This window comes from Triturus cristatus, chromosome 8, assembly GCF_964204655.1.
Source record: "Triturus cristatus chromosome 8, aTriCri1.1, whole genome shotgun sequence".
NCBI classification, from domain to species: Eukaryota; Metazoa; Chordata; class Amphibia; order Caudata; family Salamandridae; genus Triturus; species Triturus cristatus.
In genome coordinates, this window is record NC_140591.1 from 1,460,106,268 (window position 1) to 1,460,394,625 (window position 288,358).

The 288,358-nt window shown below is 45.3% G+C and overlaps 1 protein-coding gene across 4 annotated transcripts; it reads left to right on the plus strand.

Moving 5' to 3' along the window:
- Positions 1–6,616: 6,616 nt before the first annotated feature.
- Positions 6,617–134,150, plus strand: LRRC32 (leucine rich repeat containing 32). Of its 4 annotated transcripts, XM_085623270.1 has the most exons (4): positions 30,483–30,634; positions 53,443–53,524; positions 118,484–118,574; positions 131,226–134,150. In XM_085623270.1, the coding sequence occupies exons 3-4, from the start codon at positions 118,488–118,490 to the stop codon at positions 133,173–133,175; spliced, it is 2,037 nt and encodes a 678-aa protein (XP_085479396.1). In that variant the 5' UTR covers positions 30,483–30,634; positions 53,443–53,524; positions 118,484–118,487; the 3' UTR covers positions 133,176–134,150. The 4 variants fall into 4 exon arrangements, with proteins under 4 accessions (XP_085479395.1, XP_085479397.1, XP_085479396.1 ...); XM_085623269.1 differs by lacking the exons at positions 30,483–30,634; positions 53,443–53,524 and adding an exon at positions 6,617–6,754; XM_085623271.1 differs by lacking the exons at positions 30,483–30,634; positions 53,443–53,524 and adding an exon at positions 21,800–21,889.
- The last annotated feature ends 154,208 nt before the right edge of the window (positions 134,151–288,358 follow it).

Below are 288,358 nucleotides of genomic sequence, written 5' to 3' on the forward strand. Positions count from 1 at the left end.
GAGTAAGTCCTGTCCACTGTATCTTCTCTTTTCTTATACCATCTATCCTTCCACTTTTCCACATCACCCCATTTTCGCAACAATCCAATCATTTCCTTAATCTGCCCTGTTCTGCCAACATCATTTAGATTCTCAATATCTTTATCTGTAAAATCCACTCGGTATGGCTTCTGTAAAGCTTTCACCTTATCCATGTCAATTCCCATTTCATTCGCTATTCCTTTTAACCTGTCATGTGTATTCTTAGCCCTCCATGTGATGCTCTTGCACATGAATAACAACTCTCCATCATGATGATTTTTTAACGTTTCTGTAGGAATTGTTCCCACTATAAGCTCTTCCAATTCCATACGCAACCTGGCTACATCAATTGCCTGAGAATCTTTTTCCTTCTTTTGGAGAGCTTTCAACCAATCATTCAAATCCTCAGCCGTTATTCCTGTAGATTTTTCTGTACTCACTTGTTCTGTCATCCTCTGTGGTTCCAAAATTGATCCTCTCATCATAACATTTCTTTCCACACAACTAGTATTCAATCCTGAATTAGGCTGTACATTTAACTCTCCACCACATATGGTATGTCTCAACTGATTCTCTCCCGTCCTCATTCCTGACTGTTCCGGAGAACTAACTAGTCCATTTCCTACATATGGAACTGTTAAACCACTTTCACCCATTCTTTGCTTTTCAAAAATGGGCATAACTGGACCTATGGTTACAGGCACTGTAACAGCTTCTAGATTCTTAGTCAGTTCCCTGATTTTCTCTGTTAACTCAAATGTAGTTCTTGCTAATTCTCTTGTTTTTTCACCCTCGATTTCATTCTCTCTTTCTCTCTCTCGCTCTCTCTCTCTTTCCCTTTCCGCAAAAGAGCTACTACTTTTCAGATCAGGTGTCACAACTTCTGTTTTTATGATTTGCAAAGTATCTCTCATTGGGGTAGCAACTGGTGTTCTCACCTCTGGTTCTTGTCTATATGAAGGTGGTCTCTTGTAGATCATGTCATCCAAGACTTCATCCTCATATTCATTAGCCCCATACCTTCTCAATTCTGCATTATGTACCTTTTCCGTACCCTTCCTCTCTTCTGTTTCCTCAACAGTTCTCACAGGATATAGTCCCTCTGTCATACTAGCATCTCGCCATCTCCTCATTCGATCATGATGAGTTTCACGATCATATTTCCTCCCAAACATATACCTATAGTTACCTCCACTCCTCTGTTTTTCTCGCTCATGCACCTCATCTTCCCATTCTACCAATGCCTCGAACTGTGTCGGCCTTGGTCTGGGCTCTAGACTCATCATTCTCTCCCGTAAATTTCTCAACACAGCCAGATTAAATGAACCATGTTCCGGGAATGCTAAAACACCATCTTCTCTAGTATACTTAGCCCAATTGTCTAACCAAATACAGGTATGATACCCATATTTCGCAGCCATGAAGGATGCAGGGGTTCTTGTCGGAGGTAGTAACTCACCTTCTCTAGTTATTATATCCTTATCCTTGTCAAACCATTTTTTAATTTTACTGAACAAGGATTTCTTTTTCTTGTCCTCTGTTTGGTAATACATTTTTGCCTTTACCACAACCCTCTAGTCCTTTCTACAACTGTATGATCTTTTGTCCAATAACAGCGCGACCCACACTAACGCACCAATCCCGGAGCGTCTACATCACCCTGTATTTCTTCCAATCCCTGCGCGGCTCATACCAACGCACCAATCACAGTGCTTTCACTGTTCTAACCCACTGTCCAATCACAGCGCGGTCTTTTCTGACGTCAGCAGTCGCTGCAGTCGCTTCTACTCCAGTCTCCTGTCACTCGTCTACCCCTCCTTTACAAAACCTTCTTGGTAGACTTTGTTTCAGATTCTACAAATCTATTAGTTACAACATATAAACATCTCCATTGTCTGCTCCGCTAACCACAGAATAGTAAAGACCTTTCCCACGAGAATCCCGCTTCTCTCTAGAACAGCGCTTACCTCTGCTCTACTACGGAATTGTTACTTTCGTTGACACAGTAGCACATCCCTCTACTCTGCCCTTCTAACATGCATCCATTAACTGTTTCCTCCCAGAATGTTCCTAAGAGCTTCACAAGAGCTTCACAATCAACTAAATGCCCATACATTCACGCACTTTCACACCAGAAAATATAGCACATTTACACAGAATCCTGTCTTTCCCGAGAACAGCGAACAATCTGTCCTACTACAGAATTATAACATACGTTAACCAAGCAGCGCTTACCTCTGCTCTGTCCTTCAAACAAGCTCAGAGAATACCTATTACCTTCCCAGTGATAAGCGTTAACGGAAATCCCAAAAAGGATCCCTGATACCTAAGACCAGAACTTCACAGATAACCTTCGCAACCATACACACTTCTCTTATACAGAAAATATGTCTCTAGTAGTAACACACGACGATGTCACTGAATCGAACCCAGACAATGCGACGCGCAACTTCAATTGTCACACGCTTTTCCCTGCATTCGTACAGGGCCAACAATTCCGCCTTTCCCGAGAGCAGCACCTCCCTCTGCCCTACTACGGAACCGTCACCGACTCCCTACGTCCCAGAAGCCGTACACACTACATATAACTCAATATGACTTCAACATTTAGTGTTAGTACATGTATCAACATCAATCAATAAATCCAAAAGCCTATGTACAAGCAACCTATCTGATCAAGACAATAATCAAAACCATCATTCTGCTACCAGGAAACTGCTGCAGATCAAAGCTTATAAATTCTCCCTACTTCCACGGACAAAGTAATTTCACAGTCATGCGCACATACACTCATCATAGACTGGTGGGGCCCATTACACCACCATTCATTCTATTACCCTATCCGTACTGATTATAAGAGAGAACTCTTTAATCAATCTGCACCTAATTTGAGGTCAATGCAACCAAATTGAATTATCTTGAGTCATGATAAAAACAGTTAAACACATCTGAGATCTCAAAAACATGACAAAGAAATAATCACCCGACACTGTAATTCAATCAAGAATTATTTTATCTAAATTGATTCATATGGGAAACCATTCACTTTGCAAGATCATTATTCTCATATTTTCCTATTCTGGCTAAATGTCGTTCTCTGAGTCAGGACAGGTCTCTCGGCAAAGAATTAAAGTCTCTCGAGCTGTCTTGTAGAGTCACCGTCCTCTCAGTCAGCATCGGTCTTCCGATCATAAGTTCAGGAAGAAGTAGCCCTAGACCCTCTCTAGTCTAGTAATATTTATACTAAAATTTACATACTAAAAGTTACAAACAAAGCTCTAAAATGCCCGTTAAGCAGGAAAGGATGTCATCTTGCAACATTAGAAGAATCTCCGCTCTCGGATATCTCGAAATTCAAAATAAGAAAATAGGAAGTCCAAAACTAATTCGGAACATCCACGGATGTCTTTCTCCGGAATTGTATCACTCGCAGTGAAGCCACCACAAGTTTATCAAAAATTTTCATTTGTGACAAATGTTCTCTACCAAGGATAACTGGCGGTCATCCCAGAGTTGTCATCTTTTTTCATAGCTTTTTACTTCAGGCAGAGGCCAGGGTCACAATCAGCGAAGCCTCTCTTCATATTTCATCTACTCAAATGCAGGCTGTAGATGTCGGCCATTTTCTTAACAGGCCACAATGGACAACTTAATTAAAAAGAAACACAAAACAACGTTACTACATTGTATTGATTATACAGTGTTAATTCCCACTAATACCCTTATGTGTATGTATTTATCTAATAAGGTTGGTTAATAAAAAACTCAACAAAACTTAGTACTTAATAATTAATCATTAGTAATTTTAATTATGACATACAAAAATATAAACTGATGTTTGGGTTTAAATAGAAAACCCTGCTCCAGCAATATCACCCTGTGAATCCAAGACCACCTGCCTTGAAGCCTAGAGACACCAACGCCTGCTTTCTTGCCAAGACCAGTGTGCCCAGTAAGAAAGAGAGAGTGTTAGAAAGAGTGAGGTCCAGTGGGGAACCCTGTCGAATGGATTCACTTTAGAGGTGTGTGGAAACATTTGCTGCACAGATCGGGTCACCAGGAAAGTCGGTGACCCTCATATGCCAGAGGGGTGCCGCTGTGAAGTGAGCTGTGATGTTGCTGTGCCAAATGGGTCATAGTCCATGTGCAGAGAGGAACAGGTGACCCCATATTCAGGAGGGGCCTCTGTGAATAGATTGCAATAATAAGGTAGCCATAGCCCTGTGCAGTTGGAAGATGGAGTCCCCGAATGTCAGGAGGGGCCAACATGAAAAGATTGCCACACTAAGGGGGCTACTGTGAGGATATCTGCTGTTCCAATCAGGTCAGAGCCTGTGTACAGTGGAGAGATGGTGACTCCATATGCCAGAAGGGGCCACTAGGACCAAGCAGGAAGTGTGATTTGATCCGGATCGTCACTGGACGAGAGGGGCCATTTTGGGGCCACCTACGGACCTGCAATGTGACTGATAATCAATGTCAGGACCTTTCACTACTTCCACCCACAGGACGTAAGAATTTACTCAGCAAGGAGGAGCCACGAAGAACCTCTGGTCACTGCGGCTGCATGACCGCGTGTGAGGAACTTTCTGACCGCCACGCCGAGCCTGTCTGGACTGTGTGCAGAGGACTTACAGGAGACAGCAGCTGCAGCTCTAGTGTCCACGTAAAGGGTACACTCAGGGACTCCAGTTGCTCTGGTCCTGCAGGTGACTGATTTAAGGCCAGTCGGCCCTGGGGGAATTTTTTTTGCCAGATAATCAGCACTGGAACACTTTTGACTTTAAATACAGAGTCGGATTGGAACTCCTGAGACTCAAACTAATAGTGAGGCTTCACCTGAATGTTGCCTACAGTGAATGGAGAATAACTACTATCGCTAGAGCGAGGAGGGGGTGGGACTCAGGGACTCACCTAAAGAAACACTGGAGCCCTGACCTCAGGGGACTGTGGAAGTTGTTTGTGAATGCTGTATTTCCCTTTGTGTTGATAAAAATAGACTAAATGCTTCTTTTTTCCATAAAAATATTTAACTGGTCAATCATTTATTGCTGCTACTGATGCTCGTATTTTGAGTTGTGCGCCTGTGTTCTCACCCCTGCATCTACCTTTCGCCCTGCCTCCCAAGAAGCCTTGGACTGCTCGGCCCATGCTACCACTGAGAGTCAAGTGCTGAATGAGGACGTGGCCCAGTTACTCAGGACCCAGAGTAGGCCGGGCCCTGGGACATCAGGAGTGAAAGGCCTCAGCCCCTACAGTAGAGCCCAGTGGCTCCTGCTTACCCCGCGGCCCTTTGAATGGGGTTCTGTCACCTATAGAATCACAATTATGACTAACACATGTGACCACCACTCTGTGGGCTGTGCAGAGAGGCCAAGGAGTGAATATGCATATATTCTAAATATTTATGACCAACAACAAGCACTATGAGAAACTCACACAGCCTTCATCCTCATCTCTGAAGCTCTCAATCCTGCTCCTTCATAAACACCCACTCACAACCAGCAGCGGTCGTGGAGGGAGTTCCGTGGGGCGGAAAGGCGGGGTGGGGGAGGGGTAGGGTGGGGTGTACTAAACACTGGAATATGGATAATTGGAGGTAAGTAAACAATTAAATAAATAAAACGAATTTTGTAGCGCGCCCTGCATCACAAAATGCGGTGCAGCGCGCACGCTACGAAATTCGTTTTATTTATTTAATTGTTTACTTACTTCCAATGATCCATATTCCGGTGTTTAGTACACCTTACCCTGCCCCCGCCCCGCCTTTCCGCCCCACGGAACTCCCTCCACGGACCGCTGCTGCTCACAACCTCAACTCACACAGACACCTAGAGGAGCCTCCGGTCGCAGTAAGCGCTGTACAAGAGTCAGATATTGCATGAAAAAAGAAACCTAGAGACACATGTTGAAAAGCAAATACTCTTAGGGAGTGCAAGATGAAGTGTGTGTAACATGGGAAATGTATACAAAACCCGCATCACTACCATGGGTAACATAAAATTAAGGTTTTTATGGTTACTGACACTGTTGAGTAATCTACAAACACGCACGCTCTCTCTCACTCTCTCGAGCAAAGCAAACGAAGACAGTGACACCACCGCACACAATCGCAGCTCACCCCTGTGTCCATGTGCGCGCGTGGCCTTGAGGCATCCCTCCTGCCCACATTCATTCGTCGCCATAGATCCCCTACAAAAGAAGTCAACCCGAGAGACAAGATAAATATTTTGCGTACCTCTCATCACAATGGCAACGCGATCACATGACAACTCGGACTTTTCTCTCTTTCTCGTGTATCATGTCATCACCTCTCTGTTTCTCTCCTCTTGTGAGCGTACTTTGGCGTGTGGAGTTTCAATAGATTTTGTATATATTCTAAAGCTTTTAATAGAAATAGGAATGGCTTGATAACTAACGAAAGTTCGCAATTGAGAAGACAAGCACTGATAGAAAGTTAGAGCGCGTGCTGCGCAGCTGCCATATGGCGCGCGCGGAGCCCAGTAACCTTAGACATGGGAGAGTCCATGACGGCTGCGGGGTGAGTGAACGCGCACTGTACGGTCTAAGGGAGGTTTCTGTGAGGTAATTCGTATCTCTCACGACTCAGAGCTCGTTAGGCAGCGCCCTCGGCGAGGACGTCACTGCGGGAGCTTTTTCCAAACTTTCGCTGAGCCGAGGCAAGCATATACAGCAGGGCAGCAGCGGCGGGACCCTTTTTCAGAATACACAGGTATGTGCTCAGCGGCGTAACAAGGCTAAAGTGGTCTCCAATGCAGACAAGGGAAATGTGCCCCTAAAACCTACCAGGGTGCTGAGAGCTCATGACCCCGGTGACACTATACCTACTTCCGACATAAGTGGCATTATTCCTGACGGCTTGCATACTACCAAATGCATACTACCAAACCATCGGTGTGTTGCTCTCTGTATTGATCCGTCATACGGATGCGTTCCTTGATTTGTTATACACTTACAGGTCTGTGCGGCTATTGGCTGATTTGATGATCGAGTGTTTATGTATTGCCCTATAGAATCAATGCTGGTCTCTTAAACAGCCAGTTGTAAGTCATCACTCAAGTGGGTCGCCCTTTATAGAAACTGTGCGCGCGAGCCCCCTTTTTGATGCTTCATGCTGAGGGCGACAGGTGTGGAAGCTGCATGGAATGCACAGAAGTGGAGCAGCATCGTGCAACGTTACTAAGTGCTGTAGTGCAGGGCGCACTTCGTGCAAACGAATGAGTGAATTATTGAACTAATGAAAGAACCGACGTATAAATGCTGGGACGAATGTGTGAATGAATGAATGTACAAATGAATGAATGAATTCAGTAACGAACAAACGAACTAGCCAATATCTGAATGTGATGAATGAACAAGTGATTTAATGAACTCATGAATGACTGAATGAATGAGCTAACAGATGCAAGAATGAAGAGCTGCTCCTTAAACGGAATCTCCTTTAGGCGTTTCCTTGTTGAAGAAGAGAAGGTGATGGGAGTTCTCTTTGCATTACGGCTAAGGGGCTTACTTCAGTGCAGATGCTTACAAAGAGTGGACTAAACATTTTGGGGTGCCTGATCTGTGAAATGGCGAATCATGGGCTAGGGGCGTGGAGCATGCTTTGGTTGAGGGAAATAAGTGAGGGAACATCAAGAAGTATAACTTTTTTTCCTTTTTTTGGTGGCTGAGCTGTTAAAGGATTTCAGTGCAAGCATTTGCTGGTGAAACGGGGGCTCGGGCATACGAACTAAGTGAATTACAACTTCTACCAGAAACTCCCAACTTTTGCACTTTGTGACTTTGACAAGTTGATGACTGTCTTCCAACTTTGCCTGCGGGCAAAGTTACGTTACAAAAAAGGTTTTTATGGGGACTTTTCCTGGACAGGCTTTTTTCTTCCTGGAGAATTTACTTTCTATAAGTATTCTTTTGCTGGTTTTTTGCCTGTAACACTCACTTGTTATAGTTTTATTCCTGCTTTTCTTTACATTTTGAAATTTAAGGGAAGTTCATGAAATCTGAAAAAGTTTTAAAAGAAATTCACCACTACAGGGGATTAATGCTATTGGGATCTAGGGAATTAGCACATCTGGGAGCAAACCCTCACATTCAACCGCAGGGTGAGGATTGCTGTCACTGGGCTAAGTGGTTATCACTCCTGATTACAGACCAGCTATGGGTGCGAAGTGATTATTACTCCTGGTTACAGCCCACATACTGGGATTTAAGTGATTATCACTCCTGGTTACAGACCACCTACGGGCTCTTAGTGAAATCTAAGCCTTCCTATTGGCTCTAAGTGATTATCACTCCTGGTTACAGCCCACATACCAGAATCTAAGTGAATATTACTCCTTGTTACAGCTCACCTATGGGCTCTAAGCGAATATCACACCTAGTTACTGCCTACCTTTGGTCTTTAAGTGATTATCACTCCTGATTACAGCCCACATACCAGAATCTAAGTGAATATTACTCCTTGTTACAGCTCACCTATGGGCTCTAAGTGATTATCACTCCTGGTTACAGCCCACATACCAGAATCTAAGTGAATATTACTCCTTGTTACAGCTCACCTATGGGCTCTAAGTGAATATCACACCTAGTTACTGCCTACCTTTGGTCTTTAAGTGATTATCACTCCTGATTACAGCCCACATATCAGAATCTAAGTGAACATTACTCCTTGTTACAGCTCACCTATGGGCTCTAAGTGAATATCACACCTAGTTACTGCCTACCTTTGGTCTTTAAGTGATTATCACTCCTGATTACAGCCCACATACCAGAATCTAAGTGAATATTACTCCTTGTTACAGCTCACCTATGGGCTCTAAGTGAATATCACACCTAGTCACTGCCTACTTTTGGTCTTTAAGTGATTATCACTCCTGATTACAGCCCACATACCAGAATCTAAGTGAACATTACTCCTTGTTACAGCTCACCTATGGGCTCTAAGTGAATATCACACCTAGTTACTGCCTACCTTTGGTCTTTAAGTGATTATCACTCCTGATTACAGCTCATTTTTAGTCTTTAAGTGATCATTGCTCCTGGTTACAACCAAAGTACTAGGCTCTAAGTGATTATCACTCCTGGTTACAGCCCACCTATGGGCTCTAAGCGATTATCACTCCTTGTTACAGCCCACCTATGGGCTCTAAGCGATTATCACTCCTGGTTACAGCCCACCTATGAGCTCTAAGTGATTGTCACCCAGGCTAACACCACCTACTGGCTTCTAAGTGAGTGTAACTCCTGGTTTCAGCCAACCCAGGGGATCACAGAGCCTCTCACATTGGGTACAGACCACTAATAGATCAAGTAGGCAGACAGGCTGCCCAGGTACAGCACACCTCCACTTCTGCATGAAGAAGACTGTTACCCCTGGGACATCAGCCCCTTGTTCAGACACCAGCACCAGGATCATCTCACTCCATCTCTAACCACAGGATGGTGGACAGTAACTCTGGTCTTTCTGACTATCCTCTCGTCATCAATCTGGTGTAGTCTGTGTCACCATAGGAGGCACTATTCCAATTCACAACCTGATCCCTCATCTTCAACAGGATACGGCTTGTAATGTATGGAAGGTCCTGTGGAAGCTTGAAGGAAACTGGAGGGCACAGATGCAGGTTATGTGCCCCCCACAACCAAACACTCAGTACTAGCCAAACAGATCTACCAAGACTAGAGACATATGGCACTTATCGCTGATCAGTGGAGGACTCTAACATAGCCTATCCTGCAGCTCCCAAAGGGTTACATACCCTGAAACACAACATCCTGTATTATCTCCAGGGATACTAGAAATATGTGACAGGAGAGAACCAAATTATGTGGCAGAGCTGACTAAATTATACAGCAAGAAAAGGTAAATATGTTGCATAATGCACATTTTGTTAGAGTACTATTGCATTATTTTTTTCTTTTCTATACACGCTAATACTGTCTAGGCAAAGGTTTGCTTCATTAGAAACAGTTTAACATTCAAACACAGCAATAGGCAACTGAAAGGTGACCAGACAACTTTTGCAAACAGCCTTCCACTGCACAACAAAACCTGTCACCGCATTTTTAGTAACTTTTGAGCTGTTTCAGCTAGAAACAAAATTGTACTGGGTAGAATCTGCAAATTATGTAGCAAATGATACACTGTGCAAATGCGGCAAATCCATAATTATGTGGAAAACATCTCAGCCACATAATCTCACAATTCCAGTGGCCTTGTTTGTCACAAAAGTATTTTCATACTACAATGCATCTTGGCAACTCTCCTTTATTGATAACTCATAGTGGCAATCATGTACAGAAGAACTGCAAAGCAGTCTATCTGGCAGGTTTCTAATTCCCTCTCACTTCATCCCCAGACTTGTTCCTTCCCCCAGATCCATACCAGCACAGAGTGGATAACCTCCTGCCACAGCCAGCATAGGGAATGGGATTGAAAATATACAGAAACACAATAAAGGGACATGCAAAGCTAATCAGTGCTGCCAGCACACTACTACCTCTAAAATTGCCCATGGGTCACACCCCTAAGCACTGCTTTCCATAGCACAATAACATTTCACCTGACATGGACACACTTCCCATATGGGATCAAAGCAAAGTCTACACACTTCCAACCACACAGCCATACGATGTAGTGTGCTTCGGTGCTAAATGTGATGTAGTAAATGTCATACAAATGCTACAATACGGTACACTATCTCACATGCAAATAATGTTTTTGTCCAAGAGTTTTACATCCTCAGACTGCATGCTATCTCAAAATGTCTTCTCCCACCATATTCGTAAAAAACTTGCATGAGAATTTGCCCTTGACCTGAAACTATCACTTGTTTTCCTCTCTTTTCTTTTGAACGAATGACTCTCTCCCTGCCTTCCATCGTCTGCATGCCTCCCCTCTCTGAGTATAGCCTTCGTTAAGTCACAAGATTGTCTGCTTTGGTTTCTAATATTGCATTTCTGAAAATGGCCTCACTTTACTTAATTGATCAAAATTTCTCATTTGAAACCATATCTATGCAATTTAATAACCCCGAATCAGTAGTACAATGGGGTTTTGCTTGAGACCTGAGGCGTCCCATTGTACTACTCTAAACTCATATAGCCAATCTATTTACCCACCATCCGCATGGAATCACATACCCTCACAGCTAACAATCACACCTAACTTTTGTTCATTTAATCTAACATTAAAAAAGAAAACTGGAGTCAGTACATGTAATGGACTAATACCATTAACCAATAATCAGGGGATTAACCACTAACATTGGGTTCTGGAAAAATGTGCTACTCGCTACAAAGTGCTTAAATGCTAGTCAGGGGTAGTAAGCGCTATATAAATGCAGTTACAAAACAATTACAATTGTAAAAGGGAATGGCCAAACGTTCACTCACTGCTGTAATTAACCCAACTTTCCCTGCTGGCTTTGATGCATGTCTATGTGGGTAATGGAGCAAGCGGGCAACTAGAGCCAAATTTCGGGGGGGGCTGAAAAAGATTTGGGGGGGGGCTAAGTCTTCGAGCCATAGGCAGAGTGGTTGTAAGAAGGGGTGAAACCACAACAAAAGCCTTATTAACGAGTAAACGGTCTTTTAAAGACCTGTGAAGTACTCGGGTGCGGCTGCAATTAGATGGACGCCAGCCCGCGAGGCTGTCTCAGCCGGGCTGACACACATGACGGGGGGGGGCTGAAGCCCGGTGAGCCCAATGGGTGTTGCGCGCCTGTAATGGAGACCTGTGGGCATTTTTTCAGTCTTTAGTGTTCTGAACTGCTTCGAATCAGAGGTCCAAATAGTATGTCCAGCTTTAGCGCTGGTGGCACCCGGTGCAACAATCATTTTTGGTGCCCCGCTCCCTCCACCCCACCCCACCATGACCTCCTCTTCCGATTCCCTCATGACCACTGAGCAAAAGTGACCCTCATCTCTCCATAGACACTCTCTCACATGCATGCCATTTGTTTTAAAGCACTGATAAAAGCTGAGTTTACTAAGAAGAATGTATATCTGCCAAACAAACCCTTTTCAGCAACAATAGAAATAGATAATGAAAGACTGGGGAAAAAAAAATGTCCTAACCTATTTTATGCAGTTTGCATGCAGCTCTTTGATGACAGTTCGTACCAGTCATTGTTATATATTAGGGCTGTATCTTATGAACTGCGGTATTAAAAGGATCTCTGTGACAAAAGCAGTAATCCACTCAGCTATCCACATAAAATACAGATCTGTGACAGGACTTTATTGAAGTTCCCATTATCCTATTGCTGTCCAGTCTGACCTTGAGCGTATGCCTTTCTTTGGGGCCAGCTGGAAACAGCTGCATCATTTATTTAGCACGTCAAGTTTGTTGATTAAATCTCCTGCATCCGAGTCCAAATATGAAACCAGCAGCTATTCTGTTCCATTTTTCTTCCAGAATCTCTGCTGCGTCTGCAGGTCAATCTAGCCAAAGGAAAACGAGTTAAGCCCGCGCTCCTTCCCCCTTCCTCACTGCTTTGAAGTTCCTCCAGCGTTTCTGGAAATGGTTGCTTCCCTTTCCCGTTTAGTCTTTCTTTTCAGCGTTGAACCACGTTCCTCAGATGTTGAAAGTATGTGATACTGTTGTTGACAGATGGAATTTGTATCTGGGCTACCACAGCTTTCATTTTCGCCTGTATCAGAAGCTTTCATCTTTAAGAGGCTGCGCGTGCGCACAGGCTATTTCACGATCCAGAGACATGTGTGTGCTCCTGTTGCATTTAGATTATGTGGTCAGTTCAGTTGTATGTAAGTGTTTCTGTAAGCCCTGGTTCTTTTCCATGACTTCTGTCACACTAGCAGCCACGGCCCGTATAGGGCGTGTTACCGGGGCGGTGACGTAGAGCGGGGAGGGGCAGGGTGGAGGGTTGTAAAATGCAGCATATGGCCGATTTCAGGTAAGTAACGGGAAAAAAACCGAATTTCGTTGCGCGCGCTGCCTCGCCAAATGCGACGCAGCGCACGCAACACTAGGATCCACATTGCAGATAGGGGGCACTGCCCTAGAGTGCACCGAGAGGTGCATCTTTAACTGGGTGCGTCCGGTGCAGACCGGTTCAGAGTGCCCAATCACTACGAGGGCACTGTTTCTGTGGCAGATACGGACCTGTGCCTGCTCTGCGAACCGTGCATTAGTGCAAGGTGTGCCGTCTGTTTGAAGCTGCCGGTCTGCTTTTCACTGTGGAGGTGGAAACCAGGCCTACGTTTGAAAAGGGGGGCACAGACCCTCTTGCCACCAGGTGCAGTCACTGCACCCACCAGCAGGAGAAGGTCTAGGGGTTTCCTCCCCCTTTCAAGGTGTGCTCTTGGGCGGTGTGCCAACTCTTTTTAGAGCACAGTCAGCGTGCCTCCTAAAGGCCTCTTTGCCTTTGCACCCATGTCTATAATGCAGCGCGCGTGCAATTACCACACCCAGCGCAAGTGAGGGAACAACCCATTGAGAGTGCAGTGGAGCACGTGCAGCACGTGTAGCACTGACACAATTGAAATTACAGAATGTAAACACCCATGCTTCTGCAGCCCCTTCTGTAATACGAAGTGCCCCAGGGCTCGGCTGCAAAAAGCTGGCACACATGCTGACTGCACTTTTGATAATATGGCCCCAGGACATTGAGACTTTTAGACATTAGTCTTCAGCTCTAATGGCAAGCAATGTCCATCTCTGTCTCACCATAACAGATCGGCCTTATGACTATTGATGCAGCACTTAATTTGTAAAAGACTAAGTGCCAGGACCCTTGTCAGTAGGCCACTGCAGCTTGCACCACCCATTTCCCCAGCCAGTGCCAGAAACAACACAAATATTAACCATCACGCTCCGATAAATGTGGCAATTCAAACTATTCTAGGCCCTCATACCTATATGAACAGTTTTGGTGCCATGTATTAGTTGATTTTATGTACATTGAACTATTAAACAACTGTTATTGTGCTCATCTCCAAATTTCACAAATAGCACCACAAGGAGGCAGTATGCCACAAGTGCCAGTGTTGACAATTAAGCGCCGGTGCTGAGCACCAGAAGCCACCGGCTTAAATTAACCACTGTATTGATGGGTAGAATGGTTTGCATGTCACGAAATCCCATACGTAGTCCTCCCCAAATACATAATTACAATGTGTGACATTCTGTACTTACAGTACAGAACTATTGTAGAACAAGACGCTTAGCCATTCTAGCAATCTAAAGGGACTAAATTGTGGAACCAATCAGAATGAATGAAACATGGCATTTTAAAATGTATCTTCTGTTCAGTGGGTAGAATGCCTCCTCCTTTTGTGGATTGGTTCACCTGGTATGATATATGGTGTTCCATCCAGGCACATATATGCATGGCTGATGATACAGCAAGCCAATCGTATGCCATGACCAAGATTGCGATCTGCAAGATGATGCCAGATTATCCATAGAAGCAATAAATATAGGCCAATTCTCAGAAGAGGTGTGTTATGCATTTTTAAGTAGGACGAGAAAAATCTTTGCACCGGCCATGAACATAACTCCATATCATGTGAACAAAAGTAACCGTACGGCTGACCAATGTTGAGCACATCGAATCCAAAATCAGTACACAAATTCGTAGTAGGTGCAAGAACACGTCCAGAGCGAGCCGTACTTATGCTCTACTGGAAACCAGATATACAAACTTTTTTACAAAAGGACGGTGCACCAAAGAGGAGTCTTTTCAAATATTCCAATTGTTGTTCTTTTATTCTTATTCAACTCTTAGAGATATCAGACTCAGCCAACGCGTTTCGTTCTTTACGAACTTCGTCAGGGCTGTGAATAAATACAAATACAAACATATATATGTATAAAACACATTATGTACAACATAAAACACAACAAACTACATTATTTCTAATACAGAGAAAATGACGTTACTATATATTTCTATACAAATGATAAAAACTGAAGAAAAGGCAACAAAAAACATATAACATAAATTTCACGTATAAATACATCACAGACAGTATTCAATATTTCGACATATTAGTCAAATTTACATACATAACAAGAGTTAAAACTTTCAAAAACCACATGTATATCCTGCCTGAGTATATATGTAGTCCGATACCCTAGGCAGAAAATTCAGTTTAATATTTAAGGAACCTCATCTGTAAATGAACTATTAGATTTATGATAAACAAAATCTTTTATAAGTACTAAATATCTGAGATCAATATGACTAACACCCGTATTAAGAAAGATTTCATGTGTCAATTCTTACCATAGATTGTTTTTTAAAAAAACGACCTTCAGGGATTTCAAAAGGTGGTCGACTTTCAATTGGTATGCTTTTTCACAAGAAATATCATGTGACCTAGTAAGAGTGAATTATGAAATTATTATAGCCTCTTTTGGGCATGATAGATTGCAATAAAAGGAAAAACGCGGATAACAAGATGTTTCCATAGAAAAACGAGAATCACCTTACCTCTCCAGGTAGCTGAAAGGTGTATATACGGTTAAGATCCTATGTACACCACCGGTTAGTTCAATTAGAAATCGGACTCTTAATTTAGTCCATAGATTGCGTGAGTAAAATTGAATCAACACTGTTGTTGTATATTTAAGACCAATGTGTATGCTCCATTTTTCTAACAACGAAACGGATAATATCATAGACACCTATTCTTAATCTCATATCATATCACGAACACCCATTCTTAATCTCACATCCTAACATTAATATTCTGACCCACTATTAACAGATTAACCATGTGACGGTAGTCAGATACTACATATTTATGAAATTAAAGGGGGCTATTGATTACGACAGCCTATGTCTCCCACCATGTGTTTATTTACAACCTAAAAACCAAAACTATTGTATAACATATTTGTCTGTTAGGAACAGCAGAGACAAAAACCATGTTCCTAATATTTTTAACAAAGCGGTAGTGTGCAACATATTATAGACTATAAGTATTCCTATTCGCATTTTCCATCTTTGTAAGATTCCTTCAAAATTATATTTAGAAGAAGAAAAGCCGTCGGTTATTCCTAATAATCATTTTTTAGCCGAGCTGAGTTGCTATTATCAAAAGTGTACAATGGATAAATTCACCCCATATTAACTCCAAGAAGTCATCTAATTCCCGCCAAGAAGACCAAACTGTATCTGTAAATCGACTTACAGCGGTACTTATCGCGTAAAGAGACAAGATCCCAATAATCTACACAGAACACCTATCTCAACCGTTTGACATGGTCCCAAAGATATCACCTTAGCTTGTTAATTTAAGTAAACTGCTTCCTTCTCGTCTTACCTTAGAAACGGGCGCTTCCTCAAGTTAGCGGCGAAACCATGCCTCATTGGTCGAGCCTCTTAAATAAGCCCACCCCTCATATCACGTGAGGGAACCCGGAAGAATTTGGAACGATTTTACAATATTAGGACAGAGTTTCCGAACATATGGGCGCCATTTTGGAATGGTGTACTCCATTTCAGTACAGCTTAATGTTCTCCAACCTTCACCAATCATTTCAACCTACAACTGGGGATTTCAACTGGAACAAAGCAAGAACATAATGACCCCTAGAACAGAAAGCATGGTGTCCTTGTGGTGTACAGCTTCATGGACACCTTATTCCAAGGTTATCACTCACAGGCTTAAGGGTGCCACTCTACCGTGGCCAAATTTCACATATTTACATGATATAAGATTACATACAATGAATGAAAATGGAATTCATCAACATATTTTGTAGTTATCATGAAATAATATCATTGTGATGATGCTCCAGGTACCAACATTGGATACTTCTTCCCATCACTATGAGCAACATCAATACCTAGCTTGCTTGCCATCGCCGCGGTGATCTCATGTTGAGTTCTTATCCAGAGGGCATATATCTTTCCATTGGCCTTCTCCTTTCAACTTGCACCCGTGGCACTACTGGGCTCAGTTTTTGATGGTGATCTGGGCGTGGAATAGCTAAATCTCAAGAGTAACAGCCAGGAGCCCCTTGTGTAACGAGCCACTCGCATGAGCAGTGGTCAACGCTATGCTGTATGCCTCTGTGGTTAGTCTAGAAAATCAGAAGCGCTAGTTACAGAGAGAATGGTATGTATAACGACATGCCACTGGATACACCCGTCGATAAGTTAGGGCCACCTGACAAAAAAAGATTAGGTACAGAATATAAAACTTAGGATGATACACCAACCTGATATGACTGTCCTTAATGTAGCATTTACTGTTCTGGGTCTTCTGTTTAAGAAGAGTTTCTTGGTCATCATGGCCACAAACTGCTTCAGAATAGGACTCCAGAGTAATGGACAAGATCAAATTAAAGGCCATGGGTTCCAATGATTAGATTTTGCTCAGGCCCCTGGGGGCCATTCATTGTTCTTTCCTGTTGAAGCTGTTTCACATCGCCCTACCCTTCAGCATTATCATCTGGAAGGGTGGAATATATAAATTGAAAACAGGGATGTATGCATATTTTTCACTCCTATCTGGATGTATGTAGTATGGCTGCAACACCAGAACCAGGGAAAATGATTAGATAATAGTTGGACTTATTGACCTGTCAGCAAGAGTTTTAATGCTATGATATGTTATGCTAAATGGTATAGATGTATTTCGCTATTGTTTTCGTCCTATATGCTAGCAAAAGTGTCTAGGGGACAGCTCATAGCCTAAGGCATAAACTATGTTATGCTCTGCTATTTCATTACAAGTCGGGCCAATTTACAATATGCCATTTTAGGTTATGCGCTATTATGCTATGCTAGAATGTTATACTTTATTATGTTATGAAATGTTATACTGTACTATTAATCCATGCTATTTTTGTTATCCCAAATTATATTATGCTATGTTCCACTAGATTATGGTATTCCGCATTATATTATGCCACACTATGCCATGCTGTGGCGTGTTTTGCTATTTTATGGTAAAATAAGTTATTCTAAGTTCCTAGTATGTTTCCAGTACATCAGCACATCTTCAGAGGACAAGAGAAGTACTGCACATGACAAAATGCTTTTGAATATTCAGAGTAAACGAGTCCTTCTGCCTTCAAAGTACATTTTGCGGGTCGCATTATTAAGTTACAGTAGCCTTAACATACAGCAGCAGGAAACAGTTAGTTCATGTATTCATATGTAAGTGTGTGTAGTATTCTGCTCTGCTGGAGATGGGCCATGTCACAAAAATGATCTATAGATGGTGTGAAACAAAGCAGTACAATTTGCACAAAACGTTATTTCCCCGTGGCAAAAAGCGAAACAATGCATTGCCAAATCATACACAGCACCAGGGCCGTTTTTACCATTAGGCAAGACTAGGCGGCTGCCTAGGGTGGCAAAAGGGGGATTATTTTTTTAATACAAGTTCTTTGATATCGAATGCATTTATTATTCTAACCTGGATGACAGGGGGAGAGAGTGATGGTAGTAAAAGGGAGGGGGCGGCATTTTTCAATTCTCGCCTAGGGCAGCAAAACACCTAGACACGGCCCTGCACAGCACAACATGTATTCCTTTGAAATAATTCTAAGTCATTGACACAGTTTTAAAAAGAAAGAAGTACTACTCCATAAATACCACTGTTCAAAACAAAAATTAAAACAAGCTAATTTTGTTGGATGTTTGCTACTTTTAAAAAGAAAAAGGGAAACAACCTGATTTTGTTTCCCATTCGCAAAGTGTGGAGGAAAGGTTTTTTTCATCCACGTCTTATATGTAAAAAACAAAAATTGTGTTCAATAACTTTCTTCAAAGTTTTGCCCTAGTGTATATACTATTGGCCCCACTCTGCACCCCACAGGCTGTAAAATGCTGCCAAGTGAATTCAGCACTTTTATTTTTGTGTCAGACCTACGGTTTCTGGGACATGATGTCTTTAGTCTATGCCTCTATCCAAAATGCCAACATTGGATGGAATTTTACCACCCTCTGGGGTCTAGAAGAACACACCAGCGTATAGTAGCACCTGTGATTTACAACTCTGAAAGATATCAAAACTAAACTTTAAAGTGCTATATCAAAGAGTTACTATTATTATTGTTCTGTTTTTGTTTTGTTGTTGTTTTTATTACGATGATGATTATTAGTATTATTATTAACACAGGAGCTCCACTGATTCATGGTGTCACCTCTTAAAATGATGTGCTATGTTCAAGACAATGTGTTGGTCCATGTGGTCTGGACTAATGAAAGTGCCAGCTCTCCTTTCGGAAAGCAACAAATGACATCCCTAATAGTTGTCCAAGCTCCGCCAGCCGAGGGTCTTCCACGAAGCCAGAAACTCAGAATACTCAACGGTGATGCGAGACCCTTCTAAGGCAATGCAATGCTATACAGATCTCTGTAACATAGCATATGGAACGCCCATACCTGGTTACCGTAGGCAGACTTATGTTTCACTCTTGCCATCTAGAGTTTTCCGGTTTTCTGGTCCTGACTCTTGTCTTTGATTGGGTGTTATAGCTTCTAAAGGTTAGACTACTCCCTTTGTTGGGATGAAATGGCCTTGTAAATAAAAAAAAGTGCAAATCCATTGCATGCTAATTTCTCTGATCTTTGATCTTGCTCAATGATTAGGATGCATGACTCTAGTCTTAAATGTATGGCTTTGCAATCTAAGGACCCACAGGTTTATGCTGCCCTATTTTAGGAACGTCCCAAAGCCCCTCAGCACACCCCTCTACAGACTATTGGAGGGCTCTGAAGTGGGCTGTGTATAGGACCTGTTTCTGGGCCAAGCCAAAGCCTCACCTCAGCCCAGCTTCCTTTTCACCAATAAGAGTAGGAATGCAGCTGTACTTCAGAAGATAGGACCAGACCTTGCTTATGCAAATACATCATTTTTATAGCAGTTCATACTCTTACAATAGCCCGCTTCCGAACCCTCACAGTTGTTGCAGATAGAATGACTGAGACGGAGCCTTCATCCCCAAGACAAAGGGATTGGGCAAGTATAATGGCGGGCCCAGCTTTCAATGAGCCAAAAGGAGTCAAGTTGCATTCCACCATCAAAGCCAGAACACATTGGAGATTGGTAGTGTTTCCGTTCCAAGGGGGCATGGGATGGGAGTTCAAGTGTGACTGCGTCTTTTTCGGGACCCTCCAGTGTAACAAACTATGCCCAACTATGCACTGCTAGCAATCACCAACAATTGCCATTCTAAAAGGTTACAAACTTTGATGGTGTCAACTTGGGTTCTGGGATTTATCTTCACCAGATGGCCTTTAAGATTGGTCCAAACTAGATAGCATTTTGTCCGCCCCCCTCTGTAATGACACAAGTCTGCTAAAAAAATTATGAAATGTAATGTTCACAGCAGTGCAGATTGATTCAAGCATTTCTACCCTTCCGGTTCAGAACGCGAACATGGCAACAGCACTCATTTCGTAGCATACTCGCTTAAGGGTTCGACCGCATAATGCTTTTATAAACACTGGTGCATCCGAACAAGCCACATTACTCAGGACATTTCACCGGTCCTTAGTATAAGGTTTGGATACACTTTTTTGACAACACTATTTAGTGTATGATAGATTGACCAGCCTGGTCGGAAGTATAACCGGCAGAGAGGTGACTGAATTTAGGACTTAAAGAGCCATACAGCCCTGAAGAAGTCGAGGGGTATCCCCCTAACGACGAAACACGTGTTGACTGGTCGTTGTTCGATTAAAGACAAAGAAAAGACAATCAAGACATTACTCCTCTTGTGTTTGGTTACACTTACTGTTCTGGAGACTTTCACTTGATATTAGAGAGTGTGCATAGGGTAAGAATTGTGACTTGATTGGCCTTTGGGTCCAACGTTTGGAGGGTTCTAGGGTATTTTCCCTCAACTGTTGCACCGCACAGATAAACAGGCAGCTAACACTGACGCTAACTCGATAGGCGCCAATTCTCCTAGTCAACGACACCCCCCTAACGCCAGTATCCCATTTTTATGGTCTGGCTTTTCAGTGCAACTGTCGCTATACAATCATGTGAGCATCACTAGAGAGAGGCGTTGGCTCCTCCCACATGCCAGGAGTCAGAAGTACATGTTTCGATTGGGCAGAAGTTGTGTGCTTTCACAAAACAGCTGTGATTATTTTGTTTATTTATCCAGCTGCCTCAGATTGAACTTTTATGGACAAAAAAATAACATAATGTTATTAAAGTGTCTTAGCTAACTAGATAAGTTGTGGTGTTTTTCTCTGGCAGCAGCACAGATGGGAGCATGGTAGTCATTAACCTACATGGATTTTTAGGTCTGGCTAGACAGTGCATTCATAAGCCTGACTTACTGGCATTGCCAATGCTTGTTTGTTTTTTGTCCAGCTTCGTTAGTGACACTTGGTCTGTTCAATGGAGTTGTTCCTTCCAGATGTGGATGCTGCCTCCCAAAGCTCTTTGCTGGAGTCAAAATATCATATACCGCAAACTAAGAACAATTTCCAAGAATCTGAAAAAGTCCAAAGGAGCCACGTTTCCACCCCTTCTCTTGTTCTCCCGCACTGGGAGCAAAGGCTCATACATCTGCTGTTGTTTTCTCCCTTGAGTTGCAATTATGTTAAATATTTTTCAGATGCAGACAATCCTCTGGAAATGAGAGAGGCTACTGACTAGAGAGTTATTTGCAGTCCAGACCCTGAAGTCACAAGCAGACGGGTTTGGCAGCCAAAGGAGGGGAGGGAGGGAGGAAAGCTGCTGAAGAAAGAGCATGAACCAAGCAAGAGCGATTGCAGCTTACAGTAGAGGCACAGAGAGAGCCACTCTTACCACTTCTTCACGATTGTGCTACTGAATATTGACCCCCAGAATATCGAGGTACGAGAATATCAAGTACAGACTATTGAGGAACAAAATATCAAAGGTACGTGCATATAGGGAAGAATCTAGATTTACTATTCCTTACTACACATATACGTACCTTAAAGAGATATGTACCGGGTAGGTAGATACATGCGGAGTTAGGTATAGAATATCTACACTTACTTGCCTGTCGATAAGTTGTTTTCAAGATTTTGTCCTCGGTGTTCTGTCCCATTGACCCACACTTTCATTCACTTGAGGTAGTTTGGGATAACATTACCAAGAAGATTGTTTGAAACATACTACCCTCCTTTGGCCTTTATCCTTTGAGACTTTGTGATTCATCCAATTCCGCGCACTCCAAAGTGGCCACTAAGCGACATCACCTTCTAAACAATAAATTAAACAAATAATAATTATCTTTTAGCATAGTATTCCTCTGCCGATAAAATATCCTGGTAAAAGCAGTGGCCCTCAATCTTTACTGCTTGATATATTTCCTCATTGTCATGAACCTCATTCACAAAACATGACGCGGCGCCACAAGACATGTTGCAATACTGAGCTGCGTCATTTTAAAAGCACAGGGATGCGTTGTATTAACAGCAATACGACACATCTGTGTGCTTTCCCTTGTGCTGGCACACAATTGGCTGTCATTGATGGCATTTTCCTCTTTCTATGCGCACGCATCAAAATCAAGGAGAAATGAAAGTATTTCTGCTCATTGTGCCGCGATTCTGACGCATTCCCAGCTTCACAAAACGTTGTAAATCTAGGAATGTGTCAGGTTCCATGGATGTTGCGTGGGAACACCCACATCAACACCCATGTAACGCCCCTTTCACGCAGAGCAATGCGTGCAAGGGGCCCATATTTACAAGGCCATGAAAAGTCAGGCAGGGTGACTTTACGTGGCCTTGTAAATATGGGCAGGCACACTGCACCGTCAGTGTGGCGGCGCAAGGGGCTTATAAATGAGGCTCACAGTTTTAAAGGCAAAGTGGCAACCCAGAGGTTGAGGGTGAGTGGCGCATGCAGCAAAAATAACAGGATCTACGCCTGTCATTGAGTTTCCTTTGTCAGAATATCATCCGACCCTGGAAATGATGACCAAACCTCCGCTCTTGTGCCCTTCGGCCACTTGAGTCTGAAATGCCTGTAGGCCGGGTGTAAAGTGCATTTTAAACACATTTTCTGAACTTTAAAAGATAAATGTTAAATTATTTGCTGAAGCTCAGCTTGTGTAGCTAGTGGGCTGCACCAAACTTCTCACCAGCTCCATAGTCCGATTAAGCACAGGCATGCACAATATAAGTTAATTTGTGTGTTTTGCAAAGCGCTATTCTGTCCAGTTGTATTTTTTATTCAATTGTTGGAATTTTCCTGACTTTTTGGGAGCCGCATTACCATTTTGGCGTTGGGGAAGATATTAATCAGTGCTGTCAAAAAGAGAGATTTGAACAGTGGGATAGCAAGAGGTGCCATTGACCCTCATGCGAGCAAGGATAATGGGCCTCCCTCCCCACAGTTTGGTAGTATAAGTCAGCCATCATTGGAGTCCAGGAGTTCCCTCGCAGCCCTGGGCCCTAGTGCCACTCCGCTTCCTGTACTATCGATAGCTGCATCACTCCTGTAGAACTAAGCAAGGATTATGCAACAACACCCTCGAAGCATGCGTAAACTGCTTCATGCAGCACTGTACATGTCAGCTCTTTGTTTAGGAATACACCTAATAGAGCTTTGCGGGGAGCAGTAACGATGATTCCTGGGTGATTGCAAACTTCTAGCATCCTGCTTCATTTATACATTTCCCTGGAAGCCCTTAATTTTTGGTTAATGTTCGCCATCTTTCCTCAGCATCATTTGTTGGTGGTTTCTCTTCACGGTCATGGGTTGCTGATTGAGAAAGAGAAGTTGTGTGATGGATTTCCGTGTTGCTTGTCAACTACTATTTAACATTAGGAGAGGTCATCTTTTTAGGTCTCGCCTACGCAGCGCGCAAGCGCTGCTTAGGAGTGACCTCTCGGAATCACTCAGGACTTTTTCGGAAACTCGTGCATGTACTGCACTGTTTCCAATGAGCACTCATGCATGTATGGTGTTTACCTTGCGGGGGCGAGCAGCTGCGCCATCTGTTTGCAATTATCGCGCCCGCGCTTTGTAAACAGATGGCAGCGCTGCTCGCTCCCGCAAGGTAAACGCCGTACATGGACTTGGAGTTTGTGTGCCTACTGTGTTTGCATGCCTTTGTAGCTGCTCTTTTTGTGTCTGCAATGAGGCGTTTTTTAAATATATATATATATATATATATATAAGCATGTTGCTCTTGTTCGATCCTTAAATAAAGTTTGTTTGTAAAAACAAGCCTGGCCATGGTCTTTGATTTGAGTTAAATTGTGGGTCAAAGGTCGGGCGGTATAATTTCCTGTGAGGTTATCTGCGTGGAGGAGCATCAGAGCTCCCTCGAGCTGCCGGTCTGATTTTGGTCCAGTGAGGTCAGTGGGAACTCTTCCATTTATTTCCTGGTGTGTTCATGAAGCCTCCCCCCCACTTTTATGAGTAGCGAGAAACACGTCTGGTTTCACAGAATGCAATCTCAGTAGGAGTTTTGTGTCTGGAAATGCATACTGTATTTAATTCAGTGTTTACTGTAAATATGAAACCGCTATGTTTTATTTATAAACAGTTACAGTATATTAACATTTACCTGTAAGCTTCTTGTTCACTGAGAGGAAACGGCAAAAACAGGAAATCTTGCTTGTTTCTACACTGTTTGCCAGAAAGAGTTCTGCTTTTGGCTACAATGTTTGTTGTTTACATAGTGGCTGCTGCCAGGTCTGTCCGCTTCTAGCCACTGCCAATAATACGTGTTTCTGTTATTCGAGCCATGGGTTCTCAATTTATCCACCTGGGACGGATGAAAGTTATTCGAACTTGTAAATCTACTGGGAGACATGCATAATGCATGAGTGAACAAACCAGGGCACCTGCTCCTCTAGGTGCTTTCTTACTGAAGAAAGACAAGGCAGGCTTCTGGAAGGAATTGTGTTTTCATTCGTGAAATTGCATTCTAAATATGAAACTTGCTGGTTGCGTCAACAACTGCAGTGACATAAAAACCACCAGAACCGTCACCTTTTTATTTGCACACTAATTTCTGTAGCAGGTGCACTAACGCGCTCAGCTGCCTTGATTGCTTCTCGCGATGTGCACACGTTTTGTGCACGGCGTTTTTTGGCAGGACTCAGCCAGTATCCATGTTCTGAGGGGTCCCCAGATTCCTTTTTATGTGTCATTGCTCTGCCTTTCTGTTTGTGTCACGCTGCCATCCCTGTCCTTGCAGGGTCTGGAAATATATAATAAAAGGGTTTTGTCTTCTGATCACTGTAGCTATGCAAAACGGAAATTATGTAAACCTCCACAGCCTATTCAAAAGCCTCGTGGAGCCCACCATGTTAGTTTACCAGCCCACAAACCTGACCACTCCCCCCAAACAACCCAGGGTGAGTTTCACTCAAAGGACCTCTCCTGCACTGACATGGGCAGATTTTACAAGAAAGGAAAGATTCTGCTTGTGTTTTGCGACAATTCTTTTGAATATGCTTGCAGAAATAAAATAACAAGCATTGGCATAGCCAATAGGTCTCGCCTTTGGGACCTGCTGCATAACTAAATACTTATAAGGTCCCAAAGGCGAGGCTCATTGGATATGCCAATGCTTGTTTATGTTTGTCATCTCTCCAAGGATCACTTTTTGGAGAATGGAAGGGAGAAGTTGAATCATTGATTTATTGGGTTCTCTATTGTTACTCTGGATTGACATAAAGGGATCGCTTTTTTGTTTTTATGTTTCGTAGCTCTCTGCATCATGATTTGTTGGAGGCTGAAATGTGGAGTTGTACACTATTTATCTGTTTTGTTATTTCTGGTTTGTGTGAATGAGTTTAACTGGCTATTCACTGCCTCTATTCCCTCCAGATCTCTCCTATTCCCACACTGGTTTCTGTTTGTTCTTATTTTTGACATCCATCCTCACTCTCTTAGGACTATTCTTGATTCGTCTCTCAGATTGTCATGTTTCCACGTACGCTTCTTAGCTGCCCCAGGGGCGGCTGGTGACATTTGAAAGTGGTGGGGCGTAAGATTGTCATATTGCACTGCGGCGAGCAAGCGTGCACGAACAACCTAATTTTGAAAAAAAGTGTGTGAAAATGGTGCATTTTCAAGCAAATTTTAGGAAGCAGGAAGGTTAATAAAGCAATAGGATTGAATTATTTATCATTTAAGAAATCGCCGATTTTTATGAGCTATAGAGGACAATCTTTGCGTATGCTGATGTTATCACTTGCCCATATTAACCTTTGAAAACACTGATACACTTGTAATGGTTTTAACTATACAATAAATTCATTGACTGTGCAGTGCTGTACAGTGCTGGGAAACAGCAGGCTGGACCCGACTGTGTCAGTCGCAGCCACTTAGCTCCGACTTGCAAGCAGGCACACAGTCCACTGAGCTACCCTAATGGCCTCCTATGACAATGTTATTTGCCCCTCGTGGCACAGCCTTGACCAGAAAATCCCCTGCTTGAACTGAGGCCCAAGACAACCTACCTATGCCACGCTGAGTCTAGGAGAATGTTTGTTCGGCTACCGCAAGTATTGGATTGAAAGCTCTGACATCAGCAGCTTTCACTGGAACTACTGTGCAATTCAGACACACTTCCTCTGAAAACTGAAACCCTGCTAAGGTCCCACATATTAACCCTTTCAACAATCACCATGTTACCCCCTTCAACTCTCTGCGCATTCTAAAACACTTTCTTCAGTGAGACCCAGAGGCATTCTGGTACTTGCAGTCTTTCACACCACATCAATTTTAGTATTCTGGAGTTGTTTTCTAGTGAGACTCGGCGGTATTCTGGTTCCTTCAGCCATTCCCATCACAGTCTTTCCTGTATTATGTCAACTTAAAGTCAATATAAAATGCATCTAATTAATCACCTTAGATACGTTCTCCAGATAGTTTCCTGACGCTCTGAGTTCTGGGTTATTATATGAGTATATTATGCCATGAAAAATAGAGACACCAATTTACCAAAATCTGCATCACCCAAACAATTACCTCTGCTCAGCTATCAATAAAAGAACAGAGCTTCCACTTGCAGGAGCCATTTTATTTTACACATATATTTTTCGTCTACAGGTGCAGTTTCGACAGCTGATTGGAGCACAAGGTGACACGCATAAGCACCGTAATGGCCAAGGGACTCTGAGAACCTTAGAACCCGAGCCAAGGACGCATGTTGACATGTGTTCACCGGAACTTTAAAAAAAAGAATTTAGGTCACACTGTGATAACTTCCGAGAGCAACCGCTTTGGTGTATGGCAGTGATACAAAACTGTCTTCATACTGTCCTCCATAAAGGAGATAAGAAAACACGCTAGAGACACCTATGTATGGAAAGCAGACCATAGTATTTTTTTAATTGCTGGTGCAGCCGCACGAGTGTGTGATGGTAAAGTAATTTAAGTACATCAGCAGAGTGTTTATGTTCCTGCTCGGAACACTCAGCAGCGCTGAGTAAAAGATTACAAAATGTCATGATGAACGCCACTTTCCAGGTGTGAATCAGAGTGTTGACTTTTATGGAAGCGTGAAGACCAGCAGATAATACGGCAGTATGTAAAGTGCATGTGCTGGATTAGTGCCATTCCTGGACGAACACTGAATCCCAACCCTCCCCTCTTCCGCCCTCATTCACTCTTATACTTGAATGAAAGCACACAAATGCAAGTGACACGCGCACGTCCGGTTGCGTCATTCTGAGTTCAGACTAGTGTTTTTTAATTTACACCCCACAGATTAACACGGACCTGCAGAACCACAAACAGGCAAATATAACCCCAGACAGAGGCAGGGATATATTCAAACACACACACACTTACTTTCATAAAGATACAAACACTGGCACAGGGAAAACACAATCACCGGCAGAGCTCGCATACACAGCAACACACTGCCATGGGGCAACTTGTAAACTTTAACACAGCAACAGCGCAAGAGCATATATGCCACGAGTTGGCATGCGACACGATATTTTTGTCCAAAAGAAAAGTAAACAGGACTATACGAATAGTATCCGAAGACGAATATGAAACGTTGCCACACTCAGTCGCGGCTCGCGGGGAGGGGGATGGGGGGGATGTCGCGCGGGGGTGGGGACGGGGGGGTGTTAAAATAATTTTTTTTAAATCCTTATCCTACCTTAGATCCTGAGCACGTCCGTGCCGCCTCGGGTCCGTCCGTTGGCGCCTACTGCGGTACTGCCCCTCTCAGGCTCTCAGCCAATCCTGGCGCTGCCAGCAGCGCCAGGATTGGCTTAGGGCACGGTTACAGCTCGCCCCCCTGCCCATTAGTAGACCGAGGTTTGAGCCTTTGCTCAACCCTCGGTCTCCTAATGGGCATGTGCCAGCCAGAGCAGACACTAGTGCGCATGACTGGGCACGGAGAGAAAATTCGCTCAACTTCCCCAATCATGCGCACTTGTGCTGCTGCCTGTTGCCCCTGCCTGGTCCGTCTGACAATCATGTCAGTCAACATGACGCCGGACCGCCCACCCCCTTCAGACTCTGAAGGGGGTGGGCGGTCCGATGTCATGCTGACTGACATGATTGTCAGTTCTCCCTCTGCTTCTTTGAACTTAAGTAAACTGATTCAGTTTACTGAAGTTCAAAGACGCCGACGCTGCGGGCGACGCTGCGGGCGGGGGCGCTACGCCCCAACGCCCTAATGGACGCACCGATACTGGCTGCCCCATTACAAAAGTTTTTATATTTCATTACTTCACAATAATCTTTTTATAACTACAGTGTTACTTTTTCCTTTCTTCTCCGCCTCTAATTCCATGCCTATTTCTCTTCTTGTTTTTCTGCCTTTCTTTACATCTGTTATTAAATCAGCTGCTCCTTCCGATTTCTGCTCTGGTCCTACCTTCATACCCCCTCCGTTCCTCTAAATACCCCACTTACCTCCACTTCCTTCCTTCTATTGGTTGTTTAACCAAGGTTTGCTGTTTCTTAATTCTGATTTCTCGTTTCTGCATATTTGCACTGTGGAACTCAATTTGTCTATTTCCCTCTTTCCTACTAGTTCTGCTGCCTCAGACTTACCTTCTGTGCTTTTTGGTATCACCCCTTACTCCCTTTCCATCTTTGTTTTCAGCCGTCCATCTATGTTCTCCATTTCTCTTTAATTTCCCTCTCTTGTCAATTCCTTCTTTTCTTCCTTCACTTTGCTTTAATCCACCTTCACACTCTGTTTTTTCTGATCTTGGTCACCCACACTCACTTCCATTGCAATTACCTCAATCGCCTCATTTTTTTAAATCTCTTTAATCTTTGGTTCTCTCTTATTCTAACTCCTTGACCTTATTTTATTTTCTATAACTCCTGACTCTTTGTTTCACTCAACATTCACCTATTCCAATATAAGCAGACCTTGGTCTGCAATGCTCTTTTTCTGTTTTAAATTCGACGGTTTATCTATCTATTTATTTATTGATTGATTGATTTTTGGGAGCTTTTTTAAGCGCTATCTGTACCATTAAGTCACTTCAGAAACCTGGAGCTGTTTTACTGAGCATCGAAAAAAGAAAAGAACATTGTTTTGCAGAGTCTGATGGGAGGATTGTGGCCCTGCCCAATGGTCTTCTGTTCTTAGATTGTGCTCGAAGGCATTCCACAGTTGTTATCCTCTTGTAAGCCTGGCTGAGATAAGCCGATGCTGAACAGTGGCTTCTGTTAGGTGTGTAATGAAGTGTCAGCTTCTACAGGTATCCCTCGCTTTGCCCTTGTATGTTTTATGGACAGTATCAGCTGGGAGCTAGTGGGGTGTTTTCAGTTTTTGTGGTCACACGTGCAAAGGTTTTGGCACAATCCAGTGAATTAGTTATTTACTATTTGTCAGTAGCAGAGATTAATTTGAACATTCCTTACATCGCTTAAATCACTTTCTGTTTTGTGTTCCTCATCTACAAAGTTGCAGGTTTGTAGCTAATCAACACACCTACCCAATGATTTTTAGCAATTGTATACAAAACGTCTAACATGACACTTTCATGAATACATTAGATGTTAAACACCTTACACCCCTCAATCCTGGCAATGTATGGGGGTGAAGAAGAAGTCGTTTCTCTATTTTTCTGCACGGAAAACTATATTCCAGATGGGGAGATGTTTTTAAAAACTTTAAGGCCCATTTGCACCTTCACCGTAATTGTGAATTGGTGAATGCCTGCCGGTGTGAACATCTGCCAGTTTGAGGGTAGATGTACACACAAGAATCTGCCATCCTCACAGATTTGGGAGCAAATACCTTTTTGCTAATCTCTAAAAAGTAATACGATTACAGCATCAACTACGTCTTTGATAGATAATAGGCCACAATGACACGCGACCATCACCTCCTTGTAATAAACACCAGCTTGTGTCCCTTAAGAGAAGTCACACGTTATTATTGTGTGTGCACACCAGGAGTTGCTATCAATTAAAACATGGCTAGCACTTGGACCTAGCAGACCGCAGGATGCTGGAAGGACATAATCTAAACCAGACAGCGGCCAATTAAAGGAAAGACGGATTCGCGCTGCAGAAAAATGCCAAAGTTGCTCCTGAAGCTGCGGAGCGGCGAGAGTGAGTGGGAACCATGAGTAGGGCTGGAAACAGAGGAAATGAAGTTACTGCACTCTCGTCAAACATGACCAGCGACTTCTGAGACGCAGAATAACTGACCCAAAACAAGGTAAATGCATTATTTAATCACGCAGACTGTTTCCCTTATGAAGTATTGTCGACTTGAACTACAAGCATTAGTAAATGCATTGGGTTTCACCTATGGGATTACTACGATGGGTTCATTTTGATTAAAAAGTAATCGTATGCAGAAAACATTTTCCTGAACATGTGTGCAGCCTGTAGTTTTTTTAAATTGTATTTACTGACGGGTATACAGTTGCAATGCATTGCCCATTTTAACTCAAGGGAAATCTGCCAAACTAAAAAGTACTTTTCAAACTATTTCACTTTTTGTAAAGCGCTTCTTGCCTCTGTTAGCTGCTTCGCGGCGCTCTGCCAGGGAAGGATGCGAGATGGAAGGCGGTTGCACACAGGCGATCATGGCGCACCTCAGTAGTCCCACGGATCCGTCTGTACAACCTCCTTGGGGTCCTTTTACAAGTGGTGGAGGGCAGGTGGTGGTTGGTGGTCGGTGGCCGGGGTTGCGCTGGTGGTGGGGGATCAGTGGCCAGGAGCTTTAACAGGAGCGGCTGTGTGACGGGTGACGACAATTTTATGCGTCTGACGGGCAGAAAAAAGACAGCAGAGAACTGCTTAAGTTACCTGAGTCGTACATCTCAATCATAAGAAAATAATGACCCAACAGGAATGAATGTATTTATTTGGGATTTTTTTTATTGTAGTATTTACATCACTTTTTAGTCATTTCAGTGCGTGCGCATACAGGCTAGGAGAAGAGAGCTGCAAATCAGAGGGTTCGGGTAAGAAACGCACTGAGGACCCAGTGCTACGGCCACTGGAATTATGCGGCAGGGAGGACCAAATTATGTGGCATGGTTGACCAAATTACGCGACATCAAAAGGCACATTATGGAGCGTAAAGCAGCAGTTTTTGTAATAGTATTTCCTCATTATTTTGTCATTTTACTCATGCATTAATGCAAATGTGAGTGTGGGTGATTCTATGTGTTTTAAGAACGAATGAATGAATGGCTGAAATAACTAATTAATTAACTAATTAATGTGATTTCTGGTTCGCAGGGGGACGTGGGTTTCCAGTTTCTTAGATCTCCCCCCACTCTTATGAAAGTCTAGGGATACATTGGGGTTCAGTGGACCCCTCCCACCTGGGGCTCCGACCGATGCCACTGCACCTGTTTTGCTAATGACAGTTACTCCTTGGAAGTGGTTGGTCTCTAAACTTAAATGCACGAGGCATGCTCAGCCCTTTAAGTATAAAGTGAGCACGGGCTGTGAGCAACGCAATGTATTGAACTAGAAGTAAGTAACATGTAAAGTTTGAACTTAAAATACGAGTTTTTTGATAGTCCTAAAAATGAAAGTTGGAATTGAAGGTACCACGCATGTCTTGATGTGCGCTTCCATCCTGAGGGAAAGGGATTCCCACGCCCCTTGACGCGGCTCCTGGTAGCAAAGCAGCATCTTTTCACCCATTGTTGGTTCTGGGCCAGGCTTCCCCAGTGAGCATCTCTCGAGCTGCTGGTAGTTCTCTAGCCGCCTGTAAGTAGCTCTCCCGTGTGCATACACGGACTGCGACATTAGAAGCTTGTGGCTGGTTGAATTATTATGTATCCCAAAATTCCAGACGAGAATGTGAGCATTTTCAGAACTCATCAGCTGATGTTTGGAGAAAATGGCTAAACTTTAGAAACATATTTAAAGCTGATATTTCAGTGATAAATCATGAGGCATTGGGGTGACCTATCCATTAATAATATCATTACCTGTGTGCCGGGGGCATTGCAGACGTGGCTGTTGCATTTTACTCACCAAGAGGCATTGCACATTGACAAAGACCTCTTTCCGTTACTGCTGACATCCGTGATGATGCAGGAGGCGATCACAGCTCGTAATCTTGCAAATGGTGCCCGCTCTTGTATACTTGTCTGATGTGGTCACTATTGCAACACTACTTATAATATTAATAGCTCGGGATGATTTCCAGCCCCAAGGAGGTGAGAGGTGCGCTTACTGGATCCTCGCCGGCGGGTTTGCCCTCACTGACAGTTGGGCCCTCTCAATCCATTATCGGATTTGAAGCGGCGTTGGTGCACAGCCCTTCGCGATTCTCAGCGGTGAGCATGCATGGGTTCGGATCCCCTTAAGGGTGCGAATAGTTTTCTATTCATATTGTTACTGGGCTTGTACCACAGTTTGTCAGGATAACAGGGATAATGTCTACTCATGCTTTTAATGTCCTCTAACTTTACTCACCTGTAGTTCCTTCCACAGATTTTTAGTTTATGGAGTATGTTATTCCTCACCTCAATTTTTATGACTGTCTGATCTGTTTCTCTTGTTTTAGTCCGGTTTTGTTCTAGTTAGAGACTCTTTAATGGTCTCAGTTCGCAGACCCTCCTTCCGGGGATGGTAAGCTTTGGTATTGGATTCTAAAGTAAGGAAACTGTGACTAGATGTCTCTATCAGATGAACAAGTTACTTACCTTCGGTAATACATTATCTGGTAGGGAGGGTGCCCACTATTGCATACTTGTCTGATGTGGTCACTATTACGACTCTAATAATAATATTAGTAGCTCAGTAATTTTCATTGATCATGAGTAGCTCTTATTACAGAAAAGGTTAGAGACCCCTGGTCTAGGCCAAGACTAGGTGCCACCATCAGAGGGCGCCAGAGTACACCTGCAAGAAGTAATGGTTGCCCCCATGCTGGAGAAGGTGTTGGTAAATAGTAGAGTTATGGCCAAAGCGCATGGGCCTGCCTCAACACCTTCAACCATTCCAGGTAATTCAGAACCTAGTGGCTCCTCTCACATGTGGCGCCCCAGATTCAGTCACTCATGCCCCCTCCTCCAGTCTCGCCAGAGGCTCCCGGTTAAAGGATGAACACAATCGAAGTTTCTCTGCAACGTATGAGCACTCCTCGTGCTTCAGACTCACATTATGGAGCATCTGCTCTCCAGATATGCTTGTCCCCTCACTGCTAACCTGGGTATCTGATCCAGGGTCTCTAGAAGCAGGCAAGAGGGTAGGAGGCTTTTGGCCTGCTCTGTTAGGGTGTGGAATCCGTGTGACATGTATTGTATTGTATTGTATTTTATTGTATTGTATTGTATTGCAATTGTATTTATATAGCGCTTACGACCCCAACGAGATGTTGAAGCGCTTTTCAGCGAATAGTATGCTACTCTGGAACCCAAAATGGTTTAGCAGTGGATTAGTATAGGGAAATATAAATTGTTGATTCGAGCAATGGACATGTGAGTCTGATAGTTGGATGTAATTGAATAGAGGAGGGAAGAGTCTAGAAAGTGTTATTTGAGACATCATAGTAGTAAAAAGAGGTTTGGGACGGCCCAAAGGAGGGATAGAGGAGAAAAGAGTCTAGAAGGGTTTATTAGAGAAATTAATAAAAGTAAAAATTAGGATTGGGATGAGTAAAAGGAGGGATAGAGGGAAGTCTCTAGAATGTGTTATTTGGGAGATCATAGTAGTAGAAGGAGGTTTGGGTTGAGTCAAAGAAGGGATAGAGAAGGGAGGAATCTAGAAAGAATTATTCAGAGATAATAGTAGTACAATGACGTTTGGGAAGAGTCGGAGTGGAGGAAGAGGCTATATCGAGGGAGGTATAGGATGAGACATAGAGTGGTGCACTGGAGAAAGTTGAAGGTTTTTTTGTTGCTTTTTTCTATAGTAGGACTAATGTAATAAATATACAGATGCAAAACTACATAGAAAGGTATACATGTAACTGGAAAATAATAAAGAGATATAAAGTTGTGTTATATAAAGTTCTATATGTGCATGTATGGATAAATACTGCCTTAGTAAGTTTAGGTGCTTGACTACAACTAGGCTATAATCTAAAGTTTTTACAGCACCTTCACCTACGATCCAGTCATTAAGGGGCATATCAGCCAGGGCAGGCGATAATTATCGCTAAGCGCGCTTAGCGCGAGGATAATTATCGCCGGCTATCGCTGAATTTTATCCCTGAGATAGCGTGCTATCAGCAACGTTTATCTCCAAAGCGATAAAATTTCAAGCGCAAGCTGCCAAATGTGCGATTATCGCTGGAAATCCAGCGATAATCGCATAACATTTGGCGATAGCTTTATGATAGGGCAGGGCAGGCTTAGCCATTATATCCACCTTCCATTGGATATAATGGCTAAGTCAGACTGAAAGCAGGCATAAGGAAAGTAGCGATAACCGCGGTTAGCGCTACTTCTCTTATCGCTACGCAGGTTAGCGTGCAGCTTGCTGATAGGAGAAATGTCTGTTAGCGACATTTCTCACGCTCTTTTGGGACGGAACACCCACTTTGCATCAAATTAGCGATGCAAAGATGGGCGTTGCGGAAAAGGGCGCAAAGGCATTGAAACACGCGCTAGCATGTCTTTGCTGATAGGGCGATAAAATTATCGCCTCTTTTCGCCCGAAAACAAAGAGGCGATCATTTTATCGCAGGGCCTTGATGATATGCCCCTAAGTTTTTAGGTCTCGCCTGACCCAGTGCATGCGCTGGTCTGGCGAGACTTTTTGAGAGGGCTCCAAAAAGTGCTACCAGGCCAGCCTAGAGCTACAGTGCATGTACGCGGGCGCGCGTGCCGCGCTTGACCGCGATTACTTTCACTTTCCGCTTTGATGTTTGATCGCGATCACTTTCGTGGCCGTGTGGCCGCTTGGCATAGCCAATAGGTCTCGCTTTTGGGACCTTATAAGTATTTAGTTATGCAACTGTTGCATGGATAAACACTTATAAGGTCCCAAAGGCGAGACCTATTGGCTATGCCAATGCTTGTTGTACTTAAGCGCCAAGAAACCCTTGGGTGTACTCTCCCTACGAGTGTTTATAACAATAAGTGGTAAAAACGTCACTTTGTCTATGGAAGGGTCCTAGAGCAAGATGTGTTGTAATCTGAGTGATCAAATACAATATGCATTCCTGCACTGTGTCACTGAAAATCTCATGAAGTGTTGCAGGGAGTCTTCTGTTCTTAGTTCAACCATGGCTGATGTTGGGACCCCACTCAGATGAGTTGCTGTCTTGAATAAAACAAGGGATGCTGGAATTATGCGGCAGCTCAGGACCCTATTGTGCAAGAGGGTTGTCCACATTATGCAGCAAGAAAAGGCAAATTATGCAGCACAATGCGACACATTTGGTCATAGTATTACGTAATTATTTTGTCATTTTGTACTCACAGTAACTCTGTCTGGGCAAAGATTATATGGCAAATGTGGCAAATCCATAATTATGCGGAAACTACTCCAGCCGTAGAATTGCATAATTCCAGTGGTTCTAAATGAATGGTCAGAAAAATCCCAGGTTGAGTACTTTATCCATCTCCAATGTGGTTTGAGTCAGGCGACTCTGGATATGAGAAGATAGGATAAACTCATGTGCCACAGGCGCAGAGAACAGACGCACCCCACCCTTCCCTTTCAAGCAGGGGGGCTGGCCATGACTGGGCTCTGTCTCAGTCCCCCCTCACTGTGATTCATCCTGGCCCTCCGTCCAGCAGATACCGGATTCAGATGAGGCCCCTCGCTCAGGCCTCTGTGGCGTCGCAGTCCAGTGATTGCAATATTTGGATATGTTTTATTATGAACACACCGGTATTCACCAAGGGCGGTGCGACAGGATACAGTTTTAAAGGCAGGGAAATGAGCCATCAGGATAAGAGCCAAGGAAATCTCGGCAGTCCAGCAGATGCTTCCTGAACTCCGTGCACCCCCCGGAGCCCCCACCCCACGCTCACAAGGCAGACTGATTTGAGCTCTATAGCTGCCTGTAAGGATACCGATGTCGCAGGTTGGGGGTGAATCCCTGTTTTTCGTGGCGAATCACACTACATATGAAGCGTCACAGTCACTGCAACAGTGAACTGTTTTTATAGCGCTTACTGTTGTCTCGCGTTTATTTAGCGCTGTAATGTACAGGTTTTACAGTTAACCCGGCACTTCCCGATCATTTAGGCAGCAATGCAAGGACAAGCCAGTCACAGAGAAGAAAGTCGATTCCCACCGTATAAACATTCGGGAGAGACGATGTGGCCTCAAGATCAGAGATGCAGACTTTAGAAGTCCCGGCGTGCGCTCAACAGCCCGTGATTCTAGGCAGTTCCGTTCATCTCCCCGTGCCTATACACATTTAAAAATACAAATGTGATCTTGTGTAATGCAACTTGGTGCTCATGTAAAGCACTCTAATCCCTTTCGTCAAAATTCGCCCTATATAGAACTGGAAAAAAACATTCTTCGTATGTACACTACACATCACTCGTGTAGACAGCGCCTCATCCAGTGAGCTGGAAGCCCTTGCAAGGGGTGCATTTCCAGCCTCGTGACGCGGCTCTTTTTTACTACATTCCGAGTTTTACAGCCTCCCTTGGTCGTAGAAGTACACAAACTAGCTTCACTTGACCTGTTGGGAGGGGGCGGCTGGAAAGGGCAGTGGGGGTGAAAGGCATTTGTCAGAGTTCTATCCTGGCTTGGAGTCGCTGTCAGAAGTCAAGGAGGGACAGAGCTGGACAGGCTCACGCCTTTCCTCCACTCCCAGCAGGGCTCTGTGCAAACAGCTAATGGACACACAGGAATATACACACTATATGGTCAGTCAGTCAGGCAAACTTTTATCTATTAAGACCGTAGTCCATTAAAATTACCATCAATACATCCAATAGGAAATACATACTATATTAAATCTAAAAATACATCTAATTAGTAAAACATACGATATAAAAGCTAAAAATACATCCAATAAGTAATATATACAATAGAGAAAAGAGAGAAGAGCTGGGAGACCCCATAAATAAGCATCAATACCTCACATGTTAACTACCAAATCTTTTAATACCCCGTGATTGCACTTAAAAATCTCCCATTTCCACATGTAACATCCAAAAATCTCATGTTCACCAATAAACGTTATTGCTTGATCACGATTTAGATTCCATCCTTGTTACAAATTGGTTTTACAAATACTTTCCGCACATTTAAAAGCCATAAACAATCCAATAAATGATGTGCCCCGTTACATTTACGACTTCATGCTGCACAGGCCCTGCTCATCTATCATTCCTGTTTTTGTCCTCCTATCTGCACAGGGGGTAGTTATCCGAGCCCTACCCCACACCCCTGAGCTTGGGGTTAGGTAAGACCTCATTAATGGAAAACAGTCATCGTTGACCCAACCTTTTAGCAAAAGCTGCGTAGATGATTTACCGCAGGTCCTCCTCTCTGGCACTTTTTTTTTTTGCATATTTATATAGCGCGAACTCGACCCGAAGGTATTGGAGCGCTTTACATAGCACCGCATTTACATTACACATTCAGGCACGGAGAGATTAAAGTGATTTGCCCAGAATCACAGGATGTGGACGCGACCCCGAAGCTCGAACCCTGGTTTTCTGCATCAAAGGCGGCAGTTTAGCCGATGGACCACATCCTCTCTTCTTATATGCAAGTGCTCGTACCTCTGATTTGGGGATCCTCGGTCCCTGCTCCCACTGATCCAGCTTTATTGTCAGTCTCTTACAAATGTCATTCAACGCTTGTCTCGCTTGGTTTGCCCATTCGGGGTGCCGTTCGCAGGCTGGGACTTTGCTGGTTTTAAATTTCTACATCTTTTTACTATCGAGGAGCTGGTCGGATAGTGGGGCGAAACGGACAGGTGCGCTCACCACGGAAGGCTGACATCGTGTAGGGACTGCGAGGACCAGGGTGCCTTGGACAAAAATCATCGAACGCACCTGGTCCTCTTCCCGGACACACCTCCTTCTGCCTCCAATTGCTTCAAAACGCCTCACGGCCCCCGCTTCGCGGGAGCCGTTCGCAGGCTGGGACTTTGCTGGTTTTAAATTTCTACATCTTTTTACTATCGAGGAGCTGGTCGGATAGTGGGGCGAAACGGACAGGTGCGCTCACCACGGAAGGCTGACATCGTGTAGGGACTGCGAGGACCAGGGTGCCTTGGACAAAAATCATCGAACGCACCTGGTCCTCTTCCCGGACACACCTCCTTCTGCCTCCAATTGCTTCAAAACGCCTCACGGCCCCCGCTTCGCGGGTGCCGTTCGCAGGCTGGGACTTTGCTGGTTTTAAATTCTACATCTTTTTACTATCGAGGAGCTGGTCGGATAGTGGGGCGAAACGGACAGGTGCGCTCACCACGGAAGGCTGACATCGTGTAGGGACTGCGAGGACCAGGGTGCCTTGGACAACAATCATCGAACGCACCTGGTCCTCTTCCCGGACACACCTCCTTCCGCTACTTAATTGTTCCCAGTTCACGCGTGAGCGGGACGCGTGCGGGGCGAAGTCCGGGGCGAAGCCCGGGCAAAGGGCGGGCCCGTTTAAGCCCGTTCAAGCACGCTCAAGACCGGACCGGGCCCTCTCTCTTGATTGTCGTGCCTGTGAGGAGAAATTATGGCCACACGGTCGAGAACACAGCCATCAACCTCAATAATTGCAGGTACATTGGACAATTTTCTTATTAGGGCAAACTCGGTGGTTAATAATGAATTGGTAATGTTGGAACAACGACTCTCGGAAGGCATTGAAAGTGCCAGGAGATCTTCTCTCGGCCTACTAGCAGCTGTAAGAACCCCGGAGAGATTGGATAACTCTCATACTGCCCTAATGAACAGCATTGATCAAACAATTGATTCGGTTCTATATGATTTAAGATCTAGTTCAACTGTGGCACCGGATGTTCCTACGGACCAGGGGAAGGAAATACTTCCAACTGTAACTCATGGTTCACGGGAGGGGGCGATACCCAAAAGGAAAAGTGTGAGGAAGTTGAAGGGTGGTAAAAAGCCTAGGCTAGATACTGACGCCTCATCTACTGAGTTATCAGGTATTATTGAAAACCAGACTCTAGCACCCACAATAATAAGTTGTAATCAAACTCCTCAACTCCCCCCACCCCTCAACAGAGTTGTTGGATCAGAGCGAGACAGTGAATTGCTTGTTAGCTCACTAGTTAATGCGCTAAAAGTTTTAATTCACCCCCTTTTGGCTAGATTTGATTCCATCAATGACACGCTTATAGAAATAAAAAAAGCTACTGGAACTATTACTAACTGTTTGTTAAACAAAGGAAGTTCTATCCCCAAAATGAATAATGATGCCCAAAAACAATTACCTGAGTCCTTGTCCCTTAGGGGGGAAAGTTCAGGAGCTCCACCCAAAAAAGCAGGAGGGGGGGTGGTTACTGACCAACAGGCCTTGGCTCAATCTATGAATCCCCAACAGACTTCTGTCGCTCCCCCCTACCCCATCCAGAATTGTGTATCTGTTCAATCTAGGCCTGCGGACACTGCTGAAGAATCGAATGCCTATAGTGGTATAATTGGAAATAACACCAGTGCACAGGGTAAGCTGGGTAGGAAGGATGTGATTAACTTACCCCCTGAGGCGGCCCCTTATGTACTTGTGCTGGCTGGAATTCCTAAGTATACCAACTCTGATGTAGAAACCTATGACTCTCTTAAAAACAAAGTCACAAGTTGGTTAAATACCCATAGGCCACTTCCGCATTTTGTAACCACAGCTGTTTTGATGGTTAGGAGGATTAATTGGTTGGGAAATTCACCTAAACGTCACAAGGGCGATTGTGTCCTGGTGAACTTCAGAGACCCCAATATAGTAGCATACATCCTCAATTGGAGGGGAAAACACCGAGAGACCTGTATTCAACCTTTACCACTCTCCTATTTCTACCCCCCCTTAAATAACAATGCATATGCTGAGAATGCAGAGGGATGGACTAGGGTGGGCTCACTCTCTTCTGCACCTCGCAATTGTGATAATTCCTGGCCATATTATCCTACTGCTTATACTGTTCCATGCCACAATAGGTTTAGTCTACTCGAAGAGGTGGACTGACTGCAGGTTGGATCTACCTCTTCTGTAGATGAAAGTGATTCCGTATTTGTGCAGACTGAGGAGATTCCACCAATTGATATTACCAACAATGATCTCCGCTGTACCTCAGTTAACGCTGGTATATCTCCCGACCACCCACGTCCTAGTTTATCACTAAAGATCCTTTCCTGGAATATAGCGGGTCTTAACAATAAACTTGACTCCCCCGAATGGGGCCTTTTTATAGATCAACATGACATATGTTGTTTCCAGGAAACATGGGCTAGGATTAATTATCATCGAGTAGGATTTGCCTCCTTTTTTATCCCGGCAATTTGGGGAGGTAGAGGCCGACCGTCTGGTGGCCTCATCATTTGGGTGGCAACTCATTTGGGTTGTACCGTTACCCCCATTAGTACTGGATCTGATGATGTTCAAGCCATAATAGTGAAATGGCACAGCAGGGTACAGATGGCCCTGGTTAATATCTACTCCAGACCGACTAGTATTTCTACAGAATCAAAAGCTGTGGAGGTTTTATCAACGGTACTGGCAGAGTTACCTGAGGGTATTCCTCTTGTGGTGGGTGGGGACTTCAACTCCCACTTTGAACCCTTAGAGGGTTTATTAGATTCTATAAACCAAGAAGAGGATGATTCCTGGGACATCCCACAAGTAGCTGGTCCCATAGTAAGATCATGGACCCCATTGGCACTTCAAATTACCTCTCTATCGCTGGCCCATTCCATCAGAGCGTGTAACGGACGCTCCAAATCCGATAATCCCCCGAAGTCGACCTTCAATGTATCGGGCAGAGAAGCCCATCTCGATTACATCTTTGTTAAGTGCAAGGAATGGAATCGAGTTTTGGACTTTCTGGTGTTTCCAAGGAGGGAAAGTGATCACAACCCTTTAATTTTGGATTATGCTCTGTCCGGTTTGGGTCCTATTGAACCCTTGACGACTCCAGACAGAACTGAGAATCTTGCCCTCTCCAATAATAGACGGAGGGTGAAATGGTCGAAATTGGTCAGCAATCCGGAGGACATCTCCAAAATTTATGGGAAGGTTAGCTTAGCTCTGGAACAAATTGCTGACCATATTGAGTCTAAATTAGTTTTGGATTTTAATAGTGAGATTGCTGTACATAATGATGCACTCTATGCAAGTCTAGGAGATATCTTGAATCCTGTAGTTCCCCTAAAGAAACACCAACCCAGGAAACATGCATGGTATAATCGAGCTTGTAGACTCGCAAAAGCTGATCTAATGACAGCATTAAAGGAAAATGCTGAGCGAGATCTAATCAAATACAAAAGGCGTGTGTATTGTTATTTGATTCACCACGCCAAACTTGAGTGGGCCAGTCAGAACTGGGCCGATCTAACATCTGCTTTGGCGGAACGAGACTCCTTTAGATTTTGGAAAATTGTCACCACCGGTTCCACTGATATGGTCTCTGCTATTAGCCCGAATATTGCCCCGCAAGTCTGGGAAGATCATTTTACACTTTTGTACAACAACCCAGCCCCCAGCCCAACTCCTCTTTTATCTGAATCACCTCTGATTGATGATTTCACTTTTAATCCAATTACTTTTACTATATCTGAAGTCCTGACTGCTATCGCCGCACTCCCAGCAGGGAAGGCTCCAGGCCTTGACAAGGTCCCTGGCGACCTTTATAAACATGAACCAGAAGTCTGGGCTCCTTATCTTTTAATTATATATAATGGGATCGCAAGGGGTATGAAGATTCCTTCTACTTGGCTGGGCGCGGAGGTGGTCCCTATCTATAAGAAGGGATCGCCTCTCCTCCCAGTCAATTACCGGCCTATCAGCCTTATTGACGTAGCCCAAAAACTGTTTGCCAGACTAATTATCAATCGTATACTGGACTGGATTGACGAGGAGGAGATCCTAAGCCATTATCAGGCTGGCTTTAGGAAATCTGTATCTACCATTGATCAGATTTTCAGGTTTAACATGCTCTACTGGAAAACTGTCATGGTTGAAGGTGGATCCCTATACACAGTTTTTGTAGATCTCCGATCAGCCTTTGACTTGGTCCCACGTACCAAGCTATGGGCTGTTCTTCGTGAATTAGGAATTCCACCTTCCCTTCTGGACATCATAATCCGATTACACACTGAAAACTATGCTAGGGTTAGATGTGGGAGAGAGGGAAAATTATCAGCTAGTTTCCCTGTCAACAGAGGTGTCCGCCAGGGCTGCGTCCTGGCTCCCACTCTTTTCTGCCTATACGTAAATGGAGTTATCTCCTACCTAAACAAGGTTTCAAACAGAGACGCCCCAAAGCTGGCTGGAGTGGGGATTTCGGCAATTATGTTTGCAGATGACACCTTGCTACTTGCCAAATCCCCTATGGGTATCCAGCGGGTATTGGATGGGTTTGCTTCCTTTTGCCAGGACAGGGGCTTGGAAATCAATACTTCAAAAACAAAATTTATGATTCTGAATCCCCCAAAAAAATCCCGGCCAAACCCAACCATTGACGGAATTGGTTTGGAGAGAGTCCGTGTGTTTGAGTATTTAGGAGTGACAATAAATGAAAACTTCACATGGACTCAACACCAAACCAAATCACGATTAAAATTAACACAGAAAACTGGGGCTATTGCTAAACTCTGGAAAAACTCCTACATAAAACCAATTGGCCCACCTTTAGAAATTTATAAGGTACAGGCCAGAGCGGCAGTAATCTATGGGGCGGAACTATGGGGCAATAATTGCCTGCAATCATTTACGGTCGTGGAAAATAACTTTCTACGACAATTATCATCTTTACCGGCTAGCACCCCACTTCTTCCCCTTAGGCTGGACCTAGGAATTAGATCCATTAAGGAGGAATTAGCCTTAAAGCCTCTAACCTTTTGGCGACGTTTATGGGCAACCGCGGAACTCAATACCTATAGACAAGAACTTTCAGATTTACTGAAGTACCAAATTATACAAAACCTTCCTTGGTTAAGGTATATCAAGACAGAGTGTGATAGGTTGGGTTGCCCCTCCCTATGGAGTTCTCCAGAAACTGCATCCAAGGCCATATCACGTAAAGCCCTGGTAACATTGTTTTATGAAAGAAATTGCTCGGTCTGGCTGACCTCTGATAACTTGGGCTCCATGACAAGATCATTCATTTTAATGAAAGATTATTATAGGTTGGAGATGGTCTTGGATGATATTTACCCCACAACCTTAAGAAAAATGTATCTACAATGGAGATATAATTCCCTTCCCATCCGCGCTCTTACGAATAGATGGCGCCCTTCAACTGATCTTAATTGTCCCTCTTGCACCACCCACCGTGAAAATGACCTCCATGTAATTTTCTTTTGTCCTTTATACATAGAATCCAGGAAAAAATGGATTATCCCTCTATGCAAAAGATGGGGTTTTAGAAAACACATGGAGGCATATCGATTATTGAAAACGGATCTATCGCCTCTAACCGTTTTTGCAGTTAGTAAATTTTTAGATGCAATGTGGAAAATAAGGAGAAAGCATTGTAAATATGATACTATCTAGTTCCACACTTCTCTGTTAGATCGAATGATGCAAATTATGTCTGTTAACGTGATTAGTGGCTTTTCCAATCATAACTGTATGATGGATATACTCTTTTTTCTTTTTTCTTGATTGTAAAAACTATGAAATTTTATGTCCAATTGTGTTATAATTGTGGAATTTATGTTTTTTTCTGTGTTATCTTTTATGACTAATTGTAGTCGAAATAAAGATTAAAGAAAGGTTTGCCCATTTCAACTCACTATTTTCAGCCTCTTCTTTACAGAGGTGTGATATTTTATGAGTTCCGTCTCTTGCTAATCGCAGCCAAAACCTCAGCGTGGCTACGTACCTTAAATGACCCCAACAGTAGGTTGGCGCTCCACCTTTGGTGCTTCAATCATAGCTGAAGGTGCTAGGAGTCTTTTCACACATTACCCTCTTCATAATTCCAGTCCAGTTTGCCACCTAAGGTTGAAACTTCCACACCATACTGGAATTGGGGGTGGACCGTTGCATTGTATGCTGACAATATGGGGCGTAGGGGGGACCACCATACTTCCGGCTGAATTGCTTAAAGCCCCATACCGAAGCCAATGCTGTAGCATTTAGCGATTCTATGTGATCTCTCCAATTTAGCTTTGCATCTAACCACATGCCCAAATATTTATACTTCCCAGCCACATCCACTTTATTTCCACCCAGGAACCAATTAAACTCTCCCTTTCCTTTCCCCCACATCTTTACCTTTGTCTTGTCTAGGTTACCAGTGAGCTTTTTCCTTATACAATAATCATGAAAGACATCCAGTTCTTTTGTAAACCTAATTCTGTCATGTTCAATATCATCAAATCATAGACATCAGCATAGACACAAAACATGCATGCCATTCATCTTGGGTCATAGACCTATTGCTTCCTTTAACGAGTTAGATCAATCGGCCAAAAACAGAGAGAATAATAGGGGTCCCAAAACACAACCTTGCTGCAGGTCATTCTTCATCTGTATTCTCTTCGATAAGGTACCTGCAGTATCTAATGTTACCCGGGCCCAATTCTGACTATATAGCTCTTCGGATGAGCTAGAAGCCCGTGCAAGGAGTGCATTTCCAACCTTGTGACTCGGCTCTTTTTTAGCACATACAGAGTTTTACAGCCTCTCTTGGCTGTGAAAGTACACAAAATAGCTTCATTTGAACTGTTGGGAGGGGCACAAATAGCATGTGTGCATGTTGTTCCCATTCTTTGTCAGGATCTGTAAATCAAGTTCTAAAACACAATAGTGCAAATTTATTATTTTATAGCAGAACATAGCACCATGGTGCAAAGGTGTGTGTGATATATAGCATAGTATTTGTACTAGAAGGATACTTTCAAGTTCAAAATACTTTGCTTAGACGAACTTTACAACTTTTCACCCATTGGATCTGTGCTGTATAGCACAGCACAGATGCCATTTGTAAAAAATGTTATTAGGAATGAAAACATTTCTCCTTCTCAATGCCTGCCAAAAGGAGGTTTTCATTTTTGGTGCAAAGCCCTGTCTACCAATTTTAGGAAATAGTCGTTTGCATCAAAAATATGTGTGGTAGCATGGGTACACTCATGTACCACCCATGGGATGCCCCCTTGATGCAATGTAACACCAAGCAGCACAAAGCCGTATTTGCATTACTTTTAAGACTACTTTCGGCGCTGGATAGCAAATAATTGATCAAAGTGCCCAATTTTACTCATCAGGACTATTGGTGATTTTTACATCTCACCTGAGATAGCACATGCAAGATCTTTCATTACTTAGAAAAACCTAGAAAGAGTTTAGAGCCCTCCCATTACTTATCACTGGTTGACTTCATCATCATTCTTGTTTCCTTCCTTCTCATTGGTCAGCGCGTGCCAGTTTCACTTTCACTCTTCGTGTGTTTATCTCTTCAATGAAGCAGTACTGATTATTAGTATCTTTGCAAGTGAAGCCCTTGATTTACAAGAGTTCCAATTGATGTTCATATTGGGTATACATACCCTTCACAATTAAGTGCACCCATTATGTGCCATTTCTAACAGAACTTGTGTTTGTGGCATGTGACAATTGCAGCGTGAGGGGGATTTCGAGGAATGATGCAGAGGGAAAATTAATTATTTATTTGATTTTCCCTCTGCATCATCCCTCGAAATCTCCCCCCCCCCCCCCGCTGCTCCACTGCCATACATCACTGTTACCTGCATGGATCGCGGCTGGACAATTGTTCAATTACAATAAGGAGAGGATGTGGCCTTACGCCAGAGGTGCCAACTTTGCAAGAGGGGACCTAGGTCCAAGTTTCAACATTGGCTCAACATCCTGTGAATTTAGACAAATCACTTATCTCCTCTGAGCAAATCATTTCATCTCCCTGCACCTCAAACATGAATGTGACCTTGTTTAATGTAACTGGTGTTCATGTAACGCACTGCAATAACTTTGGGTAGAGTTAACGTTATAGAAAACTGGAGAAAGAAAAAAGAAAACATAGCTTATAATGGAGAGTTTTCAGCTTTGGAGTCACTGTGTGTTTCAATTACTTGTTCGTCAAACTAAAATTTTAACAACTGTGCATTATTTGTGAAAACGTTTACTTTTAAAAATGTGAGGAATTGTTTGAAGTGTCTCTTTTTTATATCTGAGTAAACCGTAAAAAAGATACCTGCATTAATCTTTTCTCACAATTTAAAGACGGTTACATTTAGTTCCTGGGCTGTTTGCCATATATATTTCAGGATAGTTCATAATAATATTGGGTGTGCTTTTCAGCTACAGTCGGGAAGGCACCAACAATACATGCCTGGGGGCTGATGTGGTTAGGTCTCTGCAAATCAGTACAAGCACTGGCAACGCCAACAGGTCTCACCTGTGCAAGATCTATGTTCCTTGTCAATGTTTGTTCTTGTGACACATTGTACAGCAGCATGGCTGCTGTGCAGCATGGTTGAAAGCAAAAGAGAAAAGCACTATGACTCGGCCAATGCTTTTTTAAATTCACCTTCAACCATGCTGTAAAGCATCCTTGCTGCTGTACAACATGGCAAAAAAAAACCATCGACAAAGCCAAATAATAAGAGTTATTTGGCTTTGTCAATGTTTTATTAGCCATGTTGTACAGCAGCACGACTGATATGCAGCAAGGTTGAAAGTAAAAAAAAAAAGCACTATGATGTGGCCAGCGTTGACAATGTCATAGGGCCTTTTAAAACTTTACTTTCAACCACGGTGCACAGAAACCATGCTACCATACAACGTGTCTTTAAAAACCGCCGACAAAGCAAAATAATAGAGCTATTTGGCTTTGTCAATGTCTTTTTTAGCTATGCTGTACAGCAGCACAGCTGCTGTGCAGCATGGCTGAAAGTAAATGAGACAATACCAATAGGTCTTTCTTATGAATGCACTGGCAAGTCTGACCTAAAAATCCATGTAAGTTTATGACTGCCCTCCACCCATCTGTGCTGCTGCCAGAAAAAAAAACCCATAAATGATCTAGTTATTTAAGACACTTTAATAGCAGTACCATGTCATGTGTGTGCCTCTGAAGGTTCAAGCTCAGGTAGCTGGATAAATAAACACAATTATCACAGATTTGTGGAGTGCAAGCACTTCTTTTGTGGAAGCATCCAACGTCTGCCCAATTGAAACATGCACCCCTGGCTCCCAACATGTGGACGGAGCCAAAGCCCCTCTCTAGTGATGCTCACACAATTGTCTGGCGAACCAGACCATTAAAAAGTGCTATGATGTGTTCAACATTGACTCTCTGATGGTCTAACAGTAACTCCAATGGGTTGCTTCAATGTTGCTTCTCTGTTGCTCTTCAGTTCCTGGGTAGGCTCGGTATAGTACTCCTTGGTGGTTTAACAGTCCCGCCAATGGTTTGCTCCTCTGTAGCTCTGAGTTATAATACATATAATGTCCCTTTGTGGTCTAACAATGACTCCTTAGAGTTACTCTACTACTGCTCCAACGTCACTTCTGGGTAGATTCCATATAATACTCCTTGGGGGTTTATTAATTTGGGTTGCCCCGCTGTAGCTCCTGGGTAGACTATGTATAATGGCCCTTGTTGGTTTGACAGTGCCTCCAATTGGTTGTTCTACTGCTGCTCCTCTGTCTTAGATTTCTCATAAACTCTTCTTTAATTAGTGAAAGAATGAACGAGGAAGCATATAAAGGGCACAGCTACTCGGAGAATGTCCCGGCGCTAATCCAACAGGAAACCTATGGGCTAATGACTTAATTATGACCTGAACAGATATGTTTTTAGCCTTTTGCGGAAGCCTTTTTCATTCTGCATGTCCCTAAGTTTATACGGTAAACGATTCCAAGTTTTGGCAACCTGAACCATAAAAGAAGATCCTCCTGTCCTAACCCACTCAAAGTGAGTAACCACCATCAGCCGCGCATCACTAGAGCGGAGCACTCCTGTTCGACAATACAGCGACAACCTGGCAGACAAATACTGCGGCTCTGTCCATAATAAGCACGATGGGCTAGAACCAAGGTCTTGAAAAGAATTCTCTTTTTTACTGGCAAACAGTGAAGCTCAAGTAGATGCGAATAAAAGGCAGAGCGACAGGAGAGATTAAATAATAAGCGAGCCCCCGCATTCTGTGCCACTTGCAGACGCTGAAGAATATAATCCGGCAGGCCCAGATAGAGGACATTGGTGTAATCAAGATGCAAAATGTCCAAGGCCTGCACAAATGATCTCTGAGCCTCCCAAGGGAGGAAAATTAAAGAATACTTTCATACAGATTGCTGTCCGATACATTGATTATTGATGTATACACGTATATGTTCAGACTAGCCCATGCTATTGAGTTTGATGAATAGCTCATATAGGAAGCAAAAAAGTAAAAAGTTGTAGTTGCTCGTATCAATCTGAGATGCATTCCATTCCATCATTTTTAGCCTGTCTGTACTACTGCAAACCGGCATCAAACATATTCAATTCAGTTGTGAGTTTGCCCCAGAAGAGGAGTCCCATCAGAGTTTTTAGGCCATATCCCCTAGAATCAAACACACATTTTATATGCTTCTTGAGTCTCAACAGTGACGAACCGTGAAAGTGAAATTCCTTGATAAAGAGCATATTGGAGAATCCAATTTATTTCAATATCTTTTCAGTCCTTTCTGTTCCTTCTAGCATTCTAATAATTCTGGCCAGGGTTTAAAATGGCCAAGAAGTGGTTCAGTCCAGATAATGTGCAGCTCTAAAAGGGTGCCCCGTTGTCATCTCACTTACAGATACCCAGTCGCGGCTGGCATGGCTCGTGGGGAGGGGGTTGCGCGGGAGGTAGCGCGGGGGAGTTTAATTTAATAATAAGAATTAAAAAAAAATGTAACTTGCATTTCCGCCGACCGGGTCCCCTATCTTCTCTGCTCCATCTCTCCTGCTCTCCGGCCTCCGACAGGAACAGGAAGCAGGCAGCCAGGCTCCCTCCCCTAAGCCAAGTGATTGGTCAGGACGCCACCCAGCCAGGGGCTTATGGGGAGTGTGCATGACTGGTTTGAGGTGCCCCAGAGGGCCGACCAAAAAGTCTTTGCGCACTCAGGACTGGGCACACCACTCCTCCTCTGCTCGCAGAGCAGCCCCACCCACTCGCCCACCCACAGCCAATGTTTCTGCTTATCGCACTGCGAGAAATCAGTGGGGCGACGCTCCTCCACCCTAGTGGAGGAGCTGCCCCTGCAGATACCATCTTATATCAGGCTGGCATGGGGTATGGAACTTTTTGCCTTGGTCAGTGTGAGGCACTAGTCATCTCAAAAATATATCGGCCAAACTCTGCCTGTTCAAGTTGTTTCAGCCCAGAATTTTTTAACTGAGGGTTTTGCACCAGTATTTATGTATCTGAGAGTTTTATATAGCACCAGCCAGGTAACAGAGCACTTTGCAACAGAAAATGTTGACATCAAAGTTATGGTGTCATTTTAGGTGTGAGCAACTTGGCTCGCAGGGTGATTCATGGTCATACCGGCGGGGTGATGGGATGCCTATGAAGTAGAGTAGACTATCCATAAACCTGTGTTTCTGAGGGTATTCTCCAACTTCTGGCATATACATTCCAACCGTGGATATAGTGTGAGATTTACTCCTGTCAGATGCAGGAGTAAGTCCATATCGAGAGCAGCAATGGCATTGAACATCACAAAATTGGTGTGGATCTATGGAAAATACTTACTCCATAGGAGAAAAAAAATCAGTTCCTAATGGAGAAAAAAGAAGTTTCAAAATGCAAATACACTTGTGCGGTACAGTAGTACACTCATGGAAATTTAACCATAGTAGAAACATGGAATTCAAAAAAGAATTCCATGACTGTCCTTGGAAAACTGCGGCTGTTAACAGACTGCCAGGAAATGTCCCAGAATCATCTGGGAAATCAGTGGCAATTTACCCCACATGTGGACATATGATTAAGGAGATAGCTTAGAACAGTTTTTATAAATCAGTCAAGTAAATAAATACAAATCCTTAAATGTAGACATCACAAAAACTTAGGAAAGCGAACCACAAATCTGTTTTTTGGAAGAAACACACATTTCCCTTCCTAAATTCGTAAATTTTATAACTTCGGATTAAGATACCCCAGTACTTCAGTAGCTCGTACACTTCAAGTTTGACAAGCAGTCTCCCACAGGATCAAAACTCATCTCTCAAATTCTTACTTTTGTTCTGAACATACTGCACGCATTATTTTTGCACACTCCTTTTTCCAGAAGCAGCGAATTTTATTTTGGTTAGTTTGTGATGACGTTGTTTGTAACCCTGGCCTCGTGGAGAGCAGCCAATTAAAACAATTTGCGGTCTGAAATCTTCCTTTGGGACATGAACAAGTGGGCTTTTCAGCATCATTTTAGGATAAGGTTGCAGAAACTCAGTCTCGATGTCCCATGGCGAGACACGAGCATGGACTTTCTTTTTCTTCTCTAAGTGATGCATGGCCACAGAGACTAAATGCAGTATAGATCGCCGTCAGTGTCCCTTATGTTGAAGCAATATGTCTCTCAAAGCCCGAGCTCCTCCAATGAGTGTGCATATGCACACCAAGGCCGGACTTGCTGTAGCGGGCACTGGGCATTTCCCCGGTGGGCCGGAGGGATGTGGGCTGACTTTGTACCCGTGGGGGCCGGTTTTGTACCCCTGGGGGCCGGCTTTAAAGCAGAGCTGCAATATCGGCCCCCTGTAACAAAAGCGGAAGCGGTGCTTCCCAACAGTCGAGCAGCAATCTGCCAAGGCTGGTTGCTATTCTCAGTCCAGCCGTGATGCACACTAACTTCCCGACATTTTAGTTTCGCAGCTTGCCTGCACTAGGGCAAGGGCACCCAAAAATTCACTTTCCTCAAATATTCTAGGTCTGGAGTTATAACCAAAAAGTAGCTTGCCCTCTGATTTTTGGGCGTATTTGGATAGTTGAACCGGGCAAAAAATAGGCCCGGACACCAAAATAAATTTGGCCCTCATTAGTGGACTGGATAGCCAATGGCCCATGTTTGTAAATTGGGCAGCTTTGAACTTGTAAAAGTATGCTGTATAAGTGTTTTTGCAAGATATGGAAACTGCATGGATTTTAGCTTGCTGCAGTCAACGTTTTTTTTAATTTCACGGAAATCAATAGTAAATACTAACCCCCAAACAGCCCAAAAATTCCCGTACACTGACTTGTCAGACCAGCCCTTCGGACACTGCTTGATTCCCCAGTTTGACCCTGCGTATGTGACCCCTCTACTATTGGGGCAACAGATAGAAATATGGTTACTTACTTACCGAAGGTCCAAACGTGTGCGGAATTTCAATTAGAACACCAGTGTTCCGTAGGATGTATGACGTTACAACGCATACTATTACAACGCATACCATTACAACGCATTTTTTACAACGCAAGTACTACTACAACGCATTACTTTACAACGAATACTTTTACAACGCAAAACCTATTAAAATACTGAAAAGTGCTGTTACAACGAAATCTATTACAACGCATACCATTACAACGCGAATTTTTTTATTTTTTATTTAAAAGTACAATAAAATCTGGCACGGGATGCAGGGAAATTAGGGGTTTTAGGGTGGGGAAGTGTATTAAAATGTGGAGAAAAACTGAGCGTAAATCTACTGAAATGCATTACCAAATTAATACTCGAGTATTAAAATTAATACTCGAGTATTAAAATTAATACTCAAAATCCCCAATAAAATTCCGTTTTCACACATTTGAAAGTTTAACAAAAATAACGATAGATTTAACAACAGTGCTTACACATTTTTATCATGATTACATCGGAAAGTAAGTAAACAGAGTAAAACAGAAGACACATACACATAGGCGCCATTTTAACCATCTCACTTGTAAAACTTGTCCTACAACACTTTCTATGAAAACAATACCAAAAGACATGTTCCAAAATGGATGCCAAAACGGAGCAAATGAGTGAAAACAATACATTTTAAAATGCATTTTTAAATTATCATTTTCCACAGTAAAATAAAGTATAAAAAAAAACACAACGAACGCAGTTTTTAAAAAAATTAATAGTGACACAGAGTAAAACTTATAAATACCAGGAAGACACCATTTTGCAATCAGTTGATTATCAACTACCAGAGAGACCAGACGTCAAAACCTGACCCTCTGTCACCTCCACTGCGACCTCCTCAGAGAGAGCACTGAATTCCTTCGGAAAAGCATTATTAGTAGACAACTACTAGTAAGTCAGTAAAATATTTTTATACCATGGTTTTGCGTAAAATATGTCTGCTTTCCATACAAAATATATTTTTAAATTTTTATTATTAACTTTTAAAATGTACTGTTTCTAATTTGTTATCACAAAAAATATATACCAACTTAAAACAACTACTTTCTTTTCCTAAAACAGAAACTTGCTAAATATTGAGAATCAAGAATTGGTGTACCTATTTTTGCATCACCTCAAAGGAATCGACTCACCTTTACGATTGTGAAGGTAAATGTAATTTAATATAAAATACTTTACTTTAAAAATATATTTTTAGCATTTGCAAAAGTGTTGTATTGCAAAGGTAATTTTTTTTTCCCCTCAAACACACTACATCATAAACGAAATTATACCATGGTGCAAGGGTAACAATTACTAATAGGACTTCAGTTAGGTACTACATGTGAAAAAGCGTTTCAAGTTACTGAGGTAACTATTAGTATTCTAAGTCCCAGAATGTTCAGCGGTAGAGTAATTGAGTGATAGTGTAGGTGTATCCATTATTACTCTTATTTTAAAATGCATTCAATGTGTATTATGTTTTTCTTAACCAATTGTTACTCATACTCATTTGACAAATATCATAATTTTCAAAAATGGTTTTTTTTTTACCCAACGTTGTCAAAGTAACATTAATTTTTTAAACTTTTTTTTTTCCAGAGTAAATCGGTTACAAAAAAATAACTATATCCTGCAGCAAGCATTACCTTAAAGGCACGAGAACAAACAACAACTGAAAAAGGTATTTTACATTATGAGTATTATAATTTCCACAATTTAATAGTCATTCCTTTTGCTATTGTTACTCGACTAAAGTGCAGAAATAGGATAACTGATGGATAGTGTAGAGATACAATTTACTATTCCAACTCCAGGAAGGTGCAGCAGTAGGGAAAGTGTTGGATGGTGTAGGGGTAAATTTCTCTATTTTAACTCCAGGAAGATGCAGTGCTTAGGAAAGTGTTATGTAGCATTAGTTAAATTAATACTCGAGAAAAATTGGCACCCATTCTAAATTATTTCGAGGACACATGGATTGGACACCTAAGCAGATCGGGTCGCAGGAGGAAGCCACGATTCCATGTGGAGTGGTGGAACAGCTACACGAGTTGTTTAGAGGGAGAAGCAAAAACAAACAATGCCATTGAGGGATGGCATAACTCCTTCAACCACACAATTGGCAAACCTCATCCAAACTTCTACTCTTTTTTGGAAACTTTGAAGAAGGAGCAAAGTTTTCAAGAAATGAGAATAGCCCAAACACTCGCAGGTAGTCTAAACCCACGAGTAACAGTCAAAACAAGGGAAATGTCTGAGAGACTATTGGCTATTGTACAACAATTTTCGTTGTGTGTGGCTATAGATTACCTGGAAAATCTTTCTAACATTCTTTCTTTCTATTTTTTTTTTTTTTTTTTTTTTTTTGAAAAACCTTTATTGATGTTTCAATCATTTACACGTATGGGCCTACAACCCCCCGGGGCCGGCCGCTAAGTAAGCAGGATAATAAAAGCAAATGTCAACACAGGCGGCACCTCGGAGAGCAAAGTCTTCAATCCAATATAGTCCGGCCAATGAGCCGCGCAGGTAGGACACCAGGAGAGAAAGGGTTTTTCATTTTATGATAAGACAAAACAGTAGGATCAGGTGCCAAACAATTTCCCAACAGCGAGAAGGGGCAAGGATAAGAGACGTAAACAATAAGCAGCAATACATTGAAACAATGGCGCAGGCGCGAAAAAGTACGGATGTGGAGAAATATCAAAAATAATTGCGCCTGCAGGTCCCCGTACCTAAAGCCCAGCGAACCCCCCGGAAACTGTGGCACACATGAAGAGCAAACGATTCACAATCAGGGTAGTGTATCGCACTGATCCCAGAAAAATAAGCAAAAAGGAACAGAGAAAAAAGAGGAGGCCATGGAAAAAGAGATAAAGACTAAAGAGTCCCCTCCCCCATCCCCCCACCCTGCACCTCTGCGAATGAGTATGGCCCCACCCCCCAGCAGTGTGCCTGTCGCCCTGGAACTAGACCCGAAATATAGAAGAGACAGGGAAAAAAGAGAGTGAGAAAGAGCCCCCCCAGACGGGGGGGCGGAAAGAATATAATAAACTGGAGGAGGGCCTTAAAAACATACCCCCGGCTTCTCCCTCCCGCACGGTGAAATCTCCCCCCAGCAAGCAATTAGCAGCACCAAGTCGACATATCAAAAAAAGGGGGGGGGGGGGATGGGGAGCATTATACACCAATTATGCGAATAACCACGAGAGCGCGCAACCATGAGTCCGCCTGTCTACTAGGTGACCACCCCCGAAGGATCGGCCTCAGCCTTGACCGCTTTTTGCGATTCTGCCCATGCCTGCCCCTCGACCCAGCACCATGTCCGATGTCCCAAGGTACAGGAGTGTCCAAAAACAGTCGGGAAGCGCCGCACACGGGTGGGGTGGAAGTCTCTGAGCATCCGCACAGACCGCTTCATGGAGGGGTGTCTTTTCCAGTGCCGCCCCAGGATCTGCGCTGCACACAAGGTCCAGACAGGCTGAATCAGCCAAATGAGACACACGTTGCCGGAATTGTCCCCGGGCCGCCGGAGACCGCGCACGGGACAAGGCCACCATCTTCCGCTCAGGTCCAATACCTCCGGAACAGATCAAGTCCACAGTTAGCCGACCACACGGTAGCATATCGTCCGGAGTGTCCGGCTGTACACTAATCGCGGGGGGGGCCGCAACATCTTCCTCTTGTGTGCAGTGTAAAAAGCCACTGTGTACCTGTGGACCAGCATGCCGCCACTGTCCCAACGCTGTCACCACATCATCCAGCTTCCCCCCCAGGATCCCGGCGCCATGAGCCAAGGAGTAATGAAGGGCACCAAGGGCCTCCAGGAGGTCGCCGTACCCCAGAGCAGCTCCCTCCGATCGCTCCGCCACACTCCCGAAAGTCACACACCCCCTGTCTCGCTGCGTCCCAGCGGAGAGGATGGTAGGCTGCATCGTGACAAAATGGCCGCTGGGAAGGCCCGACTCGTATTGGGGCCAGGACCCCGGGAACAACGCCTCAAGGTCCACGTCGCTGAAGACAGGGATCCCGGGGCAGGCACAGATTCAGCCGTTGCGCGGGCACGGGCAACAGTCGTCTCCGCCACGGACCAGCTCCCGCAGAAAGCCGGGAGCAGCCCCCAAGGATCAGGGCGAGCCAGGGACGGCGTCCGGGCAGCTCACCGTCAAAGGCAGGGGCAGTCGCCACAGAATCCGAGAATTGTACACCCGGGCATGTCATCAGTCCGCAACAGCACACAGGCCGAGGGGAGCTTCGCTTCGGTGGACCGACTCCACCCAGTCACCACAGGCCGCTGTTGTTCAACTGCCACCCGGCGAAGGCGTCCACTCGAGGTCCCGGCTTCGGGACCGCACGGGCCGCAAAGTTCAACCGCTGATTTCTCCGGTTGTACGGCAGTCAGAAACCTCGGAGTCACACGATCGGTTGCCACTTTCGTTCACGAACACGATTTCGTAGCGCAGAGTAAGGATCTCATGCAGGATAGCCGTGCGGGATGCGGAGGTTCACGGAGCCGGGAATCTACGCTGCCGTCCCGGTCGCCATCTTGGCTCCTCCTCCATTCTTTCTTTCTAAATTTTTTTTTTTACTTACTTTCCTGCTTTGCTTCAAATTTAAAAAAAATTCAAATTACAATTGGCATACAATGTATTTTCTAAAATTTTTTCAAACAAACAAGTCGGGTTTTTTTTTTTTTTTCAAAATCTTCATTTCTAGCACAACTACCAATGTCAACAAATTTAGTTTCCCATAGTATTTGACCAATTTTTCAACATCCGAACGCCATTAATATAATTACACAAAACTTAGTTTTTAATTTCCGACCTAAAAAATCACCAAAACTCAAAACAATCTAAATTGTACATGTCAAGCCATAATCCAAAATGCACATTGCTGCATAATCACCAATTTTTATTCAATCATTATCTCCAAAAATTTACGAGTACGCTATTTTTTTTCACTTAGAAATGAAGTTCAAAATCACTTTTTTTAGTTCCGAAGTAAAGAAATAAACTTTGTGAACAGTAACTTTTAATTTTTAAACAGTTACATACATTTTTTAAATAAACAAATAACTTTTCGCGACCCGACATAGGCATGCATTAATGACATTATTGTGGACATGTTTAAAAACATTTAAAACATCAATTAGTTTTCCCGCAACCTCTCCTTATTCTTTCCTCACTATATATGTATCACTATTAAAGGTTTAATATATATTTTAAAGTGAAAATATTTCCTACCTGGACGCAGATCAGCTTCCTGCTGCTTCCTCCTCCGATGCTCTTCAAAATGGCGCTTTACGTCGACGCTCACGTCATTACGTCATCGCGTGCATCAATATTTATAACGGACTACTTTATTTAACTAATATGTAAATAAATGTTTAAAAATGTTAATAAAATATTTATATGTTTTCTAAAAATTGTTAAATGCATTGCAAAATTAAATAAAAATATGGTTTATTTTTTAAGGATTTTTCAATAAATAAATATTTTGAAAACATTATTTGTTTACTGTCATTATTTTTTAAATTGTAATTTATTCATTAAAAATGTAACTTTTTAATTGTAAATTTACTAAATATGTTCCTTACCTCGACTCTATTGTCTTTTTCCTTCAAAACTTGCTCTTTCTTCTCTTTCTGATTCTTCTTTTCTTGTTCCGCGGGTTGTATATTCTGAAGCTGCCAAAATAAATGAAGGACAAATTATCTCATAGACTTCAATGCAAAAGCGTGGGAATTTTTTTTTCAAGTAAGTTATTTTTTTCCTGGGATTTTTTCTTAAGGTATTATTATTTCTGAAATTCATTTCTTATTACTCTTTTAATTTTAATTTTTTTTTTTTTTTTTAAATTTCTCTAATTTTTAAATATAATACTCCAAAAGTACTCTTCCTTTTTTTAGACAAACATTAAATTTTATATAAGTAACTTAAAAATACTCTAGTATTAATCTTTCTTAATACTAATTTTTTCTTTAATTAACTGTTATTAATTTTAAATAATTGTTCTAGTATTAATATTTAATAATAATCCTTTTTTAAATTTTATTTACATATTTAATTTTAAATTAAATTACTCATTTATTAATTCCTCAAAATAGAATTCTATTATTATTAATATTAATACTCTTTTATATTTGAAAAATACTCAAGTACTAATATTTTGTTAAACTACTCACACTTATATTTTTAATTTTATAATAAAATATACTTTTTCTATTTTTAAAAATACTCAAGTATTAAATTAACTTAAAAAATACTCTTTTATATTAGAAAAATACTCAAGTATGAATATTTTGTAAAACTACTCACTTGTTTTAAATTTATATTTTTATAAAAAACATTTAATTATACGATATATATTTATTTAAGTAAAAATTCCAAAATTAGAAAATGCGTTGTAATTGTATATGCGTTGTAAAAGTACTTACCATATAATATCATGCGTTGTAAATGCATGCGTTGTAAATGCATGCGTTGTAAAGGCATTTTCAAAGAATGCGTTGTAATGGTATATGCGTTGTAAAAGTACTTACCATATAATAGCATGCGTTGTAAAAGCATGCGTTGTAAAAGCTTTTGCGTTGTAAAAAATGCGGTGTAATAGCATTGCGTTGTAAAAGTTGCGTTGTAAAGGTAGTTCCCCGTGTTCCGTATATTGAAGCTACCTGTCTTTCCATACCCTTCCAACTTCCCTGAGCATGTGGACTCATTGTGCACACACGCACACAAACACACACACACACACACACTCACACACATGCAGGTACAAACACGTTTATTTATTTATTTTGAATTTTTATATAGCACAGACATCACCCAAATGTGTTAGTGTGCTTTACAATAAAACAGGTTTAATTACAAGAGATACAAAGTTACAAACCGTTGCTACTTAATTTCATCACAAAAGGCAAAAAGTGGTGAGTAGAAACATGGGGATATTTACTTGTTTCGATCGATGCAAAGGTAGGGACTTACAGATTGTTAGAGGATGTAGGTGATATAGGTAGCAGCAGCAAAGTTAGGTTAAGTGAGACAGAGGTAGTCCAGTTAGTCTCAGTCCGGGGGAGGGTACATTATTATGAGGGAGTTTGGTTAAAGGCTGCTCACTGGTGGGCATTATTTGTTATAGGCCCCCAGGAGCGGCCAGCTCATCCCATATGCAGGGATTGATAGATGTCATCTGCAATATGGCCCTCACTCATTCCAATTTATTTATCCTGGGCGATTTTAACTTATGGATGAATGGAAAGTTGGATTCAGGTTACAGTAATCTGATTCAATCCTGCGAGAGTTTGAGTCTAGATCAATGCGTTAACAAAGCCACCCATAAGGGGGGGAACAAATTGGATTTGATCTTCTCTAAAGCATAGACTTTGGGAGTAGTTGTCATTCTTCCGGTTGGCTGGTCCGACCATTATTTGGTCAAATTTCAGTTACTTGACCCTAGAAAGGTTCGCTCAACCACTGGGGAGGTAAGGGCATACAAGAGTAGAGATTGGAAGGGACTCTTAAACAATAAGACCACTTCATCCCTGTTTTTTTCCTTTGATAAGGATTTTGTAATGTAGTAGGGAGCAGCTATGATGGCTGTACTGCCCCGCGTAATGACGTGTGTGCGTACAGCCAATAGGAACTCCCCATTTTTTTTGCCATCTGCGGCCGTAATGGGAAATATTGCAGACATCGCGCTCCTTTGCCGATTTCGCGGTAATTTAGTGAATCGCGAAATTCTGGAGGGTCTGGCTAAAGGAATTTCTTTCCTCGTATAAGGCCTTATTGAGCCATGGAGCTAATGTTGTTGGTCTTTTCATTTTCGTTTTGCTTTAGAGTGAAGACTGTCGAAGCAGTGGGCAGTATAGACATTGACATCCATGGTGGAAATGATCTGGGGTAGTACCTTCATTGCGGATTTGCTGAGTATGCTGATGTAGATGTTCTTGATGTCGTGAAACCAGGAAGTTGCTCTTTTTGGTTGGCCTCTGGTCTTGGAGTGAGAGAGTTTGTAACAAGAACGGAATAAGGAAGTAGTCCAACTGTGTTCATTGATTGAGAGCAGGTCGTCTTTGGAGATTATAAGATCAAGTATAGAGCCTTTCTTGTGCGTTGGTCTAAAATTGTGTTGTATCAGATCATTTGCGGAGAGAAAGGCGGCAAGCTGGTTGACTGCAGAATCTTCTTTGTTGCCCCAATGAAGATTAAAATCACCTAGAAAGATCCCTTTGTCCATTTATGTTGATTTGTTACTTGCAAGATCGATATATTCCTTAAGAAACGCAAAGTTGTCACCTGGTGGCTGATAGATGTCATTATGTCTGAAAGGGGAGATGGCAGTAATTCTTCCATTGTGTCTTATGATGGAGTAGTGCGGAGAAAAAGAAGGACAAGTATGGTATGGGATGTGTCATGGAAACTGGTTTCTGTGAGAATTAGAAGGTCTAAGTTATAATATGTAATAGTGTCTGAAATTTCAAGCCGTGCTTCATGGCTGTCCGTAATTATGAAGCATGCAACGTAGAGCAGATGTGCATGATTTGGTGCAAGGGGTGACTGGGTCTGTTGAGCAGTGCCTGCTTTGGGAGAGACTGGTGTTTGAACCGAGTCAGGGAAATAATTGGGATTCGGTGTTGGTTTAAGTTGTCTGGGGTAGTGTCAGTAGGCAGGGTTGATAATGTCAAGGTGTTGTAGCTTGCAAGCAAGTTTGCAATATTGGCTTGGGAGAGATTGGGAGTGAATCTCTTCTTCTTGCCAGTTTAGTCTCCCTGCTTGAAAGGACATACAGAAGTACACTCTCCACAAGCGTTTGAAGACTGGAATGAGAGTAGTATATTAATTGCCCTTGGATATTTGGGTTCCGTAGTTTAAAGCTACCTGTCTTTCAAAAAGGACTCTTGGTGTCCTCATTGAAAGATGAGAACACCAGTGTTCCATACAATAAAACCCCCTCTAGTGAGTATGCATATACATTGCATGGCTGCTCACTAACTTGGCTGTTATTTTAGTCTCACTATTTACTAGGATGCCTGAAATTTATTTTCACAAATTTTCAAATACTTGAGTTAAAGTAGTATAGTGTCCTGTCCTCAGATATTTGGGCATGTGTCTATGTCTTCTAATCAAAACATCTCCACTTCATTAAAGTAGGGACATACGGAGAAGCTCAAATGATTAATGTACCAGTGTTCTATATCAGTGTTTCCCAAACTGGGGTCCGAGGACCCCCAGGGGTCCGTGGCACATTCCCAGGGGGTCCGCAGGCAACAGTTTTAAAAGCATTGCAAAGTTCCATGTAAAATTAGCAGTTTGAGCAACTATAAAAGTGTCAAGAAAATGCCTGCTGGAGAGAGAGGAAAGTTTTGTCTAGTGGCAGCTTTGACTTATCTAATGTGACAGAGGGTTAATATGCCTACTGCAAAGAACGTGTACAATGCATTTTAAAAACAGTATTTTATGTACATAGGTCAGTGGGCTACTGATTTTGTCACAGATTCTTTTGTCACTGTGCAATTCATAAGGGACAATCGTAATCTAGCACAGTGTCCTATAAACTGTCAAAGAGCTGCTTGCAAACTGCATGGTAAAAGTTAGCAACATATGTTTATTCCCAGTCTATCATTATCCTGATGCTGCTATGTTCCCACTTCCTGCACATGAACAATTTTGTAATGCCTTTTTGTCACTTCTATGTGTGCTGCCTAATGCAGCACACATGGAAGTTACAAAACGTCATTTTTATTAAAGATGGTTTATGTGCAGGAAGGGTCACCATCCTGAACATAAACAATCAAAGGTGTTTTGCTTTTTCTGTTGGAAAAAGCAAAAACGAGGAGAAATAAGGCACTTCTCCTCATTTCGCCAAGTTAAGACCAGGTGTTTCATGGTCTTAATTTTGGTGCTGTCTCCTATTTAAGCTGACCTTGTAAATAGAGGGCAGCGTCAAAATCAATGGGTGTTGGAGTGAACTGCAACTCCCACTGCCCACCTTTTTCACGCTAAGCATTGCGTGAAAGGGGGCCTTATTTACAAGGCAGCGTTAAGCCACAATAAGTGTCTTAACGCTGCCTTGTAAATAAGGCAAAGCCCCCATTGCCACAGGAACATCGCAAAAAGTGACGTTCCCATGGCGATAGGGACTTGTAAATATGCCCCTAAAATCCTTAGTAATTTGAGTATTTGTTTTGAGTGCACACGTTTGTTTATTTTTTTCGAATTACTGTTTTAATGTTTGAAATTTAAATCCTACAAATTGCTTGGGGGTCCCCGGCTTCCAGTGGTGACTCAATGGGGGTCCTCAGGAGTCAAACGTTTGGGAACGACTGTTCTATATGTTGAAGCTACCTGAATTTTTAATGACATACCACCCCTAATTCACTTTGCCTGTGGACACGGAACGTGCATGCACTCTAACATGCCCATAACTCAAATCTCCCTGCTTGTCAGTACTACAGCAAAGACCCACAAAAACACACTTTCTACAAATATTTGAAAACTGGAGTTACAATAGTAAATGATCATGTCCATGGGAAACAGCCATTTCAATGTGGATTTTACCACGCAATACCATCACATCACATGCACTTTTACAACGCATGCGATGTAATGGCTATCCACATCGTTGTGAGGAAACTGAGGCTGTTTCCTCACAACGATGTGCACCGCCCCTCAGACGACGCTGGAAGCAGGAGAGAGGAAGCACGAGGAGAGTGAGGTAAGGGGGATTGGGGTGGGGGTTACTTTTGTTCTGTTTAGGTTAGTGTCAAAGTAGTATTGTAATGTTTGTGTTGTGTAGTGTAGTGTTTTAGGGTAGTGTCTGGGGGTCGTGCAGGGTAGTGTTTTAGTGTAGGGACCGGACTGGGGGAAGGTGCTGGGGGTAGTGTTTTAGGGTTTAGGATAGTGTTGTAGTGTTTGTGTAGTGTAGTGTACTGTTTTAGGGTTTAGGGTAGTGTCGGGGGGTCGTGCAGGGTAGTGTTTCAGTGTAGGGACTGGACTGGGGGTAGGGGGAGGGTCGTGCTGGGGGTAGTGTTTTAGGGTTTAGGGTAGTGTTGTAGTGTTTGTGTAGTGTAGTGTAGTGTAGTGTTTTAGGGTTTAGGGTAGTGTCGGGGGGTCGTGTAAGGTAGTGTTTCAGTGTAGGGACTGGACTGGGGTAGAGGGCAGGGTCGTGCTGAGGGTAGTGTTTTAGGGTTTAGGGTAGTGTTGTGGTGTTTGTGTAGTGTAGTGCAGTGTTTTAGGGTTTAGGGTAGTGTCGGGGGGTCGTGAAGGGTAGTGTTTCAGTGTAGGGACTGGACTGGGGGTAGGGGGAGTGTCGTGCTGGGGGTAGTGATTTAGGGTTTAAGGTAGTGTTGTAGTGTTTGTGTAGGGTAGTGTGTTAGGGTTTAGGGTAGTGTCGGGGGGTCGTGCAGAGTAGTGTTTTAATGTAGGGACTGGACAGGGGGTAGGGTCATGCAAGGGCTAGTATTTAAGGGTTTAGGGTAGTGTCGGGGGGGTCATGCAGGGAAGTGTAGTGTTATTGTAGGGAGAGGACTGGGGATCGGGGCAGGGTTGTGCAGGGGTACTACATTAGTGTTTAGGGTAGGGTAGAGTCACTTACCTTGCAAACTTTTACCATGAGTATAGCTTTACCACGCATGCCTTTGCGTTGTAATGGCATGCGTGGTAAAGGTATAGTCGCGGTAAAAGTTTGCGCTGTAATGGCATGTCGTTGTCATTGACATCGCGTAGTAATACCCGCGTTGTAATGGCACGCGTGGTATTTGTATGCGATGTAATAAGACACATTCCATGTCCATGAGCGTTTGGACATATGTCTGTACTTCCTCTCCACTTTCCAGGGGAAGCCTTGAAGTACAGCTGCTTCTGGGAGGCACAAAGATACAGGGAGCTAAGATGGTTAGAACACCTTGCAGGTGGGCCAGGACACACAAAGCTATAGAGTAGCATTTTCAGATAGGATAAGTGGCAAAGATTGGCAGAGATTTCCTTTACCTGCAATCTTATTAAGCGGTCTCTGAGTTGGAAAACATAAAGCGTTTAAATAAATGTCACTTATAGATGATGCCTCCCATGGTTCCATTGCCACAAATTCAGTGAAAGAACTGCAAATGTGACTAATATGTATTGAAATTTGGAGAAGTTAATAGGATGTAGATGTAAATGACATTACAGGTTCACTGTAAGGAGTAATGGAGACAGAGTATGCACATGAATAATTGGCATAATTGGCCGCACGATTGTGCTACTGAATATCGACATGTAGAATATTGACATGCATGAATATTGAGGGCAGAATATCATGGGGCTAAATATTGAAAGGTAAGTGCATATAGGGATGTATAGATGTACTATTCTTAACTCCACATCTATATACCTTGAATATATATCTATCATGTACGTCAATTATGTGGAGTTAGGTATAGAAAATGTAGGCTTACTTCAGTATTTTTGGGGATAATTTGGTCTCAATATTTAGTATGCACACCTGGCAGCCCACAATTCCTATTCTGATGAGAAGTTCCACACATTGCTAAGGAGTTCATTTCCTCTGCCTGTAATATACACATTTTTCCTTTAGATAAGTGTGTACTAATAGCTTCACAGTACTGTTGCACGGCTTAAACTTTCTCAGTAAAACTGTGCGTTTGTTGGACAACATAAATGTCAAAACTGTGCAAGATGAATTCTATGCACGCCATCAGGATATGTTGGCCTTAGTCCTGCTAGCTCACAGTACACCATCTGTACCCCTAACCTTGAGAGGTAACAGGTAGAACGTGCAACCTCAGAACATGACAACCCAAGGAAATCGTGGTAACAGATCTAGAACCTTTTAATTTGGTAACTCATCCATACCCAAAGAGATACACAAGAAATATGCAACATGGCGTTTCAATATTAATTGAAGCAATATGTGTGCTGCAATAATCAATAACAAGGTCACCAAATAGTGTGATCAGCATTATGAGAATGGTGAAGAAGATAAACAATTCAACCATTGTGCTGTTACAGAGAATATATGCTTGCATATAAGTACTGTTAGATTTTGTAGTCCTACCTAGTGATACCTATTCTAGTGTGCCTAGGGTGGGTGAATCTGCAAGAATCCCTGGAGGGTGATCTAACTTTCCCATCACCTGCGGGTAAGTGTCATCAGGGAGCCCGTCTTGGTGGAGAGCTTGGCTTCATCCCTCGCAGGAGGTAAACAGGGTTCAGCTGGGCTGGAATTCTGGCATGGGGCGACCTCACAATTCCAGCGAAATGCTCCTTTAACTAAACCAAGGCGTAATGTTGTTTATATACTAAACATCACCCAAGTTGCCATGCCGAAGTCCCAGCCAGGCTGCCGTTATTGATTATACCCTGACAAAGCTGCCGTAGAGCAAACAATACTAAACAACCTCATTTTGCACAGTAAACTTTAGCTTTCGTACAGAATGTTCAAGACTCTGATAATGTGCCTACGAAGATGTGTAAAAATAAGCAAAGCCATTTCATGGAACATTATCCAGACAAGCTGGCAAGCAAAAATTGTGTCCAGTGTCAATGTTCAAGAAAAGATGTCAAGTTTAAACGTAAGAATGTAAAATAGTTGTGTTCCGGCCCGGGACTAAATGTGACCACATGACAGTATAGATATTTTTCTATGGGGTTGTGCAAAGTTGTGTAGACGTATCTCTTTAAAGTTGCTGACGTTTTTGAAACCAGAAATTTTTCTGCAAACTCCCACCTTAAGAGGGAGAATTCTCTTGTCAAGAAAATCTTATGCAGAAATATTCTTAAGCAGGAATTTTTACCAGCAGGTGAAATTTGTAAACATTGTAAAACTACGCAGGCAATATGTACATTTCTCATTCTCCTATTCTTTCTTCTTTCAATAACTAATACTTAAAATCTGCTCTTTTTGGCTCTCAGTTTTTTCCCCTCCTCAATCACAGCCATGTCCCTTTCCTGAGGCAGAACATATATTTTTCTAAGTGCTGGTGGTGCAAAGCATGCTGTAATACACAATTTGGAAGTAAAAGTAAAATAAAACAACATGTTGCCTTTCAATTTTATATGATGAAAATGTGTCTTATTTTGATCCTGAAAGTGTGGCACGGATCATGCTGAAAGAGAGTTTTCAGGCAAAATTTCCAAAATCAGTCATCAGTTAATGAAATGTTTCAACACCAGTTGCCTTTACAGGAAACTTCTTTTGAAAGGTGGGGCTGGTTCTGGCAACAGGAATTATGATGTCATAACTCGACTGCATTAATTGTGTTACTGTGTAACAACAATGTAATTTTCTAATTAAACTTGAGAATAGTTGTTACAACAATGTTGTAACAAGTAAAGTATATACACATGTCTATATAGGCGTTCAACTTGTTTTATAAGGGTATTACATTACCAGGGTTTTGAAACCTAAATTCACCCATACATACACAGGAATGTAATGTACACTTTTCCCATCATGTTTGCATACAATGACTTCATCAAATATCAGTTAGCAGCACAGCTGCTTTACATGACAGATTAGCGGCCTCACCTCTCTTATGGGCTGGCTGACTGGGGTGTCGTTTCTGCTTGTCCTACCTGTGTTTGAGGGCACACTTGATCACGGGATACAGGGCACAGTGATGTACATCAGCTCACTGAGGCCCAAAGGTCTCTCAGATCTTCCAGACGTTGGACCATTTAGGTAGATACTCGGTGTATAAATTAAAGTTGCTTAGCGTCTGACTGGAGTGTGTTTGGTTCTGGCTATTCATTTAGAGGGTAAAATGCCCATTTTTCACAATCAATCTTTAGATAATTTTGTTAAAATCACAGTTTTTCATAAGTTTGAGTATGGCAGATCATTGCATTTATCTCAACTTTTATCTCTCTTGGGGGCATATCATCAAGGACGACGTTAACATTATCGCCGGTTTAGCGGCAGAAAACTGCCACTAAAGCGTCGATAATGGGCTTGATAATATGCCCTGGAGAATTCCATGAGAAGCCCATGTTCACACCAGAACATGGACTTCTATGGGAATTCTCAAGGGCATATTATCAAGCCCATTATCGCCTTTAGCGGCAGTTTTCTGCCGCTAAAGCGGCGATAATTGTTAACGCCGTCCTTGATAATATACCCCCAAGTTTGTTGATTATTTCATGCTGATGGCGCAGCGTGCATGGCGTAGAGTGTCATTCACAAAGAGTTTTGCGAACTTAAGTTCAACTCAGGTAACAAAAACGCTTTCTGCGGCCGCAAGTCGCAGATGCCGCTCCTTGTAACCAGGATCTGTGAAAAGGTTTGCCTGCCCAGCCACATAAAATCTACAAGTAGGGTGAAATTACTGGAATCGCAAATTCAGTATGTGGTAGAAATAATGACGTTTCTGGAGTCGGTGAAGGATATGACTACAGTGGAAGCAGTGAACATACATAATCTTGTAACTTTTGTGTGTTCGCAAGCCGTCCCAGTGGTTGCAACATGTGGCTTGGTCAGTAAGACTGGGGGCGTGTGAGCTTCCAATTTTCCAAAAATAAGGCTGGCATATAATGTTTAAATAAATACATTATACGATAAGTGCGAGATAGGGGCCTAAGGAGCAGTGGAAAGGGAGAGGAATGTGGATTAGTGCCTACTGAGAAAACCCAATATTGTGTAAAATAACCAACATTAATGAGGACTTTCAAAACAGAGAGAGAGACAGTGTGTGCGCGTTTTTGTCTGTGTGGATCTAGAAAATCCCTGGTGAAATCTGTCTGATCCCTCACAATACCCAACTGAAAGCACCTGTAGTCGATTATTGATCAGAAAATACATCTATTGGTGGTGCCTAATGTCAAAACTCGCCTGAATTGATGCAAATTGGATGTGAAAAACACCTATATATTCACAGGAATACAGGGGGTAGGACACCCTCCAGCTCAAAAAATATTTTTTGTGGGATAAAACCAAAAAAGTTGAGTAGCACTTGCCCCTTAACCCTAACTGTAAATTGGTGGATTCTCCACCAATGAGAAGTACTCACAGAAAGTGGCTGTCATTACAAATAGCTTATTTGTAAATGACAAAAAAGGAACTCTATAGGCATAAACCTATCACTTGCATAGTTGCTCTCTGTAAACCCCAGGTGTTTTGTTTGAAACAACATCCAGGACATACCCACGTCTAATGAAGTGTGTGTCCGTTTCTCCTTTTGTACATGTGTAGTGATGAAAGAGGACAGTGCAGAGGGATGGTAACAATGCGAGATGATAAGTGCACCAGAGTGGGTTGTATATACAGTGATGTTCCCATTCAAGTATTAGCATCTTTATCATAGGCCGCAGATCTTTGAGCATGTCAATGTGTGTTCATGGATGACAAATGGGCCCTCGTTCTTCTTACACAAAGGAGTAAATCTGCACCTGGTTGTGAGCGACTGTAGGAAGCTGGCTCTGTATATTCTGTACCAAAGTAAGGTATAGTGTGCACAGAGTCCAGTGGATCCTCAGAGGCTTTACAGAGGCTAAAGTAGATAAAACTATTGCTCTATTTTGTGGTAGTATAGTCGCTTTGTATAAATATTACTTTTAGTATATTTACTTTATAGAACCAAAGATACTTTGTTGCATTAAAATATGTTTTGCATTATCACTGTTTTTCAATGTAAAAAGTGGACAGAGTAAATTTTTCAATCAGTACAATGTTATCCTATGGGAGGAAACACAATCAGCAATATGCAAGTGAGGAAACAATGTGTGGAATTGAGCTTTTGGATCAAGAATCAGTACCAGGCAAGGTTCAGGTAAGGGACCTCACTGCACTACCAGTGGTACTGGGTCGGCCGGGTGCAGAGGTCAAACTTGGGCTCTGGTGCCAATGTTATCCAACGAAGAAAGGGGGCAATTGAAGTGGTACTACTTGCAGGTGAGTAGCACGGTTTTGGAACCCAGTCTCCAGGGGTTATGGTAAGCACAGGGGGGCCACAAGGCAGCCCCAAAATTACACCTCCAGCGGCACAGGGTAGCCATTTGCATAGTGCCAACACAGCGTTAGGATCTCAATGCAAACCAACGGGGAATATCAAACTTGGAAAAAGGCTGCAGGCACAGGCCAGGAGGCCGATTGATTAAAACCAAAAGCTGCACAGGTAAGTTGGGGTGTGCTGGAGCATCGGAACACCATCGGTAGATCGCCCAGGGGTAGGGTGACCAGACGTCCCGGTTTTCCCCGTTTTTGGAGAAGTGTCCCCGTGTCCCGACACTTTTCTCCAATTCAATGAAATGTCCGGGTTTTTAAACAGTGTCCGGGTTAAACATACAAATGTCCCGGTTTTTCATTTGTTTCGGTTGTTTGAGCATGCGCGTGCATGCTCTCTTTGCACTGATTAAAGCGTGACGTTTAGGTGAGCGTTGTAGCAGGAAGGGAAATCGGGCTTTGAATGGGATGGGGGGTGGGGAGAGGTGCTCCTTTCATTCCACAGCGCGAGGTTCAGCGCTTTGAATGTGACCTCTGTCTCCAGGCCGAGAAGTCAAAGGATGCAATCTGCATACATTCACACCTGAATGCCGGTCACTTAGGGTGCTTCCAGAGATACCTTTGTTTTGTTAATGCAGCGCTCCTGCTCCAACAGCTACTAATGGCAGTGCGTCTTTGAATGTCTTTATTTTGTAAAAGTCTACTTGCAGTACCTGCTTATATCCTTGTTTAGAAACAGTAACCTGTTTGTACTTCGTGTCCAGGGCCGGCTTTAGGGCGGTGCGAGTGCCACCGCACCGGGTGCTGGCTTCCTGGGGGCGCCGTGTTTTAAAGTTTATTATGCTTTTGAAGCACCTGCTGCAGCGTTTCTTTACCCCCAGCAATTACCAGGCCTCACATAAATGTAAAGATAACTCGTGTGATTAATAATCTTCCTGGAGGGAGATCAGCATTTTGTATAGTTGAGGTTTTGACTTCGGTGAAGTTAGTGTAGAGGGTTAACATCCCTGCTGCAAAGAACCTGTACCAAGTAGATTACAGAGTGCGTATGATGTAAACAGATCAGCAGATTACTGCTTTCAAAAGAGATATCCTTTTGTTACTTGCAATTTATAACTTAAAGTCCTGATATAGAATAGTGAGCTATTAACTTTCATCCTAGAACTGCATACACACTGCAAAGTATACATTATTAGAGCATTGATGAATGTTGCAAAAAGGGATAATTTGGCTAGAAATCGATTCTTATTATTAAAGAAAACTCCCAACTATGCTGTTTCTTTTTCGACTCTGCGTTTGTGCTTCTCCACACAAAGCACTCTTAAACTATACTGCCTACCAGTATGGATGACATGTGACTCCCTACACTTTTAGTCCTTTGGCTTATGTAACATTTCCTATACACTGATTACACATGCATGATTGATTGTCTCTGTGTAATGTGTGTGTGATGCGAAGTGCTCGGACACCCTACACTGGTATGAGTGGCGCTATATAACTAATTCAATGCATCTGAGAGAGTGTGGTTATGGAGACTTGGTCACTGTTAAAGGGTGCTTGTGAGAGAATCCGTAGTGGAGGTGGTCTTGGGGGGGCGCCAACAAACACTGTCGCACAGGGCGCCACCAGCACTAAAGCCGTGGTCACCAACTATAGCAAATGTTGAGGCAAAGTCTGTTTAAATGGAATTAATGGTTACAGCCAATAAAAGACCTCTGATTTGTCGTCTGTAATGCTTCATCTCGGTCTGTGGAGGGAGCTGTCATTATAGTCCTTTTTCTATGTCCATGGCAGCTGTCAAATAGTCCTACCTTTATGTCGATGGTTACTGCAAACCGTAGTCCTACTTCTATGTCTATGACCTGTCCCCGTTTTTTGTTTTGAGAATCTGGTCACCCTACCCAGGGGTGTCCTTTGACGTCAGACGTCAGCTTACCAGTGAGGTCTCGGTTGGGGGTGGTCGTAGTGCAGAGGCTGCAGGCGTCAACGTGGAGTCCGGCAGGGGTCAAACCACAATGGACTCTTGCTCAGGATTTCTGGTGAACCTTTTCTGGACTGGTGGGCCTCTTGGAATTAGGGCCATGGGTGTCGGGTGCAGAGGTGGTTGACTTCGCAGTTTCACAGGCAGAGCACTTTGTCTTTAGGTTGTTTTTTCTGCTAAACAGGTCCGCTGTTCACGGGAGATTATGAGTCTTTTTAGAAGGCAGGCTGTCCTCCCAGGGTTCTGGAGGTCACTGGACTGTGGGATGAGTCACTCTTCTGAAGCAGGGTCTTTGAGTGCTGCAGACAGGCCAGTAAGGCTGGGGCCAAGTCAGTTGTTGTCTTCAGTCTTAACTGCTGCACAGCTCTTCTTTGTTCTCTTCTTCGTAGGTCATTGATAATCTGAGGATTAAGGTTCAGGGGTGCCCCTAAATACTCAATTTAGGGGTGTTACAGGGGTTAGAAGGTAGTTACCTTTAGGGTGACTACAGCCTTTGTATGTGCACTCCCTCTGGAGAGGGGAAATATCCCTAACTCTATTGGATAAAATCCTCCAAACCAATATGGAGCATTTTCAAAGGAGGGGTCACTTCAGCTCAGGGCACCTTAGGGGTGGTTCTGGCTGAGAGGGGAATCACCTCTCCTGCTTACTAATTTTCCCGCCGACCTTGCCCCCCAAAAGTGAGGCTTGGTCAGGGGGATGGGCATCTCCACTAGCTGGAGAGGCCCTGGTCAGCATAACAAAGGGCAGGAAGCCTTTGAGGCTCACTGCCGTTCTGTGCTGTTCCTGCTTGGAGGTAGGTGTGAAGCACCTATATTCAGAGCGAGCTTTGTTTCTGATCCACGAGAGCAAATGGCTCCCACCTCAGGGGTCAGAAATGTGTCTAGAGATGGCAGGCTGGTGCAGACCAGTCATCCGTACACTAGTAGTTTGGTAGGTTTGTAGGTAGCACCTCTGAGGTGCCCGCTGAGTGCATTTATTAATGAATCCAACACAGACATCAGTGTGGGCTTATTAATCTGAGATGTTTGGTACTAAACATCTTGGAATTCAGTGACGCCATCATGGAGCTGTGGAACTCGTAGTGACAAGCTCCTAGCCCATGTACTCAGATTGGCTTCACTGTGCACTTATAAGGTCTAAGAACGGACTTAGACACTATAGGGGATATCTGGTCATGCAGTTAGGGCCTCACATGAGGTATAGTGCACCCTGCCTTAGGGCTGTAAGGCCTAGTGTAGGGGTGACTTACCTATGCCTCTTGCAGTGCTGGTAGGCCTGGAACACAGGGATGCTCTGTGTGGGTGAGCTTGGAGTTGTGTGGGCTTGGTGTATTGGTTTCAAGGTGTGTGTGTGTTGTGATAGCTGGGTAATTGATGGTGTGACTCAAGATTTTGTGTCATCCATGGTGTTTCTGTTTGTGTTATTCATTGACTGGTGATCACATTACTTTGCGAAATTAAATTCTAGGTAGAATCCAAACCTGCAGCACAGATTTTATTTGCAGAAAATGCAGATTTCATGAGTGCAACCTGTGGAAATTACGGCAGAACTCACCTGTAGGTTTTGGGAATTTTCCAGAGATTTGAAAAAGTTGGCACATTTACTTGTGTGGATTTTTTTCTTTTTAATCAAAATTGAAAGATAAATGACTGGATCCAGGTACACTACCTCAGAAATGAATTTATATTAATGATAGTTCTGCTGATGTCCAGGTCAGGCTGAGCAGTGGGTGGCTTTAAAGCAAGGCCACTGGGGAGTCAAGCAGCCTGAGTCCCTCACTCAACCAGCAGAGGCCCCCTTACATCCCCCAGAGTGGAGCACGTCCTTAGGAGCCAGTCATTCCTTTGACGGAATGCGATAGGAATGTGAGTGCAGTAAGTGTCACCATTTTAGGATGTTATTTCCAGAGGAAAGTGGAAAAGGAATGAGCCCCAGCGATCTGGACACAGCAGCCTGAATCAGAAGGCTTTATTCAGTGAGTAGTTGGGTCATACTCCCAGTTTAGATGTGGCATACATCTGAAATTCCATGCATGATTCACAGAGTTTTTCCTGTGAGAAGTGGTGTTTAATGCCAAGCTTCGTTGTGATTTACTTATGAATTTCCAAGAATAGGACATGTTTACTCATGCAAAAAAGTTTATACATTGAGCAAGCATATATTTCTTCTGGTGATACATAATTCGGAGTCGAGCCAGCAGTGAGACACAACTACTGGAAATAGCCAAGCACAGTGAAATTATGAGGAAATGGAGGACTAAATTATGCTGCATGTTTGTCTACATTATGAAACAACAAAAGTAAAATAATCCATTCTGTGCATGTATAATCTCACTAATTTTCATTTTAACACACGTAAATGCTCTCTATGCAAAAGATTTACCTTATGATTTCCAATTTAACTTGGAATGATGGTATAAATGTACGAACATTTGGAAAAGTGATTTCCAAATAGCATTTTTTTCCGAATCTCTATTTGGTAAGTGCTATTCTTATTGTATGAACGTTTATTTTGAAATTTGCGATTCCTGATGAGTCACAAATTAATATTAATGAGGTACGTTGCAATTTCCAACCCATTAGATATGACAGACATCGCAGGGATGGTGGCCTGCTGAGGTTAGCAGATCATCATGTCTGTGATTGCTTTAAAGTAAGGCAATCTTTTTCTTTTTATTAGATCAAGCATTCTAGACCTCTTGTATATACTTTAGTATATACTAATATGTGTATGTACTTTGTGGGCTTTGGAGATCAACCCCAGGACTTGTCTACTTCCGCTTAGGGACTTTTTTTCTGTTTGACTGTCTCTATTTAACTGTCTTGATAGAAAACGACCAGTAGAGGTCAGTAAAATACCAGAATTGCTTTCTGCTTGTTCAACTGTCTCTATTTAACTGTCTTGATAGAAAACGACCAGTAGAGGTCAGTAAAATACCAGAATTGCTTTCTGTTAGGGACTTTCTTTTTTAATTTTTCTGGCAACTGCCTCTATTTAACTTTCTTGAAAGAAAATGACCAGCAGAGGGCAATACAATACCAGAGTCACTGTAGCATTCTCTAGAATCCAGTCCATAGATATTGTCTTCCACGAGCACCTGTAGACAATAATATTTTTTTCAAATCTTGCATTTTTAGTGATATGACCACTGAGGGCCCTGATTATATATTAAAAACCGAGCTTTGGACTATACCATTCCCGCTGAAAGGCAATATTTCTCTCCATGTTTTCCCATACCTGGCGTGTCACGCAGTTTGGTGATTACTTTCCCTCCATGTTAAAGAACAGTAGATGTTTCATCACCCAGGCTAATGTGCATATAAGGTCCCAAAGACGAGACCGATTGTATTGCAAATGCTTGCTTTTTGTATGCAGCTTGTTTTTCTTAAAGGAAAATGGGATGCTTTTAATTAAAAAAAAAAGACAAGTGTATGTTTCATTTTTTAAGACTAGGCAGTGGTCCACATTAAAATATCTTTTCGTCAACATTCACAAAGGGGAAGGAGGTTCCTTAGGGATCCCTTCCCATTTGCAAATGGCTTTAGGAGGTGGTAAAAGATCAATGTTTATGCAATCAGAATTCGGTTGCATAACATTATTATTATTATTATTATTAGCACTTATAGAGCGCAACAGCTACCTCCAACGGAGGTGTCCCGTTGATATATAACATTGATATATAGCACTACGATTCGGTATTTGGAAGAGATGCTACACACGCGCAATCGAAATATAAAATGGGTATTGGGTCACAAACCCAAACTGCCATTCAGTAGCTTGTTACCAAATCACAATTTGTTGTTTGTGCATCAGAAAAGGCATTTTTGTGTTACAAATAGCCAGATTCTGAGAATCAGGCATCTTGCTACCGGAAAAATGCTTTATGCAGATGGCCCATACTTATCTGGTGACTTTTACAAAGATTCTGGCACTATGTGATAACACGCACAGACTATGCAGCAGTTTGAGTGACTTTTGAAAAATATCAACCTTAATTATGTAGAATATAGCTTGTTATGTTTGGCATCTATTTTCACCAGGGGCTCAATGCAGCCCTCAAGGGGTCCCGTAAGCCATCAGGGGACCCCCTTTCTGCCGAAAGTCAAGGACTATCTGTGAGGTATGGGAGAAGCTGGAGACCCTCCTCAAGTTTTCAGATTTATGTTTTTTCACTCAGACGTTTAAAAACACATTTAAGTAGATTTTGGCTTATGCTGCTCACAGTTGTACTGTTTCCTGTCATTTCCCAAAGGTGGTGGCTAGTCTCTGTCCCTTGGACATAACTATCTGTAGAACTTCCATTCGCAGTGTGTTGTCAGATAATATTTATGCAATGTCAGTGTTTGGTGCTTATTTTGTTAGGTTATTTGTATAGCGCAGTCTTCCACAATTTTTGGCCTCTTAGCACTTTGAGGTAGTGGCCTTCAGTGGTGCTTCAGCCAGCTGGGATTCCCCACTGGAGGATTTTGTTCGCCAGATAAATCCCCCTGAACAAAATTGAGCTTCTTCTTTGGTAGAGGCCATCTTCATTGTATGTGTGGCCTTTGTTGTCTTGTGGACAGAGTTGCTTTGGAGCATTCAGTAAGTGGTTGCCTTTTGTTTCTGTTTCGTGCTTATGTGGGTCAGCCGGGTGCCAGCAGTCCTTCTACATTGTTTCAGTGACCTGAATTTATTTTCTTTTGTTGTGCTGTTATTTCTGCCTCGCACCTGTCTCCCTCCTTTGGGGGCTGTTGTTAGTTGGATTTTGCTCACTTGTTTTGTTGCACTTGGTTTTGTTGTTTATGTCAAAGATGTGTTCCTTAGCAACGTACTGCTGCATCCCTTTCTTTATCAATTTACCTGTGATTGCAAATTAAGACCGTCTTGGTTTTTCATGTGGTGCTCTTGCGTGTTCTGTGTTACAGAATGTGATTACGTTCTGTGCAGTCATTTGTTGCTGATTTGTGCCATTTTGTGTGCAGTTTCCTAGGTTTTTGTCCCTTTGTTGCTTTTACTTCATCCTTCAGAGTGGCTTATTATTGACAGTCTTTGGGGCCGATTCACAGAACTCATCTGAGACAGACTTAAGACAGACTTAAGACAGACTTAAGACAGACTTACGACAGACTTACGACAGACTTAAGACAGACTTAAGACAGACTTAAGACAGACTTCAGACAGACTTAGGACAGACTTAGGACAAAATCCTAACTTTGCACTAAATGCCTTCTGTGAATACCAAAAGTAGTAAGTTTGGGATTTTGTCTCAGATTGCTTCTGTGAATCGGGCTCTCAGAGTTTTCATTGTTGTTAACAATGCTGAGTATCGTTCATGAATCGGTCTGATGGATGCTACACTAGATGTATTTTCAAGAACATAATCCAGAACCCATAGATTATTCACATCTTTCATGAGGCAGTTTGTTTGCAGCTGGCCCACTTGTATATGTGTGTTGGTCATATTTTGTTGGTCTTTCAATCAGGTTGTTAGTAGGAAGTTGACATTGGTAGGTTTTAACTTATGTTATATGGTAGTTGAATGGGGATTTGGCTATAATATCCATATTGTGCGATGTTAGCATGCACTGGTCAATTTTGTCGGTGGTACCCGGTGCTGGGCAGCGCAGGCTTTAAAGCAAAACTAGCCCTGGCAAAAATGTTCAAACCAGCCCCCCATGCAGGAGGCTAGTCCAGAATGAGCCCACAGGGGCTTTCAAGGTATGGCCATGGCAGCTCATCCGGTTTCTCAAAGCATTCCCTAGACTGCAGCTTACGAGAACAGAATGGCCTCTCATTTTTTGGTAACAGGACTTATTTATCATCATTGAACATTGACCCAGAGCAAGAGAGAGGGAGAGAGGTACAAAGGGAAAAAGAAGAAAAAAATGGTTGGCAAAAGGAAAGAACATGGATGGAAAAGAGCTTACAAGAGTGAGATAAAGAGGAAGTATGTGGTGGTGGAAGAAAGAGGCATAAAACAGAATAAATACTAGTCAGTCTTCCTCTTAGGAAACTGCAGCATTAGGCAGCACCATAGACAGGCCCCTAAAAAACCTCTGGCCCCTGCACCCAGTTTTTTTTTATAAATAAAGCACTGTTGACTGGCATGACTTGCTTTCATAATTGCTTTTCTATTCTATTCAAGTGTGATATTTGTGTTGACTCAATTTTGGAAATGATGCAGGCTTGTAGCTTGATGCTCAGGTGACTTTTCAACAGTATGTATACAGATGTAGTTTTTCCCAAGCATCTAATTAGGGGGTTGTACTGATTAGCTGTGCTACTCATCTCTTGATTGTGAGCATGTGTCAGAAGTAGACTCACAACAATAAAGGGATATTTGGCAGGTCAAACTGCAAGTTTAAACTGCAGCAGTCAGGCTACACTGCTGGGCATGAAGCCATGTTTTCCCTGTCCCACTAATGGATGGAACGATAAGTGCTGTATTCCATAGGAGACATTTAACTTTTCATGCCATGGGTCCACATCTGCACTCTATACTATGGCCTTATAGGAAAGTTAAATATTCCATTCAGGAATTCGTCCATTCTAATTATTTTCAGGGCTAAGAGCACATACACTGAGGATTGGAAAGCAGTGCCCCGGTGTGCAGAGTCTACAAACTAGTAATACAAATCACCCAAAAAGTGGTGGTGGCTATGCAAAAATTGACATTTTCTCACTCTGCCCCTTGCACAGTGCAATACCCCAATTTTCGTTGCTGCATTATGTTGCAAAAAATATAATAAACCTGACCTTATGTGTTTATGAGAGGGGCGGAGGAAAGAGTCGATGTGTTCATAAAAAAGCAAGTCTCCACTCAGTGCAGCAGATGAAACATCAGTTTTGATTGATGCAGAGCTTCATTTTTGAAATTATGACAAAATATTCTAAACTGCATTAACATTTATCAAGACAAATTCTAAGGAAAATCAGGGTCAATCAATTTTGGTCACCATTGATATAAATTTAAAAATAAGGTGCCAAGAATTCAACCCCAAAATTGTTCAAATGTTTCACAAAGACATAAAATAACGAGGCCTGAACATAATTCCAATTATGCTGGTATCATCTGTGTAATTTCGCATTTACATTGCAATGTGACATTTCTGGAATAATGCTTTTATGCCATGTCCCAAAGTTATGCCATGTTTCGAGGAAAAATGATAGCGTGGGAGCACTGGAACAACACGAACAACCAGAACACAAGTGACTGTTGTACACAGTGCTGCTGTTTTTGGCTCTATGTTTTTTGATGCGAAACATGTCCTTATGTCAAAAATGAACGCAAGGACGCATTTCGTGGTAAAATAGAACACAAAGGGGCCAATTCCGATGCAGTTTGGAAGGCCTACTTGCGGCATTTGCTCTGTCCGAATCGGATCGAGAACGTGTCTTTCCGAACGAATCGTGAAGGTTTCCGACCGACCGATTCCAATGTGAGTTAGGCGTTAGAAATATGATATCCCAGTCTGAACCCGACGGCATTTGAAAGGACCCTGCCGTACGGAGCAAACTCGTACATCTCTACGGGCCGTGTTTCTGAATGACCGATTACGATGCTGGATTTGGACAGCCTTTCCGAATTGTGCCAACCAACTCAAATCGGCAGCCGGAATCAGACTTTAGAGACCCATAATGCAACCAGAGCCTTCCCAATCGACCCGTGGGGTTTTCCATGGGTCCCCCCTTACCAGCCATGCACAGTGTAGCGGGCACCCCCAGGGTTCCCGATTTCCCCCAGCTACCCCTATAATCAATGGGAGCCTATGCATTCGGTCCGAACATAGGCTCCCATTGAAGTCAATGGGAGTCCAACCGAATTGTATCTGGAAGCCTCCGGATGCATCATAATCGGTCTGTCAGACTCTCACGATCTGAGTTGGTCGTAAAAAATTCCCAAACCGATTCGTTTGGAATTATTTCCAAACCGCATTGGAATCGGGCCCTAAATGTCAAATTTGCATTTTCCATAATTTCATGTAATTTTCCCAAAATGTGGCATAATTACGTGAAAGCAAATTAAGTTATTTTCACAAACCTTTAGAGATAATCCAGTTGAGTGTGGACTGTTGTGACATGTTGGCTGTATCAATGGGTGGGATGGACACACAGCACTGAACATAGTTACTTGATCTCTTCCTTGATCTCTGCTTAGTGTGGTAGTAGAAACTGGAGTGGGAGGAAAAGTGGGCAGTGGCCTCAGGCCATCCCCAAAGCTATTATCTATGGGTTTATTGTAGCCTTCCCCTCTCTCACTGAACACAAATTGGGCCCATTCACAAACATTTCCTGGAAAATGGTGGAAATATGCTCCTGTAAAATGTCTCCTACTTTTGGAGCAAATTTCTAACATTTTAGGTATTAATGAAGAATTTCCCTATTACTCCTGAAAATATCTCAGATTCACGGGAGCTCTTCTAAACTTTGGTTTTGTTTCTCCTTGAAGAAAACATTTCCTTACCTCTAATCCTTTCTCCTCCACCCCCATTAGTTATTGGAATATCCCCTCCCGGGTCTCACTGTGAAAATGCATGTATTCCGGCAAGATTACATTTAAATGATTTTTCAGAGTTTGGAAATTACCTGAAAATATTTGATGAATTCCCACAAACTTGTGCATTTCTGTGTGTTTGACCATCTTAGAAAGGTCCACAAACTTGTGACCAGATGCGATGACACTGAAATAGTCCTATGCCGGCAGAATTTCTGTGTAAGCAAATTCCATTTGCTAGAGTGACATCCCTCCATTCCTGATTAAGTGAAATGGAAATAGAATTTTAGATTTGTGCATGATGTGTTCCTGAACTTATATTGTGCGTATGTCTACAAAACGTACACTGGAGCGGAATGTCTACTATGCTTTGTGTGAGGCAGATGTTCTCGGATAGTATGTCTTCTACTGGACAGAACATGCCACACACACGTGAATGCAACTTACCCGGTCCATGAAAAATTGTAAATTTGAGCATCATATCCTGATGCCAAAGATTTGTGTGAACTTTGCCATTTTAGTGTTTCACAAAGTCTTATAAAATTAGGCACTGAAATCTATAAAACGTTTAGTGATACACAAAATCCAAACAAACAAGGCACTGAAATCTACAAAACGTCTTAGATTTCCAGACTTATTTCTATTCCCCCATCTGTACACCAGTGGATTTTCTGCATTACAGGAAATCCATAGCAATCATGCACATGCCTGAAATGTGCAGGAAAACGTTTTGTGTTTGAATGTTTTTTTTTCACGGATTTTTTTTTTACCCCATGGAAAAACTACTTCTATGTGTCTTTCATTTATTAGACTTTTTCCTTCCCTTTGTTACCATGGAAAGACATTTGATCCTGCCTTTTACATGAGAAAATGGGTGTGTGTATAAGAATCATAAAGTTTTCGCGAAATGTTTGTGAATACCGACAATGCTTTGTGTTTCTAGATGCTCACTCATATTTGCATAGTCAAACCCAGGCACTGCCCACATGTTGAGCGCTAACCCTACAGTTGTGTCTGAGATCAAGTTGCAGTACTGACAAAAAGGCAGTCCATCTCAAGCAGGATCATGGTATTTATGGAAGAGGATCATTTTTGAGCATATGAATTCCACTTACATGCCTTAAAAATTGTGAACTTGGCCCATTTTGAACTTACTGGAAGATGAACTACCAACTGCTAATGCAGGGGTGAAGGGAGAACAAGGTGCCTGCCACTATAGGAATCGCACGCGTGATTCACTAATCTTAAAACAAATGATGCCTCTATCCCCATCAAATAATTAGAGCAAATGTGCCCCACTGCATTGGTAGCATCTTACAGAGAAACACAATAATGTTTCTTTGTGTAAACGAGCTCAACAACCTTGTGAGAACAGGCCTTTAGGGATACAATTGGAAGTTGTCCAGAGCTGAATTCCTGTAGAAATTATGCTTAGCACGTAGTCCATTGTACCAGTGCCAGGATTTACTGAGTCCAGAAACACCGGACCAAATTCTACTGGCCAGTGAAATCACAGAGCAAAAGGGCTGCATTGCAGCCCAGACCTGTTCAGCAGGCACTGCCCAACCTGCCTCTGCAGGCACCATCTTCCCCCAAGCACTCCAGAATACTCCTACAGGCATTTACCACCTGCTCAGACCACGTGCTAAATGTATGCATTAAACTCCCCAGAATAGAGAATTTCATGCAGAATTTTTTGATAAACAAATTTTTATTGTGTTTTGCGGCATAAAGAACAATATCAAGAATGATATACATCAGTGCATTGAGCAAGGCATCAGTAACTTCAATCGGGGAAGCATCAATAAACAATTGCAAAGACCCTCCCTTCCTCCCCCATCCTCTGTCCCCACCCTCTGCGCCCCCACCCTTCAACACAGGCCCCCCCAGCCATTTCCCCCATATCTTGCGGAATTTTTTGGGGCAGCCCCGTGCAGCGTATAGCGACCGCTCCTGGGCCGCACACCAATCCACCCCTCTACTCCAGGTAGCCACTCTGGGCGGGTCCGGCTGTGACCACACTGCCGCTGTATCTCTCTTAGCCACCATAAGGGCAGTGGCGAGGAAGTACTTCTCGTTACGGGACCCGTCCATCCCGTCCATGATGCCCAGCAGGGCCATTCTAGGCTCGTGGGGAACCTCCCATCCCAGGACCTCTGCTAGCTCGGCTTCGATCGCTGCCCAGTAGTCCTCCAGACGGGAACAAGACCACACCATATGGAAAAAGTCCGCCGGAGCCACCCCACAACGAGTGCAGGAGGCGTCCACACGGAGGCCCGCACGATACAGGCGGTCCGGAGTCAAATAGGCAGTGTGGAGGTAATAGATTTGGATGAGCCGCAGCCTAGCGGAGGTGGTAAGCGACCGAGGGCCCATAAGGGCGTCCCTCCAGTCCGCTTCATCCAGGGGTCCCACCCAGGCCTCCCATCGCTGTTTGAGCCCGCTCCAGTCCACCGGGGTATTGTTAATCAGGGATTTATAAATGCGGGATATACCCCCCTTCCCCAGATACCCCAACATCACCTGAGCCTCAGGTGGGCTATGGGAAGGCAGTCTGGAGTCTAGAGGGACGTGAGCCCGGACCGCGTGGCGCAATTGAAGGTAGCGGTAGAATTGAGAGGGCTGCAGCGAGAAGCGGGTCTGAAGCTCCTGGAAGGAACACATGCGGCTCCCACGCCATAAATCGCCCAGACAGGAGATACCAAGAAGATCCCACTGCCGAAAGCCCGCTAGTCCCACCACCTCCCGCAGCCATGTCCCATGCCAAAGCGGAGTGAGTTGCGTGGACGTCCCCGACCATCTGGTGTGCCGCAAGGCCGCGCGCCACGCGAGAAAGGGAGCCCGCACGACGTCGGGGAGTGACAGGGGGATCGTTGTGCCATAGAGCATGTTTTGGATGGAGGAGAACCCGAGGCAGTGCACCTCGAGTCGATAAGCCGGGTCGCCCCAACCTCCCGAGAACCAGTCATGGATCACCAGCAGCTGGGTGGCCAGATAATAAAGGTAGAGGTTGGTCATGCTCAGGCCGCCGTCGTAGGAGGGGACCCTGCAGCGATCCAAGGCCAGCCGAGGCCTACCGCCGCCCCAGAGGAATTTGGTCACCATCTTGTCCAGGTCTCGAAACCACGGGCGCGGAAAAGGGCATGGAGTGTTTTGTAGCATGTAGAGAAACTTGGGGAGGATCATCATCTTATATAAAGCGACTCTCCCTAGCGGATTCAATGGGAGGGACTGCCACCGGAGCATATCTGATCTGGTTTTGTTGACTACTGGAGCCACATTGAGGGCCCAGCAGAGTTCCGGAAGGAGGGTGACCCAGATCCCCAGGTACTTAAAGGAGAGTCTCCGGAGGGGAATATCCGATTGCCAGTCGAAACAGTCCCGCGACGGGTGTAGCGGGACCAGAACAGATTTTTTGGGGTTCAGATGAAGACCCGACGCTTGGCCAAACCGATGGAGGGTCCGGCGGACCTGGGGCCCCCGAGGTCGCTGGGTCCGAAAGATAAAGGAGAACATCATCCGCGTATAGGGCGATCTTATCAGGGGCCACCTCTGGCCATTCCCACCGCGAAGAACGGGATCCACGCGAATCAGCACCGCCAGGGGTTCCATGGCCAGAGCGAAAAGGAGGGGCGAGAGCGGACATCCCTGGCGCGTCCCCCGACCTATGGGAAACGGGCGAGATAGAGCCCCATTGACCAACACACGGGCCCGCGGGTGCGCATACAGGACCGCTACCATGGCACGGAACCGGGGACCAAAGCCCATACGCTCCAGGATGTCACCTAAGTACGCCCATCCCACGGAGTCGAAGGCCTTTTCAAAGTCGACCAAGAGGAGGGCCAGATAGGGGGAAAGGCGGCCGCGGTGCGCCATCGCGAAGTGTAAGCGCCGCAGGCAGTGTCTGGTCCCCCGCTCCGGCATAAAGCCACATTGATCCGGGTGGACCAGGGAGGCGAGCGATGGGCGCAACTGCTGCGCCAGGACCGTAGCATAGATTTTGAGTTCGGTGTTGATAAGGGATATCGGCCGGTAGTCGGAGCAGGACCGCGAGGAAGGCTGTGTCTTGGGGAGGGCAACTATGGTTGCTGTGTCTGTTTCGGGCCGGAACGAGCCCGTCTCCACCACGGCCGCAAAGAGGTCCCGAAGCCTCGGGGCCAGAGTCTCACGATAGTGAGCGTAATACTCCTGGGGGAACCCGTCGGGTCCCGGGGTCTTCCCGGGTGCCAGGCGGCCGATCGCCTCTTCAATCTCCTGCAGCTCGATCGGCGAATCAAGGGTCTCAGAAACCTCAGACTGCAGCCGCGCAAGCGTCGCCCCGTTCGTCCCCAGCAACTCCTCCAGGGAGAGCGTGGACGGCCGGAGACGGTACAGCTGGGAATAATAGTCAGCGAACGCCTGGGCTATCGCCACCGAGGCCGTGTGGACGCCACCCGCAGGGTCCGCGACGGCTGGAATGATCCTGCCCGCCCGGGGATAGGTCGCCAGACGGTGGAGAAGAGTGCCGTTTTTGTCTCCCCAGCCGTACACCCGGGCCACCGAGGAGCGCCATAGAATCTTCGCCGCCTCCAGGGAGTGTAGGCGAATCTCGTCCCGCAGGAAGGCCAAGCGACGAGACCGAGCGGCATCATCCAAGTCCCCCAGACTGCGCTCCAGTTCCAAGGCTTGGGACTCGCATTCCGCGAGCTTCTGGGATTGAGCCCGCCGTTGGCGTTGCAGATGCCCTTTAGCGGCGCCCCGAACAGTCGCCTTGCCGGCCTCCCATAGGACGGCAGGGGAGATGACAGAGCCCTCATTGTGAGAGTAATTATCGGCTATCTCGCCCCCGACCGCCTTCCGAAAAGCCTTGTCGTGGAGGAACCATGCGTTCAAACACCACATCGGTCGGGCAGAGAGGGGGGGGGCCGAGAGCGAGGAGCACTGGCGAGTGGTCCGAAAGGCCCCTCGGGAGAATGCGTACGTCCCGCACCCCCGCGCAATCGGTGGACGGTACGAAGATGAGGTCGATCCGGGCATGGGAGTGATGGGCCGCCGACGTGTGGGTGTATTGGCGCGCCTGCGGGTGCCAGATCCTCCAGACATCACAGAGGCCCTGTGATTCAGCCCAGGAAGAGAGCTGTTTTGCACGGGCGACGCGGGTCAGGGAGACCGGACCCGTCGAGTCCAGGTGGGGCGAGTAGACAGCGTTGAAGTCCCCGCCGAGAATGAGGGAACCCGCCGGGAGTGTCGGGAGGATACCCGCCGCGTGGGAGAGGGCCGACGGCAGGAGGGACGGCGCCGCGTAGAGGGACATCAGGGTAAGGGGTTGCCCCTCCAGAGTGCCACATACCACCACTACCATACCCTGGGGGTCCAAAAGCACCCGGGTCAGGACAAAGGGGAAGGACTTGCGAAGCAAAATGGCCACCCCTCGGGATCCCCGTGCAAAACCTGAATGCCATACCCTGTCATAACCGTAACGGCCAAGGAAGGGGCAGTTGTTACCCAACAGGTGAGTCTCCTGGAGGAGGAGCACATCAATCTCTGCACGTTGTGCATATTTGAAGACCGCCATGCGTTTAAAGCGGTCCAGAAGACCATTGACGTTCCAGGATAGTATGCGCATGGCGGCCCTAGGGACAGGTGGGTCATCCATAGTCTAGGACAGAAGAGGGGGCCAGTGGAGGCACGTCTGAGCAGGCCCCTAGAGAGGAAGGACAGCGGAACATCGGGCGAGAGAGCAGATCAAACAGTACATGATACCTTAGCACAACAGAGAAGAGGGAGTCATCCCCCACCAACAAAATCTCCCCAACGAGGAAGAAACAACCCCAAACCAACCCCAACCCCCCACCCCCCACCCTATACTTCGAAAACGGAAGCATCTGTCGCCCAAACCAAATGGAAGGACCACCAAGCTAAAACGCTTGGGCTTGAGCGCTAGTGGACCCCTGATACATCGAAAGTCAAGCCTGATTTACCTGCCCTGGCCAAGAGCAACACTGACAGCGGAGCGTTCCACCCCCCGCCCAGGCACCCCCCACCCCCCCCCCAAAAAAGGCAAAGAAAGTCAAATGTTAGGGCTGCGAGAGAGGTCCGAAGTGTCCACCAACGCGGCCGGTTGGGTTGCAGGGCCCGTGAGCCGGGGTGACACGGCCCGCCGCCCATCTGCCACGGGACCGGCGTGTGCGGCCGAGGAAGCAGAGGAGGTTCTCGATCCCCGGCGTGGCCGTCCCCCAGAGCGCGTGGTGATCGCCTCCCCCGTTGTGCGCTCCCGGGGTAATGTGCGGTGCCGCCGACGGGTCTTCGATGTCCGGGGCCTCCCGCGTCCCCCCCGTGTACCCGTAGGCGATCCGCGCCCACAGCGCTGCAGGGGGTGCTCCTCTGTCAACCAGGTCCAGGCCGCCCGCGGGGTATCGAAGAACAGAGTCTTGTGCTGGAAGACGACCCGGAGGCGGGCCGGGAACTGGAGCTGGTATTGGAGTCCCAGGGAGCGCAACTTTTGTTTCACTTCCGTGTAGGAGCGGCGCAGCTCTTGGACTTCGCGGGTGTAGTCCGGGAATATCATGATTTTGTGGTTCTGGTAGTGGAGGGTGTCCTTGCAGCGGGCCTCGCGGAGAATGGCGTCCCGGTCGCGGAAGTTCAAGAGCTTGAGGATGAACGGCCGGGGGGGGCGCACCTGGGGGCCTGGGGACCAGGGAGCGATGGGCTCTCTCCACCACGAACGAAGTAGATAGGCTATCCGCCGGCATCCAGGACCGGAACCAGCGCTCCATGAAATCGTCCGCCCGGCCCGACTCGACTCCCTCCGGAAATCCCACTAAGCGCAGGTTGCTGCGCCGAGCACGGTTTTCTGCATCCTCGACCCGGCGGTGTAGTTCCTTAGAGTGGGTGGTCAGCTCCCGAACCTGGTCTTGTAGGTGGCGGATGTCATCTTCAGCAGTGGATATCCGGGACTCGGCTTCTGAAATGCGGGCGGTGGCATTCCGCAGATCCTGCCGGAGAAGAGCAACGTCCACCTTGACCTCTCCCACCATGCCCTCGAAGGAGGCGCGGGAGGAGTTGATGGCCTGCAGGATGGCAGCAAGGTCTGTAGCGGGGGCCGGGGCCAGCTCGGCCGTGGAGCCGGACCCCTTGTCGGAGGTCGTGAATTTGTCCATCCTGGTTTGGGTGGCCCCGGACGCCGGCTTATTGGCTTTGTCTTTACCCATTGCTGGGGCGGCAGTCCGCGATGCAGGGCAACGGACTGGAGATATACCAGCAGGATGTCGGCGGGTGCTCGGGTTGACGTGGGACCAGCAGGGGGTCGGCGGGGGGAACCCGCGGTCGGAAAGGGCCTGGCACCACCAGCCCCAGCGGTTAATCCCTGATGAGCTCCGCAGCGGGACAGCCGGTTCAATCCCCCACCGCAGTCGCGTCCGTAGGCCTCTTCCAGCAAAGCGAGGTCCAGCAATGCAATTCACAGTCCCAGGCCAGCGGATCGTCCCTCAAGAGCCCTGCAGCCGGTAGTCGCCAGGGCCACCACTCCTGTGCACAGCCCCCCTCTCCAAGGGGACGCCTCGCCAGTGCGATCTCCCCGCCACCCCCAGGGGGGGGGCTCAGTGCCGCCTGTCGGATATCCTCGGCTGGGGCCCCAAACGATGAGGGGGGGGGGGAAACAGCACCGACACCCCCCGACCGCCGATGTTCGGCCCGAGTCAAGGAGGGCCCCCCCACACCCGGAACCAGCAGCCAGTCTCGGAACGATGGGGCAGGGGCCGCGCCGCAACCAGGAGGAGAAGGGAGAGAGAAAGGGGGGGGGGGGCAGGGGTCCGATGCACGGCCCGATGGGGGGGTCTCCCCTCCGCACCCGACCCCCGCAGCCGCCCCGGTGAAACGGTCCCACGCCGCCGCACTCACCGCCTAATCCTCCAGCAGACTCCGCATGGGGGGGGCCCGTCACAGCACTCCAGGGGCTCCGGACCGCAGCAGCGAAGCAGGAGAGAGAAGGGGGGGGGGGCAGGGGTCCGGGTCCCCCGGCCGCCGACGCACGGCCCGATGGGGGGGTCTCCCCTCCGCACCTGCCCCCGCAGCCGCCCCGGTGAAACGGTCACACGCCGCCGCACTCACCGCCTAATCTGCCAGCAGAATCCGCACGGGGGGCCTGTCACAGCACTCCAGGGGCTCCGGACTGCAGCAGCGAAGCAGGTCCTCGTCTCCGGCCGGGTCAGGCCTGCGCCCCTCGTGGGCGCCGCGGACTAAATTTGCTGCCTGCCCGGGCCGCGGCTCCGCAGCCGCCACCGTCCGCCGCCGGCCGGGCTTCGCGTCGTCTAGGGAGGCCCCTGGTGATCACAGCGCCCCAGGAGCAGGCGTGGGGCAGCAGGGCAGCTTCACACACACCCCAGCGCCCAGAGCGGGCCGGCCAGGGCAGTCCAGGGGGGAGTCCAACGGATTTGCGGGGACCGGCGTCGGGAGCCTCACGGAAAGGCGTCCATGCCGGTCAGGCGCCACCTAGCGCTCTCTTCATGCAGAATTTTACCAGGTAGTTCCAGGTCTGCAGAGTTATTCCCCGTTCCGAGGGGATAATTCCAGGAGTTATATGTGGGGATTCTGGGGGGTATCAGAAGTTCCAGCTGCCTGGAAACTTCACATATACTTCCTCACAGGTCGAAATGGGATGGCCAGGGGTGCATTAGCTAAAGATGGTGGACGTTGAACTTAGATATATGTCTGGCCCCTTCTATAACACCAAATGATTTGGTTCTGAATTTGCAAGGGTAATTTTTCACTTGGAAATCGTAATTTGCTTTTTACTTAACTTGCCTGGCAAATGTGCATTTTCTATTACAAAGCAATGTACCAGTGGCTCACTCTATTTCAACCAATGTGAACTTATCATGCTTCATAAGATTCCCCGCAGACCGAATATGCCCCTCTACAACACACTAAGAAAAAAGATTATCCCTGTCCTTCCATTTACTTTTTGAAAACAAAGGGGTCTATTACGATCCACCTGCCATCGCCCTGGGAAATGGGACCACCCGCTATGTGTGCGGCGGTCCCGCATGTGCAATTAGGATGCGCCCACCACACTGGAAGGCGGATTCTGCATTTTTTGCATTGCGGCGGGCGGTGCTGTCAGCAGCACCCGCCGCAATCCAAAAAAGGCACTTGTGCATTTGCATGCACAACGTGGCAGGCACCGCGCGGTGCCTGCCACGTCATCCATGCAAATGCAGGGGGGTACCATAGGTACCCCCCATGTACCCCTCACCCCCCTAACATCCTGGGGTCCCACAACGGGCCCCCAACTGAGGAATCCGCATGCCTTTCAGTGGCAGCAAAGCCGCCACGGAAAGGCTGCTTCCCGTTGACATTGTAATATGGATGGCGGTGTCTAGCAGACACCGCCACCATATTCAACCCTTTTCCACCCGGTTGACTCGTCGACCGGACGGAAAAGCGGTGGACAGTCTTCCCGTTCACTGTGGTACCCCCCACCATCATAATATGGCGCAGGGAAATGGGAGGCGGGCGGGGGATAATGACGGGCGGATCGCCACCGCAATGCGGGCAGTGGCGATCCGCACGACATCATAATAGACCCCAAAGAGTCCAGGCAGACATTTCAATTTGCATTAACTAGAGGAATGCTACCTACTTAGGGGTACATGCAAATACTATAAACTGCATCTGCGAGATTCATTCAGGATTACTACTATAGCACAACATCTGTATCCACCTAAGTCTTTGCACTCAATGCCAGGTTCCAGAGGATCACCTTTCAGACCCTGTACTTGTGCACAAAGCAGCATTCTCTCGTTGACCTGTTTCCCCACTCTCAACCTTCATCTTTATTAGCCTGGATGGACATTAGTCAGTGTCACAGACTTTATTAAGGGGTCCAGTTTCATCTCTCTAGGAGTGGAAGCAAGTCAGTCACTTGTTACCTAAACTATGGATCGAAATGCCACTTGCCTTGAGAACCCAAAACCTGATTTCCTGAAGGACAACACGTTTTTGAATACATAGCTGTTTGTAAGGAGATTGATAGTTACTGCCCATTGGCCCTTTCTAGGGCTCAACAGGCTTCCATGCAGGGTCGCCATACTGTATAAGATCAAATCATGTATTAATTAATACAGTCAGTGTTCACTTCCTGAAACAATAAACAAAGGCATATCTATCAGGATTTCGCGATTTGCAAAAAAATCATTTGTGTGCCCCAAGCAGACTCTACAAGTCCTTGAAGGGCTCACCTGCCCCCCACCTTCCACCGCCCTCCTCTCCCTGGACCCGCTCTTGTCTCCTATGAACCCGTGACCCACCCATGTCTCCTCTTTTTTTATACATACTATCAACCCCCGCTGCCTCCACACCTGCTGCCCTGCACACAGCTAGGACCGCAGGTTATCTTATGACAGAAAGAGCAGGTTTCACATTGTAACCTACTGTCTTTGGCATCGGACATCCTCCAGTTCGAGGCGCTGTGCTGCTGGAGACTGCGAGGTTACAGACTGTGAGCTAAGTCTCCAGCAGTGACAGAGCACAGGCCTTCTATTTTTGTGGGAGGCACATTGTTGCCCACCACAAAAATACTGCATATTTTGAGATTTTGGGCTGAAAATTTTGATTATTTTGCCCATAAATCTAAGGGGGTCTGCAAAGGGACCTGGTGTTTTTCTGGGAAAGCCAGAACATGCATTGCCAAATACCAAGGCTGCTAGTTTTGAATCCACCTCATGCCTCTTTCATCCACCACTCTACAGTTCCTGTCGCATTAGCTCACTGTTGTATGTTCCTTTTTCACCACTGCTTTCTACATTTGTCAATTTTTGCCTATCTTTCTTTTGCTTCTTTTCTCTATTTTCTGCATTACTCTCGCTTGCCTGGGGTCAAAATCTGATGATAAAAAATTAACTGCAGTCCTTAAAAATGAATGCCGGGGCCCACCACCTGGAAACTCTGGCACAAATGAAGCATTTCAATTGCATACAGTTAAGGAATGCGCCCTTTGTACAGATTGGGAGTATCTAGGAAGCAATACACACTTACGGCCCTGAAACAAAAACGGCCCCCTGGGGCCCAAAACCGGCCCCGACCCTTGCGGCGCACCGGGGGGATTGCCTGGTGCCCCTACGGCCAGTCCGGCCCTGCATGTGTTGCTGGGTGAGGCGAAGTGGGCGTATGTTAGATTCTATTTACAGCCCTCATCATTGCCAGAGAACGGGTATTTGCATTGCAATGTAGGCAATATTTTTGCAACAATCAAAGTATCTAAGAAGGTATTCACACTATCTGAGCTAAAGATGAAGAAAGATTGCAAGAAAGTATAAAGGAACACTGGAGGCGCCTGAAAAGAAGTGCAGGCGTAGAGATTGCTCTGTTCCTGCAGAACATGTGACATGCAAAGGCATTGCCTCTGCTAGAAATCACCGTGGTTTCCAGAGGCTGCGAAACATATGGTTAATGAGACGAAACTCAAACCTCTTTTAAAGCCAGAACTGAACAATGCCTTTACTGACACACCTCCACAAAGGGCTTTGAATCCATTGTATAGAAGTTAGTATGCTCAGAGAACCATTTAGAGAAAGCGGTAACAAGAGGAAACGATTCTTCAGGGACCCAGTATGCAAAAATATGCCGGTATTGTGTTTTTAATTCAATAAGCTAACCACAATGCTAACACTGCTCAGGCAGGAAACATTTCCAGATTCAGAAACATATGCAGCAATAGAACTAAAAAATAAAAGTTCATAACACAGAGAGGGTCAGATTCTAGAGACTCAATGGAAACGTCAGTGTTGAAGACATTGCGGCATATTTACAAAAAAGCGATGGAGGGTGGCGTTAGCCTTCTTGGCTTAACGTAGCGCTCCGCCACTTCTGAAATGCAGTGCTGCACCATATTTACAACAATACGGTGCAGCTCTACATTTCCTCCTGCACTGGCGCGAATTTTAGCAGCCTAGCGCCAACGCAGGCACCCTTGCACCATAGTGCAAGGGTGCCTGTGTTGAGAGAATGATTGTTTATGTGCAGGAAGGCGTACCTTCCTGCAGATAAACAATCTTAAATGGCGATTTGTAACTTCAATGTGTGCTGCTTTGTGCAGCACACATAGAAGTTGTAACTCATCATTTTTAAAATTATTGTTTATGTGCAGGAAGGGACACCTTCCTGCACATAAAAAATCATGCATGGCATCTTGCTGTTTCTATGTGTGCTGCACCAATGAGGAGAAGTTTTGGTCTTAATTTTGGCGGTGCCTCCTATTTACGCTACCCTGGTAAATGAGGCAGCCCCAAAATCAATGGGTGTTGTGGTGCAACACCCATTGCCCACACCTTAACCTTAACACTGCCTTGTAAATAAGGCGATGCCCGTATCGCCAGAGGGACGTCTTGAAGTGACGTTCCTGGCGCGTTAGGGGCTTGTAAATATGCCCATTGTTCTTTGCAAGTTGCAAATGGACTCCTCTCTTCTACCCTGACCTGTTCTGATTCACAAAGTCCACTATTATAAATTCTGGAAAATGTTCCTGTAAGCTTATTCCTATATTTGCAAAAAAAGTCCAACTTTTCCAGCTCCTGGAAATGTGTGCCTGGACTATCACAAGGGAGCGCAGCGGTGGCTGTTTGACCCAGACACTGCTCTTGTCAGGTTCTTGTGCTTCCATTGCTAAATCTATTCGTATATCATAAAAGCAGATACAACCTGCTTTTGTAAAGTAGCCTTGTTAAGTCAGGTAACCTCAGCTGCCTGTGGGTGTTGCCATAAAACCAGAGATGGTCCCTGTGCCATGTTTGTGAGCTGAGCCCTGCAAATGCTTTTGACAAGTCTGATCTATGCTAATGTTCCCAGCTTCCGGCATTGGCAAGCTGGGCCCAGGCCCAGGGCGCCAGATTTCAGAGGGGCTCTCAGAATTGTCTGCATGAAAGGAAAGGCAAGCTTTCCTTTTACTGAATTCCAATATTTTAGAAAGCTGCTTTTATTCCTTTTTAATTGCTGCGGGCGCTGTTTTACACCCCATTGGCCCGCTTTCTTCCCCTCCCTCTCAGCCCCCTGTGGACACACACCAACACCCCCATTCCCACACCCAGCACCTGCCACTAGCGGGATTGAGCTACGCCTTGAGTGAATCACAATATTTGGGGGAGGTGCCAAGAAGTTTGTGCTCAGAGGTCAGTTTCTGCTTTGCTATAAGAATATCATGGGAACACAAAATGGACCCCCTGCTACCTTATTTGAAGGTAGGGCGCCAAATGTCTTTCTGCACAGGGCACTATACGAGAAAGGACCGGCTCTGCCTGGAGTGCTCCTGTGATTAATATCTACTCATGCAGATCCCCCTGACGTGGAGCATTGCACATGGATAGATGTGACACACATGCATATCTCCATCATTGTTTGCTTCATTCTAAAGAAAAACCCCACCCAGTCAGAAAATATGGAGATTCGCCTTCCCCATTCCCACTTGGGAATGGAGTAAATATATATCTGCACTTCCAAAATGACAAAATCCCTTTAAAGGGGATGTGAATATTCACAAACATGAGCTTTTGGGGATTCACCTACGTTTACAGGGCGGCCACCCAGAAATGCGCAGAATCGTCATCGTCCCCCACTATAAACCTATGAATGACCCCTATTGGTGGAATTTGTCACATTTGTAAGTGCACATTATGCATGCAATATTCCATGGAATTTACATCCCAAAAGTGCTTTTTGCACATCTAGGCACAGGATAGGTATTCAACACGAATTGTGGATTGGGCAGTTAGTTCTGACACATCTTTATCTGTAGATAAGGATTAGCTGGTGTCTGACTTACTGGAAGTGAATTTTTGCAAGCCATTCTCAAAATGTTTATATTATGAATGCACGTAAAGGCATTTTACTTTACAGTATGAGTATTTGTATTTGAGATAAAGACACTGAAGCTGGATAGATTTTTAAAAAAAATACATTTTAATACCAAAACAAAGTTCATTGTGCCGTTGTTTCCATTATGCCTCTCTTTTAACTCGCACATGAAAGCCATAACACATTTTCTTTAAAAAATCTTTATTTATATTTTCTTTAAATACATTTCTTATCTAAGGTAGTTTTTTTTTCAGTTTGAAATGCTTTATTGAGAGAATTATGAAAAAGCAAAACAAAGAGACATCGACCAATACAAATGAGATTAACAATGCTGAGTTAAAGGTACAATAGGCCAATACTATCTAGTAGATAGACCAAAAAGCATTTGATAGATAGACCAAAAAGCATTTTTTAAGATTTTATAGGTAAGACGGGAGGGAATGAAGGAAGAAAAAGAAAAAAGAAGGGGGAAGAAAGAGAACATAGGAAAGGAAGAAAAGGAGGCATTATAAGAGAGGTAGGAAGCAAATATGGCAAATAGAACAAACAAATAAGAAAATCAGAAATAGATTATCAGTGGAGTGGGGGAAGAGATAAGCACTGTAAGAGGTATGATAAGGAGGACAGAGCAAAAAAGCACTCATGGAGGTTTGAAATTCTCAGAGGATAAATGTGAAGTGCGCGTTGAAGCCATGCGATCAAGGTATGTTGTGAGGGGTAACCAAAACAAATCTCTATTAAGGGAGGGAGTGGAGGAGGCAGCAAAACGCACGTCAAGCCTATGGTGGTGACAAAGAGAGTTCCACCAGCAGTTTATGGATAGGCTATTGAGAGATTTCCAGTTAAAGTCTATGTGTTGAAATGCCAGAGCAAGCATAAGGTCTAATAGACCAGAACAGTTTGAAGGGATATCTAAAGAATCAGAAAGGCTGCCTAAGAAAAGAAGAGGAATAGAGTAGGGAATAGAGATGGAGAATAGGCGAGAAACATAAGACCAGACCTCACCCCATAGCTTAACAACAGGAGGGCAGAGAAAGAAAAGGTGAAGAAGGTCAGCATCAGAGGATCCACATGTCCAACAATTAGTGTCATGGGTAAGGGAAAAACGAGAAATAGAAACTGGGGAGAGATATAATCTGTGGTATAGAAAAAACAAAGATTGAGTCAGGGAGGCAGGGCGGGAAGTTTTTAAAGATCTGGACCAAATCTTATGCCAAAGAGCAACCGACCAGTCACATCCTAGATCTAACTCCCAAGCACATTCCAATTTAGATTTAGAGCGGCTCGGAGAAGGGGACGAGAAAAATTTATAAATAAGAGAGGCTCTGGGAAGGGTGAGCAAAATTTGAAGGAGAGGAGGTTGGGAGATAGGAGATGACGACGAAGGCAGGGAATAGTAAACGTTGAGAATAAGAGTCATAAGAACAGTGAACTTATGCAAGAAAGATTGAGGGCAGTGAAATAAGAGACGGAACCTAGGAAATGAGCATGGAAGAAACCCATCAAAGAGCTGTTTAACCCATATGAGACCCTTTGTTCTCCAAGAAGACCAATAAATAGGTCTATTGTTTAGGAGGATGAGCGAATTATACCAAATAGGGGATTCTAAAAAGGATTCACGAGTAATAGGGGTAGAACGGACCAAAGAATTTAGAAGGGAGGAGGTATATCTAAATAAAGGAAGAGAAGTAGACGAACTCTTGGCAGAGAAATGTGTGGTTTCAAGGAGAGAAAACGGGGAGAGTAGCGAGCGTTCAATAGAAAGCCAAAGAGGATCAAAAGGAGAAGGTTGTGAGACAAGCCACCTAGAGGCCTGACATAAAGAGAAGGCCTTATGATAGAGACGAAAATCTGGGAAATTGACTCCACCATTCGATTTCGGTTTTCGAAGAATGGATAAAGCAACCCTGGACTTTTTATTCTTCCATAGAAATTTAGAAAGACAGGAGTCAATGCGTTTAAAGTAAATATCCGGAATGTGTACGGGAAGCATGGAAAGAATGTATATGAGGATAGGGGATATCATCATCTTGATCGAATCAAGCCGACCCCACCACGAAAGATAAAGAGGATTCCAAGAGGATAATAATTTATCAATACGGGAAAGAGCTATAGACATATTCAATTGAATGGATGAGGAGATAGAATTAGAGAACCATATACCAAGATATTTAATTTTAGAGGAATTCCATGCAAAGCCAGTGGAGGAGAACTGATGGGGGAAACAGAATTTTGTAAGAGGAAGAATCTCAGTTTTGTCAGAGTTAATCTTATATCCAGAGACCTGCGAGAAGGAATCAAACTCAATTAAAAGAGCCGGAATAGATTGCTCAGGGGCATGAATAAATAAAAGAATGTCATCGGCATATGCAGAGAGTTTCAAATGTGTTTTGCCATACAGAAAACCGGAAATAGATGCATTGTTTCGAATAGACGTCAGAAATGGCTCAAGGGCGAGAACAAAAAGAAGTGGAGATAAAGGACAACCTTGACGGACACCACGCTGGAGAGGAAAATACGAGGATACATGACCTTTGACTAGTACTGATGCTTTGGGGGCCGAATAAAGTAAAGAGATAAGGGAGATAAATTTAGAACCAAAGCCATGCCAGCGCAAAGCAGCAAATAGAAAGGACCAATCCACTCTATCAAATGCTTTCTCAGCATCAACAGAAATAGCAGCAAGAGGAATGGAAAGAGATGTGACTTTATTTAAAACATTGAGGAAAAGACGAGAGTTGTCCGAAGTGAGTCTGCCCTTAACAAAACCGCATTGTTCCTTACCAATAAGGTGGGGCATAAGAGGGTCCAAACGTAGAGGAAGGAGTTTGGCAAATAATTTATAGTCCACGTTGACTAAAGATATCGGACGGTAGTTTTTACAGAATTGAGGGTCACGACCTTCCTTGGGGATAAGGCAAATCGTAGCTTCATGAAAAGTGCCAGCCGCAGAACCGGAAAGAAAGAAAGATTGAAAAAGAGATAGAAGTTTAGGGAGCAAAAGGTCAGAGAAATGCATGTAAAATTCCACAGAGAAGCCATCAGGACCCGGTGCTTTACCCTTAGTAAGAGTCTTTAAGGCGCTATCAAGTTCAGTAATAGAAAGGTCATGCTCAAGATCAGGAAAATTAAGGTGGGGGGTGGAGGGGGCAGGGAGCCTATCAAAATAGGATTGAAGAAGTGAAGCGGAAGGAGGAGATTCAGGGGTATAGAGGGACTGATAGAAAAGTTGGAATTGGGTAAGAATGTCCTGTTCTTTATGAAGAAGTAGGCCATCTGAAGAGTAAATGGAGTCTATAGAGGTGCGCTCCTTACGAGTTTTAAGATAGTTAGCTAAAAGCTTACCCGACTTATTGCGACCCCCATAGTAACGAGCACTACTCCGAAGCAAAACTGAAGAGGCATTATCAGTAGTGGTTTTATTAAAGTCAAGTTTAGCACGTATAAGATCTGGCAAAACAGAATTGTTAGAGGAAGTATAGAATTTATGCTCTAAAGATTTAATATGAGCCAACGACCTTTCTGTTTTAAGAAAGTGCTTCTTTTTTTTAGAATCGAAATCAATAACAAAACCACGGGCGGTTGCTTTAAAAGAGCCCCAAATAACATGAGGAGCCAAAGAGGGGTCAGAGTTAAGTAAGAAGAATTCCTTAGCAAAGGAGAGAAAAGAAGAAGAGAAAAGAGGGTCAGTAAGAAGAGAATTATTAAATCGTCAGCGAGAGGACTTAGGAGGTGCAGGAAGAAGATCGAGGGTTGTGACAATAGGGCCATGGTCAGAAATAACTATGGGTTCGATAAAAGAGGATAAGAGGTTCTGAGAAAGGGGTTGAGAAAGAAAGATATAATCAAGGCGGGAGAGAGAGGCATGAGGAGGTGAGAAAAAGGAGTAATCAAGAGTAGCAGGGTGTGAAAGTCTCCATGAATCAATGAGATGTGACTGTGAAATGGTGTCGAGAAATTGTTTGTGTGATTTGTGAGGAGTAAAACGGACAGAAGATTTGCGATCAAGTTTTTTGTGACATAAAATAGCAACACCATTTTTTTTATTAGAAGAGGGAGAGAACAAAACCGTACCCACCCAGCCTCTCTTCAACTTAAGCGATTCAGCCTCAGTAAGATGGGTTTCCTGTAAAAGGACTAAATCTGGGTTATAAGAAGCTAGGTAGGAAAGGATTCTCTGTCTCTTAATCGGGTTAATAAAACCTTTTACATTCCATGAAATAACTTTGAAGGCCAAAACAGTAAAATCATGAACACAAAAAACAAGCCATAACAACAAGAATTAAAAAAGAAGTGCCAATAAATACGTGAGAGGAAAGTACGAAAAAAAAGAAAAGCAAAAGGTACGTTTAAAAGGGAATAGGAAAAAAGATACAGTAATAGTACAAGCAGAGAAAAGGTAGAAATAGACAATAAGGGAAGCAAAAGAGAAAGGGAAGAAGAGGAAGGACAGGAAGAAAGAAATACGAGAAAAGACAGTGCATATCCTAAAAGGACGACTGAACGAAATATACCTGAGGGGGAGAAAAGGAAGATGACGGGGTTATGGAAGGATTCGACAAGAGAATGACCACCCAAAGCCAGGAGAGCCAGCCGCACCAGGGCGGGAAACAAACAAAACGAGCCACATGGGATGGAGGGAAGTACACCAGCCAGTCTAGATAAGATAAGAGAGAAGATAATGCAAACAATTATACTAAAAGCATCAATATAAAAGCAAAAAATACGTGCAAGAAGGAATACATTTCAGCAACTAATGAAGAACAACGACAAGAGGGACAAACGGATGCCAATACAAGAACATTAACCGGAAGACCTGCAAGAAAAGGGGGAAATAAAATATTAATAATCAACCATTAGCAGAATTGGAGGTATCCATGCCAGCATTAGTTTGGATATGAATAAAATTTTTGAGTTCGGCAGGATCATGAAAAGTCCAGGTCTGATTTTGATGGGTCACCTTGAAGAGACAGGGATGGAATAAACCATATCTAGCACCAAGAGAACGAAGAGGAGGCCGAAGATTCAAAAATTCTTTCCTTCTTGCGGCAGTGACATTAGAGACATCCTGAGAGAAGAACACCCTCTGGCCCATCCAGGAGACTTGGCGCTTGGAACGAGCTGCAGAAAGGACCAGAAGGAGGTCAGTGAACTTCAAAAATAGAATGATGACACCTCGTGGCTTAGTTGAAGATGAGGAACGAGGGCCAAGTCTGTGGGCTCTTTGGATACTTAGAGAAGTAGTAGTAGGGATGTCCAAAAGTTTCAAAAGAAAAGAGGAGAAAAACGCAACAGGGTCATCTCCTTCCAAAGATTCCGGCAGACCATAAATACGTAGATTATTCCTCCGATTTCTATTTTCCAAGTCCTCGGTATGTTGTTGAAGTGCGAGAACAGACTTTTCCAGTGAGGAAATACGTTGAGAGTTAGTGTGAATATCCGTAACCTGCTGTTCCATGGAAGACACCCGGCTGTCCATAGTCGCCCATTTCGCCTCAAAAAGCTGCATCTTTGTATTAGTCTCCTCCACAAATGGACGTAGAGTGCGAATTTCCTCCAGCAGTAGCTCCATAGAGATAGGAGACGGCGGCTTATCAGGAGGAGGAGAGTCTTGCTTCAAGCGCTTAGACGATGTAGCAGAGGGAGACGGCTTATTTAAGGCTGATTGTGGCGGAGAGGAGCGATTGGAAGCCGCTGTCGCCATTTGATCTGTGGATGAAGATTGTTCTGCTGTTGGGGAAGAAGAGGATGAGGGCGTCGAAGAGGTCTTCGATGGAACAAAGACAAACTTTGGGTTACGCAGCTTGCCCATAGAGACCTGAGCGTGCAGAAAGTGTGAAACAGGACAAAAACACCTGTGCACCCAGGTAGAATGGAACACAGGGACCAGGTGGCCGTCTTAATCGGTAGGTGATTTAGCTGATACCCTCCACACCGGTCTAACTGCACTGCGCCTCAATGACATACAAAATAGTGATAATACTATGAGGTTCTTACTGATCTCCAACCAAATCCATAAAGACTTCCAGTGCTTCAGTAAAGAACAAGAGGCTCCAAAGGAGCTGATACCAGGAAAGGCATTGTATGGTGTTTAAGGACATGTTCCCCCATCATATATACCAGTAGTAACTCATTCCAGGGTGGTGTCACAACGACATTGCCCAATAGCAAGCATGGCTCCGTTGGAAGCTCGCTTGACAGGTAAAGTAAGCGCTGTGGTGCCTCAGGAGATTTACACAAGCGCCACAGCAAAGGAGTCCACACAGTAAAATCTATCGCAGTGTCCAAAAAACAGATTATTTACTTCTCAGGAGCATCAGCGCAGACGGGGAGGACTCAGGGAGAAAGCAAGGAGCAGCAGCAGAAGTGTTTCACTCAAGCGCGCTGGCATCGTGAGAGCGTCGCAAGACAAACAAAATGGCGGACGCGCTGAGGCGTTTTGAAAATACGCCGAAAATGAAGCATTCTTCAAAAAATAAAACGTGCTCCCAGACCTCACCAGATGCGCCTCACATTCCGACTCTGAATACTGCCGTGGAAGCCGGTAGCGGAGTAGAAAAAACCTCCGTAAATCATACAGGTTTGCCCCGGTACGACGGAGCTCCGGATCTAAGCGGCCATCTCAGCCGGCGTCCAAGCCACGCCCCCCATCTAAGGTAGTTTTTATGAACAATCGTCCTGAGTTGTTCTCCAGGTACAGATAAATTAAGAAAAGTCTCTCTCTCAGAACATGTAATACATATATGCATACACAGATGTAGGGCTTAGCATGTCCTTCTTGGATACATGGATACAGCTCTTCATCCTCTGACCGTCTTCTTGAAATAAATATAAGCAATGGGCTGGCTGCTCAGGTCCATTTCATAGATCACACAGGAAGAGAAGCCCTGTGTACCAGTGCCCATCATCAGAACTGTGGTACCTTCAGAGAGCACTGGGGCTCAGAGATGAGGGCCCCTCTTGGAGCACAATATGCATGGGAATTTTAAAACATGCAAAATAATAAAGAAACTCGAGATGCATTATAGCACAACATTAGACAATTATATCAAAGCAGCCAGAGAAATACTAGTGTTAAAAGCTGTAGGAGCGGAACGTTTTTTGCAGATGCTTCAGGGTAAAACTGACAAAATGAACATTCCAAGAACTACATAGTGAAATAATTAGAAAAAAATGTGAAATTCCCATATCCATAAGCTAGTTGATGAGTGCTACTGCTTACAAGTTAACTTTGTTGTGTCGTTGGAGGAGACTTTTTTTGTTTCTCTATCAGCGAAGCCATGCAATGCTTCTCCCAGCAGGGGAGGGTGAGTCCTCAATCGTACAAATGAGATAAACCAGTGATGCAAACTCAAATTGGTGAAGGGCCATCCTAGGTGCGGGATAGTTGAACTCATTGTTTTTCGGCATCTGCCCCATCCCAGAGTGGTCTATCGTTGCCTAGCAAATTCTTATGCTTATCTTTATTGTAGTCGTATCATGCACACTGCAATATGCAGTTGCTTCCAGGCACATAGAGTCCATATGAATAGTGACCTGAGTTTATTAGTTCCAGACTGTTCGTATATGGTTGCATGAACTTTGTCCAGTTGCCAGGGCAAGGGAGCTGGCATACACATGCATGGGTCAGGCAGTGGCTACATTGGTCAAGATCCTTGTGGTCCATTGGCATGGCTGGGCAGCTGTGGCTACACTGACCAAGTTAGGTGGGCATCAGAAAAATATCAGACAGCTTATTGTAAATCCCAGGCCCGTGCGCTTCGCTCCAATTGCCGCGTTCGACTTGCCGTCCCACGAGCAAAAAGGGCTCGGCTGGGGGGTCGAACTTTTTCGGCTAATGTTGCGACACTGTGGAACACCCTGCCCCCAGCAATTCAGCAAGCCCCCTCTGAATATTGCTTCAAGCGGTTGCTAAAGACTTGGCTCATTACCCAACCACGCTAAGCTCCCCCACTTCAGTCCTCTGGGTTAACTGTGTTTTTCCTAGCGCCGGGCCACCTCCTCGTGAGGTAGCTGTTCGCGCTTTACAAAATGCCGTATTAAATGTAGTAGGCATATGCTTCTGTAGTTGATTGTTACTGGAAATCAGCCCTTCTACTGAAGGAATGTGCCAGCCCTGGTTCCGCTGCCGGTGTACGGATGGTATTGGCGAGGTCGAGGTGTTGGCAGAAACAGGATCAAAGAGAGCATTCAAGGGGTCAATGCTGGATTTGTAGGGGTAAGTAAGCCTTAAGTCATTGATTAGACAGAGCGAATTTGCCTGGGTATGTACTTGCAGAGGAGATGGGTGGCCACTGAGCAAAGTCATAAAACTCTCTGCTATTTGGTTCTGAAAGATGACTAGGGGATTTATTTATTTGGAAAGTTTTATAACGAAAGAACAAGGTCCGACAGAGTATCAGAACACTGTACATATAAGAAAGCCCTAAAGGAAGTTAAACATATGGTGATCATTTTAGATATAAAGAATCAAAGCATTGCATAGTTGAAAGGTAGATCCATGCTGTAAACATGAAGTAAAAGTTAGCTTGGTGACTTCAAGTCTATAGTTACATGAAGCTATTCAGGAGCAACCCTTCGACTTCTTTCTTGAATGAGGCGGTCGAAGGTTAGCTCTGATTTCGGAAGGAAGAGCGTTCCATATTCTTGGACCAAGACCAGAGAAGCCACGGTTGACCAGGAGATGCTGTTTCCTACAACTGTGTTATCACCTTTGAGAATCTAGATAATCCACACCCAGCTCGTGTTTATTGAGATTCTTTGGGCATGCTTCTATTGAGACAAGACGGCTTGTAAAGATCTCACTAATCATAACTAGCAGAGGACAGTCATTGTGCTGGAGATCTGAATATACAGGTTTAGCCTATATTCTTAAACTGGCTGCAGCTATCAGCATCAGAGTTTTCAAAACCTCTGCTCTCTTACCAATTGGCAATATAAAGGTTTGGAATGTATGACGTTGCATCGCGGTCTTTACACCGCGAAACGTCTACAACGCAGTCGTTACAACGTAAGTCATTACAACGACCTGCGCTGGAGGGCGCTGGACTTAGGAATAGTATGATTTACTATTCCAACTCCCGCTTACGTAACAGTAGGGAAGGTGTTGGAATAGTAAATCATACTATTCCTTTGTGTATAGCGCCATCCAGCGCAAGTCGTTGTAATGACTTGTGTTGTAATGGGCACGTTGTAAACGTATTGCGGTGTAAGGACCGCGTTGCAACGGATGTCTCCCAAAGGTTTGTGCATTAAAGCAGAAAATTATCTTATCAGCACTCATAAAATGACTACATACATATCCATGCAAATCATGCAACTTAGGAAGACATCACTGACCTTACATTCATTATTTTACATGTCGGTAGGACATAACATATCTTGCAGATAATATGATCTCTCATTATTTGGATTGGTTTGAGAGTAACTTGGGTTTTACATAGCAGCACGTGCCATAAATAGCCTTAGAGGTTGAAGACAACAATTTCCAAACATCACTAAGATATGTAATTTTGCTCACAGCATACAGCTTTCAGGGGGCTTTTGTGAAAGGGGGGGACTCTTCCCTTTTTATAGAACTTGAAACAGCAGTTCCCTCTCTTAACTTTGTCTTTTAATTTCCCCTTTATCTGGAGAAATCAGCCTTCCCCTGCTGTTTACCCTACACAAACAGTTGTGGACTTCTCTGTTATTTATTGCATTTTAATAATATCTCACAAACATACCCTCTATGTTCATGTTAACTCTGAAACACAGCTCAGACAGAGTCATAGCCTCTATTAACTGCTGGGTCAGCAAATAACTCATTGGAGTGCATTTACAGACAAATGTTCGGCTAAAACCAAGTACCTCCAATTCAGCAGAATACCAGTCAAAGACCCTAACTCTACTATTGTGGAATGGTGCCCAGTTAGAGAAAAGAAGTACCATTATGCATCAGGGGATTTGTATATTTAACTGGACAAATAGCTGAGTATCATTGCCAGAAAAATATATATTGTGCACATTTATGTGGGCTTAATTTGAGCCCGTGGTTTCCGGTACTCAACACCAGCACTTAATCATCAACACCAGAGATTTTCATGACCACCAAATTTGCCCAGTATCACAGGAGGTTGAGCCTACGCTGAGACTTGAACCTGGTTCCCCATCTCCAAAGTGGGCAGCTCTGGCCATTGCGCCACATCTTCTCCTCCCTTTCATGATTAGTATTTGGCTCTGTTTTAGGCGGCACTAACAGAAGAATTGGACTATGCAAGCTGCCTTCAATGGAGCCCCAGCACTTATTTTATTTTTACAAATTAACCACTGGACGGTTAGGGTTTCTTGTTTTATCCGATGATGTATTTCCGGCGCTTTCCTAAGGTTTGAAAATCATTCTTTATCTCTTTATACAGTTCCCTCCCCTAAAAAAGGATCACTGCTTTCCCAAGGTTTCTAAAACCCATTGCTTTTTTAAAAACATATTTTATTAAAATATTTTTATAATAATCATTGTGACAAAAAACCGAGCAGATTCTATGATCACAATTGCAGAGTACTCAAAGGCAGATATACCAACAGATTGCTATAAACTATATTAAAGGAAGAATATCATATGGTCTATAGTGTATGGTGCATGGTGGCCACAAACCCTTCAATGCCCCCTTCAGCCCAGGGCCAATCAATATAGGAGAGATATGGGAGGACCAGGGGTCCCCTCGTTAAATTCTGCAGGGGGGGGGAGTATCATTGTGCCTTACAGTACTAGTGTTATCCCCATTAGAGCTGGTACACTAGATTTCTGGTTGCCCTGTTAACAGAGTCTTTCTCTGTTCTGCATGGCTCAGTCTGTCTCGCACAGTACAAATCTCTTCCTCACAAGCTTGTGGCCTCTCCCTCTGCCTCACATTCTCTCTCATTCTCGCTGCCTCTCACACCCTCTCTCTCGAGACTAAGTCTACTTTACCGAACTATTAATAGCTCAAAACCTTGTTATATTCAAATATTGTTTATAAAATCCAGTGCCTGTGCATGTTGGAGGACATTCAGCTAATTCCTCCTAAATATTATAAACATTGTCCATCCGGATCCTTAAAAACATAAACAGAGGATGAGTAACATCCAGTGTAATAAGAATAGGACTTGTTGCAAACAAAAGAAACATATGGTGGAATGTGGAGCCAATTTTAGAACAGAGACTTTCGAGAGATTTCTCCTGTGTCAAAGAATCAACACCAATAAAGGAAAAGCAACAACAGAGGCTCGAGCAAAGATGGCTTCACAGCGGGCTGTCGCAAAGGGAACCTCCCGGAATCTTTCAGACTCCATCCAGGATTTAAATCTGTCATCTCAGAATCTGATTTAAAAAGAGTGAATCAATCTATATCCTGTTGTAGGCTGGAATGTGCCAACCCTCCTCAGTCTGGGGTGCTCCAAGTTTCTGCAAGACTCTTGTCAGCAATAAAATGCTTTCAACACTTTCCATAAATCCCCTATGTACTTATCTCCTCAATGATTACCAATCGAAGCCAAAAACACACTCAAACCGGCTTCATAGAGCAGAATTGCCAATTTCTAAAACACTAAGGGGTCCATTACGATGGCGGGCGGAAATGGGACCACCTGCCATTGGCGCAGCGGTCCCGCAGGTGGCATTAGGATGCGCCCGCCAGACTGCAAGCAGCACCCGCCGCAATGTGTAAAATGCACATGCATTTGAATGCACAACGTGACAGGCACCACGCGGTGCCTGTCACCTTGTGCATGCAAATGCCACCCTCACCCTCCGAACACCCTGGGGGCCCACAACGGGCCCCTGAAGACAAAACCGCCTGCCTTTCCATGGTGGAGTCTCCGCCATCGAAAGGCAGTTCACCGCAATGTTTATAATATGGATGGCGGTGCCTGCAAGGCACCGCCACCATATTCCTGGGCTTTTCCGCCCGGTAGGCAATCAGGAGGATTGCCTACTGGCGGTAAACCGGCAGATGGTCTTCCCGTCTGCCGGGGTCCCCCCGCCATCGTAATGGCGGGGGGGGGGAAAGTCATGCAGGCGGTAGGTTTTGGTGTGCGGATCGCCACCGCCATGCGAGTGGTGGCGATTCGCCCGCTATCATAATGACCCCCTATATCTCTGGGAGCCTTCAACCCTTACAGAGCTCAGACACCTTTCTTCAGGAAGCATAGAACGCTATCACAGCCATTCATGTAGCGTGAATTCGAAATCTAGAACTTCATGCCATAGAACTCTGGACCAATCCCTTTTACGAAAGATCAGAGCCTATTTCAAGCATTTATTATTCTAGCACCATTTCTAGATGTAACCTCAATTATCGAGTTGCTGCTAGTTCTCTGAAATATTATTAAATATAGTGATAGATAGATAGATAGATAGATAGATAGATAGATAGATAGATAGATAGATAGATAGATAGATAGATAGATAGATAGATAGATAGATAGATAGATAGATAGATAGATAGATAGATAGATAGATAGATAGATAGATAGATAGATTTTCTTACACCTTAGCTAAACCCATTGTCGTCTCCATGTATCAAATGGATTATTCGATTGCACTGTTACTATATACTAATGGCAGTAATTGTTTCTTTTTCTTAATTTATTGCTTTGCTGCTCTTGTAAATAAAAAACGCGGCAGCACCATGTGGGTGCTTTCAAGGCGCTCAGCCACCTCACAAGTGTGATTCAGGCTGTAGAAAGCTGCTGAGGAATACATTAATCAGATACAACACCTTCTAGGATACAGCAAGCATCTGTTAAGGGCATGGTGCAACTGGAGTATAACTACAGATTTTCAACAGAGGTGCCTGGCATTTGGTTTTGGCCTTTTCTGTCTTGAAGGGCCACAATGGTGAGTTGCTCCAATGTTCAAGTGATGGTGAAACCCTCTCTAACACTACCTGCGACTTGTGTAGTTGAATTACATTTTCCTCTGGACCTCTGTTCTGCAAGGAACTATTCTAGAAAGAACAAATATGTGTAACCCGCGGTTCCATGCCCTCATTCTACAGTGGCACATTGGGGTGTAAAAGGGCTCCTGTCAAGCCATTAAGGAAGTCTTTCCCTCTACACTTAGCCTCCAATCACAGACTGACCAATCCCATTCAGAACCACCAGCTTAGTTATCCTGGATCCACTAAAAAAGTCTAAGAATTTCAAGACATTTTTTATCATCACATGAATTTTAATTGATATCCACTGATAGTGATTAATACTGCCCTTTGAACGTCTTTTTTTATATTTCCCCTATTCTCACCTGTTATCTCACTTAAACAAACATTTTGGGGCTGCCAGTTTATAAATATTAACTGTTAGATACACTTGTGATTGTCGATTTATTCGTTCCCCAGTCCCTCCGGTGAGGTCATAACTTAAGCTCAGTGACCCTACCTAGAGGGAGAGGCGTAGCGATCCTTCTTGCCCTTCCCGGTGTGTAAATATCTTAATCTTGTGTATGGTGGAAACTTGGTTAAGTGTCTATTGTCTTTCACCGTACTCTCTGGTCACTTCTCAGTTTAGGAATCATAGGAGATCTCCGCTCAATCCCCCGCAGTCCTCGCCCCTCACGAGGTCACTTCAAAGAGTTCAGACTGATCTTAAATACATGCATAAATACTCATTCATGAAGGTCTCACTCTACTGAGCACAGAGTTATACTGTACACTAGCTCAACACAGTAACGCATGGAGGTTCCTGAAGAAGGGCAGTAACATATGCCCCAGAATCCTTCATGGACACTGGTTTTTAACTAAGGTATTCCTAGTGCAGTTTTGTATACACTGCACACTGTCCTTAGCAGCTTAGTGTGATGGTTATTTATTTTTTTACGGCATGCCTATGCCACAAATGTAAAAAACTAAATCATTTTGCTGTCTAAACGTGATGGCCATATGCTGGCAAAAAACATTTTAAATTTAAAAAAATAACCATTACATATACTAGTTTTAACAGTCGAGTTGCTTCTAAGCAGGTAGGTGTACTTAGAGCAGATGTTAGAAACTCTTTTTAAAAATTGTAATGCACATCACAAGAAAATATGATTCTTGATGATTTTAAAAAAATGTACTATTGACTTTGAGTTACTATAACCTGAAGACATAGTTTAAACACACACAAATGACTAAAAGAAAAACAAATAGAAAGTAAAAGTTTTTGACAAAGAAAAGTATTGTCCCCACTGCTGTCACTGAAATGCTCTTCTTTTTGGAGGATGTACACATCGGATGAGGCAAAATGTAGTTACTCACATTACAGGCTAACCAATGGCTGAAGAGGGCAGGCCCACTGCCGCAAACTATATGCTTTTGTGGGCAGAATAGAATGTGAATGACAGTTGAATGGACCAATGGATGAAGAGATATTTATGATTTTTTAAGTATGATATGAGCCTGGCGTAAGACAACTAAAGGACAAACTTAATAAAAAAAGAAAGATTAAAGGAAGAGGGACACCTAGGGGCCCAATAGGATGGCAGGCGGATCGCCCCCGTCGGGCTGGCGGTAGTCTCCGCCGGCCCGGCGGGGGCGATCTGCCCGCCATCCACACAGCAAAGACCCCCCGTCATATTATAATGGCTGGGGGGTCCGTGGCGGATGGAAAAAGGTGCCTGCTTATGGTGGCGGTGTCTGAAAGACACCGCCATCCATATTACAATGCTGGCGGTCGTATGCCTTTCCAAGGCAGCAAGGCATACGGTCTTTGCTTTGGGGGCCCGTTGCGGGCCCCCAGGGTGAAGTGGGGTGGGGGGTGCACATGGGGGTACCTATGGTACCCCCCTTCATTGCCAGGCACTACATGGCAGGCACCACGTGGTGCCTGCCATGTAGTGCATGGCTATGATGTGCATAGTCCTTTTCCATTGCGAGCGGGTCTGCAGCCAGCAGATCCACCCGCAATGGAAAAGGCACAGGATATGCCAGCCAGGGTGGCAGGCGCATCCTAATGTGCATGGCGGAACCACCGCAGCTTCGGTTACGGTGGCGGCCGGTCTATGTCCGCCCACCATTGTAATAGGCCCCATAGTGTATTCTATCAACAACAAAAATGAATGCATGGAATCTGGCATGAAGCAGAAAAGGTTACAAATGGCGTTCTCCCATTAAGAAAAACATTGGAAAAGACAACATTTCTCAGCTTTAAATGGTTGAGGGATTCCTAACTGTGGAAAGGAGGAGATCACTAGTAAACACAGGCACTCTCTGAGCGGGCCCAAAAACAAATAACAAACAAGTCCCTCGAATATACCATGGGATAAACCAACTCATCCAATCCTTGCACTTTGAGACCACAATGCTCAGGAGTGGGACACACAAAAGAATAGGAAAGTCATCAAATCAAGACCAGACAACAGGAACAGAAAGCCAACTAAGCATGAACATGGGGCTGTCCCAAGCTCGCTCTAAGTATATGTTATGTTTAGAAACAACAGCTAAAGCTGTCTGTTGCCGAGACCTAAAAGATATTTAGATGAAATTTATATCAGCACTCTTTAGACACCATGAAACAGCATCTGCAGACCAAATGAGACTTGGAATTCATCTCTAGAGTCAAACCTGAACCCTCCTTCCAGTCTTCATGCTTTTGCAAACCTTGCTGAAAGATTTCAGAATTCTGTAATGGATTTCATGGCCTACAGATCCCTGGGGGCTCTTGCTAATGTTTCTGAAAACAGTGAAAACTCTATATAACATTTGGAGAACTGCAGTCCCTAGAGGTCTGAAGTCCTACTTCTGTTTTCTTTCCAAGACTCTGAGAATGATGAGGCACATCTGCTGCACTCCAGGTGCTACTGCTCAGTCTGTTCTCTCCCAAGACATCCTCCTCTGGAGGAGAGTATTTGAGCAGCAGAATTCAAGAGTCCCAGGCTCTTGCATTGAGCATGTTCTTGACCCTTGTGCTTTGTAACAAATCTCTTTGGAAAGCGCTTTTGCATCTTCAGTGTGTGTTCTTGCGTCCTGCTTCAGCCAAGTGCAGCCACCCACCTTAATTGCTGTTTATTTGACTCCTTGTGCGCAGTACTCATCATCCCTGCTTTTAGAACAACCACTCCTTATTCAAAGCGCTTCTGCTCCCACCTCCCTGAGACCCTCCGCTCTTTCCTCCATTCAGAAACCTCCCACAAAGCTGACCTTTGTATCTTATGTTTTTTCATTGCCCTTCCTTCTTCTACATCTCTCTGTTCCATCTTCTAGGTTGCACTGGCATTTTCCTGGTGGGCTGCAGGTTAGGGGTCTGCTTTCAGAGGAGGATGGGCTGCCATGACCCAACCATGCGCTCATGGCCCCATTCGAGTTGTGGCATCCTGCAGTGTGGGGCTGGTTTGAACATTTAAATGCCAGGGCTAATTCTGGTTTCTAGACTGCCCCAGTTCATGCTCCTTTTTATACTTCATTTTGACTTCAGTTCTCAGTACTGACAGGTTGTACTCCAGTTAGTAGTTCCTTTAGTTCTCCAGGTGACATTTTCTTACTAGTTGAGTTCATAGTGTACGTCAAACCCCTATATTTTGATCTGTGTCCTATTTCCCTCTATTTCAACCCAATGTGCTTCTTTCTTTCCCATACGTTATTCAAAATGTTTCATTTATTCATTGCCCCTTTCTGGGCAGAAACCATGTCCTTTTCTCATTTTGGAATATTTCTCTAGGTTTGTCCTTTTAGCTCACTATTGCTTGTGCTATATATAAATTCTCATGCTCAGTGAGCAGTCTTTTCCCTTTCTTTGTCTCGTCCATGTGTGTGGTCTCCTGTGTCCTATTTGTTCCCCGTGTGCTGGTTGCTATTTGCAGGAAGCAGTCACTGTTTCCTTGTTTGTGCTTTGGAAACCAGTAACTAAGGTCTGCTCCTGCCTCTCCTAATCATGAACCAGAAGAGTGGGAGAATGGAAGGGCCCTTGCTCAGCAGGAATGGTCTCCCATCAGACCCTGGGAAACCCTGACACTATTTTCATACACCTCAGTGCGACCTCAGCATGTCTCTCATATTAATACTCCCTTGTTATTTTCTGTTCACTTCCCGGGGTGTCTCTGATATTTGTAATTCTTCTTCTCCTCTTATTGCAGGACTTTCGCTCTCTCGCTCCCTTCTCTAGATATTTCCTCTACATTTCTGAAGGTTACATCCCTGAGCCTCTAAACACTCCTCCTCCCACCTCTTAAGTAAAACATTCAGAGGGCACTGGTGTGCATAACATTGTCACTGTAAAACACAACTTGTTGAAGGCAATACACTCTCTGGGTCAGGAGAACTGATTGTCCAAAGGGGTGGACATTGACTTTCTGGAACCCTTCAGATATTCTTCATACCAGGGTATGGAGATGCCCTCAGATGTTCAGGCCGTAGTGTATCGCCAACTAACAGAGTCTCTGGTTTGCAGAGAGAACCATCCCACCTTTTAGCTGATTTCCTGTCTGGATCTCTACTTACACATCCAGGCATCACTCCCCAAGAATAACATACTTTCCCTCAATACGTAACACATCAACAGATAGTTTATGCGACTATTCACATGCGAGTAAGAGTTATGCCGGTCTCTGGTGCAGGTGGCAACATTTACCACACAGCTGAAACTGGCATGGATACATACACCTCATACATGCCAACATTTTAGAAGAGGAATGTGGGATATTTTAAAAAAGATAATCGGGAGACTGTATTTCCCCCATGGACTTCTATTGTAGCAGAAGAGGCAATTTCAGGCTGGAGACAGCAAAAAGGAAAGCATTTTTTGGGGGGTTAAAAAATCGTGTCTATTGGCATGTATGACACCTCCACATTTCTTCATGAACTCAGGTTTACAAAATGTACGTGGGTGTCTTTGAAAGGCATGAAATAAATTACAAAAGTGAAGGTGGATTCAGCAGAGCAGGCTTTGTAAAGCCTGCCCTGACGATTTTGGGTTCCCACCTGACTACAGGAGGTTTTTTGGCTTAGTAAGGCCACCATCCCCTGGCTTCCGGGCTGCAGAGCGTCAATAAGCGTGCAAGAGCATGGACATTAGAGGGTCCGTGTGTACCATGGCCAACCATGAGCAAGTCTTCACAGTGAGGCCAAAGCAAACAATGGCGAATTGACCTCTCAACTTCCACGTGAGGCTAAACAGAGGAAACGGGGAAATGTCATGTTGAGTTCCTGTTAATTGACCGACTGTGCGAGTGCCCGGCACGTTTCCTCCTCAGCGCTGCTTGTATTAACGGGACACGAGTTAGGGAGGGTCCTTTAGGAAAATCCCGCCCTGGGCTTGTTCACTGGATACCATGAGGCCCTAAAGAAAACACAGGGCAGGTTCCCTGAAGTTCGAGAATGTCCCTCTGAGTCAGAGGGGACAATGGGACTGTGTTCAGCAAACTATTCCGAAAAATAATAAAGTTTTTGGCCCGGTTTCCAATTAAAGTTTATTGACATCCTGCAGATGCGTGTACAATGAGCTCATGCTGCGCTTTATTGCTCTGAAACATTCATCCCCTGGATTTGAGAGCTTTCTTTGTGCTGTAGAATGGAATATCTTTCAGTGAACAGAAGTATTTGTGTTTAAATAAATAGATCGAGCATAAAATGTGCTAGAGTTGACCCGCTGCTTTTAAGTTTTTGTTGGGGGGGGGGGGTCGGTAGGAGGCAAGGTGTTACATTACAGTTTTATTACAACTCAAAAGAACCTTCATGCATCGATCAGAATGAATCCTAGAGCACTCATAACAAAAGTACATTAATGTGCTTTCAATTATTTCTTGTTAGTGCACGTGGACCCACAGAGGGATAGGATTATTTACTATTAGACCACCATTTTCAACTACTGTAATTTAACCAATTAACTACTGCTACCCGACTAAATATTGGGCGCATGGTCCCACTCTTCGGTGACCGGGTTTGCATCTGGTACACCAGGTGCACACGGCACAGACCAGGGGTCCTATTATGTATAGGGTGCACTTTCCCTGTTTGCACCCTGCTGCACCTTAAAACAGGAGCGCCAGGCGCAAACAGGGAAATTGCGCCCTATTGCATAGAATGTGTTGCCCCCAGGGCAGCCGCGAACTCGTGCGGCCCTGCGGCAGCGCATTCAAGTGAAATACGGAGAGGCTTTGAAGCAGCCGCTCCGTGTTTCACTGTGCAGGTGGCAACCCACCTGCACTTTTAAAGGGGATGGTGGTGGGTCCATGGGGCTCCTCCCCCCACCAGAGGGCTGCAATTAGGGGGTGCACTGACAGCGCATCCCCTGAGCTTTTAGGTGGAGCACTGTCAGTGCACCTCCTGAGAGTTTCTTTGCTTCTGCACCCGCATCTGCAATATGACGCTGGTGCAGAGGCAAGGGGATTCCCTCATTTGCATGGGGCCACGCCCTGATGCAAATGAGGGAACGCCCTCTTTAGGAAGCGCTGGCACTGTATGTGCTCCAGTGCTTTAGGTATTACAGAAGGGGATGCACAAGCGTCTGCGGCCCCTTCTGTAATCCTGGGTGCCTGGCGGGGAAGCGGGCAAATGCCCATTGTGCCCCCGGGGCACTTCTATAATACAGCCCCAAACGTATTACAAAAAATGCCCTGTCTTCAGCTTGGCTTCAGACAAATTTGCACTTGAGGGTGCAACGGTGATAGAGCCGCAGTTTTCGAATTCCTCTCTTTCACTGCAGGTAGATCTCACATCACCTTGCAGTAGGGCAACTTCTCTTCCTCACAGGGGATTGGTTGCAGCCGGTCACAGAGGGAAAGCCTGCGTGCTAACTCCAAAGGGTGCTCTAACTGTGGGCCGCTTGCTAAACCGCACACAGATAGTACACCTCGAGAGCCTCTTTGTCTGTGCACTTACATTATTAATATGCACAGAGGCAAATGTGTTCCCTCATTTGCAGATGTGAAATGTGCATCCATGCAATGGGTATTACAAAAGGGGCTGTGTAAGTGTCTGCAGCCGCTGTTACGATATAGAAGTAATACAGGGAGAGTCTGGCTCCAGATCTTTTAAAAGCGAGCATGTCTTTACCTTTCGCTGGCTTTATTGGCTAGGTTGTATGCCTGTTTTCAAACGCTCTTTTTATTGTCCACCTCTTTTTTAACATGCTTAAAACCACACTTTTCAATAATAATTGTTTAATGAAAGTATACTGGTCCAACCTCAGGGTCAACATCCCTATGGTGCCAATTCCCGGGGACGTAGCCAGCATAGCAGAGGTACGTGATTAAAGTATGTGGAACATCCTAAGGATTGTTTGTTGGAGTTTGCATGCTTGGGTAGAAAAACTACTGGCAAATTTAGTGGTAAGTGGTGTATGTGCAATTATATCGGGTCAATAGCATTGGTCATCACACTGCATTATTTTAAGACTGTATCACAGGTGGGCTTGGGGATCTTTTTCAGGTATATCTTTAGAGATTTATTTGCAGCAGATAGAGTTTCCAATCCATGTTGGCTGTCCTGTGAAAGATCTAGCCATAGTACTCTGTTCTTGAAAAGAATGTGTTGGCAAGCCTTGGTTTCATCATTACTTCCGGGACCCCCAGAGCTAATGACTATCTTCATGTTTCGCAGTGGTACGCAATGCACACTCCTTTCGAGAATGACTACTATCCCCACTAAATCATGAATGTCCCCTCCATCTCCACCTTCAAGAGTATGTAAAAAGAATGCCTCATTGAGAAACACATTAGATCTCCAAGAAGAATCTGATCCTCACCCACAAGAATGTTACTCATCTGAATTCAGTTCTAGGGCTTGTTACCAGTGGCCCAGAGTAATCCCTGCTCTTTAACTGTGGCTAGAATCATTTTACAGAGGATCACAATTAATCCTGGGGCAGTGCAACAACAAGGATTACACGTTGTTCAGAAATAACATGCAGGGATTTGTGTTTACATGCAGATTTCCGCTTATTTTCCCCTCAGTATTTCAGACAGGAGGAAAGAGAGATTTTCATCTGCCAAAATCTCCATACAAAACATCCTCAACAAATAATTCAGATAGACCTGGTAACGTCTGTTACCGGGCGCAATGACTTTAACAGGCCTCTTATTGTGAGGGTCTATGTCTAGTAATTTTGCTGTTTGATGTTCACTAGGCTGGTACTATGCTTGGATTTACCCTTATGCCTTCGTCTTCATCACCTCCTGCATGTTGTTCTCCGCCAGGCATCGCACATCCTCCACCATCGCATTTGTACCCATATTTTCATCTCTGTTCTTGTTTCCTTATAGTCCACCCAGATGAGACACTCAGGATGTACTCTTTGGTCACATCAGTGCTGTCAAATAGTGTAATCCTATAACACTTTGCTAAGCATTTACATGGTAATCTTTTCTATCATATTTCATTCCTGTATTAGTGGAACACCCTCTAGTCCACACAGGGCACCACCCCTGGCATTGCAAATGTTTGAATCAATGATTTCTCTGAATAATAAGAAACCCTATCCTAATGCTCTGCTTCTATTAAAGAAATTAGTTAATTGTGTTAGGTATTTGTATTATATCTATGTACATTTATAAATAATTGTACCATGTTCTTCCTTTTTAAGTCAATTGTTATTTATTGCCTGTGCAGTCCACGTAGCAAATAAATAAAATAAATAAAAACAGGAATATTTTCAAATATTCTTACTATCCGGTGCTATTCTTTGAGGTTCAGTGGTATTTAGGAGACCACGTTTAAATGTCTAGACCTCCTCAAAAGTATGGAAGGCCTGTGACCTCTAGGACAAAACAGACATCATGAGTATTATAATGCTATTTTACTGTTATCCATTTTAGTGCACACATTATGTTGGTATTCTATTTATTGTTTTTTGTTAGGAGCAAAGATACCCATGGCCATTTAAGAGCACGCGTTGAGAGGAAAGGCCAAGAGATGATACTGATGATATCGGGGGGGGGGGGGGGTGAGGTGGGGGGGATGGCTGCATTTGACTCAGTGACCTGGCCCCAGCACTGGAACTGCCACCTTAATGATAGTTGATGATTGATGATAGTTGATATTTGATCACTTCTTTAGAAACTTTGACAAAGGAAGCACTTCCTGTCTTATGTTACTCTACTGAACACAAGCATTCGACACTGAATCACAGAGCACCCCTGGACACCCTTTGTAACAGGATGGGCATCGGTGGGACCTTAGGAACACCATATTGAAATGCCGATCTGAAGGCACTCAAAAAGTTAAAATTGGGAAATCCATCTCAGATTCCGTATCTATGTCATTCAGTGTTCCACTCATTCTTTTCCGTCTTCATGTGCAACCACCTAGAAAACCTCTCAATGAGCTGGGTATCCCATATTACCAGAATGCAGAGGATTTGGTCAGGGAGCTTGGAGTCTGGATCTATAGGGATTTGTTTGCAAAGCAGACAGATTTTTATTCTAAATTTTGTTTGCTCAGGAGAAATTGTTGTGACTTCATTGCAGGAACGTGTTGACTGGTCGTTTCAGATTGAGGATGTGACAAACCACGTTCTTTTGGGAGCTGTCATCTTTGCTGAAAGGCCCCTCAATATTGATAGTTAATTAAACAAATGATATATTATACAAAATAAACATTTATGATTACAATTGAGCAAGATTGTCTTCACAACAACTAATATAATGTGTACTGCTGAAATTCTGCATAATCCCTTTTCATTAATGGTAATCCTTTTTTGAGACACTAATAAAATACTCCAACATACACAAAGTGGCACTTCTAGCGATAAATAGGATAAGTAGAAACAAAGGCATTCTGTTTCATAATTATAATACTCACCAGCCAGTGCACATTAAGGCTCCTGACACCTCCATTTCTGTGGCCCTCATGCAATGAGACTTTGCTCCACAGCCATTCACCCAGGAAGAGCGGCTGCAAAACCCAGGAGCATTGTTGAGATTGTTGGCACAACTGCTCCACAGATGAACTCCTAGGCCTGGTCCAGACATACAACTGCTCAAGGTCAGTGGTCGACCGGTGCAAGGTATATCCTGCAAACTTTCCAGTGCAGGGACAATATTACATATTGATTCCGGGACTTAGGCCTTAGTGTCCCACAGTCCAAAGTCATCCATCTTATTGTGCTGATTTAAGGGTGTGCCCATATACTTCATACGTGTGATCTCAGGTCAAAAGTATCTTGGTCTGCTCCAGTCGTGATCCTCAGAAAATGCACCCACACATAATTCACAACCGCAGTCTGCTGTCACGCATTGTTAGCACCGCTACCTTGAAGACCCCGGGCATGGGTTTTGGCCAGCTTAAAGTTAAACATTCAGAACAGTGCAGAGAGATAGATCTACATAATGTGTGCTATATAGGCGCTATCCCTCCCACTGTCTTACTAGCTCTCCCTCTCCCATTGCTTCTTACTTTTCTCTTTCTCTATCCCTTTCTCTGTCCTTGTCTCATTCTGACTGGACATTGACCTGATTGGGTGTAGTTACGTGTCATACGCTATTTGAGTTATCAACCCAGTCCCGCCTGCTAGAGTAACTAAGCATTGACTGCTCACCTTTACTATTCTAGGAGATTCCAGAGCACAAAGGTGCATATCTGGTTGGCGCCCAATAGTACCTAACACCCAGGGTCAATGTTAGTGCCTGGGTATACTGGGACCACTGACTCCTCAGGGCCCCACAGGAAAGGCCCCATGCTGGAACAGGGAGATATGGACTCAAAACACATCTACCCCTTAACATCAGAAAACAATAGCCTTTGCCTGCACAAACATGAGTGTTGGAAAACTGAATACACCGCAACCGTAATGCCCCAGATTTACTATTAGTTTGCGTGGGCACTTTATCCACAAAAGGTGGCACTTCAAAGCGTAAAATGGTTCATAAGGCAGGTCTGATCAACTTTTGTGCATTAAAACTATTTTCCAACAAAAGTTGACATGAGTGCAGAGATAGAGTCAAATTGCTAGGTCGAGCACCAAACGATGCAACTATCTACGCAAAATGCAAAAGGGTTGTAAAGCGGAGGGAAGAGTGCAAAAGTGAAAAAGGGCCAGCATGTTACTTGGGGTGGAACAGAGGAGGAAACAGGTACAATGAAAGCAGCAAAAGCATGATCCTGATCTAAGAATCTGTGAGTCCCTCACTGCTGAAACTTGCGACTGCTGTTTCCTGCATTTGACACTACCTTCTTTCCACTACAGGTAAGCCATCACTGCCACAGCTTCTGAGTACAAACTAGGGGCCGCATTTATGTTTCTTTTGCCATAGGGCAGCGCAGCAGGCCTTGCTGCTGCGCGGCCCTATGGCAAAAGAAAAGGACATGAATGCGCCGTATTTCTTAGATACGGCGCTTCCAGTCCTTTTTCCCTGCGCTGGTGCACAATGGGCTGCCGTGCGCCAACGCAAACACCTTTGCACCATGGTGCAAGGGTACCTGCGTTGCGGGGATGATTGTTTTTGTGCAGGACGGGAATCTTTCCTGCACAAAAACAATCACAAGAGGTTTTCTCCTCTTTCTATGTGATCTGCAGAATGCAGCACACATAGAAGGAGGAAAAATTAGGAGAAATAAAGATATTTCTCCTCGTTGTGCCTCTGCCCCAGACTTACGACTTCTCCTAAATTTGGGGCAGTGTCAAAAAGCCATGGCTGTTGCTTGGAACGTCCCCAGCAGCACCCATGGAATGCCCCTTGTACGCCGTTTTCTGCGTGAAAGGGGCACATATTTTTAAGCCCATGAAAAGCCACGTAACATGGCTTTACTGGGCCTTATAAATATGCCAGTGTCACATTGCGCCACCAGAACATCAAAAAAGTGATGTTCCGGTGGCCCAATAGTGCCGGTAGGGCCTCAGATATGCATCCCTAGGTGATCAAGCAAGTAGAATGTTTCACCTCACTCTCTAGTTCTGCTGATCTGAATCTGTGTCCATCCATCTGGGTAGACATTACCGCTGAAGATAGTTTCAACTTTCACCAAATAAATTCACACAATACTTGTGAATAGACATAAACCTGTGCCTCTGGGTATTAAGTGATCTGCTTGCAGATGAATATGCCTCTTTTATCCGCAGCCGGTCACCCTGCATGTTGTTGCAACGTGGTCATCACCACGACCGCGTTGTAACAACGCATGCCATTACCCCGCAAGTCATAAGAACAACTAGCGGAGGGGGGCGCTGGATGTTAGAATAGTATAATTTACTATTTCAACTCCAGTCTGTGCGGACAGTAGGGCAGGTGTTGGATTTTAAATCCAACACCTTCTCCCCCTCCGCAAGTCATTGTTACAACTTGCGGGGTAATGGTATGAGTTGTTACAAAGCCGTCGTTGTAACAACCATGTTGTAACAACATGCGGGGTGATGGTTTCGTGGACAGGGTTGTTTACCTTGCAGATAGTATATGTTATCTATATGACTTGTGGTGTATGTTCTGTCTTTTAAAAGAGATTGTGAACATAATTTTGACCGCTATTATTTAGCTCTGAGAACAAGTGTGTTTTGTTTCCCCTCAGAGCCATGCGGCTGTATCTGCTGCTGTTCCTGGCAGTTGTGAATGGAGGGATTTCTACATATCGACCCTGGGACGAGTCGCCTTGTCTGATGGTAAGAGTTTTGGTTACACAATGTAACTGCTACTTTTTAAAATTTCTATCCCTCCTGTTAGGTTTACCTTTTTTAGTCAATTTTAGGTTTTTGCATACATTTGCAGTGGGGTGCAACTTACTTTCATGTAGTCTTCATTACACAGAGTTACACTCTTCCTCCTAACAGTCCTTATTACATAAATATTTGGGGGAGAAAGACATCTACTCATTGGAAAAACACGTTTTCTGATTCCCAAAGCTTTCCTCCATAATTAATTGCTCACAGAAAAAAAATGTGAATCAGGTCCTGGTTTCCATGTTTGTATAAGAAGGGTCTAAATAACTTGCCAAAGTGTTTGCATGGTACTAGATGCCATTATTTTGATCACCCCTCCTCTTCTCGACGTAGCTGAGCAGTGTTCTCTGCCAAATGTTGAAGCCTATTCTACTGCCATTTCTAACTCCCACTGAGTAGTAGCCATGCCCAACACCATGATAGCCAATACCCATTTCTTTAAAATGGAACTAAATTGACAAGTATATAAATGCAGTGAAAAGCTATGCTATTATTGATAATTTCCCCCAACAGCACCCAAATAATTATCTCCATAAATACACTTCACCCTATCAGGCCCTGAAACTAAAAGTACCTGGAAGTCAGTGGGCTCTCAGAGGCTCAAGCACTCTACTACCGGAAACCCCACCCTTCAAGAAAGAAAAAATACAGAAACAGACAATCTCAGGAAGAGCTTCTAAGATCAGGAACTCATTACCAGCTTCAATCAGAGCTCCATCCTTCTTTGAAACCTTCAAAAAGGACTGCAAGTCCTTCCTGCTCCAGTGCTACTACCCTCATAACTTGATTTCTCTTCCAAGCTGACTGCTGTGAATGACTTCGATGTATGATGGTATATACCCTATCTCTGTCTCCTATACCCTACCTCTCTCTCCTACACCCTACTTTTCTCTCCTATACCCTACATCTCTCTCCCATACCCTACCTCTCTCCTATACCCTACCTCTCTCTCCTATACCCTACCTCTCTCTCCTATACCCTACTTCTCTCTCCTATACCCTACCTCTCTCTCCTATACCCTACCTCTCTCTCCTATACCCTACCTCTCTCTCCGCCTCCCAATAACGTGGATGTACTTTTCTACTCTAGAGACTGCGCCATCTTTATACTTCGAAATAGCTCCGCCACATATTTATATCTGGACGGTGCTATGTAAAACTGCTAAATAAACAGCAGTATCTCTTTTTTAATATTTGGGGAATGACTATACTCTAGGAGCTTGCTGTCCAATTTACAGAGCTGGACGCTATGTTTGGTCCCACGTGTTCTACCTTTTAGTTGTATATCTGTTTTGATCAGGTGAAGAGAGCTGCTCGTCATCACTGCCCAGAGAAAAGCAAGGTTATTGGGATTCCCTCCAGTTGTGCGATCCTAGCTGACCATGGGGGTCAGGTCATAACAGACAATCCATGACACAAGGGCATCGCCAGCTGCGGGAGAAATTGTGTGTCAGGATGGCTGCCTAAGGTGAAAGGGAGTCTGCTCCAGACTACTGCATTATTTCCAAGAAATAATTTGTTTAGTATCCTACCTTATCCAGTGCTTACTTTGCAAACAAAAATAGGTGCCAGGGCTCTTGTCCCAAGACGACTGCAGCTTGCACTACACATTGCCCCTGCTATGCTGCCAATGATAGTAACAACTCGACTACAAGTATGACAATTCGGACTATTTCAGGCCCCCAAAGCAATAAGAATGGCTTGGCGGGCAGGTAATAGTAATTTTTATTGTATGTTGAAATAATAATTAGCTGTTGTTGTGAACATCTCTAAATTAGCCATACAACGCCAGCTTGTGGCAGACTGTCAAAAGCACCAGTGTTGACAATTAAGTATGGTGCCAAGTACCGGAAACCACGGGCTCAAATTAAGCACTGGCCTTATCCATTTAACTGAAAAAAGTTACTGGTCCAGTGGGTCTCAGACATGACTCCCAGGCAAAGCTAGGAAGTAAGTACTTCAGAGTACGTTAGGGAAGTACTAAAATGTTTGTCTAGGATCGTACCTGGGATAGGCACCAAATTGGGGACTCTGACTGAGGCTAGTTTATAGATGATTATGATATTTGTCTCTTTCAGGAAACATGGAGTTTACCGCCCATCGTTAGGAATGGGTGCACCTCCTCTAATACCCCTGCACTCGAATCCTCCAGAGGGAGGCCATCGGGGTGACTGGCAATATGGGTGTGGACAGAACTACAATGTTCAATTAAGATCCTACCCATTGATTCCTTGGATGTGTTGGCCGTTAGAGTAGATTTTAATTGTGGCAACTCCCTGGCATTGATCAATGTATACAATCGGGTTGTGGGAAGGAAAGAAGGAACTCAGATGCTCAGCATTCTAGAGGTTTTTTTCGATTGAGTATTGGGGTGGAGGGGAGCTTAAAGCAGATGACCTGAAAGCTACTTTTGAACCCCTAATTTCATTGGACCCATATTTATTGGCTGAGCTGGATAAAGAATGGGGAACTCCATCTATAAATCTCCCTCCAGTTCAATGGTCCCTACGGCACGCCCAGATATTTGCACTAAGCTTACATTTTGAGTTAAGAGTCATAAAGGTGCAGACTGCGTCTGATACATGAATGAAAACACACCTTCAACAGGCCAGGGAACATCAGCAGTGTTGGTTATTTTTTACAAACATTGGATTATTCCTGAGCAAACAATAATAACAATGATTAATCAGTAGTATAATGATTTATGAAGAAGAGAGTCCCATCCAAAATTATGTGGATATTCTTCTTTATTGCTTTCAGATGTAAACAGTAGATCTCATAGAAGATTGTAGCCAACACGTGTTTCGTCAGAGGGCGGAAAGCCCAACAGACTTCCTCAGGGCTACAAAAATGATGAAAGGATACTGGTCATAAAAAATTGTTACAGTTTGTTAGAAAATCAAAGTGACTGTAGAGAGCAAGTCGCGACAGAGAACAACCCAGAAAAAAGAAGAAAGAAGAAGAATTCAGAAGTGCATTGCATAAAAAGGACAAAAAAGGATCCAATCGTGTGACCCTATAGATGCTAGGACGTGTAAAGGCACCCACCACCTAAAGAGAAAAAAAAAAAAAAAAAAAGAAGAACCAGGCTAAAGTAAAATGAATATGAGTACCTAAAAAAAAAAACCCTAGCCATGGTCGAAAGCTTGTTTGGTTATTTTTTAGTTAGCCTGAAGAGTGGATGTATGTTCAGGACATGGTGGCTTTGGAAAGGGTGGACAGCGATCACAATGCCCTTAGTTTGACTTTACTGGGCTCCTTTACCAATACCCCGCTTTCCCGGGGCCATGTCCAAATAGGAGGCGGTGAACACTCCAATAATGAAAAGACTATTAAATGGGGTTGGGCTGAAAAGCACCTAGAACATGTGGAGGTGGTGAACAACATGGCTAAAGAACAGGTACAGTTATTGAATAACCTTGCCCAGGAGGAGCGAGGGTTGTTTTTGGCCAAATCCCAGAGACCTTGACATGAGACACTAAGTATGCGTGCAAGAACCAGAAGTAAATTCCCTGGTATGCAAAGACATGTAGGATAGCCAAAACTCAACTACTGTTAGTTTCTAAGACTTGGGTTGGGTCACAACTGGTGATATGTAGGGCAATTTACAAGAGCAAACTGGGAAAGGCCAAGAGGGAATGGGAAAACCCCCTCTGGGATGAGCATGCTCTGTCAAATAAAGACAACATTAAATGTTGTGTCAAATTGGCAGTGAGGTCTAATGGTGCAAAAGATCTGTGGAGTACTTTATACTCCACAGATTTGGGTATCTCATTTTAGTAATTTATACTCCTGTATGAATGCCGCAGCGTGGGTCAATGTGGACCCTGTGCTGGTAGTAAAACATATGGATACAAACTGCATAGAAGTAATCCTGTGGGAGACCGAGGAGGCTATTATCTCTAAGCTACTAGAGAAAGCACCAGAACCCAAACGAATTCCAAACAAGCTCTTTAAATGACATCTGGGTATCTGAGGCTCCTACATGAGCCACCTCTCAGATCTCGTTTAAAAGGGTGTGCAGATTCCTGTGTCATGGTGTTCAGTGGAAATCCTTCCAAGCTATAAGAAGGGCCAGCACAATGCCCCTGTAGGCCAATCAGTCTAATCGACACGTCACAGAAGATTTTCTGAAAACAAATCTTGAAATTAATCTCAGATTGGATTAGGAAGAATAATGTGCTTTCAGAGTTCCAGGTGGTATTTAGAGGTGGAACTAGTGTAGTAGACCAGGTTTACCTCTTCAATTGCCTTTTTTGGAACACTGTGACAGTAAGCAAGGGGTGCCTTTTTGTAAGCCTTTGTTGACTTAAGTGCAGCCTTCGACTGGGTGCTAAGGGCCCTGCTATGGACAACACTGGATAGGATGGGCATTCCGCAGAACCTATTGGCAGTTCTGGTACGGCTGCATAAAGAGAATTATGCCAGGCTTAGATGGGGGGGGGTTGAGGGGGAGCTCACCCAACCAATTAGCATCAGGCAGGGAGAGAAAACGGCCTGAACAATGTGGGAAGAGACATGCATGCCGTTCCAATGCAAGTGCAACCACGCTTGCCTTAAACACGCATATGAATTAGCCACGCATTTATGCGTGGTCTAGATGCTGAGATGTGCGGGCCCAGGAACAGGAACGATCAGGAGAGGACACGGTGAGGTAAGTGGGGATGTTTGATAAGAGATATTGCACCTGTTTAAAGCTATCCTTGGTGGAGGTCCAATTGCTGCTTTAGGCCATTTCCCAGTGTTGTGGTATTATTCTTTTATGAGTCTTTTATGATCTAGGCACTATTTTTTCTTTTTCTTTTGCACTGTCACTTTACACGGCCTAGGTTTACAATGCATCATCTCAGGAGATTGATTACAGCTTGGTGGATGTTAAAATTTGCTTGGCTGACCCGCCTTCAATTGATACAGGAGAGAGTGCATCCTTATGCGATTTTAATGTGATTTTATATAATGTATTAAATTTTATTGCTTCATAAATGGTTTATATATTTTTCGAAATCTTCTGTATCCAAATGTGTTGATTGCCAGGTGGGGGCTGCTGTTGTAGTGTATTAATTGTACTATGTAGGAGATATGGATGTATTTTTGGACCTTCCAAGATTTTTATGTCTGTACTTTTATGATCTATGTGTAGATCGAAATAACGTTGAGTAAGTGCTCTGCCTACATTGTCACAGCCAAGCTCTGTTCAGCCTTTGTGATTTAACAAAGCTGACCCGAGCTTTCAAAGCTAGTATGCCTTTATTTCTGCTAGTTTTAGTAACTGGATATTTAGTCTGTCGCCAACCAAATGTAGCAGCCTCGAGCTTTCAATAGCACGCTCTACAACTACCTATTGTTTGGGGCAAAGGATGAATGACGTAACTTCAAATAATGGCATTATCACGTTCACCTTCCCTACGACTTTACTGGAATTATAATAAAGGATGGGGTTGCGTGTCAAAGTCATTAAATTGAAAAGAACCGATAAATCACTTCCAAAAATGCATTTGGCTGATAAATGAAAGCCCAGAGCGGAAAGCATACTGGTCAGCCGCGGCCCGTGCAGGTAAGAATGGTTGGCCGGGTTGAGGGGAGATTCGACAGATGACCACAGGGGGAAAAAATAACGAAATAAATAATTTTCCCTCGTCGTCTTCTCTTCAAAATCCCACCCACCCAGCCTCACCGCCCCACCGCTCTTACCTGCACGGGACGCGGCTGATATTCCTCCCAGAGAATTGACGTCATCCGATATATCACAGGAGACAACATGGGTCAAGGTGCACTATTCTAATAAGCCTCTAAGTTATCAACAAGTTGGTGGGCGTGAAATCAGGATCGGTCATATCGGTGGCTGTCCTAAGGCATGAGGGTGAGATTCGTCCAGTTCTGTTTCTTAAGCCAGTGTTTCTAGGCACAATTCCAATATATCTGATGATAAAATTGAAACTTCGATTGCCAGCATGCACAGCACTGTTAACTGATTAACTAGGACTAACGGAACGCCACCTCGTGACATGGGTTCACTTGACAACTATGATTTTATGAACTGGAGACTTAGGCCTAGAGTTAACAACATTTTGTGTCGTGGACGCACCACTTTTTTGGCGCAGCAACGACGCAAAAAGTATTTCGAGATTTACAAAGCCACACATTCCCGATTTGCATGACTTTGCGTGACTTTCTTAATAACGCAAGGCAGAGCATAGTGCTCCCCTGAAGTAATTTTGCGTCAGGGAGGCATTACATGGGTGGATCATGGTCATTCCCGTGCATCCATTCATATATTTTGAATCAGACCCAGATTTACTAAAGTTTGCAAACCTGGGTTAGTGCTAAAAATGGTGTGACTACCCGAGGGAAGCACAACAAGGAAAAACATCTTTATTTCTCCTAGTTACTTCCTCTTTTCATGTGAACTGCATTGTGAAGCACACATTCAAAGAGGAATATACCTCTTAAGGACAATAACTATCCCAACCACAACGTAGGCCCCCTTTCAGCCTGATGCAAGGGTGCCTGCGTTGGCGATAGGTTGCCAAAAGTACGCCAGCACAGGCATAGAACAGAAGTGTATCATATCTTATTAAATTTCGCCCCTTTTTGCTCTCTCCCTTTCACGCAACGCAGCACAGCAAATGCCATTCATGTGTTGAGTTGCATGAAAGTTTAACCTATTGCTCATTAATATTAGCTGATGGTTAACATTCAGCATCCTTAGAACAAGCCAGCGCAGACCTTTAATGATATCCACATGGAGTGAATTCCTCACATACCCACATTCTTCCTCAGTTGCAGGCCCTCTAGGATGATGCCCTTTCCACGAAATGCAAGGGAGGTGCCTGGCTCCATCTCTGAGCCCATAAAGAAGGGAGTTATAGAGAGCTCTCTGCAACTTTCTGACCCCTTTGTGACTGAGATTTGAGTTACAGCGAGCTGAGCTCAAATAAATGAATCTGTCTTATTTAGGATTCATTAAGTTTCTCAAACATAAACATTTACTTCTTCCTGAAGCTGTAACATAAACTATTTCCAGCTGTAGGATCAAAAAAGGTCCTGCTCTAATTCGGAGAATAACAGAGGTTGTTACACTAGTTTATTTAAGCTACCTATGCTCTGAAGTTTCTATTTCTTGCACATTTAAGCAGTGTTTAATTTGAGACGGTGGTTGCTGGGGGGGACCACCGGCACTCTCTTTTGAGGACCAGCACTTATTTTCCAGCATCAGACATTTACTGAGACCAAGAGAGGGAAACGTAAACAAATAGGAAAGATGGAGGAAGAGAAAGCTGGAGAAACTGTCATAAGGGGAGAAAGCAGGAACATGCAAGCGTGAGATAAAGGGGCAGGGAGTGACTGGCAGTGGATTGAGGCATGAGGTGAATTCAAGACTACACAGCCTTGGTATTCGGTAAGGGTGGGCGGAATTTGCAAAATTAACTTTCGCAAATTATCGCTAAATTGCACAAAATCTCCACGAGCATGCAAAACTTTCGCGAAGATTGCTTTTCCCGCCTGTTCGCGATGTGTTTTTGCGTGCTCGCGGGGAAATATATCTCCAACTTGCCCATGCGGTCGCTAATGGGTGCGGCCATCTTGCTCGCGATGCTTATTTCCTATTCGCGATCGCACTGACATGTTCGTGATCGCAAACTCTCGCGGGATAGCGCGACCGGCTACCAACAATCCAACATCTTGTGGCGCGCGCGAACGGATAGGAAAACTCGTCGGCGAACGCAGGGACCCGGTAAGTCGCAATCACGCGCGCGAGAATGCATTTTTAAAGCGCAAACAAGAAAAATACTTCCGTTTCATGGCAGGTTGCGAAAGTTTTGACATTTTCGCGCTCTCCACGGAATGCGAAAATGTCAAAATTTTCAAATTCCGCAAACGGAACAAAATTTACCGCCCAGGCCTAGTATTTGGCACACCAACATTTAACTGCATTATTTTACAAATCAAGCATTGCATTTAATTCAATCTCTATAATGCGTGGCTCTAAAGTCCTGCAGTAGTGGCGTTGTAATGGGGACAGGCCAGGGGCCGGTGCCCCAGCTGCAATAGTCCTGGTCGCGCTGTGCCGATCACATTTAATGTGGAAAATTAATAGAAGCTTGCAGTGTGGTCAGGGTTGTGACAACAAAAGGGATATCATGGGCCACAATTAGAACTGTTTTGCCTGCTGCTTATAGATGGGCAATAAGGGTGGTCAGCAAAGTATGAGAGTGCTGAGGCGAAGCTTTGGGAAGGGTGTTTGGGGTGTAACACACCTCTTAAAAATGTATTATTTAATAAATAGTAGGGTGCAGGAGCTTTCAGTCGGGTATGGTAAAGTGTGTGTTGGATTTCACCTGATCATTTTAAATACTCACTCAGGCGAAAACACACACACACTCTTGTCTCTGTTTTGAAGGTCTTAAAAAAATGTTATTTTCCAAAATACAGTTTTTTAAGCACCCCCTCACAATCTGCACTCCTTATCATTTCCAGTGGCCCTTAAGCCCCCATCACGCGCTGCTTCTCATATAATGATTAACATGAAATGCCAGCGTAATTGTCCGAAAAAAATGCAGCTGACCCCCAAGTCTTACTGACTAAGCTACGCCCCCGTAGGAGTGGCACATTTTTCACAGCACAGGTTAAAGTTTACAGAGTGCAACCGGAGTTGTGAAACAGGTTGGCCCTTCCGCGTGCTTAAACCATGCTGCTGAGCCCACAGCAGCTAAATGCTGGGTGTGCAGAAGAAGGACCTGGAGTTCTGAGAAGTCCCTTCCCAGACTTCTCATCAGCAAGCAGTGGCTTTGGCCCATGCAAGTTTCAGCCCGCATTGTGTGGCTGACGCTATGATCAGGGTTCCCTGACCCCATGGTGTGAACTTAATAAATAATCATACATTTATTGGCACGTATAAGGTCCTCGAATCGTATGGACATTTGGTGCAGGCTCAACCATGCAAGTTCATCATGGCAAAGACTCTACATTCAACAAAGTTGGCTAAGCTTACCTTGCTGCAGATAATGAATGGCGGTGCCTAGAACAGACATTTTGACAAGTTTATATGACCCTTTTATCATATTTACGAAGTCCTACTTGATCGCCTTGAAAATGTCTGAACCAGACGAAACATGTGTCGGCTGCCAGATGTTCATGTACACATTGGTTGCATTATGACTTTTTGAGTACCTGAAGCATTGACAAAAAAAGTGATTGGTGACAAAGAACCCTTGTACCACTTTTTTAACACAATAGCCGCTATATATTGCATCTACTAACTAAGCGTGCTCCGATGTCATGGTGTATTTTGGGATTTGATTGCAACCCATTTTGGGTCACAACATATGGTACACCCTATTGGTAGCAGAGTGTAAGACACTATTAGAAACGCCTAATGTCCTTGAATACGATATCTGAAATTATGGCACCATGCAGAACCCCTTCAGTTATAGCTCTTTGTAGATGTGTGATTATTTAGCCCCTTGAGACCCTCACGGATGAGTAGCCGCACTCTACAAATACTTATTGATTGATTATTCTGTACAACTGCTACCATACTTTGCATGTGTTACTCAAACACAGTGCTAAGTGAATGCAGACTCGTAAGTGACACAACAGACTGTGCATCACATGCCTTTCTGTTTAAGCTTTACAATTTGTATTTGGTGGACAACATAATCACAAACCTGCTGAAAAATGCACTATTCAAGAAACCAGTGACTGCCCTAGGTCTGATCCGGAATCAAAGACTTTAGATATAAGCCAAAAGGTTTTGTGGGTTGGCAACTTGTGTGCTTTGGATCACAGACTCAGTACTGCTGTACCTCTTCAATCCTGAAGCTTCTATGTTCATCTCAGTGATTATGGTCTCATACTGTCCAGAACCCCCACGCTGGACACCATCAACCTCCACTTAATATCTATCATCGTCCTTTCAGAGTACGGTCCACGGACCCTCTATAACCACTGCCACCAATGCTGAAAATCACATAGTTGCAGTAACATGTAAATGCAAGAACCATACTCTACATCCTCATCCACCCCTACCCACATTTCACTATCCTGGTTTAGTTCAACATTTACTGTGTCAATTGTTTTATACTGCATAGAGACTAACTGGCACATGCATCAACGTAGGCTATTGCGATTCCTTAATTGCGATTATTAAGGAATCGCAATTAAGGAATTGCAAAAGCCTATGCATGTAGGAATCGCTATAAAAATAGCGATTCCTACACATTCCTTAATTGCGACTCGCAAATTGCGACTCGCAATTAAGGAATGCCATCCCATTCATTCCTATGGGCCTCTAGGCCCATAGGAATGAATTGGAGATTGCATGAGCAATTTGCGAGTACCAGTAGGTACTCGCAAATTGCTCATGCAATTTCAAGGGTGCAAGGGTGTCAAAATGACACCCTATTGCACCCCTGAAATTGATCTGTGAACATATGTTGCACACACACATGCTCTAAGGGCATGTGTGTGCGCAACATGAAAGTTTGAAAAATGCACAAAAGTGCATTTTTCAAAGTTTTTGCAAATTACCATGAAGTTCAACTTCATGGTAATTTGCTCCCCCTATTAGCAAAATCGCCAATTTTTTTACTTTAATGCATTGCATTTAAGGAATCTCAATTTGGGATCCCTTAAATGCAATCGCAATTTAAGTAAACACAATTTAGAGATTCCTTAAATTGCGATTTTTGCATTTGGGATGATGCATCCCAAATGCAAAAACACCAGTTGCAAAGGGGCAGATTCTGAGAATCTGCCCGTTTGCGACCGGTTTTTCCTTTGATGCATGTGCCTGTTAGTTACACCGTTTTTGTTCAGGGAGCTAATTACATAAGTAAATGAAAAAGGTAAAAGTAGTGCAACAGCATGACATGAAAAAGCCCATGACAGAGGATAGAGAGGAACAATATATATTTGTAGGGGTAGATTTACGAACTTGTCACCTTGCTGCGCTGCGCTGTGTGACAGGGAGAGGGCAGGAATGAGCCACATGTAAGTTAATATGGTGCATTCCTACCTTTACCCTGTGCTGGAACCCTTTTGGCAGCCTAGCACCAATGCAGGCACCCTTGTACTATGGTGCAAGGGTGCCTCCGTTGCATGCAGGATTGTTTTTTGTGCAGGAAGGGTCACCTTCCTCCAAAAAAACAATCCTGGAAGGCATAGTCCTCTATCTATGTGTGCTGCACAATGCAGCGCACATAAAAAGAGGAAGTAACGAGGAGCTCTAAAGAAACTTCTCCTCATTACTCCTCTCCTGGGAAGGCGTGTCTTTTAGGCGCATTCTCAGGTTTACCAATTTTGGTAAGTCTGGGAATGCGTTAATATCATGGTAGTTGCGTGGGAGCACCTACACAACGCCTATGGAACGTCTTCCCAGGGCAGAGTCAGGCAACGCTGTGATTTGCGCTGTATTGCTTTTACTCCAGATTTATGGAGTCACTCAAAGCCACGTAAAGTGGGCTTGCGTGGCTTCATAAATCTCACTTAAGGTTTTCGTCCCTCATGTACCACATTGTGTGGTGCAAACGTGATGCAAACCCGATCATAAATACCGCCCTCAGTGTGGACAGATATTGCTCTCGAAAAATAGTGTTTTATATTGTGACTTAAGCAGCGGCATGGCAGTCCAGAGAGGAGCATACTAACACTGATTGGCAAGTTGTTCCATTTTGTAGAGCCTAGAGTAAGTAGTGCCAGTATTTAAAATCCACTTGATGTCTGCAGGTGGGATAAAGTAGGCCTGTGTTTATGGATCAATATGTGCTGTTTACATTTGTAGAGAAGTGAAAAGTTAAATACTTTCAAAATAATAAGAAGGGCTATTAAATTGATCCTGTATTCAGTGGTCAGTTCAAGCAGCATGGAGAGGACTGCTGTGATGTGAAACAAGTTGTTATTTCCTGTAAGAAGTGTTTGGCTATTTGAAACGTTGGCTAGCATACAATAATAAGTTTTATTATTCTACTGTGCTGCATTCATTCCAATATATACTTATAGGGCCCGATTCACAAAACTAACTTAAGACAAAATCCTAAACTTACTAGCATTTTGTTATTCACAGAAGGCACTTACTCATTTTGGTATTCACAGAAGGTATTTACTCATTTCGGTATTCACAGAAGTTAGGAGTCCTAACTTTAGGACTCCTAAATGCCTTCTGTGAATACCGAAAGTCTTAAAGTTAGGATTTTTCTCAGTTTAGGAGTACTAAACTGAGAAAAATCCTAACTTTAAGACTTTCAGTATTCACAGAAGGCATTTAGGAGTCCTAAAGTTAGGACTCCTAACTTCTGTGAATACCGAAATGAGTAAGTACCTTCTGTGAATACCAAAATGAGTAAGTCACTTCTGTGAATACCAAAATGGTAGTAAGTTTAGGATTTTGTCTTAAGTTAGTTCTGTGAATCGGGCCCACCGATCTTGGAATGCTCTCCTACCCAGGTGTTATATGTAATAAACATTTAGATAATTTCAGAAACATTCTAAGTTGTGTAGAAAAATCCATAGTTACTATGACTTCCCAGTGATTAATAGTTCACTACTGTACTGGAACTACCAAAGTACATCTAATTTTCTTATTTTTTGTCTTTAGGTAAATATGGAAGCCTTCTGCCAGGACAAAGGTCTGCATCAAATTCCTTGGGCACTTCCCCCAAAAATTGAGAAACTCTATCTATCTAAGAACCAACTCCAAAACTTGACTAACACACCATTGACATTCTATACCATGACGAAAGACCTGGATTTGAGTTCCAACCAAATTAGCTTCATTCAACCAGGAATCTTTAGAGACATGAAGAAACTGCAGTTCATTAACCTTTCTGAGAACCTCCTTGATAGACTAGCTCATCTCAATGGTACGGGAATTGGACCTTTACCACATGCACAAATCTTGGATCTATCTAGCAATAGTCTGCAAACTGGCATGGCTGAGTATTTCCTGCAGGACGCACCATTATTGGAGCACCTTTCTCTGTCAGGAAACAGCATCATGATGATCTCACAAAAACTGTTCCTTGGTACTCCTGCTTTGGTGCGGCTGGACTTGCGCAACAACGTCATCATGGACATAGAAGAAGGGGCATTTGAGCACTTGACTCAACTTCTTAATCTCGACCTCTCCATGAACTCCATCACCTGTATCTCAGATTTCAGCCTTCGGACACTTCAGACTCTTGACTTAAGTCAAAATAGCATTGAAACTTTCCACACCGCAGAATCGAAGGAGGAATATAAATTGTCACAGATAGACCTAAGTGAGAATAGACTGTTGCATTTTCCAATATTTCCTAAGGTTAATAATCTAAAATACATCAATGTATCACATAATTTGATACAACTTGTCTCAGAATCAGCCAGTGAGGGATTTGGATTCTATGAAAATGACTGGCTGGAGTTGTCATTTGAACCATTCAATCAGAGTAAAGCTAACATACATGAACATGCAATGGCTGTTAATCTTTCTAAGCTCATACATTTAGACTTGTCCTATAATAAAATTGAAACAATCCCTAGTGGATTCTTTGATACCATGATATCCCTCAAATTTCTAAATTTTAGTAGAAATTGCCTTCAAGCATTTGTATTGGGTCCTAGCAACCCTTTGTCATCTTTGGTCACCCTTGATTTGAGCTATAATTTGTTACAAAACATTTCAGTTGCATATAACACACTGACTAGCTTGCAAAATTTATATTTACAAAATAACCACATCCACATTGTTGAATCTAACATCTTCCAAGGCTTTCCTAGCCTCAATCTACTTGATCTTAGAAGGAATAATATCAGTATATGTAATACATACTCACCGGTAACTAAATATAGGCTTAGTGGTGAAACAACTGGTTGTGCATCATTCTCTCATCTTACTAGCCTTCACCAACTGTATCTGGCAGACAACATGGTGACAAACCTACCGACTAATGCATTCCACAAGACACCATTGACTGTCCTTGATCTGTCAATGAACGCAGGACTTGAGGTCAAAGTCAAAGCATTATCAGGATTAGAATCTTCGTTGGAATATCTGTATTTGCAGGGCAACAACCTGCCCGCTTTGAACATTGACCTCCCTTTGTTTGTGCACCTCAAGACTTTAAATTTGTCTGGGAATCGACTGACGTGGCTACCCGCGTGGAATGGAGCATGTTCATTAGAAAACCTCGACCTTAGGAATAATAGTTTCAGCAACTTACAAGCCAGCGATATTTCAACTGTGGAGAAGACATTGAAGGTGTTGTATCTTAAGGGGAACCCACTTAGCTGCTGTGAGAATGTCTGGATATCTCATATGATCCATCGATCAAGAGTGGAACTTCCTGATCTGGATCTCATAACATGTGAGCATTCTCAAAGCTTTGGGTATCCTGAAGAAGTCCCAGTTAGCCAGATCAGGCTAACGCACTGCGAGAAAGAGGATCGAAAGAAAACAAATGTTATGATTGTAATTGCATTTGCCGTATTGTTATCAGTGATTGCCATAGGAGTTGGATCCTTCTGCTGTTTTCGGAGACAGAGATTCAATAGACAATTAAAACCATAGTATTAAAGTTAACCTTAAATCACAGCAAAGGTTGCACTAAGAACCAGCCTTCATCAGACACGAAGAATGTTGAACTGCTTTAATGTGAAGGGCAGAGGCATAATGCAAAATAAATGCCTCGATTTGTTTTTTACAGAATCATTGTCATACACATGTTTTATTGTTGTATGCCTGAATATCATTCACAGAAATATTGTCTTACATCAGTATTATGTGCTGAATATTGTGTGAAAATATTGCCACAATGTGTGTAGATTTTCTAGTATTAAATCCAACGGGGTATATTTTTATTTACCTCAGGCAATATGTATTCTGTCTTGGAAGTACTCCATGAAGTGCTATTTGCCATGCTGTGTAAAAAAAGAGACAATCTTCACAATGTTAGAAGTTTACATTGTGGCCATAACTTCTAACATGTGGCTATACTTTTCCATAATGGAAATTATCTTATGATGACCAAAGTTCGAGTCATGAGCCCTATATTTCAGATCGAAAGAGGGCAGCAAACTCATTTTACACCTGAATGTATTTTTTTACAAATAGTTTGTATTTTATTGCTAAAATGTTAAACACGGTATGAAGGATTTTTAAAATGATATGAAGGAACATTAAAAACAATATGAAGAATAATAAAAAATAATATCAAGAATTTCAGCGTTCATTTAAGTGTGAGTTGTGAACATGAACTGGATGTTAAGAAACACTAACAAGGGAGTCTTACAACCAGCTAAACACAACAAATTTATGTTATGTTTGCCTCGTTTTGTTTTTGTAAATGTTGCATCTAAAATCGTGAACACTTCTTTGTCTCTGATGTCAGTTATTTGATTATGGTATTGGTAGTATATACATATATCTAACCAAGTTCCTAGAGTACATCGACTTAAATGAATAGCCAGGAAATACATGTGTATATAATATTTATAAGTGGATGCACGTTTATCTGGTGAATATTCATGGTGTGGAGTATGTAAACTTATTGTGTTAGTGTTTCTTGAGGGTCACGTGAATCTCTCTTTGCTGTTCCTCTCTTCTTCATGGGTTTAATCCCCTCCACATATTCCTTTTTTAATTTTTAAATGAATAATATTTTTTTAATGAATTTTTTTTGAGGTTTTTTTATCATTTTCAACTAATCAGTATGTTCATTAATCTGTATTTCCCACTAAAAGGGATTTCAGATAATTGCCTTCAAAGTCATGGTTTTATGTTATTTTTGTTTTTTATATAAAGGTGCATAACAAAGGGTAAAATATCTTTGGAAACAGCTAAAACCATTGTCAGTGCTGTTTCAGTGATTACTTAGGATGCTTTATTTCGAATGTTTCTAGTACAGCTGATATGTTGTTACATTCTTTTAAATCACCATTGACTTTATTTTTGTCCTATATTGCCTTCTCACCTTCAGAATTCCCAAAACTTGTCTACTACATAAAAATGACAAATCTATAACATATTCAAATTTTTACAGGTATTGGGCATTTTAGGTTTTGCCTAGACAGTGCATGTGCTGTCTTTTTGAGACCTTTTGTTTTCTATCAGTAGACTTAGAGACTGCCAATTGCTTACCATTGGCTGCCATATGTTCCTTCTTCTTTGTGTGTTTGCACCTCGCCTGGAGCATAGTCACATTACTTGTGTCCTTCCACCTCTCATTCTTTTAGGTGCTACTTTTTTCTTTGGATTTAAGTACTCTCCCCTCCATGTTTTTTAACGGTTCATCTAGTTTTCACCCTGTCCTCTCTTCTTCCTTTGTCCATGTTGGCTTGCCCCTACCTTCCTTCCTTCTCTTGTCTGTGTTGGCTTGCACCCACCAGTGGCGGCCGGCACAGGTAAGAGCAGTTAGGTGGTGAGGCATGGTGGCGAAGTCGACCGATGACAGGGGAGGTAAAATTAAATACAAAAATAATAAAACCACTTACCTTGTGCCTACCGCATCGCCGATCTGAGCGCAAGGTTGGTGATTCAATTTATTTTTTATTTAATTTTACCTATCCCATCATCTGTTGACCCACACCCTGCCCTAGAGCTCTTACCTGTGCAGGCTACCAATGGCCCCCACCCTCACTCCCTCCCTCCATTTGTTGTCCGTGTTTGCTAGTTCCCACTCTGTCTCTTCATCCTTCTGTTTATTGTCCGTGTTGGCTTGCCTCCACACTCCCTTGGTTCGACGTCCGTGTTGGCTTTCCCTAATCCTCTCTGCCTGCCTCCCTCCATTTGTTGTTCGTGTTGACTTGCCCACAGTCTCCCTTCCTCCCTCTGTTCATTGTGTTGGCTTTCCTTGCTTCACTCACCCTTCCTCCTTCCATTGTCCATGCTGCCCTGTCTTTTCTCTCCCTCCATTGTCCATGCTGGCCCCCCATCTGCCATAACAAAAAAGTGCTATGACACAGACACTGCTGGTTGCACCATAGCACTTTTTCCATCCTAAAATCTGCCCTCTGTGTTGCCTTCCCCTTCTCACTCCATGTTGCCTCCTGGTCTTCTCTCCCACCAGCAAGAAAAAAAACACTACGACGGGGCTAGCACTGGCAGTCGTAGCACTTTGAAAAAAAATGCAACCATGCTGCATAGCAGCCTCACTGCTGTACAACATGGCTAAAAAACATACAAAGCTAATACCTCTTATAGGCGAGATCTATTGGCTCTGCCAATGCGTTACAATAGTAATTTCTTTGGTAAGTTGTTATATAGGTAGAAGCTGCAATCAAAAGAGGCCCTATAATGAGCACTCTCTCTAGCTACTAAAGATAAAAAGATGGATATTTTCACAGTGGTTTCGAATGCTAAAAATATAAGACTTCTACCGCAGATATTGGAAAGAATCTGTGTCTTAACAATAGGAGTGTTTTTGACCTTGCAATGTCTGCTTTGCTGCAACACTACAAAAAGAATATATAAATAAAAGCATATGACAATTTATAAATTGTCTCAAACCATTGATTAAATTCACTCAAGTGCATATTTTGATAAGACTTATGAACTGAGCAATAAGTATGGTCTTGGTCTAGTGAAACTATATTCTCTGATTGGAATAAAACTCTGGTGCACCCTTATGCCACTCTTACACATAGTGATAATAACATAAATGTATAAGACCAGATTTAGCATTTGGAGGATGGTACTATGTTCGGTTGTTGGAGGGCATTACCTCCACCATCCTGACGGACTACCATCAGTCAGATTTAGAGATCACTGCCGGCCCACCAGTCATCTCTGCACACTGAAAGGAACCGCCACACAGGCATTCCTATCAATAAACAAACAATTTGGTGGACGGCCACTGTTGGATTTGATGGCCATTCATCAAACTTTTAACAATATTTTGTAATTCAGAAACAAACTCCCAAAGCAGGAGTCTGTGTCAGAAAAACAAAACAACGAATGACGCCCACAACCTGTGGTTGTTCTTCCAGGATGTGGGGAGTCATTATTTTTGTATCTGCCCCGAACAGTCAGGTTTTTCCTGGCTGTGATAGGCAGGAAAAAGACATAAACACTTCCAACCTAAATCAGATGGATGGAGGAATGTCCTTCCTCCAATGGCCCCTACTCGGGCCACTGGAGGAAATTTTCTGCTGATGGTGCCAATGGGGGCACCATTGATGGAAAAATGAAGGTCCGCTTGGCTTTAAATGTACCGGGCACTCTGACACACTTACAAAAGAGTACCCTCGCTGCCAAACTATTAAATCGGACCCATTCTGTACAATCACTGATTTTGATAATACTATGCTGCCAGTGATACCAAATGTTACCCAGTCCCCATTAACAAACACTCTAAAGCAGTACATTGATGATTCGCTCATGCTAAGTCTGAGCACATGGTTTTTGCGGCATGTGCAAAACAATGATCAGAGGCTGTGCAAGTGATTTTGTGGTGTATTAGTATCCGCCTCTATCTTCTAACTCTTTCTGAACCCTAAAGTTGTGGGTTGAATGTTTTGTTCACAATATTGGGATCTTTGATGTTTTTCCACTTTTATGCAGTTCTGATTTTTTCCATAATCTTGATTTTTATTGACCCTGTTGCTCACATATCTATTCGAGGAATATTTGAAAGTCAATCACTGACTAAGCAAAAACGTTTGGCTTTTGTATGGTGCATGTACTCAGATGCACTTAACTTACAACATTCAGCATGATCACAGACCAAACCACCTCAAGACCCCCATTTTCAGAAAGCCAAACAAATATACAGGCACCCATACACACCAAACAAGAAGTATATATGCATATGTGCACACAGGCATACATCATGATGCACAAAAGGTGGCACAGTATCATCTGAATCAGTGGAGGGGCACAAGGTGAAGTGCAGCAGTGCAGCGTTGGGTGAAGTGCAACATTGGAAGTCAGTGATATGCACTGAATGAGCACTGGTGAGTCTCCTCTGCATACCTATGGGTGATACACCTCAGGAAAGCATTGGATGATGTACATCCGTGGACCGTTGGATAATGTGCACCAAGTGAGCAGTGAGTGATTTGCAGTTCATGGGAAAGTGGTGCTTACATTATGCAGCCCAGGGTGATGGGCACAGAATGGTACAAAGTGGATGTAAAATGGGAGCATATGTATATCTACAATAGGTGCACCACTTTGATGGGCTTCATCAGTGACGTGATGCAAAATGATGCCCCCCCCCCAACAGATTGTGAAGACGTTTTCCTGAATCTCCCATATCTCACAGATATTAATTGGCCTTGTGCTGAATGGGGAATCCTTGAAGTGATGGGGGTGCTTCTGAAAGTTTGGGGTCCCCCCTGCAACACAGGGGCCTGCTTTACGCCCCTCGGCTCCATGCCATATGTGGCATATTCAAGATATGCTGGTGCCTTGGCCGACAGGATTTTGCATAGTAAGATCCTGAGTCTGAATTTACAAAGAAAATACTAAACTCGAAGACTAAGAATGCAAAGTTCAATTGGGTTGTTCTATTGGGTAAAACGCCAAATCTGCCTCAAGGTGTGATGCAAGACATGGGCCACTTGACAGCTAAACACATGGATGAATGGATGTGAAATAAAAATTCAACAGTTGGTCCCTCTTTAACACAATTTGATATGTTTTTGTTTTGCTGCATTCAATTTTTCTCTGCATTTTTGGTGTCTTGCGTTCTGAAGAAAATGTTTTTCATGTTTGCGTATTTACATGTACCATGCGGATAGGAAATGTTTTTAAGTCAGTGTTTACATTTCCCTCCAGACACATATGCATCATGAAATAAATCGTTGCAAGGAGATTAGCATCAAAAGGTTAGCGACTTGCTGAAATTTGTTGTCGTCAGCCAATGCTCTGTCTTACTACAGAGACCTCTGCTAAGACTGGACTTCTAAACTAACATCACTGATCCACAGAAAACAGCAAATGCTGTAGAAAGAATGAAGTGAACAAAAGAAATCCCATTCCTGCAGCATTAAAGTAATAGTTGAACACATGGCAAAGCCAGGCATTTTACTTCTTGTATCACAACAAATATTACTCCATCAGTACAGAACACTTTTAAAGTCAGACCTACAATGTAAGAAAAAAGGTGTACATGCCTTGTTTTTGCTAGACTCTCTCCCAATCGATCTGAATATGTTATTGATAATCCATCCATTAGGCTATAGAGACTCTTCTTCAACCTATACCAGGGCAACTCTTGTCGAACCACCACCCCGCACTGCACAGTGCCAAGAAACCTTTAGGTAGCAGCTTGCTTTATAAATCTTTTTCCTCTCACTATCAAAATCCCTGTCCCTGCCTTCATTATTTATTACAACTTAGGTGAAGATAATTCTAATCAACTCTTAATATATGAATTTGGTTATTACAAGATCTGTCCAAATATCAGTGTTAGCTAACATAAAATATCAGATGTAGGGAAGTGTATCTGTCCCACTGTAACCCCCAACACATTTGTGATTTATGGAGCCTGAGTTTGGTACATACCGAGGTCTATGGCCTACATCACTTATTTGTACTTCGGACCCACCCCTCAAGTGACCAGTAAACAAATGTGTAAGTGGAGTGAGGTGTGACATGCAGCAGGCCAACAGCAGTGTACAAAATGTATCTCTAAATTCCCAAACTGTGGATCACGAGCTGATTTTTTAATGGGCCCCAAAAGTCAGAGCAATAAATAAATAAAGAGCTCTTTGAATTCTATGTTTAACTTGTCACATTTTCCACAGAGGTCACATTTCAGGCTGCTTCATTCTTTTTTTTTTTTTTTTTTTTTTGTTAAATAATTTTTATTGAAGATAGCAATGCACGGAATTACAGAGAATGAACTGAGCCAAGTAATAACAAATATTGCAAAGAATAAAGAATTTTACAAAAATCAGTAAAACAGAAGATAAAAACAAGGGTGATATACATTAACGCGATGAATATAATCTAGGTGAATAAGGAAGGTAGAGAAAACAGAAAAAAGAAAGAAAGTATATTTAAAGTAGGTAAATCATTTTCATATAAAAGAGAGGAGGAAAAAGAGACAAGAAGAGGAAGGAAAAAGAGAGAAATGAAAGGAAAGGAAAGGGGAGAAGACAGAGAAGTAAAGAACAATAGGGAAATATTAGGAGAAGATAGAAATTATGGTGTTGATGACAGAAAAGAAGTAAAAGGTAGCCAGAGAAGGTCAGATTTAATTTGTAAATGAATAGAGGATTGAGGAATAGAGGCAATTCTGTGTTCATCACATATGTAATTCCACCAATGAAAAAAGGACAATTTTGAGTTGTCCTTCCAACAAGAGAGTATAACTTTAAAAGCAGCAGCAAGAAACAAATTCAGTAATGGTGAAACAGGAGGCATTAGATCAAGGTCCGGTGCCACAGTGCCTAAAAATACATTCTGAATATTAAGGTGTACATTGTAAGAAAAAATCAAAGAACATTTTGACCATATATCATTCCAAAAAGTAAAAACCTTAGGACAGTAGAATAATAAATGTGCTAAAGACCCTTCAGCATTAGAACAGGACCAACAAGTTGATGTAACAGAGTGGTTAAATTTATGTAACACAAGGGGAGTGATAACGACTCTATTATAAATGAAAAATAAGGACTGTGTGATATGAGCAGCTTTGGAGGTCTTAAATAATTTCTGCCAAAACGTATCCCATTGAGATACCGATAGGGACACAGAGAGGTCATGCTCCCACTCCAGTTCCACCTTAGATTTAATCCGTGTACAGATAGGCGTAGATAAAGATTTGTAGATAAAGGAAGCACTAGGAGTAACATCAGGAGAAATTTGAAATAGTGAGGGGACAGGAGGAGGGGAAGAAGGTAGTGGAAGCGGGAGGAATTTCTGGAGGCACCCCTGAAGTATTGGAGCTAAAGTATCATATTGCTGGATACAGGAGTCAGGGAGGTGAAAAGATTCTTGCAATTGAGGGAAAGAGAGAAGCACATTATTAACAATCAGTTGATGAACATAAATAATGCCCTTTTCTTTCCATTGTTTGTAGTAGAAAGATTTGTGGCGAAATTTGATGAACTTGTTAAACCAAATTGATGACGCTAGAAAGGATTGATAGGGATTCAATTCCTTACAAAACAATGAGTTTAACAAAACTTGAGAATTTTTCAAAATAGGATATTTGGAAATAAAAGTACAGTTAGACATGTGAACAACATCTCGTATTGAAAAGTCATTTAACAATGAGCATTCAACTTTAACCCACGGAGGTTGAGGAAGGACCCCATAGTCTTTGGATAAGGCAAAAAATTGACGAATCAAAAATGCATTATGGTATAAAATAAAATCAGGAAATCGCACCCCCCCTTCATTCTTAGGTCGAATCAATTTAGACAACGAGATACGTGCATGTTTGTTATTCCATATAAATTTGGAGCATAACGAATTAATCTGGGAAAAATAATATTTAGGAATTTTAAAAGGTAACATAGATAGAATAAACAGTATCTGAGGGACAATCATCATTTTAATTGTATCGAGTCTACCCCACCAAGAAAGGAACAAGGGGGACCAGAGATTTAACAAATTACTGATTTTAAGTTTTAAGGCAGAGAAATTATTAGATAATGTATCACGAATATTAGAGGAAAACCAAATGCCGAGATACTTAATTTTTTGAGGACACCATGTGAAACTAGATGATTCAAACATATATTGATAACATGAGGGATTTAAGGGTAAAATCTCCGTTTTAGAGAAGTTCAATTTGTAGCCTGAAACCTTAGCATATGAAGCGATTTCCTTCAGAAAGGGGGGTAGGGAAGAAACTGGGTTAGACATATAAATAAGAACATCATCAGCATATGCAGACAACTTAATTTGGTGAGATTTAAAATGAAAACCATTAATGAGAGGGTTATTTCTGATACGTTCCAAAAATGGTTCCAAACAAAACAGGAAAAGTAATGGTGAGAGAGGGCAGCCCTGACGAGTACCTCTTTGAAGGGAAAAATAAGGGGAAAAAAGACCATTGACAAAAATACATGCTTTAGGGTTGGTGTATAACAATTTAACATATGAAATAAACTTCGGCCCAAAACCAAACCATCTCAAAGTATGAATTAAAAATTCCCAATTGACACGGTCAAAGGCCTTTTCAGCGTCCAGGGATACAGCAGCTAGGGGGGAAGGATAGTTTTTGCTAAGAGCAAGGACATTGGAAAACATTCTGGCATTATCCGAGGCTAAACGGCCTTTAACAAAACCAACTTGGTCTGGATTTATGAGCAAAGGGACAATTTTTTCTAAACGAGAGGCCAATATTTTTGCAAAAATTTTACAATCGTAATTAATGAGTGAAATGGGACGGAAGTTTTTACAATAGGAGGGATCTTTGTCAGGTTTGGGAATCACAATGATAAGGGCTTCCAGAAAGGAACCTTCAGCATGGGAGCTAGAAATAAAAGAGTTGAAAAGTTCCAATAATTTAGGCGCAAAGATTGAAGAGAAAGCAGAAAACAGTTCAATTGAAAAGCCATCAGGGCCAGGTGCTTTTGCTTTCTTCAGAGCTTTGAGAGCATCAATTAATTCTGCTAGGGAAATATCTTCTTCAAGGGATTGGAAATTATCTTGGGAAAGATTGGGTTTAGGTATATCTCGGAAAAAAGAGGCGAAATCTTCTTCAGAGGGCTTGGTAGTGTCCGTGTATAAGAGATTGTAATATGATTGAAATGTGGCAGCAATATCAGCGTCGGACGAGAGGAGAGAATCATCCATTTCTGAGTGAATGGGGCCAATGGCTTTACGTTCCGATTTGATTTTTAGATAATTTGCTAGCAGTTTCCCAGCTTTATTTTGGCCCCCGTGATATTTTGACTTAATCTTGAGGAGAACATTGCAAGCATCGTTTGTTACTATTTTATTCAGGGTGGATTTAGCATTGATTAAGTCTTGAAGTGATGAGGGAGATTTGGAGGAATAATACGTGTGTTCTAATGATTTTATGTGGGCTAAAGTGTCTTTATATTTAATGCGTAGCAGCTTCTTCTTCTTGGAGGAGTAGGCAATAGTAAAGGCTCTGAAAGATGCTTTAAAAGCATCCCAATTGTTATGTAGGGAGGTATCTGAAGAATGATTGAAAGAAAAAAATTCCTTAATAAAAGAGGTCGCTTCTGAAATAAAAGTAGGGTCTGATAAAAGGAAATTATTGAACCGCCATCTGCCCTGTTTGCAAGTAGTAAGAGATAAGTCAATATGAGTGGAGACAGGGGCATGATCTGATATAAAGATAGACCCAATGTCAGAGGATTGTAGACATGGTAACAGTGGTTTGGATACAAGAATATAATCAATACGGGACCTGGTATGATGTACAGGTGAGAAGAAAGTAAATTCGGAGGAATCAGGGTTACATGTTTTCCAGGTGTCAAAAAGTGGGCGAGAAGAGATGGCTGTTTGAAATGATTTGTGGGTTTTGTCAGGTTTGAATTTGCACTTGGATTGCCTATCAGTGAACGGGTCCAACCAATTGTTAAAATCACCCCCAACCACAATGTCAGAAGTGGAAATTGACAATAGTTTCAATTTTATAGATTGCCAAAATTCAGTGTCTGGCTTGACAGGCCCGTAAATATTGAAGAAAGTCACTTGTCTTTTATTAATGAGAACCTCAACAAGTACCCACCGACCATTTGGGTCACACTCAGATGATATAATCTGTGCATTAATAGACCTGTGAAATAAAATAGCGACACCACCATGACGATCAATAGCAGGAGAGAAGACAATCTGATTTACCCATTGGCGTTTAAGCTTAAGTGATTCTTTATCATTGCAGTGGGTTTCCTGTAAAAAAGCAACTTGGGCGTTAAGTTTAGCAAGGTGAGACAGTACCTTCTGACGCTTGACGGGGTGACCCAGACCACGAACATTCCACGAGACGACATTAACCATACTTCTGGATGCAGGGGAACGAACAGTAATAGGGCCACAAAACTGCAGAATGGACAAGATAAAAATAGGAAGGACATTTTACAATGAGTAAGAAAAATGACCAAATCTTAAGAGATAAGTCTATACATGAAAACAAGGGTGAAACTGAGAGGAAATAGAGGGAAGGAAAAGAAAGGAAAGAGAGAAGGAGAGAAGGAGGAGAGAAAAGTAAAATGGAGAAATAGAGAAAAGTAAACAGATCAAGGAAAGACATCCAGACCTGTAAAGAGAAGGAAAACCTGAGAGCGGAGAACGAGGTGACACCGAAGGACGCGGATACATAGAAAGCAGACGCAGAGAATAATAAATGGGCGATGGGCCCAGTAGGCAAACAGAGAGACAGAAACTCAATGGGGTGAAACAAATAAGTCAACCAGAACAGTTAAAAAAGGAACAATTCCAACATTATGACCAAAGTTTAAGAACCAGTAGCCATGCCATGTGAGGAGAAATTATGAAGAAAAAGTTTGAGCTTCTCCGGATCCTCAAAGGAACGTGTGCGACCATCATGAGTTATCTTGCAAAGGCAGGGATGAAGAATTCCATATTGAATATTAAGCTGACGAAGCTGAGGTCGAAGAGCGAGGAATTCCTTGCGTCTGGCGTTAGTAGCAGTAGAGACATCTTGAGATATATAAATGTTATGGCCAGACCAAATAAGACGACGCTTGATTCTCACAGCCTTCAAAACCTGCATAAGCTCTGTGAATTCCAGGAACAACATTATGATCCCTCGAGGTTTGTTGGATGATGGTTGAAGGCGACCCAACCGGTGCGCTCTTTGAATGTTGAGGGGATTGGATGTGGACTGAAGATCAAGAAGCTCAGGCAGAAATTTTTGTAGGAATGAGACAAGGTCAACCCCTTCAACATTTTCCGGCAGGCCAAAAAGGCGTAGGTTATTTCTACGATTTCGATTTTCAAGATCCTCTGTGTGGAGTTTTAGTTTGAGAATTTCTTGCTCGAGGGAAGGAATCTTTACAGAGACATCTTGAATGTTACTAACCCGTTGCTCAAGGTCTAATACTTTACTTTCCATAACCATCCATCGTTCCTCAATTTGTTTGAGCCTGTCGTTGGTAGCGGACATGAAAGGCTGAAGGCCACGGACCTCATCCAGAATGGAGTCCAGAACAGGGTTCTGTGATGAAAGGATTGGTGAAGGTGGATCGTTTTTGTGCCTTTTCGGTTTCGTACCAGAGACCGATGGCCTGGACACATGGGAATCACTAGCCATCTTTTAGAAACAGAAAGGCGGACACCCAAGGGTATAAAAATCACCAAGGAGATGAAAGAGCTTGACGGCACAGTACTGGAGCAACGAGGACACACCACACCAACCGGGATATTACGTCAAATCAAGAAGAGCTAGTTGAATATGGATGTAGTCCGCAATTCCAGGAAGATAAAATCTATCCCAGGATGGACACAGTCATAGAAACCAATAGAGCCATATCGAACTTGAAAGTAGCCCAGCAGCGGTATGTAGAAATCACCTCACAGAAGTAGAGGCAATTAGGGATAGTAGGTCAAGCTGTCCAGCGCAGGAGAGGAGAAGCACATAATCCGCAACATATGGCAAGGCAATGCATTGTTGTAGCAGAGAACGCTGACATGCCAGTAATCATGCCCCGTATTTGGAGTAGCTCATATTAGGGGCACAGAATAGGTACATAGCAGAGGACAGCCTAGGTTGATAACAATTCGTGAGGGGGATGCGGGCGCCGTGAGGAAACGCATCAAAATGGCGGCCGCTCTCATCTCTGAGGAGAGAGAAACGCCGCTACGGTGAAAACCGTTGAAGCAGTGGGTTGCGGCAAACAAAAGCAGCCAGCGGACTCACCGCAGCATCCTAACAACAGGACAGTCCCCACGGAGAGAAAATCTGCTTGAATACAGGAGGAAATAGGGTTCCGAGTCCCGCGACGTAGCGGAGCTCAAACAGGATCCGCCATGACACTTCGGCGGTCAAGCCACGCCCCCTCTTCATTCTTTTAACATGTGGATTTATGTTTACTTTTCTTTCTCTGCAAAGTGAGAGGAGTTTTTAAAGTGAATTTTGTAACAATGTAGGATGTTGTTTTTGCAATACACAAAATGTAAAAAAAACCTGTAAATTAACTGAATGCATCCAGCAGTTAAGAAATAGGAGAGGATGTGGCCTAAGAACAAGACCAGTCGACATCGAAGCTGGGGACCCTGGTTCCACTCTCAGCAGGGGCGCACAAAATCCTGTAATTCTCAGAAAATCATTTAATCTCCCTGTGTTTAACAAAATGTATGTGTCCATCTGTAATGCAACTGGTGCTCCTGTAAAGTTCTCTGATACTTTAAGATCGAGTTTGTGTGATATAAACGTCCCCCAAGCAAAAACGGAGCACTTTTGTCTTGTAATTCTGAAGGGTGCTGGAAATAAATATTTTAATAGGATCAAAACAAATCAAGACACTTATACAAATGAGAAATATTCACAGAAAAAAAAATTCCACACATTATTATTTGTGTGCTGGATAGTGTTATCAGTAAAGCTACGTCTGGGCAAATTTAGAGGCCATTTCAATGGAAATTGTGCTATTTGTAAATGACAGTGCGTTACCACACAATGCTTTAGTTACAAAAATCGCCCGAACTCATGTCCATTAAAGGTAGGTGGAACACGATAGTTTGTGGTTCTAAAAAGTGGGTCATGGCTCTAAAATGTTTGGCAATCCCTGCTTTATAGTACATGAATGCCAAATGTCTAAAACATTAGCGGTGTCTGCCTCTGAAAGGCAATATGCCACTTTTAAAGAGGCACTTTAAAGAAATGCGATATCCTGTCAGTGCCAAGTTTATGCAAATGTGGGTGGCTCTGCCAGCCTCTAAAAATACAGAAAGGCACATAAGCTAAGTCTATCTGAAAGTAACTTTTAACACAAACTCATAACTCACAGCGTCTAATGAGCGGCATCAAATTCCACCTCAAGTTATTGTATATATTTATGTACTCATGTTTCTTGAATGGCACACAAAGAATATCAAAGTGCCTCAAGGTGTCAAAGATCCAATGAAGCAGCAATAGACCAATCATTTTCTTGCAGATATATGGATCTCGTATACATTTCTTAAAGTAGATGTCTACATTTTATTTTGATTTAAGACTAAAACATGTTACACAAAAAGTCAGCCTGGTCATGTCCAATTAAAACAAAAATGTCTGGCACGTACCTTATTAACAATTAATGGGAGCAAGGCCCTTTCATGGAAGCTGAGTTACATTTAGCATTTGGTGGACTAGCCCTGGTACAGTCACGTACGTGCCTTGGTGAGGAAATTATCTCAGACGTGAGCTCACTTCCTGTGCTTTGGACCACCCCCTTTATCATATAAGGACAAATGAGCAAAGGCAAGAGGAGATCATTATCAAAAGTCAAGCTTCATTTTTGTTGGATTGGCAGGAACCCACACATGAGACTTTAGTGGCCTGAATGTGAACCTAACTAGATTTGGCTGAGGTCCAAGGTCATAAATCTGGGAGTGGGTTTGTTTCAATGTACCCTGCTACTGGTTAGTGTTAGTCTAGAAAATGTACCAATACAGACCCAGAATTTACCTGGCTGGGACCTAAGATGAATCAGGTGGGGCGAAATTAATGTATGCCTTCATGTGTTAATTTCGTTCCGCCTGATTACCAGTTGTTAGGTTTTTCCTCACCCGCTTTTCCCTGGTGTGGAAGAACCTGGCTACATTTTTTCGGCCCTGCATATATTTACCACCTGCTCAGAGAACGTAGCAAAGGTTACAGAGAAACCCCATGGAATGGCGAATTCCGTGTGGTTTTACAGCCTGAAAAAATGGCTCCAGGCTAGTCCCGATTCTGTAGGGCATAACTTGTGATTATAGGGTACTTTGTGGATTTACCATACAGCAATGGGAAATTTGCATGCTAATTTAGGGTGCGGTAAATCCATCCCACTACAGAGTAACTTGTAATTCGGGCCAAAATGAAACAGTTTTGTTACACAAAGGCTCCTTTATTTATGAATGGAAGAATAATCAAGTAAACAGTATCCAGGGGCACCGTTAGGCATAACCCTGACTACCAGGCTCAGTTCTCTAATTTAAATATGAATTTAGTGGAAACATTATTTTTTATGGGTATGCCTGTTTCTCCTTTACTGAGGGGACTGAGGGGTATATTCACTAAGGGTGGGCGTAGTGGGGCTACGTGAAGCAGCACGTAGTGTGCCCAAATCTACGCACACTACGTGCTTCGCGTAGCCCCACTACGCGCCACCCGCCTCCCGCCCGCCCTCCTTTTAAATCAAACCCCCGCATTTACAATAAATACATAAGTAAAGAAACTTACCTGAAGCGCGGCGTCTCCGGGGCTCCCTCTTCCATTTTCAACTTCTTCTGAAAATGCGCATGCGCGGACGCCCGCGCATGCGCATTTCTCGCAAGAAATGCGCATGCGCGGGCGTCCGAGTCGACTGGCCGAGTCGAGTGGCTCCAGCGATGCCAGCCGTGAGCAGGGACACATACGGAGGCTCATGGAGGACATGGTGTGGATGGGGGCACAAAGGATGACAGCCACCGCTGCACATCATCGGAATGTAGCTGGGATCTATCATGCCCTACAGACCTTCACCATGGCATTGCCGCCACAAGGTGTGACGCTGATGAATGCTGCTGCCCCCACACCATCCACATCCCCGCCCCCTGGTGTGTCAGTGGCACACAGTGTGGAAACCGGATCCACTCAGGCCCCTGATGTGTCAGTGGCACACATTGCGGCAGCTGGTTCTGCAACACCCACAGGTGGGGCAGGGTACACACCCGGGGATGAGGACGTGGAGGGGACTGTGGTCAGAAAGACCAGACACTAGCATTCATTACCACCACCTGGCCTGTTTCTGCTTAGTCCCGCACATGGCCTCATGACCTTCCACTGACCCACGATACACTCCGATGCACTCACCTTGGACAGCGACATGGACTGTCACTTCTGGATTGATGACCAATGACATGGCAACCAGGCTGCGGACTGTACCCTTCCCTTCAGCAGGACTAGGCATCCCCGGATGGACTCTGGCTGACCCTCCAAGGGCCCATATTGTGTAGTGTGCTGGGCATTGCGCTGAATCGCTCCAGCTGCATAACTGCACTGGATGTGCAATAAACATCCATTGACGCACTGCTGTGTCATGTCTTTCATCAGTCATGTATGCATGTGTGGATGAATGTAGGGGCAGTGATGTCCCTTGCATCAATGATGCTCGTCCTGTGGGATGCCAGTCAGAGGGTGCTACATTGCATTTTGTGTACTGGGTCCCGTGGACACTACAACAGGGACACACACATCACTCACGTCCTTGTCCGGACATGGACTGAACCACGCCCAGATCCCACGTGTCATTGTGGCAAGCCCTGCACTGGTCTGGCGTACGGCAGGCCAGACCCCTCCGCTTACGCTCAGAGGGGGGCCTCATTGCTCCCCATCGCAGGCGAACTCGCTGGTGGTGTGCAGGTCACTGGTCTAGTTGTCAGCATGTCACAGCCACTCCCTGAGGGCAGGTTTGCACGCACACCACACCCATCCAGCAAAGGCATCACAGGCCATGTGACTCCGCCAACATAAGGGGCCGACGACATCACATTCTCCTCTGCCTGCGGTGACTGGATGCCGGACACCACGCTTCCCAATCATGAAGGGCACAAGAGTTTTGTTGCGCACAGGGTTAGTGGGAAGGACACACCTTCTCATCATGTTTTTTGTTTTGCAGGCTGTGACCTACAGACTGTGCCGCGTGGAGCCGCCATGTGTCTTCATTTAATTTCGGTGTTCATTTCAATAAAGTTTTATTTGTTGCTTCGAAAGTGAATGTCTGATGCTCATTTCTTTGACGACACATGCATTTCAAATGTTCTGATTGTGTGACATCATGCAGAATATTTTGTACATTTTTTATGTAGCTGATATGGCTTATCTTTGTTGGGGGGTGCCAGGGAGGGGTGGTTCGGGGGGTGGTGTCGGTGGGTGTTGTGGCCCTCTTGGGTGTCCGGGCCGCATGATGTGTGGCTCCATGGCCTCTGTTGCCCTTCCGATTTGGCTGTGGGCTGGTCTCCCTTTTGTGGTGCTGGCTGCCGACCGACTTAACACCAGGTCAGAGAAGGTGTAGATTTCCTGGTGCTAACGCGCCTTATCGCCGGTTTTGTGTTCTTATCGCCGATCTGGCTGGTCGTTGAGAATGTTGAGGTGTGATGTTGTCGCGGCATTTGGCAAGGGAATGCCTACTCTGCATCTCATTAGCGATAGTTGCGGTGGGCCTCTGTGGCGATGTTTTTTGTGGCTGCTATCGCGGGTAAACTGGTGCTATAGGCTGTTAGCACCAGCTTGTGAATGTGGAGGTAAATGTATCACGACTTTGGCTGCGATAAAGTGCCATTAATTCGGCAATGGCTCCTTGTGAATATGGCCCTGAGTGCCTTGAACTCTTAATTGTGACTTGGTAATTGTGAGTCAAAAGAGGAAACATGGACCGCAGTTGGACAGCAGTAGGAGTTGAGAGGTTGTGCCTTTCTACTTGAAAATTTGGGGACATATTTACAAGAAACTGAAACAACGCTGCACTGCAACCCAGTTTGTTGCGCTGTGCTGTGCAATAAGGCAAGTGCAAGGATGCATTGAATTTACAACAATAAGGGGCATCCCAGTCCTTTCCTTTGCGCCGGCGCACAATTGGCTGACAAGCGCCAATGCAGGTGCCCTTGCACTATGGTGCAAGGTTATCTGCGTTGTAGGAATGATTATTTTTGTGCAGGAAGGGATGCCTTCCTGCACAAAACAGTCAATGGAGGCGTTTACCTCCTGTGTGTGCTTCAAAATGTTGCACACATAGAAAGGAGAAAATTAGGAGAAAGAAAGATATTTCTCCTTGTTTCACCTGCTCTGGGGCGGCGTAAGGTTTTGACGCATTCCCAGGGTTAAATCTGGGAATGTGTCAAAATCCATGGGAGCTGCATGGGAACACACACCTCAAAGTCCATGGAATGTCTCTTTGATGCAGAGTAAGACAACGCAGAGCAAAGCGCTGCGTTGCCTTACTCCAATTCTACGAGTACATTAAAACCCATACAGGGTGGCTTAACGTGGCGTCGTAAATATGGGTCTACACTCTGCTTCCCTGCTGCGTCAAAAGAAAGTGACGCAACAGTGGCTCAGCCTAAGCCTCGTAAATATGGGTCTACACTCTGCTTCCCTGCTGCGTCAAAAGAAAGTGACGCAGCAGTGGCTCAGCCTCCTTGCAAATATGCCCCCTGAAGTGCACTGGAGGAACACACCTTTTGGATTGTACAATTCATGCCTCCTTGTTGAAGCTGAAGTCCATCTCCACACTCTGCTATGTGGTTTCAGGCAACACTGTTCAGTAAACCCTAACCACAAAATATCTTTGTCTCCTCTAATAGATGATGAGGATGAAGTCCTAGAATGTACATTAGAAAGACTGCAATATCATCCACAGAGGAACATCATGAATCTTCCAAGAAATCTAACGTAATCTCAAACTCCAATGGCCTCTGTGAACACGCATAGCTCACTGAGGCCCTTTGGTAAATAATTTTAGTTCACTATTAAGCACAAACTGCTACGTTTAAAAAAAAGGTATTGAATTGTTCTAGCTTTCCCTTTCAATGGTTAGGTAATTGGTTAGATAATTATTCGCTTTAAAGGTAAATTTATTGTTTTTGAACATTTTTAGATTATTGGTAAATAATTTGAATGGATTATTATCCCGGTAAAACAAATTTTTTTAAATAATACTTTTGCATTACTGTTTTTTCTTAGATTTGTGTTGCTATTAGTAAATGAATTATTCTTTACTTTTTTTTTTAAGTTTAAAAGAATTTTATTAGACAATGAAAACGGAAAATGCAATACAGAATATCAATAGGAAGGGGGGGAGGAAGAGAAAAAGGGTAGAGAGGGAGGGAAGGGGAATGCAAAATACAATATGTAAGAGAGAATGTACAACAAACAATGGTCATGGGCATTTAGAAAGAAACAGAGAAATTACATCAATCATAGCTAAATAACTAACTGCAGAGAGCATGAAAATACAACAGCATGTTTAACAATTCTGAATGTGAAAAGGGTATCATGGGGGTTTAGGAACTTCCTGTTGAGCAGGCGATGGACAGGAGGAACGAGCAGCACAATTGTCTAAATATAGCGTAATGGGGAGCCATAGGTCTGCACGTCTAGCTGCTAATTGAACAGGAAAGACAAAGGCATTATCAAGTCTATGGTTATGACAAACATTGTACCACCACGCTTTGAAAGAAATATTGGAAGTATTTTTCCAATTGACGGTAATCTGTTGAAAGGCTACAGCCAATAACAAATCAACAATGCGAGTATACATGTCTACGTTATCCCAATTAGGGGATAAACTGCCCAAGAAAAGGTGGGTGAGGGAGAAAGGAATACAAGTATGAAATATAACATTGACTTGAGCCCACACCTGTAACCAAAAAGCGTGCACGTGTCTACAAAGAAATATCATGTGAGTTAGGGTGGCATTGGGAGAATCACATGACCAGCATTTGTCTGGGGTAGTAGGAAATCGTTTGTGTAATGTGGAAGGAGTGAGAAGTAATCTATTGTAAATAAAAAATAGGGATTGTGTCAAGGAAGCCGCTCTAGAAGCTTTACGTAGCTTTGTCCATATTTTATCCCATAGAGATATCGGCCACTCCATTCCGAGGTCAGTTTCCCACTGAAGTTCAACTTTAGATTTAGGTCTAATTGACTCATGTGCGTGAAGGTATTTATAAATAAGAGACGCATTGGGAGTATTACGTAAGAGAGAGTTAAGTTGAAAACTAGGGGTGTGTGAAACAGGGGGAGAAGGAAGAATCGAGAGTCGCTCATGAACCTCCAAGACAGCAACTTTAAGTAGAAGATATTTGGAGAGAAATGATGGGGGTAAGCCAAAGGAAGAACAGAGATCAGGGAAAGAGATAAAGGTGGAACCAGAAAAGAGCTGCGAGATCCAGATCAAACCGCGGTTTCTCCAAGATTTCCAGTAAAAGGGCTTACCACCAATTAGGAGATATTTATTATGCCAGATGGTGGAAGATAGGAAAGCTGCAATGGTCGTAGGGGAGTCAGGGGTAGCAGACATTAAAAGCTTAAGGGTATATTTGTGGATAGAAGTAGGAATCAAGGAGGGCTTACGGGAAAAAGCAAGATATTCTGCAAAAGAAAACGGAGAGAGAAGAGTACGTTCAATCTTAACCCATAGAGGGGAAGGAGAAGTGGGATCTTGTAGCCAGAGGGAGGCTTGACGTAGTAAAAAGGCCTTCTGATATGCAGGGAAGTCAGGAAAATTGACACCACCCTCTGAGGCAGGACGGATAAGTCTGGCAAGAGACATTCTGGGTTTTTTGAAGTTCCATAAAAATGAGGATAACGTTGAGTTAATTTTTGTAAAGAATTTCATTGGGATGGGCACTGGAATATTGGAGAGAGTATAAAGAATAATAGGAGAGATCATCATTTTAATAGTGTCAAGACGGCCCCACCAGGATAGGTATAAAGGATGCCACCTTGCAGTGAGATCTGCAATCTTTTGTGTGCATTTGGACATACATAAAGAAACAGTGTCTGAAAGGGATGGGGCAATGTATAGACCAAGATACTTAATATGTGAGGGACACCAAGTAAATCGAGAATCACTAAATTCTTGTTTAAAAGTAAATTTGGTCAGGGGAAGGATCTCACATTTGTCATGATTAAGCTTATACCCAGAGATAGAGGAAAAAAGGCTGACTTCATTCAGAAAAGCAGGAACGGATTCTGTAGGGTTGGAAAGAAAGAGTAAAATGTCATCTGCATAGGCAGCGAGTTTAATATGAGTGTCTGCAAACTGGAAACCATGAATGGCAGGATTCTGACGCAGCCTGGATAGAAAAGGCTCTAACGCAAGGTTAAAGAGAAAGGGAGACAAAGGGCAACCCTGACGGACGCCTCTGCCAAGATCGAAATAAGAGGAAATTTGACCATTCGCAAATACTGCCGCTCTGGGGTGTGAGTATAGCAGGGAGACTAAAGAAATAAATCTAGGGCCAAAACCAAACCAAGTAAGAGTGTGAAAGAGATAACGCCATTCAACCCGGTCGAAAGCCTTTTCGGCATCGAGGGCAATAGCAGCAAGTGAGTACTGACAACGGGAGGATTTTGACAGGATGTTGAATAAAAGTCTGGTGTTGTCCGTAATATGTCGGCCCTTAACAAACCCAGATTGCTCCTCGCCTAGGAGATCGGGAAGAAGGTGATCTAAGCGGATCGCCAACGCTTTGGCGAAAAGTTTGTAGTCAATATTGACTAAGGATATGGGCCTGTAATTTTTGCAATATTGTGCGTCCTTCCCAGGCTTAGGTATGAGGCAGATATGAGCGTCCGAAAACGTCCCTGAGGAAGCACCATGGGTAATAAAAGTGTGGAGAAGGGAGTGCAATCGTGGAATCAACAATTTAGAAAAGTGAAGGTAGAATTCGACGGTAAAACCATCAGGGCCAGGGGCTTTGTTGGGTTTGAGATGCTGCAATGCGTTGAGTAATTCTTTTTGTGTGACGTCGGATTCTAAAGAGGAAAGATCAAAGGGAAAGTCGGGTGATGCATGAATGGTAGAGAAAAAACGAGTAAGGGAACTAGGAGAGGAGTGAGTTTCAGATGTATACAGATTTTCATAAAAACGTGAAAATTCAGCGAGAATGTCAACATCCATGTGTTTCAAATTATCATCAGTCATAAACAGATTCAATATTTAACTTATTATGTTTAACCTTCAAATAATTAGCTAAGAGCTTTCCTGCTTTATTCCTACCTCCATAAAATTTAGCAGTAGATTTCAATAGGTACAAGGAGGCATCCTCCGTAGATTTCTCATTAAATTTCATTTTTGCTGCAACAAGGGCCGTCAAGCTATCAGCAGAATGAGAGGTGAAATACGCATGTTCCAATTTCTTAATGTCAGAAAGGAGATTTTGAGTGAGTCTTCGTGCATTCTTGCGTTTGTCCGCAACGTAACTAATAATAAAGTCACGTGCTGCTGCCTTAAAAGCATCCCAAATGGTGTGGTCAGGGAGGGTAGCGTCATCATTGATCAGGAAAAATTCGTCAAAGAAGGAAGTGAAGGTGGATGTAAACTTGGGATCAATAAGGAGAGAGTTGTTAAAACGCCATCTCCTAGGGCCAACATTTTTAGGGAATACATCAACACTTGTAAGAACAGGAGCGTGATCAGAAAGCAGTATCGGGCCTATCTCAGAATGTAACAGTGATTGAGTGAGGTTGTGGGAGACAAAGATGTAATCAAGTCGTGATTGGGAGTGGTGACAGGGAGAATAAAAAGTGTACTCCCGCAACTTTGGATTACAAAGGCGCCAAGAATCTACTAACTTATGCTGCGAAATAGCATGGTTAAACAGCTTGTGGGGTTTACTGGGAATATGGGGGGCCGTGGACATCCTATCGATAAATGGGTCGAGAGGTTGATTACAATCCCCCGCCAAAATAAAGTTATGGTCCATAAATTTAGTTAAGAGTGGGGAGAAATCGGCCCAAAAAGAAGGTTCACCCATGGTGGGACCATAGTCATTGAGGAGAGAGAACACCTCTGAGTGATAGCTTGGCATAAACCCATCGACCAGAAGTATCCGATTCATGGGCAAGGACCTGGAAGGGAAGGGACTTACGACAAAGGACTGCCACACCATTGCGTTTGCCATCACCCTGCGAATAAAACAGTTCACCCACCCAACCACGTTTAAGCTTAACAGATTCTACCTCAGTTAAATGCGTTTCTTGGAGGAATGCAATGTCAACATTCAATTTGGCAAGGTGTGATAAAATCCGTTGACGCTTAATCGAAGAATTAATACCCCTCACATTCCATGATAATATGTTCAACGACATAACAGTAACTTATCTACAAAACATGTGAATATAATGTCTAATAAAAGAAACACCCATGAAAAGGAGAGAAGACAGAAAGAAAAAAGAAAGATTAGTATAAACACGTTGAAGTAAAAGAAAGGAAGCAAGTGATCAGAAACGTGAGCCATAGCAAGAAAGGAAGAAGAAAATGCAACAGTGTCAAAAATAACACAAAAAGCCAGAAATAAGGAAAGAGTGGGAGGAGAGAAGTGGCCAAAAGGACAAAATGTACAATTCTCACCAGAAACGAGAGCAAGAACACTAGCACAAAAAGGAGAGTGTAGGGAAACAATATAGACGCTTGAATAGGAAGCCAGAAAGAAGAAAAAAATGATAAAATAGGTGTGCCAATAAGAACAAGGAATGCAACTCTTTCTTAGGCAAAAAGGTTCGGTCAGAGATATTAAATCACAATATAAACATATGAACAAGAACACGAACAAGGGAAGAAGGAAGAGGGAAAGAGAGAGGGAAAAACCAACAGATGCATTAGGAAGACAGGGAAGGAAATAGGGCAAAATCATACCTACAAAGGAGAGATACGAGAGAGGGTGGAGGGAGGAAGGAGCCACATGGGTGGGGCAGCACATCCAGGAACAACGAGGCAGGGACCGAGAGACATCATCAAATACGGGAACAAATTCCTGTGAGACGAAAAAAGGAGAAACAAAGGATTAAAACATACTAGGAAGGCCTGATGAAACCATGACTAACAAGGAAAACAAGGAACAACCATCATACATAGACAGTAAAGAGTCAGCACAGTGGGCAACCGGAAAATCGGAAGAATTCAAGTGAACTACAACCAAGAAAAAGTGTCTGAAGAGGTACATAAGAAAATGCAGTAGCCATATGAGAAATATAAAAGCAATAGTCAGCCATGTGTAGAGGATGATGGACCGGAGGCATCCATGGCAGATGATTTGTGCGCATTGATAAAACTTTGTAAGCGCACTGGATCTTCGTAAGTTGTAGTCTTATTGTTGTAAGTAACTTTGAATAGACATGGGTGATAAAGGCCATATCGCGCCCCCATAGCCCGCAGATCCGCTCTTGAAGTCAAAAAAGCCTTTCGCCGAGCAGCAGTAGCCTTAGCATAATCTTGTGCGAAGAACAGGGACGAACCAGACCAGGTTAAATTCGGAGAAGATTTGGCCGCCGCTAAAACCATCAGAAGGTCGGTATACTCCAGAAAGTAGATGATAACCCCTCTGGGTCTCTGAGAGGAAGAAGTAGAAGAAGGTGGTCGACCCAACCTCTGAGCACGTTGAATGTTGAGGGCTTTATCCTGTGACAGATGCAAAAGCTTGGGGAGGAACGACTTGAAGAAGGTGATCGGGTCAGGCCCCTCAAGACCTTCAACCAGGCCGTAAATACGAAGGTTGTTGCGCCGATTTCTGTTCTCCAACTGCTCCACTTGTTGTTGAAGGTCTGAGACTTGAGACTTCAGGTTGGAGACCACAGAGGATGTCTCTTGGAACGACTGAACAGATTTTTCAATCGAAGTTACCCTTGTTTCCATTTGCGACCAATTGTCTGTGAGAACCTGGAGTTTAATATTCGTCTCTTCCATGAAAGGACGTAAGGATCTTATCTCCTCTAATAACAATTCCATGGATACTGGCCCCGAATGTTTTGGAGGAGATAGAGAATTTGACTTAAGTCTCTTCGTGTTAGGTTTAGAATTGTCTTGCGTGTTTTTAGAAGGATCCATTGGCGTAGCAGAGTCAGACGAGTTAAGAGAATCTTCCAGTTGTGAGAAAGCAGAGAAAACCTTGGAGTTCTTCACAATCTGAGGCTTGGTAGAACGAGGCAAGCGCGACATTGACTTAAGTCTAACCATGTAACAATAGCCGTGGAAAGGCTAACTCAGCGGAGGTCACAGGAGGCAAAAACGAAGGCTACACAAGGTATAACATGACAGAAGTGCGATGGCAACTGAATACTTCATGAAAAAAAAAAATAAATAAATAAATAAAGCAGCCAACTTCACAGCAGTTCAAGTGAAATAATCGTTAGAGCTTATATGAAAAAATGGAAGAAGCCGTCTGTGAGAGGTTCAAAGCGTTGTTCAAGTGATTGTATATGTCAGAAAAGTGGCACCAACTCATTGCGCGATATAAAATGAGCTCAGGTAAATTGCTGAAAATAAATGTCTCATCGCGCACCTCACAAGAATCCACAGTGAGTGATGGTGTTAACGCAGGGAGCCGCCTGGCATGCTTCAATATAACAATTTGCCACTAGCAAAAAGAGTCAGAGAGGAATCCATACAGGCGACAACGAAGTTATGGCTTGTAAAACAGCACAGAAACGGTAATATGGAACAAGGGCAGTTCATGTGAGTACATTGTCTGTGCGCTTTAGGAAGAACATGCGCTTCAATAATGCAAAAGCTCCATGTTAGCAAGAGGAAATAACAAAGCAGGCAACTTGTGAGACATTAGAAATGCGTGGCTTCAGGCAAAGAGAGCGCTGGGTTGACTTTAGAAGATCCGCTATGTAGTGCGCTTCGCTCGGCGGACCCAAGATGGCGGCCGCAACCGAGAGAATCCAGTCAGGACTTACGAGTGGCAATTGTAGTGTCACGGAGCCTCAAAAACACTTCCATCGAGTACAAGTAAGGTCATGACATGTTCCGACCTTCCGTCCGTCGGTCGTCCTGAGGAAAGTCAGACTGGAACCGGCTAATCCCTCTTCGCTGCCCCGGAGCCTCACTCAAGCGCCGCCATCACCCGCGGACGCCAAGCCACGCCCCTATTCTTTACTTTTTAATACAGTTACTCCAAAAAGAATGGGCCTCATTTATGAAAAGTGTCGCAGCACTGCATGAAAACAGCGATGCGACACTTTTCAGTGCGCCCTCCTTGTGACACCATGGATGCACCATATTTACTGTACAACAGACACACAATTGATGGACGTAATGCGGGACAAATGAAAATATTCACCCCAGTCAAGAGATCTAGGTTAAACCCATCATTCTTTTGCTCACCATGCCAGTCCAGTTTAGACCTGGCCATATGCAAATCAGTCTTGACCCTGTGCCTCATGGGCACAGTCCAGCCAAACTGCCAAGCCAGGTTCTCCCTGGTCAGAAACAAGCATCCTAGGACCGGTTTTGGGGTATGTCACCCTTCATCAGCCAGGCTAGCTTGAATCCAGTGACACAGAGAGCAAGAGAAAATAATTATCCCTGATGCTCATGATGGCTGTTAGTAGTACCCAACTCAATGGAACTGAATGAAAGGGTGAGATTACATAGCCTTGGTACAAACCTGTGACCTGATCACTACGCACAGCTTGTGAACTTATGGTTACACACACATCTGTCGAGTAGACACCATCACACTCAGCAACCTTACTGGTTTGGAAACCTGACGCCTGCACATTACACAGAGGTCTCTTCAATCGGCGAATTACCCAACATGTTATGTTACAGCAATTGAAATCTCTAACCTGCAGGTCATAAAAGATCTCTAAAACTAGAATATTAACTCACTGATCAGTTTTTGTATAGGTTTATGAGCAGTATTACCTGCCCATTGAGTAGTTCCCCACCTCTCTCAAGAGTCAAACCCAAGCAGTTCCTTCCCCACAGAACTTCCTTCCCTAATACTAGTTCAGCTAATGAAAGTTTTCTATGAGTAGTTGTGTCTTACTCCTGTATTAGATGTGAATGACACTGAATATCCAGGCATGACTTACAAAGCACTTCCTGTGAGTTCTTGTGTCATATTTCAGGATGAAGTTTGAATTTCCCAGAGCAAGAAATGCCTACTTATGAAAAACAGTATTAACTTGAGTAAGTCTATCTTGCTCCTTGGGACTTATAAGTGCACATGTTAGGATGCAATAGAATCACACGCCAATAAGAAACTCCCTGGCAGACATCACACTGACACTGGTCCAAGGAATACACTAAGGCGAGGGCAGGGGACCAAGGACAGTAAAATGGGGAGCAGGTCACTGGCAGCGGAAGAAACTCACTTGACAGGGGATACACTGGCATTGAGACAGAGATTTCTCCTTTCCCACACACTGGGGCAATGGAGAACTGGAACATAAGATCAGTCATCACACTCACAAAGGACTCTGACAAAGTTAAAATCCCCGCGTCCTTCTAGCCCTCCCCACTCTGAAGGCCCCGCTCCACCACGCCACGTCCCCACTGAACCAGCGGCCACCAGCACGCAATACTTTGCATACTGAGCCACTGAAAAAAGGCAGAAATGAAAACAGTTTGCACGAAGACACAACTGTTCAATTGCTTTCTAGCAACTAACTAAGAAATTGCAATTTGTCTGGTGTATGAATACGTCATTGCATTCCATCGGATGTATGACTGAACCATGCAAGTCATTACAACCCATGGCTTTACAGCACGGTCTTTACAACGGCCCGTCTTTACCACTGGATTCCTTTACCACGCAAGTCTTTACAATGCACAACAACTTTGCCTTAGAAGAATGTGCTGAAAGCGCAGAACTTTCAAGAGGTATACATTACTATTCCAAATCGAGTCTGCGCAACAGTAAGGAAAGCGTTGGACTTCAAAGTTCAATGCCGCCTCCCCTATGACAAGTTGTTGTAAAGTCTTGCATGGTAAAGGAATGCAGTGGTAAAGACAGGTCGTTGTACAGACCACATTGTAAAGGTAGGGAATGATTTAGACTTTGTGGCAAATGATGTTTCCCTATGGCATTCCATTGAAGGAACTCGCTGGTTCAGTTGTGTCAATTGTATCCATCTCTTTTGCTTTTGACCCGTGTTCTAAATAAATGATCAATAATGCACCTCCTCCTGCTCTCCATATTGAGTTATCCTTGGCCTTAGTACTGGTGGTGCATTTTCGTTAGCTCTGCACTGGTGCAACAGAAGCCTGGGCAGTTCCAGCTAGGCCCTGGTTCTGTTATTGCCTGATGGAATCTATGGAGCGTGGGCAGGGCTTTGAAGTGTTAATGTGTTTCCACGCTGAGATTGTCTTGGCTTTGATTCAAAAGCTATTTGCTTTACAAACATCCTGAAATTATTTAACTTTCTGGTGTGCTCCCTATGCAGTGGCACACTTTTTTGCTGCTGTTTCATTGCGTATTGTTTTCTTTCAAATATTTTTCCACAGCCATGTTCTGTGCTTGCAGAGTCCACACAGAGGCATGCTTGTCTCTTTGGAAGCAGCTGACCGAGAAGAAAGACGACCTAAATTAGTCCTTTATTTAGAAAAACTGAAAAAAGCACAGTAAAAAGCAGTTTTGTTTACAAAACAAAACCTTAAAGTGCACAGCTGAGCACATACATCATTTTGTAATCACAGGAGACTTTAACACGTCCTCACAACTCGCTGTAATGAGTAGATTAGAGACAAGCGTTTATACAAGCCTATATATCCAGTGTGCTGTTATAGTTAGGTTACAATTTCCAAAGGAGAGGCAATTTTGTTTTGCTAATAACTTTGCTGCTGTTCGACAAATCTGCCCGAAACATTAAAAAAAAAGTTCACTCACTTCGGCTCCTTTATGGAAAGTTTTGCACCGATCAGGGGGAAAGAGGGCAAGAAAAAAAGAGATTTCAAAACATACATTTCCCATGTTATTTCCTATATGAAACTTTTTATTACGATGCAAAGAAAACACCTGGGGCCGTATTATGGTAAAAGCGCATTCTTATTGTTTGCACCGGGCACACCTTTAAAAAGCTGCACAGGGAGCAAACAATGAAAATGCACCATATTACCACGAATGCGCTGCCCCCAGGGCAGCCGTGAACTCCTGCTGCTCTGGAGGTAGCGCATTCCTGTGAAAAATGGAACTGCAGCTTTACAGCCGCTCCGTTTTTTCTCAGTGCAGCCGACAACCCGCCTGCACTTTTGAAGGGGATTAGAGATCCTCTTGCAAGCGGGTGCAGTCACTGACTGCACCCGCCTGCAAGGGGATGTCTGGGAGGTCCATTGGACCCCTTTCCCCACTCCAGAGGGCTGCCATCAGGGGGTGCACTGACAGTGCACCCCTTTTTGGTCAGTGCGCCCTGTCAGGGCCCTTTTAGGTCAGTGTACCTCCTGAGGGCTTCTTTGCCTGTCTGTGTCTGGAGAATGATCAAGTCTGATTTGCATAAGGTTGGTCCTTGCCTGTAGAGACATTGTGATAAAAAAACATGTTGGATTAAAATGTGGCCCAGAGTAATTATCAGCGGCTGAGATAAATTCAACCATTCCTCCCAACATTTTTTTGTTTTGCTCAGTGAGATATCCCCAGACATGGTCTTGCGCTCATTGTGCCACAAGGCTGCAAACTGCACCTCACTAAGGAAGGCCAACAATGCTGAATCTGGCTTGGGGCTGCTTTTGTTCACATTTAGAATGGACATGGCTTGGCAGTTTGGATGAGGCTTACTTTGGGGCACAGTGGCAAAGGGTTTCCCTCATTTGCATGGGGCACGCCCCCATGCAAATGAGGAAACACCCCCTGCAGATAGCGCTGGCACTTTATGTGCACCAGCACTATCGGTATTACAGAAGGGGTCACACAGACGTCTGCACCCCCTTCTGTAATGCCAAAGTGCCCCTGGGGCATGCAAAGCGGGCGCAAAGGCCCACTGTGCCCCTGGGACACTCAATATTATACTGCCCCTGATCGAAATTCCACAAAATTTTGCAGAAAGTCAGAATTTTTGGGAGAAAGTGTGTTTTTCTTTTTTAGAGTAAATCTATTATGGGAAATTTGGGTTAGTCGCCTAGACAAATTGGTGATATCTGGACCGCTGGGTCCCGCAGGACTCTAACAGGACTGACATTTTTTAAATACTCAAATCCCAGTGGCTGAAGGAGCTTTTTCTTCTTTCAGACAATGGGGCTCATGGTACCTTACATCGAAAACCTGACGGTCATCAGGCTGCCAATGTAGGTACCTCAGTCAATCTGCCTTCCTAGTAGGGCATTTTTTCTGAAGTAGTAGGAAATCCCTGGAGGTTTCAAACAAAAAAAAATACAAGCGATCCCCACACATTGCGAGAAGACTCCCAGGGTGCCAGGTTGTTAGTTTTTTGTTGGAAAAAGAAAGGTTTGTTGAGCTGCCACTCAAACATGGCAGCGGCTCAGCAATCTTAAAGTGCCTTCAGAGGAGCTGCCATAGCAGAGGCATAGAGATCACTGCCTGGCAAGCAAAAATATCTTAATATGATGGACTGTAGTCTCTCGGGGCAGCCGAGTACATACCTCTGTTGCTCTAGCATGACAGAGTACTGCCCAGCTAACACTAAATACCCCCGTATAAAAACAATAAAATGCTTCTGAAAAGTCAAGAAGCTACAGGCAGAGTCAGGCCCATGCACTATATGCTGTTCTATCCTAACACTAAATGCCTTACAGAGGCACATGTTTGAGTGAAGGCTTATTATATCGTTACCGAGCAGAGGCATAAAACTTTCACAGAATATCCAGATTTCACTGTAGGACACCACCTTCCTGTAGCCACAGGTCCACGTCCTATGTTAATACAACATACCGATAGGTCACCCAAAATAAAATGTGAAATGTATTTCACTGTTTGCTTAGTTATAGGTGGGCGAAGCAGCCAAATCAACTAACGCTAACCTTGTATATTTTGTTTTAAACTTTGCACCTTTCTTGAAGAGTGAAGTTTGCTAAGTGTAAGAATAAAGGCTGCAACTTTAGTGGTCATTTGTGTTAGTGGGTAACAGTTCCTGTTGCCACTAAGGGCTGCAATGGGCAGTATACTGGTTGCTCCACAACTGTTCCCTCCACAGAGCCCTTACCACAGCACCATTTTTCTGATTTCAGATGACTGATGAATACACCATTTCCACTGCCTGATGAATACATCATTCTCACCTGACTGATTAATACACCACTCCCACCGAGTGATAAATACACCACTCCCCACTGACTGATGAATACACCATTCGCCACTGACTGGGGAATACACCACTCCCACTGACTGAAGAATACACCACTCCCCACTGACTGATAAATGCACCATTTCCCACTGACTGGGAAACACACCACTCCCACTGACTGATGAATACACCACTACCCACTGACTGATAGATACACCACTCCCATTGAGTGATGAATACACCACTCCCGACTGACTGAGAAATACACCATTCCCCAGTGACTGATGAAAACGCCACTCCCACTGAGTGACGAATACACCATTTACAAATGACTGATGGGTACACCACTCACACTGACGGATGAATACAGCCTTCCCTACTGACTGATTAACACACCACTCTCCACTGACTGATGAATACATCACTCCCTATTGATTGATGAATAACACCATCCCCACTGACTGAATACACCACTCCAACTGAGTGATGGATACACCACTCCCACTGACTGATGAATACACCCCTCACCACTGACTGATGAATATACCCCTCCCCACTGACCGATGGTGCACGTGTGTTTGTGTTCCAAAGAATCATCAGATAGTGCACCCACGTGCCGTGAAGTCAATGTAGATCAACAGGGATCCTTTCTTTCAAAGTCCCTCCCCTGCATTCTCCACAGAGGGTGCTGGTTTATCATGCAGAGTGTTCATGTGAGGCAAAGTCAAAGCCAATATTCTTCAAAGGGGTCAGTGCTCTCCAGGGTTATCCGTTTGCATTCTTTCTCCTTTTAGCTGGTCTCCCAGCGAGCATATCATGTTGTTTCAGATAGATTTTGAAAATGAAATGCGCCAGGAGAATTGTCAAAACAAACATACTTGAATTCCTCTAGACTTATGTCCTGATAATGGTTTAATGAGCCTTCCCCTAAATGTATTGACTTGAAGAAGGGGTCTTGAAAACCACACAGTTATAGTGAGAAAGCTGAATACTAAAGTAAAGCAGAGGTGCATGTTTCAATACTTTCCAGTACAAAAGGATTCTCTGCTAGTGGCAGCTAATGTTCAGTAAGTGGCAATAAAGTGAAACAATAAGTAGTAGTTCAGTTGATCTCATCTCGGTAATTAGTCTGGCCCGCATTCCAGGACATCTTTTTTTGCTCATTGAGTCACTACAAAGAAGAGCCAACTTTATGCAAATCAGCAATGGTCCTCCTCCAAAGTGAGCCTCATCCAAACTGCCAAGCTATGTCCATTCTAAATGTGAACAAAAGCAACCTCAAGCCAGATTCAGCATTGTTGGTCTTCCTTAGTGAGGTGCAATTTGCAACCTGTGGCACAATGAGCACATGACGATGTCTGGAGATATCTTACTGAGCAAAACACAAACATTTGGGAGGAATGATTGAATTTATCTCAGATGTATCTCAGCCACTGATAATTACCCTGGTCCACATTTCAGTCCATCATGTTTTTGGGTCACAATGTCTCTCCAGGCAGGGACCAACCTAATGCAACTCAGACTTGATCATTCTCCAGTACACAAATAGTCCAGCTAGAACTGTCAGGTAATGCGCCTTTAGCACGGTGGTACAGCAGGCATGCGACCCATGTCAGGGCATGCACATCGCATTTAGGATGTTTCACGACAAAAGGGGATGGATGAAATGATTGTATCAATCTCAGCTCTTGGTAATTACCCTGGGGTGCACTGAGGTACATCATTTTTCCACTCACTGTGCCACCCCAGACAGGAAACAACCTTCAGAAAATCATACTTGGTCCTGCTCCAATAAGAGTAATCCATCCCGAACTGCCACACCATATCCCATCCGACAAGGAACAAAAGCAACCTCAGACTGGTTTCCACCCAGTTGAGATTCATCAGTGAGATGCAGCATCAGCAAGCCAACCTTGGATTCATGTCTGATCATACCTGTCACTCTTAGAGCATGTCAACTAAGAAAAACAGAAAGGTGATTGGTGGAATGCTTTAATTACACTTAGCCACTGATAACTTACAATATATTTCTTTAGAAAACTGTGATATAAAATCCACCATTTGATATATATCTGTAGACATTTCTCTGGATAAGTAGCCCCACAAGATGCCATCTTCAGGATATAAAAATGTTTCTTGTTTTCTCTGCACAAATTAAGAAATGTATTTAGGAATACAACTATGCATGTCCCCTCATTCTAAGGTAACAACTGATCCCTAATCACAAGAGGGTTCCACTTAATATGTGGAGAAGGGAACAAGAGGCATGGGGTTCTAGGAGCTAGCAGCCTCCAATACTGAATATTTACCACAAAAAGCTGCTCCTAGTGTGATGACCCAAATAAGTTACGAGAACGTCGTGAGTGTGGGCATCTCACAAAAAGTAACGGACTGGTCTCACACACCACCTGGTGTCATGCTTCATCATCGGCCAGTCCTCGCCCTCTAAAACCTTCGTTTGATAGAGGGCGGGCATACACCTGACGACAGGGATGCACTTCTAAATGACTAAGTAGGGGCCCGTGATATTGTGAGTGGATTTAAAAATCATTATGGTTATCAGAAGTGCTATTTTAATGTGACTGATAACTATATGATATTAAAAGCATAGGACGGTGAATGGGGTAATTAGTGTCCCCTAACCGTCTCGTGGGTGGTCAACATGTTTCTGCCGTGTCGGCCCAGTTGGGTCCAAGGCATTCATCAGGTCCTAAGTATACAGGGGGCTCCGTTCTTACCAACTGGTGGCAAGATACTACCACTGTGCGGGTGTGGCCAAGGCCACTCTCCACTTCCTAAATGGCTTCCAACGGTAAAGCCTAAAGAGAATATGGAAGAAATCAGAGTTACTTAGAACATATTTGGGTCAAAAACCTGAAAAAGAAAAGAGAACAATGCATGCATTGGTTTCTATAGGTGAGTGATTATTGCACGTGACTTTGTGACACTCTATTTGTGTACACATGAGTGGAAAAGGAGAGGTGGTAGTAGCTGAAGGCTACTACTTGTCTTACCCTAATTGTAAGGATTACTTGCCCCATGGGGGGAGGGGGAGGAGAAATATCCTGTTTGTCCGCTCTGTAAAAAGAAGCATAAAACACACAGTTTTCATCAGTCAAAGTGGTGGAGCAAGGTCTCCAAACATTAGGTAAACATCCACTCGTGCACCCGAACGAGTACGTAAATACTCGCATGTCTCTCAACTCATTCACACTCTTACTATGACAGGAAATGGATTCCTCCTGAGTCCTATGCGGCTGCTCACGGTCCTCCCGAATGTCGGAATGAGAGGGAGCGGCCGGGGTCATTTATAGTGTGGCCGTGTCACTAATTGGTGGGATTGGCGCGAGTTAAAGAAAAATAACTGTTGCTTGGTGTGCGTCTTCCGGTGTCCCGGGCGATCAGGAAAAAACACGCCTGAACTCAAGATGGCGTTATGGGCGTGTCTAAGAGAGTAGTATGTGAAGCCAGTTAAGCCCATTCGATGTGAGGCTGGGGGCGGCCCGCGGGGTCTCGTGGTTTGCTGAAGTACCAGTAAGGGCGTGTGCAGTTGTCGAACAGACGCCGCATGCGTCAAAGTGCGGGCTCGCGATTGGCCATAGTGCGTCAGTGCGTGCTTGGTTGGCATGGTGACGCCGCACGCGCCAGAGATAGGAGCGCTGAAGGCACAGGATAAGTTCTTATATCAAGCAAGGCTAGGCACCAAAGAGGGGTATAAACTTTTAGCGTAGGACCAAAAAACTGTTTAGAGAGAAAACAATTTTTCTTCTACTACTGGTATTCTTATCCATAAATTATTTAGGTCCAGCCGCCCTCAATTTATCAAACTTCAAACAACAAACAAACAGCCCTTCACTACCCATCACCTTCACAAAGACAAATCAAAAGTATTTGAGCAAAAAAGAAGGTGAAGCATGAGTGGGCCCCTCACGTACGCACCACCAGGGAGGCTGCCAGCCAGTTCTCGCTAGTATGCCCACGTTTTCTCATCATCGGGTGCCCACTCATGGGAGAAAGAGATTATACAGGATAAGTTCTGCCTGTATTACATAGGGTGTAAGAAGCTAACGTGTGCCCATAACGTATGCCCATAAGAAGAGTGAAAAAAGGGGGCTTGATGTTAAAATGTATTAAAGAGCGAAAAGTATGCGCTGCTGACACGTTGGATTGTCTCAAAAGAAAACATACCCTGATGGGGACTCGCAATTTGCTGAGTGCGTGGGGGCGTGTGCCATTGTCCTGATGACATTACATGCGCTTCAGTATTGAATGCGGGGGCGAAATAACAATTTGGATTGCGCAGTGATCACAAAGGTAGCGCCCGCCTTATGGTGTGGATGCGTGCATGGTAACACTGCATGCGATACAGTATTGTATGCGGGGGCGAAATAACGAAGATGTCACGGATTGCGCAATGGTCACAAAGGTAGCGCCCGCCATTACTAGAAGTCGATGTGTAAGTGTGTTCAGTGAACAGAAATACTGGGAAGATATATTTTTATATATCTCTGGTTCAGTAGATGTTAATGTAGGGGTGTAAGCCAAACGTGGTTGAGAGCATGTAGATGGTGTCAGTGCCCTATTGCGTGCGCTCTGTAAAAGGGAAATATACTGTTCCTCTAGGTATATATATAGAGTGGATCTTAACTTGAAGAGATAGCTGTCATGCTATTGGACAAATATCATCGCATTAGTTGAAGCCATGGGATGTCATCGTTAAGGCCCCTTTCATGGGATCGTAAGCGATAGACCCATCGTTGCTCCCTCACGTGTAGGGCTTTAGTTAGGTTGAATTTGCTTTTTTTCATGACCTCAAGGATGGTCCAGCTCAGATCCGTGTCATTATGGTTTTTTTCAACAAAATGCTGTGTCAACCTTGTGTTTGTTTTTTTGCACCTGATCGTGCTTCGGTGTTCATTAATGCGGGTTTTGATCTTCCTTGTTGTCATTCCCACATACTGGAGGTTGCATGGACATGTTATCAAGTACACAACATTTTCGGTGTTACAATTACTGAATGTTCGGAGCTGCTATGGTTTGCCTGTGCCTATGTCCACTTCTTTTGTATTTTTGGTGAGATTGCATGAAATGCACCCGCCACAGGAAAAGTGTCCCACTGCTCGTGGCTGATTCCAGAGTCTCTGTTGTTCTGCGCCCTCTTTGGTAGTCATCTGGGCGTGTACTAGTTCATCCCGTAAACTTCTGTTGCGTTTGAATGCAAACAAAGGTGTTTCCCACTGTTTACCAGCATTGTTCAATATATGCCATCTTTTTCTGATGATTTTTTGGACTAAGTTAGATACTGGGGTGAACGTGGTGACGCACACTGGTCTTCCTGTGTTTTCTTTCTCTACGTTTTCCAAAAGTGCTTCTCTTGAGTTGTTTCTTGCTCTTTTCTGTGCCTTTCTCACCATTTTTCTGGGGTAGTGGCGTTCGATGAGTTTCTTCTCAAGATGTGCTGCCTGTTCCTCATAGGTGTCTTTGTCAGAGCAATTCCTCCTGACCCGGAGGAACTGACCGACCAGTAGGTTTTGTTTGAGGGCTTTAGGGTGGTAACTCTCATATAGGAGTAAACTGTTCCTGTCCGTGGGCTTATTGTGTACCCTGGTTGCTATCCCCTCGTTGGTAAGTGTAATATCCAAGTCCAGAAAGACTGCATGATTTTTATTGATAGTGTGTGTGAACTTGAGGTGTCTGTCTTTAGAGTTGACCCAATGGACAAATGCTGTAGCGTCCTCTTCTGTTCCATTCCATACTATCAGTACGTCGTCTATGTATCGTTTCCAAACTTTGAGATGTTTCAAAAATGGGTTGGTCGGACTATGGATAAAATCATCCTCAAATTGCTGGACATACAGGCATGCCATACTAGGGGCAAAGGTGCTGCCCTTCGAAGTTCCTGTTATTTGATGGTAAATGACTTGCTCGTATTGGAAGAAGTTCTCTGTGAGGGCCAGTTCAGCACATTCCATCACGGAGTGTTGTGGAGTGATGAAATCCCACTCTCTTCGTAGGATGATATTTTCCACGACCTCCAGAGTTCGTTGTTGAGGTATGCTCGTGTACAGAGCTTCAATGTCCATCGTTATGAACCAATCATTAGTTATGTCCACCTCCAAGTCTCATAGGAGGCAGAGGACATCTTTTGTATCCCTAAGATAAGATTGTGTCTCTTTGACAATGGGCCGCAGGAACCAGTCACAAAATTGTGACAAAGGTTCCAAAACTGACCCAATGCCTGACACGATTGGCCTGCCTGGTGGGGGCATGCGATCTTTGTGAATCTTCGGGAGAATATAAAATCTTGGCATCCTTGGTTCAGGAGGAATCCATTTCCTGTCATAGTAAGAGTGTGAATGAGTTGAGGGACATGCGAGTATTTACGTACTCGTTCAGGTGCACGAGTGGATGTTTACCTAATGTTTGGAGACCTTGCTCCACCACTTTGACTGATGAAAACTGTGGTTTTTATGCTTCTTTTTACAGAGCGGACAAACAGGATATTTCTCCTCCCCCTCCCCCCATGGGGCAAGTAATCCTTACAATTAGGGTAAGACAAGTAGTAGCCTTCAGCTACTACCACCTCTCCTTTTCCACTCATGTGTACACAAATGGAGTGTCACAAAGTCACGTGCAATAATCACTCACCTATAGAAACCAATGCATACATTGTTCTCTTTTCTTTTTCAGGTTTTTGACCCAAATATGTTCTAAGTAACTCTGATTTCTTCCATATTCTCTTTAGGCTTTACCATTGGAAGCCATTTAGGAAGTGGAGATTGGCCTTGGCCACACCCGCGCAGTGGTAGTATCTTGCCACCAGTTGGTAAGAACAGAGCCCCCTGTATACTTAGGTCCTGATGAATGCCTTGGACCCAACTGGGCCGACACGGCAGAAACATGTTGACCACCCACGAGACGGTTAGGGGACACTAATTACCCCATTCACCGTCCTATGCTTTTAATATCATATAGTTATCAGTCACATTAAAATAGCACTTCTGATAACCATAATGATTTTTAAATCCACTCACAATATCACGGACCCCCACTTAGTCATTTAGAAGTGCATCCCTGTCGTCAGGTGTATGCCCGCCCTCTATCAAACGAAGGTTTTAGAGGGCGAGGACTGGCCGATGATGAAGCATGACACCAGGTGGTGAGTGAACAACTGATCCCTCTCATTAAATTCAGCAAATATCCCCATACAAATACTGCTAAGGAAGACATGCATGGCGTCTCATTCAGTAGAGTGAAGTGCTGTGTCGTACATGTTTGGAAACTGTCATAGAGTGGAGTAGAGTATTGTACAATAAAGTGTACGGGCATAGAATCAAGTCCAAATTTGTACACTGGAGTGTACAGAGTGGAGTAGAGCCTAGTAGAGGGGCATAGAGTGTAGTAGAGCTTTGTAGAGTGGAGTTATAAAGATTGAGTGAACACTGGAGTGCATAGAGTAGCGCACACTTGTGTGTCATAGAGTGGAGTGGTATACAGTAGAATAGCGAGAGTGGAGTGGTGTAGAGTGGAATAGCGTATAGTTGAATAGCGTACAATGGAGTAGCATAGACTGGAGTTGCATACAGTAGAGTGACATACAGTGGAGTGTTGTACATAGGAGGGGCATCAAGTGTTATGGAGTATAATGTAGTAGCGTACACTGGAGTGGTGTACAGTAGAGTGTTGTAGACTGGAGTGGTGCACAGTGAAGTAGGGTAGTGTGTAACAGCATGCAGTGGAGTGATGCACAAAAGAATAGCATAGAAGGGAGTGGACTACAATTGAGTGTGGTAGAGTTGAATACCATACTGTAGAGTGGACAAGATTGAAGTTGCGTACAGTATAATAGTGTACAGTGGAGTGGAGTGGCGAACAGTGGAATAACGTAGAGTGGAGTACAGTGGATTTTGCATGCACTGAAATAGCATAGAATTAAAGTGGGGTGGTGTAATCTGGAGTGGGGTAGAGTGTAATAGCATATAGTGGGGTGGTGTAAAGTGGAGTGACATCCAATGGAACAGTGTAGAATGGAGTGGTAAGTGGAGTGACCTACACTGAATTGAATTGTTTTAGAGTTCTCCCTGGTCCTACCTGCCTGGCCTCGCATACCCCCTCCTCTGTCATCACACCTGCACAGTAATCTTGGTATTTCACCGCGTTTTGCGGGTCCTTTGCCCCTGACTCGCGGCGGCCATCTTGGATGAGTGGGTCCCAGTGCATCAGCAAGTCCTCTCTCCATCTCCTTTGGAGACTATTTAGGTAGCCATGCTTACGCGCAGCAGTCACGCGCAGCGGGGACGCCGGACTGACGCCGGAGTTACGCCAGAGTTCAGCCCGTCTGTGCCCGTCCGGTCCCGGACGGGCTCAGGGCTGGCTGCTATGCCTGCTCCTAGGGATCCGGGCCATACTCCCATTGGGTATAGTAGGGAAGATCTTTTGTCCTGGCGGCTTACGAATCCCGTACCCTGTAGGTATGTCTATGAGGGCGATCTACCGTTCTTGCCTTGCAGGTCATGTAGTGGGGGGCGGTCTACGTCCGGTGATAATTCGGTGCTTACCATAGCTTTGCTGAATTGCCGGTCGTTACCTAGTCATGCCACAGAGATTCATTCCCTGGTACTGGACCATAAGTTGGATGTGCTATTTTTAACCGAGACCTGGATCTCTTCCTGTTCGGGTCCTGACATAGTCAGAGCTCTCCCTTCCGGTTTTCTAATGGCTCATCTGGATAGGCCTGTGGGGAGGGGAGGAGGGCTTGCTATCCTTTATAGGGACGTGTTAGGCTGTAAGGTGCAGGACGGAGGGATGAGTGACTGTGAGAGTTGCCAGTTCTCTCTTCGACTGTCACCTACGGCGTCGTTGACAGGCCTTCTAATTTATCGTCCCCCTGGGCCCCTGGGAAATTTCTCTAATTCCTTTTTGGAATCTGCGGCGCTTCTTGCCTCTTCCACTGGCAACTTTATCACCCTGGGTGATTTTAACATCCATTTTGATGATTCTCACAACTCCTTGGGAGTAGACCTACAGAGTGATCTTCAAGCCTTGGGGATCAACTTGACTAACTCCGGTGCTACACACAGGAAGGGCCATTTGTTGGATCCCATATTTTCGAACTCGGTCTGTCTCAAGGCCTTTCCAGCACTGGCCTTGCCTTGGACGGATCATTTTGTGGTGCCTGCCCAGTGGCAGTGTGAGGTTCCAGTCACATCGGCTCCCAGGGTATACACGGTGGAAAGAGCTTGGTCGAGACTCTCAGTAGACAGCTGGGCGGGCCATCTGGAGGCGTCCCGGCCTTCCCTTGGGTCTAATCCGTTAGTTGCCGATGAGAGGCTAAATATCTGGCTGACCAACTCGCTTGATGCTCTCCTCCCTAAGAAGAAACAACTCTCTATGGGTAAAAGAGTGGGATCGGCGCCCTGGTATACATCAGAGTTGAGAACTTTGAGAAGGGGTTGCAAGAGATTGGAACGTTCTTGGAGGAAAGATTGGAGCGAAGCAATCCGGAGAGAATATCGGGCGGCTTTAAGTATTTATAAATCCGCCATTCGGGTGGCTAAATCTGTATTCTTTGAGGAGAGAATAGGCTTGGCGGCCAACTCCTCAAAAGAATCTTTTAGGGTCATCAAGGAACTTCTAAAAGCCCCCGAACCTCCAGTCCTCCATGCTGACCCCACTGGGAAATGTTCCGAACTTGCCTCCTTCTTTAAATCTAAAATAGATAACATCCTTTCATCACTCCCTCGGTTAGACGAGGAGACTTCCTCTGATGGTAAGTTGGAGTTTCTGCCCAGGGCGCGGACAGCAGAGTTGGCCTCCTTTGGGTCGGTCACTGAGGAAGAAGTGCTCACAGTGTTGACGACCATTAAAAGTGGATCGCCTAAAGACCCTGCACCACTGAAATATCTTAAGCAGGTGGCCTCTATCATCGGTGGTCCAGTGACGGATTTGATAAATTTATCCTTCACCCAAGGAATAGTGCCTCCAAGCTGGAAGGGAGCGGTTGTCAAGGCTCTCTTAAAGAAGCCCAACTTGGACCCCGCTGACCTTGCCAGCTTTAGGCCTATCTCCCTGCTCCCCGGTGTTAGCAAGGTAGCGGAGAAGTTGGTCAATCGGCGCCTCTCGGGCTTCTTGGAGTCCAACTCCCTTTTGGGTGATTCCCAAACGGGCTTTCGTCCCAGTCAGGGGACCGATACTGCCCTGTTGGCAGTCGTGGAGCATGCCAGGAGCATTTTGGACATAGGGGGATCAGTGGCAGTGATCCTCCTTGACCTCAGTGCGGCATTTGACACTGTGGATCATCAAGTGCTTCTCCAACGACTGTCGAGGGTGGGGGTCTCCCGGCTGGCCCTGAAGTGGTTCTCTTCCTTTTTGGTTGGCCGTACGTTTGAGGTGTGGGAAGGCCATTCGAAATCTTCGCCGGTCTCTCTCCAGTGTGGTGTGCCACAGGGCTCATCGTTGAGCCCTACCCTATTTAACATTTATATGGCTCCCCTGGAGAATGAGATACTGCCCCTGGGTATCAAGATTATCAGCTATGCTGATGATACCCAGCTGGTGGTAGGCCTCCCCCAGTCGTCTCACCATCCCGACCAGCTGCACACCTGCTTGGACAAGATCTTCAAGTGGATGTGTTGCTCAGCACTCAAGCTTAACGGCTCCAAAACGGAACTGATGATATTGGGAAACTCCCCTCCCACCCTGTCTCCGAGTAGCTGGCCTAGTTGCCTGGGAGTGGCTCCCACCCCCAAACAGGAGATCAAGAGTCTGGGGGTGTGGTTGGAGCAGGACCTTACCTTTAAGACTCACGCTAAAAAGACCGCAGGCATGTGTTTTGGTCTGCTCCGTTCAGCCCGTAAGATCTTACCTCTTCTCCCTGTGGTCTCTAGGAGATTACTTGTTCAGGGTCTTATCATCTCCCGGCTGGACTTCAGTAATGCGCTGTTTCTGGGGGCCCCAGAGTCTACCCTAAATAAATTACAGCAAGTGCAGAACGCGGCCGCCAGGCTCCTGATGGATCTCCCCAGGCGTCAGTCTGCCCGCCCTGCGCTGAAGGCGCTGCACTGGCTTCCCGTTAGGGAGAGGGTGAAATTTAAGGCACTCTGTATGGCCCATAAAATCTTGCAGGGGAAAGGCCCTCCTATCCTCCGGGATATGGTGCAACCTTATAAGACCTCTCGTTCCCTTCGTTCAGAGCATCAACATCTGCTGCAGGTCATGAGAGCTAGGAAGGCAAGAACTGGGGGCAGAAGGTTTTCCATCAATGTGGCCATTCTATGGAATTCTCTTCCACTGCACTTACGCTTGGAATCAAATTTCCTCCGCTTCCGCAAGTTGTTAAAAACTCACCTGTTTCCTGCTTAATACCGGAGCCTCATGTCATGGCGTTTTCATTCTGGATAAGCGCGGGGATGCCCAAGGGTAACCAGGCGCGTTATAAAACTCACTAATAATAATAATAATAATAATAACACTGGAGTGGCATACAGGGGAGTAGCGTACAGTGTAGTGGCATACAGTGAAAAAACATTGAATGGAGTGTTCTAGATCTTATTGGCATACAGTCTGCTATATATCTGGAAAGCTTTGTGATGATTAGTCAATTGGGAGGACAGTTATTAGGGAGCAAAAATCTGAGGAAATCCTATCTCTGGGAATCCTAACTATAACTACAGAGTGGCAATCATAGTCAATGTAACTTCTTTCTTTTATCTAATGTATCTGTTAGGTACTTGTTTATTGGTTTAGATAATTATATGACCATAAATGTGTCTTTTAGTTGTTCAAGTAGTAGTTCTAAAACTTTAATTATGCAGTCTAGTTAATTTTTTGGGCATACCTGCTGCTTTTATTAGTAGTGTGCTACATAAAAAGACCAAAGTGAATAAAAGCCAATTATTGTTTTTGTTATTGAAGTTTAGATTATTAATTCCCTTAGTGGCCAATTATAATGCCCTCCTCATAATAGTATGTGTAGTTCACTGCTAGGTCACCTTTTGATTTTGTTGCACAGCAGTGTATAAGGAAGATGGCATTTGTTCGGCTTGCTGGGCACAGTTTGATTTTCTGAGCCTAGAGAGTATGCAAAGAAAACATATATAGATTAAGATGTATTCTATTTATTATCTATGTGTATATTGCTTCCATTAGCATGTGACCATAAATAGGTATTTCTGTTGTAAATGTAATAAATCTGAAACTTTACATATATAATCTAGTTTATTTTTTGGGCTTCCTTGCTACTTTTAGTAGTATTATGCCACATATGAAACGACAGTTATGACTATGTTTGTGGCCCTTATAACTTCATAACCACTTCAAAACATCACTTGCAATAATCATTTTCAATTCAATAGGTCTCGCATTATTAAAGTTTGAGCTGTTGGCATTGCTAATAATAATGCAACACCAATAGCAGCTCAAAGATTCAGTAATGTGAGACCTATTGCATTGCAATTTTTTTTTTTATTTAGCACAAACTTGAGTGAAAGGTGTGTATTTATGTTGCATTGAGTACAGTGTAATTATGTGTTGTGTTATTATGTGGCACAGAGTGGTATTGTGTGGAGTGTATTTATCTTGCATTAAGTAGAGAGTAATTATGTGACGTGCAATTATGTAGTACTGAGTGGTATGTGGAGTGCATTTATGTTGTATTGAATACAGTGTAATTTTATGTGATGTGTAATCACACAACCATACCCAACCACACAACCACACATATACAACCACACCCACAACCACAACCACACATACAACCACACACAACCACACACACACCACACACACACACAACCACACACACAACCACAAACACAAAACACACACACACCCACAACCACACACACAACCACAACCACACACACAACCACAACCACACACACAATCATTCGTCTTCCAAGGCCCTTGAGTATTTACATGATTTCACAATTATGTTGTCTTCTGCAGCAATAGGTCGCACATCTTACTTGGGTCACTATAAATATAATTCCACTGCCTAATCGCATGTTTAAAAATAAAAAAAAGTAAAACCTACAGAATAAGACTCGAGGTATTCTCACATACTGTTCAGGCAGTGCATTCCAAGTCGCACAATATTTAAACAAGCATGCAATTTGAGGCTGAAACATCTGAAAGTAGCTGTGTGCAGCTGCAGGCACCCATCATAAGCGCCGCCTGGCAGTAGCTGTCGTGTCAGGAGCAAGGACGCGTTCGCAGTGCTACCATGCACGTGCCTCGGGCCAATTGTGTGCAGTCTTTAAGACTAAGACGCACGCTAAGACTCCTAACCAGGTCCTGGGATAAGCAGCATAGAGCAAGATAACTGCTTTCACTGGCGAGTCAGGGAAGACGTCTGTTCTCGCGAGCTTTCTTTCGTTCCAAAGTCCTCGCGTTCAGTATCTTGCGTATAATATTCGGGAGGCACCGTGCTCGTGCTGTATATGCCCTTTTCTGAGGTATACCCACGACCACGGGGCTGTCTCGTAGAGGTCCCTTTATTCGTCTCGGGTATGTGTCGACAGGATGCTGCTTCGAAAAGGGCGTGGGGGTGCATTTCAGCACAAAATACACTGTGCACCCACTCACCTTCAGAAGGCAGGTATCTAAATATAGCTGGCACAGAGTCTTTGCACGAGAGGAATAGTGCGATAGCTACATGCGGGTCGCTCTCGGCCCCGCCCCTGGTGCTAGGCGCCCTGCAGTAACCATAGAGACGAGCAAGCTCCTGTCTGTTATGCGGGGGGGGCTCACAGCTTGGCAGGAGCCTATAGGACAGGTGGGAAGTGCTAGCAGGAGGCGGAGGCGGGCAGTGGGAAGGAGGAGAGAAGAAGTGGGAAAGTGGGTCTCTGAACAGGCTCTGCAATCAATGAGTCAGCAATGGATGGAGCCAGGGACCGCTCTGACAAACAACTAGATTCCAGGGAAGACTTTGTATAAGGAGGAAGAAAAAAAACTCATCAGTCTGCGTCAAGCTAACGGGGGACACGAAGAGCGGGCCAGACAGAGGATCAATGCCAGCCCCACCCCAGGCACTGACGCACTGTACCTCCCCCGCAAAGCAGCAGGAGCTCCATGTGCCCTCTTTCTTCCCTACGGTTACTCAAATAAGCGGATGAGGCCGGAGTCTGCATCCGCCTTTGTGCCATCTGGCGCCCGCTTCCACACGTGAACTTTATTAAAAAAGGGGAGGGAAAAGAAAGGCGATCGCGAAAGCGATCGTCTTTGTGAAAAACAAAGCCGCGAGTGGTGCGCTCGCGCCCATATGCTTTCAATTATCGCGCCCGTGTCTGGGCACGATAATTGAAACCATATGGCAGGAAATGCGCGTAATAGACACCAATAGGCCAGGGGCGGAGCTATGCGCCCGCCTCTGGCCTATTGGTGTCTATTTGACAAAAGAACACGCACAGAAAGGCCAATCGCAGGCCGCAAAGGTAAAATCACACGCACAAGCGTGTGCATATTCCAGGGCGATTTTCAAAACCCACACAAAAGGACTCTTGCCTGCGCAAGCACTGCTGCGCAGTGCAACGCAGGTCGCGAGACCTAAAAAGGATCTTTTAGACACTATAATATATATTCATGGCAAATTTAAGCAAAATTCATTCATCCTTTTCTGAACTACGTCTAATACAAAAGTCTATGGAAAATACAATGGGAAAAAATCTGTTTTGGGTGCCCATTTTATTTTTGCACCCCCAATGCAATTCACAAGAAAATTTCCATCATCACAAAATGTAGAAAATGCTATAGGTCTGAAATGTTTTGTGATGATTCGTCAAACAGATAGAAAGATATAAGGTAGCACAATTCTGAGGAATTCCAGTCCCTGGAAATCTTTACTATAAATACACAGTGGCTACTGTACTATATATAGCTTTGGCTGGGTAAAATACCATCCAAGCCAACCTGAAATGAATAAAGGGAGCACCCACTATAAGTCAAAACCATACACTTTCAGGCATGGAGTGACACATATAGTATACAAAAAAAGAGGCAAAGAACTCTAGGTAGTTAATTTATGCGTCACTCTATGCCTGAAAGGGTATTGTTTTGACTTAAACTGGGTGCTCCCTTGTGTCTGGACAAAGCTAAACCTCTCTGAAGAGCTCTAATAAGAGTGAAACATGTGTCAGGGGTTCCTTTAATTCATTTCAGGTTGGCTTGGATGGTATTTTACCAATCCAAAACTGTAATACTGTGCTTGGAGTGGGAAAAGGCATTAGTCATTTTACAACTCGGCATGGATAGCACTATGCTAATCCTATGCTTAAAGTATTTGATGTAATAATGGAAAAAGAGTTTGTTCCTTTCTATCTCTGCGTGGATGGCACTGTGCTGATCCTACGCTTAAAGATTTTGATAGAAAAGCAGACATTTGAGGTGAGCAAATTTGTGTTGCTGGTTTAGTGAGTGCTTCATACTGAAGCTGCTTTCCACCTAAACTTGAGAACTACCCAGAGTTCTCTGCTTCTTTTTTTGCACTGTATATATATACAGTAAACATTTCCGAGTTCGAGGTGGAAAGTACCAGGGTACGGCAGGACAGTAGTCCGGAAGACGGAATCCATTTGGAGAAAGGTCGGACGACCGCACTGCATTTTGGGCAATGGAGTTTCTAAAGGGCCGGGAGGCTTCAGCTACATTAATTTTCAAAAAAACAACCAACAAACAAAATAGAGAGGCTACGAATGCAAATCAATCCCCTACATCAAGTATTAAGCAAAAGGGTAATCTCTTGGAGAGATTACGAAAGAAAGAATTAAGCAGATGGTGGGAGGCCACATCCCTCCAGAATTATCTGGATGTAGATTGGATTCCAAGGGGCTTGAGAATCTTTATCGTACCCACATTGAACAAACCAAAACAAGAGGTCCTGAAGGCATGGCTCGATAACACCACCGCCTGCTCCAAGACAATGCTTCAAATCCTGATTAAAAACGCATGGGAGGAACATAAAGAATTGGTAGACGAAATACAGAAAATATTGGATGATCTGGCCAAAGAGACTGACCAGAACGAAGTAAATAAAATTCTAACAACAGTAAATGACCGGATAAATCTATTTGAAAAAGATATTATTGAAAGAAAGCAGAGTAAGTTTGAAAGGGATGAGAGGGACTATAGGTCCGGGAGAATCCTGACATTCGCCAGAAAATTTGACAAATTGCGCACTAATTTGACCAAAGACCAGGCATTGGGTCCCGCAGATAAGGGAAGATGGGAATTGGGCACAAGTCTGAGCTCTGATGTGGGATCCATAGATAGTACCAGCTCTTGCCCACCAGAGATTACTTCTTTTTCTGAGCAACTGCGCCTCATGCAGGAGGCAAACGAACATTCAATAAGAGGAAGGACAAGGTTCCAAGGGAGGGGAGGAAGAACACAAGCAAAAGGAGGCGAGAGCGGCGGAAGAAAGAACAACAATACTGGCATGGGAACCAAGGGCCAGAACCAAAGAGGAAAATAATGGATGGACAAGAACTAACGGTAATGAATCTTTCTAAAAGATCCCTAACTCCAATAGAAGAACAGGTCCTTAAATTAGGATTGACTTTTTGTCCAGACTTTCCCTTTGATTATTCTCAAACACGCATTGATATGTTTGATTTTGTACGCAAACTTAAATTGTTTAAGATTCACCAACTCAGAGAACATACCGCTAATACAATAGCAACTACAATACCCTCCCCTTCTCCCTCTATTGATGATACTGAAATTTTAAGAACACTGATTAGCCTTAATGATGAACAGACTGTATATAATTCACAAACAACAGAATTATCGGACCAAAGCACGATTGATACTGACACTATACCTTTAAGGGTACTCACTAGTCTTAATGCCGGTGATGAAACTCTTGACACACAGAGATTAACTATATCTAATCCGTATATCGGTAACACAGTGTCAACCCCAGGGCCAGATTTAGTCGGACTGGTTGTTACACCCTTTAGAGGAAAATCTAAATATAGACCACAGACCCCCAAATACAACATTGATGTCTTCCATGAAATGGTCAGTCAAGATATTTTACAACTTCTGAAAAAACCTATCACTGATTCCAATTTTAGTAGAATACAAAGAGACACGATAAGGGATTTGCAAAATGACGATAGTATAGTCATTAAGCCGTCCGACAAGGGCGGGAATATTGTCCTGTGGGACAAAAAGAACTATATCGAGGAAGCTATGAGACAGCTTAATAATGTGACATGCTATACTAGGGTTGATAAGTCATATCTTAGTAAATTGCAGGATAGATTTTTCAACCTTCTAAATAAATGGGCGGATGAGAACCTTTTAAATTGGGATGAACAGAAATTCCTGAAAAATGAGACACCCACCATACCGACTTTTTACCTCCTCCCTAAAGTACACAAAGACCCCATGCAACCACCAGGCAGACCAATAGTTTCTTCCAAAAATAGTCTGCTTGAGAATGTTTTCATGTATGTGGACCATTTTCTATCAGACTATGTAAAAGACTTAACATCGTATATCAGGGATACGAAAGATTTTTTACAAAAAATTGAGAATATACAGTGGGACAGAAACTTTTGGCTTGTGTGTTTAGACGTGGAAAGTCTGTATACTAGCATCAGACACAGAGATGGACTCAAAGCGTGTGAGCACTTTCTCAGCTCTAGAAGTATACATCTGTCAACACATACAACGATGTTACTACAAATGATCGAGATATGTCTTGTAGAAAATGTTTTCACATTTAATGGGGTACTTTACAAACAAGTACAAGGAAATTCGATGGGCACCTGCTTCGCTCCTAGTTATGCCAATCTCTTGGTCGGCTGGTGGGAGAAGCAGGTGCTCTGGAGTGAATTGAAGGAACACTGGACCAATAAGGTCACTATCTGGCTTAGATTTATCGATGATATTTGCTTTGTATGGGAAGGTGGAGAACAAGAACTGTTTATGTTCCTGAAGGAACTGAATGCAAATGCCCTGAACTTGAAGTTTACGATGCAACACAGTCGAGAAACCGTAGACTTCTTAGATATTAGACTCACTGCAAAGGGCAATAAACTGGAGACAGATTTATTCAGAAAGAGTACTGCTGGCAACTCAGTGCTACACGCAGCGAGTAGTCATCCTCCTAATTTTAGGTGGAGCATACCCTTCGGTGAATTCATCCGTGCTAAGAGAAACTGCAGCACGAAGGAATCATATGAAAGGAACAAAAAAGAGATGTCAGAGAGATTTCAAGCCAGAGGATACCCCAACAAAATGCTCAAAATGGGTGAGAAAAGAGCAGATGAAATAAAAAGAAGTGAGGCCCTCTACAAAGCACCTAAGAAAAAACAGTCAGAGACAGATTCACCAATCAGACTCATCACGACATTTAACTCCCAATCTAATCTATTCAATCAGATAATTAAAAAGAGATGGGACATCTTGACACAAGACAGGGTTCTTAAAGACAAACTAGGCCTGTACCCTGCCATAACATACAGAAAAGGCACCTCCATTAAAGATATGATTGTCAAGAGTCACTTAAGCAATCTAAAACCAACATGGTTGGATAAAGTGGGAGGATTCCATCGATGCGGTAAGTGTAAGGCTTGCAGCCATAGTGAAAATGTCAAAGAAGTCATCCTAGAGAGAACGAAGAGAAAATGGTACATTCGCAAAAACATACAGTGCAGCACAGACTTTGTAATCTATGTGATCACTTGCCCTTGTGGCAAGTGGTACATAGGCTCAACAACCTTTCCAGTGAAGAAAATAATAGTGCAGCACTGGCGTGCCATTACCAATAAGGATTTCAGCTACAGCACAGCTAGACACTTCCACAATGTACATAATGGAGACTGGACGAAGGCAAAATTCTTTGCCCTTGATACCATCCCTAAACACCCCAGAGGGGGGAATAGAATCCAGGCTCTACGCAGAACGGAATCTAGATTCATTCTGCAGGCTGGAAGTGTAGCTCCATTTGGGATGAATAATGACGAAGAGATGCACGTACATCTATAGAAAGATTAATGAAGTGTAATGTAGCCTTCGCCTTGCACCTTTTAGAAACTACAGTTCCTTTTTTTTATATAAGTTTAGTTTTCACATTCTATGTGTATATTTGTGCATTTTAATGAAAAAAAATGTTTTTGTCCTTAGTGTTCTGGACCTCATCCCCCCAATTTATGTGATTTTTGTATTTTTTCATGTATTTTTTCATATTTTCTCATATGTTGATATGGCATATGTGATGAATATTTAGCCTTTAACAGTGAGATGTACAACCCCCCCCCCGTATTTACTTTATCTTCAATGACCTTGAATTTAGATATTGTTTCAGATGCGTTCTCTTATCTTACAACTTTAGAAACAGAACATTGATATGAGATTATGAGCTATGGACCTTTACTGTGAATAAATCTTTGTCCCTTTTCTTTCCCCATAGACTGGACGTGTGAAGCCCACAACCACCACTGCTACCGTTAAGAGATACGAGCACGGAGTTGTAGGTGTTTGTCATTACACTCACCTTCTCCTTTTTGTATTTATTTTGGTATTGGCTATACTTGTTTTTTGCACTATAATGACTATATTATTTTTTTGAACCTTCTGTGGGGATGTATTTAGGGATGAATTTTTATCGCCATTTTTCATTTACATTTTGTATTGACATTGTGAGTTGGGGTACTATACCCTTAATAATAACAACAATTATTTTTTGTTCCGTAGCGAAAAAATAGATGGTTGAGATTATTACTATGAGTATTTGACTCTTCAAAGGTTTGCATCCACTAAAATTACCATTGTCGCACTGTTATAAGGTCTTGATAAAAGTAAAATAAGGAATGTTAAACGAATCTACATCTCTTTAAAACTGCATACTGTGACTAAGATGTAATTGGTATGCATACATACTCTTCGAAGCTTTTGTTTTGCACAAAATGCGTCATATCATGAGAAACTTTTTGGTTTTATTATTATTTTTATATGTACGAATCTATAAGAATATTTCATCCATTATTCACAGTAGTAGGGGATAATGTGATATTGTAAGTCTTTTGTTTATTTTCATGAAATTTCTTTAAAAACTCTGAACTTTGAACTTACGGTCATGTGACCAAGAGCTGGATAGCTCGAAACGCGTCTTGTTTGCCCTGTGAATAAACTGCATATTGCCAAATTGGATTTGTGTGGCTCGTCCTTACATAGGAATTGTGCGAGCTGTTGGTGGATATATATATATATATATAGTTATGTGGGTAGTTATAGTTAGGACCATGTTTACGCAGAAAAATAAACTTTGGTTTGCTATAACACTGGCACAATTTGACAACCCTACATGAAACTTTCCCTAGAAATAGTTCTTCCACCTCTGCTCCTTCCTGCAAAGTTTCCGGGTGATTGTAAAGCAGGGGCCGAGATAAAAGGGGGAACTTCAAACCAAATTTCCCCATGCAATTTCCATAAGGATTTTGGGATCCTCTACAACCAAATCAGCTAAACAACATTTCACCAAATTTAAAATGAACCTAGATCTTGGTCCAGAAAGTGTGTTTTTTGTATAAATCCGTTTAGTCGTTTTTGAGAAATTAATGTTGAAAAATATTTGTATATCTGGATGGTTGGGTTCCCAAGAGTCTAGCAAGAGTGTTTCTGTTATGCAAAATCAAAAATAAAGCCATCTGATTGGTTGAGCGTGCTTTTTTCCCTTCAGCTGTCCCGCTCCCTCACATTCCACAGGACTTTGTGCTCTGATTGGCTGATTGTTGGTAAAGCAATCCTCAAGTTGTGAAAATGATTAGAGAAATCTATGTAAGAGGGCACGGTAAAGGTATCCTGGCCCTCTAGTAATTGAGAGGAGGTCCATGAGTAGTGTGATGAAGCAAACTGTAAATTCTTTTGAGGAAAATGTTGCGATTGCGTGGGAGTTTGTGTGAAAGTTTTACTAGAATCCCATGAGATCATGAAAAAATTGGAGATGCTAGTCCCTGTCCACACCCTACTGCACACATTCATCTCCTAAGGGAGAGGTGTTATTGGAGAGGTCAGGCCATCCTCACACCCTACGCATGCCCATCATTCTGAGGGAAGATTTCAGCAGAGAAGTCAGTCCATCTGCACATTCTACTGCACACAGCCATTGCCTAGGAAGAGGCCAGTCCCTCAACACACACCTGTCACTCTGGGGAGAGGTCTCTGCGGAGAGGGTAGTCCCTCCCCACACCCTACTTTGCACATCTGTTGCTCTGGGGAGAGGCCTTAGCAAAAAGTCTAGTCTCTCCACACACCCTTCTATGCACACCAGTCACTCTGGGAGAGCTCTCAACGAGAAGGGCAGTCCTTCCCCACAGTCTACTAAACAAGCCTGTCACCCTGGAGAGAGGTCTCAGCGGAGAGGCCAGTGCCTCCCCACACTTTACTATGCATGCCTATCAACCTGGGGAGAGTTGTTAGTGGAGAGGTCAGTCCCTTCCTATACCTTACTACGCACACTTGTCACTCTGAAAGAAGGTCTCAATGGAGAGACCAGTCTCTCCACACACCCTGGTTAAAATGACATTATAGTTAGAAATTGTTAGAGTATCTTACTTTACATTAAAACAACTTAAAAAACAAATGTGAAATAGACTGATAACATCTCAAATGACTTCATAGATGGTGTCACTGATTACATCATTTATTTAGTGTGATAGTTTGCTTAACACTTCTGACACTGAAAAGGCATTTACTGAGGTACTTCAACAGAAAATGTTGTATGGCTTCTGTACTGCTAATGACTGTTAGCGCATGCAACATGTTTGGCATCCTAATTGGATTGCTTTTGTGATAAATGTATATGTGTGTGTGTGTGTGCATGTGTGCATATTGGTATGTTAAAGTGACATTTTAGATAGGTGAAAATGTTAGCTAAAAGAAATACTAAATTTACTATTTATATTTAATTGGAGTAACTATAGCTCCCTCCCGGCTTATTATCAATGATGTCATTTCAGATGTTGCATTGATATATGTTATCAATGATGTCATCAAACATGCCATGAATTATGTAGTATGTGAAATCATGAGCAGAGAATGGTGAGGATGTGACTTATATTTACTTCAGTTAACTATAACTGGTGAATTTCAATGTTTCTTTTAGTTTAAAATGTTATGCTTTAACTGACATTTCACCTAACTATAATGTCACTTTAACCTTTGTCTTTTTCAGTGGATTTCTGATGCTTTTTAAATAAAGTATCAAAATAAACAGGTATCATTTTGAGCAGACATACAGATGCAAGCGTGGAAATCTCATAAAATGTTTTATAAGTAGCTCCACTTCAAACTTACAAAGCAAACTTCCAATTTCCACACCTCTTTGAGTCAATGAGTCTTTGTCACCTTATTAGAATGGAGCACAACCCAAACACACCTCTGTAATAAACATTGTCTTCAGCATTAAAAGTTTATTTTCTCTTTTAGAGATTAGTCTGTATTTTTTTCTTTTTATTCCGATTAGTCAAATAAATCCATTTACAGAAATATTGAGAAAATTTGGTTAGAACAAGCATACAAAAATACAGCGCATTCCATAAAGGATTAATCCCTATCTTAATCTAAAGGACTTAACCCATCCTAGCGATAACCTATAAAGAGTTCTTTTGGAAAAGAGCAAGTAAACTTTGGAGCAAAAGACTTATCGCTATGAAAGGTTGAACTCCCCATAAAGAGTAGCCCTGGAAACTCAGTGGAGTTCCCTAACAGCTGCAGTAGTAACCGTTAAAACAGGTCAAATTAATTAATGACAGCGGTAGCTATGATTGGCATAAGGTAGAACGTTTTCTCATAAGTCATAAGGAAAACAAAGAAATCACCATTAGCAGTAGCTTATGGCATTTTGGGTTAGCACAACAAAGTGCTAAGGGACATGGCAGGGATGGGGTGCATAGAATACCTTGCCTTAACTGGGGGAGGATGTGGCCTAATGGCTAGAACAATCGACCTTGGAGCTGGGGAACTGTGTTCGAATCTCAGCAGGAACGCTCAACATACTGTGATTCTGGGCAAATCAATTAATCTCCCGGTGCCTAACAAAATGAATGTGTCCGTCTGTAATGCAACCGGTGCTCATGTGAAGCGCTCTGATACTTTCGGTCAAGTTCATGCTATATAAATCTCCCAAAAAAAACACAATATAACTTTCAAGCTAGGAACACACATACTATATAGAAGGAACATAACATGTTGCAAAAACAGGAGGTTATGTCATCTATGGCCAATGAGGAAGGATCTTCCAATGGTCAGTTGCCTTCTCCATCAATTCCCACAGCAAACGTCCATGTCGACATGTAGTAGTTTGAATGTGGCTACACCATATTAAATTGAAATTACAGATTTATATAGCACCGCTTATCACCCGTGAGTGTATCCAGGCGTTGTCCATGAGCATGGGGAGATTAAGTGATTTGCCCAGATCACAGGTTGTTGAGTCGATGCCTAGACTCGACCCCCGATCCCCAGCTCCTGAGTCAGCAGCTCTGTCTGCTGCACCACATCCCAGAAAGGTCTGGTCTCTTTCGAGACCAGACCTTTCTGGGGCGCCCTGTGGTGCGCTCCCTGGTCAACCTCTCTCTAGAGTCGGGAGTAGTTCCAACTAAATGGAAGCAGGCGGTAGTGTCTCCGATTATTAAAAAACCCGTCTAAACCTGAAAGTTATCGCCCCATCTCGTTGTTACCTTGGCCGGCAAAGTTGACAGAGGCCCATGTCAATCTGGCCCTGTCGGAACATCTAGCTCGGACCAACGCCCTTGACCCTACAGCACGGAGACCGCTCTCCTCGCCATGGTGGAATATCTGCGTGCTAGGCTGGATGCGGGTCAGACGGCGGCGCTGATATTGTTAGATCTCAGCGCCGCCTTCGACACTGTGTCACATGGCATCCTCCTGCATCGGCTCGAGGAGATCGGTGTCTGTGGTCTGGCGCTGCAGTGGTTCCGCTCCTTCTTGGACAATCGTTCCTTCTGTGTGGCCATTCCTCCCTTTTCGTCCAGTTCCCAGCCTCTGGCCATGGGGGGTTCCGCAAGGGTCTTCGCTTAGTCCCACGTTGTTCAACCTTTACGTGAGACCGCTGGCTGATGTCGCGAGGCAGTGGGGCCTTACTTTGGTCTCATATGCCGATGACACTCAGCTGGCGGTTACCCTTAGCGGAGATGTCCATCAAGACGCCCCCAGGTTTCAGTCCGGACTGAAGGCGGTGGCTTGCTGGCTGACTGAAAACTGTCTCCAGCTTAATGCCACAAAAACAGAGGTGATGGTTGTTGGGAAGGGAGTGGAGCTTTAGGGCGATCAGTGGTGGCCTTCTGAGCTGGGCCCCACTCCGACCCCTGTGTCGGAGGTGAAAAATCTGGGGGTCTGGTTGGACGCTGGCCTTACCTTTATAGGACATACTAAAAAAACGGCAGCCTGTTGTTTTGGTCTATTAAGAGGTCTTAGACCAGTTCTGAAATACTTTGATGCCCCTACCAGGCAGCTTGTAGTCCAGGCTACTATCATCTCCCGCCTGGACTACGCTAGCTCTCTTCTGGCTGGGGCTAATCAGGCTGAGTTAACTCGCCTACAGCGGGTTCAAAATGCTGCGGCTAGAGCCATTGTTGGCCTACCCAGATTTTGCCCGGTGGCGAATGTCCTTCGTTCTTTGCATTGGCTCCCTGTAAGGAAGCGTATTCTTTTCAAAGTCCTTTGCTTGACCTTTAAGATATTAAGAGGTATTGGCCCAAAAATCCTGTCCAATCTTATCTCTTTCTATGTCCCCACTCGTAGGCTCCGATCTCAGGGCCAGGCTTTGGCTGTGGTCCCTAGATTTAGACTCTGTCGGATGGGGGGTCGTTCCTTCAGCGTGAAAGCTGCACTAATCTGGAACACCCTCCCAGTTGAAATCCGTCAGTTAGACGAGCTGCTTTCTTTCCGGAGAACCATCAAGACCTTTCTGTTTTAGTTATCTATCTTAGGCGGTCCCGTTTCTGTTATGCTGTGTTCCTTCTTGTCTTTGCGCCGGGACGCTCCTTGGCTGGAGTAGCTGTGCGCACAATAAATCAACTTAACATAACATAACATAACATAACATCCTCTTCCTATTAAAAAAAGATGCATCTAGGAAAGTTCACATGAGACCCTTCGCAAGCCTACTCTGTTAGCTGTTCAGTGTCCCAAAATGTAACAATGGTCCACTCTATGATATGAAGCATTAATATCTAGCATGTCCTGGTTAGATCATGGAATGTAAACTTACAACAAGGATTTCTTTCATTATTATACTTGTTCATTATAAGCATAAGGCAGAGAAGACAATCTAAAATATAATGAAGCCATATTGTGTGAGGAAGGAAAGAAATACATTTTGCAGCAAAGAACACATTTCACGAAGATGTTAAGTTCTACAGTTCAGTTATAATGTTAAATCATCACTTTACAAAAAGGCTTTTATTTTCTCAAAGGGGCAGAAAAGAATAACAAACATTGGCATAGCCAATAGGTCTCGCCTTTGGGACTGTATAAGTATTTAGCCATGCAGCACATTATCCTGAAATTTCTTTCTCTTAAACTTCTAAGTGCATTTTACATAAATGTGTCCCCAAGGCTAAAACTGTCTATCTAGAATTGTAAAGAAAATATTAATAACGGATACCAAGCAATGCCACAGTTTACAGGTAAATAGATTGACTGCAGTGAACCTACTTAGTTCTTGGTTGTTAACTGGACCCAGTCAGGGTATCTGATAATGAAGTAATCCCTCAGGCCACTCTTGCCTTATGACAAACACTGGCTTGGAAACACCAACACACATCTTAGAAGCTATCAGACAAAATGAGAAACAAATACCACGCACACAGCTCTGCATCAGAGATACCCACCTAGATTGTAATACTTATTTAGAAAGAATTTACAACATACTGAATCAAATTACCATACTCTCAGAATGAAGTGACAAAATAACCCTGAGAAAAAAGAGCAATTATATTAAAGGAAAGATCAATAGTGTTATATAAATGCACATACAGTAGCGGAACATATACAGGAGTGGATGTGGCCTAACGGCCAGAGCCACCGACTTTGGAGCTGGGGAACCAGGTTGCAGCCTCGGCGTCGGCTCAACATCTGTGATTCTGGGCAAATCACTTAAAATCCCAGTGCCTACCAAAAATGATTGTGTTCTTGGGTAACATAACTGGTGCTTAGTAAAGTGCTTCGGGAAGAGCCCCGTAACAGGGTCGAGGTCGAGATAAAACCACAAAAAGAGTAAGTAAATGTGTATGTCACACGTGCGCCGACTGAGACTGCGCTGCTGGGTTGGGTCTTGTGAGCCGCTGACTGCACTCTTCTCCTCCCCAGCCTGCTCCATGAACTGGTAGGACACACTTCACCCCTGAAGGGAGGACACACTTCACCCCTGAGGACAGACTGAGGACTAAGAGCCAGATTATGAGGCAAAACTCCCCTGAGCCTGTGAAGCTCTTCTTCCGACAGCCGCAGTGAAAGCGCGCAAGCTGCTGGCAGTATATTAATCAGAGGTCGTGGAGGGCATAAGTAACCGTCAATAAAATAAACAGAAAATCCGTTGGATGCGGCAAGGATCTCAAATGATGGCGCGGTTTGCGTTGCCATGGGCTGAACCTTACCATTTTATTTTCAATTAGACTTAAAAAAAGGAGTAAAAGCGAGTAAAAGCAAAAGCGAAAGCACGGCGCATTGCGTGTAACCTGACCCACCCGGAATGCAGCTGCCACCCTGCGCACCGCTGCTCGCTCCCGAGAGCAATACGCCGTGGGAGTGACACATTGGAAAGGAGGTGGGACATGCACCCGACTTTGGACATTTGCGTGCTTTCATTATTGAAAGATACAAAGACACACGCAAAGGCCAATCCAATGTGTGGTAGGACTCAGACCCACACGGAGTAGTTTAGAGTTCTTACAAGAAGCCTCCCATAGAGCAGTATGCGCTGCGCTAGGCTCGACCTAAAAAATGAGTGAGGCCTACCAGTGAAAGAACAATAGAAATTGGAGATTTCTCCAGAAATAAGCAACATTTTCACTTTTTGCACGTTTAAAAAGGCTCATTTTCTAGAAACTATTTTTCTAGGCATTTTCTATGTTACTATTAAAGCACATTTCTATATTATTATGAGGTTAAATGTATGTACAAATCTTCAACTTTCACAAAGGCTGTGTCATAGAGGCAGACACCAAAATATAAAAGGTAGATCTATTAGCTTCATCAGGGGGTAAGCACATCAACATAAATAAAACAAACCTATTCATGCTTTCTCAAAAGGTGGCCACAATAATTTATCAATAACTATTGAATTCATTATTAATACACTAATAGCAATGCTTACTAAAAGTCCCTAAAATAAAGTAGTACCGTAAAATAAAGGATTTTTATTCAAAATTACAATGATATTGAGTTTTTCTTTAACACTATTAATGCCATAAATTTCAGGTGTAGAGTAAACCACAATAGGAACATCACTCCAGCTCAAAGTGCTTTAACAATGATGGTAAGCTCTCGTGGGATCATGTATTCAATGACCCAGAATACTTAGGTGCCAATTACGATCCGGCAAAAAAATTCCCCGTACGACTCGTATCCGGTCTTTTTACCGTACGAATCGTACAAGTGCCGTACAAACTGCCAATTACGATTCGCACGGGAAAAAGACCATACGAATCGCATTGGGAATTATTCCCCACACGTCCTCGGGTCGGAAAATGTGTCCGACACGTCCTCGGACGATTTACCGTACAAATGTGAAAAGTGAAGTCCGACCGAGGAATCACGATCCATCCCGTGCGTCCGATGTTACAACCGTATGGAAAAAACACCGTCCGCACCGAACTCCCATAGCAACCATGGAGACATGTGCCCGCATACGCGCCCAACACTCCCCCCAGCCCCTGTACGTTCGAGTCGTACCCTCACCCGTGTATGTACACCCCTGTACGTGTCGAACCCCGTGTATGTACACCCCTGTACGCGTCGAACCCCGTGTATGTACACCCCTGTACGTGTCAAACCCCCGTGTATGTACACCCCTGTACGTTCGAGTCATACCCCCACCCGTGTATGTACACCCCTGTACGTGTCGCACCCCGTGTATGTACACCCCTGTACGCGTCGAACCACGTGTATGTACACCCCTGTACGTGTCGAACCCCTGTGTATGTACACCCCTGTACGCGTCGAACCCCGTGTATGTACATCCCTGTACGTGTCGAACCCCCGTGTATGTACACCCCTGTACGTTTGAGTCGTACCCCCACCTGTGTATGTACACCCCTGTACGTGTCGAACCCCGTGTATGTACACCCCTATACGCGTCGAACCCCGTGTATGTACACCCCTGTACGTGTCGAACCCCCGTGTATGTACACCCCTGTACGCGTTGAACCCCCGTGTATGTACACCCCTGTACGTTCGAGTCGTACCCCCACCCGTGTATGTACGGTGCATACAGGGGTGTACATACACGGGGTTCGACGCGTACAGGGGTGTACATACACGGGGTTTGACACGTACAGGGGTGTACATACACGGGGTTCGACACGTACAGGGGTGTACATACACGGGGTTCGACGCGTACAGGGGTGTACACCCCGTGTATGTGTCGAACCCCCGTGTATGTACACGCCTGTACGTTCGAGTCGTACCCCCACCCGTGTATGTACACCACTGTACGTGTCGAACCCCGTGTATGTACGCGCCGACCCCCCAGCCCCCGTATGTACGTGTCGAACCCCGTGTATGTACACCCCTGTACGCGTCGAACCCCGTGTATGTACACCCCTGTACGTGTTGTTGAACCCCCGTGTATGTACACCCCTGTACGTTCGAGTCGTACCCCCACCTGTGTATGTACGGTGCATACAGGGGTGTACATACACGGGGTTCGACGCGTACAGGGGTGTACATACACGGGGTTCGACACGTACAGGGGTGTACATACATGGGGTTCGACGCGTACAGGGGTGTACATACACGGGGTTCGACGCGTACAGGGGTGTACATACACGGGGGTTCGACACGTACAGGGGTGTACATACACGGGGTTCGACACGTACAGGGGTGTACATACACGGGGTTCGACACATACAGGGGTGTACATACACGGGGTTCGACACGTACAGGGGTGTACATACACGGGGGTTCGACACGTACAGGGGTGTACATACACGGGGGTTCGACACGTACAGGGGTGTACATACACGGGGGTTCGACACGTACAGGGGTGTACATACACGGGGTTCGACGCGTACAGGGGTGTACATACACGGGGTTCGACACGTACAGGGGTGTACATACACGGGGGTTCGACACGTACAGGGGTGTACATACACGGGGTTCAACGCGTACAGGGGTGTACATACACAGGGTTCGACATGTACAGGGGTGTACATACACGGGTGGGGGTACGACTCGAACGTACAGGGGTGTACATACACGGGGGTTCGACACGTACAGGGGTGTACATACACGGGGTTCGACGCGTACAGGGGTGTACATACACGGGGTTCGACACGTACAGTGGTGTACATACACGGGGTTCGACGCGTACAGGGGTGTACATACACGGGGTTCGACACGTACAGGGGTGTACATACATGGGGTTCGACGCGTACAGGGGTGTACATACACGGGGTTCGACGCGTACAGGGGTGTACATACACGGGGGTTCGACACGTACAGGGGTGTACATACACGGGGTTCGACACGTACAGGGGTGTACATACACGGGGTTCGACACATACAGGGGTGTACATACACGGGGTTCGACACGTACAGGGGTGTACATACACGGGGGTTCGACACGTACAGGGGTGTACATACACGGGGGTTCGACACGTACAGGGGTGTACATACACGGGGTTCGACGCGTACAGGGGTGTACATACACGGGGTTCGACACGTACAGGGGTGTACATACACGGGGGTTCGACACGTACAGGGGTGTACATACACGGGGTTCAACGCGTACAGGGGTGTACATACACAGGGTTCGACATGTACAGGGGTGTACATACACGGGTGGGGGTACGACTCGAACGTACAGGGGTGTACATACACGGGGGTTCGACACGTACAGGGGTGTACATACACGGGGTTCGACGCGTACAGGGGTGTACATACACGGGGTTCGACACGTACAGTGGTGTACATACACGGGGTTCGACGCGTACAGGGGTGTACATACACGGGGTTCGACACGTACAGGGGTGTACATACACGGGGCTCGACACGTACATACGGGGGCTGGGGGGGGTCGGCGCGTACATACGGGGGCGGGGGGGGGGGCGGCGCGTACATACGGGGGCTGGGGGGGGTCGGCGCGTACATACGGGGGCTGGAGGGGGGTCGGCGCGTACATACGGGGGCTGGGGGGGGTCAGCGCGTACATACGGGGCTGGGGGGGGGTCGGCGTGTACATACGGGGGCTGGGGGGGGTACGGTGCGTACCGGGCCACCTACTCTGGTCGTTTCGCGCCGTACTTCGCTTTTCCGGCACTTTTTGGGTGCCGTGAAAATATCGCCGTCCGGACTGCTGTCGGTTCGAATCGTACTTCCTGGGTCGTGAAACGCTGCCTGAAAGCGTCCCGACGTCATGTCGCAGCATTCCCGGATCACATTGGTACGTATATTTTCGTCGGTCGGTGTTTTTTACGATTCGTACGGAAATGGTGTTTCCGTGCGAATCGTAATTCCATGTTTGTAAAGTTTTCCGACCGGGTACGAGTCGGACGGAGAAAACTCTCCGACCGACGGTTCGTTCCCGGTTTTTACCGGATCGTAATCGGCACCTTAATGTGAGTTTTTTTTTTAATGTTACTAGGGAGGCTGCTGCACCCCTTGTAGTCCCCCCACAACATTGGGCAGTGGTGCTCCTGCCCCTTGGGGCACTACAATCAATTAAAAGTAAATATCAAAATCCCTCACAGGTTATTATGGGGCCCTCCATGCCAGAAAGAGTGAATATGAAATGAGTGGCTATTCCACTCATTTCATATTCCTGCTGTGTATGTTATTTTTAAAATATTTTGTTATGGGTACCTAAGTCCCAACCTGGCACCCACAAAGATATGTTGCATTGGGGGCTATGTAGGCAGGTCAAAGGCCCCCGAAGACCTGCCGACTCACCATTGTTTATTGGTGGGTGCCATTGTACCACCCGGGGCACCCACACCATTTGTCTTAACTGGGGCTGCAAGGGGAGCACCAAGGTCCCTGCGGCTACGCCTAGGTGACGAAGGAAGCCAGCAACACTGAATTTGCTCCCGTCGTGGGACTAATCATAATTTCTGCTCCCACGGTGAGATGACATTCACTGTTCCCTGCCTGCGAACTTGCAGGCAGAGACGATTACTGCTCCCACCCGATAATTAGCAAACCAAAAATCTATTTCCCATGGAAGCATAGTCCTAACTACAACTTCACAGTGGCGACACCACTCTGTAATACATCTATAAATATATTTTACCTACGGGTGGTCGCCAGTAGGTAGTTATAGTTATTATGTATTTTCCATAGGAAGAGTGTTTTTTCATTTTCCAATAACTATGGCATCGTTTGACGAATCCTCACGAACATTTCAAAACTAGTTTACCACTCACTTCAACTGCTGTCTTGAAAACGTTCTGTGGATGAAGTCATCAGAGATATCACCAGTGATGTCATCAGTGATGTCACTGACCATGTTATAAGTGATGTAATATGTGAGGTCAGAAGTAGTGCATTGCAAGGGCGTAAATTATAGTTAGCGCAGGTAACTATAAATGCTGAATTGCACTAGTTTTCCATGAGTGAAATTTGGGCCTAACTAGAACATCCCTGTAACCTTTGTTTTTTCAGTGAATTTCTAAGGTTTTTCTAATTCTATTTCCTAACTATATCGACGCTGTAACCTTTGTTTTTTTAAGTGAATATAGATATATACATATATATGTATGTATGTATGTATATATATATAAATATATATATATAGACATATATATCTATATATTCACTGAAAAAACAAAGGTTAAAGTAACATATAGTTAAGTGAAGATTTCAGTGACAACATAAAGTTTTAAACTAAAAAAAACACAGAAATTCACCAGTTATAGTTATCACAAGTAACTATAACTCTTGCCCTAAAGTAACTATAACTTGCGCCCTGCAATTCACAGTGTTGTCATCACTAATGTAAGTTCAGTTATCTTCAGTAATGCTATCAATGATGCCACTGAAATGCTGTAATTTGTGAGGTCATAATCAGTGCATAGCGAGGCAAATGAGTTTCTTTAGACTGACGAGGGCCTGGCATAATCTGAAACTATAATGTTTGGCAAAAACCATGACAATACAAAACAAGAATTGCCTAAAGGCTGACGGATAATGTCAGACTTCATGGTTTTGTCAATGCTTGTTTGAAATTTAGGAAGGGTGTGCTCCCGGGATATCAATACTACTTTTACAGTTGGAGGTCATGAAAGGAGCCCCAAAACCCATGCTGCCCCAGCTGCCTCCTAAGCCAGAACCATACTTTGCGCCGGTGGGAGCTGACACCTTTCCTTTGCTCCCACTCAGGTGGGAGCAGCATTGTTTAACTGCTCCCGCGGGGTGAGAGCAAAGCTGAGTTCCATGCCCGGGAGAATGCAAGCAGGGTATGCCAGCACTCTCCCAGGCAGGGAACCACATTGTCGTAGGGTTAGGCTCCCTGGGACACTGTAAAGTATTGCACCCCAGAGGATGTGGTCAAGAGGGCGGATATTGGCACGAAGAGGGGAGCGCACTGCCCCCCCACTTTAAAAAAGAAATCCGCCTTGGGGCCTTGAGGGAGGGGGCTTCCCAGCCCCTCCCCTTTTTTTAAATAGTGGTCCTGGGGGATGGGTCCCCAGGGCCTTATGAGGCTCAGTGAAGTGGGCCATGTGCCCCTTCCCCCTTAATCTAACCATGCCCACAGGGAAGGAGGTCCCTGGGGCCTTATGAGGCTTGGGGAGAGGGCCATGCACCCCTTTCTTTTTCATTTTACGTTAAGCCCCATGGGATGCGGTCCCCAGGGCCGTAATCGGCTCAGAGAGAAGACTGCGTGCCACCCTCCCTTATGGAAAAGTTTGTGAGCCCCCTGGGATGGGGTCCCTGGGGCTGAAATTGGCACGCAGCCTCCCCAAACAATTTTATAAATTGACCCCCAGGCCTGTCCTTGAACACCATGGGACATATTTTTAAAACGATTTATTTTAATTTTGCCCAAGGGGGTCCTTCTGAGATACCTCCCTAAAGGGCTAGAGGGAAGGGTATCCCTAGCCAGCACCCTTATATGTTTTTAACTCATCTCATTGTTAGCATTGGGGACTAAGTCCTATAATGGCTGCTGCAACATTTTTGTCCCTATTGCTGCCAGCCAATCAGAGTGCTTTCTTACGCAGGACTTTCACACCTGCGGGAGCGAGACAGCCCAAGGGAAAAAAGCCCCCTAGGCCAATCAGAACTCTCTATTTGTTGATGTTCCTTTGCTCAACGTGGCCCCATACGCTGTGCTATTCCCTTAACAGTGCTCTGATTTTTGCCACTGCCCTCTAGCATTCCCAATGCTTAGATAACATGCTTGTTACCTTCTTTCCATTTTGTGCTGGCTCACTTGGAGCAATAAGAACTGCCAAGCGATGCGTTTTGAAGGTGGTCACACTCTCTGCTCATTGCAGGCCTGTATTTCAATGTCAACACACCTACCTTACCATACATTTGGCTACTCACTCTGTACATTCTCTTTCTCTCAAACCTATTTAGTTCACTCATCTATCTAGTGTCTAGAATCTCCAGCAATTAAGGGCCTGATGGCAGGTTGCAAATGGTGGATTCAAATTCGAGCACAGACTTTTTGCGACCTTGTAAGGTACGGAGAGTCAACAGGCAGGTAAGCTAGATTGATTTATTGTTAAAACATTGGAAAGAGGCACAGCACGACCAAATGCCAGGAGGTACAAGCTTAACTGTCGACCCTGGAACATGGAACATCAAACGTACAACGCAGGTACAGTGTTCCATGTTCCAGGCAGAGAAGACCAAGTAAAGGGAGGATACCAAGGGAAAAGTGAAGGAAGAATGTAACACATCTCACCTCTAACACAAAGCAAAAGAAAACATGAAGATCAAGATAAATATCTACCAGGTAATTTTTTGGGACGAACATTGTTTTTGACTCTGGGAGCTACAGATTGTGTAGACTGAGAAGTATCAGAGGAAACATTATCAGAATTGCGTAAGAGAGGTGAATCAGCATTGTGTAAAGTTTTGCATTTTGCAACCCTTCTCACGTTCCATAACCTACCATCCTGGATAATTACACTGTTCCTACAAACTTTCACAATCTTAATAGGATGGTAGAACTTGGAGTAGCCTTTTACCAAAAAACCTGGTTTCTTGATCCTGACCCATTCTCCTACCTCAAAATCATGAACTTTGACCTTCATTTTGGAATCAAATGACATTTTCATTTTGTTTTGTTTATTTTCCACACGTTTGGCAATAAGGTTAACATCAAGAGTGTCATTGGTCATATTAATCTTCTTTATCCACCATGGACAAATGTCAGAAGAGGGTTCTCTGCCTTTCAACAGTCTAAAAGGACTTACACCTGTTACGGAATGTGGAGTGATGCGATACATCCACAACTTTCTTCTTACTACATCCATCCAGGGCTCAGTAGACACATTAGCTGACTGAATACCATCTTTAAGAACACGATTAAAACGTTCTACCTGACCATTTTCTCTTGGTTCGTATAAAGATGTGGTATGATGTTTGATATTACACAAATGAAAAAAATCTTTCATTTCATGTGACGTGAGTTGAATACCATTATCTTTTACAATCACCTCTGGGGCACCCTCACGAGCAAAAACTTCCTTGAAAAATGTGATAATCACTTGAGATGAAGCATTTGCTACAAACTTCTGGCCACTTAGAGTGGTAATCCACTATGACCAAAGCAAAACGAGCATTCAAAGGCAATTGTTTGAAAGGACCTGATATATCAAAAGTCACCTTTTGCCAAGGGTAAACGGGCCAGGACACAGGATTGAGAGGAGCAGAAGAAACTTGGAGCATTTTGTCACTGCTAATACATTCCGGACACTCTCTGACTGTCCTATGTACCATTTTGTCAAGCCCAGGCCACCAAAAATAAGCCCTAATAAGCTGTTTCATAGACGACATGCCTAAGTGTCCTTGGTGGGAAAGGGACAAACTTTTACTCAATCTAGAACATACTTCTTTTAGGTGATGAGAATGTTCACTCTCATTTTAGAAAAGATGAGAATATCATCTTGGAAACACGTAACAAACATGCACAAGTCTTTAAAAATGTGAGACATCGTTCTCTGAAACACAGATGCGGCCGAGGCTAGGCCAAAAGGCTTCCTTTTAAATTGAAAAAGCCCATGAGGTGTGATTAAGGCAGTGTAATGTTTGGAATCATTGGTGAGCTCAATTTGGTGATAAGCTGACCGAAGGTCCAGAGTAGAAAAGACACAAGCACCATATAACTTGCATATCATTTCATTGATATTGGGAAGAGGATGACAATCGGTAACCAAATTAGCATTTAACGCCCTCAAATCAACACAGAGCCGAATACTTTTATCAGGTTTACGGGCCAAAACAATGGGAGAAACCCATTCAGAGGATTCGATTTCTTCAATAATATCCTCTTTGATCATGGTGTCCAATATGTCCTTTAACTCTGCTCTAATACTGATGGGGACTCCTGTTAACTTTTGTTTTACAGGTAGCTTCCCTCCAGGACCTTTTGGCCACTTTGGTGGTTAATAACTCTTCCGTCCTTCTTCTCGGCGACTTTAACTTTTGGCCGGGCGATCCTAGGGAAGATCTTCCCTCTAAAGACTTTTCTGTCACCCTTCAGTGCTTGAACCTCACATCTCATGTTACAGTCCCTACCCACGCACAGGGTCACATCCTGGACCAAATCTGGTCTACACGTCCTGTCATCTCACCTCCTTCTATATCCCCTTGTGTCTGGTCGGATCACTTTATTATTTCTTTTTCTATTTACTTGGGTGCGGTCGACAAGCCCTCCCTTCCGAAAAACCTTCTAGCCCGTAATTGGAATCAGACCGACCTCGATTCCCTCTCGCTCACCTTGGCCTCCTCTGCCCCGGACCTTAATGATCTTCCTCTCGAATCCCAGGCCGACGCCGTCAGTACTTGGCTTTCTTCCTCATGTGACCTAGTTGCCCCGCTAAGAAAGATCAAAGCGGTTCGCCCCTATGACGCGCCCAAATGGTTCTCTCCAGAGCTAAAAGCGCTTAAACTCGATCTTAGGCGGTCGGAACGCCACTGGAGACGGAACTACTGCTCCTCCTTGCGCGTCAAATATAAACTACTCCTCACAAAATATAAAAAAGCGATCCTAGTGGCTAAAACCTCATATTTCACCGAGAGAGTGGCTCTCGCCGCTAATAAATCTCGTGAAATTTTTTCCTTGGTTCACAATCTTGCCACCTCTGATCGCTCTACCCCCAGTCTTGTCCCTTCACAGTCCCTCTGTTCCTCACTTAATGATTTCTTTATCGACAAGATTTTGAAGATTAAAGCCAATATCCCTATTGTGCTTCAACCTAGTTCCACTTGTTCCCTTCCTCCTCCCCTTCCTTCGTTCGCCCTTTTCCCTCCCATTTCCCTTGAATCATTTTTTAAACTCCTGGTCAAAGTCAAGTCTGGCTCTCCCGCGGACTGCGTGCCGGCTCGTATTCTCAAAACTCTGTTCACCAACTGTCCTGCCCCACCTCTTGCCCTTCTCAATTCCTCTCTGGCTCTTGGTTCTGTTCCCTCCTCTTTTAAATCTGCTATAGTCCTTCCTATCTTTAAAAAAAACGGTCTAGATCCCTCTCTCCTTTCTAACTTTCAACCTATTTCTCTTCTTCCCTACCTTGCTAAGATCCTCGAAGCCCATGTCACCTCCTGCCTCTCCACTTATGTCGAGGAGAATGGCCTCTTGGCATCCCATCAGGCGGGCTTCCGCCCGGGCCACTCCACGGAGGCGGTGGTCCTCGCGGTCTTGGACGAACTCAAGGGGAAAGCCGACTCTAACCTCCCCCAAGCCCTGGTCCTTCTCGATTTGTCCACTGCGTTTGACACGGTCGACCATTCCATCCTTCTCGACCGTGTCAGCTCAGCTGGCATTCGGGGCCCGGTCTTTTCCTGGCTCGCGTCCTTTCTTCGGGAGAGGTCCCAGGCGGTTCATCTCTCTGGCTTTTCTGCCCCTTCCCGCTCGGTCACCTGTGGTGTCCCCCAAGGTTCTTCGCTTTCCCCCCTTCTTTTCAATCTTTATATCCATCCCCTTATCACCTCCCTTCTTGAGCTGGGGGTCTCTGTGTACAACTACGCAGATGACCTCCAGCTCGTCTTTGACCTGTCTTCTTCCCCTGATTCTCTCCCTAAGTTCAGTTCCACTTTAGTTTTTATTTCTGAGTGGATGAGTGCTAACCACTTGAAGCTTAACCCGGACAAGACGGAACTTGTCCTCACTGGTGGCCCCTCCAACCCTTGGTCTCCTGCACATTGGCCCCTTTCTTTTGGTCCCCCTCCTTTGCCCGTCCCCTCTGTACGCACCCTTGGCATTAAAGTCAGCCATGACTTATCTATGCACAGTCAGATTAGTTCCGTTGTGTCTTCCTGCTTCTTGTCCCTCCATCTTATCCGGAAGATTTCGCGGTTTTTTTCCACCGACGCACTTAAAATCATAGTCATGGCCCTTGTCACCTCTCGCCTTGACTATGAGAATGGCCTGTATGTGGGCATACCCGCCTTCGAATCCCGCCGACTTCAGGCCATTCAAAACCAAGCGGCCCGCCTCATCCTTTCCCTCCCTAAATCCTCTCATATCACACCTGCACTCAAGTCCCTTCACTGGCTTCCTGTTCGTTTTAGATCTTTTTTAAACTGGCTTGTTTAGCCTTTCGGGCTCATTCCCGCTCTGCTCCCCTTTTCATCACTTCTCTTATCTCTTCTCACGCCCCCAGCCGCACTCTTCGCTCTTCTTTCCTGTCTCTTTTGCACATCCCCCGCTTCCGTAAATCCAGAACGGGGGGTACCCGGTTTTCAGTCCTGGCCCCTCAGCTCTGGAACAGTCTTCCACTTTCCATTCGCTCTATTCCCATTTACACTCACTTCCGTAAGGCCCTCAAAACCTTTCTTTTCTCTCAGGCATTCCCTTCCTAGTCTCCCGGGGTGTTCTCTGTGAGCTCTGATCAGGCCCTCAGCGCCAGGAAGCCGTTTGGCCGCAGTGCGCTTTATTAAATATTTTTTTCATTTCAACATAATTTGCTTTGACCTTGATCCTATGGCCAAAACCCTTGAGTTTACCTGACTCGTCAGAGAACACCTGAGGAAATAGATCAGTGACCTCTGTACTAGATGGTGATAATGCAAGTATAGAAACAGGTTCTTTACTTATGGGATTTAAGACAATGCCCAACTTGGCTTGGTCACACCAACCTAAAACATTGACACCTTTGAGAGCTATATTTAGTTTGATGATAGCTGAATTGCCTTTAAATTTGATAGGTACTACTTTGAATCCAATAAAATCAATCTTGGAACCATCAAAATTGAATGCAATAATATCTGGTTCACAGAGAGAATTAAAATTGACCAGTTCTCCGAGGCATTCTGAGCAATAATCTTGTGTAATTATAGTCCAAGGGGATCCTGAATCTGCCATAAATTCCAATTCTTTTTCCATGATATACACAATGAACTTGGGAGAACAGATCTTGTCAGTCTTGGATATATCAAAGGTATCTTGAATTGACACTACAATGCCAGACTCTATATCACCATGAGACTGATTCTCTGTAGAAAGATTATGTAAAACACAAGAAACCTTTCCTTTACCTGCATTGGAGGAGGAAGATGAAAGTTTTTTATAATCTGAATTAAACTTACACATCTTAGAAAAATGCCCTGTACGCCCACATTTGTTACATTCTCTACCAATAGCAGGACATTGGGAAAGGACGCTATATGATCAGGGTTGCCACATCTATAACAATAAAACTGTTTAGATTTATTACTACCTTTGTAATTGGAGTTATCTTCCGATGTACTAGGGTTAACAGCACTAACCTCACTAGATGTAATAGGTTTAGTTTCTTTGTTAAGAGACTTAATCCATTTATCAGATTGCTCTAAAGCTTTGGCTGTACTAATGGCCAATTCCAAATTGGGATCACCCAAAATCCACAATTGTTCTTGAACCTTTTTGTTTTTGACGTGGACAATGATCTGGTCTCTGATCATTTCGTCTGTCATCAAACCGAAATTGCAATGTAGAGACAATGCACGAAGAAGCAGTGAGAAATTCGGTGAGCAGTCTACATATGGACTTTTTAATATCGAGGGACATAAATATCGAGTTAAAAATATCTAAAGTACAAAATATCGAAATAGATAATATCGATGTGAAAAATATCGTTTTTTTTTTAATTATATGTCGATGTAAGTGATATCGTTAGTAATAATATCGACATGTTAAAATATCGTTATTGTATGTTTAGTAAATATTTTGAAGTTGTTTGTATAAATTGTTAAAATGTATATAATATGAGAAATATTTATATGGTTTTAGGGGCGGGATGTTGGGTTATAGGGGATAAGGGTGGGGAGTGTTTTAAAAATATTTATTAATTTTGTAATCTATTTTTAAATTTAATTAGAAAATTTGAAATAAATTTGCCATTTTATGTTTAATTTTAGGAGCGGGATGTTGGGTTATAGGGGATAAGGGTGGGGAGTGTTTTTAAAATGTTAAATTTTTTTGTAATATATTGTAAAATTTAATTAGTAAATTTTATTTCAAATTTGAAATTTATATTTAATTTTAGGAGCGGGATGTTGGGTTACAGGGGATAAGGGTGGGAAGTGTTTTAAAAATGTTTATATATTTTTGAATTTTTTAAAATATTTATTTATAAATTTTAAATTTAATTTAGAATTTTATAATTAATTTTAGGAGCGGGATGTTGGGTTATAGGGGATAAGGGTGGGAAGTGTTTTAAAAAAGTTTATATATTTTAGAATTTAAAAAAAATTTTATTTATAAATTTTAAATGTAATTTAGAATTTTATATTTAATTTTAGGAGTGGGATGTTGGATTAGAGGGGATAAGGGTGGGAAGTGTTGTAAAATTTTGTTTTTAATTTGGAATATTAAATACAATTTATTTTGAAATTTGGAATAAAAATGTGTTTTTTATATTTTCTTTTAGGAGTGGGATGTTGGGTTATAGGGGATGAGGGTGGGGAGTGTTTTAAAAATGTTGATTAATTTAGGAATAATTTGTAAAAAAAATGTAGAAATTTAGAATAAAATTTTGAATGTTATATTTAATTTTAGGAGCGGGATGTTGTGTTATGGGGATAAGGGTGTGGAGTTTTATAAAATTGTGTAAAATGTTGGTAATATTGTATAAAAATTATTTATACATTTTGATTTAGATTGTAAAATTTAAAATTATTTTTTGGAGTGGGATGTTGGGTTATAGGGGATAAGGGTGGGGAGTGTTTTAAAAAAGTATTTTAAATTTGTAATATTGAGTAATTTATAATAAAAAAATATATTATAATATAATTTTTTGGGATAAATTTTAGATTGGGGAGTTGGATTTGTAGAGGATAAGTGTGGGTATTGTTTTATGTAAAATTTTGAATAATGATTAAAACTAACCTTTTTTTATATATTAATATTTATATATTTGTATTGCAATTACTGTAATTAAATACATATTGGAGTGGGAATATAAAATTAATTAAGATCAGTATACATGATCTAGTGTAATTAAATATATTTAGGAGTGGGAATACTAAATTAATTAGGTTTAGTGTTTTGCACCTACCCTAATTAAATATAGATTGGAGTGAGAATAGTACATTTATTCAGTTCAGGGTCTAGCACCTACCATCATAAATATATTTTGGAGTGGGAATAGTAAATTAATTAAGTTCAGTGTCCAGCAGCGACTCTAATTCAATATAGATTGGAGTGGGAATAGTAAATTAATTAAGTTCAGTGTCCAGCACCTACCCTAATTAAATATAGATTGGAGTGAGACTAGTAAATTAATTAAGTTCAGTGTCCAGCACTTATCTAAATTAAATATAGACTGGAGTGAGAATAGTAAATTAATTCAGTTCAGTGTCCAGCACCTACTATAATTAAATATAGATTGGAGTGAGAATAGTAAATTTATTCTGTTCAGTGTCCAGCACTTATCCTAATTAAATATAGACTGGAGTGAGAATAGTAAAGTATTCAGTTCAGTGTCCAGCACCTACTCTAATTAAATATAGATTGGAGTGAGAATAAAAAATTAATTAAGTTCAGTGTCCAGCACTTATCTTAATTAAATATAGACTGGAGTGGGAATAGTAAATTAATTAAGTTCAGTGTCTAGCATCTATCCTAATTAAATATAGATTGGAGTGAGAATAGTAAATTTATTCAGTTCAGTGTCCAGCACCTACCCTAATTAAATATATTTTGGAGTGGGAATAGTAAATTAATTAAGTTCAGTGTCCAGCACCTACTGTAATTCAATATAGATTGGAGTGAGAATAGTAAATTAATTACGTTCAGTGTCCAGCACTTATCTTAATTAAATATAGACTGGAGTGGGAATAGTAAATTAATTAAGTTGAGTGTCCAGCACCTACCCTAATTAAATATAGATTGGAGTGAGAATAGTAAATTAATTAAGTTCAGTGTCCAGCACCTACTGTAATTCAATATAGATTGGAGTGACAATAGTAAATTAATTAAGTTCAGTGTCCAGCACTTGTCTTAATTAAATATAGACTGGAGTGGGAATAGTAAATTAATTAAGTTCAGTGTCTAGCATCTATCCTAATTAAATATAGATTGGAGTGAGAATAGTACATTTATTCAGTTCAGTGTCCAGCACCTACCCTAATTAAATATAGACTGGAGTGGGAATAGTAAATTAATTAAGTTCAGTGTCCAGCACCTACCCTAATTAAATATAGATTGGAGTGAGAATAGTAAATTTATTAAGTTCAGTGTCCAGCACTTATTTTAATTAAATATAGACTGGAGTGGGAATAGTAAATTAATTAAGTTGAGTGTCCAGCACCTACCCTAATTAAATATAGATTGGAGTGAGAATAGTAAATTAATTAAGTTCAGTGTCCAGCACTTATCTTAATTAAATATAGACTGGAGTGGGAATAGTAAATTAATTAAGTTCAGTGTCCAGCACCTACCCTAATTAAATATAGATTGGAGTGAGAATAGTAAATTTATTAAGTTCAGTGTCCAGCACTTATCTTAATTAAATATAGACTGGAGTGGGAATAGTAAATTAATTAAGTTCAGTGTCCAGCACATACTCTAATTAAATATAGGTTGGAGTGAGAATTGTAAATTTATTAAGTTCAGTGTCCAGCACTTATCTTAATTAAATATAGACTGGAGTGGGAATAGTAAATTAACTAAGTTCAGTGTCCGGCACCTACTCTAATTAAATATAGGTTGGAGTGAGAATAGTAAATTAAATAAGTTCAGTGCCCAGCACTTATCTTAATTAAAGATAGACTGGAGTGGGAATAGTACATTAATTAAGTTCAGTGTCCAGCACCTACTCTAATTAAATATAGGTTGGAGTGAGAATAGTAAATTAATTAAGTTCAGTGTCCAGCACTTATCTTAATTAAATATAGACTGGAGTGGGAATAGTAAATTAACTAAGTTCAGTGTCCAGCACCTACTCTAATTTAATATAGGTTGGAGTGAGAATAGTAAATTAATTAAGTTCAGTGTCCAGCACTTATCTTAATTGAATATAGACTAGAGTGGGAATAGTAAATTAATTAAGTTCAGTGTCCAGCACCTACCCTAATTAAATATAGATTGGAGTGAGAATAGTAAATTTATTAAGTTCAGTGTCCAGCACTTATCTTAATTAAATATAGACTGGAGTGGGAATAGTAAATTAATTAAGTTCAGTGTCCAGCACATACTCTAATTAAATATAGGTTTGAGTGAGAATAGTAAATTAATTAAGTTCAGTGTCCAGCACTTATCTTAATTAAATATAGACTGGAGTGGGAATAGTAAATTAATTAAGTTCAGTGTCCAGCACCTACTCTAATTAAATATAGGTTGGAGTGAGAATAGTAAATTTATTAAGTTCAGTGTCCAGCACTTATCTTAATTAAATATAGACTGGAGTGGGAATAATAAATTAATTAAGTTGACTGTCCAGCACCTACCCTAATTAAATATAGACTGGAGTGGGAATAGTAAATTAATTAAGTTCAGTGTCCAGCACATACTCTAATTAAATATAGGTTGGAGTGAGAATTGTAAATTTATTAAGTTCAGTGTCCAGCACTTATCTTAATTAAATATAGACTGGAGTGGGAATAGTAAATTAATTAAGTTCAGTGTCCGGCACCTACTCTAATTAAATATAGGTTGGAGTGAGAATAGTAAATTAAATAAGTTCAGTGCCCAGCACTTATCTTAATTAAAGATAGACTGGAGTGGGAATAGTACATTAATTAAGTTCAGTGTCCAGCACCTACTCTAATTAAATATAGGTTGGAGTGAGAATAGTAAATTAATTAAGTTCAGTGTCCAGCACTTATCTTAATTAAATATAGACTGGAGTGGGAATAGTAAATTAACTAAGTTCAGTGTCCAGCACCTACTCTAATTTAATATAGGTTGGAGTGAGAATAGTAAATTAATTAAGTTCAGTGTCCAGCACTTATCTTAATTAAATATAGACTAGAGTGGGAATAGTAAATTAATTAAGTTCAGTGTCCAGCACCTACCCTAATTAAATATAGATTGGAGTGAGAATAGTAAATTTATTAAGTTCAGTGTCCAGCACTTATCTTAATTAAATATAGACTGGAGTGGGAATAGTAAATTAATTAAGTTCAGTGTCCAGCACATACTCTAATTAAATATAGGTTTGAATGAGAATAGTAAATTAATTAAGTTCAGTGTCCAGCACTTATCTTAATTAAATATAGACTGGAGTGGGAATAGTAAATTAATTAAGTTCAGTGTCCAGCACCTACTCTAATTAAATATAGGTTGGAGTGAGAATAGTAAATTTATTAAGTTCAGTGTCCAGCACTTATCTTAATTAAATATAGACTGGAGTGGGAATAGTAAATTAATTAAGTTGACTGTCCAGCACCTACCCTAATTAAATATAGATTGGAGTGAGAATAGTAAATTAATTAAGTTCAGTGTACAGCACCTACTGTAATTCAATATAGATTGGAGTGAGAATAGTAAATTAATTAAGTTCAGTGTCCAGCACTTATCTTAATTAAATATAGACTGGAGTGGGAATAGTAAATTAATTAAGTTCAGTGTCCAGCACCTACCCTAATTAAATATAGATTGGAGTGAGAATAGTAAATTTATTAAGTTCAGTGTCCAGCACTTATCTTAATTAAATATAGACTAGAGTGGGAATAGTACATTAATTAAGTTCAGTGTCCAGCACCTACTCTAATTAAATATAGGTTGGAGTGAGAATAGTAAATTAATTAAGTTCAGTGTCCAGCACTTATCTTAATTAAATATAGACTGGAGTGGGAATAGTAAATTAATTAAGTTCAGTGTCCAGCACCTACTCTAATTTAATATAGGTTGGAGTGAGAATAGTAAATTAATTAAGTTCAGTGTCCAGCACTTATCTTAATTAAATATAGACTGGAGTGGGAATAGTAAATTAATTAAGTTCAGTGTCCAGCACCTACCCTAATTAAATATAGATTGGAGTGAGAACAGTAAATTTATTAAGTTCAGTGTCCAGCACTTATCTTAATTAAATATAGACTGGAGTGGGAATAGTAAATTAATTAAGTTCAGTGTCCAGCACATACTCTAAATATAGGTTGGAGTGAGAATAGTAAATTAATTAAGTTCAGTGTCCAGCACTTATCCTAATTAAATATAGACTGGAGTGGGAATAGTAAATTAATTAAGTTCAGTTTCCAGCACCTACTTTAATTAAATATAGGTTGGAGTGAAAATAGTAAAATAATTAAGTTCAGTGTCCAGCACTTATCTTAATTAAATATAGACTGGAGTGGGAATAGTAAATTAATTAAGTTCAGTGTCCAGCACCTACTCTAATTAAATATAGGTTGGAGTGAGAATAGTAAATTTATTAAGTTCAGTGTCCAGCACTTATCTTAATTAAATATAGACTGGAGTGGGAATAGTAAATTAATTAAGTTCAGTGTCCAGCACCTACTCTAATTAAATATAGGTTGGAGTGAGAATAGTAAATTAAATAAGTTCAGTGTCCAGCACTTATCTTAATTAAATATAGACTGGAGTGGGAATAGTAAATTAATTAAGTTCAGTGTCCAGCACCTACTCTAATTAAATATAGGTTGGAGTGAGAATAGTAAATTAATTAAGTTCAATGTCCAGCACTTATCTTAATTAAATATAGACTGGAGTGGGAATAGTAAATTAATTAAGTTCAGTGTCCAGCACTTATCTTAATTAAATATAGACTGGAGTGGGAATAGTAAATTAATTAAGTTCAGTGTCCAGCACCTACCCTAATTAAATATAGATTGGAGTGAGAATAGTAAATTTATTAAGTTCAGTGTCCAGCACTTATCTTAATTAAATATAGACTGGAGTGGGAATAGTAAATTAATTAAGTTCAGTGTCCAGCACATACTCTAATTAAATATAGGTTGGAGTGAGAATAGTAAATTAATTAAGTTCAGTGTCCAGCACTTATCTTAATTAAATATAGACTGGAGTGGGAATAGTAAATTAGTTAAGTTCAGTGTCCAGCACCTACTCTAATTAAATATAGGTTGGAGTGAGAATAGTAAATTAATTAAGTTCAGTGTCCAGCACTTATCTTAATTAAATATACACTGGAGTGGGAATAGTAAATTAATTAAGTTAAGTGTCCAGCACATACCCTAGTTAAATATAGATTGGAGTGGGAATAGTAAATTAATTAAGTTCAGTGTCCAGCACCTACCCTAATTAAATATATTTTGGAGTGAGAATAGTAAATTAATTAAGTTCAGTCTGTAGTGGGAGTAGTAAATTAATTAAGTTTGTTAAATAGCAATTATTATAATTAAATATAGAGTTGAATAGGAACAGTTAAATTACTTTGTTTTAATTTACAATAATTCTGTAGATTTTAGTTTTTGTTGGATAAAACATAGAAGTTATATCAGAATGCAAATTGCAATTTTTGTATTAAATAGTACAAAGGAAAATAATATTTATTTTATAGTTGTTGGAATGTATATTAATTACAGAGAAAATATTGTTTATTATTACGCATATTATAATAATTAAATCATTGAAATAAACATGTAATAAAATAATTACTATTTAACATTTGTATTATTGTAATAATTTTTTTATAATGGATATATATTTTTGTAATGTATATTTTGGACATTAATATATGAACAGACAAAATAATTAAAATATATTTTTTTTAGATTTTTATAGCTGTTTAATATTTGTTAATTTATATTGTGTACTGTCAATAATTTTTACACTTTATTTGAATTTATAAGAAATTGCATGTTTTGAAATATATGATTAATATATTTTAATTATTAATATTAATATTAGATAATTAATATTGAAAATATTTACATTTTAGAATAGTTCTTTTTATTTTTTGTTCTGGTATGTTGTAGATACAATATATTAATTATATCATGTTCATACATTTTTTTTGGTAATATATACATTTTTATTATTATATTAGTAAATATATTTATTTTATTATATTTATTATTATAAGTTAAATAATTTTCACATACATAAAATAAATAGGTATTATTTTTGACTATTTTATTCTAATGTTTCACTAATTTTTAAAGTAATGTGTAATGTTAAATAAATAGTTAGGACATTTATTGGTAATTTTTTAGTTGTTATGTTTGTTTGGGTCTTTTATTTTGTAACCGCTCGCTGTTGTTTTGGGTTATTTTGGTAGAATCCAGGTCGCGGTCGGGAGCTGTTTCGCGTTTGAGAAGGTAAGAGTTATTTTCTTTATTATTAAATAGTTTTAAGTGTTTTGTGGAAGTAGTAATGTAATAAGTGTGTATGGAGTGATGTTTTAGAAGTTAGGGTGTTAGTAATAGTTTGTATACGGTTTTATGATTTACGTTGTGTTCCGTGTTTGCGGCTTTGTTAGTGTTTTGTTATTTAGGTGTGTTAAAGTTTTATAGTGTTTGAATAATGTTTGTAGTGATGTTTTTAGGTGCATTATGTGTGTGTGTGTGTGGGTGGGAATGTTTGTTTCTCTTTTGTAGGTTTTACGGAGAAGATATTTTCGTCTCTTTCAAACACCATTTTTTTTTAAAGGAAGTGTGTATTAGTTGTGTTTACTAATATTTATTTTACACTTCCTTTATTGTTCGTGTTTCCAGGAGCTGTTATTTATCTTTTTAATATTTTCGGGATTTTTATGGTTATTGGATTGTCGTTTTTTGGCCTAGACAATTTTTTCGAAAAACAGTTGTATTTTTCCATTTTATTTGGATTTATTTTTGATACCTATGGATTTTGAACAACCTGGATTTATTTGGAAGGAATGTTATTATCCTATTGGAGCAACTAGACAGGTAAGTTCATTTAAATATTTTAATTGTGGGTGGGAAAATATTATATTTTTATTATTGTTGTTGTATACTTGTTTTGTTTAATTATGTTGTCTAAATATATGTAGATATAAATTATTTATATATTTTAGACCACATAATTAAATATGTGATATAATGAAGTGGTTTCTTTATGTTGTGATAGTTGTTTTAGTAGAATTGTGGGTTAATATTTTTGAAAGTGTTTAGAAGAGAGTTTGAGCTATTACGTTTAAGTACTCAAGTCCTCTCGTGGATGGGTATAGCTGTACCTGTTGTTGTAGGTAATTATACATTTGAGTAGTTTGTCTAGATTGTTTTGGTTTTAATTGTAGGACAGATTGTTGCATTCTTAATTCTTGGAAACTTTGTTCCTTTTGAATGGCAATTAGTCGTTTTTGTAGTGTTGGAGTTGTTCTCCCAGTAGAAGTTAGGAATGCATGATGCCAGCCCTCGACTGCGTTGTTAGTTTTGGATTGTTGGTTGAGTGTACTTACATATACATTCCACCAAGGTATTTGGAACTTTGGCTGACGTCTATGGCCTGATCTGTGTAGTCTCCCCACCTAGGTATCCTCAAAATAATCTAAGAGGGGAGATAACTTTAGTTCATTTTGCTTGTAGAATGGACTTTCTAATAAAAGATTATAATGTTCTGCAACATCTGTGGTTGGTACATAAGCTAGGGCTGTTAGAAGTTTTATTTGATGTGCAAAAGTTATGTTTGTGGCATATTCTACACTTAGGTGCCGATAACGATCCGGTAAAAAATATCCCAGTGCGACTCGTATCCGGTCTTTTTACCGTACGAATCGTACAAGTGCCGTACGAACTGGCAATCACGAATCGCATGGTAAAAAGTCCATACGAACCGCATTGGGAATCATTCCCCACACGTCCTCGGGTCGGAAAATGTGTCCGACACGTCCTCGTACGAATTACCGTACAAACGTGAAAGGTGAAGTCCGACCGAGGAATCACGATTTATCCCGTGCGTCCGAGGTTACAACCGGATGGAAAAAACACCGTCCGCACCGAACTCCCATAGCAACCATGGAGACGTGCCCGCATACGCGCCGACCCCCCCCCAGCCCCCGTAGGTACGCGCCGAACCCCCCCAGCCCCCGTAGGTACGCGCCGACCCCCCCCAGCCCCAGTAGGTACGCGCCGACCCCCCCCCAGCCCCCGTAGGTACGCGCCGACCCCCCCCCAGCCCCCGTAGGTACGCGCCGACCCCCCCCAGCCCCCGTAGGTACGCGCCGAACCCCCCTGTATGTACACCCGTGTATGTACGGTGCGTCCCCCCCGTGTACGTTCGAGTCGAACCCCCCCGTGTACGTTCGAGTCGAACCCCCCGTGTACGTACGAGTCGAACCCCCCCGTGTACGTTCGAGTCGAACCCCCCGTGTACGTTCGAGTCGAACCCCCCGTGTACGTACGAGTCAAACCCCCCTGTGTACGTTCGAGTCGAACCCCCCGTGTACGTTCGAGTCGAACCCCCCGTGTACGTACGAGTCGAACCCCCCCGTGTACGTTCGAGTCGAACCCCCCCGTGTACGTTCGAGTCGAACCCCCTGTGTACGTACGAGTCGAACCCCCCGTGTACGTTCGAGTCGAATCCCCCGTGTACGTTCGAGTCGAACCCCCCGTGTACGTTCGAGTCGTACCCCCACCCGTGTATGTACTGGGGGTACGCACCGTACATACACGGGTGGGGGTACGACTCGAACGTACACGGGGGGTTCGACTCGAACGTACACGGGGGGTTCGACTCGAACGTACACGGGGGGTTCGACTCGTACGTACACGGGGGGTTCGACTCGAACGTACACGGGGGGGTTCGACTCGAACGTACACGGGGGGGTTCGACTCGTACGTACACGGGGGGTACGCACCATACATACACGGGTGGGGGTACGACTCGAACGTACACGGGGGGTACGCACCATACATACACGGGTGGGGGTTCGACTCGTACGTACACGCGGGGTACGCACCATACATACACGGGTGGGGGTACGACTCGAACGTACACGGGGGGTTCGACACGTACACGGGTGTACATACAGGGGGGGTCGGCGCGTACCTACGGGGGCTGGGGGGGGGGTTTGGCGCGTACCTACGGGGGCTGGGGGGGGTCGGCGCGTACCTACGGGGGCTGGGGAGGGTACGGTGCGTACCGGGCCACCTACTCTGGTCGATTCGCGCCGTACTTCGCTTTTGCGGCACTTTTTGGGTGCCGTGAAAATATTGCCGTCCGGACTGCTGTCGGTTCGAATCGTAATTCCTGGGTCGTGAAACGCTGCCTGAAGGCGTCCCGACGTCACGTCGCAGCATTCCCGGATCACATTTGTATGTATATTTTCGTCGGTCGGTGTTTTTTACGATTCGTACGGAAATGGTGTTTCCGTGCGAATCGTAATTCCATGTTTGTAAAGTTGTACGACCGGGTACGAGTCGGACGGGGAAAACGCTCCGACCGACGGTTCGTACCCGGTTTTTACCGGATCGTAATCGGCACCTTAGTGAAGATTTTTGTAAATGTCTCCATATACATTGGTTTAGATGGAAGTAACATCCTTGGATAGATGTATGGGGGTACAGTTTTAGAATGGAATTTATCATGGCTTGCTCAAAGTCTATGATAATTCTTTGAGGGGAAAAATCATTTGATTCTTGTTTTAGTTTTCCTAGCATTTCATTATATGTTGTGTTTTGTTTGTTAGGTAATAGTGCATAGATTAAAGGTATGGAAGTGTTGTGATATTGACCGTGTATTGTGTAAAGCTGGTAGAATGGTTTTGGGCATATTGTAAAGGTGCCATCCATCATCCATGTTTGGCATTGTTGGAGTTTAGTTATATTGTTTGCAGTAGCAAACATTATGATTCTTTTTTCTGTACTTTTGTTATCAAAAAAAATAAAAGGTTCATTATAGTGGGTGATAGTTAATTCTGGTGGAATGATGATATCTTGAAAAGTTTTAGGGGATGGTATTGTTGTTGTGGTTGATTTTTTGGTCCTAGCAATTGTTCTTTTTATAGAAGCAATTGATGGTAATTGGCCTCTTGCTTCTTTGGGCACTCTAGGTAATAGTTCTTTTAGGATTACACTTGTAGCAGTTTGTGAACCAGTGCTTAATTCTTTTATATTTTCAAGGGTTGACCTGACTTCTATTTCAGAGAGATTGGGTGGATGATTATGCTCTCTAGTATATAGTACAGTTGTTTCTCTTGTTGTTGCTCGTCCGTAGCATTTGTTTGAATAATATTTAGAACACTTCCAGTTCACTTTTCGTTCCGTCTGCTTTTCTTGGGTGTATGTGTAACCCATGTAACACAATAGGAATTTTCCTTTCTGCGATGTTATAAATTGGGCTTCTTCTGTCATTGTGATGTGTTAGAAATCTGGAAAAAATGTATATGAAAATATATGCAATAGTACTTTATATATTTAAATGAAAATAGCAACAAAATTTTTTTTTTATATATACTTACCAAGTGTTTTTGGTTGTATTTGAATGAAGATGTTCTTTGTAGACAAAATGCTGTTTAGTTGATGTAGTCTCTGAAAGTTAAAGAACATATATTGTTTTGGTTGTTTTAGTTTTTTTAAGTGGGGTGGTATTGCTGTTTGGTATAGATTATAGGTGTTAATTTATACAGGTTTTTAAAAACTTAAAAAAGAGAACATGGATTTGTTTTGGGGTTTAGGATGTTTTGGGGTTTGAGTAGGATTTAATTAATATTTCAGAAAGTATTTTGATAGTATACTTACTTTTTTAGTGAGTCCTTTCTGGCAATGTTCAATCTTTTCTTTAGCTGTTTAGAGTAATATCTGTAGTGGAAACATAAAGAGATGGAATAAATAAGTTAGTTATTTTTTTGAGTAAAGATAAATTAGTGTTTTCGTTTAATTTGGCAGTTTAGTTAGAAAAGGTAATTTACTTACGTTTTTAGAATAGTAGTAGGATGTAGGTTTCTTCTGTTTAGCAGAGTTTCTTCTTCGTTCAATGCTTTGGTTTAAGGCACAGTAGAAGACTTGTTTTAATTGGTTTATATAGTGGTTTTAAATTGTTTCTTGAATGTTATTGGTTGCTTTCTGTATGTGGCCTTTCTTTTGGATGTTTTGAATTTTTTTTATTTAATTGGTTTCCTTTTATGGAAAATGCTAAGTAAGAGTATATTTAGTTTTAAAGGAGGAGAGTTTTAAATAATTATATAGAAAACGATTGTTTATAAAGTGTCCTAATTTTTTTGAATGTGTTCGAAATGCCTATGTGATAATTATTTCTGTGTTTTTTTATAATGTTGTTAAATATTTATATAGTTATAAATGTTATGTTTATGTTTAAGTAGAATATAATTGGAAAATGTATGTTTTAGGAAAATATTGTATTTATGTTGTTTCAAGTATTGGTTTTATTAGTATTAGAATTGTCGATATATGTAAAAAAAACGATATTCTTGATGTCTATATTTTGGTTATCGATATTTGTTACATGTGTTATATTTATTTATTTATGTCGATATTTAGTATTGCGATATTGATGTGTGCGATTTTTGTGTGATCGATATAATTGTATTACGATATTGTAGTGTCGATATTAGTGTAGTTTTTTAATTAAGTATACAATGTCGATAATTTTGATGTCGATATTTTTGTTGCGATATTTGTGTAGTTCGATAATGTGTCTTTCGATAATATGTCAGAGATCCCAGAAATTCATCAAAACTTTCATTTTCATCTTGAGCTCTAGTGTAAAATTTTAATCTATTAAGTGCTACACTAGTAGTTGGTTTAAAAATACCCTCTATGCGCAAAACAGCCTCATCATATACATTGTAATCACCACCAGACCTGACAGGAGGAAGATTCCTTTATACTAGTTGTCCTTCTGAACCTAGCGAATGGAGAAAAATATATTTTTTTCTTTCAGCTGACATTCGCTCTCCATCTATAGATTTAAGGAATGTGAAAAACTCCTCTTTCCATCTTGTCCAAGGGATAGGTGGCTCTCCTTTCGATTGTAAAAATTTAGATGGTGGATCAAATTGCATTATGATGATGTGATAAAATGTTGATCCCAGAAATATCAAGTTAAAACAAAAGAATAGCAAGAGTTAAGCTAGAAAGGTACAATTGTATAATACTGAAAGTCCGGGTGTGCCCGTCACCGAAAAGAACAGGCTTATCTATTTGGCTAAACGCAATATGGTACGTATACTGTAAAATGTAAATATAGTCCATCCAAAAAAAAATTCACCATACCTTCAAGTTATGCGTGCATCATGGAAACTAGCATGAAGTATAATTGGCAGATCTAATTAAAGCAAGTAATTAGATGTACACATCACCATGTGTAACTATGGTAAAAAATAAACTATTGTGTCATAAAACATTCAAGAGAGATGTGCACATCATTGTGTGCAATTGCTGAACTAAGTATGAAATGTACTCATAAAATAAACCGAAGTAATCAAATAGGTGTGACATCACAGTGTGCCATTATGGTATATTCTCGTTGTAAAGGCAAAAGTGTCACGTAAATAACAAGTTTACCGCTGCATGGAGTGAAGTTGGATATGTTGCTGCTGCCGCCAAGTTCCGTTTAAATAGAAAAATGAAGATAGCGGTAAAGCTGAATTCACCGCCGCTGCGTACTCTGTAAATGATAGAGGCTTCCGATCTTTATTAAAATGGCCGTCGGCGTAATGACGTACGCCATAGCCAATCCAAAGAAGACACGTAGGAGGAGCGGTGAAAAGCGTCTAAGGGAACCGCTGTGCTGACGAATGGAAAGCGTCACAGCCGGTATCCTAGCAACGCCAGAGGGAAGATGATGACGTCTCCAGAAATGTCGGTAGAGTCCACAAACTCCAGAAAGTAGACAAAATTCAGCGGAACTCTCAGGAAAACAAGAACAAAATCGGGGTTTCGCCAGAATGACACAGCGAGCAAAGCGGGGAATCGCAAAGCAACCAGCGGCTCTCACCAACGTAGAGGTCGGGTTCGGAAAACTCCACAGCACCTGTGCCTCACTAGAAACGTGGCAGGTGAAGTCTTCAGCCAGTCATCACCAATTGTAAGGTATGGGGAGTCAACAGGCAGGTAAGATAGATTGATTTATTGTTAAACCATTGGAAAGAGGCACAGCACGACCAAATGCCAGGAGGTACAAGCTTAACTGTCGACCCTGGAACATGGAACATCAAACGTACAACGTAGGTACAGTGTTCCATGTTCCAGGCAGACAAGACCAAGGAAAGGGAGGATAACAAGGGAAAAGTGAAGGAAGAATGTAACAGACCTGTCAGTCATTTTTCCCTTGCGATGTATGTCTGTTAGGTGTGTCTAAAAATACCCCTCCCAAGAGGGTCACAAAATGTCCTGCCTGAAGACTAATAATGAGGCAGGGCGCTATTTGCGACCCCCTGTTGCTGGCTGCAAATGCATTTATCTTGGTCCGCAATGGCTAGCACACCTCCATCCCTGCATATGAACTTTCTAAAGGGTATGTTTTTTTTTACAGCAACCCTTTAAGACAAAGGGTGTAGCCCTCTGAGGGATCCTGAAAAGATTTTCGTGGGGGAACTCGCCTATGGGGTAATTTTTCTCTTTGTGAATCTGCTACATCTCCAACATGGAAGCTGGTAACTTTTCAGTGGTTGTAAACAGAGCTTTAAGTGGGATGAAAAAACTATAGGGTCTCTCAAAGGGGCGTGGCCAATTTAATTAAGGGCGTGGCTTAAAAACACCTAAAAATCTGTGCTTAGCATAGTGTGCCGCCTGACTTGTATTTTGCTGTTTCTATCATTGCATCCAGATATATTATACACGTAACATCATACCTATAACAAGTCAGGACTCTTGGCTTTGTCAATGGTTATTAGTTGCATACGATAAATAGGTGGCAACTATGGCTTGTATATTAATATTGAAAAAGCTTCCATTTAAAGCCCTGGTGACAGACACTACGACAGTGTTGCTGCTCCTGAGTTTCGAAAAAGAGAAGGGAAATCCAGAGAGAAAATGTTTCTCTTTAAAGGATGTCCCGAGTATTACCTGCGTTTGCCGCCCAGTGGCAAACCATTGAGGATCGGGCGGGGGGTTGGGGGTGTTGTTGGGGCATTGCTGTTGCTGCCCCGAGATGGCAGATGATAGCGGGGGAGGCAGCCGCCCCTAAAACTCATGCCGCACGGGGCAGAACGCACCCCTCCCCCAGCTGAACCACAACAAGGAAAGAATGCCCCTTTCATGCCCACTCCTAATTCTACAATTGTGAATGAGTCTCAGGTCTCAGTCTGCAGGTTGACAAGAATTGTTGGGCTCACAAAAGGGATTTTGTGCATTGCAAACATTATTTTGCCATTGCAAACCCTATGAGTTTGCAAATTGCAAGGGTTGCAACTAAAAACGTGTTTTGTGCATCAAGCCCTCGTTGCTGTATAAAGCTTCTTTCTAATAACTAATATGTTCATATTCCAAATGACGTTAATAGTTCAACAGAGCGCCCTTTCTACATCTATTTAACAAACAGTTTACCTGGAGTTTTACCATACAGTGTTCTGACTTCCTAGGAAGGAAGAGTATTCATTCAGTCGATTCATCTGCCACTGTTCTCTTTATGACATTTCTGAAACATTGCTGGACTATATAATTAACGGATTAGTATCAGTGCATAGATTTAAGTATTAAACTAAACCAGTTGACCTTCTTACATTATATTTTTGATGTTAGGCTTAAAAAAAAGGATGCATTATACAGTAATTCCCCTGACTCCGTTAATTTCCTTGCTTATGTCCTATGTCGCAACAAACAGATGCTTTCAATGCTGCTCGAAGAATGTGTCTCCACAGTGCTGGAGTGTTGCGGTGTAATGGTTGCATCGATCACTTTGACCACTCTGCCATCTGTACCACAGGATGTTTTAGTTATGCCCCAACAGGAACCATAATTGACTATCAGCTAAAAGGAAAACCACACTGTATATTCTTTAGGTTTTCTACGTGGATTAGGTGCAATTTGAGGAAGCTGCCCCCATCCTTCTCAGGGGCAGCTCTCCCAAACTGAAGCTCTCTACCTATACATTCATATATAAACACACATCATGTTTATATCTACAAATAAATTATATATTATTTGGGCTTTTTAAAGTTGCATAAATTCAATTTGACTCAGCTGCCTCCCAATCCTTCTCAGGGGCAGCTTCTTCAATGTGGATCTTCTTTTTTTTGGGGGGGGGGCTTTAAGCAGCCCCCTCCTTCCTTTGAAGGAAGCCCACGAGCCGTCGAACCTCTATGTTTACATTAATTCATAAATATACATTGTTTATATTAAAAATTGCATACACATTAAATATGCTTTAAGTTGTCTACAGTTGATTGAGTGTGGTTTGACTCAGATGTCTTCCTGTTCTTCCAAGGTGACACCCCTTTATCTGGAACTCTCGACCTGCACAGGCATCCATAAATATAGTTTATATTAGATTATAAATGTTCATTGTATATTCTTTAGGTTTTCTACAGTTCCTCAAGTGCAATAAGACTCAGCTGCCTCCAAATCCATCTGTTCTGCAGCCCCTTCATTCTGGAACTCTCTACCTATATTTTAATATGTAAATATACATTGAGGCGCCGATCACGATCCTGTAAAAACCGGGTACGAACCGTCGGACGGAGCAAATTCTCCGTCCGACGCGTACCCGGTCGTCAAAATCTACCAACATGGAATTACGATTCGCACGGAAACACCATTTCCGTACGAATCGTACAAAACCCCGACCGACGAAAAAAAATATACAAATGCGATCCGGGTAAGCGCCAACCTGACGTCGGGACGCTCGCAGCCTGCCATTCACGAACCAGGAATTACGATTCGCACCGACGTCATCCCGCACGGTGAATATTATCCGGCAGCCAAAAACTGCCGGGAAATCAGGACGACGCGAACAAGGAGTACCAGTACGCGACGGACAGACAGGATGACGCGAACAAGGAGTACCCGTACGCGACGGACAGACATGGACCCGAACCTACGTGTCATCCCGGCCCTCATAGCAGTCGACCTCCTCTACAGGTTACGACGCAGACGCCGCAGAAGGTCAGAACAACAAAGGGAGGGGGGAAAGGGGGGGGGGTGGCAGGACCAGGGCAGGCCACAAACCCCCCACCAAAGTCACACAGCACACATGCCCTGGACATACCTGACTCCCAGGCCCTGGTCACTACGAGGGGGTGGGGGCGTGTCCAGCTAAGCCAGCGACCGCCACAACGGAAGTTCTTGACGACGCGAACCGGCAACACAACCAGACAGGTACGTCCCGTACCCACGCCTTAAGAGCGTGGGTACGAGTCGTACCACGCCCACACCTACGTCACCCCAACAATGGCGGGACGGCTCGTACCCACGTGGCAAAGGCCTGGGTACGGGCCGCACAAGCATCACATAGCGTGGGGACGGACATGTACGGACCGTACCCCCACCCCGTATGCATGGAGCGTACCCCCACCCCAACAGTGTAAGTACGACCCGTACCCTCACCTGCGTATGCAAGGAGCGTACCCCCATGCCAACAGTGTAAGTACGACACGTACCCCCACCCGCGTATGCAAGGAGCGTACCACCAACCCCAACAGTGTAAGTACGACCCGTACCCTCACCTCGAATGCATGGAGCGTACCCCCCATGCAAACATGTACGTACGACACGTACCCCCACCCGCGTACATATGGAGCGTACCCCCACCCCAACAGTGTAAGTACGATCCGTACCCTCACCTAGTATTCATGGAGCGTACCCCCACCCCAACAGTGTAAGTACGACCCGTACCCTCACCTCGAATGCATGGAGCGTACCCCACCCCAACAGTGTAAGTACGACCCGTACCCTCACCTCGAATGCATGGAGCGTACCCCCTATGCAAACATTGTACGTACGACACGTACCCCCACCCGCGTACGTATGGAGCGTACCCCCACCCCAACAGTGTAAGTACGATCCGTACCCTCACCTCGTATTCATGGAGCGTATCCCCACCCCAACAGTGTAAGTACGACCCGTACCCTCACCTCGAATGCATGGAGCGTACCCCACCCCAACAGTGTAAGTACGACCCGTACCCTCACCTCGAATGCATGGAGCGTACCCCCTATGCAAACATTGTACGTACGACACGTACCCTCACCCGCGGACGTATGGAGCGTACCCCCCACCCCAACAGTGTAAGTACGACACGTACCCCCACCTCGAATGCATGGAGCGTACCCACATCCGTGTATGTCATGAGCGTACATATTGTGAAATAGGAGGGGTGTGTGCAGAGTCCTCCCAGCAGTGCCCTGACACAGGAGGGGTGGGTGCCTAACACTCCCAGCAGTGCCCTGAGACAGGAGGGGTGTGTGCAGAGTCCTCCCAGCAGTGCCCTGAGACAGGAGGGGTGGGGGCCTATCACTCCCAGCAGTGCCCTGAGACAGGAGGGGTGTGTGCAGAGTCCTCCCAGCAGTGCCCTGAGACAGGAGGGGTGGGGACCTATCACTCCCAGCAGTGCCCTGAGACAGGAGGGGTGGGGGCCTATCACTCCCAGCAGTGCCCTGAGACAGGAGGGGTGTGTGCAGAGTCCTCCCAGCAGTGCCCTGAGACAGGAGGGGTGTGTGCAGAGTCCTCCCAGCAGTGCCCTGAGACAGGAGGGGTGGGGGCCTATCACTCCCAGCAGTGCCCTGAGACAGGAGGGGTGGGGGCCTATCACTCCCAGCAGTGCCCTGAGACAGGAGGGGTGTGTGCAGAGTCCTCCCAGCAGTGCCCTGAGACAGGAGTGGTGGGGGCCTATCACTCCCAGCAGTGCCCTGAGACAGGAGGGGTGGGGGCCTATCACTCCCAGCAGTGCCCTGAGACAGGAGGGGTGTGTGCAGAGTCCTCCCAGCAGTGCCCTGAGACAGGAGGGGTGGGTGCAGGGTCCTCCCAGCAGTGCCCAGAGACAGGAGGGGTGGGTGCCTATCACTCCCAGCAGTGCACAGACACAGGAGGGGTGGGGGCCTATCACTCCCAGCAGTGCCCTGAGACAGGAGGGGTGTGTGCAGAGTCCTCCCAGCAGTGCCCTGAGACAGGAGGGGTGTGTGCAGAGTCCTCCCAGCAGTGCCCTGAGACAGGAGGGGTGGGGGCCTATCACTCCCAGCAGTGCCCTGAGACAGGAGGGGTGGGGGCCTATCACTCCCAGCAGTGCCCTGAGACAGGAGGGGTGTGTGCAGAGTCCTCCCAGCAGTGCCCTGAGACAGGAGGGGTGGGGACCTATCACTCCCAGCAGTGCCCTGAGACAGGAGGGGTGGGGGCCTATCACTCCCAGCAGTGCCCTGAGACAGGAGGGGTGTGTGCAGAGTCCTCCCAGCAGTGCCCTGAGACAGGAGGGGTGTGTGCAGAGTCCTCCCAGCAGTGCCCTGAGACAGGAGGGGTGGGGGCCTATCACTCCCAGCAGTGCCCTGAGACAGGAGGGGTGGGGGCCTATCACTCCCAGCAGTGCCCTGAGACAGGAGGGGTGTGTGCAGAGTCCTCCCAGCAGTGCCCTGAGACAGGAGTGGTGGGGGCCTATCACTCCCAGCAGTGCCCTGAGACAGGAGGGGTGGGGGCCTATCACTCCCAGCAGTGCCCTGAGACAGGAGGGGTGTGTGCAGAGTCCTCCCAGCAGTGCCCTGAGACAGGAGGGGTGGGTGCAGGGTCCTCCCAGCAGTGCCCAGAGACAGGAGGGGTGGGTGCCTATCACTCCCAGCAGTGCACAGACACAGGAGGGGTGGGGGCCTATCACTCCCAGCAGTGCCCTGAGACAGGAGGGGTGTGTGCAGAGTCCTCCCAGCAGTGCCCTGAGACAGGAGGGGTGTGTGCAGAGTCCTCCCAGCAGTGCCCTGAGACAGGAGGGGTGGGGGCCTATCACTCCCAGCAGTGCCCTGAGACAGGAGGGGTGGGGGCCTATCACTCCCAGCAGTGCCCTGAGACAGGAGGGGTGTGTGCAGAGTCCTCCCAGCAGTGCCCTGAGACAGGAGGGGTGGGGGCCTATCACTCCCAGCAGTGCCCTGAGACAGGAGGGGTGGGGGCCTATCACTCCCAGCAGTGCCCTGAGACAGGAGGGGTGTGTGCAGAGTCCTCCCAGCAGTGCCCTGAGACAGGAGGGGTGGGTGCAGAGTCCTCCCAGCAGTGCCCAGAGACAGGAGGGGTGGGGGCCTATCACTCCCAGCAGTGCCCATGGAACGCTAAGGGTGGAGTAGCCACAGATACCATGCCCACAAATGTCAGTCAGGTGCACAAAGACCCTGCAGTACATGTACCACATGTGTGCGAGGCTGGGAGTATACGCATGCATAGGGCCAAAAAGAAAACATGTACACATGAAGTCATGTCAATAGTCCACATACACAAGTACAATGACTACCAAGGATGCCACGAATGATGCAGGTGGAGAATGGCTCAGCATGCATGTGCAAAGTTGAAGGAGTCCGTCACACACCCAGCTAATGTACACACAGCTTGGCGCTAAATATTGGGAACACCCTGCAGGGAAGAAGTCAGGGTACAGAGAGGAAGGAAAACACCTTGGGACAATTGAAACATGCAGCAACTGCTTACATTAATTGAGAAAGCTAGCTAACACCGTGTGATGGCACACAGATCCCATGGTCCCCCCTATGAGCAGCACACTACTACATTTCCCACACACCCAACACATGAACACCACCCACAACCATGTAGCAGCCCCACCAACAGCAATGCCAGCAAAGCAGGAGTGTTCCAAGGGCAAAAAATGAATAGCTTTATTCAGCATGATCCAAAAACTGGTATGTAGGAAGTTCAATATTTACAAAGCCCATAGGGCAGTCCAGGAGTCACAGCTGGATGGGGGACACAGTGGGATGCGTGTCCCCTAGCTTGCCTGCACAGTTACAAGCCGTTGTCTTCCACAGGGGTGAGGGCATCAAGTGGGGGGGAATGAACATGCACCGCAGGGACAGGAGGGCAAAGGGTAGGCGACGTGGGTGCAGGGATGGAGGACTCCACCACAGGGGGTGGGGCAGGGCCAAAGGCGGATTCTAGGAGCACGCTGCACACCTTGGCAAGGTCCTCCAGGGACTCCCCTGCACCCGAAGGAACCACAGGCCCCAAGGAGGGGGGGGGTCAGAGGGATGGGTCGCAGCGCCACTGGGGGAGGGTGTGGACAGGGGGGGGGACTCAAGCACCATGACCGGGGACTTCCTTGACCGCTTGCGGGGTGGTGTCACTGTGGGGCTCAGGGACAGAGCGGCCATGAACGAGTCTTTGGGGGAGATGTGGCCAGGAGAGCTGAGGGGAGGGGATTTGGAGGGAGTGGATTGGGTGGAATGCGGACTCCCACTCTGGCTGCGTGTCACACGTTTGCCCCCCGACCCAGTGGGTGTGCCTACTTCACCCTGTGTGTGCGTGTCAGGAGGTGTGCGGCGGACCTTCCCTGCTGGTGTGGTGCCTGTGTCTGTTGTGGTGGGTGCATGCTTACTTCTGTGTGTATGTGGGACAGGCATGGGAGTGGGAAGTGTGGAAGGAGCAGGGGTAGGGGGTGGGACGTAGCGCTGCAGGAGACCCACTGCTGCAGTCAGTGTGGAGTCTATGGACCTCAGCAAGTTGCGTTGGTCAGCCTGCGATGAATGAATGCCCTCCAAGTATGCCTCCATGTTGTTGAGGACCTGGCTGTGGCCATGGAGGACATTAAGGATCACAGTCTGACCAATCTGCAACTGCCGCTGGATGTCCACGGACTCAGCATTGGCGGCAGCAGTGGAGACAGGGGCAGGGGGTGCGGTGCCTGGCAGGAAGGAGACATGTGGTGACCGGGCACGTTGGGAAGGGACACGAGCAAGTGGGAGGCGGCTGATGCCAATGGAGGGGGCGGTGCGAGATGTAGGGCTGCTGTCAGATGGTGGTGCAGCCACCGCCCACTCGGAGGGATCATCCTCGGACCCGTCAGCTTCATACTCTGTTGTGCCAGTTGACAGGTCCCCGGGATCACTCTCCTCCGCCTCTGTCCCACTCGAAGTGCCAGGCACGATGCCACCGCTGGCACTGGTGCTCGGTCCCTCCGCGCCGTCTGTGTCCATGTCTCCCTCCGTGTCCCCCGACGATGCTGTGGGCAGGGTGAAGAGACAGAAATTAATCATACACCTGTATACATATGTCACATGAGTCAAATCTACTTAGGTCACAGTGCATAGCCTGAAACAAAGTAAGAGTTACATCTACAAAACAAGGTACATATGTAGGGCATGCAAGACACAGTTTTTTGACCCACCATGCCATGGAAAAACTATGGAGAGCATGACACAATAGCAAATGAGATGACATGGAATTTTGACTGAGGAGCAAGGCCCTGGGGACAATCCAGCACTGCATCTGCACCACACAGCGTGGCAGGAAATAGGGATGAGCAGGGACCATAGGCAGGAACTAGAGGCACATGCAGCATAGGTAATACTGATAACATGCCCACCCTGACTGGCACAATGCACCTTGAGTGTATGTCCAGACAAACATCACACACTGGCCAGTCCTAGCAAGGAGATGACAGGTCTTGACATGTAGGGCATGCCCGCACCACCCACCCCCTACATGAGACAATTCTATGGAGACACAGGAAGCACGTACATCTCTTAGTCAGGGTGAAATACACATGGGATGCAAAACTTCTATATTGCACACAAACTACCCAAGGTGCGGCTGTCCAAATTATCATGTACAAATGGGCATCATCAGATGATTGCAACAAGACACAAAGGCAATGGCCACCGTGAGTATGTAATAGGAAAATCAGGTCAGACTGTACAGTGGACACTTGTAATACATTTCACGTCAATATACATGGTGCCAGGGGACAATGGCACAGAGCACAACCTATGCTGTAGACACAGAGATTGTCGACATTCTCGGATTACACACATGATACCTAGGAAAAGATGCCCCTGGGGACAGTAGTGGCTACACAACTCCATGCTCCTGAATGGGAATGACTGCAACACACGCTAACATCCCTGCACTATGCGTAACGCACAATCATGCACATCATGTCACAGGCCACCACATGGGACATGCCTGCTGGAAGGCCTCGCACTCGAGAGATTAACTCCCATGTCTGGAATCAGCATTAGTGCCAACTGACAGGGAACCCACAAGTCCAGAACTGGACAGGGCACAGGCAAGGTCACTAAACCTGTTACACACCACCCCCACACATGATGCTGCAGGCATTGTACACTTGGAGAAGGTGTCAGGCTACATAACTTTGTGATGGAGTGACTACACAGAGACCAGGGAACACATTGCAAGGTGGGGAAGGGAGGCAGGAGAGCCCTGCAACACTGTGGGTAACAGGATCTGCACAGCACCATAAACCATGGAAGTGTATCCATGGAACAGTGCACTTACAAATGCTGGTGAAACACAACAAACACACACATGTACCTACCCCCTTCCGGCTGCTGCATCTCCTGTAGGCGCCTGTCCAAGTCAGGAAAGACCACCGCCAGCACACGTTTCTGGATGTGGGAGAGACGGCGGCGCCTACGGTTCTTATGGCTCTCAGGTGAGTCCCCCAGCAGGACCCGTGCGATCCTCCGCGTCCAGCACCGGATATCCTGCCAGCGTTTCCTCACCTGGGACAGGCGCCGCTTCCGACCATCCGCATTCCTCACGGCGCTGACGGCGTCCAGCCATATCTGCTCCTTTGGCAGAGGCGTCTACCTGTGAGGATGGACAAGTGACACTACATCAATACACCTGGCACATGTCACAGGGACACAGATTAGAACACATTCGCTGTTTACAACAAGGTATAGTATGCATCCAACGCATTGCACCTTTGTCATAGGGACATGATCCTCTGGGGAAGGGCAAAAGCAGTACGTGCCATTGAAAGGACACAGGTGGAATGAGGGCAGCTACACAATCAATGATCCAGGCTCACACTGTGCATCACACCCACCCCTCCTGTCTCAGGGCACTGATGGGAGTGATAGGCCCCCACCCCTCCTGTCTCAGGGCACTGCTGGGAGTGATAGGCCCCCACCCCTCCTGTCTCAGGGCACTGCTGGGAGTGATAGGCCCCCACCCCTCCTGTCTCAGGGCACTGCTGGGAGGACTCTGCACACACCCCTCCTGTCTCAGGGCACTGCTGGGAGTGATAGGCCCCCACCCCTCCTGTCTCAGGGCACTGCTGGGAGTGATAGGCCCCCACCCCTCCTGTCTCAGGGCACTGCTGGGAGTGATAGGCCCCCACCCCTCCTGTCTCACGGCACTGCTGGGAGGACTCTGCACACACCCCTCCTGTCTCAGGGCACTGCTGGGAGTGTTAGGCACCCACCCCTCCTGTGTCAGGGCACTGCTGGGAGGACTCTGCACACACCCCTCCTGTCTCAGGGCACTGCTGGGAGTGATAGGCCCCCACCCCTCCTGTCTCAGGGCACTGCTGGGAGTGATAGGCCCCCACCCCTCCTGTCTCAGGGCACTGCTGGGAGTGATAGGCCCCCACCCCTCCTGTCTCAGGGCACTGCCGGGAGGACTCTGCACACACCCCTCCTGTCTCAGGGCACTGCTGGGAGTGATAGGCCCCCACCCCTCCTGTCTCAGGGCACTGCTGGGAGTGATAGGCCCCCACCCCTCCTGTCTCAGGGCACTGCTGGGAGGACTCTGCACACACCCCTCCTGTCTCAGGGCACTGCTGGGAGACATCAGGCATTCCCCCCCTGGGACCCCCCCTACAGCACATAGCATGTGTGTCACACCTGGACACAATGGCAGAAGTCACAGTCACTAAAAAGGGACACAGTCTGTGCCAGTGGACACTGCACTCACCTGATAACCTGGTCGCCCGTACAGCATGGGGTACCGTGGGAGGATCACATCCACCAAAGCCATGTTCTCCTCCAGGGTGAATGGCTGTGACCTCTCCACAGCCCTTGACATGGTTCCAGGGAATCAGTAGCAGCAGCTGGGTTGTGGAATACAGAGATGTGCAGGCAAGTGTTCCCTCATGGGACCTGGCTGCCTTATATCTGCCTTGCTGGCCCATCTCATGCACAGGAGTACAGAGTGATTGGTCACTCACATTTGCATCCTATGTTTCCTCCAATCCCTTCAAACCTAGCAGTCTGTGGGTTCTCAATCTGTTTTTTTCTCCTGCATGATGTCAGCCCCACAAACACATTGCAACAAAGTAGATTCATTCCAACTGACTTCTGCCGTGCAGCTTCCTGAACAAATTCAAAATTTGAACTTGGTCTCCCTGACAACCAGCATGCATGTAGGCCTTAATACTTGTCCCTCATGTGTCCCCTATGTAATTTGGAGCTTCACACACAGGTACGGTGCATTCCGGGGCCCTAGGGCACCCCAAATGCATAGCAACGGCCCGTACACGCGTGCCTACGTTCACTATCACTCTGGGTGTCCTCGCGTATGCGTACTCATAGTGGTACGGGCCGTACGCGCGCCTGTACGCTCCTTATCACTATGTGTACGCATACGCGAGGACACCCATAGTGATATGGAGCGTACAGGCGTGGGTACGGTCCGTACCACTACGAGTACGCATACGCAAGAACACCCATAGTGGTAGGGCCGTACACGCGCCTGTACGCTTCCTATCAGTATGGGTATCCTTGCGTATGCGTACTCATAGTGGTACGGGCCGTACGCGCGCCTGTACGCTCCTTATCACTATGTGTACGCATACGCGAGGACACCCATACTGATAGGGAGCGTACAGGCGCGTGTACGGCCCTACCACTATGGGTGTTCTTGCGTATGCGTACTCGTAGTGGTACAGACCGTAAACATGCCTGTACGCTCACCATCACGATGGGTACACATACGGCAGCACTCCCATAGTGATAATGGAACGTACACAGGCCCTCTTAGCAGCAGTACGGCGGTTTTCACACATCACAGTGGTGACAGGCAGCACACAGGAAGTAATAGGGCGGACATACTTGTCCATGGATGGACATCAAGGCATTGTCTGTGCATTACTACATGTGTGGGGCACAGGTGTGACAGGCTGTGATGTGGAACATTACTCCCGAGTCGAGAAGGCACCAGATGTATGATGAGATGTGTAAAGATGTAATGTGTGACTGTGCAATGTGTGCCAGGCATGCCCTTGACTCCTTTGACATGTGTGCATGTCATACTGTACACTGGGGATGAGCGTCACTGCCATGGCACGGACACCAACACACGCAAGTGTCCCCTGATGCCCGGTACAGGGGTTACCACACCTGACTTGTCACTACCCACGGTGCACGATGTGACTATGTCATGTATGTGTGGGGGGCTCCCATTAGGTTGATGTTGGAGCACCCTCAAAAGCTGCAGCTGTTGCAGCAACCAACATGTGTATGTGTGTAGATTGACATTGGACACTGTTCCGCACACCATGCCACATGTGGTATCGGATGTGAGGTGCGTATGTATGCATGGGACACGGATTAGCGTGACAAGGACATGTCTGCATCCTCTCAATGAATGTGTGGTGAGTCATGACATGTGCACCTTCATGGCAAGGTGTGTGGGCTGTCCTAGTGTAATGTCATGTGACCTGTGTCTCTAGTGTTCCGCTACCAGTCTCTGCAATCGGCATCCTACTTCTGCTGATGTGTGGGTGTATGTCACTCCTGTGTTGCGTCTGGCTGTTCACTTGCACTGGGACACAGCTAATCCCATGGCATGGCATGTGGAGGTTCTCAATCTCCGTGTGTAGCTGGGTCTTGGTAGGAGTGTCACCTGCCAGCCATACGTGTCCAGGGCATGTGGCACATACCTGACTCCGTATGTAGCATATGTGTATAGACAGATTAACATGTGCTCCGTACAAATTATTTGTTGTTGTGGGGCACTCACTCTTCCTTGTCACTTCCAAATTCCTGCAGAGCGCCGCCTCTTCCCCGAGCAATTCCGGACTTGGCTGCCATGCGGGAGAATGATCGTATCCGGTGCTACCGCTTCCCCCGACGGTTGATTCTGGAGTTGACGGCGAGACTGGCACCACACCTGGAACCGCTGCACAGGTATCCTACGGCACTGACACCCAAGCTGAAGGTAATGGCAGCCCTACATTTTCTAGCCACGGGTACCTTTCAAAATACCATAGCTCATGTTGGTGGCATGTCCCAGAGCATGTTCTGCCGTGTGCTGCATGATTTCTTAGAGGCCATGTTGATTAACCTGGATGACTTCATCAAGTTCCCAACCCCTGAAATGTTGACTGGGGTCAAGCGTGGATTCTATGCCCTGGGAGGGATGCCCCATGTCATTGGGTCCATAGATGGTACACATGTAGCTTTGGTACCACCACACGCACGGGAGGTAGCGTACCGCAATCGGAAGCACGACCACTCCATCAATGCCCTTGTGGTGTGTCTGTCCAACATGGTGATTTCACATGTCTGTGCTCGTTTTCCAGGATCAGCACACGATGCCTACATCATGAGGCGTAGCACGATGCCTGAAATGATGATGCAGCTGCGCAACGAATGAGCATGTGTTGTTGGTGGGTACAGTCTGTCTGTCCTGTATTTTGCATAGCCTACCAGCACGACCGCTTCACCAGTTCTAACGATGTCCATGTGCTTCCCATGTAGGGGACGCTGGCTATCCCAACATGCCATGGCTGCTCACACCTCTCCGCAACCCCATCACGCCGGCCCAGCTCCGCTACAACACCGCCCATGGCCGGACAAGGCGAGTGATAGAGAGGACGTTTGACCTGCTGAAGAGCCGATTTAGGTGCCTCCACAAGACCGGCGCTCCCATATGCCCCTGCGAAGGTCTGCAAAATCTTCATGGTTTGCTGCATGCTGCACAACATGGCAGTTGAGAAAGCTGTGCCACTCATCCTGGATCAAGATGATCAGGACCATCCACCCGTGGAGGACGAAGGGCTTGGCAATGGGGCTAGTGATGTGGAGGATGTGGAGCCGCAAGAGGACATCCGGACTTGGCTCATACGCGACTTCTTTGCTTAGTGGTGAGTACCAGTGTCAGAGTGTGCACACATTGCTCCACGTGTGGCATGTGTTGTGATGTGTGTCTCCACCTGCATGTATGGCACGTGAGTCAGAGGTGTGTGTGGGTGTGTCACTGGAGTGATGGTGGCAGTGATGGTTGTATTTCCCCAGTCATAATTGTGACCTAGCATGTTGTCATCCATACATGTGTCGAGTTCATGCACATGCAAGTGGCTGTGCTTTTTGTGGCTGACTTCTTGTGTGTCTCTCATCCCCAGGTACTTGCGCATGCCGTCTGCTGGTTGCATTGTTGTGGCACTGCTATTCCTCATGGACATGTCATGGTGTGCTGACTCAGCGTTACACGCACGGACAAGTTTGGAAGTCTCCTTAGGGTAAGGGATGCATCAGGGGTGTATTGGGTGTGGCAGTTGTTCACGATGTATGCACACTGCCCCTGTCGATGTTTGGTTCCTCTGCAGCCATGTAGCATCACCATGGGACACAACATGCAGCTGTGTACACCTGAATAGATGGTCTGACTGGTTGACAGTCATCAGTGATGGGATAGTGGATTGTGATGATGGCATCAATGTGTGTAACACTGCCCTCGGACACATACGGTTTGCATTGGCTTGACATGGTGTGGGACTTCTACATCAGCGGATCAATGGTGTATGGCAGTCTCTCCGTGAGCAGCTGTGGGTGTTTAGCTGTTAGCCGACAATTGTGTGCCAGTTCCATGGCTAACACGCATTTGTGCTGCAGAAGGGGGGTGCCAGTGTTGGACCCACATGTTACTCCACAAGAAGTGTTCATGTGTACTTCAAGTTGCCTCTGCAATCCCGAAAACATGACTAATAAAGGTGTCCCTATGCCTCCAAGGTGCCTCTTCTCAGTCAATGCTGGTGTGTTCCCACGGTGCATCCAGCATGTCTGGCATGGTTTTCCCGGATAGTGGCTATGTGTCGATGTGTCGAGTAGCAAGATGCAAGCTGTGTGTGTGGGCTGAGACTGTGTATTGGGCATGATGTCCATGACTGTGTGGGTATTGTGACATGTCCCATCCCCATGCATCCAACGTTGGCCAGGCCCCCATTCTCTGCATCCACCGGACTCAAGCTTGCAGGACATGGTTCTGCCACCTGTCTACACATACCTGGGTGCCCCCCAGGACACTCCACATGATCCCTGACCTCTGCGCATGACTGTTGCTGTACTCAATGTGTCTGTCAGCACGGTTGTGCGGCCACCCCCTCAGCTGGTTGGGCCCATCACGGGTGTGTATGGTGCTCCATGTCTGTCTTGCCTAATACACTGTGACCCGTGTGTCCTGTGCCAGACTCAGGCCCCAGGGTGTGGATGGTTGAAGTCAAAAGAGAACTCAGGCATGTTTAGACTTTACAAGACACATGTAAGGTAATAATGCAACCAGCAGACATCTTCTCTTCATGGTGTGATTTTTTTTTTTTGTGGGGGGGTGGGGGGGGGGGGGTATAACGTGAGGGGCTTTCCGGGAGTTTGGAATCCAAAGTTCAGTAGGGGAGTTGGTGTCCTTGCCATTGGAAATCCTCAGAGTCCATGCCACAGTCTTTGTCAACATTGGTCAGACAGTGACCAGCAGGGCCATGTGGCAGGGAATGTCTCTTGATGCTGTGATGCTGTTGCTCCAGTGGGCCAGGTGCCAGGCCAGGTGTCCTGGGAGATGGTGATGTAGCGCCGACCCTCACGGTCCTTTCCGTGGACGACCCGTCCTCCTGCGGGGACCCTCAGAAGCAGGCCGTGACGATGTTTGGGATGCTCCATCGGATGTTTCCTCCTCCTCCTGATCCCTCCCTGTGGGTGGTAATGTTCTACGCCGTCTGGCACAGGGAGGGTTGCCCATGTTGTCGGCCATCCGACGGAGTGTATTGTGAATCCCCTGGAACACCGTCACTTGCTCAGCCTGTCTGTCCTCCATCCTCCGTTGGTGTTGCAGTAGACAGGCATGTTGCTCCGCATGTTGCTAGGCCTGCTGGGTCTTTATCTCATCGAGGGTCCCCTTGATCTCATTGAGGGTGGACACAACCTGGGCCATGCCCGTGGTGTCCTGCCGGTATGTGTCCAGGATGTTACGGACATGGGAATATACCGGTTCCCCAGCCAACTGGTCAGGCTCGCGCCTCCGCCGTCCTCCACTCCCACCACCCCTGCCCACTTGCACCTGGCCTGCCCTTGTGGGCACATCGGGTCTCTGGGACCCCTGAGGGGTGGCATTGGCGTTGTCGCCTGCCTCCTCCTGGGTGCCCGGGACACCGTGTCCCTCCTGGCCAGCCTGGCTGCATTGTGGTGGTGGGGCAGGGATCCTGGGTGTCTCCTGGGATGTGGCAGGAGTGGGGGTGGTGGTTGGCACAGTTGTACCTGACGCAGGTGCTGCAGGTCGTTGGACACCAGAGGGGCCAGGTCGGTCGGGTCGGGTTCGTCCACAGAGTGGTGAGAGGCGTCGCTGCCGGTGGCTCCGTCATCCTGCAGAGCCGGGTCCTGTGAGTCTTCCCCCCCAGTGTTGGGGGGTGATCCACGACGTTGACCTGTGTGTGAGAGACAATGTTAATTTTGTTCCATGCAACATCCATGTTTCATTGGTTTCTAAGTTGGCACATTTCCTCTGGGAATTTGGATATGTCTTGCATTCCACTCACAGTGCACTTGTGCATGGGTATGTCCCTTGGGCACAGCTTTTGAGACTTTACCTATGTGTGGCACAGTCTTACTAGCTGCGTCAATTGTGACTGCAGTCAGCAGTGGAGTGAGCAGGTGTGGCGAGCCATGCATTGGCGCCTTCCGTGTAGCACTGTACATGTGCACATGGAGTGGATCCACACAGTTATATAATGCAGGTAGCTGTCGTTGTGCTCGTGAACAGGTTGTGACATGGCCCTGTGTTTTGCCATGGAGAAGAGGGGGGTTATGGCACTGGCCACCCTTGGCTACATGCACGCAGTCTACCTGCTGACGAGCAGACATTCCCACACACCACACGGCTGATTTGCTCTCCCTGTGTCTCCCTCCCTCTCTGTCCCCCTCTCCCTCCCTCTCTGTCCCCCTCTCCCTCCCTCTGTGTGTCAGCCTCCTCCCTCTGTCAGTCTCCCTGTGTCTCCCTCCCTCTCTGTCCCCCTCTCCCTCCCTCTCTGTCCCCCTCTCCCTCCCTCTGTGTGTCAGCCTCCTCCCTCTGTCCGTGTCCCTGTGTCTCCCTCCCTCTCTGTCCCCCTCTCCCTCCCTCCGTGTGTCAGCCTCCTCCCTCTGTCCGTCTTCCTGTGTCTCCCTCCCTCTCTGTCCCCCTCTCCCTCCCTCTCTGTCCCCCTCTCCCTCCTTCTCTGTCCCCCTTTCCCTCCCTCTGTGTGTCACCCTCTGTCACCTCAGCCCAGCTTCCTAGACACACACTTTTTCCAGTCCTTTGAATGGCCCTTGGCTTGTTGATGTGAGTTTGTTTCTGATCTCCAGGCACCCATTGGGTGTAGTGTCTGTGTGTGTGCTGCTGCTGTGGTGGTGTGTGCTGCCACTCTTTCACAGTGTTGGCTGTTCATTAGCTGCTGTCATGTGCAAAACAGTGCCTTCACCCCCATGTGTTGATGCAAGGCGTCCGCCATTTGCTGGCGAGTCTTTCCTGTGTGGGGACACACTGTTTGTGTGGCTGTGACCTGGGCCATATGGGCAGAGGGCATTGTTGTCTGCTTCTGAGTTGCACTATGTGAATTTTGGGGCCCACCCTCCCGCCATCCGGGTTACCGTGTCATGTGTTTGTGTCTTCTGTGGCCTGTGACTTGACATTGTCCAGCTGGGTGCATGGGGCATGGTGGCGGCAGTGGCATGTGCGTGTTCATGGAGTGTGGTTGAGTCATGCGATAGCTTGGGGTGGTTGCGTGCCTGTTAGTGATTTTGGTTGTGGATGACGTTCCCCCCATGTGAGGTGCGTTGTTTGTGTACTCACCCGGGTCTCGGAGTCCTCCTAATCCTTCGACTGCCTCCACCGGCTGTATGGCCATCACCCTCTCCTCCCAGGGCTGGTAGTGTACGGGTCTGCGGGACGGCCCTCCTCCAGTGGCTTTGGCCTGGTTGTGATCCTCCAGCATCTTGGCTCGGACCCTCCTCCGAAGATCGTACCACCTGGCTTGGCATTCATGCCTGGTCCTTCTGGTGTCCGCAACAGCATTCACAGCATCGACGATGGTCTGCCACATGTCTGTTTTTGCTGCCATGCTGGTCTGTCTGACCAATGTTCCAAAGAGCTGTGGCTCGGCTCTGAGGATTTCATCGACAAGGACCTCCAACTCTCGGTTACTGAACTTTGGATTCTTGTTAGTGGGCATGGTGTGGGGTGTGGGTGTGGATGGTGGGGGGTGTGTGTGGATGGTGGGGGGGTGTGTGGATGGTTGTGGGTGTGTGGGTGTGTGGGTGTGGTTGTGCAGGTGTGTGTGTGTGTGAATGTGATGAGGGGGTGTTTGTGAAGGTGGTTGTGTGAAGGTGTGCAAGTGTAAGGTGTGGTGAAGCTTGTAGTATGGTGCTGTAGGTTGTCTGTGGTGTCTGGCAGCAGTGAGTCTGTTGCAAAGGCTCATGGTTTGTGTGTGTGGGCCCTTTTTATTGGTCCATTGGTGGGTGTGGCTGTGTTTGAAGTTTGGGTGGGTGTGTTATAAGGAGTGGTGGTGTATTGGGCCTCTGTTTGTTTTTGGCAGTTGCAGGTCAGTGAATGTGTTATTTTAGTGGTTGTTGGACATGTTTTGTGGCTTTGTGCCATTCGAATGGTGTATTCTTGTGTTGTTTTGGTTTGTCCTGGTTGTGTACGTGCGTTTTTAGCATGTGTACGGTGTGTACATGGGCCATTTGGTTGTACGGTGCTGTCCTTGTGTGTGGCTTGGTACGACTCGTACATGCGGTTGTGATGTTGGGGCCTGGGGTGCGCTCCGTACTTAGGAGGTTGTGGTGGGGGTGCGACTCTGACGTACACGGGTGTACATACAGGGAGGTACAACACGTACAGGGGTGTGGGTACACGGGGGTACGACACGTACAGGGGTGGGGGTACGACTCGAACGTACAGGGGTGTGGGTACACGGGGGTACGACACGTACAGGGGTGGGGGTACGACTCGAACGTACAGGGGTGTAGGTACACGGGGGTACGACACGTACAGGGGTGGGGGTACGACTCGAACGTACAGGGGTGTGGGTACACGGGGGTACGACACGTACAGGAGTGGGGGTACGACTCGAACGTACAGGGGTGTGGGTACACGGGGGTACGACACGTACAGGGGTGGGGGTACGACTCGAACGTACAGGGGTGTAGGTACACGGGGGTACGACACGTACAGGGGTGGGGGTACGACTCGAACGTACAGGGGTGTGGGTACACGGGGGTACGACACGTACAGGGGTGGGGGTACGACTCAAACGTACAGGAGTGTGGGTACACGGGGGTACGACACATACAGGGGTGGGGGTACGACTCGAACGTACAGGGGTGTAGGTACATGGGGGTACGACACGTACAGGGGTGGGGGTACGACTCGAACGTACAGGGGTGTGGGTACACGGGGGTACGACACGTACAGGGGTGGGGGTACGACTCGAACGTACAGGGGTGTAGGTACACGGGGGTACGACACGTACAGGGGTGGGGGTACGACTCGAACGTACAGGGGTGTGGGTACACGGGGGTACGACACGTACAGGGGTGGGGGTACGACTCGAACGTACAGGGGTGTAGGTACACGGGGGTACGACACGTACAGGGGTGGGGGTACGACACGTACAGGGGTGGGGGTACGACTCGAACGTACAGGGGTGTGGGTACACGGGGATACGACACGTACAGGGGTGGGGGTACGACTCGAACGTACAGGGGTGTAGGTACACGGGGGTACGACACGTACAGGGGTGGGGGTACGACTCGTACGTACAGGGGTGTAGGTACACGGGGGTACGTTACGTACAGGGGTGGGGGTACGACTCGAACGTACAGGGGTGTGGGTACACGGGTGGGGGTTCGACACGTACACGGGTGTACACACAGGGGGGGGTGTACATTCACGGGGAGTACGACTCGAACGTATGGGTGCTGGGGGGAGTGTTGGGCGCGTATGCGGGCACATGTCTCCATGGTTGCAATGGGAGTTCGGTGCGGACGGTGTTTTTTACCATACGGTTGTGAGATCGGACGCACGGGTAGGATCGTGATTCCTCGGTCGGACTTCACTTTTCACGTTTGTACGGTAAATCGTCCGAGGACGTGTCGGATACATTTTCCGACCCGAGGACGTGTGGGGAATGATTCCCAATGCGGTTCGTATGGACTTTTTACCATGCGAATCGTAATTGGCAGTTTGTACGGCACTTGTACGACTCGTACGGTAAAAAGACCGGATACGAGTCGTACGGGGACATTTTTTACCGGATCGTAATTGGCACCTGAATGTAGTAAAATATACATTATATATTCTTTAGGTTTTCTACGATGTATTAGGTGCACTTTGACTCCTCTGTCCTCAAACCCTTCCCAGCAGCATCCGTTTCTGCCTGAAGACCACCAACCACCAGAAGACCTTTCAGATTTCTACTTTTATATAAAGAGATGCAGAACTCTACTTTATCTGTGAATTTCACTCAGAGGGATCGAATAATACAAAGAAGGTACCTCACTCATGTGGGTGGGTACTTGGCCCACCGACACGGGTGAGGTGCCATTTTTATTGAGAGACCGGGGGGAACGCTGGGTGGTAGGAAATTTGTGTCAGCCTGGTGATCCCACAACTTTCCCACACAATAATGTCAGAAATATTTGATTTTTTCAGCTAATTTTGAGGTTTTCAGGGAATTCTGGGTAGGAAAACGTTGGGGGGTCCACACAAGCCATACCTCCCTAGACTCCCCTGGGTGTCTAGTTTTCAGAAATGTGTGGGTTTGGTAGGTTCCCAAGATGGCCACCGAGCCTAGGGCCAAAAACCCAGGTGCCGCTCCTTGCAAAACCAGGTCATTTTGTGAGAGTTCATTTTGATGTCTCCACAATATGTTTTGTGCCCTTGCCTGTCGCAGGTACTTGGCCCACCCATATAAGTGAGGTACCATTTTTATCGGGAGACCTGTGGGAATGCTGGGTGGAAGGAAATTTGTGGTGGCCCGGTGATCCCACAAGTTTCCCACACAGAAATTTGAGAAATATTTGATTTTTTCAGCTAAATTTGAGGTTTGCAGGGGATTCTGGACAGGGCAATGTTGGGGAGTCTACGCAAGCCATACCTCCCTAGACTCCCCCTGGCATCTAGTTTTCAAAAATGTGTGGGTGTGGTAGGTTTCCCAAGATGGCTGCTGAGCTCGGGGCCAAAAACTCAGGTGAGCCCCTTTACGCCATCCGTAGATCACAGTTTTAGCTGTTAGCATGTTTTGGTGTTGTATTCATCTAAGGCGTTGAGAGATTTTTGGAGGTCTGCTCTTGTGTGATCCAGAATAACTAGGTCAATGGCATACTCTATTAAATGGATTTTTTGGTCCACAATTTTCGTGGTGGAAAGGGAAGCCCCCTGCAGTGCCGGGCCCAGATCGGCAGTGTTGTGTATTGGGAGTACGGAAGCCTCTCGGATTCAGGATAGTGTAGAATCCAACATTAGGGTGGAAGCTTGGCCCCTGTTAGAACCGAGTACTTTCAACAGTCTCTGGCTAGCATTAAATCAGGCTGAAACAGCTTGAGGCACCGACGCTTCGGCTGATTATGGATCTTCCTAATGCCTCCTTGCAGGAAGGCTTTGTTTCCCTTGACTGCAAGCATGCCATGGGGCCCCCGCTCTTAAAGAAGCCTAATAGGGATCCTTTTATGTCATCTAATTTTCGTCCTATTTCTCTGCTTTCGGTCTTTTCTAAGCTGCTTGAAAAACATGTCAACCTTCAGTTGACTTCTTTGGTTGAGTATTTGAGTTTCCTTCATAATTCTCAGTCTGGTTTTAGAGCAGGTTTTTCCACGAATCTACATTACTTGGGTTTACTGAAATGTTGAGACAGCATTTGGACCATGGTGATACGGTTGCTCTTGTCCTACTTGATCTTAGTGCCGCTTTCGACACAGTGTCTCACACGGTTTTGCTGAAAGCCTTGCATTCTTTAGGCCTTGGAGGCTCAGCCTTACAATGGTTTAGCTCCTTCCTGGCAGATCGAACTTTTTAGGTTTTCTCTACCTCGGCTAGTTCTAATATTCATTGATCTCCTTATGGAGTTCCCCAGGGCTCTGTGCTGAGTCCACTATTGTTTAATATCTATGTGCGCCCATTGGCACATATTGCTGAGGATGCTGAGCTGTCCCTTTTTTCCTATGCGGATGACACGCAGATAATCTTTTCCCTTACTTCAACTAGAGGATCTGATTCATCTGCTCTCCAGATCGTTCTGAGGGAAATTGCATCTTGGATGCAGTACAACTTGCTCAGACTAAATGGAGATAAAACTGAGGTTATGATTTTAGGAAAAGACCATGACCTCTGGGGAACAAAACATTGGCCCATCGAAATGGGCTTGCTACCCCAACCAGTAAGTCAAGTTCGTAACCTGGATATTATCATTGACGATCATCTGTCAGTGAAGCAACAAATCACAAAGGTGGCCGCGACATGCTTTACCATTCTGAGATGGCTGAGAAAAATCTTGTGGATGTTACCCCGCTTAAAGGGCTGACCGCAACCTCGTCCCGCGGGTGCGCGCCGGGAGAAGCCCGGGACAAGGGCGGGGCCATCAGAGGCCGAAGGAGGCCGGGTTGGGCTCCCTCTCTTGTAAGTGACTTACCCATACACGGAAAGGACTCTTAATATATTAGTGGAGCTAGTAAAACGCTATAAATACCCTATCCTGCATTGTGTTATAAATGTTCAATTGGTGAACTTGAAGAGACTATTGCTATTGTCTTAGGGCCCATGAACTAGGCCCCCTTAATCCCGACTACGACTAGATTCCATTATTGTAATGTCGTCTCTTGCTAGAGATAAGTCTATAATGGCTGGAGGAGTCAGTCGAGGTACACTCGATAACTTTGTCATCAGGGCCACCTCGGATATCGACAGGGAAATTACACTCGAAGAGCGACGGGCCGAGAGACGACGCTCAGTAGAATTTATTAAGAACAAGCGTTCATCTCTGGGCCCGATACAGTTAGCTATCTCGCCTGTCCCGAGCACATATTGTGAAAGGGAGGATTGTGGGTTATCCCTAAGTGACAGTATCCCTCTACTTTTGCGGGATAGATCCCCTTGTCTAGCAGAATCCAATGCCCCGATCATGAATGTTTCTGCCTCCCCGAGTAATTCGATTCCACAGGACGTGATTATGACAGATACTCCGTTGCCACTATTAAAGTCTATCCAAAAAACCAAACCAAACCAAAAAAAAACAAAAAAAACTTCTAAAATCCCTCACGCCCAAGGTCCACCACCGGAAAAAAAGAGAAAGAGGGGCAATGGTCCTCAGAAAAAGTTGTTTAGCCATTCTAACTCTGGGAACCTACAAAGCCCCTCTCTCAATGTACCATCAATACCTGTAGTAGTAACCCCTCCATATGTACCATTGAAAGATGCATCTACTACCGACCTAATGGGTAGCATGGAACAGCTAATTAGATCACTCATATCTCCGTTAGTAGAGAGGTTAAAAATAATTGCTGTACAACTGGATAATTTAGAACATGCTATTTGGGAAAACAAAGGGGCAACCAAGGATCTAAATAAGCCATCTCCAGTCCTTTCCGGTTCCGCTTCGGACCACAATAATATGGCTCAAAAGGAACCAATAACAACCAATGTAGCCAAGACAAAACCGTTGAAAGCAACCCCCTCTAAAACTATAGGGCCCAATGCAAATAGGAAAAACATGGGGGCTCAAGTAGGTGGAATTATAAATCCTCTGAGAACTGTTCCAACATCAAATCTCCAAAAATGTAACGGCTTGGATAAGCCGGTGAGGTCTATTGCACCCAAAAGGCATTCAGTAGAACTGCCCCCGGAAGCAGTTCCGTATGTGGTGGTTCTTACTGGTGTGCCACCCCTAGAGGAGGGTAGAAGTGAAGCTGTCTACCAACTGAAAAATAAGACCATATTTTGGCTCAGACAGAATCGCCCTTTACCGCCAAATATAAGTGGCGAAATTCTATATGTCAGGCATCTCCCATGGTTAGGTCAAAGAACAAAGGACATAAAAGGGGACATTGTAATAATACATTTTTGTGACAATAGAGCAGTTAGACACATCATAAACTGGTTCCCCCAAAATGGCAGTAGTGTAATTTCCACTCAGGATTTGACTTATTTCTACCCAAGAGGTTTAGTGGCCCCTGTAATTAATGTCATGCCCCTGCTACAATTTCAGCATAGCCATACTGGGCTTCCATCTCTAAATCAGGCAGACTGTTTTGGGGCACCATTCCAATACCAAGTAGGCCATCCAAGGCACCCTTCCCGTCAGCAGGTTGATCGCTACTCTCATGTTTATAATCGATACGGGGTCCTATCAGGCATGGAGGGAGTAGATTGACTGCACTTCGGGGGCACAATAAATGCTGCCGAGGATAGCTCACAAAAGGTGCCTCTCATAACCACAGAACCCTTACCCAATGGCAGACTACATGTCACGCTTTCAATCCAAACTAGTTTCCAGCATGCAGTGAGCGATTCCTGTCATAACGGGTCAGGAGAGTTGTCAATTGTCCAACAGGGGTCAAAGGGCAGGAACCACCCTAAGATATCTAGTAGGGTGGAGGGGGCTGAACATCCAGGCTTGGTAGGCTTTCCTTTGGCAGAAGATGTTGTGGCCAGCCCAGGTGGGAGGAATGAATTAGGAATAGCCATTAAAGAGCTAGCAGGTGGTTGCGATCTGCGAAATATCAGTGGCCCAGGGGTCCAGCCACTAGCCACCGCTGTACTGGGGGGTGATCCCAGCAGGGTCAGGGGCAGAATAGTTTCGTGGAATGTCGTGGGTTTGGGCCCCAGAATGCACTCACCAGAATGGGCGTCGTTTATAAATGACTTTGACGTCTGTATTTTTCAGGAGACATGGGCCTGTGAGCCTCTCTTCCTCTTGGGCTTCCTTAATTTTTTTGTCCCGGCCGTTAAAGGCCCAAAGGGAAGACCAAAAGGGGGTCTAACCATTTGGGCTCGGCAGGCACTCTTCGACAAGATAGCAGAGCTCCCCACAGGCAATAATGACATGCAGCTGATTAGGCTTTGTATGCCTTCGGGGGAACCCCTATATATTTATAATCTGTATAGAAGAGGTCATAATGGGGGGAAATCCCAAGTCTTGGCTGCACTCGACCAATTGATCGGTGCTCAGCCAAGCGAGAACAACATATTAATTGCCAGTGACATGAACATGACCTTTGAGCCCCTTTTAGTAGAAGACTGGCAATCAGGAGAAGATGTAGATACCGAATGGGGAATCCCTAAGCTGGACTTGTGAGTAGATGGTCAGTTGAAGTAATACAGATGAACGCCTTATGTAGCGAAAGGGGGCTCAGAGCTTTGAATGGTAGGACACTGAGCGATGGACAAGGGGCAAACACATTTGATAATGGCCGTTGGCAAAGCCGGATTGATTATGTTATTTGTAGCTTAACGATCTGGCATTTGATGAAAGATATGAGGGTGGTCAGCAGACAAGAGAGTGATCACTACCCCCTTTGTATTACTCATTTGTTGTGGGGGGGGGACCTGGAGGGGCAAAATATTATAACAGAAGCGATGGCAGAGATCGTTCCAACGAACGACATGAGGCGAGTCAAGTGGCCCCAAATTGTGGCTAACCACGAGGTGCTACTAAGTATTAGCACAAATCTGGATCTTACCACCTCTGCCATGGAAGTAATTTTGAATACGGGATCGAGGAGCAGAACAGATATGGTTGAGATTACTAATGTGCAGTGTGAATTCTTTAGCTCGATAAAGGGTCATTTCTACAGGGCAGAACGCTCGCACCCAGGCAAGAAAAGTCGTCCTCATGTGGCGGGGTGGTATAACGCCACATGTAGGGCAGCTAGAACTTCTCTGGGGATGGCCATCAAGACCAAAGACCCAGCCTCCGTCAGGGAAGCAAGGCGGAAATACAAGTCCAGTGTATCTATAGCCAAGAAACAATGGGACGAGCAGCACTGGCAAGATCTTAAAGCTGCCAGTTCCGCAAAAGACTCCAGATTATTCTGGAATATTGTTAAATGGGGGAGAGGGGGTCTCCCAGAACCACCTTCCAACCATGTTTCGCAGAGCAACTGATTGGACTACTTTGGTCCCCAATACAGGTGCCGTCCGGAGGACAGGAACGGGGAGTCTGTGCCCTATGTTATATTCCAAGTTCCTCCTTTTAATAACGCGGATGTAGCATTGGCCTTGGATTTAGTCAGACGGGGCAAGGCTCAGGGCCCTGACGGGGTGCCTGCAGATGTATTTCTCTATGAGAAATCATGCTGGGGCAAGTATATTTTGAATTTGGCCAACGCAGTAGCACAAGGGGCTCCGGTACCAAAGTCCTGGCTGGGGGCGGTAATAATTCCTATATACAAACAAGCATTTACAATGCAATAGGTCTCGCATTTACGCGAGTTTGAGCTATTAGCATTGTAAATGACAATGGCTTTTATTTGCGTTTTCGTTTTTCAAACATAAATAAAAGGCATCGTCATTTACAATGCCAATAGCTTAAACTCGCGCAAATGCGAGACCTATTGCATTGCAAATGCTTGTTGTCCATGTCTTCGTCATGAGGGAAGCGCATGGCCTACTTTTTATCTTGATGGCTCTGAAAACTCGAACTAGAAAAGATCTATTGTTGGAAAATGATATAAGAAAACGAGTTGAAGATCATATGATCGGTGACTGCAAACAACAAAACTCTGAAGTCCGTTTCTTTCAGATGGAAATTAAAATGTATGACGTGCCCCAGGGCAGCTGTCCATCAAAGCCAGGGCACTGTATCATTTTCTTGTAAAATGATCCGTACGAGAATGAAGAAATGAGTGTGCTTGGAGTGATCTCGATTCTGTCATTTAACTCTAAATGAGTCATGTTTCCGTTTGGGATTATTTTTCAGGCGTTTACTTTGTCCACTTTTGTTCAGCAGAGGAGACCAAACACCACAATTCCCAAATTGCATCCGTTTGCTATTTGAAGTCTAGGACGAAGAGCATTGGTGTCCATAGTGGCACAAAGATGAATGAACTCCAACTGACCATGTCTAGGATGCTTCCTAGGTATCCGCCTTTTAGGTCTGTAAACTGAATACAAGGAGGGCTCACCGGCTCCCTGTGTGCTGGGACGAGTGTTGACGTAAGCAAAGGTCAGCTCGACTCGAAACAAGTGTGCGAAATAGTGAGTTTTTTATTGTTTCGCCTTTGACGTTTATGGATAAGTTCATCACACAAATTGCAACTTTTGTTTTGTCTGTTTTTTGCACAGATATCTGCAAAGCATAGTTTACTCTGACCGGCTTACTGGTGCCGATCACGATCCGGCAAAAAATTCCCCCGTGCGACTCGTATCGGGTCTTTTTACCGTACGAATCGTACAAGTGCCGTACGAACTGGCAATCACGATTCGCATGGTAAAAAGTCCATACGAACCGCACTGGGAATCATTCCCCACACGTCCTCGGGTCGGAAAATGTGTCCGACACGTCCTCGGACGATTTACCTTACAAACGTGAAAAGCCAAGTCCGACCGAGGAATCACGATCCATCCCGTGCGTCCGAGCGTACAACCGTATGGAAAAAACACCGTCCGCACCGAACACCTATAGCAACCATGGAGACATGTGCCCGCATACGCGCCCAACACTCCCCCCAGCCCCAGTACGTCCGACACGTACCCCCGTATATGTATACCCCCACCCGTCTAGGTACACCCCAGTACGTTCCAGTCGTACCCCCACCCCAGTACGTGTCGTACCACCGTCAATGTACACCCCCCCACCCCTGTACGTGTCGTACCACCGTCTATGTACACCCCAGTACATTCCAGTCGTACCCCCACCCCAGTACGTGTCATACCCCCGTGTACCTACACCCCAGTACGTTCCAGTCGTACCCCCACCCCAGTACGTGTCATAGCCCGGTCTACCTACACCCAAGTACGTTCCAGTCATACCCCCACCCCAGTACGTGTCGTACCCCCCGTGTACCTACACCCCAGAACGTTCGAGCCCCACCCCCACCCCAGTACGTGTCATAGCCCCGTCTACCTACACCCCAGTACGTTCCAGTCGTACCCCCACCCCAGTACGTGTCATACCCCCCGTGTACCTACACCCCAGTACGTTCCAGTCGTACCCCCACCCCAGTACGTGTCATACCCCCCGTGTACCTACACCCCAGTACGTTCCAGTCGTACCCCCACCCCAGTACGTGTCGTACCACCGTCAATGTACACCCCCCCACCCCTGTACGTGTCGTACCACCGTCTATGTACACCCCAGTACGTTCCAGTCGTACCCCCACCCCAGTACGTGTCATACCCCCCGTGTACCTACACCCCAGTACGTTCCAGTCGTACCCCCACCCCAGTACGTGTCGTACCACCGTCAATGTACACCCCCCCACCCCTGTACGTGTCGTACCACCGTCTATGTACACCCCAGTACGTTCCAGTCATACCCCCACCCCTGGACGTGTCATACCCCCCGTGTACCTACACCCCAGTACGTTCGAGTCCTACCCCCACCCCTGGACGTGTCGTACCACCGTGAACCTACACCCCAGTACGTTCGAGTCCTACCCCCACCCCAGTACGTGTCGTACCACCGTCAATGTACACCCCCCCACCCCTGTACGTGTCGTACCACCGTCAATGTACACCCCCCCACCCCTGTACGTGTCGTACCACCGTCTATGTACACCCCAGTACGTTCCAGTCGTACCCCCACCCCAGTACGTGTCATACCCCCGTGTACCTACACCCCAGTACGTTCCAGTCGTACCCCCACCCCAGTACGTGTCATACCCCCGTGTACCTACACCCCAGTACGTTCGAGTCCTACCCCCACCCCTGGACGTGTCGTACCACCGTGAACCTACACCACAGTACGTTCGAGTCCTACCCCCACCCCAGTACGTGTCGTACCACCGTCAATGTACACCCCCCACCCCTGTACGTGTCGTACCACCGTCTATGTACACCCCAGTACGTTCCAGTCGTACCCCCACCCCAGTACGTGTCATACCCCCCGTGTACCTACACCCCAGTACGTTCCAGTCGTACCCCCACCCCAGTACGTGTCGTACCACCGTCAATGTACACCCCCCCACCCCTGTACGTGTCGTACCACCGTGAACCTACACCCCAGTACGTTCGAGTCCTACCCCCACCCCTGGACGTGTCGTACCACCGTCTATGTACACCCCAGTACGTTCCAGTCATACCCCCACCCCTGGACGTGTCATACCCCCCGTGTACCTACACCCCAGTACGTTCCAGTCGTACCCCCACCCCAGTACGTGTCGTACCACCGTCAATGTACACCCCCCCACCCCTGTACGTGTCGTACCACCGTCTATGTACACCCCAGTACGTTCCAGTCGTACCCCCACCCCAGTACGTGTCGTACCACCGTGAACCTACACCCCAGTACGTTCGAGCCCCACCCCCACCCCAGTACGTGTCATACCCCCCGTGTACCTACACCCCAGTACGTTCCAGTCGTACCCCCACCCCAGTACGTGTCATAGCCCCGTCTACCTACACCCCAGTACGTTCCAGTCGTACCCCCACCCCAGTACGTGTCGTACCCCCCGTGTACCTACACCCCAGTACGTTCGAGCCCCACCCCCACCCCAGTACGTGTCATAGCCCCGTCTACCTACACCCCAGTACGTTCCAGTCGTACCCCCACCCCAGTACGTGTCATACCCCCGTGTACCTACACCCCAGTACGTTCCAGTCGTACCCCCACCCCAGTACGTGTCATACCCCCCGTGTACCTACACCCCAGTACGTTCCAGTCGTACCCCCACCCCAGTACGTGTCGTACCACCGTCAATGTACACCCCCCCACCCCTGTACGTGTCGTACCACCGTCTATGTACACCCCAGTACGTTCCAGTCGTACCCCCACCCCAGTACGTGTCATACCCCCCGTGTACCTACACCCCAGTACGTTCCAGTCGTACCCCCACCCCAGTACGTGTCATACCCCCCGTGTACCTACACCCCAGTACGTTCGAGTCCTACCCCCACCCCTGGACGTGTCGTACCACCGTGAACCTACACCCCAGTACGTTCGAGTCCTACCCCCACCCCTGGACGTGTCGTACCACCGTCTATGTACACCCCAGTACGTTCCAGTCGTACCCCCACCCCTGGACGTGTCATACCCCCCGTGTACCTACACCCCAGTACGTTCCAGTCGTACCCCCACCCCAGTACGTGTCGTACCACCGTCAATGTACACCCCCCCACCCCTGTACGTGTCGTACCACCATCTATGTACACCCCAGTACGTTCCAGTCGTACCCCCACCCCTGGACGTGTCATACCCCCGTGAACCTACACCCCAGTACGTTCGAGCCCCACCCCCACCCCAGTACGTGTCATACCCCCCGTGTACCTACACCCCAGTACGTTCCAGTCGTACCCCCACCCCAGTACGTGTCGTAACACCGTCAATGTACACCCCCCCACCCCTGTACGTGTCGTACCACCGTCTATGTACACCCCAGTAGTTCCTGGCGCACCCCCAACACAACCTCCTAAGTACGGAGCGCACCCCATGCCCCAACATCACAACCGCATGTACGAGTCGTACAAAGCCACACACAAGGACATAATCGTACAACCAAATGGCCCATGTACACACCGTACACACGCTCAAAACGCACGTACACAACCAGGACAAAACAAAACAACACAAGAATACACCATTCGAAAGGCACAAAGCCACTAAACATGGCCAACAACCACTAAAATAACACAATCACTGACCTGCAACTGCCAAAAACAAACAGAGGCCCAATACACCACCACTCCTTATAACACACCCACCCAAACTTCAAACACTGCCACACCCACCCATGGACCAATAAAAAGGGCCCACACACACAAACCATGAGCCTTTGCAACAGACTCACTGCTGCCAGACACCACAGAACCAGACTACAAGCTACACCACACCTTACACTTGCACACCTTCACACGACCACCCTCACAAACACCCTCTCATCACATTCACACACACACACAACCATCCACACCCCCCCCAACATCCACACCCCCCCCACACCCACACCATTCCCACCCACACCCCTCACCATGCCCACTACCAAGAATCCAAAGTTCAGTCACCGAGAGTTGGAGGTTCTTGTTGATCAAATCCTCAGAGTCGAGCCACAGATCTTTGGAACATTGGTCAGAAACACCAGCCAGGCAGCAAAAACAGCCATGTGGCAGACCATCGTCGATGCTGTGAATGCCGTTGCGGACACCAGGAGGACCAAGCAGGATTGCCAGAACAGGTGGTACGATCTGCGGAGGAGGGTCAGAGCCAAGAGGCAGGAGGAACACGACCAGGCCAACGCCACCAGAGGAGGGCCCTCCCGCAGACCCGTACAGTACCATCCCTGGGAGGAGAGGGTGATGGCCATACTGCCGGTGGAGGCAGTTGAAGGATTAGAAGGACTCCGAGACCCGGGTGAGTACACAAACAACGCACCTCACATGGGGGGAACTGCAACCACAACCAAAATTACTAACAGGCACGCAACCACCACAAGCCATCGCATGACTCACACACACTCCATGAGCAGGCACATGCCACTGCTGCCACCATGCCCCATGCACCCAGCTGGACAATGTCAAGTCACAGGCCACAGAAGACAACAACACATGACACGGTAACCCGGATGGCGGGAGGCTGGGCACCAAAAATCACATAGTGCGACTCCAAAGCAGACAACAATGCCCTCTGCCCATATGGCCTAGGTCACAGCCAGACAAACAGTGTGTCCCAACACAGGAATGACTTGCCAGCAAATGGCGGACGCCTTGCATCAACACATGGGGGTGAAGGCACTGGTTTGCACATGACGGCAGCTAATGAACAGCCAACATTGTGAAAGAGTGGCAGCACACACCACCACAGCAGCAGCGCACAGACACACATCACACCAAATGGGTGCCTGGAGATCAGAAACAAACTCACATCAACAAGCCAAGGGCCACTCAAAGATCTGCTAACAGTCTGTGCCCAGGAAGCTGGGCCGAGGTGACAGAGGGGGACACACAGAGGGAGGGAAAGGGGGACAGAGAAGGAGGGAGAGGGGGACAGAGAGGGAGGGAGACGGACAGAGGGAGGAGGCTGACACACAGAGGGAGGGAGAGGGGGACAGAGAGGGAGGGAGAGGGGGACAGAGAGGGAGGGAGACACAGGAAGACGGACAGAGGGAGGAGGCTGACACACAGAGGGAGGGAGAGGGGGACAGAGAGGGAGGGAGAGGGGGACAGAGAGGGAGGGAGAGGGGGACAGAGAAGGAGGGAGACACAGGGAGAGCAAATCAGTCCTTTGGTGTGTGGGAATGTCTGCTCGTCAGCAGGTGGACTGCGTGCATGTAGACAAGGGTGGCCAGTGCCAGAACCCCCCCTCTTCATCATGGCAAAACGCAGGGCCATGTCACAACCTGTACACGAGCACAAGGACAGCTACCTGCATCATATAAGTGTGTGGATCCACTCCATGTGCACATGGACAGTGCTACAAGGAAGGCGCAAATGCATGGCTCGCCACACCTGCACACTCCACTGCTGACTGCAGTCACACTTGACGCAGCAAGTAAGACTGTGCCACACATAGTTAAAGGGGCCAAATTGGTGCCCAAGGGACACACCCATGCACAAGTGCACTGTGAGTGGAATGCAAGACAGATCCTAATTCCAAGAGGAAATGTGCCAACTTTGAAACGGATGAAACATGGTTGTTGCATGGACCAAAATTAACATTGTCTCTCTCACACACAGGTCAACGTCGTGCTGCACCCCCCAACACTGGGGGGGAACACTCACAGGACCCGGATCTGCAGGAGACCGATCCCACCGGCAGCGACCACTCTCACCACTCTGCGGACGACCCCGACCGACCTGGCCCCTCTGGTGTCCAACCACCTGCAGCACCTGCGTCAGGTACAACCGTGCCAACCACCACCCCCACTCCTGCCACATCCCAGGAGACACCCATGATCCCTGCCCCAACACCACAATGCAGCCAGGCTCGCCAGGAGGGACACGGTGTCCCGGGCACCCAGGAGGAGGCAGGCGACAACGCCAATGCCACCCCTCAGGGGTCCCGGAGACCCGATGTGCCCACAAGTGCAGGCCAGGCGCAAGTGGGCAGGGGTGGTGGGAGTGGAGGACGGCGGAGGTGCGAGCCTGACCAGTTGGCTGGGGATCCGGTATTTTCCCATGTCCGTAACATCCTGGACTCATACCGGCAGGACACCACGGGCATGGCCCAGGTTGTGTCCGTCCTCGAGGGGATCAAGACCCAGCAGGCCCAGCAACATGCGGAGCTAATAGCCTGTCTACTGGTACACCAACGGAGGATGGAGGACAGACAGGCTGAGCAAGTGACGGCGTTCCAGGGGATTCACGCTACACTCCGTCGGATGGCCGACACCATGGCCGATCCTCCCTGTGCCAGAAGGCGGAGAACATCACCACCCACAGGGAGGGATCAGGAGGAGGAGGAGGAAACATCCGACGGAGCATCCCAGACGTCGTCACGGCCTGCTGGTGATGTTCCCCGCAGGAGGCCGGGTCGTCCACGGAAAGGACCGTGAGGGTGGCTGCTACATCACCATCTCCCAGGACACCTGGCCTGGCACCTGGCCCACTGGAGCAACAGCATCACAGCATCAAGAGACATTCTCTGCCACATGGCCCTGCTGGTCACTGGCTGACCAATGTTGACAAAGACTGTGGCATGGACTCTGAGGATTTCCAATGGCAAGGACACCAACTCCCCTACTGAACTTTGGATTCCCTAATCCCGGAAAGCCCCTCACTTTGTCCCCCCCCCCCAATAATAAATCACACTATTAAGAGTAGATGCCTGCTGGTAGCATTATTACCTAACATGTGTCTTGTAAAGTCTAAACATGCCTGAGTCATCTGTTCTCTTCAACCATCCACACCCTGGGGCCTGAGTCTGGCACAGGACACATGGGTCACAGTTTATTAGGCAAGACAGACATGGAGCACCATACACACCCGTGATGGGCACAACCAGCTGAGGGGGTGGCCGAACAACCGTGCTGACAGACACATTGAGTACAGCAACAGTCATGCGCAGAGGTCAGGGATCCTGGCCAGTGTCCTGGGGGGCACCCAGGTATGTGTAGACAGGTGGCAGAACCATGTCCTGCAAGCTTGAGTCCGGTGGATGCAGAGAATGGGGTCATGGACAACGTTGGATGCATGGGGATGGCACATGTCACAATACCCACACAGTCATGGACATCATGCCCAATACACAGTCTCAGCACACACACACAGCTTGCATCTTGCCACTCGACACATTGACACATAGCCACAATCAGGGAATACCATGCCAGACATGCAGGATGCACCGTGCCAACACACCAGCATTGACTGAGAAGAGGCACCTTGGAGGCATAGGGACACCTTTATTAGTCATGTTTTTGGGATTGCAGAGGCAACTTGAAGTACACATGAACACATCATGTGGAGTAACATGTGGGTCCAACACTGGCACCTCCCTTCTGCAGCACAAATGCGTGATAGCCATGGAACTGGCACACAAGTGTCGGCTAACAGCTAAATACCCACAGCTGCACACGGAGAGCCTGACATACACCATAGATCCGCTGATGTGGAAGTCCCACGCCATGTCAAGACAATGTTAACCGTATGTGTCCGAGGGCAGTGTCACACACATTGATGCCATCATCACAATCCACTATCCCATCACTGATGACTGACAACCAGGCAGCCCATCTATTCAGGTGTACCCAGCTGCATGTCGTGTCCCATGGGGATGCCACATGTCTGCAGAGGAACCAAACCCCGACCGGGGCAGTGTGCACACATCGTGAACAACTGCCACACCCAATACACCCCAGATGCATCCCTTACCCCATGGAGACTTCCAAACGTGTCCATGCCTGTAACGCTGAGTCAGCCCACGATGCCATGTCCATGAGGAATAGCAGTGCCACAACAATGCAACCAGAAGATGGCATGCGCAGGTACCTGGGGAAGAGAGACACACAAGAAGTCAGCCACAAAAAGCACAGCCACTTGCATGTGCATTGACTCGACACATGTATGGATGACAACATGCTAGGTCACAATTATGAGTGGGGAAATACTACCATCACTGCCACCATCACTCCAGTGACACACCCACACACACCTCTGACTCACGTGCCATACATGCAGGTGGAGACACACATCACAACACATGCCACACGGGGACCAAGGCGTGCACACTCAGACACTGGTACTCACCACTAAGCAAAGAAGTCGCGTATGAGGCGAGTCCGGATGTCCTCTTGCGGCTCCACATCCTCCACATCACTAGCCCCATTGCCAAGCCCTTCGTCCTCCACGGGTGGATGGTCCTCGTCATGTTGATTCAGGATGAGTGGCACAGCTCTTTCAACTGCCATGTTGTGCAGCATGCAGCAGACCATGAAGATCTTGCAAACCTTCGCCGGGGCATATGGGAGTGCGCCGCCGGTCTTGTGGAGGCACCGGAATCGGCTCTTCAGCATGCCAAACGTCCTCTCTATCACTCGCCTTGTCCGGCCATGGGCGGTGTTGTAGCGGAGCTGGGCCGGCGTGATGGGGTTGCGGAGAGGTGTCAGCAGCCAAGGCATGTTGGGATAGCCAGCGTCCCCTACAAGGAAAGCACATGGATATCGTTAGAACTGGCGAAGCGGTCGTGCTGCTCGGCTATACAGAATACAGGACAGACAGACTGTACCCACCAACAACACATGCCCGTTCGTTGCGCAGCTGCATCATCATATCAGGCATCCCGCTACGCCTCATGATGTAGGCATCGTGTGCTGATCCTGGGAAACGAGCACAGACATGTGAAATCACCATGTTGGACAGACACACCACAAGGGCATTGATGGAGTGGTAGTGCTTCCGATTTCGGTACGCTACCTCCCGTGCGTGTGGTGGTACCAAAGCTACATGTGTCCCATCAATGGACCGAATGACATGGGGCATCCCTCCCAGGGCATAGAATCCACGCTTGACCTCTGTCATCTGTTCAGGGGTTGGGAACTTGATGAAGTCATCCAGGTGAATCAACATGGCCTCTAAGAAATCATGCAGCACACCGCTGAACATGCTCTGGGACATGCCACCAACATGAGCTATGGTATATTGAAAGGTACCCGTGGCAAGGAAATGTAGGGCAGCCATTACCTTCAGCTGGGGTGTCAGTGCCGTGGGATACCTGTGCAGCGGTTGCAGGTGTGGTGTCAGTCTCGCCGTCAACTCCAGAATCAACGGTTGGGTGAAGCGGTAGAGCCGGATGCTGTCATTCTCCTGCATGGCAGCCAAGTCTGGAATTATCCGGGCAAGAGGCGGTGCTCTGCAGTAATGAGGAAGTGACAAGGAAGAGTGAGTGCACTACGACAACAACTCATGTCTACTGAGCACATGTAAATCTGGCAATACACACATGCTACATAGGGAGTCAGGTATGTGCTACATGCCCAGGACACGTATGGATGCAAGGTGACACTCCTTCCAAGACCCAGCTACACACGGTGATTGAGAACCTCCCCATGCCACGCCATGGGAATAGCTGTGTCCCAGTGCAAGTGAACAGCCCGACGCAAGACAGGAGTGACATACACCCACACATCAGCAGAAGTGGGATGCCGATTGCAGAGACTGGTAGCGGAACACTGGAGCCACAGGTCACATGACATTACACTAGTCCAGCCCACACACCTTGCCATGAAGGTGCACATGTCATGACTCACCACACATTCCTTGTGAGGATGCTGACATGGCCTTGTCACACTACTCCGTGTCCCATGCATACATGTGCACCTCACATCCGATAACACATGTGGCATGGTGTGCGGAACAGTGTGCAATGACAATCTACACACAGCCACATGTTGGTTGCTGCAACGGCTGCAGCTTTTGAGGGTGCTACAACATCAACCTGATGTAAATCCCGGACACATATATGACATAGTCACATTGTGCACTGTGGGTAGTGACAAGTCATGTGTCATGACCCCTGTACCGGGCATCATGGGACACTTCCGTGTGTTGGTGTCCGTGCCATGCCAGTGACGCTCACCCCAAGTGCGCAGTCCGACATGCACACATGTCAAAGGAGTCAAGGGCATGCCTGGCACACATTGCACCCTCACACAGTACACCTGTACACATCTCATCATACATCTGGTGCCTTCTCCACTCAGGAGGCATGTTCCACATCACAGCCTGTGACACCTGTGCCCCACACATGTAGTAAAGCACAGACGATGCCTTGATGTCCATTCCTGGACAAGTATGTCCATCCATGGACAAGTATGTCCGCCCTATTCCTACCTGTGTGTCGCCTATCACCACAGTGATGTGTAAAAACCGCCGTACTGCTGCTAAGAGGGCCTGTGTATGTTCCCAAATCACTGTGGGAGTGCTGCCGTATGTGTACCCATCGTGATGGCGAGCGTACAGGCATTTGTACGGTCCGTAGCACCACGAGTACGCATACGCGTGCAGACCCATAGTGATAGGGCCGTACACACGCATGTACGCTCACTATCACTATGGGTCTGCACGCGTATGCGTACCCGTAGTGGTACGGACCGTACACACGCATGTACGCTCACTATCACTATGGGTCTGCACGCGTATGCGTACCCGTAGTGGTACGGACCGTACACTCGCATGTACGCTCACTATCACTATGGGTCTGCACGCGTATGCGTACCCGTAGTGGTACGGACCGTACACTCGCATGTACGCTCACTATCACTATGGGTCTGCACGCGTATGCGTACTCGTAGTGATAGTGAGCGTACATGCGAGTGTACGGCCCGTACCACTACGAGTACGCATACGCGTGCAGACCCATAGTGATAGTGAGCGTAGATGCGTGTGTACGGTCCGTACCACTACGGGTACGCATACGCGTGCAGACCCATAGTGATAGTGAGCGTAGATGCGTGTGTACGGTCCGTACCACTACGAGTACGCATACGCGTGCAGACCCATAGTGATAGTGAGCGTAGATGCGTGTGTACGGCCCTATCACTATGGGTCTGCACGCGTATGCGTACCCGTAGTGGTACGGACCGTGCACACACATCTACGCTCACTATCACTATGGGTCTGCACGCGTATGCGTACCCGTAGTGGTACGGACCGTACACACGCATCCACGCTCACTATCACTATGGGTCTGCACGCGTATGCGTACCCGTAGTGGTACGGACCGTACACACGCATCTACGCTCACTATCACTATGGGTCTGCACGCGTATGCGTACTCGTAGTGATAGTGAGCGTACATGCGAGTGTACGGCCCGTACCACTACTTGTACGCATACGCGTGCAGACCCATAGTGATAGTGAACGTAGGCATGCATGTACGGGCCGTTGCCATGCATTTGGGGTGCCCTAGGGCCCCGAAACGCACCGTACCTGTGTGTGATGCTCCAAATTACATAGGGGACAAGTATTAAGGCCTACATGCATGCTGGTTGTCATGGAGACCAAGTTCAAATTTCGAAATTGTTCTGGAAGGTGCACAGCAGAAGTCAGTTGGAATTCTTCTACAATGTTGCAATGTGTTTGTGGGGCTGACATCATGCAGGAGAATGAAACCGATAGAGAACCCACAGACTGCTAGGTTTGAAGGGATTGGTGGAAACATAGGATGCAAATGTGAGTGACCAATCACTCTGTACTCCTGTGCATGAGACTGGGCAGAAGGGCACATATAAGGCAGCCAGGTCCCATGAGGGAGTACTTGCCTGCACATCTTTGCATTCGTCGACCCAGCTGCTGCTACTGATTCCCTGGAACCATGTCAAGGGCTGTGGAGAGGACACAGCCATTCACCCTGGAGGAGAACATGGCTCTGCTGGATGTGATCCTCCCACAGTACTCCATGCTGTATGGGCGACCAGGATATCAGGTGAGTGCATAGGCCACTGCCACAGACTGTCCCTATGTTGTGACTGTGACTTCTGCCATTGTGTCCAGGTGTAACACACATGCCATGTACTGTCGGGGGGGTCCCAGGGGGGGGGGTGCCTGATGTCTCCCAGCAGTGCCCTGAGACAGGAGGGGTGGGGGCCTATCACTCACAGCAGTGCCCTGAGACAGGAGGGGTGGGTGTGGAGTCCTCCCAGCAGTGCCCTGAGCCAGGAGGGGTGTGTGCAGAGTCCTCCCAGCAGTGCCCTGAGACAGGAGGGGTGGGGGCCTATCACTCACAGCAGTGCCCTGAGACAGGAGGGGTGGGGGCCTATCACTAACAGCAGTGCCCTGAGACAGGAGGGGTGGGGGCCTATCACTCACAGCAGTGCCCTGAGACAGGAGGGGTGGGGGCCTATCACTCACAGCAGTGCCCTGAGACAGGAGGGGTGGGGGTCTATCACTCACAGCAGTGCCCTGAGCCAGGAGGGGTGTGTGCAGAGTCCTCCCAGCAGTGCCCTGAGACAGGAGGGGTGGGGGCCTATCACTCACAGCAGTGCCCTGAGACAGGAGGGGTGGGGGCCTATCACTAACAGCAGTGCCCTGAGACAGGAGGGGTGGGGGCCTATCACTAACAGCAGTGCCCTGAAACAGGAGGGGTGGGGGCCTATCACTAACAGCAGTGCCCTGAGACAGGAGGGGTGGGGGCCTATCACTAACAGCAGTGCCCTGAGACAGGAGGGGTGGGGGCCTATCACTCACAGCAGTGCCCTGAGACAGGAGGGGTGGGTGTGATGCACAGTGTGAGCCTTGATCATTGATTGTGACATTGCCATCATTCCACCTGTGTACCCACTGTGGCACGTACTGCTTTTTCCCTCACCAGGGGATGATGTCCCTATGACAAAGGTGCAATGCGTTGGCTGCATGACATGCCTTGTTGTAACCAGCTAATTTGTACCCATATGTCTCTCTGTGACATTTGGCTGGTGTATTGATGTGGTGTCACTTGTTCCTCCTCACAGGTAGGCGCCACTGCCAAGGAGCAGATCTGGCTGACCGCCGTCAGTGCCGTGAGGGGTGTGGATGGTCGGAGGCGGAGGCTGCCCCAGGTGAGGAAACGCTGGCAGGATATCCGGTGCTGGACGCGGAGGATTGCACGGCTCCTGCTGGGGGACTCACCTGAGAGCCACAAGAACCGCGGCCGCCGCCGTCTGAGCCACCTCCACAGGCGTGTGCTGCCGGTGGTCTTTCCAGACCTGGAGAGGCGCTTACAGGCGATGCAGCAGCCGGAAGGGGGTAGGTACATGTGTGTTTGTTGTGTGTCACCGGCATTTGTAAGGGCACAGTAGCATGAATTCACTGGCAGGGTTTAAAGGTGCTGTGCAGATCCTGTTTGCCCCAGTGTTGGACCCGGCCTCGTAGAATGGCCCTCCGTGCCCCCGCACCACCGAAACCTGGTGCCTGCAGCCCAAGCACGCGGCCCAGCCGACCTTTCCCACCAGGACACCTGCACCAACCCCGGACATCCCCGTCCATGGCCTCTCTCCTTTCGGCCACCCCGGGCCCGCGTGCCCACTCCCTGCAACAAGATGGCCGCCCGGCTCCAGCGCGACCCGGTCCTCGAGGCGCCACTCCGGCTGGAGGACATCACGCTTCCAGGGGATGAGGGAGGGAGGAGCAGTTTCTATCGCACCTCTGAACTCCCCTGGGACGATGGGTTTCGATCGGCCCTCCGGCCTCCCGGCGGGCTGGCTCCGTGCCTGCTGGGTGTCTGGGACTCCTCCCGACCCGGCCCTGAAAGGATCAAAAAGACAATAGCAGGAAACCCCGACAAGCGGCCCCCAGGTGACAAGACCCCTGCCTGCGCAGACTCCGGACATCAAAGCGGGGTCGACCTATAACAAGGGGGTCTCTGAGACTGTCCGGCAGATTCGACGCTGGAACAACGAGAGCCTGCTGACGTGGTCGCGGCTCCTGGAACTTGAACCCACCTGAGCCCTGCTGAGTGACTCGCGGCTCCCTGAAGATCGTAAGACCTCCGAACTTGTACCTGAGCCCTGCTGAGTGACTCGCGGCTCCTTGAAGATCGTAAGACCTCCGAACTTGTACCTGAGCCCTGCTGAGTGACTCGCGGCTCCTTGAAGATCGTAAGACCTCCGAACTTGTACCTGAGCCCTGCTGAGTGACTCGCGGCTCCCTGAAGATCGTAAGACCTCCGAACTTGTACCTGAGCCCTGCTGAGTGACTCGCGGCTCCTTGAAGATCGTAAAGACCTCCGAACCTGTACCTGCGCCCGCTGAGTGACTCGCGGCTCCCCCAGACTCTCCCGGTCCCGCCGGACCCCGACTCCGACCACGTATCCCCCAGCTCGAGGATTGTGAGCTGTGCGCCGGATACGTCCCTGCTTGAACCGTTACCAGAGACAGTCCCGCTACCCCCTACCTTTCCGAGACTCTTGAGCCCGTGCTCACCTTGTACATATTTGCAGTGATACCTATTTGATAAAGCTTGTTTCTGAGAATACCCAGTGTGGTCTCTCTGTGTCGTGTGGTGCCAGAAGTACGATCCTAGTTGCGGGATTCCTCCCCCCTGGGGAATCTCTCGCCAGTGCCCGGCTACAATACTACACGGGTGGGACTCATGGAAGTCAGGACCCCTTTCCGGGCTCCTCTGAGGTCACCGTCTAACACCCAGTATAGCGCTGCGCCCCTGCCACCCTTCCCCTCCTTGCAATGTGTTCCCTGGTCTGTGTGTAGTCACTCCTTCACAAGGTAATGTAGGCTGGCGCTTTGTCCACGAGAACAATGACTGTAGCATCATGTGTGGGGGTGGTGTGTAACAGGTTGTGGGACCTTGCCTGTGCACTGTCAAGTTCACTGCATGTGGGTTCCATGTCAGTTGGCACTGATGCTGACTCCAGACATGGGAGTTGGTCTCTCATGTGTCATGCCTTACAGCGCGCATGTCCTATGTAGTGGCCTGTGACATGATGTGCATGAGTGTGCGATACACATAGTGCAGGGATGGTGACGTGTGTTGCAGTCATTACCATTCAGTAGCATGTAGTTGCGTGCCCACTACTGTCCCCTGGGGCACCTTTTCCTCAGTGGTGTATGTGTCATCATAAACGTGGACAATCTCAGTGTCTACAGCGTAGGTTGTGCTCTGTGCCATTGTCCCCTGTCACCATGTATATAGACGTGCTATTTTGTACAGGTGTCCACTGTGCAGCCTGACCTGATTGTCCTTCTTCATACTCACAGTTGCCAGTGCCTGTGTGTCTTGTTATACTCATCTGAGGATGGGCACTGGTACCTCATTATTTGTACAGGCGCACCTTGGCTGTTTGGCGTCCAATCTTGCTTTTTGCCTGCCCCTGTGTGTATCACCCAGACTATGAGATGTTGGTGCCACCTGTGTCTCAACAATTTGCCTCGTGTAGGGTCTTGTTGGGGCGGGCAATGCCTATGTGTCAAATCCTGATTTCTACTTGCTGGGTCTGGGCAGTGTGTGATGTGTCTGGACACACACGCAATGTGCAGTGACCGAGTCATGTTGGGCATGTTTTCAGCATTACCTATGCAGCATGTGTCTCAAGTTCATGGATATGGTCCCTGGTCATCGGTATTTTCGCCAACGCTGTGTGGTGCAGATGCAGTGCTGGATTGTCCCCAGGGCCTGGGTGCTATGTCAGACTCCGTTTCCTGTGTTTAGCTATTGTCTCATGCTCTCCATGGTATTTCAGTGGCATGGTGGCTCAACCAACTGTGTGTTTCATGCCCTACATCGGTACCTTGTTTAGTAGATGTTAGGGATCTTCCTTTTCAGGCTATGCAGTGTGACCTATGTCGATTGGACTCATGTGACTGATGTGTACAGCTGTCTGATTAATTTCTGTCTCTCCACCCTGCCCACAGCATCGTCGGGGGACACAGAGGGAGACATGGACACAGGCAAGGCGGAGGGACCGAGCACCAGTGCCAGCCGTGACATCGGGGCTGGCACATCGAGTGGGACAGAGGTGGAGGATAGTGCGGCCGAGGACCTGTCGACTGGCACGTCAGAATACGAAGCTGACAGGTCCGAGGAGGATGTCTCCGAGTGGGCGGTGGCTGCACCAGCAGCTGACAGCGGAACAACACCTCGCACCGCCCCCTCAGTTCCCACCAGCCGCCTCCCACTTGCTCGTGTCCCTTCCCAGCGTGCCCGGTCACAGCATGTCTCCTTCCTGCCAGGCACCGCACCCCCTGCCCCTGTCTCCACTGCTGCCGCCAATGCAGAGTCTGTGGACATCCAGCGGCAACTGCAGGTTGGTCAGGCTGCGATCCTTAATGTCCTCCATGCCCACGGCAAAACCCTCACCAACATCGAGGCTTTCTTGGAGGGCATTCATTCATCGCAGGCTGACCAACGCAACTTGCTGAGGTCCATAGACTCCACACTGACTGCAGCAGTGGGTCTCCTGCAGCGCGACCTCCCCCCACCTACCCCTGCCCCATCCACACTTCCCACTCCCATGCCTGTCCCACGTACACCCAGACGTCGGCATGCACCCACATCAACGGACACGGGCACCACACCAGCAGGGAAGGTCCACCGCACTCCTCCTGACACGCACACACAGGGTGAGGTAGGCACACCCACTGGGTCGGGGGGCAAACGTGTGACACGCAGCCATAGTGGGAGTCCGCATTCCACCCAGTCCACTCCCTCCAAATCCCCTCCCCTCAGCTCTCCTGGCCACATCTCCCCCAAGGACTCCTTCATGGCCGCTCTGTCCCTGAGCCCCACAGTTACACCACCACGCAAGCGGTCAAGGAGGTCCCCGGTCAGGGTGGTTGAGTCTCCCCCCCTGTCTCCACCCTCCCCCGGTGGCGCTGCGACCCATCCCTCTGACCCCCCCCCCCCTCCTTGGGGCCTGAGGTCCCTTCGGGTGCAGGGGACTCCCTGGAGGACCTTGCAAAGGTGTGTAGTGCCATCCTGGCCTCCGCCTTTGGCACTGACCCACCCCCTGTGGTGGAGTCCTCCATCCCTGCACCCACAACGCCGCCCCTTTGCCCTGATGTCCCTGCGGTGCCTGTTGCTTCCCCCCCCCCCTTGATGCCCTCACCAGTGTGGAAGACGATGCCATTTGACTGTGCAGGCAAGGTAGGGGACACGCATCCCACTGTGTCCCCCATCCAGCTGAGAATCATTGACTGCCCTATGGGCTTTGTGAAGATTGAACTGCCTGCGATCCACGGACATTGTGCTCATGCTGAATAAAGCTTAATTTTGTTTTCATTATCACACTACTGCTATGCTGGTATTGGTGTTGGTGGGGCTGCTACATGGTTTTGGGTGGTGTGTAAGGGTTGATATGTAGTAGTGTACTGCTCATTGGTGGGACCCTGGGATCTGTGTGCCATCACAAGGTGTTGGCTAACTTTCTTTGTTCATGTAAGCAGTTACTGCATGGTGCACTTGTCCCAGGGTGTATTCCTTCCTCTGTGTACCCAGCTTTCTTCCCTGCAGGGTGTTCCCAATGTTTAGCGCAGAGCTGTGTCTACATGAGCTGTGTGTGTGACGGAGCCCTTCTACTTTGGCCATGCATGCAGGGCCATGTCTCCACCTGCAACAATCGTGGCATCCTTGGTGATCACTGTACTTGTGTGTGGAGTCTGTTGACATGAGTTCATGGGGACATGTTCCCTTGTAGCCAGTATGCATGTGGATAATTCTGGCCTCACACACATGTGTTACACCCCTCCTGTCTCAGGGCACTGCTGGGAGTGGTAGGCACCCACCCCTCCTGTCTCAGGGCACTGCTGGGAGGACTCTGCACACACCCCTCCTGTCTCAGGGCACTGCTGGGAGGACTCCACACCCACCCCTCCTGTCTCAGGGCACTGCTGGGAGGACTCCACACCCACCCCTCCTGTCTCAGGGCACTGCTGGGAGTGATAGGCACCCACCCCTCCTGTCTCAGGGCACTGCTGGGAGGACTCTGCACACACCCCTCCTGTCTCAGGGCACTGCTGGGAGGACTCCACACCCACCCCTCCTGTCTCAGGGCACTGCTGGGAGGACTCCACACCCACCCCTCCTGGCTCAGGGCACTGCTGGGAGTGATAGGCACCCACCCCTCCTGTCTCAGGGCACTGCTGTTAGTGATAGGCACCCACCCCTCCTGTCTCAGGGCACTGCTGGGAGGACTCTGCACACACCCCTCCTGTCTCAGGGCACTGCTGGGAGGACTCCACACCCACCCCTCCTGTCTCAGGGCACTGCTGGGAGGACTCTGCACACACCCCTCCTGTCTCAGGGCACTGCTGGGAGGACTCCACACCCACCCCTCCTGTCTCAGGGCACTGCTGGGAGGACTCCACACCCACCCATCCTGTCTCAGGGCACTGCTGGGAGTGATAGGCACCCACCCCTCCTGTCTCAGGGCACTGCTGGGAGGACTCTGCACACACCCCTCCTGTCTCAGGGCTCTGCTGGGAGGACTCCACACCCACCCCTCCTGTCTCAGGGCACTGCTGGGTGGACTCTGCACACACACCTCCGATTTCAGGATATGTACGCTTGGAACATACACGGTGGGGGTACGCTCAATGCATTCGAGGTGAGGGTACGAGTCTACTTACACTGGTGTGGTGGGGGTACGCTCCATGTATACGCGGGTGGGGGTACAGGTCATACTTACACTGTTGGGGTGGGGGTACGGTCCGTGAGTCCGCGGGTGGGAGTAGGAGTCGTACTTACACTGGTGGGGGTGGGGGTATGGTCCGTACGTCCGCGGGTGAGGGTTCGAGTCGTACTTACACTGTTGGCATGGAGGGTACGCTCCATGCATACGCGGGTGAGGGTTCGAGTCGTACTTACACTGTTGGCATGGGGGGTACGCTCCATGCATACGCGGTTGGGGGTACGGGTTGTACTTACACTGTTGGGCTGGGGGGTACGCTCCATGCATACGCGGGTGGGGGTACGGGTCGTACTTACACTGTTGGGCTGGGGGGTACGCTCCATGCATACGCGGGTGGGGGTACGGGTCGTACTTACACTGTTGGGCTGGGGGGTATGCTCCTTGCATACGCGGGTGAGGGTACGGGTCGTACTTACACTGTTGGGCTGGGGGGTACGCTCCATGCATACGCGGGTGGGGGTACGGGTCGTACTTACACTGTTGGGGTGGGGGGTACGCTCCTTGCATACGCGGGTGAGGGTACGGGTCGTACTTACACTGTTGGGCTGGGGGGTACGCTCCATGCATACGCGGGTGGGGGTACGGGTCGTACTTACACTGTTGGGGTGGGGGTACGGTCGGTGTGTCCGCGGGTGGGGGTAGGAGTCGTACTTACACTGGTGGGGGTGGGGGTACGGTCCGTACGTCCGCGGGTGAGGGTTCGAGTCGTACTTACACTGTTGGCATGGAGGGTACGCTCCATGCATACGCGGGTGAGGGTTCGAGTCGTACTTACACTGTTGGCATGGGGGGTACGCTCCATGCATACGCGGGTGGGGGTACGGGTTGTACTTACACTGTTGGGCTGGGGGGTACGCTCCATGCATACGCGGGTGGGGGTACGGGTCGTACTTACACTGTTGGGGTGGGGGGTACGCTCCTTGCATATGCGGGTGAGGGTACGGGTCATACTTACACTGTTGGGGTGGGGGGTACGCTCCATGCATACGCGGGTGAGGGTACGGGTCGTACTTACACTGTTGGGGTGGGGGTACGCTCCATGCATACGCGGGTGGGGGTACGGGTCGTACTTTCACTGTTGGGGTGGGGGGTGCGCTCCTTGCATACGGGGTGGGGGTAGGGTCCGTACATATCCGTCCCCACGCTATGTGATGTTTGTGCGGCCCGTACCCAGGCCTTTGCCACGTGGGTGCGATCCGTCCCGCCATTGTTGGGGTGACGTGTGTGGGCGTGGTCCGACTCGTACCCACGCTCTTCAGGCGTGGGTACGGGACGTACCTGTCTGGTTGTGTTGCCGGTTCGCGTGGTGACGGACTTCCGTTGTGGCGGTCGCTGGCTTCTCAGGACACGCCCCCACCCCCTCGTGGTGACCAGGGCATGGGAGTCAGGTATGTCCAGGCCATGTGTGGTGTGTGACTTATGTGGTTGTTTTGTGGCCTGCCCTGGTCCTGCCACCCCCACCCCACCCCACTTTCCCCCCTCCCTTAGTTATTCTGACCTTCTGCGGCGTCTGCGTCGTAACCTGTAGAGGAGGTGGACTGCTATGAGGGCAGGGATGACTCGTAGGTTCGGGTCCATGTCTGTCCGTCGCGTACTGGTACTCCTTGATCGCGTCGTCCTGTCGCGTACGGGTCCTCCTTGATCGCGTCGTCCTGTCGCGTACGGGTCCTCCTTGGTGGCGTCGTCCTGTGTGTCCGTCACGTACTGGTCCTCCTTGTTCGCGTCGTCGTCTGTCCGTCGCGTACTGGTGGTCCTTGTTCGCGTCGTCCTGATTTCCCGGCAGTTTTTGGCTGCCGCAAAATATTCACCGTGCGGGGTGACGTCGGTGCGAATCGTGATTCCTGGGTCGTGAATGGCTGGCTGCGAGCGTCCCGACGTCAGGTCGGCGCTTTCCCGGATCGCATTGGTAGGTGTTTTTTTGTTCGGTCGGCCTTTTTTACGATTCGTACGGTAATGGTGTACCCGTGCGAATCGTAATTCCTTGTTTGTAAAAATTGACGACCGGGTACGCGTCGGGCGGAGATTGTGCTCCGTCCGACGGTTTGTACCCGGTTTTTGCCGGATCGTGATCGGCACCACTGTGTTCTGCCAGCTCTTGGAAACCTGCTTCGGTGCCGCAGGGCACTACAACTATTTCGGAATCATGCTCTTCGGTACTGAGGTAGACCCAGAAGTTTTAAAACTGCAACATCTGTCATCATGTTTTAATTGGCCTGACTGAAGTGTTTTAATTGGCCTGACTGAAGAAGCCGAATCTCAGTGCCGAGGATCACACGGGGCAGTGTGCGCGTTTGGTGCTTTGGGAGGCTGATGTTACAACACTTTCCGTGGCTGCGTTTGCTTCCAGTCCCAGGCCAGCTCTGGTCCAACCATACATGTCATTAAGTGTCATGTTAGGAACTAGCACGCGCTGGTATGGTTTCTGAACGGATGAGCAGATTCTCGGGGCTTTGAATGTCCCCCCTCACCCCAAGGAGCGTCTGTAAACTTCTGCTTACAGCTCCCGCTGACACCATCTCTTCCAGGCGCTATGATGCCATACTATTTGCAGGATGTGTCAAATGGTAGTATACGACTGTAAATGGTAATATAGAAGTGCATGCACTCTCAACTTAAGAGTGAATTAATACCTGTTTGCCAGTACTCTCCCGTTAAAAGTATTGGAGCAGTGCTGAGAAGTGCTCTCCCTTTCAAAGTATAGAAATACCGGACAGTATCTGCCCATTGAAATCACTGGCGCCGCCGCTTTTAGTAGTTTGGTGACACCCAGTGCTTAATTTGTGCCGGTGGTTGCTTACAGGTTGTTGGGACCCAGACTTACTTTTCATCATCGGACTTTGACCCGCAGCAGAAGGGGGTAGGTAGGATGGAGAGAAAGGCGGGAACGCTGCAACGAAGGTTAAACTCAGGGTTGAAGGAACCTGCACGAGTGAAATACAGACAGGAACTGTCGGGCGATGGAAGAAAGAGGCACGGGTGGAATAAAAAACTAGGCGCCCTCCGGAGTCGGCAGCCCTGCATTCATTTTAAAAACAAGAATAGTGGCCAGCTGTCCTGCAGGCAGAGTGCCTCTTTAACATGCAGTCCCTGTGGGAGCATTTGCACGTTAGATGTAAAGCACAGGGACGCAGCCAACCAGAAGCGCTCTGCTGCTATAAAGGCAGCACGCAACCTCAAAGAAGCCATTTCACGGCGCAGAGCTTTCAGACGCGGCCCCTTTATGGGATCTGGGAATGAGGCAAGGAATGGCAGTCCCGAGGCCGATCTTTTGCTTCAGGATTCTGTCCCCAGGCAGCCATGCTGTAGTCTAGAGGTCTTCAAACGTGTTAATGCTGTGCCCCCTCCTTGGAAGAAAAACAAGCGCTAGTAATGTTGCCAGTTGTGGGTGTGCCGGCAGAGGAGGCTGGGTCTGCGCAGCAAAGCGGCCGTGCGGCCGCGAAATTGAAAGTGATCGCGATCGCGATCAAAGCGGCTTCTGAGGGTAATCTGGAGGGGGCGGTACTGCTAATGTGTAAAGTGGCTCGGGATTGGAGCATTGGAGACATTCACCCACTATTAGCGCATCACAGTCCCGAAGAGCTGATAGGCTGTAGAGTCTGCATGTGCCTTTTGGTTGGACACACCAGGGTGTACTGCTGCCGCCTGCTATTGGGGTGGAAGGAGGATTTGGCACCCAGTGATAATAGTGAGCGATAAATTTGTCTTTGAATTCTTTACGTGGGCATGTGCACCCAGCTCTCGTTTTTTGCAGTAAATTGAGAGTTTGTAAACTTTAAAACAAGCAGGAAGGGGGTGGCAAATGGTGTTCACGGGCGCTTTGATGTCCTCAGTGGCCGCGCGGCTCACTGAAAACATCAAAGCGCCCGCGAAATGTAAGTGATCGCAATCGCGATCACACTTCAAAGCGCGGCTGTGTGACAGGCGAAAGTGAAAGAAAACGAGTGCTTTCAGGCCTCCAAATGGTGCGCGCGCCCGGCACACATGCACTGTATTTGGAGGCCTGAAAGCACTCGTTTGCACTTCCAAAACTCGCTTACTATAAGTCTCGCCAGAGCAGCGCTAAAGCGCTGTCTCAGGCAAGACCTAAAAAGGGGACAAAACTCTACCAGGGAATTATCGGCCCATCAGCCTTATAGACACAGTACAGAAGGTCGTAGGTAAAATGACCCTGGCAAAAATCATAGCCTGGGAGGAAGAAAATAATGTTCTATCTCCTTACCAAGCAGGTTTTCGTAAATTGACTAGCACGATAGACCAGATCTTCCGGTTCATGCTACTGCACTGGAAGACAGTAGAGCTGGCGAAGGGCAGTCTTTATGCTGCCTTCATAGACTTACGTGAAGCTTTCGATCTAGTTCCTCGCTCCCTGTTATGGAAAGTCTTAGCTGAGATGGGCATGCCACTTGAAATTCTATCGCTAGTAAAGAGATTGCACGAGTCAAACTCCGCAAAGATCCAGTGGGGGAGACATGGGCAAATATCTGACGAGTTCCCGGTAGAACGGGGGGTACGCCAAGGCTGTGCCATGGCCCCGAAGCTCTTCTCCCTTTACATTAACGGAGTAGTGGAGCGTATGTTGTCTGCTTCTGTAGATGCTCCAACACTGGATGGAATGAAAACGCCAATCTTATTATTCGCAGACGACACGCTCATTCTATCCAAAACTCCCAGCGGTCTGCAGCGTGCCCTGAATATCTTCGAGGGCTTTTGTATTGATCAAGGCCTAGAAGTAAATGCAGCTAAAACAAAGCTCATGACATTTAATCCCCATTCCAGCTTTAGAGGGAACTTTCTCATGGATGGCCAAAAGGTAGAAATGGTTTCGGATTTTGTCTATCTGGGTATCCACATAGCCAAGGGGGCAAAGTGGGGGAAACACACAGAAATGGCGGCTCTTAAATTTCTCCAAAACACTGGTGCTATAATTGCTGAACATAAAAGGTCTTTGACCAAACCTATTGCGCCAGTACTTCAAGTATATGAGGCCAAAGCCATTAGCTCGGCGCTCTATGGCTCAGAGCTTTGGGGCTATGGCAATTTAGCACCACTAACGCTCGCCGAGAACAAATTTCTTCGAAACCTCATCGGCCTCCCCAAAAGTACACCCATGAGGCCTCTGCATTGTGAGTTAGGCAGGAAAGCCATTTCAGATATGGCTAGACTAAGACCCATTTTATACTGGCGGCGCATCTGGGTCACCCCTGAACTCGCAAACTACGCAAGGGGCTTCCTGGATTTAATTAACTGTGATAAGTTCCATAAGATAGGTTGGCTTGGGGATTTGCGTAGAATGCTGGGGATTCTAGATATGAATGAGCTATGGGAGAATCCAGATGAGGCCCAGTTCCGGACTAAAGCAATTATAAAAGCAAAGTATTGGGAAAGGGTAGAACATCGGGACTGGAAAGAAGCCGATCCTTCTACCATGGAGGGACTATTTCTTGAAGTAAAAGCTTCTCCTTTCCTTGAGCCCTATTGGGACACTATAACCAAACCCCTGGACAGGAAGCTATATTTCCAGCTTAGAGTGGGGTCTCTCCCAATTAGATCACTAACTGGAAGATGGGCAGAGGGTAGTTCTCAAGCCTGCCCAGTCTGTAAAACAAGTACCGAGATGACTGCCCACTTACTCTTTGTGTGTGGGGCTTATTCAGTCCCCCGACGTGTCTGGCTGAGGGCTATGTGCAAACAGCTAGGCACGAGAGAGAGTGACATGGCTCTAAGGATTATCTGCACCAGTCCTTCAACATTCTTTGCTGTGGCAGTTGCTAAATTTCTGGGTTGGGCTTGGGCCATTAGAAGGAAATCTCTTGCCTAATAGCAGGCTAGGTGAAATGAATTTAGACCATTGCCCGCTCTCCCAGTCAATGAGAATTTAGTCTCTTTGGGCCTTATGTAGGTAGCCTTACATTTACCACTTCATAAATACCGAATTTTACTGATTCGGTATTTATGAAGTGGTAAATGCTATGTAGGTAATGAGTCGGTAAAAATTACCGATTCGGAATTGGTCGGTAATTAAGAATCGGTATTTACCGATTCGGTAATGGTAACTGGCTTCCCATTGATTCCTATGGGCCAGGAGGCCCAAAGGAATCAATGGGAAGCCAGTTACCATTACCGAATCGGTAAATACCGATTCGGTAATGGGGGGAGCACAATCAAGGGTGGCAGGGTGTCACAGTGACACCCTGTTGCACCCCTGATTCCGGCATGTGTGCACATGTGGCACACATACATGCCCTAAGTGCATGTATGTCTGCCACATGGCACACTTCTAAGGGCCACAAAATGCTTTTACTAAGACATTCGTCATTTACCACCAACGTTTAGTTGGTGGTAAATAACGAATCCACACAACACCCACACACTCCCCCTACATCTCATTTCAGGATTCGGTATTTACCGAATCGGTAAAATTACAGAATCGGTAATTTTACCGATTCGGTAAATTACCGAATCCTGAAATGTCCCCCCTACATCCCAAACGCCTGAATACCGGTCGGTAACTGCATTTTTACCGAAAATCGGCCGTTACCGACCGGTATTAGGCCACCTACATATGGCCCCTTGTGTCTATACTGGCTAAACAACTGCATGATCTTTAGTTTCTGTTGATGAATTTTAATATTATTGATGTCATGATGCTTTATTATTTTAAAGATTTTATAAGAGATTGTAAATATGTTATAAATGTTTCATGCTTTTATGAGTTTTTACCTCCAATAAAGCAATAAAACGGTAACGGTAACGGTTACCCCTCTGTGTTCAACGTACTGTGGTTCAGGCCCTGAGTACATCTAGACTTGACTACGGTAACGTTTTATATTTGGGCTCCAATAAAGCTACAATGCGTAGGTTGCAGGTGGTGCAAAATGCAGCTGCCAGACTGCTGTGTCACGTACCCAGGATGGTGTCAGCCACTGATTCTCTTCGTAAAATACACTGGCTAAAAGTGGAGAACCGTGTTAAGTTTAAGGCCTTGAGCTTTATGTTTAAAATTAAATCCGGAACAGCCCCGCAATATTTGCAATCGTTAATTCAGTTGTGCACAAATTGACCAGGATGGGAGATAGGTCCTTCTCTTTCTTGGGCCCCACCCTGTGGATCTCTCTTCCAAATTCTATACGGGAAGAAACTGCCTTTAGTAGTTTCCGTAGACAAGTGAAGACCTGGTTGTTCAATCATTAATTCTGTTTCTACTCACTTTTTTCTCTCACTCCTACCTGCCGGGACTGGGAAACCCCTTGGGGTAGCTGCGCGCCTTATAAATTTAAATAACATAACATAGTAGCGGAGCCAAAAAAACAGCCCTGCTTTAGTCCCCGATCCGTGGCAATTTATTTTTGCAGCCGACTCCGCGGAAAGTTTTATCCTTACCCAGGTTCCAGAGTACAATGATGTAATAGCTTGCAGTAGGCTCGGGCAGATGTTCCAACCCACCAATTTCCACCATAGGATGTTTCTATCAATCCCATCAAAGGCTGCTGAGTAATCAATGAAGCATGCGAAGACTGGGGGGAACGACGGGTAACTGCATGTTGGGCTATATATGAAAGGACTGTGATATTGTCAACAGTAGAGCCCCCTGGTCTGAACCCAGTCTGGTAAAATGACAGTAGGCCTTCTCAGTCAACCCAGTCAGCTAGTTCCTGCAAAAGGGTGCTTGCGTATGCATTCCCCTCGATATCCAGTATAGCGATCAGCCGATAGTTCTGGGCAGCCCCCACTCCTACAATTTAAAAAAAGAAAAAGGTCCCTGGTGCCTAATGGACTTTCTGCCTCCGGGTAGGGGCAGATAAGGGACTATTGCCCCATCTGCCTCTAGGAGGGGGCAGAAAGACTCTGTTCTTTTTTTGGGGGTGGGGGCATTGGTATGCCCATTCTGGCCCGCCCCCACCCCTGTGTATAAAAAAACAACATAATCACTGGTGCCCAGTTGGCTTTCTGTCGGGGGGGGGGGCAGACCAAGAGCTATTGCCCCTTTCTGCCTCCTGGGAAAAGCAGAAGGACTCTTACAATTTTTTTGGGGGGGGTGGGTGTTTCGGTAATAAATCTTCCAACCCTCCTCAGAGTGACGCAAAGCAAACAGACTCCAGCAGCCACAAAACACAGGAAATGTATTTGCATCTTTCTTCTTTTATTGGCATGCCAAGGCAGAAGGCAGACGCAGTGTCACGTCTTGGAACAAGCTTCTTCTGCACAACATAAATATTCAGGGCAGCATATATAGGGCAGAAAGTGCTGTCATCAGTAAAATCCTTAGATGTGGACAAGGCCAAATATGGTTGTACATATACAAATAGAATTGTCAAGACATAGAGCAAAATAAGGACACAAGGGAACAGAAAAGTTTAAGCGAAACCTGCAAGAATCGTAGGCTTTTGACAGCTGCTAACCCAGGACGTGTCAGAAAGGGCAATGAAAGGTCCTTGGGTGAGGCTGAAATAGATTTGTAAAGGAGGGGTGATTTTAGGAGAACAGAGCAAGCAGTTTGGTCAGAGACAGACATAGTTAGCTCAGTGGGTCTGGGATAGCGTGGGGGAGAATTTGGGATTGATTCACTTATTTGGCTGATGCAAACATGTAGATATTTTTTTCCTCACAGTGGGGGGCATTACCATGCCCATTTTGGGTCACCTGTACCACTACATATAAAAAAAACAATCCCTGGTGCCTAGTGGGCTTTCTGCCCCTCCTCGGGGTAAGCCAGGGGCTACTGCGTCATCAGCCTACAAGAGGGGAAGAAACACTGTGGAATTGTTTGGGGGGTGGGGGCATTGGCATGCCTATTTAGGGTAGCCCCCACCCCTATATACATTAAAAACAAATCCCTGGTGCCTAGTGTGCTTTCTGCCCACCATCTACCTACCGGGGCAGAAAGACTGTGGAATTTTGCTGGGGTTGGGGGCATTGTCATGCCCATCTCGTGAGCCCCCACCACTAAATAGAATTAAAAAAATAACCCCTGGCATCTAGTGGGCTTTCTGCAGCCCAGGATGCAGATCAGGGGCTACTGCCCCATCTGCCTCCGGGGGGGAGGGGCAGAAAGTCTGTGTAATTTGCAGGAGGGGTGGGGGCATTGCCATCTCGAGCAGCTTCCCCTTTTGGGGCTCAGATAGGGGGCTATAGCCCCCATCTGCCTCCGGGGGACAGAAAGACTGTGGAATTTTGCAGGGGATGGGGGCATTGGAAAGCCCAGCTTGGGCAGCCCCCGCCCCTAAATACAATAAGAAAAATAATCCCTGGCATCTAGTGGGCTTACTGCGCAGCCGGGGGCAGATCCGGGGCTACTGAGCACTGGTCGTCCGATGCACTGAAGGGGTTAGGACTAACAATATTCCACATCATATGAGAATATTATCCTCTAGCCCCATCTAGACAGAGCTGCTGTGCTCTCACTCACAAATTCTGCTGGTGTAAAGGATTTTTACGAACCCAGGCCATGGGTTCCCCCAGCCCTCTGACCTTAACCTCACCAAAAGAGCAACAACAAGAAAGTACATAAAATAACTTTTCCCTGCTTTAATGGATGTAGGTAGGTCATCAGTATTTACCTGAAATAGGAAGCTTGGAAGAGTAACTACACAAATGGGTTTGTCGTGATTCGCCACCAGGCACAAGGCAAGCATCAGTGATAGACAGATGAAGTATACAAGCACATGGCACAGACGTACACAAGTGAGGGGGGTGGAACGGGAGGGGGGGGAGTTGGGCAAAGTTTCAAGTACTAAATACTGCATAGACATTATTTATAGCGGGGGCGGATACCCCGGCAGGCCTTGTAACACTTATCCTAGGATACTGAAGACTGTAACTATACAGCGATGGAATTCTACCACACACGAAGTAGGGTGTGATATGTACAGAATAAGGCTGCTACAAATGTATACTATAATGTCTTTGTACCGTGAAATCTCGAAAATCAATAAAAAGTTTTCACAAAAAAAAAAGAACTATCCCTTCCTTTCTTTCTTATCTAGCCCACACCACTTTCTGTCGCCTTGTGACCTCCCCAGGGAATGGACAGTGTCAGAGGGTTCGGATAACCTCCAGTCCTAGGGCCCTAATTTCTACTCCACACCTCCGCTTCTTCTGCTTACAGATACATCTCACAACTTCACTTCACATCTCTTTGATACATATAGTGGGCCAAGTGATGTTGCACCCTGACAATCTCTGTTGTTCAGAAGATGTCTTGGCTTGTGGTTCCTCTGTTCCCATCTGCCTCTCCAAATTTGTTGTCCTTTGCAAGTCATTCTTTTTAGCTCACCTCCTCATCTTTTCATTCCTTTTCTTCAAGAAATGCAAGGGGATTGAAATGCGAGATTTTGGATGATGGATTTGCCTGTGCAGGATGCAGTGATCATTTTGCCCTTCCTTATTGTTATCTTGAAAGTTTTAAAGTCATGATATTTTGATGGGTTTGTGTGTACACTGCCCAATCACCTTCTCTTAAGTCTATCTCCCGGGCTTGTCTTTTGAAATCTGCCACGGCTATCATTGTCTTCTTCTTCTCCTCTTCTATGGTTCTGAGTTGGTGTCTTCGATGGGTAGTGTCACGTGTGGGAGCATGGTGCATATTGCCCTCCTAAATATGATAGTGGCTGAAGATTCTCAAATTGGCAAGTGTGGGATATTTCTGTACATTCTCAGAACGTGGCAAAGAAATTTCCATAGTGGCGTCCTTTCAGGCTCTGCTCTTTACACTGTCTTCTTGATGGTGCTCATGAATCTCTCTAATATGCCATTGGCTATCAGCAACAGGGGTGTAATTCTTCCATGTTTGATGGCCAGCTGGTTGAGAAATCCTGGAAATTCCAAATTGGTGAATGATAGGGCCATTGTCTGTATGCTGTGGTTACTTTGTCAGAATCAGAATCAGAATATGCCTTATTCGATTTTAAACATTTTAAAATCATAAAAGTAACATATAAAACATTAATATGATTAAAATAACCTATACAATTCCATCTAAACATGAGTCACATTCATATAGATTCCATCAATTAATTGTAACATGCAGCCGAGACAATTAGTGAAAGTTCTCCACGGTATACAGTTCCATGGTGTGTTATTAACCAGTGATCATTTTTCTTTTCCTCAATATGCTTTTCAAAAGTCCAGTCATAAAGCCCACGCATTAAACATTTTCCAACAGTTGCAAATATAAAAAGACAGGGCGACATTACCTCCAACCCCCTTGTTTTAAAAATGGCAAAATCCATCTTGCTCTTTCGGTTGAGTAAAATGTACCGAATAAAACCACATGTATTGTTGATTGAGGTGTCTTCTTATCGCATGGGCAGGGGCAAAGATCTCTGGACCATTCCTTTACGATAGGAAAGCTCACTAAACGATGGAAACTGTCAAACCTAAACCTAGTGAGGACATATCTATCGTACCCTCCAATGGACCAGACCAGGTAGGGTTGTATACTTAAAGTAACCGAAGCCAGTTGATGCTGGATTACCGTACATTCCTTCATTTCATTTACAGCTCTTAAGGACTCTAAATGTGACATGCATAGTAGTTTAAATTCCTTCCTTGGCATTGAAGTAATTGTTTCTGGATGTACATAAAAATCAAGTCGGCCTAAATCCATTAAAAATCTTCTAACATAATCCAACCAGGTAATTTTACTTGCATTATCTAATTTAATTGAGTCTCTAATAATGTCTCTATTTAACCCTGTGCTCATTGAAGTCCAAACTCGATGCCATAATAGTAAAGGTTGCATTTTAATAATATCAGAAATGTAGTTGATCCCCAATTCATTATGACAATTAAAATCTGAGGAGCTCTGTGGGGCAGCTAAAATAAACCTTAAAAATTATTTTTCCACTATTTGTATTGAAGATACATCAGTATAACACCAAATTCCTGCCCCAAACGTTGCAATGCTTATACATTTAGCTTGGTAAATTTTTAGGAGGATCCCCGGGGGCCTTTTGCCCATTTTTTTAGCAAAATTCACCACCGCCGCGGTTGACCTCCTAAAAAGGAGGCTCCTACTCTTGACCGCCGGTCCCCAGGAACCTGTATGCTCCAATAGTACGCCCAGGTAAGAAAATGTATTAGTTGACTCTATCCTGTCATTCCCCATTGGCGTACTTTTACATTTATTTCTCCCATTACCGCATGTCATTACAAAGGTTTTCTTCACATTAAGTTTAAGGCCTCGACTAGCCATAAAATTAATATATGGAGCAAGGGCTCTCTGTAGACCCAACTGTGTTCTGGCCATGAGGACTGCGTCATCCGCTTAGAGAAGGGATACAATCGGCTTGTTGTTAAACTGAGGAGGGTCTCTCGCCTCAGCCACCAGTTCCTCCTCTTGAGCGTTGGTATATAAGGAGAAAAGGAACGGACCAGGACACAGCCTTTTCTCACACCCCTCTCCACACGGAATGGCGCAGTACATTCACCCTTTGATCCATACCTCATCTTGGCGGTGACCCCAACGTATAATTGTGTTAACAATTGCACCAGTACTGGGTCAACCATCAAATCCAGAAGGATTTCCCATAGACTATTATGTACGACGCAATCAAATGCGACGGTGAGGTCCACAAATGCTACATATAACTTCCCAGTCTTGGCTTGGGTATACTTTCCCATTAAAATATTGAAATTTAAAACCTGCTCATTTGTCCCCAGGCCCTCTCTAAAACCACACTGAGCTGCGCTTAGAATATTTTTGTCTTCGGCCCATGTTTGTAATCTATTCAAGACAATCCTTCCTGCTACCTTTAATAGTGAATCTAGAAGGGAAATTGGTCGATAACAGGCCGGATTGTCCCGTGCCCCTTTTTTAAAAATCGGTATAATCACAGATTCTGACCAGGACTTAATAAATCCCTTAGCACAACAGGCTTCTAAGACTCGAGTTAACAGAGGGGCCCATAATAATGGAATAGATTTAAATAAGTCCAACGGCACACCATCAGGGCCCGGTGCCTTACCTCCTTTACTAGCATTAATAGCCGCTACCAGTTCATCGAGTGTTATGTGTAGGTCAATGGGCGTAAAGCCTACATAGCCTCCACATTGTGGAGGCTCAAGGTCAGTATAAGATTCTTCATTCCCCTTAATACTATAAACATTAGAAAAGAAGTCAATCCATGCTTCTTCGTCTATTGCAACCTCGATCTTTGCACCATCTTTGTTACAGGAAAACGGGGCATTTACTGCCTGCCAGAATGAGGTACAGTCCTTACTCAGGGATGCTTCTTAAAGAGTAACCCATGCTTGATCTTTCAGTTCTTTCTTACGGGTTTTCCTGGTCAGATTATACGTCTTCCTGAATAGTCTGATCTCATCATGGTCTCTCACTGTTCTATGAAGTGCAGCTTTCAAATGGGTATAGGATTTGGTGCAGTTAGAATCACACTATCCTATTTCTTTAGCAGCAGATCCCTTGTTCTGAACTCTAAACGAATTTTGACCCACTGTCGTAATATGAGAGAATGCTCTTAAAGTATCTTCGTGATCTGTACTTTCTTGTAAACACACTACTATTTGGTCATAGGCATTAGCTATAATCTGTTTATTAATCTCCTCAGGATTTATCTGCCCCATCGCAGGGAGTCACCATTTTGGCGAACCAGTGCAATGTTTTGTATCCATGCCAGACCATTATTTTTTGATTGGACATCCAACTTAGGGAGGATTAAATTACTTAAGGGTAAATGGTCACTCAGAACATTGGAATGAGTTTTAAAATTGTCAAACCAGGTAGCATAACGATTTGGAACAATTATGAAATCTATTAGCGATTTAAAACCTCTACCTATAAACGTATGGTTAAAATCCACATGCAGGGAACACAGCATGTTGGCAAAACCCAGATCATGTAAGGCCATTATTTCATTGAACCTCTCCCCCCTATCGGAGTGAGTGAAATGAAATATAGGTTCATTCTCTTCATTTTGTACACCACACAGCCCACATTCTGCCTGAGGACAAATACTTGTATTGAAATCGCCCCCCCCCCCAAATCATAATCATATCCATACCGTTTGAAACCCTTAATTTTCCTAAATCGTCACTGAGTGACTTTAAGATTTCACCCATATTTCCTTTTTCGATATTATTATAAAAATTAACTACACACACTGCTACATTTAAATCCGAATACATGGTCACAATTTGATAATATGTTGTTGAAATTGACATTTCAATGTTTAGAACCCCTAACAGGTTTGAAATGTACACACAGATCCCTCCTTTGTGTCTCCCATGGGAAAGACCGTATTGCTGGCGTATGGAAGGTCTTATAACCATCAATATTTACTTCATCCAACAGCCAGGTCTCCTGAAAACATAGGATATTAAGCTGTGGATGAAGTCAGTCCATACAGAGTTATTCACCTTGGTTTGCAAACCAGAAATATTCCAGAAGAGCACGCTAATACTCACTGTTGAAGTTACATCAGAAATAGTAGCGGCCTGACAATTCAAAACATGTCCAGCCCTCTCAACCTTTATTATGTCATCGTTCGTACATTCATCACCAATTTCTATAGGCAATACTTCGACCAATTCACCCCTGGTACCCATTATCTCTCCCTTATCCATATTAAAACCCCCGTCATTTCTCGTTGAAATTATCTCCTGAAGATTATGGTACACACTACTATCTTCACAGTTGCAGTGATCATTAACATCATTGAGTCAATCATTCTCATCTAAGGATTGAAGAGGTCCAAATCTATTTGATACCTCTAAATTATAGGTCGATTCATTGGTGGACTGTGTGAGGAGATGCGAGTCCATATGCCAATTAGGGGATTTAGGCTGATAGAAGTACCCCAAAGGGAGAACCTTTAGGCCTACATCCATATTATGTTATGTTAAAACGGTTCTTTTATAGCGCACGGCTACTACGAGGAGTGTCCCGGCGCTTTAGCAAAAACCCGTGAGGTAAAACAGGGTAGATGGAGCAGCCAAAGATTACTGAGAGAAAAGCCATGTTTTCAACTCTTTTCGGAAGGTCAGCAAGTTATTGACTTTCCTCAAGGAGACGGGTAGAGCATTCCAACATTGGGGTGCCAGATGACGGAAAGAGCGACCTCCATTTCTGGCCCGTTTGATGGAAGGGACAGTGGCCATGGACAAAAAAGTAGATCTCAGAGTTCTGCTAGTAACATAGAAAGCCAAACGCTTCCTGATGTATATAGGCCCTATCAGATGGAGTGCTTTATAGGCAAGAGTTAATGCCTTAAAGGTGATCCTTTTGGACATCGAGAGCCAATGCAGCTTTCTCAGCAGCTCAGATGCCCTCGCTCTCCGCTGCAGACCATAAATGGCTCTAGCAGCGGAGTTCTGCACAATCTGCAGGCGTGAAAGAAGAAATTTAGGCAGCCCCAGATAGAGCACATTCGCATAATCAAGGCGAGAGCCTATCAGTGCCTGAACAGTTATCTTTCTGTGGTGAAAAGACAGCAGTGGCAGAAACTTGCGAAGCATCTTCAGGATACCAAAGCATTTACCCACGAGGCCAAGGATCTGAGGTCTGAAAGAGAGACCATCATCAATCTGAAAGCCTAGATTTTTTACAGTAGACGAAGCAGCTGCCGGAGGAAACATATCGGCAGGCCACCATGTCTTCCAATTGGGGTCCAGGGGGCATCCAAAAAAGAGCAATTCCGATTTGTCGGAATTACATTTCAGACTGTGCTGCTGAAACCAGTCGAAAACGGCCCCCAGACAATCTCTGATCCGTAAGCCGTCAAAGTCAGAGCCCTTTGCACAGGTAAAGAGGAGCTGGGTGTCGTCAGCATAAGATATAATCTGGGCACCGAATGCCTCCGCCACTGCCGCCAGAGGAGCCATATAGATATTAAAAAGAGTGGGGCTTAAAATGGAACCCTGAGGCACTCCGACTTCCAAAGACGGCACCTCGGAGGAAAAGGGGGGTGCCCAGACTGCTTGCCGTCGGCCGGTCAAAAATGATCTGAACCAATTTAGCACCGTTCCCCGAAGTCCAATCTCCCAGAGTCTTAAAAGGAGACCGTCGTGGGGAACGGTGTCAAAGGCCGCCGACAAATCCAGCAATACCAGGATGGCCTTTCCTCCTGTGTCCAATACCTCCCTAATGGCATCGGTGATTTCAAGAAGAGCGGTCTCCGTGCTCCTGTTCGCACGAAAACCCGATTGGGTATCATGCAGAATATTATTGCTCTCGATGAAGGTAGAAAGAGAGGCATGCACATGTTTCTCAACCACTTTTGCCAGAGCAGGGAGGAGGGAGAAAGGCCTATAGTTAGAATGGATTAAAGGGTCCAGATTGGGCTTTTTGACTAGCGGCAGGATCAGGGCGTGCTTCCAAGCTTGGGGGACTACTCCAGTGCACAAGGATCTATTTAGCACTGGATTGAGCAAGAAATTCAAGGCAGGCGCTACTCGTCCAAGACATTTAGCTGGGCAGGGATCCTGCGGGGAGCCGGATTTCAGCTGGGAGAGGAGATCTAGTGAGGCTGCGGGTAGTAAAGGCAAGAATTCGGATAAAAAAAGACCTTCCACCCCCCCGGGTGGAGACAAAGCCGATCTAGTCTCGGGTGTGGATGCAAGGCTCACAGGGGGAAAAGTACCTTGAATGGATTTAATTTTAGTCGTAAAGAAGATTGCGAGTTGGGCAACCCAGGATTCAGTGTGAGAATGTGAGGGCAGGATAGAAGTAGGGGAGACAAACTCCTTAACGATGCGAAAGACTTCTTTACTTATGTTTTCAGCATCGTCAATCCTTTTTCCGAAATAGGCTTTTTTTTCAGCCATAATATGGCTGTGATACAGCTTGATAGCTTCCCTATATTTCATTTTGTCCCCGTGATCGTACAAGCGGCGCCATGCCCTTTCGGCTTTCTTCCACTCACGTCGCATCTCACCAAGAGAGGGAGTGAACCATGGGGCAGAAACACGACGACAAGGTTTGCTAGACTTTTTCTCGGGAGCTAGCTCCTCAAATCTGTCCACAAGCCGCCTCTGTATCGAATCCAAATCTTCCTCTAAACTACCGGATGGCTGACAGGGGTGGAGAGATAGAGCGTGTGTCAGCATTTCAGAGGACACCTGATGAAAAGGCCGTGTCATCCGTCTAGAGCATTTCAGCGGTCTTATGGAAGACACGGTGTTAGAGGGGATATGAAAATTTATTAAATAGTGGTCAGACCACAGTACCGGGGCCAGGGGAAGCATATTAATCACACAGGTGGAAAAAACTTGATCAAGGGTATGGCCTTTGTTATGAGTTGGAACAGAGATATACGGTAACAAGCCCAGAGGGGCTGTAATATCCCACAATTTACCAACGTCTGCATTGCTGCTCGTATCCATATGAAGATTGAAGTCACCCAGCAGTATACAATGCTCAGATTTTACGCAAAGTACAGAGAGCGCAGCCTGCAATTCCTCAAAAAAAAGACCTAACGGACCCGGTGCTCTATATATTAAAAGCCCAACACAGGCTTGGTGTGGAGACAAGGAAAGGGTGAAACCAAGAGATTCACATCCCGTGATGTTATTAATCTGAAAAGTCGCACAGGGAAAACGCTTGTCGACCACCATAGCCACCCCACCACCTCTACCTGCGGCCCTGTCAGACCTGATGATGATATATTCTGCAGGAATAGCATTGACTAGATCAGGGCCGGAGTACTCTCCCAGCCAGGTCTCTGTTAGAAAGAGACAGAGCGGCTTAGACTCCGAAAGCAGATTGAAAACATCCAGAGAATGTCTGCTAAGGGATCTGGTATTAAGGAGGATGCAGGAGTGGTAAGTGGGCAGACTCGTGGGAGATACTGCTGAGGGTTTGACCAGACGCCAGCCGCAACCTGGGCAGCTCTTCTTCAATGCCCGTCTAGCAGGGAAGACGCAGCGGCAGTGAGCCGCCTTACTTTGTAAAGAGAGAAGCTCAGCAGAGGAGTAGAGGCGCATATTGGCAGAACAATCTAAGAGCGCCGCAGGAAGGAAAGGGCTACGTCCACCCCGTCCGCCGTCCGGGACGCTGACGGGCGCAGACGGGCTTTCCTTAGGCGCTCCTTTAGCGCGAGTGAGGCGCGTCCACCCCGCGCGTCCACTGCGTGGAGAGAGAAGCCTCTAAATTTATAGTCGTGCAGGGGAGGTGTAAGGAGAGCCGCACCGCTGGTCCGCCGACCGGCGTGCTAAGACTCCTTCCAAGATGGCCGCTGTTTTTGTCCCCGAGAGCCCAACAGCACCTCATAAACCGGACAGGTGAGGGATTGGGAGAAAAAGGCAGACCCCACCGTGGCGCTGTTGCCACCCAGCGACCACGGAGAAGAAACAAAAGAAAAAGCGCTTAGATAGCGAGAAGGATGCACCCGGCTTTCCGCCTCAGGTGTGGAAACAGAAAAGGACTCAGTCGGTAAGAAAACGCTGTCAAAGAGCACCGCTAATAACAGTTGCACTTGCACACAAAAGAAGCGGTGACGGCACTCACAATCAGCGCGTAAGTACACAGGCAGCGCCGAGAGAAAGATAGTGCCGCGCGCTAAGAGTCAGTGCACAATGAATTTTTTTTAAAATAGATACAGTACTCAAAACACACTGCGCTATATGCCAATAAATTAAAAATGCACAAAGTAATGGTATTTTTTTTTTTTTTTTTTTAAAGTGCTAGAGCACATCTAACCCCAGAATCACCACCACAGTTTCTGCATGCGGATGCAAGCTAAGCTTATTACTGGTTCGACAAAGGATTTCTTGAACCAGAGGTGGAGTCCCCAGGGAGAGTACAACGCATTCCCCTCGAAAAGCTTTCCTACTTGTTCCTACCAATGGGACATGTCTAACCATCTTAAAGGCTGAGAACATCTCCCTTGTTAATCCTATTCTGGGCCCCAGACAATAAATTGCTCTATTCCTCAAAGTAATCCAAGTTTCATTTCCCCCCTCAGAGGGTGGAGGGACATTGGCCAAAACAACAGTAAAAGGTGTGACAGCATAAGGCAAATAAATTCTGCAGTTTAGGTGGATAATCATGTATTTTTAAAATAGAAGAGCCTGACCTAGAGAGCAAATCATTTGCTAAAGGTCCTCCCTGTCGTGGTTCAGCTCTTCCTTTTCTTATTTCTTTAGAATCCGGCTCTTTAGTTAGCGGTCTATGAGACGGGGTTTCATTTGAACTCCTAGATGATGGGGCTATATAAGTCAGAGCCCTTTCCTCTATCTGATTACCACTACTCATAAGATTAGCTGGTGGAATCTGAATATAGGGTTTGGGAACTCAACCGGCTCTATCATCTGCTTTCTGTTTAGTATTCCCTTCCTTTACGATACTATTTTGATTCTCTGCTATTATTTTCAGATCTGAATCTATCTTAGCTAGTCTAGTCTCCAAAGTGCCAATCGATAATTTAATATACTTAGTTAAATCGGTTATCAAGCTTAGTATCCGATTAGTTTCGTTAATAGGCGGGACATTGCCCTTATTTTTAGTTCATTTTACCGATTCTTTACCTTTATTGTTCGGTAGAGTACCTTTCCCCTGCTGATTGTTAATTATAGACCCTGATGTGCCGGACATAAGTGGAGCCTGGTGTATTAGTGGTGACAGATTTCCAGATGTATCCTTCATTTTAGAGTTACAGGTTCTTTTTGGCGGGGGAAGTGGCTCTGCATCCTGGTCACTAATAGAGATCTCATCATTGATGACCTGGATACAGCCATTTAGGTGCTCCTCAACCGCATTATCTTGAGGCCCAGCCTCCTCTATCCCCATGTGATGTAAATCAATGTCCTTACTATTTAATAGAGAACCCTGTGAGTCCTTAGTTAGAGACTCCTCTACAGTGGATATTTGTTTATCCAGGGCGCCAACCACCCCTGTAAGATAGTTCAACATGGTTATATTAACGTCTTTAGACTTGGTATTTATTTGTCCAGGGTTCATGCTTCGCAGTTTTCTCTTGCCCATATTGAATAGATCATGCACTGGGATTGAATAGAAACAGGAATTTATGACACCGTAGATATAGAGTGCCACTATCTGCTAAGATCAATCACCTCTATGTCTTAACATCCACACTGTGGCAGCGTTTGATTGAATACTGAATACCAAAGATAGGCCCTCAATCTTCAATAACAGAGATGACAACAGGCTACCAATACTTTCACGAATTTATAATAATACCATCAGCTTGACCAAACCTTATACACAACTGTCACGATAGGTGGCCCAGCCCAGCCTCTTCCAGTCTCTGACGGGCTCAGACGGGCCCACCCTTGGTCCAGGCTTCCTCCGGGCGACATCCACTCGCGCGTCCCGTGCAGCGGGAGTCTGCAAGAGTTTAAGTAGCGCCTCCAGGCGATGTTGGAATACGTGTCAGCTGTACGCCAGAGTGTGAGGCAGGCTGGATATTGTAGTCCTCGGGACCGGAGACAGCAACACAGGAGCAGATGAGACAAAGGAACTTTTGTCACACTGGTGGATGAAATGGTGTTCACTAATGGGAACCTAAAGTATTTGTCCATGACTGCTATATTTGCTGGACATCATCAAGCTAAAACCGTTAACAGCTGCAAGATACCAAACCCCATTGCGTAGTTCTAACATTTTCAGGGGCATAGGTCTAGTCAGTCAGTCAATACTTTATTTCGGCTAACATAGCCATAAAAGTCAACAACACATGAACAACAATACATATAGGCCATGACAAACAAATTACATACAATTGGTAAAGGTGAATATTTGTCCATGATTAAGAAATACCAGATAAAATATAAATAAGCACATTAAATTAGCTAAAAGCCAGAATTCTTAAAATGAGTAATACTAAAACTGAGGTAGACTTAATAGGGTGAAACTGATAGCAAGGGCAATCCATAATTCCTCCTTCTGCAATTACAGTTTATAACCGCAACGTTTCCTAATAATGTACACATTGAATAAAAATCTACTTATGCCATATACCATTACTTGGGAGGAGTTAGATTTTAATATGCGCTCCGCTACTTTGTATGACTCAACCCCCATATTTCTACAAAGGGGTTTGATCCAGGAGGTCCTTGGTTTCTCATAAGCCGGACAGAAAAAAAGTATGTGGGGAATATCTTCCCTAGCCCCAAGGGAACACATAATACACGCATCCGTTCCATTTTCCCCAGCCCACCTACATGTGTAGGAGTTTATCAATAAAACCCCATACCTAAATTGTAGGTAAAGAGATTTTGCTAAGGGAGGAGCAATCTCATCCATAAATTCCTCAAACTTAGGTGAATCTTTTACGTTTAAGAAATTCTGAGACAAAGTACCAATACGAGAGCCCAGAGTTAGTTCACCATTAACATGGGACCAAAAGGTATCCTTAAGGAGTTTTTTGGAAAACTGGGTCAAATTATGGGGCTCCTCCCAAAAATTAAGGAGCCCTAATCTCTTAAACGTTGTGCAAATATATTTCAACCATGGGGTTTTCAAATACACGTCCAGCTTAATTAGTTCGATCAAACCATCCTTGTAGTCTATCATCTCAGGGGTTGACCATATCCTGATCCAATACAATAATGGTCTTAATGAAGCTAAGTGCTCTGTTCTTTTGAGATTGATGTCTAAAAACAGGGGGACAACTGGAGTACGAGTCGGTATTTTAAGTAGACTACGCACAAATTTATTTTCTATCAACGCAAATTTGGTAGAGTTACAGTATCCCCATATCTCGGCACCATAAAGGGCTGCTGATTGAGCCTTGGCTTTAAAAACCTCCAGTGCTGGTGTGATGGCTTTGGAACTACTTGCTCCGTGCACCTTTAGGATAGGGAGTGAGTTTTGTTTAAGGGACAGTAAACTTTTATTCTGCTGGCCTTGCCAAGTCAATTTATTATCTAACATCAAACCCAAGTAGTTAAAGCTTTCTACCTGTTCCAGTGTGCGGTTCTCTAAGAACAAGTTTTTCCTAAACGTTTTGGTTGGATTTATAGCCATGTATTTTGTTTTCGTTGGGTTAATTTCTAATCCCTTTTCCACGCAATAATTATGGAAAGAATTAACCAAATTTTGCAAGCCTCTCGGGGTCTGGGAAATAAGGATAGTGTCATCAGCAAAAGGTCTAGTCAATGCTGAAGTGCATTTGCACTAATGGCTCTCCTGAAGAGCCATCTCATCCATTTTATCTAGTTTTGGGAAACACATACCTTATCTCATTGCTCTTTTTGTTGTCTCAATTATTCAAAGTCTCTCATGAGCAATGTGTATTGCTGGTCTTCTAAGGCTTCTGGAAGAATGATTCTGAACCCTTCTGGACCCTCTCTTACTGGTAGTTTTCACTGTACGTTATCAAATTACTTGATTTCTTCTGAGGCCATTCCAGACTCTCGATTATGCCTCTATTTTTGAGAGTTTATTGGTTGTTTCATGACCACTAAGTTTTCATTTTCATTGGTCACTACTATGATTTGTTATATGGACATAGGCTTCCATATTTTTACCCTCACAAGTACATTAAGGTATTCCTCCCCTGTCGACAGGCTGAGCTTTATTGACTGTGGATTCTTTTTATTGCCAGGTTTGTGAATGATGTTGTAATCATTTCTTGCATTTCTATTCCCCATCTTTCAATACATGGGGGCATTTATGCCTTGGCAGTTGCCAAAGATAGTTAGTAGGGCTTGGTGGTCTGTTACTAGAGTGAACCTCTTGCTTTATAGGAATAGGTGGAAATGTTTGCATGTCCACACAACTCATGGTGACATAGTCCTTGATGTGACTTGCACAATACCTTGCCATCCGTAGGAATGATCTCAATGAGCTTATCTCCAGTGATGAAAGCGAGTTAGTGAGTGCCTATACCTTCTTAGGATCTGGTGTTACACCCATTTTTGTGAAGATGGTGTCTGGAATATCTTAGTTCACCTTATGAAACTCACACTTCACAATGTTAAGTGTGAGAATAAAATCTGATAACACATGACATTCTTGATGAAGCGTTGTACCATGCTCTTGCTCCAATGATCCAAACACCAAATTCTCGTCACTGTACTTGAATTCATTCAAAACTGGTTGTACTGTTCAGCAGATGTCCTCTTTAAAGATCTCAGCCGCTGATGACAGTCCAAAGCTGAGCTATCTGTATTGAAACAGCCCTAGATGCATTGAGAAAGTTGTAATGTAACAGCAGTGTCTTCCAGATATAGCTGATGATAGCCTTTGTTATGGTCAAGTTTTGAGTAAAGTTTAGCTCCATTCAGCTGCTATAATCTGAGATGTGTAGATCTGGGTTTCGCTCTACTTCTTTTGCTTCGGTGGGTTGTTGCATGTCAGCCTTTTCCACCTTCTGTTCATTTTAGGTAATACCACCATTGGAGAAACCTGCAGCATTGGTCCTTTGAATGCTTTAATGATATCAAGTCATGTACATTTCTGATCCCCTCTTCTGCCTCCTAGAAGTGAAAAGTCACTCTTCCATGTCCTTGCAGCACAGGTCTCTGTGTTCATTGACGTGCAGTCACACTCGAATCTCTATCATCATGACTAGCCCACGGAAGAAGTTCAGAAATTGATGTAGAACTGATGGTTTGGTTTGCACTATGTAATTGATGGCTATCAGAGTCATCTTTTCTGCTGTAGCAAAACTCGGGAAGCATGTGACAGGAATCTTTCCTTTTAATGCATGCATTGTAGCTTGCAGTGATTATATCTTCTAGTTTAGAGCTGCTTCAAATGATCCTATTCACTGAAGAGGTTTTGATGCTCACAAATGTAAACAGGGACTTCAGTCTGTTGTAGGCTTGGGGTTGATTGTATTATTCTGAACTTCTGTGCACACATCTTATTTGTTGATGCTCCACTGCCAAGAATGAAACAAACTGGTTGGCTGTCCACCCTCATATGGATTGTAGTTCACTTTTTTCCAATGTGGCGCACTCCTTCACTGAGATAGTTCACAGTTACTAGTCATAGATCAGTGGCAAGTGTGAGAACGAGTATACCCTGTGCGAGTACCTCTCTTCCCAGTACATGTATTTCTGTTGTTGCTTCACCTTCTTGGTACTGTTGTGAACTGCCCTTAGCAGACTTATGACTTTCTGACTGCCCAAGTGTACACCTATGGATCTGAGACTTCCAATGTTCTGCGTGTCATGCAACATCGACATCTGCTAAAACCCATACATTTCTGTAGCACTCGTCTTCTCCTCATGATTAGCCTGAGTATCTTAAAATGGTGAGGTAGACAATTCAAATGGTCAAAGAAAGTTTACTGGATTGGTTTGTGACTGTCTTGTGATGTGTGCTCTATTGATTCTGGTCAAGCGACTTCTCCACTCCCTGGTGCACTAATTTCATTGGGGCGAAAGCAGTATTGGGCAAGTGGATGCCAGGAAGGAGCACAGCCAAGATGAAGCTGGAATGAATCTTGCTTTGGGGGTAATTTCTCCGGTGTGGCAGGGGGAGTATCGGGCTTTGAAGTGGGGGGCTATTACCTTGTTGTTGCTGTATTGAGCAGTCAGAGGGGAGGGGCCAGTTTTCCTCCTCATGGTCGACTAAAGGTGTAATTTTGAGGACGTTTGTGCTCTAATCACCTAAAGTTTAACATGGAGAGTCAGCTGAACTCTCTTTATTTAAGGAGGACCGCGGCGTGGATGTGCAGTGAACACTTGCAGTACAGCGCCAAAGGGAAGCCCGTCTGCACAGGTCCGCATTCATTCCACAGCCAGCACCAGCCATGCTGCCCATGGGAGTACAGTGAGGCAGAATTGGCTTCCTCAGGACTCCAAAACGATGCTCTGATAAGCTGGAGGTGAATAAATGCTTTGGTGAGGATGCTTGTTTCAGCTGTCATGCAGAGCTCTCTTCTGTGAATTGTTTGGTACAGGCATTGGATGGGAAGACTAGGTATCAAAATTCCTAGGCTCGGTCTGCGGAGCTCAGATATGTTAATTAGCATCCATTTTCTATGCAGGTATGCTCCTGACAGTTTCAATTTATTGAGCCTCAAGACCCTCATGGACCCTCGAGACCCTCATGGGTGTTTCCGCCACGCTATACAAATCATGATTGATTGACTGAGTGAGGAATTCTGAACCAGATCTTCTTTTTATGACAGAAACCTGGCTCAATGATTCAGCTGCCCCGGATTTGCAATGACCTATCATTAAGGCTATTCCTTGGTGCACTTGGACAGGGCCTTGGGAGGAGGAGGGGTAGAGATGTGGAGGTTGCTTATAAGTAGGGCTTGCGGTTTTATGGTATTTATTTTTTTAACATTTCTGTCTGTATTTATCCATATTTATTTTTTGGCCACTTTATCTGTATTTATTCATATTTATTTTGTATTTTGCGAATAAATGAAGTTGAAAAACTACATTTCTGTATTTATTTAACTGATAGACGCGCACTCATACTTTGATGTCTGTTGTGTTTTACCT

Coding starts and splice junctions, on each gene's coding strand:
- LRRC32 (XM_085623269.1), top strand. CDS start 118,488: ATGCGGCTGTATCTGCTGCTGTTCCTGGCAGTTGTGAATGGAGGGATT. Junction 118,575..131,225: donor ACGAGTCGCCTTGTCTGATG/GTAAGAGTTTTG, acceptor TTTTGTCTTTAG/GTAAATATGGAAGCCTTCTG.